Source organism: Balaenoptera musculus, chromosome 13, assembly GCF_009873245.2.
Source record: "Balaenoptera musculus isolate JJ_BM4_2016_0621 chromosome 13, mBalMus1.pri.v3, whole genome shotgun sequence".
In the NCBI taxonomy this organism is placed as follows: Eukaryota; Metazoa; Chordata; class Mammalia; order Artiodactyla; family Balaenopteridae; genus Balaenoptera; species Balaenoptera musculus.
In genome coordinates this window covers 2,566,669-2,830,805 of record NC_045797.1, presented here as the reverse complement: position 1 = coordinate 2,830,805, position 264,137 = coordinate 2,566,669, and the positions used below count along the sequence as shown (strand labels likewise).

General features: G+C 46.4%; 2 protein-coding genes and 1 long non-coding RNA gene across 8 annotated transcripts; 2 read left to right on the top strand and 1 right to left on the bottom strand.

The window, feature by feature from the left end:
• Positions 1-69,820: 69,820 nt before the first annotated feature.
• Positions 69,821-120,336, bottom strand: LOC118906132. The gene is made up of 3 exons (XR_005022423.1): positions 119,946-120,336; positions 84,064-84,151; positions 69,821-70,274 (listed from the first exon to the last, which is right to left on the bottom strand). It is a non-coding gene; the product is annotated as an uncharacterized LOC118906132 (long non-coding RNA).
• MRPS9 (mitochondrial ribosomal protein S9) lies at positions 120,301-212,366 on the top strand. 6 transcript variants are annotated; one of them, XM_036873460.1, is made up of 11 exons: positions 120,307-120,487; positions 125,335-125,514; positions 136,058-136,120; positions 136,209-136,239; positions 146,282-146,361; positions 155,265-155,350; positions 156,218-156,293; positions 159,013-159,181; positions 160,116-160,224; positions 164,197-164,378; positions 166,096-168,076. In XM_036873460.1, the coding sequence occupies exons 1-11, from the start codon at positions 120,353-120,355 to the stop codon at positions 166,185-166,187; spliced, it is 1,203 nt and encodes a 400-aa protein (XP_036729355.1). In that variant the 5' UTR covers positions 120,307-120,352; the 3' UTR covers positions 166,188-168,076. The 6 variants fall into 6 exon arrangements, with proteins under 6 accessions (XP_036729354.1, XP_036729355.1, XP_036729360.1 ...); XM_036873461.1 differs by having other exon boundaries at positions 120,308-120,487; positions 164,197-164,366; XM_036873459.1 differs by lacking the exons at positions 164,197-164,378; positions 166,096-168,076 and adding an exon at positions 163,250-164,190 and having other exon boundaries at positions 120,301-120,487.
• Positions 212,367-252,796: 40,430 nt separating this feature from the next.
• On the top strand, positions 252,797-256,321 carry GPR45 (G protein-coupled receptor 45). Its single transcript, XM_036873466.1, has one exon. The coding sequence runs from the start codon at positions 252,838-252,840 to the stop codon at positions 254,134-254,136; it is 1,299 nt and encodes a 432-aa protein (XP_036729361.1). The 5' UTR covers positions 252,797-252,837; the 3' UTR covers positions 254,137-256,321.
• Positions 256,322-264,137: the final 7,816 nt, after the last annotated feature.

Below are 264,137 nucleotides of genomic sequence, written 5' to 3'. Positions count from 1 at the left end.
AAAAAAAAGGAAAGAAAAAGAAAGAAAGAAAGAAACCCAGTGGAAATTAAACCAGAAGTTGCATATTTGCTATATTAAGCGCTCAAAGGCATCAGAGTTCTCAGGAAAACGTACATAATAAACAGGAAGCCATTTATTTACAAATACAATTGCCCTAGACAAGCCACATTCCATGTACGTAATTCATTAATGGAATTTGTTCCTTCTCCTCCCTTTGGAAAGAGAAATTTTAGCTTTTAAAAATAGCTGTGTCTTGGGGGAGGGGAAGAAGAATGGTTAGTTTACCTGTTCCTAGAAAAAGAAGCAGTGGTGTCCCGGCCAATTCCTGTCTGTGGGGATGTTAAATAGTATAAAATAACCGTTTAAAGGACATGGAGAGGTTTTGTGTTTTTTTTTTTTCTTTTTTACTCTTCAGAAAATAAGTTTGTTGGCAGTGGTTCCTGTCACCAGAGTTGCCCAGGGAAATTGCGCTGGTAACTTAACCCTAGTTGGGGTGTGTGTGCACGTGTGTGAACAAAAGTGAAATTTAAAGAACTTGAGCTGGCTGGGAATATAGCAAAATTTAACCGTAAACCTCACTTAGTTGCCATAGTTTTAGAAATTTCTGTGGCAATGTGCCTGCTGCCCTCACTCCTTCCTGACAGGAGTCGCACCTGGGGTGATGCTGGTTCTTGCCTTCCTTGTCCCAGTGTAAACATCACTTACCTGGAGAACTTGAGTCTGGTCTTTATTAATTTGGGATGCTTTCTCTAAGTAAGTCCCTTTCCCCTGCGAGTTTCGAGTTGCGAGAGGGGCATTGTTTGGGAGAGAAAGGATGCCCAGGGGAAGGGGGAACCTAGTGTGCGTCTCTAGGTGCCCCAGTGAGTGGTGAGTAAACATCAAAAGCACAGGACACACCTGAGGTAGGTTTGGAGCTTGCCCGAGGTCCCCAAATGAGACGTTTACAGAGGACAAAAAAGAATAACTGTTTTCCACATTTCATTGTTGTAGCTACAAAATAACGGGATGAACACTGAGAGGAAAGCAAACACATCTTTTAATTCAAAAACAAAAACAAAAGGGCAAGGGATGTTTTGACGAAGAGCTTCCTGGGAGATCCAACATTCGTTCTGTCCTGCAGGACTGTGTCCCTCCTGGCAGAAGACAAGCCCATTTAGCCGACTGGGACCCTGCAGTCTGAAATAGAATAGATACTCATTTCAAAGAGCTCGCCTTGCGCCAGCACTGAAATAAAAGGTGCCCAAATCTGTCGCCCTCAGTCCACCTAGGTTCAGGCAGGGCAACTTCCAGGTGTGAAGGGGAGCTAGGCAGGGTCCTTCCATTCTGCCCATGTAAGAATCTCGGAGGGAGAATCTATTCCTCATTCACATTTCCAAGGTTGAAAACTCTCCAGCAGAGTTTTAAAACAATAAATAAATTAGGTCTAATCGGAAAGTATAGTATCACCCAGAAACTAACAAAATGAAAATAAATGTCTTACTAGCTTGGTCTTGAGAATCTGTAGGTTACAACAGGGAAACACCCATCAGTGAAGAAAACAACACCTACAAACTCTTTTTAGTTAACGTTTTGGGGGAGAAATCTTTCAAACTTGCCCGGGCCATCCTACTGATTATGCTTTAGTACTCCTCCAAGATTTCTTCCAAACAGGGCTTTAAAAAAATGTTTCAAACCTGAGAGATGTCTTTAACTCTTCCAGGCACTATTTAATAGTTGTCCTGGATGTTTTTAACAAGAGAGGGAAGCTAAGCAAATAGCCTTGGGTCCAGTGACATCTGGGGGAGAGGAGGTGGTGGGGACTCGAGGCACACCTAAAATGGGGTTTTTGATTTTCAGTGGGGGGGGCCTCGCAGCTCAGCACTACTTACTTGTGTACCTGAACTCACAGGCTTTCCTCTATTTGTCAAGGAGGAGGGCCTGCAGGTCTGCAGGTGAGAGGGGTGGAAGTGAAGGGAAAGAGACCAAAGGACAGATCAGTTACCTCTCCCTTTGTTCCTGGGCCTTGAACTGGGGCTTCAAGAAGGGGGAAGAAAAGCGCCTCCCCCCCCAGTGAAGCCGCCACGTCCATTTGCATCACCCTGACACCCCTACCCCAGCCAGAAAGCCAAGTGCTGGCTGATTGGGAGCAAATTGGTAACCCGAGGAATCCCTGTGTGAGTGTGTTAACATAACATACAGAACTTTCTGCGGGGAGAGGTGCTCACACTTGATTTTTCTCCAAATGGCTATGTGCAGGCATAAAGGCCTAGAAAGAAGGAATGAAGACAAATTAAATAGAAAGACTAGGGAGAAATGGGAAATGTGTGCCCATATACGACGATGCATGCAAGCCTATGTGTATGGAAACAGTCATTATCTGCACCTCCTGTTTGCGAGAGTATCCGTGAAACACCCTGCATCTAGCTGTACTTTGGCTAAAAGGGGAGTTGTACCTAATTTGGGGGCTGGGAGAGGGCCACCCTAGCCAGGAATACCGGGCCCTGGCGGCCCTGTTGCCAGTAGGAGTCAAGTTAGTTCACGGCCGTGTTGTCCTTAACCTGCTCTTTCCGTCTGAATCCTCAAATCCTTACCGTGGGAGGGCAGGTTACCCCCACCCATGGTCCTGCTGTGCGCGCCCCGGTCGCCCCGGCCTGTGGCTGGAGAGCTGCTCTTTCACCAGCAGCAGGAGGTTGCCGCCGCCGCCGCCGCCGCCGCAGCCCGAGGTCACATTCAGAAAGCCTGTTCTTCTAGGAGGACCTCGCCCCAAAGGCGAAGGCGGTGCAAACCGTGTTCATTTGCCCCAAGCGCGAAGGGGAGATGTAACCGAGGGACAAGCATTTTGCAGGAGGGGATATGGAGCGGGGCAGTTGATCCGGGCGGGTTCCCTGCGCCAGGCCCTCTCTGCAGGGGTTGGGGGGGGGCCGGGGGCGGTGATGGGGGTGGAAGGGCCCGGGAGGGGGAGCTGCTGAAGGCCCGCAAGCTGACAAAGCTGGAACAAAGGCTTCGCGCAAAAGTAGTACCAAGGATCTTTAAAGCATCACACACCTTACAGGCGTGTCCCCAGCTCCCGGGACGGAGAGTCCGTTGATCGTCCCCCCGGACTCCGCGGACGTGCCCGGGCTGTCAATGGTGCGGGGCTGGCTGCCCGGCGTCGCAGCCTCGGCCCCGCGCTCCGCCGCGAGCGAGGGCGCGTGGCTGGTCCCCCGGCGGCCCGGTGAGGCGCTGGTCCCGTTGGGCAACACGCGTCGCCCCCGGTTGGCCCCGGGAAGGTGCTGGGCTGCGGTCCGGCCCGGCGGTGCCTGGGGGCCCGGCGGTGCCTGGATGCGCGGCGGTGCCTGGGTGCCCGGCTGTGAGGCCTGGAGCACTGCGCACGCCTCCCTGTCTCCCCGCCCGGCCAGAGCCGAGCGCTGGAGAAGGGAGCTCGTGGGGCTGGCGGCGTCTGAGTCACCAGGGCCTTGGCAAGGAAAGCAAGCGAGACGCGGTGGAGAGGACGCCCCGAGGGCGCGCTGCTGGGGCGCTCACGGAGGCAGGTGGGCCCTTCCCAAGGCCTAGGCCTGGGCCCTGCGCCCAGTTCCTCGACCTCTGCACCCCGCGCCCCGCACGCCGCCGCCACCGAGCCCTAGCGGTGACCCTGCGCCCCAGCGCAGTCCTGGCCACCAGCTGCCGGGTGGGAATACGCGGGTAGGAGTTGCGCCTTAGCCCCGGGGTCGGGCAAAGTTGCGACCAGCGCAGGGGAGTGGGTGGCTGGAGAGCGGGAACACCTCAAAGACCCGTGCCTTCCCCCTAACTGCCCCCGCTGGGTTCCAAGGCTCCCAGGGCACTACCCACGTTTCCCTGGGAACTCGGGGGCCCAGGAGTGGGGTTCACTGAGACAGGCGGGAAGCGAGAAGCTCAGGGTCCGAGTTCAGGACCCGAAGTAGGTGGAGGAACGCATCAGGCAGAGGTGTCCCTCCACCCGTGGGTGGATGGGGACAAAGTGGGTGACGGGGACACAACCTTGGGAGAGAGGTAGGAGCGGGTTTAATATGTGGTCAGTGACTCTCCTTGGAGGTGTTTCCTTTCTTTAATTCAACCCAGGGGGAGGCCCGGGGAATGGCTGACGACCTGGGCATCCAGCTGCCAGCACCCACCCCTCCAGGCCTCCCAGCCCCCGAGCTGCCCAGAGCAGGAGGTCTGCCGAAGGCGGCTCCAGCCCTCGGGCCAGGCCTCCGGACGCCTCCCACTCCCCCCTCCTCCTGCTGGCCTGGGCTGGGCCGGGGCTTCGACCCCACAAATGGCCCCTGCAGAGGGGCCTGCTCGGAAATTCCAGCCAGTCAGCCCAGCCTGAGTGACACTAGCTCCTACCCCCCCCCCCCCCCCCCCCCCCCCCCGCTACATACAAGTGCAAATGAGATGCATTTTGGCTGATCAGTCCACTGTATTTTCTGCAACTTAACGTGTCTGCGTCTTGTCAACTCCTCTAGTTGGGAAGAATAGCAGAAAATTTTAAAGAGAATTTCTTGTGTGTGTGTGGTTTCCAGCTACAATTCCATCCAGGGAGATGGGTGGGAGTGGAGACAAGGAGGCTTGCTGACATGAACAACATGATATAAACCCTCCTGAAGTGCAACTTCAAGCCACAAAGAAAGGAAAAAGAGGTGGGGGTGTGTTGCGCTTGCTAACTAGAGACCTGGGTGAAACTTAGGTGTATCTGGCTGGGGAAAGTGTCAAGCTCTAAGTTTTCTTTTTGAGAACAAAATTCATTTGTACTTACTTGGGTGGAGGGGACGGATCAAACTCCTTCCACCAGCTAACCTGACATCTTGAACAGTGCGTTTGGGCTACTTAATGGGGGTGAGCGGGGTCCACAGGGGAGGTGGGGAGAAGTTTTCTGACACCACAGAGGTCCTATCTGGGTAAAGTGTTTGCTGTCCTCTGTATGTCAATTTCCAAACCAGCTGTAAGTAAATTGAGGAAACGCCTCCAATTCTCACCAGATCTGCCCCACCCCGCGTTTCCTGGGAAAGCAAGTCCTCTCAGACCTTGATGATGTGGGCCTTCTGTAAGGTAAGGGGATGGACCAAATGGCCTCTGGTATTCTGCCCCCAGCCACCTCGGAGGGTTCCCAGGGCCCTAGAACCCTGGTAAGGACCCAGGGCCAGCTCCAGCCTCCACGCCTTCCCCTCTTCACAGGTATTTGCAGTCTCAGGCTTGTCTGCAGCTGACCCAAGGAAGCGGAACAGCAGATTTTCGGAGCCCTGTTCCCAAGCCCTGGCCCTCTCCCTGCCACCAGACTCAGTGGTAGGCAGGGCCCAGGCTGCCCCGAGTTATGGGAGCTTCGTGCCGGCCTCTAGCCCCCTCTTCCCTGGGATTCTCAGGGTCAGCAGGGAATTTGTTGTTGAGTATGGAGCTGTCGCGTTAAGCCTCTGGGGTCCGCTGCCCTCTCCAAGGAGCTGTAGCAGTCCTCTCAGGACTACAGGGTCCTATGTGGGCTGCTGACAGCCAGAGCCAGGCAAAAGGGGCCACAGGCAGGAGCGTACATCAGGCCCATTTCATTCAGGTGAGGTCTGGGGACTTGTCAGGTGTCCAAGATGACCCCGCACCATCCGGTTACCTGTGGAGGATTCCTTCTCTGCCGTACTCCTTGGCGGAGGTGTGAGGTACCCTCACTGCAGGGCAATTAACTCTAACAAAACAGCATGGGGTAGGGTCAAGTGCTTCACCTGGAGAGCGGGGGCCACCCAGCACTCTGCAACCATCCAACCACTGACGCTGCTTAGCAGAGGACTTCACTGGTCGCAAGCAGCTCAGGTTTCTGCCGTGCTGCCTGGGCATTTCCATACCAGCCTGGTAAATACATCAGAACCAGATGTGCGCTGCTGCTCTGGCTTCCACCAGGAGCCAGCGAGGCGCTGGGGAGATGTCCTGAACACGTTCACTTCCCCAACTCACCCAGTGTCCTGACAGGCTGGCAGGAAGGGCTGAACGCTGGGGAATGAGCAGAGGTGACCCAACACCTCCAACTGCCCCGCGGCTGAGCCTGCCTGCGTCATGGTGGCCGGCCAGGGCCCCTGCAAGCTGCCCTCCCTTCTCACTGTGGACTCCCAGTGGCGATGTGTTCCCTCCCTCCCTCCCTGCCACCTCCTCCCATCCCAGAACTGAGCCTGGATTTCCGTTTGGGGTGAGAAGGGGTGTCAGTAAAGAGGCAAGGGGGGCTGGTGAACCATCTTCAGCCTCAGTAGCCTTTACACCAACAGATGAGTCTCACTAACCTTTTCTTTTGAACAGTCACTCAGCTTGTGACAGGCTAAGACCATGTGAACCCATGAGCAAAAAGAAAATCTTTTTTCAGACCAAGTTCCTTGTTTCTCCTTTGCTCCCTGAGTTCACCAGCCCTCACTTCCTCAGCTCCCAGCCATCCCGATATCCATGAGCCCAGCTGAAGATTTAAAACACTTGTTTCTTAAAATCTTCCAGGGCTCTCAGTATTACCAGAGTAACTGGAGAGAGAACGCACCCTCCCTTCCAATCCCCCCACGACCAAATTCTGCATCCAAACCAAATAACCACCACCATCAATTACACTTCGCATAACTTGACACGGCCAGAAGTGAAGACTCCGTTATTTACCAGAAGTAGAAATCAACTTTACTGAAAGAAATAAATTCAACTTTGACCATGGGATACCTACTGGAGAATTCTTTGAGAACTTCTTCTGTCTTCTTACCTCCTTTACTGGGGTGGAATGCTATAAAAATCTGGGGTAGCAGAATTTTGAAACAGCTTGATGACCTTGAGCAGGCTTGGAGTCCTCAACTCCAATCATTAGTAATACAGTCATTAATAGTCATTATTGGCACTTAATTGCTTGGTCTGATGGGGGCTTTAGTTATGACCCGATTTAGTTTCCCGGAGAAGTAGAGGTGGTCCAGGATCAGTGAAGGGAAGCCATTTGCAGGCAACTTTTTCCAGCAGAAGGGAAAGTACTTTTGATATACTTGTAGACATGTGTCTCACACATTTTTTTCCCTGCCTTTTGTAAACTAAGAATAAACATTACAGATCTGGGTTTTAATTTATCCAGATGGGATCAAAAGTACCTAGGAGATTTCATAGATATGTGTGTATATATATATATATATATATATATATACACACACACACTATAGAATATATATACACACACTATTTCATATATATTTCATATATATACAAACACGATAGAATATATATACACACTATAGAATATATGTATACATACACGCACACCTTAGAACTGAGGACACAAAGGCTGTTCACACTGAAAGGTGGAAAGAAACTCAATACCAAAGCAGAAAGAACTGAACCGCCAGCGGAATCGAGTATCTGAGCAAGTTCACTTTATTCCTTCGCAGGAAGAGGGTCAGCGGCGGCGAGGGAAAGTTGCCCCGGGTCTTTGCAGAGGGACACGGCTGCGAGGCGCGCCAGACCTTCCCACCAGCGGCCGCCTGGGCGCCAGGCTTCGCGACCCCTCGTCCCTCATCACCGCCCCCCCCCCACCCACCCACCCACCCACACACACACACACACACACACACACGCTCCTCTGTGCCGGGGTCTCCGTTTCCACCTGGCTCCCCAGTTCAGAACCCAGCCAGCCGGAGACCTGCCTCTGCCGGGCGGCCCTCCCCCTCCGCCGCCGGGCCGGCTGCCCGCTCCCCGCGCTCTGGACTCACCCGGCGCGGTCCTTCCATCCACTGCGCACACAGACAGGAAACCGGCCTCGGTCGGGGCAACATTTGAAACCGCACTTGGTCGATACCATCAAAGACAAGAGCGCACACTTGGGGCTCAGAGCTCCCGAGCCCGCTTCAAGCAGAAAACCGGGTACGGGGAGGCGGGGGAAGGCGGCAGGGGCCCAAATCGTCCCTCCGACCGCGCCGCCCGCTTTCTTATGGAAATGGACGCGACGGGCCGCGCGCCCCAGCCCGGCTTGCGCCCCCGGCCACCCGGCCCCCGGTCCCCGTCGCGGCTGCGGGGACCCGGGCGCGGGGCTCCCTTCCGCCCCGCCGGCCCGCGCCCGGCATTAAATATTCATAGAGATCGCTACTTTCTTAAAGGAGAACCCACCGCGCGGGAAAGTTCACAGCCAAGTGTAGGCACAAAGGAAGGTCTCGCTGCTGCGTGTTCCGGGACTGGGAGACGCACCCCTTTCCGCGGCGGGGCCCGCGCAGGCGACATAAGGAGGAGCCTCAGGGACGGGAGAGCGTGATCAAGTCACTTTTCTTGGAGGGGGTGGAAGGGGAGCCGAACTTGGTGGCGGAAGGAAAGCTCGCTCTCTGATCCCCGAACAGTTGCTTAGAAATTAGCCATCGCATTTTACGCCCCAGAGTCCCAGGAGCTTTTTTTTTTTTTTTTTTTTTTTAAAGGAGGCTGCTTGAGCTTCACGCGGGCTCCACCCGCATCGGGGACAGCAAGAAAGTTTGCCCCGTGTTGTTGGAAACGTGAGCGCCCACGAAGTTTATTAAACCTCGTACCGAACCACAATTTCAGCGGAACGGTTCAGACACACAACCGACCCCGCACCTGCCCGCTTCCCCGCAAAGCAGAGGCCGGGCTCGCGGAAAGCGGGGCGGCCAGTCGGGGAGCAGCGGGCGGGCGCGGTCTGGAGGCTTGTGTCTGCGCCCCGGTTCCCACCTGGCGCGTCCCCGGCCCCCGGGCCCCCGCGGCCTGAGCCCCAGCCTCGCGGCTCCCGTCCCCGGAGCGCGGCCGGGCCCCGGGACCGAGCGCGAGTGGGCGGAGGGGCGAAGGGTCGGAGGCCGCGGCCAGCGCGCCGAGGCCCAGCGGGAGCGCCCCGCCCGCGCCCCGGGCCTGGGCATGCGGCCCCGTGGGGTCGGCCTCGCGCGCCCTCGCCGGCAGGCTGCGTCCCCCCCGGCCCGCGGGGCTTTGTGCGCCCGGCCCGCCGCACTTTCGCGAGTGGTCGGAAAGCCTCGAGCGCCATCTAACGGGAGCAGCCGAAGCTGCCGCCGGGCTGAGGTGGGGACAGGCGGCGCGGCCCGGGCGGGGCCTCCCCACCTCTTCGCGCGCCGGCCGGACGCCACCCCCGGCGCGCACACCGCACACGCGCTTGGGAATCTGCAGCCCCCGAAGCCCGCCTCCCCCGGGGCGGGGACTGGGAGTGCAGCGGCCGCCTGGCCGCCCGGGACCGTTCCCTGCGCCCCTGCCCTCTCCTCCCTTCCGCGCGCCCCAGGCCACGGGAGACGAAGGATCGTCTTGCACCTGCCTTATTAGGGCCCTGGTGTCCTTCAAGCCCTTTTTCCTTTTGGCCCGCGGTGGAAAGTACCAAGAAGTCCCCGTCGGGAGCACCAGTTTTCCGAAAGAAACAGCCACTTAACGAAGAGGTCTGCAGCCAAAGAAGCTTCCAGAGGGATGGGGAAAGGCGATGAAAGAGGATAATGCTAATGGAACAAAACAGAAGTGCCCGGCTGAGCGAGAGTTGGTTCTGCGGGGACCTCAGGAGAGCTTCCGTGGCTGCTACTTGGGAGCGGCTGTTCGGCGGGGCCGACAGGTGTGGAAGCCCTGCAGGGGCCTCTGGGGAGGGCGCAGGGAGCCGGGCGCAGGAAGAGATGGAGGAGAGAGGGAGCCGGCACCCCAGAAGATGGGCTGGAGCTTGAGGAGGCTCAGGCCCCCTGAGCGTTCCAGGCCACCGTGGCGGGCCCGCCGTCCTGGGCGGCGCACGTGGCGGCCATGCTCTCCTGTCAGCTCAGGGACTTCCGCAGAGCTGGGAAGTTGGCAGAAGGACTGCATCCCTGACCAGCTGCGAGGGGAGGACGGTAAGGGAGCAGAGGTGCCAGTCAAGGCCCAAACCGCCCTCTCCGCACACCCCGCAGCTACCATCTGCCCCGATGTTTCCAGTGTGGGTGACCTGTCTCCGTGCCTCCAAGCAAAGGGCCAGAGGCAGGGAAGGCCGGTGGGCAGCCCGAGACCCGCCGCGTGGGCCCTGGTGATGAGACCAGAGAGACTGTAGTCTAGATCCCCCCCCACTCCCGGGAACGCGGGGCATCTCCCCGGTCCAGGCCCAGAGGCGGTGAAGAACTGAGAGTTTTCTGCCCTGCCTTCCTGGGGACTGGAATGCCTGTTCCTCCCTCAGGTATGTCATGAGGGTAGAACATGGTGTCAGACGGACAAACAGTTTTTATTGTGGTAAAACACACATACGGTTCACCGTCTTAGCCATTTTTAAGTGTACAGCTCAGTGGCACTAAGGACATTCCCTTTGTTGTACAACCATCACCACCACCCACAGGACACTGTCATCTTCCCAGACTGAAACTCTGTCCCCATTAAACACTAACTAACTCCCCCTCCCCTCCCCCAGCCTCGGGCACCCACCATCCTACTTTCTGCCTCCATAAATTGGACTACTTTGGGTCCCTAATATAAATGGAGTCATAGAATATTTGTCCTTTTGTGACTGGCTTATTTCACTTAACATAATGTCCATGGCATACCTTTGTAAAGCAATTACACTCCAATAAAGATGTTCAAAAAAAAAACTCAGTCCTTTATAAGGCTGAATAACAGTCCATTGTATGTATAGATGACGTTTTGTTTATTCATTCATCTGTTGATGGACACCTGGGTTGGGACCACCTTTTGGCTATTGTGAATCATGCTGCTTTGAAAGGGCATGTACAAATATCTCTTTGAGATCCCACTTTCGATTTGTTGGGGTGTATACTGGATCATATCATGATTCTATATTTAATCTGGGGGGGAGACTGCCCTGCTGTTCCCCACAGTGGCTGCACCCCTTTACATTCCCACCAGCAGTGCCCAAGGGTTCCAATTTCTCCACGTCCTTGCCAACACTTGCTATTTTCTGTTTTGGCTTTTTAAATAAGAGCCGTCCTAAGGGGTGTGAAGAGGTATCCAACTGTAGTTTTGAAACATTTTAAAGTGTAAATATAGACACATAAAGAAATCATATTAATAAGGCAAATTGGCCATGGGTTTTAGCAGAGTGGAAACGTCCTGATGACTCTTTCATTTTTGAGTCTAATTTTACCAAAGGGGAAAGGGAGAAACGGCCAAGAGAGGGGGGGCATGCAGACCTAGCACCATTTATGATCACTTCTAATCACCTCTCTTTCTAATCACAAGCTGGAAAATTGAGGGGCTATCATATTAGCGAGCCCTATTCCTTTCTTTGTTTCCAGAAGGAGATCAGAGATTCACCCCCTCTTAAATAGAGAGGAGAAAAGAAAAAAATTGTGCTTGTCTTCTTCCTGGATTCTTTGAATTATTCCACTTGGAAGCGATGCTAGTGTCCCTGACATTGGCCGTGTGTGTGTGTGTGTGTGTGTGTGTGTGTGTGTGTGTGTGTGTGTGCTGGTGGAAACCCCTGAAGTCCTCTTTCCTAGGGAAGGGCTGAGAAATAGCAAGTGTGCAAGCAGGAGAGCGGCCGTTCCACCCCGACTCCCTGGCTGGGAGCTGCCTTACTACAAAGCATCCTCTGCTTCCTCACATGGCCCTGGTGGCTGGTGAGCTCAGCCAGCTGTATTTAGAAGTTCCTTGTGGTGTATTTACAAAGTGCCCCGTCCTCCTTTCCTCTTCTTTTTAATATTACAGCCTGTGGAGACAGGTCAGTGTTTTTATTGCCCACATTTTAAGTGAAAATATCTAGAGTGGGCACAAGATAATCAGTGGCCAGGACTGTGGTGCCAGGGTCGCAGCCGAGGCTCCTAGCCCGAGCTCTGCCTTGGCCACTGAACCACACTGTTTCTTTCATCTGACAGGAGGGCTAGCCCAGGACACAGATGAGAGAAACCAGAGCAGCCAGCCTTGGCAGAGACCTTGACCTCTCTTCTGCCACCAGGCCAACGCTGCCCCTTGCTGCACAGCCAGGGCTCCGTAGTGTCGCAGGGGGCATGGAGGGAGGGGGCTGAGCACACCCTTGGGGAAGGGTGTCTTGGAGGCGCTTCCCAGCACCTCGGCTCCGCGTGGTATCTGGCCCTCCCCTTTAATTGCAGCGGCTGCTCCCCAGAGAGAAGGATGCACTGCCCATCAGGGGCTCCGAAACAAGACAAAAGAAAAACTCACGACTGTGTCACACGCGTGTGCACACACAGTCATTCCCTCTTCCCTTGTTAAAGCTACTTCCACGTGAAAGAGAAGGTGCCGGAGGATTACGTTCTGGGGGCGCTGGGACTGAGAGACCTCTCGGCATTCTGAAAGGGTTTTGTAGGGTTTGGATCCAAGCCATTTGTTTCTAGAGAGAATCACATTGGGTAGGAGCTTGCTTTTTCCATTTGCAATGGCTTATTAAGTATAAGCATCTCTCTTCTCTGTTTACTGAGTGATTAGCTCCCCCTCCAATGACCCGGCCAGGGGAAATAGCCAAAGTGTACCCTTAACACACGGTTACCCCGCAAAATGCCCTTCCCATACCCCTGGAGACCACAGGCAGGACTCGTGGTGAATTTTGGTGTCTTCTTTTTATGGTCCGCAGCGAGGATCTCCACTGATGGTACTGTGTCACTAATGCCACCCACACTTCCACATTCCGCTCCCGTCCCAGTGGGGGAGACAGAAGTGGTACCTAGTATAGCAAAGGCAGGCCTGGGCTGTGCCCTCTGCCAGTGGCTTGGCTAGGAGGCCACAGCCTCAGGGCTCACTTGTCACCGAATATTGTCTGCTTTGCCCACCGAAGACTGTTCTTCCTATCCCCGCAGGACAGGACAAAGAAAAGCAAAGACTCCTTCGTGCACCTGGATGCAGGCAGTTGAAAACTCTGGAAACTCCATAAAGATTAACCAGGTGCTGGCTGATTAGTAGCTGGTGGCCTGGCTGAACTGGCTGGATTCTTGTAGGTCCATTTAGTATAAGGACGGACCACTGGGCTTGCAGACCCAGGCTCAGTCAGCCAGATTCCACAGGTCAGAGTGAAAACAAAATCATGTAGTATAAGGACGGACCACTGGGCTTGCGGACCCAGCCTCAGTCAGCCAGATTCCACAGGTCAGAGTGAAAACAAAATCATATAGTATAAGGATGGACCACTGGGCTTGCGGACCCAGCCTCAGTCAGCCAGATTCCACAGGTCAGAGTGAAAACAAAATCATGCGATTTACCCAGATTTCAGAGACTGAATTCACTTGTAAGGTTTGGTCTGCAAAGAAGGATGAATGATTTCCAACTAAGTGGATTCTTTTTCCTCCCTGCCAATTTCTCTATAGTGATATAGGGAAAGCCTAAGATAGATCATCGATACTGTTATATCAATACGGTCTACCTGCCTATACCATAGTAGAGACTGTAGTGAAATAATTAAACCAAACTATTTTCAACCTCTTCCATATTCTCAGTGGAATATTATTCCACATTATTAAGCTTTTATGATAAGGCTGTGCTCCCACTCTTGTACAGTTAGAATTCTTCTGTAGGGGTTGTCTTTATTGTGTGAATCTGGTCTTCTCTTTCACTTGGTAGAATACAGGACTGAGGCAGATGCCGTAGATAGGAGTCGGCATCTTGTCTAAGGGTTGGGATTATCTCATCTGCCAGTCACTCCATCCTCACCATCTCCTGAAGACAAAGAGACCTCTCAGGTCACATTACTGAGTGGGAGGGGTCTGGGGTGGGCGGCAAAGACAGACTTGAGCTCTGTTTGAGCTCAAGATTCACTGCACTGCATCCCATGATTTGCGTGTGTGTATTACACCACACACACACTACACACGCACACATGACATACACAGGATACACAACACACACAGCACATGCGGTGCGCGGGCTTCTCATTGCGGTGGCTTCTCTTGTTGCGGAGCACAGGCTCTAGGTGTGTGGGCTCAGGAGTTGTGGCGCGTGGGCTTCAGTAGTTGTGGCACGCGGGCTCAGTAGTTGTGGCTCACGGGCTCTAGAGCGCAGGCTCAGTAGTTGTGGCGCACGAGCTTAGTTGCTCCGCGGCATGTGGGAATCTTCCTGGACCAGGGCTCGAACACATGTCCCCTGCATTGGCAGGTGGATTCTTAACTACTGCACCACCAGGGAAGTCCCTCACCTGTGTGTCTTAAGTCGCATTTGGGCTCTGAGCCCAGTTCCTTCTCCTCTGGGAGTCTGGGAGACCAGGTCCTTGACGGGGACGTGAACTGGCGTGGGTGAGACATAGCTGCCCAGCCTCGCCTGGCCTCTGCGATGAAGCGTGGTTATCTCAGGTGAGAGCAAGTGGCAGAGGAAAGAAAGCTGGACTTTTGTGTTTGGGGGTTTTGTTTGTTTGTTTTTTGGCCACGCCTTGTGGCATGGGCATGTGGGATCTTAGTTCCCAGACCACCAGGGATGGAACCCGCGCCCCCTGTGGTGGAAGCTCAGAGTCTTAACCACTGGACCGCCAGGGAAGTCCCCTGGCCTTTTGTGTTTCTGGTACATAGTCTGCTATTTTTTCTCTCATTTTTTTTTCAAATCTTTTTGAGAAAAAAAAACCACACACACACATTACCCATCTCAGCTAGGCTAAGAGAAATCCCCAGAAGCAAGTTTTTCCCATGCTTGGGCCGGAAGATGGCTGTCTAGCCCTTTGGCAAGCAGGACGGGGCAGCAGGTCTCGAAGCGAGAGGGGCCCTGGGGGAGAAGGCGCCAGGTCCCCTCCCGTCCACGGGGCCTCCTCCCGCCGCCGCGGCCCCTGTGCTCTGTCTTCAGCACAGAGTCCCGTCCCATGGATGCGAGTGTTCTCTTCACACCTGCAGAGGGCGCAGGTGACGTGTCAGGTCCCAGGACGAGTGCAGCCTGTTTTCCTGGAGCATCAAGGCACCATGTGATTCTTTGGGGGACAAGTTAAGTCATTTACCTGATAGATAATTTCAAACTATACCTTTAGATAAAAACAAGCATGGATTTATTATACAATAGCATACAAAATCATCCTAGGATTTAAAAACAAAAACCAAGACTTCAGATGCATTTTGTGATTGGAGATGATGGCTTTGGACCAATAGCTGGCCCTTCTTCTCGTCCAAGGCACATGCAGTTTCTTCTGACATTAGTGATATTTTGGCGGAAATTTTTGAGAATACTGCCTTACGGCATATTTCCCCCCCTCCTTTATGTGGTTGGGATTGAAGCTTCAGGACATTATATTTTAAGATTCATCCTCTTCCCACCCACCTCCACCCCCTACCACATAGACAGATTTGGGGCCACCTGTTCACTCCACAGCCAGGAGGATGGAAAGATTCCTTCTGCCAGATTCTCGCCTTCATCCTGCTTACTCTGCAACAATGCCCTCCAACGTGACGGGAGGAGAAAGCTCCCTTGGCTCCACTTCCAGGTTCTGCTTGGATGGAGCACAGTCTGTACAACGATTAACTCCGTGGGGCTGGCTGGAGGGGCACCATGTTCTGGGGGAACAGCCCAGGGGCCCCCCTGCACCTTCATGTGCCCTGCCTGCTCCAGGGCGCGCTCTGTGCTGGACCACACTCCCCGCCAAGGTCTGTGGCCGAGTTTGTATTCATTTTGCTGGTGTCATCAATTCCTTCCCTTTAGAAGTGTTCATATGAGTCTCCTCTTGTTTCTTGGGCAGCACCATCAATACCTTTCTGATTTGTTCTCCACTCTGTACCAAGGAATGGGTGCAGAGCCCAGAGGAGAAGGACAACCTCTCCACTCTGCTTTCCTCTTTTCTCCTAAAGATCTGGTATGTTTGTTTGGCTCAGTCCTCTGAAAACTCTGTGACGGGCGCTGTGGTCCAGAGCGATGCCCACAGGCGATGTTCCCGCCTCTTCCCGCAGCCAAGGGCTTGGACAGGGTTTCCTTGTTCAGGGCAGGGGTGGGTTGAGTGCTGTTCCACTAGATAAACCAGTACAAGGCTGTCCTCTGCCCTGAGCAGAGATTGTGGAATTAGACTCAGTGTATCATACAAATGCTCTGGAAAGTCAATGAGGCAAAGACACTGTATCAAAAGCAACTTACTACATTAACAGGGTGAAAATATTATTTCTTAGTGGCTTTAGACTCTTAGAGGATGAAGGACATCTGGTTTATTTCAAATATAACCTTTTAATTTCACATCTAGTTTATTTCACTTACAATCCTCTTTTATTCGTATCCAGTCTATTTTTTTCCCTATACAACGGTCACAGTGAAGTTCAGTGTGCCCTGTCTTTGCCTCTCTGCCTCTGTTTCTCTCTTTATATATATAAATGTCTATGTATATGATACATATAGATCACAGTGCAATCTGTACAAATATAATATTTTATAATATATTTTTTCAAACTTGCTCTTCAGCTGGTTGCCTTGATTTTCTTCTGACATAGGCTTAAGTGTGTCCATAAAAACCAATATCTTCCTGAATTCAGTAAAATAAACTGGATTTGAGCTTTAAATAATGGCAATTTGTTGGGCCAGGTCACATGGAGGGTCCCATGTGGTTCTTGGGGTTCCTCTGACGTGTGGTCAGAGCTGGGTGGACACCCCCTGAGGTGTCTCAGAGCTGGAATATCTGTCATTAGACTGTCACTGTCCCCTCCCCTCCCCTGTATCTCCACGTTGCTCTGCTTTTCTTCCTTATTTGAAAATGAGAGAAGAAGAAGAAATAAAATCCGCATTTATAGGGAAAATAATGAAGCAAGTTGATATTTTGCTTACTGTCTAGTTGGTAGCATTGACTCACCAGAAGATTATTAGAGCAGATAAAATCTACTGTTAGGGAATGGGTTTTTCAGAAATATACAGGGTTTCAAAGGAAAAGGTCGTTTGTTTGTTTTTCAAGTCTTATCTGAATTGAAAATTTCAGATCCTGGTCTGACTTAATCAGCACCATCTTTCTGGGTGGAAAGAAGACGTGGATGTTTTTATTTACTCTCTTCTTCCTTCAGCCTCGCCTGGTCTCTCCATAGACTGGATGTTGGAACTAAAATGGTGTTCGTCCTGACTTTTACGATCCCGCACGTTGATGGTCTGAGTAATCCCGTGAATTTCCGCATCTTCATCTGACATCGTGTGACTGAAACACTCAAAATCTGACTTCAGAAACAAATTCACACGCTAAGTGCTTTGAGAGTTACGTCCACCTTTTCACATGATTCTCTTCTCCTCTTTTTAAATTTGAATTTAACTCACTTCCTCTAGGAAAGGACCAAGAAGAAATATCACAGAATGAAATGAAAGCTTTGCCAAGTGTATTCAGGATAAGGATCGAATACCAGAACAACAGGTGAAAATGACAGGTAGCAGAAAGCAAGAATATTGAGTATCAGGAATAACAGCATTTAAATGTAATTCTGTACCTGGCTAGGACCTGGGGGGAACATTATCCACCCCCCCCATCAGTTTCCAAGGCAAGGCCCTCGCCGAGAAGAGGAATGAGCAGCGTGGCTTCTTTGTGGAAAGCAGGTGTCTCCTGTGGAGAACTGCCAGGATTACCCCTAAATGGATTAAGGGGAAGTCCTAGAGGAAAAGAGCTAGCCTTTTCTGACCCACGTGCAGTGAGAGGCCCACCCCCAGAGGCCAGGGCATTAGAGGGGCAGGATGCCCTGGTTTGTAATGCACCAGCCACATAGCACCCGCCCCTGGGCCTATTGCAGCCTTGGCCTTGGGCCTTTGTGAAGCAGTTTAAGACCCTGGATTAGCTTTGGCCATAGAAGCTGCACACTAACAGCTTCTTTTTTTTCCTTCAAATTGTGCATGAACTCACGTTGGTCTGTCATTAGGCAGGGCTGGAACGGGTGGGTCCTTCCCTCGGTGGGAGCTTTGTGTAATGTGCTATCACTTCTGGCAGAGGAAAGTCAGAAATATTACGCAGCAGCTTTGGATCCTGTCCAGCTCTCCATTCTCAGCCCAGCTCTCCTCTCTTAGCATCTGGGAGATGATAACAAATGCAGTTCTCTACTTCCAGTGCAGAGGGGGAAACACATTTCCAGGACCCTCCCATCCCAGCCTTATGTCTGATGTCAGAAAATCAGCATGTCGTCTTGTAAAGTTGCAAACATTTCGGAATGAATGCCGTTAGGGTGCAGACCGTTAGGATGGATACGCAGGGCAGGGTGGAGGCTTTTTGCCCCTCCAGCAATAGGAAGTCAGGATAGACTTGGGGTTGTAGGGAGCTCTGGTCTCTAGGAGACCCTTTCTCAGAATTGCTAGGCTCACCTGCAGCTTCTGGTCAGAACTGGGAAAGGGGCGGGGTTGGGAGGAGGATGGAAAGAGTCTTCCCTGGGTGAGTCCTCAGTGGCTCATTTCAAGTGGCTGCAGATGGTGTAGAAGTGCCCTTACCTGTAAGGACGGATTAGAATAGAGACCGTGCTCATTAAGTTAGAGAGATGACACCAGACTGGTCTGATCGGTGGAGAGAAGATTATGGAAGGGACGACAGGGAACAATGTGAGTACCAAGGCTGGCACACAAGTAAACTCAAGACTAATATGATCCTGCAATCCTACTCCTGGGCATATATCCGGAGAAAAATATGGTTCGAAAGGATACATGCACCCCAATGTTCATCGCAGCACTGTTCACAATAGGTAAGTCATGGAAGTGACCTAAGTGTCCATCAACAGATGAATGGATAAAGAAGATGTGGTACAATATACACAATGGAATATTACTCGGCCATAAAAATGAATGAAATAATGCCATTTGCAGCAACATGGATGGACCTAGAGATTGTCATACTGAGTGAAGTAAGACAGAGAAGGACAAATATCATATGATATCACTTATATGTGGAATCTAAAAAAAAATGGATACAAATGAACTTATTTCCAAAACAGAAACAGACTCACAGACTTAGAGAAGGAACTTACGGTCACCAGGTGGGAAGGGTGGGGGGAGGGATAGATGGGGAGTTTGGGAATGACATGTACACACTGCTATATTTAAAATGGATAACCAACAAGGACCTACCATAAAATTAACTAATGAATTAATTTAAAAACTCAAGACTAGTTTGGAATAGTGGTGGAAATCCAAACCCATTCATTTGAGGGTGATGTGTTCACTCTAGGATGTGTTCAAAAGTGTTGCAAGGGGGTAGTTTTCGTCATTCTCTGATTGTGGAGGGACTTCCCTCTGGGAACCCAATTGTAGAAGGATAGGAAAAACCTCACGGAGTTCTAAGGGACCATAAGGCTAACAAACCAGAAACGGAGGTTGTTCAGTCAGAGACAGGAAAGCTAGGGATGTTTGGATCCGGCTCAGTTCCAGGCGTATACAATGCTGATTATTCAGTATCTGCTGTGTGTGGAGGACCAGTGTGCGTGGTTGAGGGGCAGGAGGTCAGCGGTATATACAGAAGATGACTGCACATCCCAGGCTCTTATACAGAAACGGGACTTGCCATCCTTCATTAGGGCAGAAAAGGGGTGAACCGGCGTAAGCATAAGGGATTTAGGTTGAACTCTGTGTTACTGAAAACTTTTGCCCAGTGACCTGCCTGGTAGAATATTCTAGGTCGCCCATTGATCTGCTCCCTGTGCAGCCGCTGTGGAAACCACTGAAGAAGCTCCACCGGCTTTCCTGCCGGGGCTCAGGGTCCAGGTACGTAAATAAGGCATCAGGAAGGACCACTTGGGAGTGAAAGAGCCTCTGGACGCTTTCATCCAAGAGGACTTTACTGGAGTCGCGGGTGCTGGGGCCATTTTAGACGTGGAATTGCTCCGTGTCTGGAGCCTGGACCAGACGGCACAGGCAGGGTATGAGCTCCCAGCTCATCATGCCAGCGAAACTTTACATTTCCGGATTTCAGAAGAAAAATGCCAGATTTGTGTCCCCAGTGGAGCCTTGAATGCCAGCACATACTGGTGCCAGGAAATGTGGAAATGTGGGTGGAGTGCAGAGCCCACCAAGGCCTTTCCTAGTCCCACGTGCTTCGCCGAGCGGATGCGAACCTCTGCCCCCAGCCTCCCACATGGGCGCCTGTGAACACACACCTCTGTATCCGCACTCAGAAGCATTTCCATTGGGGGCCTTCAAAACAGTGTTAAAAGGGGAAAGCACTGGGGCTTCCCTGGTGGCGCAGTAGTTAAGAATCCGCCTGCCAATGCAGGGGACATGGGCTCGAGCCCTGGTCTGGGAAGATCCCACATCCTGCGTGCAGCAATGAAAACCCAAAGCAGCCAAAAGTTAATTAATTAATTAAAAAACAAAAGGGGAAAACACTTAAGAAGCACAACGCTTTCTGCTGAATAACAATCAGGAACAGTTAGGTGTTTCAATCATGTAGAATTCTTTTTTTTTTTTTTTTTTTGGTAGGATCACAGCGAAGGTGGTGCATGTCGACAAAAAAAATGCACAACGTGAGAGCTGTGAGTTAAGTTTTATTTGGGGCAAAATGAGGTCTGTAGCCCGGGAGACAGCATTTCAGATAGCTCTGAGGAACTGCTTACAAAGAGGTAGGGGGGAAGGTTGGGATACGTGTGATTTTGGTGAAGGGGGAGTCCATGAAATCAAGCACACATTTTGGCAGAAGGTTGCCGCCAGTCTCGTGAAGGTTACCGCTAGTCACGAGGAGCAGACGTCACCATGAAGGATCGTAGTGCTTTTCTAGATACGAGGAGATGCAAGAATCAAGCTCATAAATCTTCCCCTGAAAATATCTCACTATCTGAAGGCCTGTTCTGCCAGCTTTTCCCAGAGCACAGAGGGCCTCATTCCTGATCTCCACCCTGAACTCCTTTCAGGGGGTGTTGAAGGTCAGCGGTCGTAGCAGCTTGTGATTTAATCCTTGTAGAGGCAGATGGCACGTGCCAGTTTGTGGTTGGCACGCAGCACCGTTTTCCTAAGAGGGCAGAGCCGTCCTGACGACGACAAGGTGCCGGCACTCACTACTTATCAAAGTGCATCCGTTTCAGAGGTAACGTGCCTGCCGTATATAAACATCGCTGCTCTTGAAAAAGACACCTTTTCCTCTGAAAAACGCACCCCTGCATCTTCCTGGGGGCAGCCTGTTTCCCCGTGCCAAATGGGCATATTTCTACACGCTCTGAAGGGGCAAACAAATACTCTGCGAAGGGTTAAGTTTCATCGGGAAGGTCTGACGAGTACCTTCTGTTGTGCAAAAAACCAAGGAGCTAATGTGGATTTTGAACAGGACGCGAGTGAGAGAAAAATATTCCGGGATGAAAGAGCGGCTGGGAAGCCAGGCGGGCAGTGCATCCCCCCTCCTCCCTTGCGCCGTGATTTGGAAAACTTCCAGAATGGGGTGAATACCTATTTTGTTGTTGTTGATCAAGGATTTCTGCACGTTGGAAGGGATCAGCCTGGATTACGGGCAGAAAAAGTGAAATGTCTCTCAAGGCATGGTTTTGTTATCTGGACTCCAGAGAATGCTTATGTAAATCCCACCCCCAGGAGAAGGAAGGAAATACGAAGGGAGTATTTGCTAAGATGCATCAGATGGAGCCCGTGGTTTCCAGCCTGATTTTGTCACTATTTTCCTCACCTGTCCACCCACCCGCTTCCTTCTCCGATCTCAGGAGAGTCTCAGTAACCAATTTGGGGTTTCCATGTAACACCTGCAAATCTTGGCTAAGTGCCCCCCTCCTTTCTCCTCACCTCCACCCTCCCTCTCACCATCCAAACACTTTGAGTCAGTGCTTCCCATATGATGGCGCTGAAAAGAGGGGGAAAAGTTTTTTGCCTCTATACTGCAAAGACCCAAAACGTTTGTTTTCAGTTGTCCTACTTGGTGATCTTTCATCCAATTTGGATAATGCTTTTTTAAAATAAGCTGTTGAGGACTCGATCTGTTTGATGCGTGTGGAACTCAGCCTAAGAGGTAAGAGGGCCACACCTTCTCCGCCAGAATCATAACAAAAGCACCTGCGACTTCCTTGGTGGTCCAGTGGCTAAGGCTCCGCGCTCCCAATGCAGGGGGCCCGGTTCAATCCCTGCTCGGGGAACTAGATCCCACATGCATGCCACAACTAAGATTTCGCAGGCCGCAACTAAAGATCCACATGCTGCAGCTGAGACCTGGCACAGCCAAAAGAAATAAATAATAAATAAACAAATAAATATTTTAAAAAATAACAATAGCACCTGCTAAGAGCCAGAGACTGTGCTACTGAATGTTTTCCACCCATGATCTTGTTGGATCCTCAAATGTGCATACAAAGAAAGAGAGTATTTATATATTTTATAAATAAGAAGAGTGAAGGTCAGAGGAGTCAGGTGACTTGGTGGAGGCCTCATAGCTAGTCCCTGGGGCCTGTGCTTTCGACGCCCGAACCCTTTCCTCATGGGGACCCCTGCCACCCTCCCATAAGGCTCTCAGGTGAGCCAGGATTCTGAGCCCGAGACCCACACCGAAAGGGCCACCATTGTGGTTCAACCACCCAGCAGGTAACTGTCCTTCTCACCTTGGTATTTCTACCAGGCACCATGCAGGACATATAGCAAATGCCTGGGTAATGCTTGCAAAATTGAATTCGTTTTCAATCTTTGCAAAACTCCTAAATGGTTAGTGTGAGGAAGAAGTTTGACATGTCTAATCAATAGATACTCCTAATGTATAGCAAATATATTATTGAGTCATCGTTTCTCTTTTTACTCACTGACTTATCAGAATCCACAAGGAAGGTCACCGACTGGACTGGGGGTCCTGCCTGGGTGTGGTCGGGAGCTGGTTCCTGTTGGTACCTTTCCTCCTCACCTAGGTCAGGTACACCCCTGGCTTTCAAGGAGCACCCCTTCCACGTGTTTTCCTGGTGACTGACTCCCGTGTGCTCTCCCACCCCAAGGATCACTCTCCTTGCTGCCCTTTCCTCTCGTGGCCACAGTCAGATATCAGAGGGACCTCGTCAGCCCAACTCTGTGTCAGGAACAGCCTGAGTCTGATGAGAGAGGGGACGTGACACCAAGCACCCGGGGAAGGAAGCGGTGCCACCAGCCCCGACTCTTTCTAAGCTCACAGGCGTCTAGTGGAAGATGCCTGGGTTCTTCTCTCTTCTCTCTCTGGCTGTGCTGGGCCTCCTGCCCCGAGTCAGAGCTTTTCAATGACTCTGAGAAGTTCCGATCCCGTCATTTCAAACCTTCTGGGCCTCGACAAGTGTGAGGGGCCATCTGATGTGCCCCTCCACGCCCAGGTGCCCAAGCTGCCTCAGGTCCAGGAATCCCACCCATCACGGGCTGAGGAGGCAAGGCCTGGCTCTGCTTCCCCATCCGGCCAAGCCGCCTGTGGAATTTCCAGAGCCGGGCAGAAATGACTGCGGGAGGACTAAGAGAGCAGCTTCAAGGGAGCACGAAGGGGATGAAGGTGTGGGCTCTGGAGCCGGACTGGCTGGGAACGTTCAGGCTCCTGCAGCTGTGAGCTGCGCAGCCTTGAGGGAGTTCCTCCACCTCTCTGAAACTTCTGTGTCCCTACCTGGAAGCTGGAGAAAGTAGGCTGTACCCTCTGGGTTTTTGTGAACATCAAATTGAGATCATTTGCGAAGCATTTGGTACCTACTCCGTATTCAGTAAATATTAGTTCCTGCCCATCCAGGGTCTTGTAGATATTAGGATCGTTTTACTTCTCCGTAGCTACTAGCCCTGAGGGATACATTCAATTCCATTTAATATATTATATTTTATATTATTAAACATATATTAATTTACATGAATATTATTTTACTATGTAACACAGTATATGTTAATATTTTAGTATATTAAAAATTAATACGTATGTAATATTGATCGAATATGTACCTAATGAATAAATATTGGGTGTCTATTATGTGCAAGGCATGAACATCAGTAATGGCCTACTTTTTGCAGCTCAGGGGACTGAAGCATTTTGACAGAATATTCAGGCTTGCTTATTTAAAATTATGGCAGCAGGGACTTCCCTGGTGGTCCAGTAGTTAAGACTTCACCTTCCAATGCAGAGGGTTGCAGGTTCTATCCCTGGTCGGGGAGCTAAGATCCCACATGCCTTGGGGCCAAAAAACCAAAACATAAAACAGAAGCTATATTGTAACAAGTTCAACAAAGACTTTAAAAATGGTCCACATCAAAAAAAAATCTTAAAAAAAAATTATGGCAGCGAATGGTCACAGATGAGTTTGAAAACCAGTTCCAAAGTGGGATAGAAGAGTTGATGACAACTGAATTCTGAAGGACTTAGGGACAGACTCCCAAAGTAGGGGTGGGCGCCATGACTTTGGGAAATGAAGCTTTTTTTTTTTAATTGGGGTATAGTTGTTTTACAATGTTGTGTTAGTTTCTACTGTACGACAAAGTGGAGTTCCCTGTGCTATACAGCAGGTTCTCATTAGTTATCTATTTTATACATATTAGTGTATATATGTCAATCCCAATCTCCCAATTCATCCCAACCCCCCTTCCCCCTTGGCGTCCATGCGTCTGTTCTCTACATCTGTGTCTCCATTTTTGCCTTGCAAACCAGTTCATCTGTACCATTTTTTTCATATTCCACATATATGCGTTAATATATGATATTTGTGTTTCTCTTTCCGACTTACTTCACTCTGTATGACAGTCACTAGGTCCATCCACGTCTCTACAAATGACCCAATTTCGTTCCTTTTTAAGGCTGAGTAATATTCCATTGTATATATGTACCACATCTTCTTTATCCGTTCATCTGTTGATGGGCATTTAGGCTGCTTCCATGACCTGGCTATTGTAAATAGTGCTGCAGTGAACACTGGGGTGCATATATCTTTTTGAATTATGGTTTTCTCAGGGTGTATGCCCACTAGTGGGATTGCTGGGTCATATGGTAATTCTATTTTTAGTTTTTTAAGGAACCTCTGTACTGTTCTCCATAGTGACGGAAATGAACCTTTAGTTGGCGTGTGGGACAAGGTTGTCTCAGCCATCATGGAGTTTCTGCTCAGAGTCATTCATCAAAATATAAAATATTTATGGAAAAAGAAACTTTATACAAACCTTTTCTGTCCTCAGAGGACTTAAAGGGCACAGTCTCCCCAACATCAAACATTTCTGTGAAAAATTAAAAATTCAATCAATCAACCAGCTGTTTCTAAATATATCAAAATATGGTACAAACCATCTAAATGTTTCACTTTGGGGTTGGAGAAATACATCATTTAGACACAGTCTAAAGCACATTATGCCCATGGTTCATGAGGAACACAGCCTTCCTGAGGAATAAAGAGAAAAACATCACCAGCAAAATTTTCCTATCAGGCGACTCAGGTATACACTTGAGCTCAAAGCAAACCCGCTGAGGTTGTGAGCCTGGGCCGGGGGGCTGAGAAGGAGGCCTGAGCTTTCCCTGGGATCCCTGGGATCTGGGCCACGGACTCTGCACCTACAGGATGGCAGGACCGGGGGAGTGCGCCATACATTCAATATTCTAACTCCATCATTTTTTCACTGTCAAGTCTGATGGTGAAGACAGCCGCCCTGAGAGAGGCGAGAATTTAGAAACATCTGCTCACCTCCCCGGGCACCGAGAACGCGACTTGACACCCAAAATGCCTCCCCAGGCCCTTCCTCTGGTTGGGGGCAGAATTAGAGGAGCTGCCGCTTGTGAGCATTTCAAGTCACCTGAGCACTTAATAATCTAAGTGGTGAAGATTCAGCCAACCCAGAGACTCAAGCTTTAGCCTGATATGAGGGCAGGTGGGTGATGAAGGTCAAAGAGGACAGGCTTCTTTGAGAGGTTTACCTGCACGTGTAACCTTCATGCCACGATCAGATTCAGGTCATCAACACTAATGCTATTTCAATCAATTAGAATGATTCGCTTAGTCACAGAAAACTCCAAACGCGTAAGGAGTGGTTGGCTCCAAAGAATTACGTTTTATAGACAATGGACAATGTATACACTACTTACACGTGCCTTAGCGTGAAGGTTGAATGTCAGGACCCTTGGCGTCACTCAGTGATCCCAGGCTCACCCTTGCTTCCTGGAACTGAAATAAACACAGGTGGGCAAAGAGGAATTAGAACACCCTTAAAAAGATTATGATCCCCAGGGGTAGGTCGGTCATCGGTGGTATGGCCTTGCACTCACTGGGTCTCATTTTACCCTGAAAAAGCTAGGCCAACACCCTGAGGAGAGAGCTGTTCAGATCAGATCTTTGCTTTTTGTTTGTTTGCATGTTTGTTTAATTTTTATTTTATATTGGATTATAGTTGATTAACAACAGTGTGTTAGTTTCAGATGTACAGCAACTTGGTTCAGTTATACATATACATGTATCTGTTCTCTTTAAAATTCTTTTCCCACTTAGGTTGTTACAGAGTATTGAGCAGAGTTCCCTGTGCTATACAGTAGGTCCTTGTTTGTTATCTATCTTATATATAGTAGTATGTATATGTTAATCCCAAACTCCTAATTTATCCCTTCTCCATCCCTTCTCCCTTTGGTAACCATAAGTTAGTTTTCGAAGTCTGTGAGTCTGTTTCTGTTTTGGAAATAAGTTCGTTTGTATCATTTTTTTTTTAGATTCCACATATGAGTGATTGCATATGATATTTGTCTTTCTCTGTCTGGTTTACTTCACTTAGCATGATAATCTCCAGGTCCATCCATGTTGCTGCAAATGGCATTATTTCATTCTTTTTCATGGCTGAGTAATATTCCATTGTATATATGTACCACATCTTCTTTATCCATTCCTCTGTCGATGGACATTTAGCTTGCTTCCATGTCTTGGCTATTGTAAACAGTGCTGCAATGAACATTGGGGTGCATGTGTCTTTTTGAATTATGGTTTTCTCTGGGTATATGCCCAGTAGTGGGATTGCTGGATCATATGGTAAGTCTATTTTTAGTTTTTTAAGGAACCTGCATACTGCTCTCCATAGTGACTGTATCAATTTACATTCCCACCAACAGTGTAGGAAGGTTCCCTTTCTCCACACCCTCTCCAGCATTTGTTGTTTGTGGATTTTTTGATGATGGCCATTCTGACTGGTGTGAGGTAGCTGATACCTCATTGTAGTTTTGACCTGCATTTCTCTAATGATTAGTGATGTTGAGCAGCTTTTCATGTGCCTCTTGGCCATCTGTATGTGTTCCTTGGAGAAATGTCTATTTAGGTCTTCTGCCCTTTTTTTTGATTGGGTTGGTCTTTGGACCGTAGGGAAAATGGAGCAAGCCCAGAACAGAGCCGCTGGGCTGAGACCATGCAGGGGGTAGAGCGGTCTCTGGGTAATCCACAGAGGGCAGTGGCTGAACTCCTGCTTAAGGAAAGAAATATCTTGGAACAAAATTATCCCTACAGACGGTCTGCACAGCTTTCAGTGAGGATGACAGTTCACAGATTGAATGAAGATTGAAAGATGTAGTGCCTGGGAAGGAATTTGCACCAAGGAGTTACATTAACAATACTTAGATAATGTTAGCTCTTATGGCATAGTTATATATACAACGTAAAATATATCATATGAAATGATAGGGCTATAGGTATTAGCATAATGATTATGCTAAATGGTTGTTGCGGAAGATGGTGGGTCACGTGGTGGCTCCAGAAACTGACTGTCCAAGTGGAAATTCTCTTCCTGGCAATTAGCTCCATGGCCTGGAGCCCATCTCTCAGCCTCTCTATGCCTCATTATCCTGTGAGTCCAATGTGGTTTTGTAGAAGTTTCCGTGGGGATTACAGGAGATCGGATGTGTACAGCCGGTGAGCAATACCTAGAACACAGCAAGCACTCAATAAATGTTCAGCATTATTAATAAATTAATCATTCTACACGGAATCATCTTCCTCTGCATTTATCATACTGTCACATGGCTTTCATCTAACGATTTAACTTTTCAAACTTTTTTTGTACACTTCTATGAAAGGGCTCATTTATTTTTTTCTTGTGAGATACATGGTCCAAGAATTTCCACTTACAGGTGAAAACTCAGGCCTGTGAGTTCCGGTGAGTTCCCTGGTCACACAGCCCACGATGGGTGGCAGGTCCCCTCCTCCTCGCCTGCATCCTGAGTTGTCCCCACACCCCCGCTCGGTCTGCATCCGTCGGGGGCAAGGGCAGCGCGTTCGTCCACCTCGGTCAATCCAGAAGCTCCTGACATGGGGACCCCAAGGAACCTGCTGGGGAGCTGGGCTGTGCTCTTTGGGACAGAATTAACAGACAGATAGACAATAAGGGTTCTTTTCAGGAGAGCATCTGGCCATTTCAGTGAAAAACAGAGTGTCTGTAACATCTACAGAGACAAAAGGACCCCCTTGGCAGGCTGGGGGGAAGCTGGCTTTACCCCGTGTGGTCCTGGAGGCTCGGCCTCACCCCGTGTGGTCCTGGAGGCCCGGCCTCACACCCCCAGCCCTACCCCCCCAACAGGTGTGTGAAGGAGCAGAACACGGGGGCTCCCAGGCCTCCCCCAGGGCCGCTGGGTCCATTGGTGGGCTTGGGGTTTTCTTTTTTCCAGGCACGTGCTCACCTTTCTCCCTAAAAGTGCTGATTGCCTGAGGGGTTTTATCTAGAGCTTGACCAAAAAATCCCAGTCAATGAGACCTAGCGGCCCAGACTGTGGCTATTCCTCCCGGCCCAGCCCTAAAGCATCTTCCTTCTTTCACCAGCAGCTGCATTTCAGAGGCCCTGTTCTGTCTGTTTCTCTACAGTCTGACCATTTCAGAGCCAATCAGACTTGATGGAAACTCAAGGGTTATCATTTTTTTAAATTTCTTCACTTCCATTTGCCCACGTATTTTGGATAAACAACATGACACAGCCAGGTCTCCGTGAATCTCTTCACCAGGTTCGGCTCTTTCAGATGCTGTAATTTATAGGATTTTACTCTCTACCGTATGGTTGTTTATTTTCCTTTCATGAACGGCCTTATCAGAGGCTTTCTGAAAAGTACAGTAAATCATGTCCACTGGGTCAACTTTGTCTCCAGTTTTATTAATCTGGAAATTATAACTGTAATGTTTCCTGAAAACGTCTGATACTACAGAAGTCACAAATGAGGTAATTAACATGCAATTTGAAGAATCCATGCCCAGATATCCAAACACAGGGTGAAACAGCAGAGCCACAGGAGACAAACAACCACGCATGAGAAAGTCTGCCACCCTGCTCCCACCTCTGTTTATGTTACCGGCCACTTCCTATGCCCAGCGCTTCTTTTAACCTCAGAGGTAAAGGTTGTTCCAGTGGATAAACACATTGGAGAGAAAGCTTGTCCATCTGGGGGTTTTGAGCATTTTTGTAACCACATCAGGCTTACTGTATGAGATGGGCATCATCAGGCAGTAAAGCCTCCGGGCCAGGACACTGGGCTGAAGACCAGGTGGCCCTGGGGAGTACGGATGCCTCTCTAGGAATAGTCTCCGGGGGGCGGCCCTGACCCTCAGGTGGGCAGCTGAGTGTATTCTGGCAGGTGATCGCTGGGGCGGATGTTCAGGGAGAGGGGCTTGGTAGATGGACAGTCAGCTCAGGAGGCCTGGGCAGCAGGGGACCCAGAAGCAGAGGCCAGTGTCCGAGAGTAAGGCGGCAATGAGTGTGAGGTGCTTGCGGGGGGTTAGCTGAACCTCAGGGACCTCAGGCTGTATGTCTCCCAGGCTTCCTGTGTCCCGTGCAGGTTAGGCCCCGACCTGGCTGGGGAGGGGGGCCCTGAATTCACCTGCTGCCTCAGCCCTGCCTCTGGCTGGACTGCCGGTCCCTGTCACCTGCACACCCTCCACACCTACGTGTTCTTCCCAGGCTGGGGCACGGCCCGGGCAGCACAGCATGGTCCAAAGGTTTGGGGCCAGACCAGGTCCGATTCCAGCTGGACTAAGGGCCCCGTATGATCCTAAGTCAAAGACCCTGAGACCCCAGCAGCTTGTGATGAATGTGACATGAGACAATGCCGAGTCTCTCCAAGTCCAGTCAACTGAAGGATCCCTGCATCATTCGCCCCCACACTTTGTATTGAATATACTTTGCTTAATTTTTTGAAATCACCTCACAACCTCAGCCATCAGGGACACACAGCCTGGGAAACACTGAGATTGTTTGTGAATCGCCTGGCCCAGAGCCTGGTTTACAGTGGAGACCTAGTAAATGCCAGCTTCCTGCCCAGCCCCTCCGCTGGGACTCTGCTCTCCATCTCACCCTTCCTTAGACCTGGGTGAGGCCTGTACACTGCTCTGTGCCCGGAATCTCCTGGAAGGAGGCCTGTTTCCACTAAGATGGACCTGGGCGGAATTATGATGGGGTCACGCTGACTACAGGCACTGCCCGTGGAATCCAGCACCTGGACCAGCCCTGGGCTAGACCCTTGGTGGGTGTGAGCCCAGAGTGCAACTGGCTGTCAGGTATCTTGGCCTCTGTGGGTCACCCTTCTTTAGGGCCAGTCTTACATCTAGAGTGGGCTTCTGAGTCCCCGCCCTAAATATCCCTATTTCCTCCTTCCTCCTCACAAGCTCGCCATTAAAATCCCAGAGCATGTGGGTCAGAAACTTCAGGTGATACTGAGGCGGAAGTAGAGGTCAGAGCTAACCACCAGAGCAACAGTGGGACAGCAGGTCTGCAGAGCGCTGTGGAAAGGACGTCACTTAGGGCTGAAGAGAAGGATGCCAGCGAGGGAACGGGGCCCGCCTAGGATCCCGCTGCTGATAAGAGTCAGGGTGAAAGGCCAGACCCTCTGCCACTCTGAGCCTCTGTTCCCACAGAAGCTGCTGGGGCCCCTCCACCCAGCACTGGGGAGCTGGGCCTCTGCTCCCAGACCTGGCAGGTGCCCAGGAATGATTCATTTTGGTAGAAAGCACCTGGGAGAGAAGAAAGAAGAGCTTCTCCCTTTCCCCTTTGCTCACCTGCTTCTACCTTGGAACCGGGAGAAGGACAGGGGAGCCACCCCCGTACAGCCAGCAAGCCAGTCAGTTCACAACCCACACAGTGGAGAGAGACCCTCCACTCCCCCTGAAAGGCCAGAACCCACCCAGAGCCCGGCCAGCCTGGCCCTGCCAACCATGGAGGGAATCCATGTGCCCCATGGTCTCGGGCTCTAGAAAAAAATAGAGGATCAGGCAGCAGTGACTCGGAAGTTGGTCCTTTTGTCTGTACTCTGCTGAAACATTGAGATAAAAGTGAGGCACCACCTCAAACCAGATGTTTTGAATGCGTTTCAGCCAATGCTTAGATATTTGGAAACACTGGATGTTAACTGACATCTGTGTCCCTTCAAAGACCAAACATGGAGGCCAATAAAAGCTTCCTTTCTGAGGCCTTAAGAAGATAGGTGAAGAGCTAAAAGTGGCGAGGTTTAAAACTCTGAGTCATGTGGCTACTGAAATATCTGAGAAAATGTGTGTTTTCCTACGTTATGGATGGAATGGTTGTATCCCAACCCTCCAATTCATACGTTGAAAATTTATTCCCCAATGTGATGGTATTTGGAGGTGGAGCCTTTGGGAGGTGATTAGGTGGTGAGGGTGGAGCCCTCACAAAGGGGATTAGTGCCCTCCTAGGAAGAGGACAGAGAGTTAGTCTCCATTCTTTCCACCAAGTATGAACACAGCAGGAGGTTCACCAGCTGCAACCCAGTAGAGGGTCCTCACCGGACCCCAACCATGCTGTCACCTTGATTGCCAACCTCCAGCCTCCTGTGAGAAATGAATTTCTGTTGTTTATAAGCACTGCCCCCCCCAGTTTATGACATTCTGTTAGAGCAGCCAGACTTAGACACTGAATGAAAATATATTTATACATGCACCTGTTACTGGAGATGTTGTTTAGATCAGAGACATACAAATATGCTTAAAAATAATAAATCATACCATTGTGATGGATTACACCTTCAATTTAAAAGCAGTAATCGTTAAGTAAAATTTCAATCTATAGGGACTTCCCTGGTGGCACAGTGGTTAAGAATCTGCCTGCCAATGCAGGGGACACGGGTTCAAGCCCTGGTCTGGGAAGATCCCACATGCCGCGGAGCAACTAAGCCCGTGTGCTGCAACTACTGAGCCTGCACTCTAGAACCCACAAGCCACAGCTACTGAGCCCACACGCCACAACTACTGAAGCCCTTGCCTCTAGAGCCCGTGCTCCACAGCAAGAGAAGCCACTGCAATGAGAAGCCTGCTCACAGCAACGAAGAGTAGCCCCCACTCACCACAACTAGAGATAGCCCGAGCGCAGCAACAAACACCCAACACAACCAAAAAAAAAAAAAAATTTCAATCTATAGTAGAAAGTCTAGTATCAAAAATATAAAATAGTTGATGGGGCTTCCCTGGTGGCGCAGTGGTTGAGAATCTGCCTGCCAATGCAGGGGACACGGGTTCGAGCCCTGGTCTGGGAAGATCCCACATGCCGCGGAGCGGCTGGGCCCGTGAGCCACAATTACTGAGCCTGCACGTCTGGAGCCTGTGCTCCGCAACGGGAGAGGCCGCGACAGTGAGAGGCCCGCGCACCGCGATGAAGAGTGGCCCCCGCTCGCCGCAACTAGAGAAAGCCCTCACACAGAAACGAAGACCCAACACAGCCAAGAATAAATAAATAAATAAACAAATACTTTAAAAAATATATATATATATAAAATAGTTGATACTAGCATTTCTATTACATATAAGTAATCTAATACATATTGTTGTCATATTTATGACTATAAAATAAAGTATGCCACAGTGGTTCTTTAGGTAGATCTTACTAATAAAACGTACAGATAAAAAAATATTTTTTTTGGCCACGCCGCTCGGCATGTGGGATCTTAATTCCCCAACCAGGGGTCTAACCCACGCCCCCTGCGTTGGAAACGCAGAGTCTTAACCACTGGACCACCAGGGAAGTCCCCCAAAATATTGATTTTTTCTACTTGAACTTTTGAACATTTTCCTAAGGTGTTAGAATAAGATCATTTCCCACACTTTCTGTACCTTTCTCTGCCTGAGTTAAAATGCTCACTAAAAGGCAGGCATTTTGAAGGGTAATAACCATGGGATAAGGAGAGAATGTATTCCAGTCGTCCACTCGGGGGAATCAACATTTTTTTTCCTGTTAAATTTTTCATGGAATTCCTGCTAATAGTGTGACAGGTATCTGACAGCAGAACCAGAAGATAAAATAGATACAGAAAGCTATTCGATTAGTGATTGGAAGGAAAGAGGCGAGAGAGTATTCAGTGACTCCTGAAAATTCTCCTTGCTGAACAAATGCAGGTGAGAGGAAACCAATGGTTCTGAGCAAGTTAAGAAATCTGAATTCTAATTTGAGACCATATGATGCTGACGAGACACCAAAAGGATGGACTCCCCCCCCCCCACCGATGGCAGAGAACTGACATACAGTTGATGGGTCTGAGGTATCGGTGTGTGTGCCTGGGTGCCTGTGTATTTACAAACATAGGGGAAACTCCGCTGCAGCCTTGCAGCATGAACCCAGGACAGACTTCCAGATGGGGCCAGGTTCTTCCCTTTCCCCTTTCCAATAAAAGGAAGAAACTGGAGAGAAACCCATTTCCCTCCTCCGTGCCTGGGGATCTGGTATTTCTGGCACAATGGAGAGAATCAGATCCTTGGGCATGAAACCCAGCTCTCTCTATAGAATTTATCTATGTGTGGTGTGTCATAGTCTATTATGGGTTTGTGTGGGGCTGGATCAGATTAAATACCCTGAATCCAAGTCAGCCTTCAGCATATGAAAATATTGGCTTGCAAAGCATTTCTCGGTAATGAATAAAATGCAGAATAATGAACAGTAGCCAAAAAGAGAGAAGATGTAAAGCCAATCAAAGGAAGGGCAGATGTTTCAAACGTCTTTTGCTATTCAGGATTGTGATCCAACAAAAGCAATTATGTTTCTGCTTTCTCAATTTCCAAACAGGAGAGAGGCGCGTTGAGGGTTTCCAGCGCTCTCACCTCCTCTATACTCTGTGCGCCGAGAGGGGCGACTGAGGTGCTGCCGACGGCAACCAATGCCGAGCAAGCCTTAGAATTTGGGAGAGTCAGGTGAAGGCGCTGCGGACCACGCAGGTGACCTACATACATTCAGAGACCGCCTGTGTATGTGCATGTGTAAATACACACAGATCAAGATGCCGAGCGAGCTCTGCTTTCCACCGGATAAAGGAATCACAAAAACAAAGCCGTCGTTCTATCCACAAGTGGAAACGAGATTAGGGCGGTTTGTCTACAAGCCGAGGAAGAAGCCTTTGTCAGAAATGAGCGAGGCAATAAGATGGAGTTTCTGGTGTCTTTGGGGCACCTGACTCCGTGACCCCCGTGCTTGGCACCAGTGGGGGGCCTGGAGAAAATAAAGATGCTACGGTTTGCGTGTATCTCAGACTAGAGCCATAAAATATGTATATGCATACGTTGGGTTCCACCTTAGCAACTGACAACTGCACATCAAAAAAAAGGTGTCCTTACTCTGTACGTCACGTGATAGAAAAATCCGGAACGGGTAAAGAAGAAAGAGCCGTGCACGGGAGAACCATTTCATTTTATTCCTTATATGTACAAACATGAATAATTTGACATGATGTTTAGACAGTTTCTCCCTAACTTAAGTCTTTTAATTAAAATGAAAGAAAGGAAATATGCTTTAAATATGAATGCGGGAAGCCGTGTGCTGGCAGTCCCAGCCCGCGTGCCCCTCTCTCGCCGTCTTTCGAGAACACAATAAATTCTCGTCTTCTCCCGCTGTCTTTTCATAATGTTTACAGTTGTTTCAGGCACCACATAAACCGCGCTGAGTGTGATATTCCCTTTATTCCATGTCAGGGGCACGTATTAAACGAGAGCCCGTCCCTTCCTCTGCTATTTACTTTTGTGGCAAATCAGTCAATGTGTTTTCCTCGACTCACCAGGCGATATTGCAGGGCTGCCTGCAGCCGGGAAGGTAAATGCTAACTTTTCAGCTTCTGCCAAATGGTGCAGCCTGGGCTCAGCACCGAGTGAATAAGAGCAGTATATTCTGGGCTGAAAAATGGGCTCTGATGTTGACTGTCACATAGTACGTGATTATTAAAATGCTGCGCGGTCCAGCCCATATTGTTTCATTTTACCTTCTGCGGGCTTCCCATTGACTGCCTCTGTTTTCTGCGTGCTTAACTTGTAAAATGCTAAACAAGTTGTGCTATTTACCTGTTTAGGATCAAATTGCAAAATGATCTGCTTAGTTCTGTTCGAAATTAAGGTCTGCATGAAATGTCATAGCATTTATCTTTCGTAAAATGAGACAGCAAGGACACTAATTTCCCAGGTCTTCAATCACTGCCCCGTGCCACTTGAGAGAGAGCCCAGCAGCGAGCCTGCCACAGGTCACAGCTCACTGACAGCCCTGAGATGGAATCATAAAAGTCAATTAATCATTAAAAGCTGTTACAAGTGCATACCGAACCAGTCTGGCACAAAATGTTAATCAGTCCAATATCAATATAATAAATTCCTGCAAATTGGAGCGATCGATACGTTCAGGGCCTAATGAATCAATCGGAGGGCACCGGGCTTCTCCTTGGAGTCCCCACGACATGGCAGCCAGGCAAGTGCGACATCTCTAGGCTCACTGCCAACAGAGGTCACCCGTCCTAACAGGCTGTTCACTTCAGCCGCAGTTACCACGGTGACAGCATGTCACCGCTGCCCCAGTGTCCTTCTAGGTAGGGTGGAAACCAATGCATCACTGCCCTTGATGGATTTGTCAATAATACTTAGCCGGGGAGGGGGACCGCTCACATAACCCTCGCAGGTCTAAGTCCCCCGGCAGTTTGGTGTGATTTAATTGTCTGAAGAGGTGTGTGCTTCTGCATTTATGCAGGAACTAACCGGTGGTCACAGGAAGAGGGAGTTGGCAGTCCGGCTGACTGCGTGCAGAAGCCTTGGGAACCCAGCACAGGCTGGTGTGACATTAACCAGGTCGCCGTGTAAGTCAGAAGTAACCTGGAGCCTCTCAGATGAAGAATTTATTAGCTACAAAATTTTAATACATTACTCATGAGTGGAAATGGAGTCAGGCATTAATCCCTCCCAGGCTGAGGCTCTGTAGCCAGACGCCTGCTGACGGGCTGTGGATGGTCGCCAGGAAAAGTCCATCAGGATCAATTTGGGGCAGCAGGACCAGTGGCTGGGGGTCTCTGGCACGCCCTCTCGCTCTCTCCCCACCTTCTCCACCCCTGCGACCTCCCCCTTGCCCAGACACATCCAGGATCAGAAAGCTGGACGCAGACGGGACACACCCAAATGGGGCTTTCAACCAGCCTCTTCATACCCTCTGTTTTGAAACCAGAGTTTTCATGTTTCAAACCATTTTATCTTTTGCTATGCCTATTAAAAAGGACCAGTGAAGGGAGCCAGGAGCAGTTTCCACGCTGCAGAGTGAAATGAAACCTCTTTAGAGATAAAAGAAATCTCGGCTACCGGGACTCTGGGGATCCGTCGTGTTCCAGAACCTTCACTGTCATTTAACATAAAACATAAAGGTTAACGCTGAATAAAATAATATCCTGGCTGATTATTTTAATGGTCTCCAAGTACAACTTCTTTTCCTGAAGAAGTTTTTCTATACAGCAGGGACTAGGCATGCTTCCGAGGTTTTTAAAATACGTTTCTGCTGCACCAATGGGATGGTTCCATTCGGTTTCGTCCCCAGCGGTTACTGGGTGCATCTCACCTGCAGTCATTCATTCCCTTCTAGAAAAATGGAAGCGATGCCCAGCCAAAGAAACGGTTATTTCTACGAACTTGTTATTTTAAAAGATTTGTTTCTTACCTGCGTAAAAAAGAGAGGAAAAATAATTTTTTTTCTGATGGTGGTCTGAATTACAGGAAACATCAAAATAAATTACAAATTCTACGCTAAAGAAATGACAATTCAACACATTGAGACCGGGTGATGTTCCAGGGTATACAGACAAAGGTAATGCAGTGCCTTCGCTTAATTGCCCTGACACCGGGCTTCGTTCCTCCAGCTACACTCTGAGAGCTAAAAATCTCTCATTGTTATTAATTGTATTCCTTTTAGAATGTAATGTCATATCGCTGCAGGTTGAGCTAATGAAACATACCCATATTACCAAAATAGGCATATTTCTTTTTGTTCCACGCATTCTATCAAAACTGTCTACCAAAGACATTGTGTTAAAAATCCTTTCACAGAGTCATAGAAAGAATATCTCAACTACCTCAACATTTCTATTACACGATTACTAAAATGCCCAGGAGGACGAAACAATATAGTGCGAATTCAGTTACCCTATAAGACTTGAGAAATATTGCTAATTCCTGCCTCTGATTTATGTTAATATTAATGCTCGATTACATGCTATGGCTTCTGACTGCATAGCAATTCACACAAAGGCAGGGCGCTCCCATGCACCGCAGCCCTGTGCCTCTATTCTAATGAGAATCTGAATTATTTATCTCTATTTATCCTACAGGAGTTCACTCGACCCCAGTCCCATTCTCTTTGCTGACTGCACATCAATGCGTGTAAACATGATTTCAGAGCGGCTGCACACTTCATGTGTCCTGTCCTTTTCCAGCCACAAGGCACAGCTATAGACAGTAGACAAAAATGTTGCACCACTAAGAGAATTCATTTAAGCATTTATTTTAGGTAAACTCTCCTAATTAAGTCAACTTTAACACAGACACGCAAATGGCAGCGTGCATATGTGTCTGGCGCCTAGCGACGTCTGGTGAGCCCAAAGGAAGTCAGGAGCTGCAGGCCAAGGAGACGGTTAATAAATTCTGTCTCTCCTTTCTGTAACCTCTCTCCTGGAAGACCAGTTGTCTGTGGGGTGCTCCGAGGTTCTGGGGGCAGGAGGACTTCCCATTCTTTGCCTTGTGTCAGCTCCATGAAGCTGGTTTCGTGGTTCTGATTTTGCTCTGATTCTCCAGTCAGCCCAGTGGGTGGCAGAATACTTCTGGGTCCCTCTTGCTCAAGGATTTGTAGAAAGGCTGCAGGGGGGTGGAATGATTGGAAATCTTAGGGAGAATTCGGCCTCATGTCTATGGTGTGTTACTCAGGGTTCTCCAGAGAAACAGAACCAGTGGGACACACACACACACACACACACACACACACACATTTATTATAAGGAAGGGACTGTAATTATGTAGTCATGTAATTATGGAGGCAGAGAAGTCCCCTGATTGGCCATCTGCAGTCTGGAGACCCAGGAGAACCAGCGTGGTAGCTCCTGTCCAAGCCCCAAGGCCTGAGAACCAGGGGCGTCAGCGGTATGAGTCCCAGTCTGAGGGCCGGAGAAGACTGGTGTCCCAGCTCAAGCCGTCAGGCAGAGAGACAGCGTCAATTCTCCCTTCCTCCACCTTCGGGTTCTCATGCCCCCAGTGGATCGGACAATGTCCACCCACGTCAGGGAGGGCCAGCTACTTCATTCAGGCCACCAATTCAAATGTTCATCTCGTCCAAGAACACCTTATGGACACATCCAGAAATGATGTTTTACCAGCAATCTGGGCATCCCTTAGCCCAGTCAAATTGACACTTAAAATTAAGCATCATGAATGCCGCAGCGTTCTGGGATGGGGAAGATTCCAGAGGGCCTGGAGTTTGAAACAGGGTGGGTGGGAAACTGCAGGAACGCGTTTACAAAGCTCTGCAAAACTCGTGTTTCCATCAGAAGAAGAGTGATTGTCAGCAATTGGGATTCTCCATGTTTTGGGAGCGTAAAGGGGCACATTACAGGAATGCCTGGTACCAGCTGCTGTTGAGGGGCTGTTACAGGGCCAGTTACTTGGGGCTCATTTTAATCACCATAGGTTGAATGATTATCTGAGCTCACTGGAGTATAGCCTATCTGAGGCCACTGACAGCCCCAAGGTAAGGTGCACATCAAACAGAATTGAAATGGATAAAGCAAAAGGCCCTGGAACATGACTTTGTATTTATATACAAAAAATTAACCAGAAAAAAAAGAAAAGAAAAGGAAAGTATTAATGAGCATATAAGGCAAATAGCAATACAGTGGAATGAATCCAGTTGATAATAATTTGTGAAAAGGGAGTCTAAAACATTAGAATAGTGATGATCTCGGAGAGGCAGCAGTTGAGTGGTGGCGTGACGGGAGATCTTAATTCCCCACCCAGGAATTGAACCTGGGGAGCCCGAATGAAAACCAGGAATCCTAGCCACCACACCCCCTGGCTCTTGCCCCCAGTGAAAAAGACATTTCTCACGGAGGCAAAAACTGTAAAAACAGGTACAAGTTTATTATTAGAGACATAGCACAACAACAAGTGGGAGAGCACACAGAGAAACAGTCTGTTTATTAAGACAGAAGCAAGGCAGAGATGCACACCCGGAGAGGAAGGGAGTGGGCGTCCCCCCAACGAGGAGGAGCGCAGTAAAGGGGCGGTTAGGTCATGCATACAGGGCAGATCTTCCAGGTCTCTGTTTACCTCTGGCCAATTATCTGGTTTCTTTCTCCCCACCTGCCCTGCCCTAGCACCCTCCCCAACATGCGTGTGCAACTTTTTTCCAAGATGTATTACAGCCCAGAGGCCTATGGGATGGCCTTAGCATCACCTATTATGGGGTGGTGCCCCCTCCTTTTTGACCCCCAAGGAGCCTTTCTGCGCATGTGCAATGTCTCCCTTGCCCCAAGGATGGGAAATATGTGACCTCCTGATCTTTTAACAGGGTTTAGTCCCACTCTGTCCCTGCCATAAAATGTCCAACAGCCGGTTGTCTACCCTATTTCTGTTGCTGGTTTTTATATCGAGATGCAGATCTCAAAATGTAGACAATAGTCCGGTCCTAAATATGTAATCCTGGAGCCCGTTTGTTTCTTGCCTCAGGAAATGTAAACAGGGGGCTGGTAATGAATGTCCGGCCTGGAGCCCATCTTCTTTTCATCCCAGGAAGTGTGAACAGGAGGCCAATTGTAAATGTCTAGCCTGGAGCCCATCTATCTCCTGCCTCAGTGGGACCAGAGAGATAATAATTTATTTCTGTTTCCTATTATTCCTTATACAAGTCCTGGTACAATATGTAATACAGTACACACACTTCCTGGCACGCCCTGTAGAAATTCAAACTCAGATTGTGTACTGAGATTGGCTATTGGTCCCTGACTTTTATGATTCCAAGTTCCCAAAGGGGATAGGCTGAAGTTCTCAAGACTGGTTCCATGGTTCCAGAGAGGGACTGGGGAGCCGAGCAGTTGGGCAACAATGCAGTTTGGGGAAGAGAGAGGGTGAGGCTAGATCTCTGTGTTGGCTGAATTCCTCAGGCCCAATCTCCCCAGCTGGACCCATGAAACAGGTGCCAACAACTTGGGAGATTCCAGGGATGGAGCCATTATCCCAGGAATCCTAGCCAGCCCCTAGACCAGCAATCAACCTCATGGATATTTAACCAGCACAGACAACCACCATCACGGCCACGAGGCCCGGCTGGGACCACGATGGGTTTAGAAATGAGCAGCTGGGCACCTGGAGCTCAGAGCTGGCCGGCCGCCCAGAGTCATCGTGGTCTGTTAATCCCCCAAAAACATGACCTTTCATTTTACACAATTGAAGTTTTTGGATTCCATTCATGGCAATCTGGCCGGCTTTCACTGTACGTTTTCTTTCTTTGAAAATTTCATTCTATTACAAAAGCAAGGCATGCAGCTTGTAAAATATTCAGACCATACAAATAGGTATAGAGCCAAAGCCCCTTCATTCTTACTGTTCACACTTGACTACTGTTACCGTTTGATGTATGTTATTTTAAATAATATATATATATATATATAACGGAAGAAGAGTTTTGTTTTAACAAAGTTAAGTTCCATAGGCCCTAATATTAGATATTAAGGTGTGTATTAGTTTCCTAGAGCTGCAGTCACGAATTACAAACTAGGGGGCTTCAAACAGCAGAAATTGATTCTTTCCCAGTTCTGGAGGCCAGAAGTTCATAATTGAGGTGTCAGCAGGGCCCCAGGGGAGAATTTGTTCCGTGTCCCTCTCCTGCTTCCGGAGGCTTCCAGCGCTCCTTGGCACGGCTTAGCTTGCCGTTTCATCACTCCAGTTTCTACCTCTGTCTTCCCATGGCTCTCTTCCTTTTGTGTGTGTCTGTGTCTAAATTTTCTTCTTCTTATAAGGACACCGGTTATTGAATTTAGGGCCCATCCTGATCCAGTACGACTTTATCTGAACCTGATTACACCTGCAAGGACCCTATTTCTACTTATGGTCACATTCACAGGTTTCTGGGGTTAGGACTTGAGCAGATTTTTGGAGGGACCAATGCAACCCACAACAATGTGGAAATATGTGGCTGGAGATACCCTTCGAAAGTCATGAGCAGATAGGACTGAAACCCACAGAACTGGGGTTCCCTGGGGGTCCAGTGGTTAAGACTCCACGCTTCCACTGCAGGTGGAAGAAATAGGCACAGGTTGGATCCCCAGTTGGGGAACTAAGATTCCACATGCCCCGGGGCAACTAAGCCCAAGCGCCGCAACCACTGAGCCCGCACGCCACAACTAAGACCCAACACAGCCAAATAAATAAATAAATAAAGATTATTCTGTTTCCGCTCGCACGTCCCACAATCCAGTCTCTCCGAATCCGCCAGAGTTAAATGTTTCAGTGGTACATTTAATCACATCAACACTCCTCCCCTTAAAGCGCTGAATACAAGCTCCAGCCTCCTGAGGGCTGCCTGCCGATGCCGCCGCTCAGGCCCCGTCCTCCCCCTCTCCTGCTTCCTGCAGTTTCCTCCCCCTGGGTCTCTGCTGACAGGCTACTTCTCATCCCTCCTGTCTCAGCTCGGATCCGCCTCTTTGGAGAAGCCGTCCCAGACCCCTCTGTGTGACACCTGCCTCTCTAATTCCACGATTCCATCACGTTCTTCTCCTGAATTCCTTCCCCGCACTTACCACCATCTGAAAGTCTTATTTGTTCATTTATGTGTTTGCTTGTTTATGTTCTATCTCCTCTAATTGCAGTGCAACTTACTAGAGAACAAGACTCTGACCTCTTACAGCTGCGTCCCCTGGGCACGGCACAAACGGCTCTCCAGAAAAATGTGTTGAACAAATGAATACAGTCTTGTCTCCCCGTTTTTTCCCTGTCTCTTATGTTTGTATGGAAAAAGCTATTAATTTTTTCTTTACTGAGTAGCCACCTATTTCTTTTGCTTTTAAATATGATTTTTTTTTAACTCTCGTGGTGTTTCCCAGGTGTACAATCATATCAGATCGTCTGCAAATAAGAAAAATGTTGCCTCCTTCTTTCTACTACTTACACCTCTTATTTTGTTAATTCCTTTGAGAAGTACTTCTGGAACAATTTTAAATAATATTGGTGATAACAGGGACCCTTGACCTGGTGTTGACTTTAATAGAAGTAGTTCTTTATTAGGGTTTCACCACAAAACATGACACTATAATACTGACACCAGAATGAATGTGTGTGTGTGTGTGTGTGTGTGTGTGTGGTTTGATCATGTTAGGAAAGTATGGATCTAGACCCATTACACGAAGGTTTTTTAAAGCTCAGGACTGGATATCATCTTTCAGACATGTTTTAGCATTTATTCAGATCAGCAAATGATTGGTGATTAATTTAATAGAGTGGTGAATTATATTTACTGATTTTTTTCTTTTTTTTAAACCTCTTTATTGGAGTTTAATTGCTTTGCAATGTTGTGTTAGTTTCTGCTGTGTAACAAAGTGAATCAGCTATATGTATACATATATCCCCATATCCCCTCCCTCTTGCATCTCCCTCCCACCCTCCCTACTGATTTCTTATTATTGAATTGTTACTGCATTCTGGAGTGAACTCCATTCAATCTTTTTTTTAATACACTGCCATCTCTCTTTGCTAATATTTTATTCAGGATCTTGCAGCAATACGCATGAGTGCCCAGCCACGTACGCGGTTACTTGTGTCCGGTTCCCGGCCTAGAGCTGTCATTGATGAACATACTTTGGAATAAGAATATCTCTAGAAGTTAAGTTGAGGGAGAGAAGGAAAAAGAAGAGAGGATTCAGAACTCTTATCATCACACAGGTTTATAATATGGCAAAAAAAATTTATGATTTTGTAGAAATATCCTAAAGCTCAACCACAGTTGATAAGATGCCCGTGGCTTCCACCTGCACTGCTGGCTGGAGGGTGCTGGCTGGGCCGGGTCAGGCTGCTTCCCAGCTGGGGCCCCAGCAGCCCATTTTGACATGAAACCATTTAAATGGAAATCCAGTTTTACAAAGCACGAGTGACTGGTCATGAAGACGTGAATGATGCTTATGAGAATTTTATTTAATTTTAAATCAATTGTATATTCTAATTCATTAATAAAGGGAAGAAAAAAGAATACAGGAGTGCTTAATCTCAAGTCATTATTCAACTAAGAGAGAGTACTTCTTCATACGAAATTCTTGGGGAAATTGTCAATTTCCCATTTTCCCTGAAAAATCTATTTTTATAGAAGAACTTAGGCCCAGCTCGTTCTATAAAAATTAAATTTGACTTTATTTGGTGTTATGTAAACCAGAAAAAAAAATGTCCAACCAAGTGCTTGGCTGAGTTTTTCACCATCCATTTTTGTTATCATATAGATGGGCTAAAAATGACATTATTTGTGACGAAAAAACCTCATATTGGTGACGATAAAATATCTGAGGAAAATATGATAGTCCTTATGAGAGAATTAAAGGTAAAAAATGTGCTCTAATGGAGAGACTTGGAGGTCCTTTAGAGAGTTGAAGCTCTTGTCTTCCTCGGGCTGCTCTGCTTTCTTTGGAGGTTACGTCAAGGTCAAGCCTGGGCACTGGTGATTGTTCTAGCTCTTTCTGGCTTCCCTAAGACCTAGAAGAACTACATATCTGCACGTGGTCTCTTCTCTACTGTGTGAATTAGGTGGGAAGGAAAGAAAAAGCACCCTCAGAGCCCCTTCCCATACCCACTCTGCGGCCCAGGGGTCAACCTCTGTCTTCCCCTTACAGCCACGTCAGGTGGCCAAGTCGCTTCAGTTTTCTGGGTCTCATTTCACTCAGTTTTGAAATTATAGTACCTGCCCCACAGGACAGCAGTGAGAGTTAGAGGAGAGATTATTTCTGAGCTACTGCGATAGGAAGTGCTTAGTAGCCGGCCAAAGACACAGTCAGCATTCCAAAACCACCAGCCACGGTTGCCCGTGCACCTGAAGGAGAGGATAAAGCTCTTCAAATGGAAGGACGGTCTTGAATTCATTCAGAGCTTAGCAAATAGTTTTTGTGTTTTTTTCAAATGGAGACCCAGTTGACTACAACAAAGAGTCAACTGTGGATGTTTGACACGCAGTGAACAATCACTCACAGCTGCAAAAAATGGCAAGGGGCGCAGGGAAGGAAGTCTCTGCCATGACGCTACAGGGTGATAGTCGGGTGGCAGTGCGTCGCTGGGAGGTGGGACCCGGGCCTGGAAGTGGCGGACAGGAACGCTTCCTAGTTTGATGACTCGGAAACCCTGACTTATCCCCAGGTGCTTAAGTCAGGTTAAACAGGAAGGTTGGGAGGAGAGTGCAGGATGAAAAGTGGAAGAGAGGGGCGGAGGGGGCACAGAGAGAAGGAGCTGCCAAGCTGGGCGCGTGAAAAGCAGAGTCTGGGAACCCAAGCTCATCAGAGCCCCAGGCGAGCAGAGCTCTCAGTCACTGGATGTAGGGCGTATTCTCTCTTCTACTTTTGGTAAAGGAAGGTAGGGGGGAAAGGCTGCAATCCACAGAATCAGAAAAGCACCGGTATGATTTTGTTTAAATTAATATACAAGTACAAGCTGTTATATAATATTATTATATAGAGAATTAGGAGTCAGCTTTCAGAAAGTCTTCACCCTACACCCAAACCCATCAATGAAACTGCGCGTGTGATTGACAAAGTCCCGTTTTCCATCCTTTGGGTGGGTGTTCACGCTGCCCGCAGGCTCACAGGGGTTCCAAAGGCCCTGCTGACCTTGGCCTCAGTTCCCCGAGCCCAGCACCAGGGCGAGCTCAGCCACAGAGCCGTCTCTCTGGGGGTGCTGGGTGCTGGGTCTGGTCATCACTGCACGGAGCGGTGGAGGGGTGGGGAGGGGGAGGGGAGGTGCCGAGCACAGGACAAAGCACATCGGAGCAACTAGCTCGCGCCTGATGTTTGAATAAAGGAGGGGCTGGGCCAGAGCTCAGATCTCTCCCCTTATGTCACTGGCCACCCCGTCCACGTGCAAGGTTGCCCCTGCACCCACCCTTAATCAGCCTTTGTGTCCCCACCCCAATGCTGTTGAGTGCCGTCTAAAACAACAATTTTAGGGACTTCCCTGGTGGCGCAGTGGTTAAGAATCCGCCTGCCAATGGAGGGGACACGGATTTAAGCCCTGGTCCGGGAAGATCCCACATGCCGCGGAGCAACTAAGCCTGTGCGCCACAGCTACTGAGCCTGCGTTCTAGAGCCCGCGAGCCACAACTACTGAGCCCACATGCCACAACTACTAAAGCCCGAGTGCCACAACTACTGAAGCCCACGTGCCTAGAGCCCGTGCTCGGCAACAAGAGAAGTCACCGCAGTGAGAAGCCCGCGCACCGCAGTGAAAAGTAGCCCCCGCTCGCTGCAACTAGAGAAAGCCACGCGCAGCAACGAAGACCCAACGCAGCCAAAAATAAATAAATTAATTAATTAAAGAACAATTTTTAAAACCGTAGGGTGTGGGTGACCCCCACAGGGGTCGCTAGGAGGTGGGCAGGGGGCCTCTGGTGGAATCAAGTACACGGCACACTGGCCATTCTTCCTCTCTTTCTTTCACGATTCCAAAGGGTCACTTTTCTGCCCATTCTTTAGGATTTGAAAACAGGACTCAAGATGTGTATTTTATTTATTTTATTATTGTATCTCATCTTACCTAGTTTAACTTGGTGTAAAGGCACTCCAGCCCTGAACAATGAACTGTGTGCGGCCTGGGTCATACCTGCAATATCACAGGATGGAGCGTAAATGTGAGGTCTTCCCGTTTGCTGAGGACACCCCTTACCTGCCAGGGCGATACATGCCACTCACAGTTCAATTGAGGATGTAATGATGTCAGCATCCTTTTGCTTCTGAGCTGTATGACATTCACCGAGTCAAGGCCATCATCCCCTTGCAGGCTGGTCGGGATTTGCCCTAGATGGAAGATTCTGGAATGTGTTCAAGTATTACTCATCTTCAGGTCTTTTTTTTTACCCAATAAATTTTAAGACTTGAATTATGACTCCCAACATTCATGGTTTTATTTCATTTACCTAAATTGAAGAGGAGAAAAAGTAGTGGGGCTTAATGAGTGACCTTCCAAAGGATTTCCAATGTCTCAGATGCTACACAATTCAAATAAGGCTTGATTCCCCTTGCCCTCTGGCCCACAGACCAAAGGTAGAGCTTTGTCACCCTGACAAGCAGAGTAGGCTTGTTGGGTGTTTTAAAGGATAGAGTCCCCAGCTGCCGTTAATGCCACTGTCACTTTTCTCCCCTCCTCTTAGAGCTTGGAAAGCACATCCTATGAGAACATTTAGGTTACCAGCTCTGAAGTAATCACCTAGTCCAGGGATTAAACAATCGGAGCTCTGCTGCAGGGTATAGTACCGAAAGGAGCATTTTACAAAAATATATATCAATGAGGTTGATTTACCAGGGTCTCAATGAGAGCTGAGATTGTCAGCATTGGTATCTTTTAAAACTGTTAACAGAGGTGTAATATACATAAAGAAAACACATAAATATGTGCCCTAGGTGTACAGCCTGATAAATTTTCACAAAATTATTTTATTCTTGTTATTTGGATTAATAGATCTTTATATACTTCAAATATTAACAGAAGCTAAGCACGGTTTGATCATCCATCATAAAAATGGAAAAAAAAAATAGTGCCCATATATACAGAACCTCTGTCTCTGAATAGAGGCTCATTTACAATGAATGTCCAGTTTTTTGAAACCTACATAGGGTGCAGAAATGACAGCTAGATTTTCTACTGTCCCTCACATTCTGCTTTCATTCCAGCTCTTCTGTCAAAGCCACATACTTATTTATCCTTCTTGCATATGTTCTTGGGATAGTTCTGTTTAGTAGAAAAGCAGTTTCACTGAGCATCTCTGTTTTATTAAGTTTGTCAAACAACAGAATATTGGGTCTGTTGGCCAGAATTTGTTAATCTGTTATCACGGCTCTGTCCCAATACATTTCGGAGAATCTGTTTCCCAACACATTCTTGGGTTCATACTTGTAAATGGTGTTAATCCACTTGTTGACTTGATAGAGGGCCAATTATTGATGCTAAATCTTAGTGCCACTTTTCTGTGTTATTCACATTTTTGAGGAATCCTTCTCTACCCCACGTCCTAGCTCCTCTGCTGGGTTGATTCTTGATGGTAACTGATCACTGCTTCTCAAGCTTCAGAAGCTTATACCATGGAAGTTGAGGGGAGAAGGAATCCAGGAGTAAAACTTCCTTTTTATGAGGAAAAACTAGCACGAAAATTCCCTATCTCTGCGTAACTTCTGGATTTGATGTGTTTGGAATATTGTCTATCAAATCACACTAACTAAGGAGCAGTGATTTCAGCATGCGCCTGGGCTGTGTCCATGGTGAGGGTTGTATCTGGGGATGTCTGGTGATCTGAAGGAAGACAGCCCAGAGCAGAGCCGAGCTGCACATGGACTTGGCTGGGGCAGACAGAGGGGGAGGGTGCCGTGGCCTGAAGTTCCCTGGAGAAGGGGTGGAAAAGGGAGGGAAAAGACAAGTCCATCTCCTGCCTCTTCTCCCACCAAGGATGAATTCTAATCCCTGACAGTGTTGCCATCAGCACAAGCTACAGTCGGGGAGGGACATGGGCTCCGGTGACACAGGTGACACTGACTTTGGGGAAGGGACATCCTGCCAGCCTCTCTGTGGAGCCCTTAGCCCCTGGGGCACAGGGAGGCACCCTCACAACCAGAGGCCATGGGGGGGGCAGCTGACACTGCCCGGCCGGAGGATACGCGGTGGGCCATGGACCTGGCTGAGCGCCAGGGTCACCCAGGAGGTCAGTGGGCCTCGGGGCCAACGTGCCGCAAGCTGAGGTCTTGCATAAAGGCGGAGGTGAGATGGAAATCTGACTTATTTCTAGCAAATAAATCCCTACCAGATTCACCGTCTGAGGAAACTGAGGGCAAATTGAGCTCATTAAATAATAATAATTCATTCGTTTTGCAAACTGCATTCGTCTTTAGCAGTGTCGACAGAGCACCCTGTCTGGGGGAGCGGACTGCGGTCCAGGTGGCCCTGCCGTTCAGGCAGTCAGCGCCCAGGCTCAGCTCTGTGAACTAACCAGGAGCAGTGTAGTGGTCAAGGCAAGGTCAGGGCCTTATGGGAACTCTGGGGAGCGGGCAGTGATCAAAGGTAGAGAAAGGCTGTTTGTCTCCAGCCCCACAATCCTTTGCTACACAGAGAGCAAGACTCAGGCAAAATATTGATTAAAACTCAGGATGAAAACAAGTATCATAGAGGCCCATCCTGATGAGCTTAGGGAAGTCCCTGTCCTCTGTCCTCAACTCTGGGTGAGAGCTTCGATCTGTGGCTGGCATGTGGTGTTCATGGTGATAACGAGCTAGACCCTGTGGGCTCCTGGGCACGAAAGCCTTTCTGCGTCCCCCATTTCTTGATTACAGGAAATGGGCTTCATTCAGCCTCCAGGACCTTCCCTGAGTTCCAATGCGCAGGTTCAAACAGATGCTAATCAGGGAAGGGAGGGGATGCAGGGACCAGGGAGGAGCAGTCAGGAAACAATAGCGCAGCCTTGGGGCAGGGTCCTGGTCCCCCTCAAGGGATGCACACAACAATATCCTTGAGCTGTTCTGCAGACACTGAAACCCCCTCCAGGTGGGAGAAGTTAACTGTATGCTGCTCTCAAGCACGGAGACCCCAGACCAGTAGGAACCAGAAGGTTGGTGATGCCGACTTCCGATGACCTCACCACCAGCCAATCAGAAGAGTGTCCACGAGCTGACCACGCCCTCTTGAAACCATTACTATAAAACTCCTCACGATCCCCTCCAGGGTGGGACACACAGTTTTGAGGGCATTAGCCTGCTGTGGCCCCCTTTGCCTGGCGAAGCAATAAAGCTATTCTTTTCTACCTCACCCACAACTCTGTCTCTGAAAATTAATTCAGTTTCAGGGTCCAGAGGCCGGAATCGGCTTCAACGGCAGCACCACTGGCCTCTGAGTCAGCTCAGCGGCCAGGGTCCTCCTCGGGGTGGGGCGACCAGGGCCCAAACCTCTCCAGAGCCTCCTTGATATGGGGGTGATGGAGAGCCCCCGGTCCTTCCTGCCAGCCACACACCTAGATGCTACTCAGTAGAAACAGCTAATGAGAACTTGTTTCTAACATCTATTGTGCTCATTGGCAAATCTTGGAGAGCAGATTTAGGCAATATCTGAAGACTTTGCCTCTGAAGTGTGGGTTCCTGGTCAAAGTCCTCACCTTATAACTAATCACCCTCGGGTGTCCATTTCTGATTAGGGTCTTTTAAATGCTCAAGAGCCCCTCCCAGGGTTTTCATTGAAAGCAAATGTGCCCATAGACTACACACCCCATGGCTGATAGTGAACGATTTAAAGTAAATGACCACTTAGGCAACATGGTAGAGGGTGTGCTGACCTCAGGGCTGCCCTTCCCGTGAAACAAAACCACCCAGGCCCCAGGTCACTTCCAGAACATGTAGAAAGCACAAATAATTAAGTAAATCCAGTATTTGTGCCACATCTTATAGTTTATAAGGCACTTGCATGCAGAAGACTTTATTTAATCCTCATTTTAAGATAAATAACTCACTTTCACCATGAAGAGCTCAAGATATTGAGAGGTTGGGTGCTTCACGTGAGCTCCTGACTAGAGAACCCATTCATTCAGCTCGTGTTCATCGACAGCCTCCTCTGTGCAGGCGTTCGTCTAGGCATTGGGCCATGTGAACGTGAAGTCAGAGATGGCCAGCAAACCTCCAGAAGCCGGGAGAGGAGCCTGGAACGGATCCCTCCCTCGGAGCTCTCAGAGGGACCCAGTCCTGCTGACCTCCAGAAGCCGGGAGAGGAGCCTGGAACGGATCCCTCCCTCGGAGCTCTCAGAGGGACCCAGTCCTGCTGACCTCCAGAAGCCGGGAGAGGAGCCTGGAACGGATCCCTCCCTCGGAGCTCTCAGAGGGACCCAGTCCTGCTGACCTCCTGGCCTCGGACTCCTGGACTCCAGAAATGGGACACAGTAAACATCTGTGGTGATATGTTTAGGGCGCCCTATCAAACTGACAATACGCAGAGTAACCCAAACAGCCCTCTGGATTTGGAAAGAGAAAGATAGGAAATTTACAGTGGTCATTCATTCATAACATATGCTAGAGTGACCCACCCTGCATGGAGTAAAGTGTGTGTGCGCGTGTGTGCGCTCACAGGTGTGTGCACTGTGGATCCACCTGCGGCCCGGCCCATGTCTGGGGGAGCCCCGTGCCCCGTCCCTGGGCTCCTGGCCTTTGCCCTCTGCAAGTCACCTTTCTCCTCCGCAGCAGGTCTGAGATGTCCGTGGGCTCCCACAACCCACTTCCCACCAGCGCCCTTTGGCGGCCCAGGCGTGGCTTCAGGGGCTGAGTGGTCGCAGGTTTTGGCAATACAGTGACCTCAAAACCCGTCGTTTTTTGGTTTATTTGCTTCTGGTCAGGCCATGTGCAAATAACCCTAACCACCAATAGTTCCTAAGCCCCAAGCCTTTGGCTTTTCATTACCAGCCCTGTGCTCTAGCCACTTCTCCGCTCAACTTAGCGCCAGCGATCTGAGCCCCTCTGAGACAACAAGCTTGAAAGGGAGGCCGTGCCCTCCCATCCAGTGTTTGACCCTGGACTGGCCCTGCTCTCTCCCCTCCTCCTTCTCCTCCTCGTCCCCCTCCTCCTTTCTCTCTCTCTCTCCCTCTCATTGTCTGGCAAAAAAACAAAAAAAAATCACCAGTTTCCTGAAAAAGCCTTACAAGGGCTTTATTTAGGGCCATCGGAACACCTGGTTTTTTACCTTGGTCTCTCACTCAACCCAGATTTTATGCTGCAGACGTTGAGTCCTGCCCTCTGCAGAACAAAATCCCCATCCATCCCCCCCGGCCAGCTGCCTACCTCCAGCTTGAGTTCCTCTCTCTCTCAGGCCTCTGCTAAAAGCAGCAAGAAGCAGCCAATATCCACCAGAATTCTCAACTTCCCCGCCCACTTTCCCCTCGAGCTATGACGTGATGCTCTGTGATCTGCCTGCCAGGTGTTTGCAGGAGATGGATTTGCCCAGCGTTTGCCGTCGGTGGGAAGGGTCACCGGCCCTCCGGCCTGCAGTTTCTGAGTTCTGGCATCCACCACAAAGACAATGTGCTTATTTTAAACATTTTTGGTACCAAATTCTGTTTTATTTGGACATGATGCATGTCTGTAAAAGAGATCCAGAATACAATCGGGTTAAATTAGACAGGCGTTCATCCTCAGGTAAAATCCAAAGGTAGGTGACACGGGCCGGGGGTGGTTCTGCTCCGCCTGGCTACTCACATTTGCCTTGTCACCTCTTAGCTCTGCGGCCAGGAAGGCTCACGTCCACATCCCTGTTCCGGGCAGCAGGATAAGGAAGAGGGAAGAGGACAGACACACTTTCTCCTTTTAAGGACTTTCTCTGGAACTTGCCTCCATCACGTCGGCACACATCTGATTGCCTGGCACTAAATCCCACGGCCACACCTTGTTGCTGGGGAGGAGAAATCACTTTCCTCCATGAGGTCATGGGTCCAGCTAACAACTGCAGCGGGGAAGGTTCTGTTACTCAGACAAAGAAGAGCAAGCAGCAGACTCTGCCTCAGAGGCAGCTGGACGGCCGTGGTAGACGGGGAGGCCGTGCGGGAGGCTGATGGCACGGGCTTGATGGGTCGTGTCTAGGCTGGATCTAGTGGACGTGAAGGTGATGCTGTCAGAAGTCACACCAGGACAAGAGGCGCCAACCAGACGGCCCCAGGTGAGCCTGGACGTAGGTCTCCTATGAGTAGATCATGTTACGGACACAGGATTTCTAGAAGGATGAGCAGTTACTGAACAATTCTAACTTGAAGAGAGCCATGGTCATAACTGGGTTTTTGGTGACGTGTACTGGTTGCAATGTAGGAAATTGATGGGGTGGGGTGGGTAAATTCAAACCCTTATCTTCTGTCTCCAGCACAGTCAGTTACTTAGGGGATGTAGAAATTCTCCCTTCCTCCGCAAGGCCTCCTTCCAACTCCCTCTAATGCTTTAGTTCTCATTGCTCTGGGTTAAGAGTCAGATTCATCTCCAAGAAATGTCACATCTCACAGTTTTGTCTGTTCTTCCATTAACAGGGTTTTCAATACAATGAAGTAATTACTGAGCCTCCACCTTTGCGATCTTTACCCAAAACCGTTTTCCAGCCACTTCCCACTTCCGATTCTGCGTAACCTCACGTTTCCATCTTCTGACCCATCCTTCTCTTTTTTGAACTGATTTGTCACTCTCCTGAAATCTTGTATCTCTTGGTCTCAGTTCTGAGCTGCACGTCATTCTCCTTGTGTGATTATGAAATGGAGGCCCTGACACTCACACCACTCAGTGGTTCCAGAAACCACATCCAAATTTTGCCGGTTTGTGAAAAGTGATTAGTTCTACACATCTTCCTCCTAAATCCAGGGTGTCGTGAACATAGCCCTGTGTGTCTGTTAAGGGCAGCACGCTTTTTATAAAGTACGGGACGTGACAGATAAGGCCACTTTTGCACTGCAGACACATTGCAATCCGGCAGCTAAGCACGCGGAGGGAATTTCTATCCAAGTGTCACCACAAAGCCCTTGGAAGGTCATTCCTGAAAAAGCGAATCTTCACTCCCCCATCTACCTGGGAGCAATGTGGGATTTCCTGCTTTGGATTTTGTACTCGTGCCTGCAAGTGACAAAGAACCAGGGACACCAACTTCTGCCCCAGCCAATCCAGACTTCACCTTGTTGGGGGGTTTGGGGTACCCCTCGTGCTGGGACAGGGAAGACTTTATGTGTTTATCCACAAATGCTTTTGGTGACTTGCATATCAGATCACTGCATGGTAATAAATTGAGAAGAGTCTTCCATGAGAATAGACACATCCTGGGGGGTGTTGGAAGGATGTGCCGGGAGATTGGATATAAGACTGGAAAGGGGTGGGTGATAAATGCCCAAGGTTTCCTCTGGCTACCCGGGCTTCACCCCTTACTCTAATCCTCAAAACAGAAGCAAAAGAAGGCAGAGAGGACCCCTCCGTACCAACCAGACTCTCCCTAGAATGTGTGGAGTTGGAGGTTAAACCGTGCACCCTGCGGAACCCAGAGAAGGCATAAGAGAAAAATCCTCAAGCCCCCAAATAACGTTAAAACTGCAAAAAGTAAGGCCACAAAGGAAAGCTGATTGGTTAGTGATGATTTAGCCTAGAATTTGGGTTACAGAGAAAAGTCTATTAATTTTCCTCATTTAGAGAGAAGAGTAGCTCCTGGGCTTCCCTGGTGGCGCAGTGGTTGAGAATCTGCCTGCCAATGCAGGCGACACGGGTTCGAGCCCTGGTCTGGGAAGATCCCACATGCCGCGGAGCAACTGGGCCCGTGAGCCACAACTACTGACCCTGCGCGTCTGGAGCCTGTGCTCCGCAACAAGAGAGGCCGCGACAGTGAGAGGCCCACGCACCGCAATGAAGAGTGGCCCCCGCTTGCTGCAACTAGAGAAAGCCCTCGCACAGAAACGAAGACCCAACACAGCCATAAATTAAAAAAAAATTAATTAATTAATTAATTAATTTTTAAAAAAAAAAAGAAGAAGAAGAGTAGCTCCTGACAGCAGCTCTGAACCTCCACTCCGACAGAATTGGAGAAAATTAACCCAGACACAAAGGGTTCCAAGGCTGAGGTAGAGTTTCCGGCTGGGGAGTTCTTTTGATGCAAACACAGAGAAGAGAGGGAAGGGAAAGAGAAAGAAAAAGAGGAGGAGGAGGGGAGAAAGAAAGGGACTGAACTCTGGCAAATATAGTATGTTTTTAAAGTAAAAAAAAAATTCATGAGTAGACTGGAAGGGGAGTCAGGGGAGGAGAGGGAGGAAGCCCGCCTCACCTGACGGCAGAGCTAATGGAACATTCTTGGCACACGCGGAAGTGGAGACGTGTAGGAGTGAAAAAGTATCCTCACTGGCTCTTTTTTTAAAAGAAAGATCCTTTTCAAATGATCCTCCTTAAAAAAAAAAAGAATCCAGTGAAGAAAATACTGCACAGAGAGGCCCAGTATCTTCCCCAAGGGCACACAGCTCCCAGTGTCTGGACGTCAGGTCTGACTGAGCCCCAGTCACATGTGCTATGTTCCCTGGATTAGGGTGTGCCGAGGTCAGAGATGGGATCTGGGGCCCAGAACTGCTCCAGTGGCATGGTGTGTCCCCTACATGTCCCCACGGTGCCCTTAGGGGGTCCAGGGGCTCCACCATCATTTACACCAATCTTGTCTCAGAATCCTGGGCTCTGATAGTCAACCTGAAAAGGGCACCTCCAAGTATGCATCTATTCCTGTGAAGTAAAATACATATTGGTGCACAGTAAAAATTCAAATTCTACAGAAACTTGTAAAAGACAAAGAAAAGTTTCCCTTCTTACCCCCAGCCTACCCCTTTCCACAGAAGAAATCACTATGAACAGTTTTGTGTGTGTCCTTCCAGAAAAATGTCCTAAGCATATAACCAAGCCTATGTTTAATTTGGATCTTCTGCCATAAGGTCTTTTTTTTAATATATAAATTTATTTATTTATTCATTTATTTAATTTTTGGCTGCAGTGGGTCTTCGCTGCTGCACGTGGGTTTTCTCTAGTGGCTGAGAGTGGGAGCTACTCTTTGTTGCGGTGCACGGGCTTCTCATTGCAGTGGCTTCTCCTGTTGCGGAGCACAGGCTCTAGGTGCGTGGGCTTCAGTAGTTGTGGCTCACGGGCTCAGTAGTTGTAGCTCGTGAGCTCTAGAGCGCAGACTCAGTAGTTGTGGCGCACGGGTTTAGTTGCTCCGTGGCCTGTGGGATCTTCCCGGACCAGGGCTCGAACCCGTGTCCCCTGCATTGGCAGGCGGGTTTTTAACCACTGTGCCACCAGGGAAGCCCTGCCATAAAGTCTTAACCCAAAGGAGTGATCGAGATTATGAGAATTGGAGGTACAATACCATGAAGGCATAATTTATTTTTGACTTTTTATTATTTTTTAAAATCCAATTAGTTGATGACAATAGCTAAGGCTTGCTAGCAATTCTTCTGGCTCTGGCACAGTAAAGATTTCTTTATATATATTACTTAATTTCACAACAGAGTTATGAAGTAGATATTATTGTAATTTCACACACAGGACCTGTGGGAACCTTGGAGAAGGTCAGACCCTCAAAGTCTTACAGCACGAGGGATGGAGCCAGGAATTGCCCCTAGACAGTGGGACACCCCTCCCATCTTGCATCGTTAAGCACAATAGATCACCATTCATTCCAGAAATGTCACAGGCCTCTTGGGAAAACAGTGAAAATAAAGACAAACGCCCCTCAGTGATCACCTGCCCCAATAAAATCCATATCCTCATTTATTTTGACGTTTCCTACAGTGACTGTCTTTCCTAAACTCAAAATCAAGACACAGAACCCCACTCCTGACTAGTTGCCTGTTTTGTGCGTGCATTCACATGCAGAAAGTTCTACCATGGGAAAGGAATTTACTTGCTGTCGGTCGTACAACCAGTCATGAACTGGTCTGCAAGGAGGGTCCTGAAAATCCGGAACTTGCTCTATAACTGAGGGAGAGGAGGAAATAAGTGATGTCACTGCGTGGTCTTCCCGCAGGGCAAGGGGCTCCAAGTCACGGCGGTGGCGGCAGCTGGACACCAGCAACAGAGCCTCTCCCCATCCTCTGCCAGCCCGCTGACCCTACATATCACCAAGAGCAAGGAGGGCCAACCACGCCTTTCAGTTTGGATGGACACACAAGTTCAGGACTGTCGTGAGGCTGAATCAAATACACTCACGCGTGGGTCCTTACAAGGAAAGGGGCAGTGCTGCCGGGGCACCCCTGTGTTTGTAATTCCTCTGCAGGTGGGGAGAGAGCAAGAGAAAGAGACTTACAAGCTGTCCAGCCAGGCCTGGGTATTTGTTTTTATTAATTATGAAGAAAACAGGAATCTTAATAGCCTTCTGATGTTAGAGTCTTATGGATGTTATTATTTTTTTTTTATGTGTTTGGGGAAATCTGGCTGAGAAGCGTGAGTTGCAAATCACATCCCAAGAATGCTGCTAAGCGAGGCGTATTTCCTATCCCCACCACTCCTGATGTGGTCAGATATAAATAGCAGCACAGATACTTGAGCTATTCTCACTGAAAAAAAAGTAATTAATTGGTGTTATACACAAAGGACTTCTCTATTTTTTTTTTTTTTTTTGGTAACCCGCACAGCTTTAATTACAAGTAATTGTTCTCAAAATCAGACTGCTCATAAGTTCTGTATCGCAGACAGTGATCAAGCAGCAAGACACTAATCTATCACTTTCGTTATTTTAGTCACTTGGGTGTGTAAATTCGTATTTAATTCAGACAACAGACTAGGCAGTTTCCACTGTTACTTTCTATCAAAGTATGCCTTTTTGAGGAGCAATTTGGATGATCTAGATTTTCATTCACTTGCTTTTACTTAGGAAAAGAAGAGTACTTTGCTTTTCCTTTTGCTGACTACTAGGTAAGTACCATGGCATCAGATGGACCAGGAGCTGGGTTTGTTACCAGTTCATGGAGATTTTACTAGGTGTCCCTGTAGAACTTGCGATAACGGACTGAAGCTTGCAGAGATCTCCCTACAGAAATCTCTCCGTGCATGAATCGTAGCCCGCGCCCTCCTTCACTCAGAGTTTGTACGTGTCTTCCCTCCCTTGCTAGACACAGAAGCTGTCGCCCGAATGGTTAAGCCACAGCACGCTGTTAACTCTCCAACGGGCCTTTGTGTCAATACATCTGCGTGAATTTCAAAACTCAAATTTAGAAGCCTTCCCAGGACATCTGATGGGAACTCACTCCCTCCACCTCACCCTCGTGGATGACTCCAGTATTTTCTTTTCTCATCTTTTATGCATGCAGAAATTCTTCATTTCCGAATAAAATAAGTTGTCTTGAATGTAAGAAAAAATAGTGATACCCTTTGTTTCTGTTCTAACATGTTTGTGTGTGTAATAGTCCAATTCCTAGACAAGAGAGTTTTAAGAGAAAAAATAGAATTAAAAACCTATCCACACTTATAAGAAAAAATAAAATAATCAAGTGATATCTTCGGTAAACATTGAATGACCCTCCTAGAACACACACAAAAAATGCTTCAACTAAACTTGATATCTGATAACAAACCAAACCATGTCATCCATTTCAAAACCTATTTAGAATTAGAAATTGTAAATTGAAGAAAATTTACAGTTAAAACCACTCATTTTCTTGATTAATTCTTTTTTTTTCTTAAATCAGGCTTTCTTATTAAACGTGCATGCTGTAGATTGAATTAGTCCAGAACTAGGCTGCTGTACCCTAGCTTTCTTCCCAGGCAATGTTTTTATTAAAGTCATGAGAATTTTGCCTAAAAAAGTTACCAGTAATTTGACATTTATTGAAGGACTTCTGTGATTGTAGATGTTCGGTGATACTGGGACTCAGGATGAAAAAAGAAGGAGAAAAAGATGACGATATTCTTGCCCTCCTGCAGGAATTCATGGGGTCCACAAATTTAACATTCGCCGCCGAGCACACAGGCATGCAGAAACTTGTAAAAGGCATGCAGCTTGTGTTCCAGATCAGAAGATGAATGTGGTACAAGCTGGACCACCTGAGTACTTAACCGAGAGGACCTCAGAAAGTGGAGGGACCAGATGTAGGTTGGAGCTAATTCGGAGAGTTCCTAGGAATGTAGTAAATTGAATAACATAGTTCGTCATCAGAGAAGTCACGCCAAGCTTGATGAAATAATTTTTATTTCACAACGGTTATTTAAGCAGTGCTTACCAGTCGCTTACTAGACTTTTTACTTACATGAAAACTTGAAACAGTCATTTTGGGAAAGGGTAAAAGGTTACAGGTTGGGGAGGCCCTGGGGAGACTGAAAGACACAGGAAAAAGTTTCCAGGCCAGAACGAGCTGGTCAAGAATGAAAGGGAGCTGGGGTTGGTGAGAACACGGTGTCTGTCTGGGTAGAACTCGTGGAGAACAAGGCAAGTAATTCCAGGAGGATAAATGATGGTGGAAGGAGGGACTTTCAAATCAGGTAGAAGCGCTCCAGCGGCCACAGGGCATTTTCACATCACGATTACGCTCGCTTTGTATATGTTCTCCCTGAAGCCGCTTAGAGGCGGTTGCCCAAACCAAAGATTAGTCAAAGTGAGACACACTACAAGGAGGTGTGTTTAGCCTCTACTTCCAAGATCTCCAAAGCACAGCCATTTAGCAGAAAATCAGCAGGCATCTGGCAGAGAGAAAAGACCCAAGCGCTCATTTACATTTTACATTTCCACTCCCCTATTAGTGGATACGTGTGCATTGCCTGAGACTGTGGTAATCCGGGGACGACCCTGCCTTTAAACAGGTAACGAACCCCCGAGGGACACGGTGGCCCAGCTGTGTGAACGGGGCCAGTTATCGATACAAACAAGGAATGCTGAGCGGGATCGAATTCAGACTGATGTGTTTTACAGGTAGCTTTTCCGCCACTTGTATTTGCACGTATTAGGTATTTAGTGAATTGTTTTTGAACAAAAGAGATTAATTTGCCTCTTTACAATGTGATTTGTACGACACACAGAGGACTTGAGTGGCACATCCATTAGCTGAGATAGTTAATGGATGAGAGCCTCGCCCTGCAAGCCACGCCAAGAGCAAAGGCAAAAGTTTTGGGGTGCACGGGCAGCCCCGTGACCAACGCTTCATAGAATAAACACATCTCTACGTAGTGTGTCTGTTTCCATTTCCGGAAATAAGAAATAGGTCCCTTTGGTAAAATTTAAAGACCTAAAAGTGAAAAGACCAATGGCTGCTGTTAGAATTTTGAGACCCTAATTTGCAAGTATCCACTAAAAATTTTCAACTATGAAGGCCTGGTATCTGTATTGATTTTTATTGTGTTCATGTACATTTTTGTGTAGAGAGATTATTTACGACGTTAGGAAACAAGGCTGTTGCTGGAGAAATTTTCCTGGGGTTGCGAGTAAGTCAGATAACACTTTGGCCATGAAACAGCGTGACCTTCAGCATTTGTCCTGCGGAAGGAATAAAGGCTGAAGCCCTGGAACTAACTGTCATGCCAGCAGGAGATGAGAATGGTCCGTTCTGTGTAACAAGTCAAGTACTTTCAGAAAAACGAGAGTGTGACTCCTTTTACCAGATAATGGAAGGTCTTAGCTCAACAGAGTGAAATGGCTGTGTGGTTGGAAGCCTCTCCTGGAATCCCGGGACGGACTGAAATTCAAACGCTCAGAGGATTTCTGTGAAAGGGGTGCTGACTTCGCTCCCATCACTCCGTAGAGAGAGGCTGCTTCGAGGGGTGCTTGCAAAAGTCCCATCACTGAGCAGGCTTTGAGTCCCCGGATGAGAGTTTAACCTCATTGAGCATCTATTGAGGCATGTTCATTTTGCATCTCTTTTCAGCTTCGTTACCAACCATCCAGTAATAGACCGATTTTTACTGAGCAATTGGGCCATCGCAGCCCTGAGCAGGCTTCCAGAGACTTTGTAATCCTCACCTTCAGGAAGCTTAACGTCTTCTTAGAAAGATGACGCACCCACAGCAGTAAAGAGATAACGTCTCCGTTTTCTAGGCAGTAAATCATTTCCACACGAGCAGTAGAGGAACCTCAGAGAAGGAAGAGCTTTCTTCACACGAGGCGGGGCAGGGCTTTGCAATAGTGCAGGTGCATTGCTTCAAGGTGAATATTATGGGGAGGAGGAGCCGGGGAGAAAGGAGGGAGTCCTTTGAGTCAAGTAGGATGTTGGGAAGGAGCACGTCTGCAGCCCAAGTGCTGGTCCTTGGGACAGGATGTCCCCACCGGCGACTCACACTTGTGTGTGTGACACGGGCCGTCTGAGGGGCCCCGCCGGGCAGCACCCTCCTCCACCACCACTCAGCCTGGCAAGGGGTGTATGAGCGGAGCCTCCCACCGTCTGGTTACCCCACTTATTCTGCTAAAACGACCATCCTCCCCAGCCGAGTGATGTCCACAGAGAGAACCAGAGGGCCAGGCCAAGAGCAAACGTTTCTACCGAATCGCAACCTTCCGTTTTTATAAAATGATTTGCAAATCGGCCTAACTTCAAAGATCGCATACGTCGGCTGTTTACAGGGGCAAGAAACCATTTGTGGTATTATTATTATTTTTGAAATTTAATCTCATGTTTCTATCTTTCCAATAGCATCTGGACAATCTTTCAATTCTTGTCTGGCGATAATGAAATCATTTAAAAAAATGTACCAGAGCTCTTTTTTGCTTATTTCTGTGCCATTTGGAACATATGTGACTAAATTGAACTCCACTTGCTCGTTGGTTTTCTCGCTTTTCTCCCTCCCCTTGTTTTTAAAAGCCTGTTTGAATCTAGTCCCTGAAAGAGCAGGCATCTGAGTCACGTATGACGCTGCGAGGTACCCCTCCGCGTCCTCCACATGACCTTGATCTAGATAACGAGCCACAATCTAGCCAGTGCTTTTTTGTGGCTGAAGTGACCTAAGAGTCTGGGGCCTTTTTTTTTTTTTAAATAAATTTATTTATTTGTTTGTTTTTATTTTTTTGGCTGTGTTGGGTCTTCGTTGCAGTGCGCGGGTTTCCCATTCTCGTGGTTTCTCTTGTTGCGGAGCACGGGCTCTAGGTGTGCGGGTTTCAGTAGTTGTGGCACGAGGGCTCAGTAGTTGTGGCTCGCGGGCTCTAGAGCGCAGGCTCAGTAGTTGTGGCGCACGGGCTTAGCTGCTCCGCGGCATGTGGGATCTTCCCGGACCAGGGCTCGAACCCATGTCCCCTGCATTGGCAGGTGGATTCTTAACCACTGCGCCACCAGGGAAGCCGCTGGGGCCTTTTTTTGTTGAAAATTTTCTTTAGGTTCCAAGTTGATTTTATAGCAATAATAGCCACCCAGTTTGGGCATTTCACAAAGTGTTCCTAGATGACCACCGGGAATCCAGCTATGCTGTTGGCATGAGCAGCTAAAATATCTTGGAGCGCCTGACATACATCAAAGAACATCTTTCCTTTCTTGGATACCCCGTTGCCAGCCTTTCCAGCCACAGGGCCCGAGTTAAGCAGAAAGAGAGCAGCTCCAGCTCGTCCCAAGAGAGGCCTCGCTGGAAAGAGCTGGGAAAGACTTTTCCAGAAGGAGCTTGCACCAAAGCATAAAAGGTTCAGCCTCCAGCCTCTCATTCAAAAAAGTTTTTAAAGCCTTTTTAAGGAAACAATTTAAACCCAGCTGCACTTATTGATCAGTGATTTGATTTTGCTTTGTTAGGAGGGATTTGTAATCTGCTTTTAAATGTTTTTTTGTTCCTGGCCTTCATTGATAGCAAGTTCTGCCCGAGGCTACTTCTCAAAACGCATCACTGGGGGGCTTTCGAGGCTCTGTGAATAATGAGAATAATCTGAATCTGGACCTCCCCCCACCCCCAAACCTTTCCCTCTGTGCACAGAAAGTCAGGTGCAGCTAAACCTAAAACCTATCCAAAAGAGTCATTTGTCTTTAAAAGAAAAGGGACAGAAAGGGAGCAAATTCCGCTTCCAAAGTCGGAGAGTCCAGTAGATTTCATTTCTCAAGTGCATCTGGTTAGTCTCGAAAAGGGTACGGCTCCTCAGATCTTGTCCCTGCCTGGTGCCTGCTGCAATGCAAAAATAAACGCCAACAAACAAAATCTGAATCCCAGCAAGCAGAATATTCTATTTCTGCAGTAAATAGATTTTATGGAAACTTTTTTATTTACAGCTTTCAAAGGTTGTCACTCTGACTTCAATGGCGTTGTAAGCTGTTAATTTTATGTGCCCTAAAGCACCGTAAAATAGTGGCCGTTCTATTATTGTAATACGAACTGAAGAACAGGAATTGTGCTCTTCATTTAACTAATCACTTCTGATATTTCCCAAGCTTATAGGAACCCAAAACACTTATAGGATGTCTGTTCTTTGATTTTTGCTAATGAAATGCACACTCATGTTATTTTTTATAATGTAAGCATATGCTTCCACATGTATGATCTTTATGAGTTTACTTAGCAAGAAACCAAATATGTGAGGAAAACAGACTTTTTCAAGTGGCGCCTTAATTGTCTTTTCCTGCATGTTCTACAGATCGTTACCGAATGTTTGCGGGTCCGGCGCGGAGCAACTTTACACCCAAGAAGAGGGTAACGTGTCTTCGTTGTTTACAAAAATGACAGCCCCTAATGGGCCCTATCAGCTTTAACACAAACTATTAAATCCCCTTCGTTAAATGTTGCTGTTTTCTGTTTCAGCATCTTGGCGGCCCTGGGAAGTAGGTGCAAACTCCAAGGACCCCTGAGCGCACATTGAGACGATTACAGATGCTGGTTATTAGATAAGCCTCGGAAGGATGTTTTTCTTGGGCTGCTCACAAGCATTTGGAAAGAGTCGTGCTCCGGGTTTGAGGTCCGATGTTTCTTCCTCTTAAACTATGAGCAGCTGTAGCACATGACCTACTTCTGTAGGGCCCTGTAATGATTTCCTTCCTTCGGAGGCTTCAGGAGTCCTCCTTCTGCCCTGTGAAAAAAGGGACAAATATTTTAATCCAAGCAAAATGCTGAAGCAGGTCTTGTTGGTTTCAGGGAAGAAACTCAATCCAGTTCCAGCGCTGAGTGGAGGCCTCAAATTGGAACCATCTGGGCTGCAGAAGGGCTCCCAGACCTTTGGGGAAGGCGGGGACAGCCTTGCCTAGGGCTGTGGCCCATACACCTGCAGAGACCACCGGCGTCAGGGCAGGAGGCTGGGCTCTGCCCGGAATCCGGCCTTTCACGCAGCACAGAGGCCATGCCACCAGCTCAGAATAGCAAGGAAGGCAGGGTGACAGCTTGTCCAGTAAATGGTCCTTATGATGAAGGGAATGCCTCATTTTTCTTTTGGAACATATTTGACACAAATCTGACAGAAACATACATTTCCTAACTTTCTTTCTGGAGGTCAAGGGAGAGAGACTTCAGGAAACTGTAGGTTGGGACACACGGTATTCTTGGAGTTCTCCTTAAAGCTGGGGGAATAAAAGGTGTTGGAAAAGCCATGCACGTTTTTAATAATCTCTGCATTCTTTCTTTATTTGTTGTTTTGTTTGTTAACAGTGTTGACTGGCTACTTTGACGGTCCAACGAAGTACAAGTGCTTTTCAAGTGTGCTGTAATAGCTAAACCCGAAGACTTAGGCCAGCTCCTGGTAGGTTTTTGTTTTTTTCTTATTTATTTATTGATTTTTAAATTTTTATATTGGAGTACAGTTGATTTACAATGTTGTGTTAGTTGCAGGCGTACAGCAAAGTGAATCAGTTATACATATACATATATCCACTCGTTTTTAGATTCTGGGAGGTTATTTTAAATAAACTATTTTTGAAATTTTTGTATTGCACACTCTCCGTGGGTGTTTCATGTGTCCACCCATTTTTAAACAAAAAGGACGAGGATCTTTGCTTAGTCAAAGACCAGAAATATTATCGCTTACTTTGAAACCCAGCTCATAATATATTTTCCAGAAAGAAAATGGGACACAAAGATCGAAACAGGACACAAGTTGTTCATTTAATACATATATTTTCCAAATATTGGTTGATGAGGAATATGTCATTTTTAATCTGGGTCTTAAATAATTTACTGTGGTTAGAAGCATAGTGACTACGATATGGCCATTACACAATCCTAAATAATGTGACCAAACAGGACACCCTGGGGGTGGGAGCCCCTGAATCCACCACAGCACAGAGGTCAGAAGTCAGAGGGCGTTACGGTGAGAGTGGGTCCGTCATTGGAAAAGGTGGCGATTCAGGGAAAATATAGGAGAGGTTGTTGAAATTTTGAGTTTAGTTAAATTTGTGGAAGTGTACATTTATCTGGCTTCTTCTAAGTAACCTTTCCAAAGGAACCAATGGATCACACTTTTTTGCATTTAATTGTAACTAAATGTATTGGTTTATTGTAGTTAAATGTATTGACGGATGGAAATTATACAGTCAAGATGTAGACAATATACTTGAGGAAAACATTTTATATATTTAAACAAATAAAAAAACGTCGGCAAGAATCCTGTTTTGTTTAATCCCTAAAGGGAAACGAAACATTTCAAAATAATAATTGGCTAGCAAGGCTCACAGGACATCTTTCATTTTTACAAAGTTCTGAGACTATAAAGGATACGCACAGCGCAAGTTTCCCCGGACACGTCGTGAGGGAGTTTGGCCGTAAAGGGTTCACGTCCTGGCCTTCTCCCAGGCAGCCCTGACCCAAGGTCCCTGGGAGGGCTGCAGGAGTGTGTGTTGGGCTTACTGTTTTTAACCCTGTTCCAAATTTACATGCATGAACATTGAGATTTTTAACCAAATCTTTGTTCCGTTTCCTCCCAAGGATGCTCCATGCTCCTGCCTACGCACCCAGCTGCACCTACAGACAGACCTGCTCCCCCGACCCTGCAGCCTGCACTGCCGTCCGCCCGGCCACGGAGCCAAGCTCAGTGGAGCTGAGCATACTTCCTATGAGGCTTCCTGCGGAAAGCCAGTCGGCTGAGACTGGGAAAGGCCCCTTGGAAAGAAATGGGGAGCCCGGCATGAGGGCAGCTGGCCCTTTCAGGCGATTACATTGATCCTTTGATATGAGCTTGGGTTTCTCTGGGAAACACTGGCACCGTCTCATTCCTGTAGCTCCGAGAGGACGCCCATGCCCGGCACCGGGGCCAAGCGGGCCAGCCACGCGGACGAGTTGTGAGTTTCTGAGAAGTATCAATGCCTAGACTCAGGAAATTGAGAAATTCTGCAGGTGTCTTTATTATTATTTTTAAATACAGGGTGTGATACCATCAACTTACCCCTAAATTAAAGCAATGATTATAAAAATCACGTGGCAACGAAGTCAGTGTTTTGATGGTTTTATTTGAAAAGCACATTCTCTACAAATAGGAACTAATATAAACATATCTTATATATGTAGATGTATGTATAGCAAAACGTGTATCTATACACACACACACACACACGTATCTTGAGAAAAAGCCCACCCTGTTCTCAGGAAAGGTGAACAGTTGGGAGTGGGCGATTTCAGATTGATTTCCAAACTGGGAAAGTGCTTCTGATTTAAAAAGAAAGAAAAATTTTTTGGCCAAAATGCTCAGAAGGTGATGAGGACTGACCCCTCCCCAGCCCCAGCCCTTGGCTGCCAGATCTTAACTGCCTGAAAACTTACAGAAATGCTTGATTAAAACTAGAATAAAAATCGCCAGCCGCCCTCAGCAAACCACAGCATAAGGGTGGGGAAAAGCTGTGCCAGGTTGCAGTAGAGTTACTTGGCGTCTGCTGAAAGCACTGCTCCCTTCCTGTTTAATAATTAATTCAACTTTAAAGCCCCAAGGATCTGGACTCAGCACCAGCTTCACAAAGCAGTACAGAAACAAAATGCTTCCAGAACTGGAAGGGGGGGACAGAGGAAGAAAGAATCTAACATTTCAAGAAATCACCGCGTGGGGCCGGTGAGCAGGGGTGGGCGGTGGGTGTCTGTGGGTGGAAAGAAGCAGGGTGGAGAAATTCAAAATAAAATACACACAAAAGCAAGGTTATTCACGGCCACTGGCACCAGGACGGGGAGGGCACAGTGAGCCAGAAGTCATCCACTCGGGACGCAGGCTGGGTGCCCGTGGGCTAGTGGGGACCCAGGGACCGATGGGTTCCATCTCTGGAGAAGGGGAGACCCAGTCTCTGTTCATTAGTCAGAGCACCACGCTGGAAAGGGCATCAAAGGTAGGCCTGTGCCCCCTCGGCCTCCACCCGGCCCCTCAGCCCCACGATTCTCTACCAGGGGATGGTCAGGGAGGAAACACACACACACACACACACACACACACAGCTGAAGGGAGAGAGGAAGGACCTAGTGAGGGTAGCTGCTCGGTGCATTAAGAACAACACGGAAGCCCAAGCAAGTTACGAGACTTAAATATTCGGTTGCAGAAATTAACACCCAACAGAGCGGCAAACTGCAGAACACATCCAGCCGTGTCCCCGTACCTTGCGCTGTGCTTTGTGATTTTTATAAATCTTTTGCTTTCTCTAAGCGGGTGAATCCAGCACAGAGAGAAATACACCAGGGATACTTAAAAGAGGCAGAAGCCACTAACAACTCACCAAATCTCTTATCACACCCAGGTATGAGGAAGCATGTGTCCAGAAAGATTGCACCTCAACCTCAGGATCCAGTGCCCAGTGTCACACGGATTGCACCTTTGCACGTGGGACATCTCCAGCATCCCAAAGCATCACAGAGAGGGGGGATGCCCCAGCAGCGAACAGAGTAATTAAATGAAGTGAAGGCCCGGATGGCCGAGGAAAAGAGGAAAGCTATTTAAGCACCAAATTGTGTTTACTTTTCACTTATTATTATTATACACAAGTCATGGCGCAGAACACTCACACGTATCCGCTGAGACCCTAGTAGGATGTTTTGAAAAAGACATTCACGTAATTAAATGGTTGAGTTGAACAAATAATGGCCTGAATATTTTTCCTAATCCTTAAAAAGGGGGTAATACTCTACAATTATCAAAACGATGTGGATTTTCTTGATATTTTACTTTCTACACAAATTAGTTATAAGATGTTTAAAGACACCTCCTTCACATCTCTTCCCTCCCACGTCAGACTGATGGCGTTGCCTTGAAAACACCTCGAGTGCCTTTTAAAAATAAGCCTGTCTTCCTCCAAACTCTGCCAAGTCAAGTTTGAAACCAGCTTCCCGTTACTAAACAATTTCAAAAGCAGAAGGTCAATGTGTTCTCTATTTTTGAGTCAGTGAATGTCTAGCTGCCGGTTTTTTATTTTTTTAATTCCAAGTTCACAGTTAAGCTAATGTCCCTGTTTTCTTCTGAAGCTCATAGTGCTTTGGGTCCGTGAGGGACCTGACCCCACGCCAGTTGCATATTCTTTCTGTGCCTCAGTTTCCCAACCTGTGAAATGAGGACAGTCTTCGTTCTCAGCTCACCAGGCTGCGATAAGATTTGAGGCATGATGCCCATGGGGCGCTCAGCACAGCTCCCCTCAAATTCAAGAGCCGTGCGGCACAGCCCTTCCCCAGGTGCCCGTGACCCCTCCCTCAGCTACCCTCCCGGGGGTGATTATTGAACCCACTTGGTGTGTGCTGAGTCCCTGGGTGCCCCTGTCGCTTTACAAAATAGGTGCGTTTTAAAGGCTTGTAAACTGAATTTCTGTAAAGCCAATCGTATGTCCAGGACCAAGGGAGCTTCCTATTTAAAGGAGCCTCCACGGTGAATCTCTTCTTAGGCAACAAATTCCTCCGTGGTGAGAGCAATTACTTATCAGCTTATCTTTTTCTTCTTTTCTTTTTAAAAATAAATCCGGATATTTGCATGAGGCACTGACCACGCACGAGACAAGCCAGCCTCTGGGCTGGTCCAGCCACTCACTGTGCAAACCCAGGCAAGTTACAGGCCCAGCTTCCACGGCAGCTGAAGGAGGGGCTCACGGCCCTTCCGGGGGCGCTAACAATCTGCCGTGTAGACGGAGCCCAAGGGCCCAGCGGGGAAGCTTGTGTCTGGGGAGGTGGAGGCCTTAACAGCACCCACAGTCCACGCTGCAACAGAGCCACGAATTCAGTTAAATGGACCCGAGGGCTTACGGGGCCCATCGGGCTCCCCAGCACTCTGATTCCACGTGAATCCTGGATTCGCCAGCATCTGAATCTGCGCCCCAGGGTCCGATCCCACTCACTAAACGTCACCTGCGCCCGGTCACTCCTGCCAGCCTGGCCTTTCAGTGCAATTCACGGGAACTGGTGGGGTTAGGTAACTTGGAAGGTACCACCTGTGGATGTGAGTGTGCCCTAAAAGGGGAGGAAGGCCACTCTGTGATTCAAAGAATGGGCATCCAGCTTGACTCTGGGTAACCCACGCACTTCCTGGGGCAGCTGTATCCTATTCAAAACTCCCCACACAAGGTTGAAATGGTCTGTTGGAAATTCGTGGATCAAAGACAGGACTATGAAGAAAACACCACAACCTCCCTACTCCCAAGCCCCCTTTCTGGGATCTTTCCTCCCCATGGTTTGCAAGATGGAGCACCTTTCGTAGAGGTGGTGTGTGGGCCCTGGAGCCCCACGGGGCAGGACCCCTCACCTCAGTGTTTTCATCTGAAAAGTGGGGATGACAGCCTCCGACGGCTGCCGTGGTGATTACACGATTGACGTGTGTAATCCCCTCGGTAAACTACCCAGCGCTCACCAAGTTCTCAGCTGGTGTGGGCCATTGTGATTACAGTAGCAGCTGCGTTTAACCAAAGAGACTGTCATCAGAATTACACAACTAATGTTGCCACGCTGAGATATTTTAGCCCCTGTATTGGTTTGCTACAGCTGCCATGACAAATGACCACAGACTGCGGGGCAGGGGGGGGAATTAAACCACAGAAATGTACGTCCTCACAGATCTGGAGGCTGGGAGTCTGAGACCAGGTGGGGGCAGAGCTGGTTCTCCTGTCTTCTCCCTGTGTCTTCACAGGGTCTTCTCCCCGTGCCTGTCTGCGTCCTAACCTCTCCTTATAAGCACACCAGCCCTATTGGACTAGGGCCCACCTAGTGACCTCATCTTAACTTATCACCTCCCGAAAGACCCCGTCTCCAAACACGGTCACAGTCCGCGGCCCTGGGGGTTAGAAATTGAACATATGAACTTGGGAGCAGGGCAGGCAGACGGACACGTTCCGCCCATAGCAGCCTCCATACCAGGAAAAGCATTGCCTGCATTAAGTTTTCACAGATCACAGCGGTTCAGATCTGTACACACGGGCACACAAACGAAAGGCTGGGAGACGCGCTCCATCCAAACTCCCGATGGACCATCCCTAGGATGAAGCGGTGTGGGTCTTCTGACCGCTTCTCTGAAAAGAACGGACCCCCTCGGACTGTAGGCAGTTACAATCAAACAACGGTGACTACTACGATGACGCCCGTGGAACCAGTGAGGATGAGACACTTGTTGACTCAACTCAGTGAGGCTTTGATACCATAAACCAACGGGAATCTTCCTGAACCGGGTTCCTCCCCGCCAGGAAGGGAGCTGGGGCTCTGCCTTGGTCTCCTGCTGGCTTGGCTCCCCCCATCCCATCACCTGTATGTCTTCCGTAGAGTCCCTCACTTTGCTGCCTCGTTTTCAGTGACCGATGGGCCCTGGGTTTCCCACTGTGTTCACCGCTCAGCCAACACCTTGTCCATAACTGCCCCTGGCACCACAGCTGTGTCCCTCCTGCCTCAGTGCAAGACAGGATCAGTCTCGTTATTTAACTAATTTCCATTTTGAAATTTCTTCCCTTGGTAACTTTAGATTCTATTCATGTTCCTTTTGAATTTTTCCTCTTCCGGGCTCTTTTAGACTCTTCTTTGGGGATTTGCTAAATATCCCAGTCCGAGGAAGGTATCTGAGCAGCACATAATTCCATTAGCTATTGGCCACCACATTGCTTGAGCAGGAAGCTTTCAAAGAAAATTAAAGTGAGGGGGAAAAAAAAAAAGATCTGGTATTGGTTATTAACTCCACTTCAGGGTGACTTCTCTTCAGGGACAATTAAATAGCAGCTCTGGGCTGTTAAGTTTACTGGTTTACTAGTAGGTGGCACGTCTTCCTCAAGGACAGTCGAGGTTCAGATTGGCTTTGATTTCACGTGATGAAGCCAAGGCAGCCTCTGCAAACCCAGATTTTATTTGAAATTGTAGGTGTGACCACACGTGTGTGCTCTGACCTTTCTTCTTTAAGAAACAAGTTTTGCATTACCAGGTAAATGCCCTTTCGGTGGAATTTTCATGGAACACTGGTGACATCCTGTGGTCACTTGGGTTTAAGGCAGCCAGTCTTTTTCAGCAACTATCTTGGGGAATAAAGAAGCAAATGCCCCACATAAATCCTAGTGTGTTTTGCAAAACCAAAAAGAAAAAGAAAGAACTACATGCTGAACTCATAATCATTTTTACAACACAGACGTCTCCTTTTCTGAGCAACGTAATTTTTTGGTGAATGTGGACAAAAGCAAGTTCTGGTAAGCAGTATTTTTGGTAAGAATAGATATCACACGGACACAAAATACAGCTTCATCCAAACAGAGGATGCGTGCCATGATGTCAGGTGTCGCCCCGCCACTGTACCTGGTTCCCACCATCTGCTACTTAAGTTCTCTGTGCCTTGGCTCCAAATCCAGAACTTGCAGGAGACAGCCTTCTGCAAAAGAGCACACAGCGTGGCTTAAAGGGAAAACAGTGGGTATTTTGGCATTTTTACACCGGTGACAATAAATTGAAGCCATTTAGTTGTAAATGTGATATTACACTTGACGGTTTCCCCTGGCAAAGCACGGAGAGGCCCATATTGAACAGAGGCAAAGAAGTGGGTCTGGGGGGAGCAGAGCCAGTCGCCAGAGTAGCCGACCAAAGGGGCTCGTAAAAGCATTTGTCGGTTGTTTATAATCACAACTCAGCTCGGCACTCATGGTGCCAGGAGCAACCCGCTCGGCGGAAGCCGTGCCCAGCAGGCAATGGAGTTTATGTTGTTCTTCTGTTTATTAAAAACGGATGGGAGCACTTGACAGAAAAATCAAACTTCTGGTCACGGCTCATTAATCCCTGTTGTATCTGTCAGGGGTGTGTGTGCGGCTCCAACAAGCCTCTGGAAGGGGTTCACAGCTGAGCTTTGGTTTTCTCTCTCATTTGGAGTGGAAAGGGGTGCCAATCACCTTGAAGGGGAGAGAACAAGAGGCTACTTTTAACCCACCTACTTTGGTGGACATTAAGTATAAGTGAGTGGGCTTAAGATGAAAAGGATTATGGTGGAGAGTTTTATTGACAGTATTTCTCACAGAGGGGCAGAAAGGTAAAAATGAATGTGGCATGAAGTCTACTATTATGGCTCTTTTATGAAAATCACGGCTCTTGGAGATAGATCCTCGGATGAACTCTGCAGACTCCTGACATCTGCATGTGGTCACAGAAACGAAGTCCTCCAGGAAGTAATCCCCAGGCATTGGTCGCCTCCCCAGAGATGGAGGTGAGGCTCTTTACATCAAGCCAGGGGAAGGGACCGGTGGCATTCCAGTCCTCCTGTCGAAAACAATGATCATGTTTAAGAAAATGTATGTTCAGGCCTTGCCTCTGTGCCCGATGCAGCCTTCCTGGTGAGAAGGACCCCAGGACCAGGAGAAAGTTTTTCCTGCTGATTTGGGGCTTGGGGTCTGAAGTCACACTTCTGACTCTCCCAGATTCCTTGTGTGTACGAGGCATAAAGACAATAATTTAGCTCCTGCGCCACAGGATGTCAGAAGGATTAAATGAGATAATGCGTGTCAGTCACTTAAGCACAGCACCTGGCCCATAGGAAGCCCTCAGTAAAAGTTATTCTCAAAATTGTTGCTAGTAAACTCTAATTCGAAAAGACACATGCACCCTTATGTTCATAACAGCATTATTCACGATAACTAACACATGGAAGCAACCTGAATGTCCATCGACAGCTGAATGGACAAAGAAGATATGGTACATGTATACACAATGGAATACTACTCAGCCATAAAAACAAATGAAATAATGCCATTTGCAGCAACATGCATGGACCTAGAGATTATCATACTAAGTGAAGTAAGTCAGACAGAGAAAAGTAAACATCATATGGTATCACTTACATGTGGAATCTAAAATACGACAAAAATGAACTTATTTACAAAACTGAAATAGACTCACAGACATAGAAAATAAATTTATGGTTACCAAAGGGGAACCAAAGGGGAAGGGGGGGATAAATTAGGAGTTTGGGATTAATGTATACACACTACTATGTACATAAATAGATAACCAACAAGGACCTACTGTATAGCACAGGGAACTATATTCAATATCTTATCATAACCTATAGTGGAAAAGAATCTGAGGAAGAATAAATATGTATACATATGTATAACAGAATCACTTCGCTGTACACCTGAAACTAACACAACATTGTGAATCAACTAGATTTCAATTTTAAAAAATTGTTACTAGTGACCTCATCGTCATCTTTACGGACGGCACTGTTCACTCCAAGCTGTGCTCTCTCCATGCTGCGTTCTCCAGCGACAGGTCATGGGCATGTGAGGTGAAGGAAGGGAGAAAAGACGGAGAGAGGTCCAGATAGGTCAACTTATTCCACTGGTGGGGGCAATTCTTCAACTAATCATTTTGAGCTCCATTCTGGGCTGGGTGCTGTGAATGATACAGAGAAGTTTTGAGTGTAGTGTCTGTGTTCAATAAGCTTAAACCTACTTCATGTTCCTGGACATAGGAAGTTTTCTGTGAAGGCAGCCTTAGGTCAACAGCTTTAAAGCAAAGTAGGTGAACCCTGGAGCGAGGCCGGTGCCGACCAGAGTGAGGAGTCAGGAGGGAGCAGGGGTCACACTTGCACCTCTGCGTGTGGCGTTCACCCCCTGGAGACCGGGATTGGCAGGAATCATGCCTCCGAGTGTCTCCGGGGGGGCCCAGCGCCTCCTTGTGCACATCTGGTTCTTTTTAAAGTTGGTGTGTGGACTTCCCTGGTGGCGCCGCGGTTAAGAATCCTCCTGGCAATGCAGGGGACACGGGTTCGAGCCCTGGTCCGGGAAGATGCCACATGCCACGGAGCAACTAAGCCCGTGTGCCACAACTACTGAGCCTGCGCTCTACAGCCCACGAGCCACAGCTACTGAGCCTGCGCTCTACAGCCCATGAGCCACAACTACTGAGCCTGCATGCCACAACTACTGAAGCCCGCGCGCCTAGAGCCCATGCTCCGCAACAAGAGAAGCCACTGCAATGAGAAGCCTGTGCTCTGCAATGAAGAGTAGCCTCTGCTCCCCACAACTAGAGAAAGCCTGCGTGGGGCAATGAAGACCCAATGCAGCCAAAAATAAATAAATAAAATAAATAAATTATTTTTAAAATTTGGGGTGTTTTTTTTTTTTTTTTGGCTGCACTACGCGGTTTGCGGGATCTTAGTTCCCCGACCAGGGAACAAACCCCGGCCCCTGCAGTGAGAGCGTGGAGCCCTAACCACTGGACCGCCAGGGAATTCCCTGGTTTTTATTTAGAAGCATACACAGTGGGTCCCTTTCTTTGCCTAATGTTCTCTGCCTGGGGAGAATTGAAACCAAATCATGTGAACAGAACAGGATGAGGGACTCTATCGGCCTCCACTACTGTGGTCCTTTCTTCATCCACCACCTAAACTCCCAGTAAATCCTCTAAGAATAGTTGCTGACCACCCACAATGGTGAGGATAAGCTGTGACGGTAGATCTGCAGGAGATACCTTGATGTCACAGCTGCTCCATCAGGGAAACTGCATTTCAGGCAGAAAGGAGCTTCATGTGCACAAAAGCATAAGATGTGAGACAGTAAATGTTGGTAACCCAGCAGAACAGGGCAGAGCTCAGGGCAGGGAGGAAGCCCTTCTCTTGAAAGCCATCAGGAAAGCTTTCTGAATCAAGAGATTTTGTTTTAACTGGGCCTTCAAAGGCCATTAGGGTCTGGACAAGTGTGATTGATAGAGGGCCCTCCAAATAGAGAGACCAGGGCCCTGGGGCCAAGACATCATGGTGTTTATACAGGAAGGAACCTGAGGAAACCTACAAAGCATCCCCTGGAAATCTCCGCTTGCTAAGGACAAACAAAAATATTCCAAGGAATGCTTTACATGGGAAACTTTATCCTGCTAATCTTGTTGGAAGCAGTTCATTCCACCAAAAGAGGTGAAATCAAGATTTGGGAGTCTAATTAGCCCTGCGGTTTTTATTTATGTTAGAACTCAAACCTGTTTACAGCTCCCAACCCCTGCTCGGCCTGAGCACAGGAATCTAAGGACCGCGGGCTGCGGTGTCACAAAGGAGCATCCCGCTCTGAGCCGTATTTTCAGTGTTTATTAGCATTTCTTATTTGCCCACAGCCCGATTTCTTTTAGGCTTGACATCATTTGCATGATTGAGTTAATCCAAGTGTGAAATGCAGTAGGAACCCAATTCAATGGGTGGCCGGAAAGGCGGCATTATTAGGACATAAAAGAGATGGGGCAGGCACTGCCCCGGCAACTCCAGGTGCAAACGGGCTACATGAGGACACCCTGATCCAGGGCCGAGAACGTTCCCCCACCCCCCCGAAGAGTGAGCTGTGTGCGCCCCGCATCCGAGTGCGGTTTTCAAGGTGCTTCCACACTAAATGTTTCAAGCGAGGTGCTGGATTTGAGCTGCGCAAACACTCTCCATGCGGCATCAAAATCTCTAGCACTCCTTGTAAAAGGGATATTTTCAGCACTTCATTTTATAACCTTTTATTTTAAAATATTTTTTTAAATTTATTTATTTTTGGCTGCGTTGGGTCTTCGTTGCTGCGTGCCGGCTTTCTCTAGTTGTGGCGAGCAGGGGCTACTCTTCCTTGCGGTGCGCGGGCTTCTCATTGCGGTGGCTTCTCTTGTTGCGGAGCACGGGCTCTACGTGCACGGGCTTCAGTAGTTGTGGCTCACGGGCTCAGTAGTTGTGGCTCGCGGGCTCTAGTGCACAGGCTCAGTAGTTGCGGCGCACGGGCTTAGTTGCTCCGCGGCATGTGGGATCTTCCCAGACCAGGGATCGAACCCGTGTCCCGTGCACTGGCAGGCGGATTCTTAACCACTGCGCCACCAGGAAGTCCCTAAAATAATTTTAAACCTACAGAAAGGTCATCCAGAGAACCCTCACCTACCCTTCACCTGCCTGCTCCTAAAGCTGCTGACTCACAGTACTGTGGCACCTTTGTCAAAACTAAGAAAGTAAAACCAGTCCAGTCCTGTTGACTAAAATACAGCTCTCTCCAGTTTTTTCACTAAGGTCACTTTATTCATTTGGAAAGAGATATGTCTCCCCTACTCATTTTGCAAGTTATTTTTCATCAACAGAGAAAGTCATTCTTGATTCCATTTTGCAGTCTGATGGCCCTGCTTGACCTGTGGGCTCATCGAGGTGCAAAGCCCACTCCCCACAAAGCCGAGCAGAACCTCCGAGTCCCACGTGTACCCTGAGTCCTTCCCAGAATCTCTCAGGAGGACAGGTTTTCTGCTCAGCCATGCCTGGAGCACCGAGAGGGCCAGAAAGCCAGCTCCAAGCAGCAGCGGCTAAGCCACCCCTGGTGATCATTCAATTCTGTGGCGTGCCCGATGCCCTGAGATCTTCAGACCCCCAGGAAAGACCTGGAGGAGGGGGCACTCAGTGGGGATCCTACCAAGCAGAGGCCTTTTTCTTTTTTATTACAAACTCCTGTGATGGTAATAAATAACCCCTTGTGTGCTCTTAGTCGTTTCTCCAAATAACTTCAGTGCTTTGTGATTTTTAAGTAAAAATTATTTTATATCGCTGTTTTTAAAACCATATCTTATGGTTCATATTTTACAATCTTTAATTATTACCTATAAAACATCACATCTTCATCTTATCAAGATAGAGATGACATAGGATATTTCATTCACTTTAACAATTTTAGAATTGATTGGTGAATTAATTTTAAAATGGTATATTTTCTCATCCTTGGAGACTGAATGGATATTAAAATGCAGGTTGAAATTTAACCACACATTACTGTGTCAGTTATATTAAAAATTCATTTCATGGCCCAATATTTAGAAATCTTGCATGTTGCTCTTAAAAAATTAACTGACTTTTTATAATCTTTGCTTTTTTTTTCCTCAATGACAAATAAGGGAGAACATTTCACACTAATATTTGTAAAAACTCTGCAAATAACACGTTGACTGTAGAAATAGTTTTATGTGTTTAATTCGTGGTGAAGTAAAAGCCAAATTTGATATATTTTATGTTTTTAACATTAAATATTGAAGCACTAGTCACACAATCAGGTGCAATAGGAGGTATCTGCAGATCAACGCAGATCCTACTGAGAGGAATTTGCAGACTCATTGCCATTTTGTGCTTCTTATTAACAATTATTTTGCAATATCAACGTCCCCGACGCTCCTCTTTCTAGTCAAATGGCCAAATACAAGCTTTCTCTACACAGTATGTGACTACGAATAAAAGTGATTTAAACCTGCTCAGTGGTGAAAACCTTCCTGGAGTGGGACGTGGCCAGGTGGGTGACAATCAGTTGTCATTTGCACGCCTGTGTCATCCAGGTTATCCCCAGGCACACTCCCTAGACGCCCACCCGAGGGCTCATGAACTGCTTAGACAGAAAAGTATTTTAAAAGTTCTTTTCTCTATTGAATCCACTGAACAACATGAAGCCCTGAGACACACATATATCTCAAACCTCAGGGTGCAGATAAGCCCATGAACGGACACTCCAGGCTTTGGACATTTGAGGTCTGGGAAGGGCGGAGAGTGGAAGGAAAAAGGAACAGGTTGGACGTTTGCTCTCTTGCTGTTGACGAGCTCCCTTCAATTTCATCACCCCAACCCCTTCTCTCCTGTGGTTTCTGTATCTGAAGATGCTTGTCTCCCAAATTCACAAGGGTTTCCTACCAAAACTCCCTGACGGATGGCTCCGCATGGGGAGAGGCGGCCGGGTGGGGAGAAAAAGAGAGCAGAGAGAAAGTTATGTACTCAAGAAAAAAAACTGTAGTCTCTAGTCTAGAGGGAAGAAAGGGTGCTTAATCTGGCAGTAAAGGCTTGAATATGTGTGTGACACTGGACACAGAACCTTAATGAAAATATCCATTGTCATAAGCATAAAGGTTGTAGAGTCTGGCATTTTAAAAAACTTTATTATATTGGAGTATAGTTGATTAACAATGTTGTGTTAGTTTCAGGTGTACAGCAAAGTGATTCAGTTATACACATACCTGTATCTATTCTTTTTCAAATTCTTTTCCCATTTAGGTTGTTCCAGAATATTGAGAGAGTTCCCTGTGCTATACACTAGGTCCTTATTGGTTGTTGGTTATCCATTTTAAATATAGAAGGCATTTTGATTTTGCCTGTATTCTGTTTCTCAACAGAAAGCTCTGGATACCCGTTCTGTTCTCTTTCCACAGGATACAAGCCAGTAATTGAATTTCCAGGTCTCGCTGTGATCAGATTGTTAAAACGACCTGGCACATTAGCATGTGATACAACTTTTCTTATGTGATAGGAGTTAACCTTCTGAGTCTGGGGAGGGGAAATGAGCGGGAAAACATCTGTTTCGGGATGAACTGTAAAAGGACGTTTTTATATTCTCCCTTGTCTGATCGTCATTGGAGATGTGACTTGGGCAAGCTCAGATCTGATGGTCCATTTCTACCTGGCAATTGAGTCGAGATTGAGTTCTGGATAGGAAGAGACATCATGGACCTGTTTCAGGAGCCTGAACTTCCCAGCACCACCCTGGACCCTGCGGTGCCCTCCTCACTCGAGGGCTATAGATTTTAAGAGGGCTCAGCCCTTGCCTGTTACCTCACTCCTGTATTCCCAGGGGTAAGTACTTAACTGGAACATAGGAGAGGCTCAATAGCTATTTATTTAACAAATGAATGAATCTATGAAAAAAGGGAGGGGGAAAATGATGAAATCTACACAACAATCAAGTAACTCCTACAAAGAAAGTACTATTAGAGGGACTGCACCTTTTCCAGGCCAGCCAATTCATAAATTCAGACCTGCAGATGTTATTAAGAAAAAAAACACACTTGCAATGCATCTGCCCTGCTGACAGTGGATGAAAGAATATTTGTAGGAGAATATTCCTTTTTTCTAAGTATAAGTTTTTATCATGGAAATAGTCAAATATATACAAAAGTAGAAAAAGAAATGTGATGAGCCCCCCTGTACCCGTCACCCAGCGTCAGTGATTATCTACACAAGGCCAAAAATCTGTACCCCACTCACTCACCAGCCCTCAACCCGCACCAGAGTATTTGAAAGCAAATGCTGGACATTACATAATTTTGTCCATAAGTATTTCAAAATATATCCCTAAAAGATAATAACAATAAATACACGCAGCAAAGTTAACAAAGATTCCTTTATACTATCAAATTCCCAAGCATCATTAACATTTTCCACATGGTCTCATAATTTTTATTAAAACTTACTTTGTTTCGATCAGGATGGAACAATCTGCAACTAGCTGATATGTCTCTTTAGTGTCTTTGAATCTATGAGTCCTCCCCTCTTTTTTTTCCCTTGCCCACTTCCCAGAGGACTGCCTTTGCAGGCACAGACCTCAACCCTGCGGGTGCCTTTCTGTCACGAGGTCCTGGGCCTCAAGAAGAGCAGGTAGTTTTTTTGACCCCGAGTCTTTTTTTTTTTTTTTTTTAACTTTGGATTGATTGATTGATTGATTGATTGATTGATTTATGGCTGTGTTGGGTCTTCGTTTCCAGGTGACACCAAGGATGCACGGGAGGCGTGGAGATCTCTGAAATGCCCAGAGAGGGGGCCATGGTCCCGAAGCACAAAGTCTCAGCCCACATGAAGAGGAAGGTCAGGGCTGCCTGGAGGCGGAAGCTCGGGCTGATTAAATTCTCGGCCGCGCTGCCCTGTAGCTTCCTCACGTCTCAGGGGAGGCAAAGAGATGCGTAACTGTCGCCAGCCAGGTGGGACGTGAAACTCGCTCTGTAAGCTGTGACACGAAGGTCTTGGTTCTGTCCGTTACAGGACCGTGTGGACGTGTGACTGGGGAAGGGGGCGAAGCTACACCCTGCAGGCCAAGGACCACCGGGAACCCTCTCACACGGCGAGTCGGCACCCCCTCCTCACCCCAGCCCGGTGGCTTTGTCTTGAGGAGGGGTCAGCCCAGTGAGGGCTTAGGGGAGGGGAGCGGATGCTGGCACCCTTATGGGGTGCAAGCCCTGGCCCACCGCTTCACAAATGTGGTCTCGCTTAATTCTCAAAACCGCCATCCGGGGCAGGGGTCACCTTTGTGTGCTTTGAGATGAGGAAGCTGGGACACGCCTGGCCCATGATCACCCAGCTTATAAATAGTAGAGCCAGAAACAGACACCGTGGCTTTCTGACCCCACCTCCGTGCTGCGGGTCAGGTGTTTTTTGTTGTTGTTGTTTTACCCCACATCTCTTTATTTAGACTAATCGCTTACTTAAGAAGTTGTCATTGATTATAGTTTTTTTTTTTTTAAAGTTATACAATTTTTATTTATTTATTTATTTATTTATGGCTGTGTTGGGTCTTCGTTTCTGTGCGAGGGCTTTCTCTAGTTGCGGCAAGTGGGGGCCACTCTTCATCGCGGTGCGCGGGCCTTTCATTATTGCGGCCTCTCCTGTTGCGGAGCACAGGCTCCAGACGCGCAGGCTCAGTAGTTGTGGCTCACGGGCCTAGTTGCTCCGCGGCATGTGGGATCTTCCCGGACCAGGGCTCGAACCCGTGTGCCCTGCATTGGCAGGCAGATTCTCAACCACTGCGCCACCAGGGAAGCCCCTGATTATAGTTTTTAATTTTTTATTTTATATTGAAGGCTAGTGGATTTACAATGTTGTGTTAGTTTCAGGTATGCAGCAAAGTGACTCAGTTATACATATACACCTATCGATTCTTTCTCAGATTCTTCTCCTCAGGTGGTTTTTTGTAAGCTCCTCTTCGCACTCTGCTGTCAGAGTGTTTACAGATGAAGAAGGAGAAGACTTTACACCTGGGCGTAGTCCCCGAGTCCCAGGGGTGCAACTCTGGCTACAAGAAGCACAACAGCTTCTAAAAGGCATCTTAGGGCTTTAAGCCACAGTCCCTCAGACCCAGAGCTTAAATTTCTTTTCTGTTAGCAGCTCCCTTTAGGAAAAGAAATCTCTTTATTCTCCTATGTAAGAATTCTCAGCAGCGTCCAGCTGGAAAAATTGGCAAATGCTACTTGTATGGCTTCTATTTCTATCGTGCCCCCAATGCTTCTATTGCATGGACTCCGTCAGCCTGTTCAGTGTAAAGCAAAGTCGGGCAGGACCAGAGGCCCCCCACGGGCAAGTGCACCTCCAACTCATGGGACTGTGGTGCTTACATCCCAGCTACCCCGAGCCTGAGCAACGCAGCCTTGAACTCAGAAAGAGGCTGAGATCCGGAAGCCCCGCAGAGGTCAGTCCCTCGCGGTGGCCGCACCGCCAGGACACCGAAAGCACATCGGCTATTTAAGGGAGATAATTCGACCGTTACCTAGATATTGAGCAACTGTAAAGGCAAAAAGGGACACTAAGGTATCATGGAGGGAACAATTGCAGGACTGGAGGTTGAGATGATGTAAATGTGGCAGCTTGAAGAAGAGACTCCGCTGAGCTGGAACCCAGCTGCCTCTCTCTGATGGGGTGAGATAAAGCAGGTTCTGTGAGCGCTGGACAAACCACATTCAACTGCCACCACTTGGATGAACCCTAGCTCCCTGAATGAAGAGACAGGCCGGGCTGGGGAGGGGAGCCATCCCCCTTCTGCGTCCAAAGCACCCCCTGCTGGCAGCGTCTATCAGGGAAGCAGCCGGCAAAGCTCAAGTCTGCTTTGCAGAGTCCCAGCCCTGGGATCATAAAACGACACACAGACAAGTAGGTTGAGAGACAATAGCTTAGTCATTGGCACATATACTGAGACTTTAGAGTTGACACCAGAAACCCTCCCAAAATTTAAAAATCATAGCACTCAAAGACACTCCTTTGGGAAAATGTTTTGAATTTAACCACTTACTTTTTATATGAAGCCATTCCCTTCGTACGAAAAAAAGTGTTACGTTATTATTGGAAACCCTGCATTCAAGTAATGCAAATCTGTCTTCAAGTTCATTTAACAAAGTGACATTTAAATTACTAAGAAGAATGGAATAAACTCTATGTTATTTGCACTCTCCCTGTACACTGGGATGCAACTGTCCTGGGATCAGCAACTGATTAGGCTGATTATATACCTCATACGTGTAGGATGTGGTTTTCAACCGGCCACAATCAAAATACAATTTACTTCTGTTACTGTAATAATGTAGATGCTATAAAAGGCATCTCCTGCTAAGTGTTTTTCATTTACATTTCTCCTACTATTAGAGGGTATTTTCACAGCCCTGCTCTGTCTTCTCCCTGCCTTGAACTCCAAGTTCTTACTGTGGAATTTGGGGGGCTTCTCTGGGTCAATACTGTAAGGGAACCCTGGTGGAAGGAGGGGGCCAAACTGTGGGCACTGGGAAACCACACACACACCTGCTAGCCTGCAAAATGGTGTGAAAGGTGGCTGGTTCCTGGAAAGGTGATGGGTAAAAAGGTGTAATAAGCCAAGAAGCAGCTCAAGCAGTGCCCAGTGGGAAGGATCCACCATCCAAAGGCATTCTCCGTGTGCGTCTGTTCTAAAAGGAACGTGGGCGAGAGGGCAGTGATCCCCACAGGCAATGGCTCAGCACAAAGGAAGGAAACTCTTTACTCACTGGCCACCCAGATGATGGACCGGGGCCTGTCGTCTCTCCTCTACTCAGCATGTGGGTGGTTGGCATATTGCATCCTCCAGATCCTGTTAAAGGAGTAGTGACTTTATCCAGAAAGCTAGCAGACCGAGAAGATGGTGGGCTCGTGCCCCAAAGAACCATCTTGCCTGCGCCAGCATTCAGGCTCCTTTTATACTACAAGGGGCGGGACTAAAGCCAAGCACTTCCTGGTTCCCGTCAGCCTCCGGAGGGGAGGTGTTAATTTCTCCCTCGTGCAGTCATTCACAGGTGGGCCTGCTCAGGAGGGTCCCTGGGGGCTAAACACAGGTGTTTTAGCTGAATGCTCATTTACCTTCATCTCTCGGAGGCAGGGGTCCGAGATGGGCCATTGTGTGGAATTTAAGCTTATCGGCAACATCCCTTTAGTGATTAACTCATAACAGAATAAAAAAAGGTTCTACCCTATTGCAATCCCAGCGCAGAGGTGCTGCAGGAAGTTAAATCAAGGTGAGGGCAGACGTGCAGGAACACGTGTGTAGCCCTAAGCCTAAGCCATCATCACCCTGTCTCCTCAGCCCCACCCCCATCCTTATAGCATCGTCTCCGCCTGTCACCCCCTCCTATTCTTGTCCCTTCGAAGCATTCTCCTTAGAGAGCAGAGGAAGCTTTTAGAAACTCAAGCTGGAGCATGCCCCTCCCTTCTTAAAAAGCTTTTGGAAGTTTCCATTTCACGTAGACTGAAATCATAGAATTTTAGCAGAACTTACAAGCCCCATGGGACCTCATCCCCATCCAACCTGAGGACCCTATCTGGCATCCTCCCTGCCCACTTGCTGTGCCCCAGCCGTGCACCTGATGCTCTTCCCCACACCTGTCTCTCTGTGAAGAGTTCCTTCTTCCATGACCTGCACAAGTTGCTCTTACTCATTCTTCACGCCTGAGCTCAGACGTCACTTCCTCAGGAAAGACACCTTTGTTCTACCCTTTTCCCCAATTCAGAGAAGCTCCCCGTGTTCATTTCCTTCCTGATCCTCATCAAAACTCACAACCCAAGTGCATGTATTTAGTCAACGTCCTGCTGCCCACGACAAGGTAAGTCCTAGGAAGGTAAGGGTCTTGTCTTGGTGCCTAACGTAGAGCCTGGCACGCAGCAGCTGCTGAATTAGTGTCCGCTGGATGAATTAGTGGGGCCATAACACCCACTGACAAAGCTGTCCTCAAAGGTGTGTCATCCCCTGACATGGAGAAGGCCAAGTTCATCCCTTTGGGCCCAACTTGTTGGTACCTTTTCAATCCACCTTCCCTCTCAGGCACTTTCCCTCTCCTCACTGGCTGCTGGTTGCTGACACTAAAGTCATCCTAACTGATTCTCTGCCTCAGATGAGCTTTGCTCTCACGTGGACCCTAGACTAAGCACCAGACCTGCTTTTCCACTTCCCAGATTTTATTACGGTGGTCTGCCCAATTATCAGCCCACTCTTCTGGCCTCTACCCTTTAACACCACTTGGAACACCCCTCAACTGAGCGTGTGCCCTTAGCCAGGGTTCCTCTAACACTAGTTTCTGTAAATAAAGGGGAAATGGGTTTTTTTTTTTTTTAAGTTCTTTTCCTTGTTCAATCTCCAGAGCAACCTCTTGGAGTCATGAAAAATTTTACTTCCCATCACACGTGTGGTCTATGGGTGGTGTCTGAACCCAGGCAGCCAGACACTGGTCAGAGGACCGGAATTTTACCCCTGAATTGAGACAAGCTTAGGCATTTTAAGCTGGGGTCTGTGTTCACTTAGGCAAAAAGCCAGCACGATTCTGGGACACCAAACAGACCTGACTGTTGCCATGCGCACCATGCGTTCCAGTGGGTGATGTAGTAAAGGGAGGGCTTCCTTTCGAACTTTCAGCAGGAAATTCTGATTTTCAGCAAGAAATTGATCTGTTAGACTCCACTAAAATATGCCACAATATTTTAAAATTAAGGGCTGTGGGCCTTACACAGATGCCGTGGAAAATAGTTTACACTAGGTGAGGAAGGATTACATTTACACACACACACATAACAAAAAAAATACTGCCTAGGGCTTCCCTGGTGGCGCAGTGGTTAAGAATCCGCCTGCCAATGCAGGCGACACGGGTTCGAGCCCTGGTCCAGGAAGATCCCACATGCTGTGGAGCAACTAAGCCCATACGCCACAACTACTGAGCCTGCGCTCTAGAGCCCGCGAGCCGCAACCACTGAAGCCCGCGCGCCTAGAGCCCGTGCTCCACAACAAGAGAAACCACCTCAGTGAGAAGCCGCGCACCGCAGCGAAGAGTAGCCCCCGCTCGGCACAACTAGAGAAAGCCCGCGCGCAGCAACGAAGACCCAACGCAGCCAAAAAAAAAAAAATACCGCATATACCCAAGAGAGCCTTCTTCACCTTAACAACAACGGCAATTTCTCCGATTCTCTGGGTGGCAGGATGACTATACGTCCGAAAAAAAGAGTTCAAGGAGCACAAGTTTAAGGTTTTATAGATTAATAGCCGAGGAAGAGCTCACACTTCACTATTAAGTGGTATTAAGCTAATGACAATCCCTCCAGCAAGAATCAGATGTGCTTTTCTCTTCTGACCACAGTCAGACTCTAAGTCTTAAACGGAACACGGTCCCATACTCACGGTAATGGGAGCAAGGTCCCCTGTGAGAGGAGATGTGCTGTGGTCCACATCCTGCAGGCGGCAAAGACGGCGGCGGAACTCGTCAGCCCTAGAAACAGGGAAAGAATACACCACCGTTAAGCCACCAGGAAATGGAAGTGTTTGGCGCGGCCACATCAGAAAGGCTGGGGCTCTTCACTCTGGCCGGTGGTCGGCAGTTGGGCTTTCTTTTCTAGGAAATATACTCCACGTGGGGCATCACACTTGGAACTTCCGTAAGCACCTCAGTTTCAAAGCTATTTGCTCTCGTTGTGCTCTGGTGAGCTCCATGCAGGAAACAGGAGCAGAGAGGAAACCCGAGGTCCTTCCCAAGTCATCTGGTTCTACGCTGCGTTGAAGGCAGGGTCCATGGCTTCTCACCTTTGAGCAAACGCCTTGGCCATGCACCTGCGTCCCCAGTTCTGTGCATTTGGCGGGGAGAAAGGTGGTGTTTCACAGCTGAGCCCAGGATAGGCCTGAGCGGTACAGAGGCTGGCTAATTCCCCGTTCTGCAACTGAAAAGAATTTTTAAAGGATGTTTTATTAGGAGGAGTCTTGATTTTAAGAGGTACTTCTGAAGTTATCAATTGTTTACTGTCGAAATGAGATCAGCGCTACTTCTCCGCCTACGTAAACTGGAACAATATCCCTATCCTGGCCTAAGCGCAGGAGAATGCAGCATTTTAGAACAAACTGATGGGAAAACGGTTTTTGCAGCAAAAACCCCACAAGACTCTCTGATCAGGAGAGAACACATACTGATCAGTCAGATGAGATAAGAGGAAAATTTTTATCGACATCAGTTTTTCTTATTACTCGGTAAATGGGAAGGAGAAAAGGAGAGAAAGAGAGAGAGAAAAAAAGAATGGGGAGGTAAAAACAGCCTGCTGCTGTCAGTGTAAAACAGGCCTCCATGGTTCAGAATCCTCTTGTTCATTCCCTTTACTGATGATTTAAATTTCCTACCCATTTCTAAAATATGCCAGAATTTTGAGACCCAGAAGTTTTGTTCTGATGTTGTTTAGTCATCATTTAAAACTGGCCCTTTAAAAAACAAAAAACGAAAAAAAACTGCCCTTAAGGGTGGAGCCAGACAACCGTTGAACCCAGGGGGCCACGATAAACTGGCCACCATGTCCACCACTGACCCTTGGGCCAAGTCAAAGTGAAAGCAAAACAAGATTTCCTTTGTCTTTTTTTAAAAAATTTTATGGAAGTGTAGTTGATTTACAATGTTGTGTTAATTTCCACTTTATGGCTAAGTGACTCAGTTATACATATTCTTTTCCATTATAGTTTATTCAAAAGTCATTTAGGGGACTGCCCTGGTGGTCCAGTAGTTAAGACTCCACACTCCCAGTGCAGGGGGCCGGGGTTCGATCCCTGGTCAGGGAACTAGATCCCACATGCTGCAACTAAGACCCGGCGCAGCCAAATAAATAAATAAAATAAAACATTAAAAAAAAAAAAAAAGTCATTTAGGTTTGTTTCCTCTGAGAAGGACATAGTTTCCAGGCAAATGAGCAGGACTCAGAACCAAGTCATATGACAGGTGTGTGACAAGTGCTGAGGTAGAAGGCAACGCGATGGGCAGGAGGGTTTCTGGAACTAGTCACGCTGCCTATTAAAGGGTTATAACCCCAAATAAGCAGCGGCCAATATGTAGCCTGAATGAAGTCAAGTCTTCGGGCCCAGTAGGGTCACTCTGTCCTTTAATAAGTGAATAAAACGACTCTCACCCCCATCTCATATATGGTGCGACACCCAGGGCTCTCTCCTAAGTGCTAGGATTCTGGAGCAAGGAAGGATGTAATTCCCTACTTCTCCTTCTCACTTGTGCACGTCTCGTGGCTCAAGAACACCCTCCGGACCTCTTGCCTCAGAGATGCAGCCCCCTCCTCCTTTACTCTCCAAAACTGCTGTGTGTAATATTCTCTACTGAAGGTTTGGGGACGCCGAAAGCAGGTGTTGCTTGCAGGATAGAACAGGAAACAAGAACAGGACAGTGGTCCTGCCCTCAAGGAAGGAAGGCGAGATACACACCTACGTGAAGGTAACTAACAATATAGGCGAACGCACTGAACACATACGTCTGTGCCAATAACGAATACAGAAATACTGCATTTGTACCTTCAAAAACAGTGATTGAGTGCCTGTGATCTGTCAGCAATGGGGGATTTGAAGACACACAGTATCAGAGCATTGACAGTATAATCATGCTTTCTATTGACAATCAGGAGGCGCTTTGAAAACATTTGAGTTGGGGCTTCCCTGGTGGCGCAGTGGTTAAGAATCTGCCTGCCAATGCAGGGGACACGGGTTCGAGCCGTGGTCTGGGAAGATCCCGCGTGCCGCGGAGCAACTAAGCCCGTGAGCCACAACTACTGAGCCTGCGCGTCTGGAGCCTGTGCTCCGCAACGGGAGAGGCCACGACGGTGAGAGGCCCGCGCACCGCGATGAAGAGTGGCCCCCGCTCGCCGCAACTAGAGAAAGCCCTCGCACAGAAACGAAGACCCAACACAGCCAAAAATAAATATAAATTAATTAATTAATTAAAAAAAAAGAAAAAAACATTTGAGTTGGAATTTGTACCTTTGTAAAATAAAATCTAGGTTCATTTCTCTTGAAGGGTTTGAAGAGGTGGTTTTTCAAGAACACCCATGAGTGAACCTTAAGTCCACTGGGTTTCCTTTCTTGAAATACTTAATTGCTGATGAGAAAAAACCGCAATGGAATAATATTGATCGGGGTGACTAGAAGTGTAAATATGTCCCATGGCCAGACACCTGGACCATCCGCACAGCGAGTACTGGCAACAGAATGGGAAGGAGTCAAGACATCTAATTTGGAATTGTTGCCAGAACCTTGGCTCTCTGTGCACCAATGCCAAACAGAAATACGGAGACAGAGTTATGGAGGAGAAAGGAAGAATGGCTTTATTTCTTTGCCAGGCAAAGAGGGAACACAGTAGGCTAGCGCCTCAAGAACTGTGCCCCCCTCCCTGGGGAATAGGGAGAGGTTGTATAGTCAAGACTCACGGTCAGGGGTATGTGATAAGGATCAAGGCAGTAACAGTCTCACATTCTTCTTTCTTCTGCAAAGTTTCAAAAGGGTGGGGTTGCTGACCAGACTGGGGTGTGTGCAGGGTCTCAGGTGGTCGGTCTCCTAATCTTGATGAGCTTCCCTGGTCCCTTTAATCTCGCCTCAGGTGGTCTCTCGGCTGCTTCTCCCTTGATTACCAACTGTTCGAATCTGCCCTTTGGAACTCAGGGAAGGTCATGGAGGCTGGAGTCTTGCCTACCAGAAATGGGGGACAAAAAGGCCTCTGTGCCTGGGAGCCCCACAGGGCCCTGCTCGGCATCAGAATCTCCTTTCTGTCAACTACCAGCTATGTGACCTGGGGCAAATCCCAATCTTGTAGATGCTTGTGTAAAATATGGAAATGGAAATACCACTGTGGTCTCGGGTGGCCTCAGCCTACAGCGGCTTGAAGCAGGATTTTGAGTCCAGCCAGAGACTGAGGTCAGGCCGGGGCAGGGAGAGCACAGAATCCTGGCTACTAGACCAGCGGTCAGTGACAGGCCCTGGCCCTTCGGCTTTGCAGAAAAGAATGCCTACAAAGACAGAAAGTCGTGAAACAAGTAAAGTGTTTATCGGAGGAAAAAGAGTACGTGTGAATAGACTCACAGGGTCGTGCTCAGAAAGAGAGTCCTGTGCCCCCGTGGTAGTTTGAATCACTTCTGTGGGGCATTTCTTCCGGGTTTCCTTTGGCCGGTCATCTTGCTTTGCCTGGTTCTGAGTCCGTATTTGGTTTATCTCAGGGTCCTCCCCTGTGTGTACGTGCATCCCTTAGCCAGGATGGATTCCAGCGAAGAGGCCTATGGGTAGGTTGGCATCACCTACTATGAGGCGGTGCCCGCTCCCTTTTGAACTCCGAGGAGCTTTTCTGCGCACGTGTAGTCGGGAAGGTCTCCTTGACCTCGAGAAGGAGAAACATGTGGTCTTCTATCTCTTATCTGGGCAGGGCTCAGCTTCTCCTCACTTCTGCTGTTTTGGGGTGTCTGTACACAAGGGATGAACTCCAGCTGCTTAGCCTGGAGCCATCTATCTCCTGCCTCAATTGCATTAGAACAACATCCAACACACGCGCAGATTTCATAGTTAAAAATGCTGACATATAATTCAGGCCAGTAGATTCATTAAAACCCTTGATCCTCTCAAGCACAGATTAACATATTAGAAAGTGCTTTGTAAACTTTCAGGTCCATCAGACTAGCAAGGAGTTCTTCTAAAGTAAAAAGAATACCTAACTTAGTAACAACATAGTACCTTGCATTTGTATAGCAAAGTTTTTAGAGTGTGCAAGTACAGAGGTAGATCTGGCCTTCAAGGTAGACAAGGATTGCACCTGGTGGGGCAATTCCCTGGGGAAATCTTTAATCACCGGGGTTCACACAATAAGTCCTAAGCACTACCTCTCTGCGTACATGTCGAATACATAATAGCGCTTTACCCGAACTTGTAAATCTCTTCCTCACACTTTAAAGTATTTTTACCTTTCCCAACATTTGTTTATACAACATGACAACATTGTTATAAAAGAGCACTAATTTCTCTCCTTCCTGTTTTGCAGCCTGAAAACAGAAACGTGATGGGAGCTCATTGAAACGTCGGAGCCAATTACTGGCAAAGACAGAAGGGGAAGAAAACAAAGCAAACGAACAAAAATTCCTTTCCACCAGAACACATTGCCTGCAACCCTCGTCGCATCGTTGAAATTCCATTCTGAGCTCAAGTTAACATAAAAATTAAGAATTCCTCACTATGGAGAGCTTTGAAAAATGAAGACACATTTCTTTCTACATTTTAAAACTTCTTCAATGCAAGGAACTGTTGTAAAAACTGTTTCAGTTCATTCTTCATTTGGTGAGCAGTGGAGAAAGATGACAAATCCATACCATCAAGCCATAGACTCAAAAATCCGACTTCTTGCCTTTCAAGCTCCACAGAGGCACTGGATGTGCCCTGTTAATTACCCTTCAACACCTAGGTGAGCAAGGCCTTCACACAAATAACCAGCTTTCTTTCTGATGAAAATAATATTTACTTTACATTTTAAGCTGTAGTGTAATATTTACAGCAATAATCATTGTAGAGATTCTGACTTGGAAAATTTTTTTAACATTGGAAATGTTTTCAAGAGCACGGTTACATACTTATCCCTCGTCTGCATGAGGAAGGGCTGTCACTAGTCAATGGAAACACATGCTTCCATTCACTGATCCATCCATTCATATATTCATGGAGGGTCTTAGTTCTAGGCACTAAGGATACAGCAGTGGGGAGAAAATCATGTACATTTACAAGTCTCCTGCTCTACATGAGACAGGCCATGAACAAAACAGGTGAGTACAGAATTGATAAGAAGGCGATAAGTCTTTGGAGAAGAAAAAAGTGGAGAAGGAGGATAAAGGTGGGGGCTGCAATTGAAACAATGTGGTGGAGGGAAGTCTCGGAGAGAAGGGACATTTGCAAATGTTTTGAGGAGGGAAGGGGGCCACAGAAAGAGGGAGGAGAAAGGGGGAAGGCCCTACGTGGGAGCGTATTTGGCATATTGGAGAAAAAGCAAAAAAGAGTGAATGTGGCTGGAGCAGGGTGAGGTGAGAGGCAGGTAAGTGAACTGCGGGGTCGGGGAGGGGGACAGGTCCTGCAGGGCCTGTGTAGGTCACTGGAGACTTTGCTTTTACTCTGAGCGAGATGGGAGCCATCAGCAGGTTTTGGGTAGAAGGACGCAGGCCAACTGGAACTTCAAGGCAGCAGGAGTGGAAGCAGGCAGAGCCCTCTGGGAGGTTATTGCAACAATCCAGGTGAGATAAGAGAGAGGCTTGAACCAGGCTGGGAGGTGGTGAGAAGTGGGTACATCCCAGGTGTATGTGTACGGTAGACTCAGTGGGATTTCCTGATGGGTTGGATATGGGGTGTGAGACAAGGAGAAGGCAAGCGTGACTCTCTGTTTTTCGGTCTGAGCTCTGGAAAGGCAGGGAAGAGGGGAACTGGAGCATCGCTGGGGGAGGGGCAGGGATCACAGTTGGAGCCGGTGAAACTGAAAGTTAAGTATTGGGGAAGATGTGGAGAAATTGGAACCTTGTACACTGTTGGTAGGAGTGTACAATGCTGCAGCTGCCGTGGAAAATAGTATGGGGGGGTTCTCAAAAAATTAAAAAGAAAATTTTCATATAATCCAGCAATCCCATTTCTGGGTATTTATCCCCCAAATATGGAAATCAGGATCTCAGAGAGATTGTTAGCACTCCCCCGTTCATTGCAGCACTATTCATAAAAGTCAACGTGTGGATACAACCTAAATATTGCCTGATGGATGAACAGATAAAGAAAATGCGGACTAAACATACAGTGGAATACTATCAGCCTTAAAAAAGAAGGGAATCCTGCTACAGGTGACAATACAGGTGAACTTTGAGGACATTATGCTAAATGAAATAAGCCAGTTACAAAAAAGACAAATACTGCATGATTCCACTTATATGAGGTATTTAAAATAATAATATTTTAAAGTATCATTTTTAAATTCTTAAAAACAGCATTTTAAGACTAACTTAAGATCACATTTTAAGTAAGAACATTTTAAAAAGTGGTCATAGTTCATCATATACTACTGTGTGGGCTGGTCAAGGTAAATATTATCAACTAGAGTTTATCATTTTAAGAACAAAAGTACAAGTGTCCTCCCTGGAAGGCAGTGCTTTCCCCATGACACAGCACAGGGAGTAGACCAGCTGTGCCTCAGAGCTCAGTCCCCCCAGAATCCACTTCGTGCCCAACTGACGTAAACACTGCTGGTTAAGCTGTTATCAGGAATAGTAATAAAACGTGCCTAAAAGAATATGGGAACCAGGTCGATGTATAAACTAAATGTTTTATATAATAAAAGAACACTTCAACATGCATAACTAAAAGATGAACCACAGACATAAATGCAGACACGTCCTGACTATGCAAAGTACAATGATAATTTTGCCTATTAATAACATACCTACAAGCTGCTCAGAAATTTACATACCATGTTGCTCATTATCACCAGCCACCTGCATAGCTGGGGCTATTGCCCTGATTATGCAGACCTTGAAACTGAGGTTCAAGGAGGTTTGTAACTAACTAGCTAGAAAGTGGCCGTGGTGGATTATTGCATCTGACAGCAAAGCCCATGTTTTTTCCCTTTGCACCTTGATACTTTACAAAGAAAAAAAACAAAGAAAGAAAGAAAAGAAAAAAAGAAAGAAAAGAATGAAAAAAAGAAAGAAAGGGGGAAAAAGAAAAGAAAAAAAAAAGAATAAATGACTTTCTATTCACTACTTACAAAAATCTTCCTGGGAAAATAAGAATTGCTCACCTAAAGAATATCATGCTACTTAAAGGAAAATGGATAAAGGTAGTTCAGCACCTGCAGTATTGAAAGCATTCTGTTCATTCTGGAGAGTATGAGACAGCCCAAAAGAAGTGGGAGAAACAGTGGTCTACAAGAGGTATGTTCAAACACTTTATGAACTCAGCACGTAACAGTGTAGCTATTTGAACAGTTCTCTTCTAAAATCACTACCAAGTGTTACTATGTAGTAGCCGAAAGAGTAAAGCTTGCCCTTGCTGTATTTTTTTAACAATTTGCACAATTCTGTTATCTATCCAGAGGAGTTAGCATAGGCAATATCCAATCAGCAGGGTACCAAAATCTAGGCGGAAAGGGTCAAGTTTCCATCATGACATTATACCACATTATATGGCTCTTTCAGCCATAACGTGAGTGATTATATATTGGCTACGTGCCTAAATGCTGGTTCGCATCTATAATGTAAGCACATATCATACTAAATAGTGTCTTTGTGCCAAAGCCAAGAGGTATTCAGTACTTGATGCTTTTCCCTTCCTGACACACAAAGAGCCTGATTCTGTTCTCCAGTCCACAGGTGTAACATTGGAAAATGCCTTGAAAATTCCACCCGTGTATTTGCCTGGGAAAATAACTGATTTTTTGAGCTATAAAAATATACTGGCTTTTCCATCTGAGTGGGTGGATGGAAATGGGTAGAAATGTATCTTTTCCAGCTGATATGTTTACGTTCTTGAAACCTTGAAAACATTTCAAAATAAACAGCCCTAAATACTTAGGCTAATAGGCTGAAATGTTTGTCATACTGATTGTTTTGCATTGAACCTTCACTGGTACACATGAAGGTTAGATTAAGTCCATTTCAATACATTTTTCAAAATGTCACTTGCTGTGGATGCGAGGCCAGGGAAAACTCAAATATATTCTTAAACTCAAGCGCAATGAATTCGTGGCAACGAATTTCCAAAATTTCAAAAAACACGGATGGGAGATGGTAATCATGCTACATACGCCCCCTCTACCCACTTGGAGTGTCACACAACTGTGAAGCATTACAGCACCTGGCATTCACTATGTGTAGTTGAACTTGGACTTAAACTTTATCACAAAACAATGTCCTTGGTAACAGCTTGGGTTTACAGAAAGCTTATTTCACTTCTCCGGAGCTCAAATGAAACAGTTTTAGAATACTGTACTTATGAAAGGAAACAAAAGGCCTATTTATTATTTGATATTGTGAACCGAAAAGAAAAGATACAAGTGGCATTTAATCGCCCATCTTTCTATTCTCACTCTCCTCGTCCAAAGCAGCTGTGTCACTATCTGGGCATTCTTGGTTGTAAGTGGTCAAAGAGGTGATGTTGATGACCTCTCATGTGGACTGGTTTGGCTGTGGCTGGTCCTCTGTTTTCTGTTACGTGGCTTGTTCTCTTAGGACATTGAGAAAAAGGCATTTACGTCTTAAAGCACTGTGGCAAATTACTGAATGTAGCCACATATTATTTGTAACTCCACTCACCAAGAGGTGGAGCCTGTTTCTCCTCCTCTTAAATTCAGGGTGCTTGTGACTTGCTTTGCAGAACAGAACGCAGTGGAAGTGCGTTGTGTGTGTTCCAAGCCCAGCGTCAAGGTGCCTTGCTGCTGGCTCTCCTGCCGCTAGGAACAATTTTGCCACCATGTGGACAAACCCAGGCTGGCTTGCTGGACGACGAAACACCACATGGAGAGAGGTCCAGCTGTCTCAGCCTTCCCAGCTGAGGTCCCAGACGTGTGAGTGAGCCTTGCCAAGAAAAGCCAGACTGGGAACGACCCAGAGGGTACTCCCACGAGCTCTGCCCAAATTGCCTAAGTTTGGGGTAGCTTGGTATCCGGCAGTAGATAACTGTTACAAGCACTATCAGAAAAGGCAGGGATACCCCATCCCAGCTCTCTTATAGGGATTCCCTCTCCTCAGTCATCCTCTCCACTGGAGGGAGACTGTTTCTAACAGGTTCGTACCTGCCGCAGGTGATTATATCGGCCACTGCTTTATCTCCCTTAAGGAGACAAGCTTAGTTGTGATAATCAAAAGGTCTCTCTAGATAAGGTAGGCTGGCCAACAAAAAATTAACTCTAGTCTGTTCTACAGATTAAACCAAAAGGAAAGCATTCTCCTGGGTTGAAAGAACTACAGATTAAGGGTCCCCAGTAATAAGAATCTCCGAAGAATCAACAGAAGTGCCTCACAAAATAAAGGCTAAGTTTTAAAACTGCCAGGACCAGAGAACACAAGGCTCTCCTAGGAAAGGACCAGGAAGGCTTTGCTCCCCCCTCCCCCCAAACCCTGAGCCACCACTCTCTGCTTCCTGCTCCCGCCGATTTCGGATGCAATGGGGACCAGAGCTCAGAGGATAGGGAAGGCTGGCGCTCCATTTCCTTAGCTTCCGTGCAGAAGACTCCGGTTTTCAATTAACTCAAATTTTAAAAGGTGGTTATTGTAGCGAGGACGGCATATTTGAGGAATCTGGTTCTCAGCCTGGAGCTGCTCCTCTGCTTTCAGGCAGAGCTCCTGAGTTAGAGTGGGGCAGTGGCTGGGGGCGGTTTAGGTATTGCATCCAAATGGGATGCACTGGTGTGCTACCCACTTTGGCTCAACGTTTGCTTTTGGTGTCCTAAAACTGCAATTGAAAAAGAATCAAAGAATCACCTGACTCTCAGAGACAGTGAACTATTTCTGAGCTTAGTCATCTTGAAAATATTCCTAGGAGCTATAGGTTTTCCGACATCACATCAGTCCTATATGTCAGAGAACCAGGTAGTAAGAGGAAGAAGACATTATAGGATGACACCCAATACGTTCTACTCGTAGGACCAGTGGTGGGCTGGGCTTCACTCAGCATCAATTCTACTTACCTTCAGAAAGAGATACAAATAAATCACAGATTTAAATGTGAAAAGTAAAACCATAAAACTTTGAGAAAAAAGGTAACATAGGACAGGGCTTCCCTGGTGGCACAGTGGTTGAGAATCTGCCTGCCAATGCAGGGGACACGGGTTCGAGCCCTGGTCTGGGAAGATCCCACATGCTGCGGAGCAACTGGGCCCGTGAGCCACAATTACTGAGCCTGCGTGTCTGGAGCCTGTGCTCCGCAACAAGAGAGGCCGCGATAGTGAGAGGCCCGCGCACCGCGATGAAGAGTGGCCCCCACTTGCCACAACTAGAGAAAGCCCTCGCACAGAAACCAAGACCCAACACAGCCAAAAATTAAATTAATTAATTAATTAATTTTTAAAAAATCTTAATTACTGTCCTAAAATGCCATTAACATATGTATAACTCAAGTTTCAATTTAAAAAAAAAAAAGATAACATACGACAAAATCTTCAACTTTTTATACTTGGCACCAAAACTGTGATCTGCGAAAGGAAAATTTAATATATTAGACCTCAACAAAATAGAAACATTTGCTCTGTTAAGGACCCCATTAAGAAGATAAAAAGACAAGCTACATAATAGGAGTAAAGATTTGAAAACCACATAGCCAACTTATATCTGGAATATATAAGTAAGTCTCATAATTCATCATGAAAAAATATACAATTTGAAAATAGGTGAAATACATGAACATGTGACAGAGATGACAAATAAACACACGGAATACTGTTCAAATCTGTCAGTCATCAGGGAAATGCAAATTAAAATCACAATGAAATACCATTACACACCTATCAGAATGGCTAAAATAAACAATAGTGTTAATGCCAAATGCTGGTGAGGATACAGAGAAACTGAATCACTCATATATGGCTGGTGAGGATGTGAAATGGTCCAGGTGCTCTGGAAAACAATTTGGCAGTTTCTTATAAAACTAAACCTGCAACTACCATACAACCAGTAATCACACTCCTGAGAAATGAAAACTCATATCCACACAAAAATATGTACACAGATGTTCATAGCATGATAGCTGAAAACTGCAAACACCCCAGATGACCATCCTTGGTGAGAGAGAAACTTCCGTCCACAGAGTACTACGCAGCAATAGCAAGGAACAAACAACAAACAAATCGAATGAATCGCCAGGGAATTATGCTGAGTTTAAAAAAAAGAAAAAAAACCTCAAAATGTTACATATTGCATCATTCCATTTATATAATACTGCCACTGTGGACTTTAATAAGTCTTTGTATCCCAAGTAGAGTCCAGATTTTACCATCCAACCAGCATCCCTTTTATCTACCCCTCCTTCTCAAATCTTTACTTCCCTCCTTCTGGATTGCAGCCGCCCAGTATCAGTTGACCTGAAGACTGGGGTCAACCACATGGGTAGTCAATCAGCCATGCCTTGTGATGAAGACCTGATAAAGACCCTGGACACTGAAGCTCTGTTGGTACCTCTGGTTGGCAAAGCTGTGCACATACTGTTTCTCATGGATGCTGGAAAACAGTGCCCCCTGACCCACGGGGAGAAGAAAACAGAAGCTCTGCGTTTGGTACTTTTCCTGGACTCTGCCCTATGTGCTGCTTTTTCCCTTTGGTTGATTTTAATCTGTAGTAAATTAACTGTGAGTATAAGCTTTGGGTGAGGTCTGTGAATCTTTTCAGTGAATTATCAAACCTGAGGATGGTTTTGGAAACTCCCACACTTGCAGCTGGTATCAAAAGTAAGGGCAATCTTGTGTGGAGGCCTAAACTTTTTTGTGTGCAATGCCACTTATATTTCTTTTAGACCCGTTCAAAAGGAATTTGTCCAAATTTCTTCAAAAGAGGGCACACAAAATAATAAGAGGGATACGGTTAGAAACTGGGATGAGGTCTGAGGGGAGATCTCTAACTTCCCTAACCCCCTGACTTCAGAAATAGCATCATCAGTTGGCATGCAATCACACAGTTCAATGCAGAGTGTAACCAATACCTAACCCAGAGGCCAAAGAGAGCTCTTTGATTAAATTGATAAATCTTTCGCCAGACTGATCAGGACGAAAGGACAGAAGACAAATGTAAATAAATAAACAACACCAAGGGTGATTTCTTTCTCTACTAAAGGAATTACATTTGTAGTTAAAAACTCCAGGTCCAGATGACTTAAGTTTTGGCAAAAATTTCCAAACATTTAGGGACAAAATGACACCAATTTAAAATGACTTCTTCCAGAAACTACAGAAGAGGGAATACTTATCAACTCATTCTATGAGGCCAGGAATACCCTGATACCAAAGCCAGACAAAGACATCACAAGAAAATTACAGCTCAATATCCTTCATGATCATAGAGTCAAAACTTCTTCACAATTTTTTAGAAAATCGAATACAATTTCCTATCTATCTCTTGACCAACCGGCCTTTATCCCAGGAAAACAAGGATGGTTGAAAAGTCAGAAGTCAATGTAATTTACTGTACTATCCGACGAGAATGGAAAGTTATATGAACATTTCCGTATAGGCAGGAAAAGGATTTGAAAGAATCCAACACCCATTCCTGATAAACTCTCTGCAAACTAGAGGTAGAAGGGAACTCCTTCAATCTGATACAACACATCTGTGAACAGCCTACAGCTGACATTGTGAACAATGAAATGCTTCCCCCCAATATCAGAAACTGTGCAAGAATGTCCACTATCAACTCTTCTATTCAGTATCATATGTGAGGTTCTAATCAATGAAGTAACTCAAGAAAAAGAAATGAAAGACATCCAGATTTCCAAGGGGGGGAAAAAAAGATTTTAAAAGCCTGTGCACTTAGAGAAATCAAAGAATACTTAAATTAATGAGAAAATATATCTTGTTCATAGATCAAAATAGTTAATATTATTAAGATATAAATAAAAACTTCAAATTGATCTATAGAATCAATGAAATGGTCAACATTTCTACTGGTTGTAGAAATTGAAAAAGTTCATTAAAAAAAAAAAAAAGAAAAAGTTCATTTTAAAATTTATATGGAAATGCATGGGCCCTAGAATGTGATATTAAAAGAAGAACAAAGATGATGGACTTAAACTGTTTTAGCTTTATAATAATTAAGCCACAGTAATCAAAATAGGGTGGTATTGATGTTAGACAAACAGATCAATGGAATAGATTCTAGGAATAGACATACACATATATGGTAAATTTATTTTCAACACAAGTGTCAAAGTAATTCATCAGGGGAAGGATAATCTTTTCTCCAAACAGTGCTAGAACAACTAGATAGTGATATGCAAAAAATAACCTCAAGCTTTACTTCACACCACATAAAAATGACTTTAAATGGATCGTATATATATATATATATACATAAAAGCACAAAACCCAAAAACATCCAGAGTAAAAAATAAGAGAAAACTTCGTGACCTTGGATTCAACAAAGAGTTCTTAAATGAGACACTGAAAGCATGAACTATAAAAAGAAAAATCAAAACAATTGGACCTCATCCAAATTTAAAACTTTTGCTCTTCAAAAGACAATGTTAAGAAAATGAAAAGGCAAGCCACATACTAGAAGAAATTATTTACAAATATATTCTTGTATGTATAAAGAACTTCTATGTATGTATAAAGACCTGTAAGTATAAGGAACTCTTACAACTCAAGAATAAGAAGATAAACCAATTATTTAAACAGGCAAGAGACTGAACAGATACTTAGGCCAAGAAGATATACAGATGGCAAATAAGCACATAAAAAGATGCTCAACATCATTAGTTATTGGGGAATTACAAATTAAAACCATGAGGCACCCCTATATACCCACTAGAATGGCTAAAAGTAAAAGGATAGACTATACCAAGTGTTGGCAAAGTTCCACAGCAAATGTCACGCACTGCTGGTAGAGGTATAAAATGTCACCACTACTTTGGAAAACAGTTTGACAGTTTCTTAAACAGTTAAACATACATCTACCATACAACCAGGCCATTCCACTCTTAGGTGTTTATCTAATGAGGGGAAATGAAAGCACATGTCTGCCCAAGAACTTGCACGTGTGTTCATAGCAGTTTTATTCATAATAACCAAAAACTGGAAACAACCCAAGTGCCCATTAACTAGAGAATGGATAAATCAATTATGATTAACCTACACCAAGAAATGTTACTCAGAAATAAAAACAAATGAACTATTGATATAAAAGTGTATGGATGAATTTTTAGATAATTGTCTGGATTAAAGCAACCAGGACCTTGCCTTGGAAAAAAAGGGTACATACAACATAATTCCATCTATACAAAATTCTAGAAAATTCAAACTCATCCATAAGGACAGAAAACAGCTCTGTGGTTGCCTGGGGCCAGGGCTAGATGGAAGGATGACAAAAGAGCACAAGGAAACTTTTGGTCATTATAGAACTGTTCATTATTGTGATAGTGGTGATGGTTTCACAGATGGACATATGTGTTAAATTTTATCAAATGCACGCTTTAAATATGGGCAGTTTATGTATGTCAATTATACCTCAACAAAACTGTAGAAAAAGAGAATTATTAGTCACTATCTTTGGGTAAAAAGTTAAAATAAATACATGCATCACGCATGAAAAATTTAAAAAGATTATAGCACGTTGTGGTGGGTGATCAAGGAGGCTGATTTTGCCTGTGAAAACTCTCCCTTGAGAACGGACTCGGCGAGAGGTACGGTCCCGGTCCAGAAGACAGGTGAAGCCCGAGGCCAGTCAGTGTGTTAGAGAAGGTCAAAGAGCAGAGGTAGGGTCAAGGAGGAGAAGGCAGACCTCTTCCTGGAATGAGGGGCGAGGTCAGGGGAGAAGCAACATTCAAAAGGAACCCTGGAAGATTGAAATAGATCAGGAACGAATACCTGATAGATTGACCATATGAACGAACGCACAGGTGTGGACGTGCTTTCAGGAAAGGGTTTAAAAGCGGTATCCGTCCTCTAGATAGCATAAGCTTTGCTCTAGGGATATTTAGATCTGTAGTCATGTTACTAATCAAATATTTATTTTTGATTTATTTTTTAACATGAGCCTACGTGTCCTCATTCTTTGTAGGATGCTAGTCTTTTTATACACTGCTGTGTGTATGTTGCAAACATTGCAGTATCTGTTCCTATAGCTATAAGGACATAGTCCCTGGGGAAGTTCTTTTTACATCCAGGTCCTTTCAAGATAGTTAAGTAAGACTAGTGTTCCCTTTGGCTGTGAAGGTACCCTTGTAGCTTCCTTTAAGTACTCAAAGCATTTTAATATAAAGTTCATTTTTTCGATTATATAAGAATTGCTTGTCCAAATAAAATATTTGCAATAGACAGGAAGGAGGAAAAATCTCTCACTGGCATGCCACACTGAACATCCACCGCTGATATTCTGGTGTTTACTTCAAGGATTTTTTTTTTTAAATTAATTTATTAATTTATTTATGGCTGTGTTGGGCCTTCGTTTCTGTGCGAGGGCTTTCTCTAGTTGCAGCGAGCGGGGGCCACTCTTCATCGCGATGCGCGGGCCTCTCACTGTCGCGGCCTCTCTTGTTGCGGAGCACAGGCTCCAGACGCGCAGGCTCAGTAATTGTGGCTCACGGGCCCAGTTGCTCCACGGCATGTGGGATCTTCCCAGACCAGGGCTCAAACTCGTGTCCCCTGCATCGGCAGGTAGACTCTTAACCACTGCGCCACCAGGGAAGCCCTACTTCAAGGATTTTAATGCACTCCTTAACATCGTGGTGACTACAATACATATCCATGTTGTTTCTTGCAAAGAATATTTGTATGTCCGTAAGGGTAATGAATTAGGAGACTGGGTTTATTTCCACTTTAAATCTAGGAATTACATCCGCTCAAGTACAACGGACTAATCAGTGCATTATATCGTTAAGAGACGGTTCTCACAGGGATGTTTGCTGGCTAAAGGACAAAAATTAAAGCAGTATTAGTTACAAATAGCATTCAGTATTAACGTATTCAATAGTAACTATATTAATATGCTCCACGTAAAATCAGCTAACGGAGAGTTAAGCATTAGCAAGACCTGTTGTGAACTTGACAAGAATCATCAGCTTCCTGATAGTCAACTTTGGGCTGAAGAGGTTTTTCAAAGGAAATGTGCGCATTTGATGTATGCTAATTACATGGTTCCAGATCTTCTTCAGCCAATCTACTGGCAGCTGTTACCCAAGTTATTTCATAAACATCGGAAGCAGCTGTCAACATTCTGAGGGGGAAGCTCTTCAATCAATGAATTGACAGAAATGCAATACTTAGATTTTTCTGAGCAGGAGGCAAGAGAACATAATATACATCTATTTAGTGATGTAGCCGGCAATGAAAGGGAAGGATTGATACTGCCATTGTGCTTTCAAGTGTTATAGAACATGTTCATGCTCATGGGTGTGGAAAAGACGTTATGAGATCACACGACCTGGGGGAGACCCGCAAAGTCAAATGTGATGTTTGAGTGTCCTCAGGACACAAAGCAGTGCAATCTTATTTCCCATCAATAAGGATGCTTCTAGTGGTACAGAGCAACACTGTAAATCATATTTCAATTAAAATTTTAGTACTTGTTGATGTTATTTGTTTATTGCCTCAATAAAACATTTTTAACAGATGACATCTGGACATTTTGCTTAATTTCTCTCTTTTTTTTTTTTTTTCTCTATAAAATTCTTTAGTAAATCTCATTGTCAAAAAAGGCATCAGACTGACAGCTCTGGAAAATGAAGCCTTTTCTTCAGCCTCAGAATCCGTGTGTTCAGAAAGGAGCTGCTTTCATGCTGCTCTGGCCTCAATTCCAGGCTAGAGAAACGACTGCTTAAGAGAAGGTTCGGGTCACTTTTGACCTTGATCTGGCATCTGCTTCTTTGCCAAGGTTTCAGCCTTAAGAGCAAAAATGAGTGTCTGTTATAGCAGTGCCTTCTGGAGCCTCGTGTGTCTGAAACTGGATTGAATCCACTTTGTCTTTCCATTCTCAAGTGGTCCAAAAATGATTCTTGAACCACCATGACTTACTTAAAAGTAAGCCAGTATTTTCTTTCCAAGAATGGAAGAAAAACCCTGTCTGCTCTGACTTTTCATGGAACCATGTTCCTGCATGGGCATGTCATAATTTGTCCCATGCCAGTAGCCAAAGGATCTAATCAGGGTGTGTCAGTTTGCACAAGTCTGCCTGGTTAAGTCCTCCTGGCAGAATACATATACCCACCCATCTCTGCAAATTTGATACTGATGATCAAATATATGAAACTATTTTGCTGTTGGTGCTGTCCCCTAACAGATGGAAATATCACTCATGGCATGATATCTCTGGGTAGTTTTTAAAAACACACAGAATAATCTTTTAACTTTCAAATGAAGATTAAAAATAGAAAGTCCTCTTTGGTGACTCTGCACCTTCTTCAAGCATGGCTGAATAAGTTTATTTTTTTCTTCCAATTAATGTTTCACTGTGTTATTTTCTCTTTCATTTCTTAACTCACGTTCTTGTACCGATAGTTACTCTGTGGGGCCACCAAGGAGCTGTGACCTCACTGGGTTCCCAGAAACAGATCCTGACACAAGAATGTAGGTGCAAATGATTTTTTCAGGAAGTGCTCCCAGGGGGAACCAACCAGGGATGAGGTAGGGGTTGGGAGCAAGACAGAAAGGGCAAAAGGAAGTAAGAGTGTTATCTCAGGCTAAGTTTGCTGGAGAGAAGAACCAGTCTGACCTGGCAGGAGAACTGGACCGTAAGTTTTACTTCAGTATTTCCCAAATGGAGGCAAGAGAGCTGGGCTTTCACTGGTCCCACCAGTTAGCCGTTGGCTAAGCCTGCCATGAGAAGTGAACTCCCAGGCTTGTCCTGCTTTCTGTACTTGTGGCCACAGTGGCTTCCCCAGACCTGGGGCAGACCTCCAAAGAAAGGCACAGGTGTGAAGAGGTGGAAGCAAAAGCATACAGAAGCCAGGGGATGGGGGCAGAAAAATAAAAGAGATCCAGTGAATCTGGCCAAGCCCCAACAGGTACAATACAAGTAGGAATGTTAGACAAGATGCCTGGGATTGTAAAGTGAGGGTAAATGCTCATTCCGAAATCATGAGCTAGTCTTTGAAGAATATTAAAGTGTCTCAGCAGTCATATTTTGAGTAGCACGTTCATTGCCATGAGAGGATGAAGTCATAGAGCAGGGATTCCCATGCTCGTGAGAATCACCTGGGGGGCTTTTACAAATCTCAAAGTCCAGGTCATACCCCAGACCATTCAATCAGTATCTCTGGGCCTGGGACTAGACATCAGTACTTTTTCAACATCCAGCCAATGTTAAGAACCTTTGGGATAGAGCATGATCTCAATGTTGATGGCACTTGCAAAAGAATGTAGTTGCCTTTCTTTCTTTCTTTCTTTCTTTCTTTTTTTTTTTTTTTGGCTGTGTGGTACAGCATGCGGGATCTTAGTTCCCCAACCAAGGATCAAACCTGCACCCCCTGCAGTGGAAGCATGGACTCTTAACCACTGGAGTGCCAGGGAAGTCCCTGTAGTTGCCTTTCTTAAAGTGGTTTTTGTTTGTAATCTGTAAAACGAAACATTCTGTACCTCAATACGACAACATGTTACTGGGAAAATGCCTTGCTTTTGGCAAAAACATCAGCCTTTTTCCCCATTAATATACTATTTGGTATTTATTTAAACATTTTTTAACAGGTGCAAGCTATTAACAGTTTTGCAGAAATCGACAGGGAAATTTCTATTGTTTTAAAAATACAAAACAGGGCTTCCCTCGTGGCACAGTGGTTGAGAATCCACCTGCCAATGCAGGGGACATGGGTTCAAGCCCTGGTCCGGGAAGATCCCACGTGCCACGGAGCAACTAAGCCCGTGCGCCACAACTACTGAGCCTGCGCTCTAGAGCCCGCAAGCCACAACTACTGAGCTCGTGAGCCACAACTACTGAAGCCTGCACACCTAGAGCCCGTGCTCGGCAATAAGAGAAGCCACTGCAATGAGAAGCCCACGCACCGCAACGAAGAGTAGCCCCCGCTCGCCACAACTAGAGAAAGCCCGCGCACAGCAACGAAGACCCAATGCAGCCATAAATTAAAAAATAAATAAATTTATTTTTTAAAAAAAAAGAGGATTATTTCAAGAAATACTAGGAAAGTTACTTTTTATCTCATAAAAATAAAGGGAGGATTCTGGGAAGATGGCAGAATAGGGGGCACTATGAATCCACCCCCCACCTAGACAATAACTGCACTAGCAGAATCTGTCTGATGTAACTGTTTGGAACTCTGGAGTCTATGGAAGGCTTGCAACTTCCAGGGGGAGACTTGGATGGTAAATTGCACTTAATTTCAGTCAGTTTCATGGTGGCAACTACCCGTCTCCCGTCCCCCAGCCCCGCAGCGGGCAGCTGAGCACGTGTTTTAGAAGCAGCTTGCACACAGCTTGAGGGAGACAGGGCGGGTATTATGGATCACGGATCTGTGCTCTGATCGCTGATGGCTGTTTATGATCACAGAGGTGCAGACGCAGAGGTATCATTGCACTCCTGCCCCCACTGTTATAAGACTCTCCTCTTCACGCTAAAATGACTGTCAGAGGATTTAAAGCGTCGGTGTCTTTTAAATTTTTCTTTAGTTTTTTTTTTTCCCTTCTCATTTTCTTCTTTTGAGAGCCAAACATTCAGGGTCTAGGACATCCCAAAGCAACTGTGTATATGGGGGAATCTGGAAAGTCATCATGCATGCCCAAGGAAAGGCATAGAAGACCTTAAGTTTACACCTCAGGCTGATCCCCAGCACAGAGACAGCATACAGCAATCAAAAAATAAAAACAATAACAGAAACAAAACCCAGAAAATCCTGGAGAAGAGGGAGAATCTGATTTCCAGAGTTACCATATTATTAGTTTAAAATGTCCAGTTTTCAACAAAAAATCACAAGGCATACGATGAAACAGAAAAGTATGGTCCATTGAAAAGGGAAAGAAAGAAACCCAATAAAAGCTGTCCCTGAGAAAGACCACTTTGGCAGACCTGTTAGATAAAGACTTTAAAACAACCGTTTTAAAGATGCCCAAAGAACTAAAGGAAGATGTGGGAAAAATCAAGAAAATGATGTATGAACAAAATGAAAATAACAATAAAGAGAACACTAAGAAAAAGAAAATATATCCTAGAGCAAAAAAGTACAATAACTAAAATGAAAAATTCACTAGAGGAATTCAAAGACAGATTTAAACAGGCAAAAGAAAGAATCAGTGAACCTGAAGATGAGACCATTGAAAATATTGAGTCTAAGGAAAGAAAAAAGATTAAAGAAAAGTGAACAGACTCTAAGGGACCAGTGGGACACCATCATGCAGATCAACATATGTGTTTTTGGAGTCCCAGAAGAAGAGAGAGAAGGGGGCAAAGAGATTATGTGAAGAAATAATGGCCAAAAACTTCCCAAATATGATGAAATACATAAATAGAAACATCTAAGAAGCTCAATGAACTCCAACCAAAAGGAACCCAAAGAGACCCACTACAAGACGTATTATAATCAAGCTGTTGAAAGCCAAAGACAGAGGGAGAATCTTGAAAGCAGCGAGAGAGAAGTGAATCTTTACAAATAAAGATCCTCAATGATATAATCAGCATACTTCTCATCAGAAACTCTGGAGCCAGAAGGCAGTAGGCTCATATATTCAAAGTGCTGAAAGAAAATATTATCAATCAAAAATCCTATATTCAGCAAAACCGTCCTTCAAAAGTGAGGGAAAAATTAGGACATTCCCAGATAAACAAAAACTGAGGGAGTTCATGGACCACTAGACCTGCCCTACAAGAAATGCTAAAAGGAGTCATGGTTGAAATGAAAGGACACTAGACAGTAACCTAAAGCCGTATGAAGAAAAACAGATCTCAGTAAAGTTAAATAATGGGCAATTATAACAGCTAGTAATAGTATTATTTTGTTTGTAACTCTACCTTTTGTTTTCTACATGATTTAAGAGGCTAATACCTTTAAAAAAATATTAGTCTAAATGGTAGTATTACTTTAACTTTGGTTTGTAACCCCATATTTTGTTTTCTACATAATTTAAGAGATTAATGCATTTAAAAATACAACTATTTGTTTATGTTCTTGGACACTGTGACATCAATAACTGAAAGGGGGTAAGGACAGATCTGTAACATTTTGACATCAATAACTAAAACGGGGTGAGGACAGATCTGTAACATTTTGACATCAATAACTAAAAGGGGGTGAGGACAGATTTATATATTATTGAAGTTAAGCTGGTATAAATTCAAATTAGAGTGTTACCACTTTAGGGTGTTACATGTAATACACATGGTAACCACAAATAAAATATCTATAGAATATACACAAAAGGAAATGAGAAGGGAATTAAAATATTTCACTTCAAAAAAAAAAAATCAACCAAACACAAAAAAGACAGTAATGTGAAAAAATGAGGTACAAAAAAGCTAAAAGTCATATAGAAAACAAATAGCAAAATGACAGAAGTCTCTCCTCATCAGTAATTACTTTAAGTGTAAATGGATTATACTCTCCAGTCAAAAGACAGAGATTGGGACTTCCCTGCTGGCACAGTGGTTAAGAATCTGCCTGCCAATGCAGGGGACACAGGTTCAAGCCCTGGTCCAGGAAGATCCCACAAGCCCATGTGCCACAACTACTGAGCCTGCGTTCTGGAGCCCGCAAGCCACAACTACTGAGCCCGTGTGCTGCAACTACTGAAGCCCGCTTGGCCTAAAGCCTGTGCTCTGCAACAAGAGAAGCCACCGCACTGAGTAGCCCACGCGCTGCAACAAAGAGTAACCCCCACTCGCCGCAACTAGAGAAAGCCGGCGCGCAGCAACAAAGACCCAACACAGCCAAAAATAAAATATAAACAAATAAATAAATTTATTAAAAAAAAAGACAGAGATTGGCAGAATGAATAAAAACACATGACCCAACTATAAGCTATCTACAAGAGACTCACTTTAGATGAAAGATGCTAATAGGCTGAAGAGAAAAGATGGAAGAAGATATTCCATGCAAACAGTAACTACATAGCAGCATATTCATAATAGCTAGAATGTAGAAGCAACCCAAGTATCCACTGACAGATGAATGGGTAAGCAAGATGTGGTATACTTATACAGTTCAGCCTTAAAAAGGGAGGAAATTCTGACATATGCTATAACATGGATGAACTTTGAGGATATCATGCTATGTGAGATAAGCCAGCCACAAAAAGACATATACTGTATGATTCCACTTGTATGAGGTTCCTTGAGTAGTCAAATTCATAAAGAAAATAAATAAATAAAAAGGTTGTTGTCAGGAGTTGGGGAGAAGGAAGAATGGAGAGTTGCTGTTTTGTGAGTTCAGAATTTCGGTTTTGCAAGATGCAAACTGTCCTGGAGATGGACCGTGGTGACGGCTGCACAACAGCATGAATGTACTTAATACCACTGAACTGTAGATTTAAAATAGTTAAGATGATAAATTTTATGTTATGTGTATTTTACCACAAAAAGAAAAAAAGAGATGTCACTAACAAACTAAGAGAGAAAAGGTTTACGTGGAGAGAAAGATAAGTCACTGAAGGAAAATGGCAGGGAAGTGATAGAAGTGATGTCTCAGCCAATTGTTTTCTGAATCCTTGTTTACTCACTCTTATTCTGAATTTGGAAAATAAGCTTGAACCCCTGGCCAAAAGAGCATTTCATGGAACTGGATATCAATACTTAGGGCAAATTTGTGTTTGTGGTGATGGAATTATTTCAAAAATCATTAAAGGATTTATTTCATCTTATTCAGGGTAATTTTTATTTACTCTGTGTGTGTGTGTATGTGTAGAAATTAAGAACATCTAAGAAATTTAAGAGGCAATTTTATTTTTGCAACCAATCTACCTAGATATGTTTTATTTTTCCTTTGAATTATTTTATTTTCATGGTATTAATATGTGGGGTTTTTTTTCTAAAGATAAAATAACACTTTTCCATTGTTGATATCTGCTTTTAGCATTTAAAATATTCAAGCCAGTGTATCCAAACTTGACACAGTTTCTAGTATGCTTAAAAATATAATTAGGTTGTTATGAGAATCAAATGAGGTAAAATATGTAAAAATGCTTTAAAAATATATTATTGAATAAATATAAGGTATACTTTTTGCTGTAGATATGGTTGTAAATCTAATTTTGGAAAGAAAAAGTCTTATGAAGTGGAAATTTGTAAAATAAAACATGGAGTTGTGCATAATGTGCAATAACTTCCCTTTAATTAATTCCTAAAGGTGCTGAACTTTGGGTAATTCGATTAAATAATCATCACAGTAATTCACTTACAGAAATATGCAGATTCTAGGTGTGCACATAAAATAAAATGGAGGTTTCTATAGATATTTGAACAGAAAATGAAACACCAATGATTTTTTTAGGAAAGGAAAAGTCAGAGTTTTAAAAATAAGGAATAGGAACCTGCTTCAAGATGGCAGAGGAGTAAGACGTGGAGATCACCTTCCTCCCCACAAATACATCAGAAATACCTCTGCATGTGGAACAACTCCTACAGAACACCCACTGAACGCTGGCAGAAGACCTCAGACTTCCCAAAAGACAAGAAACTCCCCACGTACCTGGGTAGGGCAAAAGAAAAAAGAAAAAACGGAGACAAAAGAATAGGGATGGGACCTGCACCAGTGGGAGGGAGCTGTGGAGGAGGAAAAGTTTCCACACACTAGGGAGCCCCTTCACTGGTGGAGACGGGGGGGGGGCGGGGGGAAGCTTTGGAGCCCCATCAAGACTCATCAAGAAAAAAAGGGAGAAGACTCAAATCAACAGAATTAGAAATGAAAAAGGAGAAGTAACAACTGGCACTGCAGAAATGCAAAGGATCGTGAGAGATTACTACAAGCAACTATATGCCAATAAAATGGACAACCTGGAAGAAATGGACAAATTCTTAGAAAAGCACAGCCTTCTGAGACTGAACCAGGAAGAAATAGAAAATATAAACAGACAGATCACAAACATTGAAATTGAAACTGTGATTAAAAATCTTCCAACAAACAAAAGCCCAGGACCAGATGGTTTCACAGGCGAATTCTATCAAACATTTAGAGAAGAGCTAACCCTATCCTTCTCAAACTCTTCCAAAATATAGCAGAGGGAGGAACACTCCCAAACTCATTCTACGAGGCCACCATCACCCTGATACCAAAACCAGACAAAGATGTCCCAAAAAAGGAAAACTACAGGCCAATATCACTGATGAACATAGATTCAAAAATCCTCCGCAAAATACTAGCAAACAGAATCCAACAACACATTAAAAGGATCATACACCATGATCAAGTGGGGTTTATCCCAGGAATGCAAGGATTCTTCAATATATGCAAATCAATCAATGTGATACACCATATTAACAAATTGAAGGATAAAAACCATATGATAATCTCAATAGATGCAGAAAAAGCTTTCGACAAGATTCAACACCCATTTATGATAAGAACTCTCCAGAAAGTGGGCATAGAGGGAACCTACCTCAACGTAATAAAGGGCATATATGACAAACCCACAGCCAACATCGTTCTCAATGGTGACAAACTGAAACCATTTCCTCTAAGATCAGGAACAAGACAAGGTTGCCCACTCTCACCACTGTTATTCAACATAGTTTTGGAAGTTTTAGCCACGGCAATCAGAGAAGAAAAAGAACTAAAAGGAATCTAATTTGGAAAAGAAGAAGTAAAACTGTCACTGTTTGCAGATGACATGATACTGTACATAGAGAATCCTAAAGATGCTACCAGAAAACTACTAGAGCTAATCAGTGAATCTGATAAAGTAGCAGGATACAAAATTAATACACAGAAATCTCTTGCATTCCTATACAGTAATGACGAAAAATCTGAAAGAGAAATTAAGGAAACACTCCCATTTACCACTGCAACAAAAAGAATAAAATACCTAGGAATAAACCTACCTAAGGAGACAAAAGACCTGTATGCAGAAAACTACAAGACAATGATGAAAGAAATTAAAGATGGTACAAACAGTTGGAGAGATATACCATGTTCTTGGATTAGAAGAATCAACATTGTGAAAATGACTCTACTACCCAAAGCAATCTACAGATTCAATGCAATCCCTATCAAACTACCAATGGCATTTTTCACAGAACTAAAACAAAAAATCTTACAATTTGTATGGAAATACAAAAGACCCCAAATGGCCAAAGCAATCTTGAGAAAGAAAAATGGAGCTGGAGGAATCAGGCTCCCTGACTTCAGACTATACTACAAAGCTACAGTAATCAAGTCAGTATGGTACTGGCACAGAAACAGAAATATTGATCAATGGAACAGGATAGAAAGCCCAGAGATAAACCCACACACATATGGTCACCTTATCTTTGATAAAGGAGGCAAGAATATACAATGGAGAAAAGACAGCCTCTTCAATAAGTAGTGCTGGGAAAACTGGACAGCTATATGTAAAAGAATGAAATTAGAACACTTCCTAACACCATACACAAAAATAAACTCAACGTGCATTAAAGACCTAAATGTAAAGCCAGACACTATAAAACTCTTAGAGGAAAACATAGGAAGAACACTCTTTGACATAAATCACAGCAAGATCCTTTTTGATCCACGTCCTGGAGAAATGGAAATAAAAACAAAAATAAACAAATGGGACCTAATGAAACTTAAAACGTTTTGCACAGCAAAGCAAACCATAAACAAGATGAAAAGACAACCCCCAGAATGGGAGAAAATATTTGCAAACGAAGCAACTGACAAAGGATTAATCTCCAAAATATACAAGCAGCTCATGTAGCTCAATATCAAAAAAACAAACAACCTAATCCAAAAATGGGCAGAAGACCTAAATAGACTTTTCTCCAAAGATGGTATACAAATTGCCAACAAACACATGAAAGGATGCTCAACATCACTAATCATTAGTAAAATGCAAATCAAAACCACAATGAGGTATCACCTCACACCAGTCAGAATGGCCATCATCAAAAAATCTACAAACAATAAATGCTGGAGAGGGTGTGGAGAAAAGGGAACCCTCTTGCACTGTTGGTGGGAATGTAAATTGACACAGCCACTATGGAGAACAGTATGGTGGTTCATTAGAAGACTAAAAACAGAACTACCATATGACCCAGCAATCCCACTACTGGGCATATACCCTGAGAAAACTATAATTCAGAAAGAGTCATGTACCACAGTGTTCGTTGCAGCTCTATTTACAATAGCCAGGACATGGAATCAACCTAAGTATCCATTGACAGATGAATGCATAAAGAGGATGTGGCACATATATACAATGGAATATTACTCAGCCATAAAAAGAAACAAAATTGAGTTATTTGTAGTGAGGTGGATGGACCTAGAGTCTGCCATACAGAGTGAAGTAAGTCAGAAAGAGAAAAACAAATACCGTATGCTAACACATATATATAAAATCTAAAAAAAAATGGTTCTGATGAACCTAGGGGCAGGACAGGAATAAAGACGCAGACGTAGAGAATGGACTTGAGGATACGGGGAGGGGGAAGGGTAAGCTGGGACGAAGTGAGAGAGTAGCACTGACATATATACGCTACCAAATGTGAAACAGATAGCTAGGGGGAAGCAGCTGCATAGCACAGGGAGATCAGCTTGGTGTTTTGTGACCACCTAGAGGGGTGGGATAGGGAGGGTGGGAGGGAGCCGCAAGAGGGAGGGGATATGGGGATATATGTATACATATAGCTGATTCACATTGTTATACAGCAGAAACTAACACAACATTGTAAAGCAATTATACTCCAATAAATATGTTTAAAAAAATAAAAATAAAAAATGAAAATAAGGAATAAAAAGATAAATAGAAAACCCCTCTTGTGAGTATAGGAATAGGGAGGAAAGCTTTTGCCAAACAACTGGCAGTTCTCATTATCCTTCACTCCCAATCGTAGAAATAAAGCCACAGCATGGACATGCTTTTGGAACACTGAAAGGATGGTCATTATTTTCTGATTAATCATGTTGCATTGGCCTCAATTCAAGAGCTAAGGTGCCATTTTTTAAGGTTAGAAGGAAGGCATCTTCTATGGGGGTAAAAATCCTCAATGATACTTCTCTGTGCGATAAAAATAGAAAAGGACCCAGTAGACAACAGCACTGTTATTGAAATGGCCAGTCTTACTCTGAGTTAACTGAGCATTGAAATAAATTCAGCTGTCAGCATGAAGAGCAAGTCACAAATCCTCAATTTGTACACACCCTCAATTTAGGAAAAGGAAATCAAATGAAAACATTATCAAATATAATATCTACATGATAGCAAACAAAAACTGGAGAATAGTCAATATGTGGATCTTGACCCCTGAAGAATAATGGAGACAGGAGAAAGTGACAACTTATATTTTACATCATCAGTCATTCAACCAACAAGAGTTTATTGATTGCCTCGTATTGTACCAGGCACAGTAGAGCTGGGGTACAATGTGAACAAAACGGACATGGACTCTGTCCTCAAGGGATTTGAAAAAGACTTGAAATTCATCTCATCTAGGTATCTGTAGATGCTTAAGCCGCCTTTGCAATATCCCCATTGAGTGGTTGTGTCGAAAACCATGGATTAACTTCCAATTTCCTTCCTCAACAGACTTTTACGTTCCAGGTTCTAGGTACTGGGTACTGTTTGGAAAACTGATAGCAATAGAGCAGCAAGCAAAATGGTTAAACAAATTACATCCCTCCTGTACTTCTCCAGCTGGAAAGTTAAAGACTCCTTGCATCTAGAGTTCCAGATATGATTTAGCTTCTGCCAATCAGAGGCCCCCATGTGAGGCTTAGATTTGGAACTGGATTAAGTGGCTCTAGATGGGCAGGGCATGAGGCGTCCACTTGGCTGGTGCACAACGTAGCATCAGTATCATCAGTGTAGTTCCAGGGGAGATGGTGCTTCCACGATTTTGTAAGTTAGTGAATACCAGGTAATAAATCCCAGCCACAGCTGAGCACAGACCGATACAACGTTAATAACCCAATGCTTGTGCCTGTGGTTTAGCAGGAACCCCTCTCCGCTGCTGTTCCCAGTGTGATTCTACAATATTGATTGTGCAAGTACAAAAAAACAGAAGATGAAAACCAAAATCCCATTTCTTTCCTTCTGCTTCCTCTTTCCAACAATAGATCAAATGTATAACAAATAAAATCTGGAAGTCACGCAGACTCGTACTGTCAATTTTATCTTCCCTGTTATAAACTTCATGAGTGGTTGAATTATTAAATTGAACTCTTGAATTCTGACTGCATAAAGAAACACATTGCTGTGATTAGATACAAAGTCATAAAGAACATGAATATTTGACATGTGTGTACCCTGAGGTCAGCAACCCATATCTAAAGAGTGCCGGGCACATAAATAAAACAACAAGAAATCATGGATTTACCGTATAAGCAGAGGTACTTCTAAGCTTCAAGGTTATTAAGAACGGAACTCTAATAGCTTCGTTTGAAAGTTGACATGCTTATTTCAGGTATCTGCATTTCCCAGGATAAAATGTTCTTTTGAGTCTAAAGTTAAAATAACAACATGCAGGTGTTTACAATCTAATCACAGCAAACTTTATTCATAAAGAGATGTGATAGTTTAGTCATTCACTAGGCTGTGATCTGCTCAGTGAAATTGGACACAATTTCAGATTTCAGATATGATACTTATTTCGGAAAACACTTGGAAAATGGGCCAGGAATGTTTCTTCAGTGCAAATAAGAAAGGTGGCATGCAAATGCTTGAGAGTCATTTAGGGATATTGAAGAATAATTTTTAATCACCTGATCTGATAAATTGAGAAAGAAAATTCCACTTTGTCGGATTTATAAAAAGGGTAGTTTAATTGCTTTCAGAGAGAGTTTAGAAGTGGTTCTGCATAGTGGTAAAGAAATGAGTTCAATGGTTTCCTTATTTTGATTTGCAGCTCCATAAAACATTTAGGAAATAAAACCATCTTGATCCATTTGACAGGAAGTACTGTTTTCTTTCTCAGACTCCCAAATTACTTTGCGATTCTTTCATGACTATATCACAGTCTCTTTAGAATGATCAGATTTGTGTAAATATCTTTTTCTCCCTGTACGTTTATAAGCTCCTGAAAGACAGGTATTATCTTAATACCCAGATAGTTCTATCACAGAGCCTTGCAAAGTATGTATCAATAAATAATGGGTGTTAAAGATAAAATAGTCTTTGTGTAGATTAATTTCGTACTTTAATTCCTAAAGTACCAAGACTCCACTTTCCAGCTGGACGGCAGAGTCAGCAGAGATGCTGGGCAGGTTTATCCAATGTCTCCAAATCATGAAGTATTCAGTGTCCAGAAAGGTTGGCCTTTCTGGAAAAATCCTTTGGGTCCTAGAGCCTGAACATTCCTAGCTATCTTTGAGTAGACAAAATCTGAATAGTTTGGGGGTTCACGTTTATATGGGGAAGCATTTATCAGGGCGTGTGTGTAGCCCTCACAGTGCCCTCTGTAGAAGGCAGGGTTGTAACGTGAACACGGGAGCAGCCCGAAGCAGGCCACCGAGAGTGGTGGGGACATGAAGGAGGGTGGTGATCAACCTAAGGCATCCGCACTTAAATTTCACACACACACACACATACATACACACGCACACATCACTGTGCAGGCCAAAGAAAACATGTCCGACGGGCAGCCAGTTTTTGACCGGCGAAGAGCAACCTAGCAGATGTAGCCTTGTGTCCTTACGTAGATGGTGGGATGGGTGAGGACCATGAGAGCTGCAGACGGAGTTAAGTGGGTTGGTGCTAAAGCAGGCGGACGAGTGGACTGGGTCCCGGAAGAGAACGGTACCAGGGAGCAGGGACAATGGAGAAGGGTGAGAATGAGGTTCTCAAGCCACCCTTGGTAAAGACGCCCGTCCTGCCCAGGACTGGGTGTGATACAGAGAAGCACGTGCTCCAGTGCACTATTTCTGGCTCCCTCCCTTCCTGGTTGTGGGACCGGATCAAGGCATCTAACACGTCCAAATGGCACCTTCCTTATGTCTCACAAGAGGGTAATAACCGCATCCCCCTCATAGGGGTGTTATGATTAAATGAGAAAAAACTTAGAACAGAGCTCAACTCATGCCATGTTATATAATTCTCTTTACACTTTGTAATGTCTTACATGTGCATGTGTGTGTTCATGTGTACATGCGTGTATAATTTATACAATTCTTTTTATATTTCTTAGAATCATACCCCACGGTCCGCCTAAATCGATACACTTTCTCTGACAGACTCTAGAGATTTGTTCTTAGCTTTACTTCCGCAAAAGACTAAGATCACACTTCAGTACGTTTTTGAATGAGAATACTCTCATTTTTCAGGTCTGGATCACAACCTTCTACTTATTTACATTTTCAGACTGCATCAACCTCTGAGGAGCAACGCACTTTTTAAGTTGCCTCCCTGCTGTGTAAAGTGGTACTTCTTCTATCGGTCCTAAAATAGCCTCTTTTATGCCTCAAGAAGTTCACTTTAGTTCTAGTTTTCTGGAATTTGATTATTAAGCCTGTTTATTTTAACCATGCCCTTAGTGATTTTATTGATTCCAATTTTATTTCATTCTGCAAGTCCTAGACCCTTGACTATACCCAGGCTAAAATCTTGTTCATTTAGTTCCTTTTTTCTAGATCTGCTATACCTTCACTCAGCATCCTCAAAGGAGTCCTGGATTGAGCCCAAATTCATGCCTCGGACATGGGTGAAAGAGACACCCATAATGTCACAGAACATTTTCTACACACTATTATTTCAAGCAGGGAAACCACTTATAATTCGACCACCCTACCCGGATAACTACCTTTACTGTCTAAATTCACTTGAAAAATGACTTAATCTATGCAAAGTAATTGCAAACATGGTCAAGGAGACACTGGCCCAAACATACTGCCGCATGCACTTGTGTGCGTTTGAAGTCATTTTCAATGCACAGCAAATCGTGCGATTAATCCACATTTATGTTCCATGTAAATTTGTTTCATTTTTGAGAATGAAGCCTTGAGGAATGATTCTTGAAGGATCATAACAGCACTGACTGACAGCTCCCTAAGTGCTGTCTCTCTTATAGCAGACATAAATGACAGCTCGTAGGTAAAGAGCATATGTAAATGGATGGGGTTCACACTGAACACAGTGGGGTAAAAAGCCAAAGAAGATATTTGTTCTATTTCTTATTTATTAAAATTCAATCAATATGATAAAATATATGAACTTTGGGAGAATAGATTTACTTGTGGGCTGAGACAGATTCAGTTCTTAAACTGTTAGAGAAGCTTGATATATAGTAATTATGTACTAAAATTACCTCATATAAATATTTTTAAATGCCAGTGAAATTTACATTACTCATTTTCATACCCCATGTATACTGTTTGTTTAGCTGGGAGTGGTCTATATAACTAGAGCCTTTTTATGTTGTAGATTTAAATTATCAAGTTATCTTTTGTGGGCAACCGCCTGTGCAGATTAAGTTAAAAATCTGGCCACGTTAAAAACAAGAATCCTGCAACGCCACTTCTAGGTATATACCCCAAAGAATTAAAAGCAGCGACCTGAACAGATACTGTACACTCACGTTCATAGCATCATTATTCACAAGCCCAAAGGTGAAAACAACTCAAGTGTCCCTTGACAGATGGATAAACAAAATGTGGTCTATGCATACAATGGGATAGTACATAGCTTTAAAAAGGAATGAAATTCTGACGCATGCTACAACATGGATGAACCTTGAAAACATTATGCTAAGTAAAATAAGCCAGTCACAAAAGGGAAAATGTATGATTCCACTTAGATGAGGTAAATATAATAGCCTAATTCACGGAGACAGAAAGTAGAACTGTGGTTACCAGGGGCCGGGGGAGAGGGAAAACAGGAATTGTTTCATAGGTTCAGAGTTTCAGTTGGAGAAGATGAAAAAGTTCTGGAGATGGATGGTAGTGATAGTTACGCAACAATATAAATGGACTTAATGCCATTGAACTATACACTTAGAAAAGGTTAAAATGGTAAATTTTATGTTACGTATCTTTTAAACACACACACACACAAGATGGGTAGGAATCTGCTAGATGATCGAGATGGAAAAGGGCATTGTCACTGGATTAAATGTCATGGAACCTCACCTCCTACTAAATAACAAATCATAAATTCAAAAAATAAAACAAAACAAGAATCCTGAATTATTTGGAGGGCTGGGCTTCACCCCCAGATATAAGTCTGGACTGGGTCCCAAGAATGTTCATTTTTAACAAATTCCCAGGCGATTTACTTATTTGTTGCTATAGAATAAATTGCCCCACATTTTTGTGGCTTAAGACAACATATATTTGTTACCTCATAATTTCTGTGGTCCAGAACTCTGAGTTCCCCCAGAGTGGGCACTTCCAGAAAGAGTGAGCAAGCAGGAAGCCACAGCGACTAGAATTCAAGTGTCCACCAGCCTTCCACTTTATCCTATCCTTCAGAGGCGGGTCATTAAGTCCAGCTCACATGCAAGGGCAGGGCTCCATCTCTTGAGGGGACGAGTATTAAAACACTGTGAATGTTTTAAAACCCAATCCATGGGTGCATCACCAGGACTGCTGGGAGGAAGGGCATTCCAGGCAAGAGAAGGACAAGGGCAGGGGTGCAATTCTCCACAGCAGGGAGAATTCCCAGTTCCAGCAAGTGGAGGTGTGTTTTGTCGGGGGCAGTGGACAGCACAGGGAGAGATTACGCTGCAGGGTAAGCTGATGCCTCCCCCACTAAGGTATTCTGGAAAATAAAAAAAACCCATTCATTTGGGAAACCTTAATTAAAAAGGAAGCTACTGGATTTTTTAAAGATCTTTAGAAATCAAAATAATTTATTCACATAATTTTTTTAACTGAAGCATAGTAAACTAAAGTCGGGGTAATAAATCTTCCGTGGTAATGGTTTAAGGGCAAGCAATGCTGGCTTTCTTCACATCCCGTCAAGGAAAGGAAAGGCAGATCACCTGTTCTGGAACAATCCGGTGCAGCTCTGCGGGAGGGAGACTGTATAGTCTCACAATCTGCAGGCAGGAGGTCCAAGATCAAGGTCAGCAGGCTTAGCTTCTTCCCTGTGAGGGAGAATCTGTTCCAGATCCTCCTTCCTTGTCTCTGGTGGCCTCGGGGGTTCCATGGCTTGTAGACAGCCATCCTCTCCTGTGTCTTTATGTTGTTTTTCCTCTGTACATGTCTGTCTCTGTGTCTAAATTTCCTTTTTTTTAGTAAGTAATGCTGAAGTTCCTGCTCTGGGGGCTGCACTGCTGAGGATGACTGGTCTAATACACCCTTGTTACACTGATGAGAAATGCAGGTTTTCCATAAGCGAAATGACGACCAAGTATCAAGAGTGAGTCTGTGGCAGGGCTCAGAGGGGAACTCTGATTTCTTGATCCACATTTTATGCACTTTCCCTGAAGCATACGGTGTTTGGTCATCTTTTTTTTTTTTTTCCCCTGTGCTGTACAGTAGGACCTTGTTGTTATCCATTCTGTATATAATCGTTTGCATCTGTTAACCCCAAACTCCCACTCCATCCTGCCCCCACCCACATTTGGCAATCACAAGTCTGTTCTCTATGTCTGTGAGTCCGTTTCTGTTTGGTAGATAAGTTCATTTACGTTATACTTTAGATTCCACATATAAGTGATATCATATGGTATTTGTCTTTCTCCTTCTGACTTACTTCACTGAGTAGGATCATCTCTAATTCCATCCATGTTGCTGCAAACGGCATTACTTCATTCTTTGGTCATCTTTGATTCAAAGTTCTCTGAAGATCTCAGTTGTCTGTGGACCTATCAAGTCTTCGTGTTTTTTCTAGACTGAAGTTTTCCATATTGATCGACAAAGCTCTGCAGTTCCAGGGACACTTTCTAGGAATCCTTTAAAAATGTGTGTAGGTTTTTTGTGTTGTTACAAAAGAATTTGATTCTATGAACATTTTTATACATGTATCCTGATATACTGTGCAAGAATTTCTGCAGGGTATATATACCTAGGAATGTAATCAATAGATTGTAGGGTGTGCTCATCTTAACTTTAGATCATTGATTCATTGATTTCAGGGAACTATATCAATTTACACCCTCACCACCAGCATCTAACACTTCCTGCATTCTCACATCTCGGCAACACTTGGTGTTGTTTGTCCAACATTTCGACTCTCCTGATATTTACCTTAGAAGCTGCTCTTAGAACCGAATCCTCACATTTACATGACTCTACCATGTTGGACTGTTAGGATTTTATGATCCTGATATGGGACCGAGGATGCCTGTTGCCTCTGACATAACAGGTGCTCAGTAAACGAGAGAAAAATTAAATGAATCTAAGCTGTAGCTGTTTGGTAAAATTACATTTTTTTCATATTTTAAATGTTTATCAGTACATTCCTGATTCCAATCTTTCCTTCTGTCTCCAAATTATGCAGCCTGTGTCAACCTACAGTTACATATTTCTTCCCAAACTCAAAGGCTACACAGGAAATTCAAAGCAGCAGTCCAAGGGTTGCCCCTAGAGGTGGGAGATGTATTACATCTGCTTTACTGTAATCTAGTAAAAGATCATAACATGAATCTAAGAGAAAAAAACTTCCACAATTCCTAATCTTAATTTCAGTACTTAATGTATTTTTCATATGCTCCAACATGTCATTTTTTTAAAATGATATAAATTCTGCTTCTACATACTTATTTGATTGTCTTGGTGAAATTTCCACAATTAAGTTAAAAAACTATTTTTTACAATGTGTAGGAACTACTGTTTAAAGACATCTATTTTAATAAGTTATAAAGTCGTGGTTCCCGAATACTAGCTCATGGGTCTCTGCCAACTTTTGATGAAAGTCTCTCTAGCCTAAAAGGTAACAACAAAAAGAACGAGAGCGAGCTTTGCGTACACATAAATGCACTCCATTGGAAGGACCACACTTCATTCCAAGATTATGTCACTTCTACCTTCTTAATATTAAAATGTTCTGTGTTTTACGAAATAGTGATGATAGTAGATGACATTTATTTGCTTGACAACTTGACCTCAGATTTTCCATATGCATGTGTGTATTTGCGTATTAATTTTACTGATCCTTCGAATCTAATTGTTTGGAAACCCTTTAAGAGCGGCTTACTACATCCTGTAATATGTATTTCGTAGAAAGCGCCCTGGGAGTTACCGTCTGGAGCAAACAGTAAAAAAGCCCCAGAAGGCAAGCCATGCTCATCTATATTCATACCCATTTATTTAGTTCTGACTGAGTTTCCAGGGAGGCTTAGTAGTAACAGTAAGGGGGTGACAAGCAAAGACAAGTGTCTGTCCTCGCAGGTTTAAGGGTTAGCCTGCGCTTCATACACTTAGGAAACAACCAGTTTCCGGAGGAGGGTGGAGACACTGCACCCCGATCCACGTGGAAAGGGAGGAGGAGGTAAAACCCAGGCCAGGAAGGGGTCTGCTGGGAGCAGAGGCACGGAGCTCGGTCCTACCTAGCGGAGAGAAGAGCTGGGTGATGACGGAGCGTGAAGACAGGACTGCGCAGGGCAGCCGGCGCTAGGGCAGGCTGGACGTGGGGCGGAAGGGCTGGCGAGACAGCCACGTGGCAGTCGTTCCAAGGAGACTCGGGGAGCAACCGACTACAAGACGCGCAGAAGATGCGCAAGGCCAGGATGCGGACCCACTACCCTTCGCACGGTCAACGTCGACCCTGGGCCGGGGTCGGACACGCCCCGCGGGCTCCCACCCCCAATCAGCGACGAGCCACCTCTGGCCGCGGGACACGCCCCCTGCTCCAGCGCCCCTTCCCGGCAGCCTCGAGGACCCGGAGCCCACCAGCGCCTGCGCAGTCCGCAAGCCCCGCCTTTTCGTCCTACTGCCCGTGCTTCCCGCAGCCAACATGGCGGCTCTCCGTGTGTCCTGCGGCGTAGCTGCTTCGTACCGGCTCTCTCTCGGGGGTAGGGTTAGCTTTGCTCGGGAACAGGGCCTCTGGAAAGCCGCGGCTGCTAAGCTGCAGAGAAGTCCCGGGTGCCAGGTAAGGCCTGAGAGAGGTGGGAGTGCTGGTCCCTGGAGCACGCGGGTGTGCAGCCGGCGCCGTCGCGGTCCCCTGGCGTCTCCGCGCCCTCACACGGGGCCCCTGGGGTCTTAGGTGCTCAGCGGCGGTCTGAGGTAGAGAGAGGAGTGGGATTGCCTTCTGGTGCCCACCCTGGAAGCTGTTGCTGGTTTTCTCAGGGTGCAGTGAGGGGGACGTTATCTGAGACGGAACTAGAGCGACCCCTGCCTTGACCCGCCGCCCGGGTGGGTGATGGGTCCCGCCCTGCCCGCGAGCCCCGCGGTCCGGAGGGCGGAGGTGGATGAGAACTGGACCCCTGCAGGGACCCGAAGACTTAATGCAGAAAGTCGCACAGTGGAGAGGACAGAGAGTGACAGTTTGAAAGTGTCTTGCATCTGTGCAGTTTCCGTTTTCTTAATTTTCCCGGTACTTTGTCTCTGAGAGATGGAAATCACAACTTCTGAATTAAATTTAATCCTGAGGGCAGTGGGAAGCCAGGATTCTAGCTTCACAGCTGATTGGACGATGATGCGATTTACTGACATGGGATCTGAGTAGGAGGAACGAGATTTGAGAGGGAAGGAAACGAGCTTAGTTTTGGATATAATTGTGTTTATTAAATAGTTATATTGGGGATGTCCAAGTGGAGATTTCCCGTAAACCCATAGATAAGCAAGTTAAGGAAGAAAGCTGATTTACAAGTTCTCTGTTACCTTGTAGATGGTAATTGAGGTCTTGGAAATGAATTAGATCATCTAGGGGAGGTTGTAGTGAATGAGGAATAAGCAGAGGGACCGGGACCCTGAAGGACAAACAGCAGAGGAAGAAGAGCCACCCGAGAGATTGAGAATGACCTGCCAAAGAAGTAGGGGAAAACCCAGGCAGTGTGGAGGCATAGAAAACAGGAGAATGTTCCAAGGAGGGAGAGTGATTGACAGTACCAAATACTGTAAAGAAGTCAAGTACTGTGATCAAAAACTGTTGAAAAAGGAGTGCCATCTTTTTAAAAAATCTTTTTTCTTTTATGTTTTAACTCAGATCAACGAATCCATCCATCCATTTATCCATCAAACATTTGTTTTTATTGTTGTTTAGCTGGAAAAGAGGTTGGAAGTTTTTTTTTTTTCATGCACCTCTTTTGAGTGTATCCTTTTTGTATACCCATAATTTCCTATAAAAGGGACTGTGGCATACAGAGTGTTCTTATTGTTGACACAAAGTGGGGGAGGTGACAGAGAGTTGTTAACTTCCGCTGCATCCCTGGAACTCCCAAACCTTTGAACGTGTGTGTCCTTCTGTGTCTTTCTCGATGTTCTTTTGAGCATAGACGTGCATGCGTATGCATACTTTCAGAAAATGGATCCTGTTCTATTCTTTGCTTCTTTAACTTACATGTATAGCAGAAATCTCTGCAAGTCACCTATTACGTGTGTAACTGCTGCATAATATTCTGTGGTATGAATGTATCAAAGTTAATTTAACAGTTGATGGGCATTTGCTTTGTTTCCTTTTTCTTCCCACTAATAAAGTGTTCAGTAAACATCCTGGTGTAATTCTTACTGCATCAAATATCTTCCATCTGATGCTTTTATTTCTGTAGGAGAGAGTTCCAGTTGTGAGGTGATTGCTGCAAAGGATGTGTACTTCTCAGTAGACATGTAATAGATGTTTCCACATAGTTCTCCAGAAAGGTGGTAGCAATTCAGAGTCCATCGTTGATGTAAAAGCGTGCCCTTCTTTCCACCTGCATTAGGTATTATTATTTTTTTCAGTAAGGTGGGTGAAAAATGATTTCTCTTTGTTACTTTAGTTTCACCTCCCTGACCACACCTGAAATAAATAAAGCTTTTCTTTTTTTTCACCGTTATGGCAGATGTTTACTGAGCACTTCACTTGAGCCAGACACTGCGAAGTAAACAAATCATTGAAGTCAAGCAATTACTAGACGGTATCCACCCTTAGCACTCTCAGGGGATGGTCCTGAGGTGCTGAATCCCCAAATTCCTGAATACCTCCACAGCACATGTGTTAGCACATGCAGTACAGCTCAGATACAACTGAAAGACTTAACTGACCCCATCAGACCCTTAATGGTTCCTTCTATATGGCTAAAGACATTTATAAAGCATTTTTCCTGGCACAGAGCTTATCTGTCTTAAATATTAGCATTTCTTCACTTTCGTCTCCAATATTAATCATTATATTTCTTTTAGGGGCCATATTTCGTAAAACAACAAAGTTTTTAATCACTTTATGAGTTGCTGAAACAGTACACCTGTTTTTTGTTTAGTTTGGGTCATAACCCATTAGTTATGAAATCTCATAAGAGGTTAAGGGAGTGGAGAGAATAGAATAATTATAATAATCAAAGTGCATCTTACACAGGGTATTTTGCCTTTTGTTTATGTATATGTGTGTGTGTGTGTCCTAGGGAGTGATATAAGCAGTAGCTATTACTGTGGGTCACAGTCAAAAATGTTTGAGAGACACTGATGCAAAAGGAAAAAGAAACAAGTTCTGTTAAGCTGTGGCTCCTGGCTACTCAGTTGGGAAGCTCTCCAGCAGGTTTTCTCCTGCATACCAGAATTGTGGCATACACGTTTCATGTTAATGCCTCAGTACAAGTGCAGATATCTGAGTGTCCCAAATTTGGGGTGGAGGAGGGAATATTACTTGGGAATGGCCAAATTTTTCTGGTTTTAAACCCGTGAATATCAAGAATCTACACACAGTGTACTGTGAGATTTGCAAAGGTAAATACAGAAAAGCACAGAAGCGCAGTGCCTAATACAAATGAGTTGTGATGGGTAGGGTGGTGGGCAACTTCTCAGAGGAGGTGATGGGAGAGTCAGGAGTTACGTGAGAAAAGAGAGGTATTCTGTTCTAGGAAGATGTAATAGGTCCACTAGGGACAGAGGTGTACAGAGTCAGTGGATTCTGGCAACAACAAATAATTGGTTATAGCAATTATAATTGGTTTAATAATTGGTGAGAGAGCGGTGGGACAGGATTAGAAAGTGTTTGGCCATGTGAAGATACTTGAATTTTTTTTTTTTTAACTGTCGCAAATGAAAGTAGTTTTGGCTTTATTATAAACAGTTTGACAGTCATGGTGTGATACAAAGGTTACCCATGAATTCTTAACGCCTGTCAATATAATTTTATGTAGGATACCAATTTACTTTCTGTAATATTTATGACTTTCATAGTAAGAAAAAGCAGTAGACCAATTTCTGTTTTGAAAACTATTACTACAAACATCAATATGTCCTCTTTATTTTCTACTAAGCACTTTCTTAGTGCTTAAACGTTCAGTTTTTACTGAGCCAATATGCCTTTGTCGAATTGCACTGTCTGCCAGAGAAGGATGATGGATAACATTTGATGCCTTAGCCCTTGTATATTTTGCTTTTATTGTAAAAACATCGCTGTCTGTCTTAAGGATCTGTTCTTTTCATCTCTCATCTTGTGGGCTCCTGGAGATTATAATGTTCTATATTTATCACAGCATCCAATTGGTTTTACAGTAGGGTCTTAATAAACTACTGGCAATTGCTAAAAACTCTTTGAAAAGCAAATTTAAAAATTGACTGGGGTTTGTATCAGATACTATACAGCTCTATAAATTAGTTGTGTTTTCCCCCAGATAATTTTTGACTTTTAGAAATCGCAGTTTATTAGCAGTGGAAAAGAAAACCCCTTTGGTAGCATAACACCCTTTGAGATCTCATCCTGTCCTTTTAAGGGTAGATTTAGTGTGTCCCTCGTTGCTTTAATTATGGAAAATACTGGGATATTAAAATTTGCATTTTCCTTATGTAGTTTAAAAAGTTCTTACTTAAAAAAAGCTTGATAATAGCTACGCCCATGGTTCCCACCTCTCCTTGCTTATGAAACTGGGTAAGCGAACTCTCTTGTACCATGCTTTCTTGATGTAATTGGGGTGCTGAATGATGAGTTATTTCGTGCTGAATAACAAATTACCCTCAAATTCAGCAGCTTACAACAACAGATATTTATCTCACGGTTTCTGTGGGTCAGGATTCCAGGCACGGTTACACTGGGCCTTTTGCTCAGGGTCTCCCATAAGGCAGCGGCCCAGGTGTTGGCGGTGGCTACGGTCATCTCGGGGGCCGGGGGTGGAAGTCCGCTGCCTGCACACTCAGTGTGGGTGTCAGCAGGATTCACATCCTTGACGGCTATTGGGCTGGCTCTTGGCTGGGGCCCCCCTCAGTTCTTGCCCTGTGGAGCTCTGGAGGGCAGCTCACCACATCTTGCTTCCCTCAGGTTGGTCAAGAGAGGATGAAAGAGGGGGAAGACAGTCTTTTTGTAACCTAATCTAAGAAGTGACGTTCTACCATGTTAGTGGTATTCTGTTCTTTAGAAGCAAGTCACTAGGTCCGTGTCTCCTGTTTGCTAGTTTCTGTCTGCATGTACACTTGCCTCTTTTTAAGGGAGTGGCGTTTTACTCTTCATTCGTTGTGCGTCAAATATCACAGCAGCCGACCTTGACCAGTCGGTATCAAATGTGGATGTTTGTAGCAGACACGGAGGTAGCATATCACTCACAGTTATTTTTATTATTATTATTTTTAATGTGTTGAAATGCCAGTAGTTTCAACTACTTTGTAAACAGAAGCTTTTAAAAGCAAGCTTTCTAGCAGGGAACAGTTGTCTTAACGAGCCTTTACCTTGTCTCCAGACTCCTGCCAATTGAGTACCGTAATAAAAAGAGAGTTGTTTGAATGTCTCGTTTTATTTAGAGACAGTGGCCTGTAAGATCATTGTTTAATTTAAAATCTTTTCTTTACGTTTGTATTTTCTGCTAGATATTAAGGTTAAGACACACCACAGTTGTAACGACAAGGAAAAATGTTACAGCCTTAAGACGTGAAACTTACACAGTGGATTTTATTAAAAAGCAGATTGAAGAATTCAACATAGGAAAGAGACACTTAGCCAACATGATGGGAGAAGATCCAGAAACTTTTACCCAAGAGGATATTGATGTAAGTACAGTTACTCTGTTGGAAAAGTAATTGTTGTAGAGTTTTAAATACCGAAAGCTGTCAGACTGTCAGAATAAGGAAAAATGCCACTCTGCTATTTTGCAAGTTGGAACTGTGGTTTCAGAGAGATGCAACTCTGTATTTGAAGCATTATAAAGTATAGTGAGGTTTAGATTTTAACCAGAAATGGATACTTTTCCTTGATTCCAGGTCACAGGAGCCACTATGAATGTTTATACACGATTTAGAAACATTTATCCTGTTGTGTAGTTTTAAACTCAGCTTTCTTACAAAATGATAAAACAAATGGTAAGTTTATAGGAAAAATCCCATAAGTAAACCCAAGTCCAGAGTTTTTATCAGCCTAACTATATATTTGAATTTGCAAAGTGAAGGCATGTTCTAAGTGATTTGAGAGTAGGGTTAAAATTCTGTTCCTGTTCCACCTAGTGCTAGGACTCTCACTTTGTTCTTCTTTTTCAAGGTCATTTTGTCTATTCTCTGCCCTTTGAATTTCCATATGAATTTTAGAATGAGCTTGTCAGTTTCTTCAGCGAGCCAGCTAGGATTTTGGTAGGGATTATGTTGAATCTCTAGATCAATTTTGGGAGTATTGCCATCTTAAGTCTTCTGATCTGTGATCATGGGATGTCTTTCTGTTTATTTAGATCTCCTTTAATTTCTTATTGTGATGTTTTCCAGTTTTCAGAGTTTGTTTGGCATTTCTTTTAAGTTTACTTCTGAGCATTAATTGCTTTTTAAAGTTATTCTATTGTAAATAGAATTGTTTTGTAGTTTTTTGGTGGATTTCTTAGGATTTTCTACATATAAAATGTTGCCACTGACAAATAGAAATAGTTTTAGTTCTTTCTTTCCAATCTGAATGCCTCTTATTTCTTTTTCTTGCCTAATTGCCCTGGCTAGGACCTCCAGCACAGCTGAATAGAAATAGTGAGTGGACATTCTCACCTTGTTCCTGATCTTAGGGAAAAGCGTTCAGTCTTTCACCATCGGGAATGATGTTAGCTATGGGTTTTTATAGATGCTCTTTATCAGGTACTGGAGATTCCTTTCCATACCTAGTTTGCTGAGCATTATTATCATAAAGGGGTTTTGGATTTTGTCAACTTTTTTTTTTTTTTTTTTTGCTTTTACTGAGATGGTATCTTTTATTGGTGTGGTATATCACATTACTTGATTTTTCATTTTCTTTATCTATCTTCTTTATCTTTTTTTTGTGTCTTTATTTACTAAATTAAAATAGGGATGACTATCTCCATGTTGTTCTTAGGACTAAAGAGACAAATACAAACCCAAAAAAAGTTTATGACATAGCAGATCACAAAGTCAATCATGAAGGACAAACTTGTTTTACCTGTAATTTGCCCTGGGAATCATGGAAGCAAATGAAGATTTTTGTTTGTTTTTTTAACATTATTCAATGAAACATTACTTCTTAACAGCCAACCCTTTTAAACAAAGTGTTAGATGTCAGTTAAGACTCACAAGAATCAGAGATTTTAACTATATTTTAAAGGATGTGGGTTATTTATTTATTATTTTTTGCAGTAATTGACTTAGATGTTAAACCAACCTTGTGTTCCTGGAATAAATCCCACTTTGTCTGGGTGGGTCATCTTTTTTATGTGTTTCTGGAATTGGTTTGCTAGTGTTTTGCTGAGGATTTTTGCATCTAATTGATACTTACTGTATTTTTCTTTTCTTGTAATATCTGTGATTTTGATATCAGGGTAATACTGGTCTCACAGAATGAGTTGGGAAGTTCTCTTTTATTTTTGGAATTGTTCGTGAAGAACTGGTATTAATTCTTCTTTAAATGTTTGGTTGAATTCATCAGTGAAGGCCTCTGGGCCTGGGATTTGTGTGTGTATTTCTGCTTTTGATTTTTGATAATTACTGTCTGCTTTTAAAAATGGTCCTCCCCTCTCTCCTTGTGACCTGTGTGTTCCTGAGTAACTGTTCTCAGCAAGAGGATCCCACTGCCTAACTGACTTTACCACTAAGGCATTTTTGAGCATCTCTTTACTACCTTTTTAGGTGTACATGGAATATATTTAGCTCACTGAGAGAAACAGAATCATTCAGTAGTTTTGTAAATCTATCTGAAGGGATGAACATTTTCACAACGTAAGTATTACATATGAATTATGTTGTTTAGAATGGTGTGAGTTCATTGTTTGGCTGTTTAATCAGAAGGCTAGTTTGAGATGTTAAAACTATTTTCATGAGGATTTAATTTTTACAGAGTAGACATGACCTATAATTTAATTCAGTTACCTAGTTAAAAGTCTAGGTTTGCTGTGTAATTTTCACGTAGGTAAATTAAGTGCCATTGTATTCAGATTAAACCATTTGTTATTTTATGAATTTTAGAACCTGGTTTTTCCTTGCTACTAACCAATTGCTAAAATAATGATTGCTGCAGTCATCTGTGAAATGCATTTAGGCAAAAATATTGAAGATCTAAAACAGTTTTTTTCGTATATTAAAATACTTAAAAATTTTTTTCGTTAAGGGGTTTAAAACAGACAGACATCTAAAGGATCCTATTTGTATTATTTAGAGAAATCTAAAAGATTCTGTCATTCAGTCAGTTAGAAACAGTATTTTTAGTTCTGCTTCGTAAAATATTGAGTTGTTTTCCAGAGAAGATGTATTTAACATCACACAGTAAATGTGAGAGGTGACAGCTTTTCTGTAAAACTCTGTGTGTGTGTGTGTGTGTGTGTGTAGTGAAAGTAAGTTGATGTTATTTTGTGTCATTGTGCTAATAGAACATAATAAAAATCTTCCTTGGATTTAGCCAGTAAAGTAATGAAATCATGAATTGTTATGAAAAAAATCCAATCACTTCTTTAAAATATGTAAAATGTTTTAAAATGAAGCTGCATTTCTTGTGAGGAATATAGATGCAGAACACGTAGAACTTTGTGGTTAAATTAATCTTCTTTTAAAAGATAAATTTGTTGTAGTTGAAGAGACATCCTAGAAAGATGCAGAACCTGGCATTAGGAGAGTCCTTGCAGTGTCACTAACTCGCGTCGTGATGTCTGACAAGTCACAGCACAGTCACTAGGTTTCCTCATCTCTAAAATAATAATAGCTGCTCGCCTACCTCAGAATATAACTAAGGAGCGTGAGATTAATGCGTTACGTTATTGTTCTTATGGCAGATTTTATTGTAATAAATAAAATCTACCATGACTTGAATCAGTCACTAGTTTTCTAATTGCCTTGGTCATACAAGTCTTCCATGAGACAGAATGTTGGGGAGGAGAATCTGCAGTCCTCTTGGGAACATTGATTTATCAGGAGCCACTTCAGCCAGAGTTTGCATTGTACTGTAGGGTGGTGTGTTGTCTCACCTCGCTCATGTCTGAAAGCCCGTGTGGAAGTGTGATCCCTTTTCCTTGACGTGGGAGACTTGGTTCTGCTGTGCTCGACTTTCCTACAAATGATTGATGTGCTTCACTCAGTCTCACATTTTATGTCAATTAACTCTTCTGGCATTTTATTAAATTAAGGGGACCTTCTTTGACTTCTGAGTAGATGTAAAAGCAAAAGGGGGCAATGACAGCCAACTGTTACCAAAGCACTGAAAATATATGGGAATTTATCATTTTATAGTTCCTGTTTTCATTTACGTATTTGAAACTATTATTTTTGTAACAGTTTTGGCTGTGTATATAACCTGAAAGAGAGACAGTATAGCTAAGTCCTATTTAACATTTCCATACTGACAAAATGCTTGGTTATTTCTAAAGACAAAAATAAATAATTGATATCTAAAATCAGGAAAATATTTTAAGCTTCCAGATAATCTTCAGAAGAACATTATGGTTGCTGTTATGTATTTAGATATCGTGAATGCTTTTTATAATATATTGACTTTTAATATATAAATTAAAACTAGGTATTGTAATTTGTCTCTTAATAATATGATCAGGAAATTAGATATTCTACAAAAGGGAATTTCCTAGATGAGAGAAACTTATTTTTAATTGTTATTTGAAAAGAAAAATACCACCACTTACTGAAAGCCTCGTATGTACGTGCAAGATGCTGTCTGGGAGCCTGATATACATTCGCACGTTTAATCTTCATAAAAGCCTACAGAGTAGGTATTTATTGTTGAGGAAATCAAAGCTGTACACGGTGTTTCTGTATCCAAGTCTGTTTTTTCCACACTTTCAAAGATTAAATTTTTTGGTAACATTTTCTAAAATAAATTGCGGTCTCCCCAGCCTTACTTAGTAGAATTTAGAGAGTATAATTTAACCTTTGAGAGCCTCAGGATGTTCCTGTTTAGAGTGGTTGTTAAACGGCGGTGCCCCGTAGTGTGTGTTTGTCCCTGTACTGAGTGGCCTGGCTCTGCCCTGGCCCCTTTCCTGTCAAGGTGTCTGTCTTGGCCTCTTGCCGCCCCCCTTGCCTGCTGGCCTTCTGGCGTAGCTAAGGTTGTTAGGCGTGTGGGTGAAAACTAGGAGCCACTGGACTCAGCATGAGGAAATCATGAGTTTATAGTAGCCACTTCCGCTCTTCATAGGCCTTTTGCATTGATTTCTAGGTTTACAACTTTATTCCAGAAGGTTGAGCTTGAATAGAAATCTGGCCTCTGGCCTCACTGAGTGAAGTGTATACAACTTATGTGTGAAAATTACACCTAGGTAATCTTTTATGCTGGTGCTCCCTTAATTTAATAAGCCTTTAAAAAAGAGTACTGATGTGGATTAGTGAAAGAAAAAGAAATATGACAGGTAAAGTTTATGAATAAAAATAATTCTGCTTGTCACTGCTGATATTTAAAGGTACATTATTTAGAAGTATTTTTTATTATTAAAGCTACAGCGTTGTGTATCTGCTAGAAATTTTTTTTTGCAAAATGTTTAATGCTTAATCATGGCATTAAGTTTATATGAAAAATATCCTTTTTAGTTGGTGAAATAGCAAATTAACTAAAAAGAAATTAGGTATAGATATTCTCCATTTCAAAATAGTTTAATTTTTGCCTAATTTCTTAAGTTACATTGAAAAGAAAGGAACCACCTGCTGCGCTTTCCCTGTGAATCACTGGTGCTGTGGTAACCCCCAGAAGATCTGATGGGAGGACAGACAGGTCCCTCTGGCAAGCCGTGTAGTGTATGTGTGTTTGGTGTCTTGCTGAAAGTACTCAGATGCATGCTGAATATTTTGAAAATAGATCTTAATGCCGTGTTTCTCAACTCCTGTGCCATAAATCTTCCCCAGGTGATGGCCAGATGTTGATCAGTGTGTGAAAAGTATTCTTGTCTGAGACAGTGTGTGTTACTGCGCGAAGTCTGTCCAGTGAGCATCGAGCTGGATGGGGCTTGTAATTCAGTGTAAAGCGGTTACAGTTTGGTCAAAAGAAGAGTCTGTGTGTGTGGGAACTGTAAGAAGTAGCCCCATAGTATGTGACAGAGGTGGGCACAGATGTTTTCCTCAGCTCTTGACCCAAGGCTCAGGGCTGGCCAGTGGTCAGGGCCCTGGAATTCCATAGACGTTGTCACACACCCGCCGTGCCGGAGTAGACACATCTGTGTAGTGTTGTTCGCCCTTTGCGTCCTTTCACGTGTACCATCAAAACTCTTTTTCTCAGAATCGTGCTGTAAACACAGAAAGGTTGAGGACCGCTGATATTTGCATTTTCCTTTTTGAATTAAGCTTATAAATTTTAAGTTGGAGACATTTCGGTTATATTAAATATTATGGATACAGAATTGCACTTGCATTTACTAATGTCTTTATTTGGGAATTAAAAGTTAAGTTCTGCGTTACTCTAGAATTTCAGGAAAAAAGCCAGCAAATTGATATATAATACTGCTGACGTCTACCAATTACTTTTTAATTGGTATTATAGACCTCCTTCCGAAACCTGAATGTTTTGTTCTCCAAAGTGTGAATATGCCGTGTGAAGTTTCACTAATTGATTTGCTGTGCCCATTCCATTTGATGTATCATTTTTCACAATATTTCATAATTTGTGCTCACTTCTAATGAACAGAGTCGTTAGGACAGGCATGTCTAAGCACAACTGACAGCTAACATTAGGTGCCAGATGCAGTTTATAAAGCTGTGTAGAACTGTAGAGAACAGTTTAAATAAATTAGCACCTGTACATTAGTCTCACTTGCTGGTAATTTATAAGCGAATCAGTAGAGATGACATTTAGGTAAGTCATTGATCAAGTTAACAGCTGCAAACCCACTGCCCAGCTGGGATACCTAATTAATAGAGATTGCATTCCTGACCCAGTCCTTCCTTCTCCTGGATTGAGTTTGCAGTCCTTTTATACTTTGACATAAGCCTAAGAATATAGTTAAATACTTTGCCTTCATTTTAGGGAACACTTGAATTACCAGTATTCTAGTGAAAATCCAAAGATGTAAACAACATGTTTACAAATGAGAATTAGTTTATTCTGTGACTTACTTGGATTAATTTTTTTCTTTAGTTTACATTCTTTTATTTTAATCAGTACTTTTTTTGTTTTGGATTCAGGTAAACCATGCCGTAGTCTAATAAATTTCTAAAGGGTTCTATACTTGTCACTAAATGTGTACTCCACTTTTTTTTTCCTCCCTGGGAGAAGCAAGGTTTTTTGTGTTATGTTTTTTTGTTTTTGTGACAACCAACCATTGAACCTAAGCCATACATATGTCTAACAATGTTTTCAAATGTGACATTACTTTAAAACACCTGAGAACTTCGCCAAGTTGAATTCCATACAAATTCCAGAACTTAATATAGGAAATATTAAGCTAGAGCTTACTGTAGGAAAATGCCCTTTGTTTTCTATTCCTGTGGCTCAGATTTTCTTCTGAGTGAATGTAAAACTGAAAGATTAAGGCAGCAACAACCTTAAATCAGAGTAAGGCAAGGTTTAGTGTCTATTTCAGGTATATGTTCATGGATATTGATGATGTTTGAATACCAGTGTGTTTACCTACAGGCCACATCTAAAGTCTGGTTCCTCAACTGAGAATAGGTCTCTTGAAACAAATGCTAAGCCTGAAACAAATAAAAATGTTAGGCTAGTAATACTGTTTTAAAGCTTCTTGAAGAATCATTAATTGAGTCCCAACTGATACATGTATTTTTGGTTTTTGTTTTTGTGAAAGGTTGGGTGTTTCTTAGTTTATTATTTTTTAAAATTAATTTTTTTTTTAATTTTATTTATTTATTTATTTATTCTTGGCTGTGTTGGGTCTTCGTTTCTGTGCGAGGGCTTTCTCTAGTTGCGGCGAGTGGGGGCCACTCTTCATCGCGGTGCGCGGGCCTCTCACTGTCGCGGCCTCTCTTGTTGCGGAGCACAGGCTCCAGACGCGCAGGCTCAGTGGTTGTGGCTCACGGGCCCAGTTGCTCCACGGCATGTGGGATCTTCCCACACCAGGGCTCGAACCCGTGTCCCCTGCATTGGCAGGCAGATTCTCAACCACTGCGCTACCAGGGAAGCCCTAATTAATTATTTATTTTTGGCTGCATTGGGTCTTCATTGCTGTGCGCGGGCTTTCTCTAGTTGCGGTGAGCGGGGGCTACTCTTCGTTGTGGTGCGCGGGCTTCTCATTGCGGTGGCTTCTCTTGTTGTGGAGCACGGGCTCTAGGCATGAAGGCTTCAGTAGTTGTGGCACAGGGCTCAGTAGTTGTGGCTCTCGGGCTTAGTTGCTCCACGGCATGTGGGATCTTCCTGGACCAGGGGTCGAACCCGTGTCCCCTGCACTGGCAGGCGGATTCTTAACCACTGCGCCTGGGTGTTTCTTAGTGTAAATAATAGTTTTTCATGTAGATTGTTCAGAAGTGAAAAAGTACTTATTTCAGATAATTGTGACATTTCAGTTAATCCATCATGGTTGATAAACTTGGTCCAAGTGGGCCAAACCACAATTCAGATGTGAATGCCAATTTTCCTCCAATTTTAAGATGCTTGAGAGGGTATAGGCCATTTCCTGCTGGTACATGTTCTCTGGTGCCTGGTAAGTGCCACACACACACCAGGAATCCTAGAACCTAACAGTTGACAGGGAGGTTAACGCTAGCAGAGTCAGGTATTTCCTTCACCACCTTCCTCCAGTGGTTTTCTGGTTGACTTAACTTCACTTAGCGAAATATTTAAATTCTGCATTTTTTTATCATTCTAATATAGATATTTCTGAATAACATATCGGAAAACTGCCTTAAAAAAGACTGTGTTTATGTTTGCAAAAAGAAACCTATGTATGTTTTTTTCCTACTCCAGTATGTATTTTCTTACTTCTGTTTCTCTTTCTTACACCAGTGGCCACATTCTAAGTATATTTCTTTTGCATCTTGCTTTTCTCAGTCTTCTGTTACGGCTATAGCGTACTTGATGGCATAGATGTACCGTCATTTATTCAACTAACCTCTTGCGTATGATAATTTGGTTGTTTCTAGTATTGTGTTCTTATAAATCAGTTAACAGCCTATGCTGTGTTGTTTTATATTCGTGGGGGTGTATCTTCAGGGTAAATTTGTAGAAGTGGAATTGCTGCGGGAAATGTATATGTAGTCTTGTTAGACGTTAGCAAACTGCCAACCCTGGAGGTTGGACACTCCCACCAGCAAGGCATCAGGGTGTTTCTGTAACCTCGCCAGCAGTATGCTGTGAAGCTTTCGAATTTTTGTTAGTCCTGGTAGATGAAAAGTGTTATCTCAGTAGTTTTAATTGCTCCTTTTTTATTCTGAATATATTTGAGCCATATTTTTCTTTTTTTTTTTCTGTAGTTTAATTGGTCAATTTTTTTTTTTCTTTCCTTCTGAATTTTGGGTGGTAGTTAAGAAGGACTTTCCCATGTCTAGGTTGTAAAGGAATTCATACATGTTGTCTTCTGGTACTTGTTTGGTTTCATTTTCCAAGTTTGGCTCTCTGACTCATTTGGAGTTACTCTGGTGTATGGTGTGAGGTTTGGATCAAGTTTTATCTTTTTTCAAATGGCAATCCGTTGTCTCAACATCACTTATTAAATAAAAAGTCCACCTTTTCTTCTTCAGAGAAGGAAGGGAGAGGAGTCCCTGGTTTTTCAAAGAGAAAAAAAAGTTCACAAAGTTAGCATTCTGATGTGTGAGCCAAGTTTGTTGTTGTTGTTGTTTTTGTTTTTTAGTGTCAATTTTATTGCCAAAAGGCTGAAGGAATGATGCTTGACCCAGAGACACTGCTGGGCTCCCTAATATAATTGAATATACCCCCAAATTATAGGCCCTTACTTCCAGGAGCAGAACCTGGTTCAGCACATTGGCTGCGTGGAGAGAACAGGCCCTAAAAGAGCAGCAATGGGTCTGCAGGAGCTGCTGGGTCATTTAGAGTTCAGAGAGGGGCTGGGGTCCAAGGCCACTGACTTTGCACCTGCCAGCGTCCCACAGAGATGAAAACGCATGGCCTCTGTGTTTGTTCTTCCTTTTAATTGTGGGTGGGATGGTGGATGGGTGGGTGTAGGAGGGGCTGTAGGGGCTTACGCAAGTAGGGGGCAGTCCTGCTCCCAGGAGGTGAAGGGCCTTTGGACACGTGTGGGGGTGAGATTTGTCACAAGCACTGGGGTTGTTCCTGGCACGGACTTTGGGGAAAGGGCCAGGGATGGTAAATGACCCACCGTATAGGGGAAGTTGCCTACAGGGGAGCATCACATTCAGAATGTCAAGAGCGTCCCCCTTGCAAAACAGACACTGAAGAGAACATGTTTGGAAACATGTATTTTAAAACCCTCTCCCAGGGCTTCCCTGGCGGCGCAGTGGTTGAGAATCTGCCTGCCAGTGCAGGGGACACGGGTTCGAGCCCTGGTCTGGGAAGATCCCACATGCCGCGGAGCAACTGGGCCCGTGAGCCACAACTACTGAGCCTGCGCGTCTGGAGCCTGTGCTCCACAACAAGAGAGGCCGCGACAGTGAGAGGCCCGCGCACCGCGATGAAGAGTGGCCCCCACTTGCCACAACTAGAGAAAGCCCTCGCACAGAAACGAAGACCCAGCACAGCCAAAAAAATAAAAATAAATAAATAAATAAATAAAATTTAAAAAAAAAATCTCCTATAAAACCCTCTCCCACGTTCTAGGAAACGTTCAAAGAGCTTCTGAAAACATCCCGGTATCACGGTGGGTGGGATGTAGGGCCTGCCCTTTCCAGTCTTCTGTATGAGGACATCCGCCTACCACCTGGGGCTGGGAGGCTGCTCCTGGGCCCCCGCCCAGCACTCGCACAGGGGCTCCTCCAGTTTCCTTTAAGAAGGAGAGAGAAGGGTTATTTGTGCTAGCACACTCGTGTTTGAAGCGGACACTTGAAAATTGTTAATAACTAGTTTAGCAGTTACAAATTTTTTTCTTTGGGGGAATGTATATGTGGTAATTTGATTATCCCATTTAGAAGATTACAAGGTGTGATAATGTATGTGAAACTCTTGGTTCGATATCTGGCACATGGTAAGCACTCAGTTACTATTAGTCATAACGTGAACTTGTTGTTATAACAACTGTTAATTAACCTTTGTGTGTATTTTCAGAGAGCGATTGCTTACCTTTTTCCCAGTGGTTTGTTTGAGAAGCGAGCCCGGCCAGTAATGAAGGTAGTTATCTTCATTAATATTTTTACAAATTTCACTTAGGTTTATATGTTACAGCAATTACCTGATGCATTTTTAATTTATTTTACAGCATCCTGAAGAGATTTTTCCAAAACAAAGAGGTAAGTTTGTTCAAGAATAAAACAGATAGTTCTTTCTTTCCTACAGTGCTATGTTACGTATCAGCAGTCGCTCAGGTGTTACGGAGATGCCCTCCTAGGTCATGGTAGTCGTGAAATAAGTCAAGAGTACTTTATAACTAATAATGAATGGAGTTTACGAACTTTCTTTTTAATTAAATAATATTAAAATTAGATCAGGTTAGAGTTTATGCCTATACTAATGTGAATTTGTTTGCATTCTAATATGCCTTTTTGAAGAAGAGCTGGGTACAGATCTGATGGAGACAAATTCAACTTTTTTTAATATGAAAATTTAAAATTTTTCTTCAATTTGTAAGCATATTTTCACTGAATATAGATTCCCTCCCCCCTTTTTTGACTTTTATTACTTTATTGATGTGATTCTGTTGTCTCTTGCCTTGCGTTGTTCCTGATGAGCAGTTAGCCAACATTCTTAGCTGGCCCCCTGTTTTCTCTGGTTTCTTTTAAGATTTTTCTCTTTCTCTTTTTTTTTTTTTTATAAATTTATTAATTTATTTATTTTTGGGTGTGTTGGGTCTTCATTTCTGTGCAAGGGCTTTCTCTAGTTGCGGCGAGTGGGGGCCACTCTTCATCGCGGTGCACGGGCCTCTCACTGTCGCGGTCTCTCTTGTTGCAGAGCACAGGCTCCAGATGCGCAGGCTCAGTAGTTGTGGCCCACGGGCCCAGTTGCTCTGCGGCATGTGGGATCTTCCCAGACCAGGGCTCGAACCCGTGTCCCCTGCATTGGCAGGCGGATTCTCAACCACTGCGCCACCAGGGAAGCCCAAGATTTTTCTCTTTATCTTTTAAATGTGTAAACTAAAATCTTGAGAACGTAGGACAAGCTTTAAGGTCACCAGAAAATAACATATTTACTATTTTCTAATTTACATTAGAAGCTTCTTGGATAAGCTGGGGGTGGGGGGGCATTGTCAGTTACTTTAAAAAGTATTAAAGCCAGAAATCATTTCTTTAAAACACTCAAATATAAATTTATATTCATCAGTCTTTTGCTGTAGCCCTAGAGGGTTTTTCTTTGAGGACGTATCTGTTCCTCCTCGTTTCTTTTGCGTGCCTCTGCCCCTGAGATGCAGCATCAGAGGTTTTTAGTTTTGATTTCCTTACAGTGGAGTGAAGAACTTAAACTTCCTAAGGAATCTGAGTGCAGAATATTTTTATATTTCTACCGATTTTCCCCCGACCACACAGAAGTTGAACAGACTTTTTTTTTTTTTTAGTAACTTGCCTTTGAATCTTTCTAAAGCATTCAACTTAGTTTTGATACAAGCATCAACTGTCTTTTCTGTTTCCACCCATGTTTCATCTGTTTATGGAATACTTGATTCATGTAATTACAGAAATAAGTACAATTCTAATAAGCAGGTTTGGGAATAAACACAGTTGACTCTTAGTAGGTGTGTAACTCAACAGCGAAAATGTGTGGATACATTGGAGGGTCGCCTGCTGGCCACAGATGCTCAGTTTACAGGCAGCACTAGGGTGTTTCAGAGCTGATAAAGAGAGATTGGTGAGAGAGCAGATATTTTTATTAAAAATGTATTTGTTTTGCATTGATGTTTTTGCTGAGTCACCTTTGTTCAAAGCTAGGCATTCTGTCATTTTTCTCTACTTCTCTTTACATGATAATTTTTATCTTGAATCTTGTTATAAGTATTTTGAATCTTTTAATAAATATATTCTGTCTTTTATATTTTCTGAATTCTTAGATGTGGTTGATAATAAACTATGACATCAATTCAATTAATAGCTTCTGGGAAGATAACAGATGAAGGCTATATTAAAAGTACACATCAAATTTAAAGATGCAGCTCAGTTTCCTAGAAATAAAACTATGCACAAGGCACAGTAACTTACACTTAGTGGCTTTTCTGTAAATGTTTGTAATGATAGTGATTTTTTTCCCCTTTTTTTAGTGGGGAAAAAAAAAATCACTTTTTTCCCCCCCATTTTTCAACCTCTCAGTCTCCTCACTTATGTCTCTTCCTCTCTTTGTTCTGTGTATCTCTACTAGTTGCATCTCTTCTTGGATATCTGCCCCTCTGAGACTGGTTCTTTCTTTCAGATCATACCAGCTTCTGAATATTAGAAAGTTGTTACTACTATCAGCTGGAATGTAAAAACTGAAATGTCCGCGTGTCCCTGCAGAATGCCTGTGTGTTATTTTGGAAATATGTCAGTGTTGATAGGATTTGCTTACATTTCAGTGAAGTATATTTAACTGTATTTAAACAGTATGCCTTTAGAATGAGCAGAGTACTTTTTGCCATCTACCTACCAATTTTGCTGTACTTTGTGAATAGGACAAATTGATTTTTTATGTTAAAAAAATCAGTGAACTTTAGATTTGAATAGATTATGGCACTTGTAATGTGCCACCACTTCCCTTATTAAAAGATGGAAGCTTCCAGATTGAGTTAACATAAAAAAGCTGCTCTACTTTTTAAAGTAAGTGATAAAAATATTGGGAAAAACAAAGATGTGTACCCGGTTGATGACAGAAGCAAGGAGTAGCACCTAATGCCAGACAGAATGGAATTCAGGGAGGTTCGGGAATGGTTCAGTGAGACAAGAATGTTAATCTATATTGATAAAACCTAATATCCATTAAGTGGATTTGAAGACCATGAACCTTTTTGCACCAAGCATTTAGCATTGAAATGTTTAAAGCAAAAACTGTTAACTAAGGCTGTAAAGAATTTGAATAACACAGCATGATTTTGTAGTTACAGATACAAGTACAAAGAATACATTTTCTATGCAGATGCCAATGGAATATTAATAGAATATGATGTAATAGGTTGTAGAGAAAACCTAACAAATTATAAAAATAGAAATTTTGTAGATTAGATATTCTGAATTAAAATCGATAGAACCATTAAAGCTTTTGGGTTAAAGAGAAATCAAAATTGAGATTTTAGACTATTTAGAAGTATATGACAGTTCATATTAAACCCTATGGGATACAGACAGTGTTTTATGGAGAGGGAAACATATTTATTAGTTATTAAGAAAGACTAGAAATAAATGAACTGTTCAGTATTCAGTTCAAGAAGGCAGAAAAAGAATGAAATGGATGAATGAAGTAAAGATTTTTAAAAGAAGGGGTAGGACAATAAAACCAACTAACTCTTTGAAAAAGCCAGTGGAATTGATCAAATTCTAGCAAGTCTGGTTAATGGAAAAAGAGAAAACATAAGAGGACAATGTTAATAATTTTACATAATAATATTCAGAGGATATATATTTATTTTTTTCAGAGGATATTTAAAAGTGTAAGATTGTTATGGGTAACTTGATTCTTATTAATCTGAAAAATATCCTAAATAATATAGTAACTAGTATTTATTAAAACTTAGAGCAGGCCAGGCACAGTTCTCAGTGCTTTGCATGCATTAACTCATGATCTTCGCAGCAGTTTTCGTAAGTAGATAATATTGTTTGCCCCATTTTTCAGATGTGTGGGGTAAACGTAGCCAGGGCACATAGCTGGGAAGTGGCCGAGGCAGAGGACGTAGGTGGGCCCAGGCAGTCGTGGGTCCAGAGTGTTGCTCAAACCCCACTCACACAGTTTAAAGAAAAACAGAGTTCCCAAAATTGTGTTAATTAGGAAATGCTGGTTAGACTAAAAGCTGGAGAAGAAGTCAAAGGTAATCAAAGACCTAACCAAAGAGGCACACAGCCCAGAAAGTTTTGTCGGTGAGGTCTGTCATACCTTGAAAAAGTTTGTAACTTTTATATTATTTGAACTGCTGCAGAACAGAAGAAGGATAACATAAACTTCTAAGCTCACCTTAAAGAAACCTACACTCTATTCTTACTAAATTAAATGATAGCAAACCAAATACAGCATTGTATTAAGAGAATACGATCTCTGCCCCCCACACCCCAGGAATATAAGGGTGGTTTACCATTAGGAATTTATTAATGTAGTCCTCTGTGTTAACTGAGTCAGGGAAAAAATATTTCCGAAGATGAATAAGAAGTTATTTAACAAAATTCAGCATTTACTTTTTGGTAAAAACTCTTAAACTAGAAATAGAAAGAAATTTTCTTAGTTTGAGAAAGACTATCATGAGAAACAGAAACACATCAGATTAAAAACCATATCGTTGGATTCCTTTACATTAAGTTCAGGAATAAGGCAGGTATGCCTACACTTGCCTCTGGTACTCATTGTTATTTTGAAAGTCTTAACCAGTGTGATTAAAAAAGGCAAAGAAATTAGGAATAAATCACTTAATATGCACAGGTGTTATGAGTGCCCACTTAGAAAATACAAAACTATAAACTAAAAACTATATATAGGCATTACAGTAGAATATCATTATTTGGATATCTGTATACTGGAAACATTCAAACTGTGAATTGTTCTGAAATTTGTTAAAATGATATTCTTTTATAAAAACATGCCAGAGTATAGGTGAAGCTGAAATGCTAGTCATGCAGAGATCCTGTGAGCCTCCTGCCAGCTGATGACAGCATGGTGGCCAAATCCACGCAAAGAAATCAGTGTGGCATGGAGTGTACTGATGACCTAAGTAACGTGATGGTCTCCTCGGTTACAAACAAATTGTGAACTTTCTCTACCTTTATGTATCTTGGTGGACAAGAACCATTTTAAAAACACTGAATTTCAGCTGTACAAATATATACCTACAGACACGCATACGTACTTGTGGGTTTTAACATCTTCTGTGCAGTTATTGCTCGTCTTTGTTTTAGTTTTAAGCCTACAATTAGCTTATTAAATGCTGTCCATAACTCCTTTTGCTAAGGTCTCCCTGGTCATCTCTTGGTTGAATGGAGTTCATTTTCTAGTAGATTCTTCAAAAAGGGCTCATAGGTATAAATTCCCTGAGTTCCTATGTTTTTAAAATTGTTTTTTTATAGCCTTGATACTTGAAGGACCGCTTGGCTGGAGGGGAAAATCTTTGGTTCATACTTTCTTTTCTTGAGTTTCTTGAAAATGCTGCTCCTTCGTTGCCTTGCCTTGTCTGTAGTTTCTGAGAAGTTTCGTGCCAGTCTAGTTATCTTTCCCCCTGGTGATCCTAAGGATTCTTAATCTAAAACTATCTAGTAGCTTTATGAAAATATGGCATCGAGTTGATTATTGAGGGTTAGATTACAGTGGTGACAGTGAGCTCTTTAAATAGGTAGGTTCAAGTCTTTACATCCAGAAATAGTTTTTTTTAAGTTATGAATATTCTGTTCCACTTTTTGTTTTTGTTCCTTGGGACTCCAATTATATAAATGTTATTCCTTCCTTGATCGTCTTCCAAGTCAATCACCATCTCTCTGACTCTTAACTTCTTTATGTCATTTTCATTGTTTTGGTTGTTTTCCTACTTTTTTTTTAATGTCCTTTATTGTGTTTTTAGGCTGTTCTTTTTTGGGTTACTTATAAGTTAGTCTACATTTCTGATTCTTTTAACGTTTTCTGTTTCTCCCCTGAATTTAATCACGTTGTTTCATTTCTTTGAGCTTTTTGTCCATTTGTTCTCAGTTTTGAACTTTTGATTCAGAGTGTTCTCCAGAAACTCCAGAGGGTTACTTGAAGATATTTAATTCAGTTTGGAGTGTTGCATTTCAGTTTCCTTCTGTTCTGCCATTGGTTTTGGTGAGGATGAATTTTCATCAGCGGTACATTTGGATTATTCTCATTTTCTGTTTTAAATTTGTGGCAACCTTAAAGAAAAATTGGTGGAAACATGCTTCTGCATTTCTGTGGACAGAAATCTCCTATTTCTTAATCCACTTAATGGAATATTAAAAAATAGATTGTATCCAGAAGATGACAGAGTTGGGTCAAGACTTAAAAGTACGTTATGATTTTGGAATTAAGAGATTGAAACTCTAGAATAGAATCAGATAAAGTGGCCAGTTGAAAGATAATCATACAACTATCAGTATTTTTAAATAACAAATATTATGCCCTTAAGTCACAAACAAAGAGGACAAAGATCAATAAATTTTCTATTTCAAAATGTAAAACTTCTCCCTGAAAAAAAAAGATACAGTAAATTTAAAAAACAAGCAACAGACTGGAGAAAATTTGAAACACAATAGAGGTCTAATGTCTGGAATAAATTATTGTTAAAATTAACAAGGAAAACAGCCTCATAGAAAAATGGGCAAAAGGGAAAGAAGGTAATTCATAAATCAAGAAAATAAAAGTAGCCAGTAAACATTGGAAAATGTCAGATCAGAAATAATGTCTGTCAAATAAGGATAAGAGATCATTATCACTCATCAGACTGGAAATTGCAAATAGCCTGTGTCAGCAAAAAATTAGAAACAATTTAAATGTTCATCAGTAGGGTAGCTAGATGAACTGTTGGAGAATCATACTATGGAATAGTATGAGACTTACACAAGAAGTAGACAATGTGAATAGGCCTATACCTATTAAAGAAACTGAATCTATAATTAATAACCTAGAAGACTTGGGTTTCACCATAGCTTTTTAGATAAAACACCGAAGTCATGATCCATGAAAGAAAGAGTTGATAAGCTGGATTTCATTAAAATTAAAATTTTCTGCTCTGTGGAAGACGTGGTCAAGAAAATGAAAAGACAAGCCACAGGATGGTAGAAAAATACTTGGAAAAGACATATCTGATAAAGGACTGTTATCCAAAATATACAAAGAACTCTTAGAAGTCAACAATAAGAAAACAACCACCTGATTTAAAAATGAGCCAAAGACTTTAACAGACACATCACCAGAGAACGTACGCAGATGAAAAATAAGCATTTGAAAAGATGCTCCATGGAAATACAAATTAAAGCAACAATGAGATGCCACTACACACCCATTAGAATGGCCAGAATCCGGAACTCTGACAACAGCAAATGCTGGTGGGGATGTGGAGCAACAGGAGCCCCTCTTCCTTACCGATAGGGGTACAGGAGAATGGCACAGCCGCTCTGGAGGATGGTCTGGTGATTTCTTACAAAACGAAGCCTACTCTTTCCGTATCATCCAGCAGTTTGGTATTTGCTTCTTGGCATTTACCCAGGTAAGTTGAAAACATGTCCACGCAAAAACCTGCACGCAGTTGTTTATAGCAGCTTTATTCAGAATTGCCAAAATGAAAGTAACCAAGATGTCCTTCAGTTGGTGAATGGATGATTAAACTGTGGTCCATCCAGACAATGGAGTGTTGTTGAGCACTAAAAAGAAGGGTGCTATCACACCTTGAAAAGGCATGGAGGAAACTTAAATGCATGTTACTAAGTGAAGGAAGCCAACCTGAAAAGGCTACACACTGCATGATCCCAATTCTGTGACATTCTGGAAAAGGCAGAACTGTGGAACTGGTGAAAAGGTCAGTGGTTGCCAGGGGTCATGGGGGAGGGAGGAAGGAATAGGCAGAGCTCAGGCTTTTTAGAGCAGTGGATAAATGTCATTATACATCTGTACAAACACATACAGTGCCCACAGGAGTGAGCCCTAATGTAAACTATGGACTTTGGGTGATTATGATGTGTCAGTGTAGGATCATCTGGTGGGGATGTTGATAATGGGGGTGGTAGAGGTATGTGGGAAATCTCTGCACCTTCCTCTCAATTTTGCTGTGAACCTAAAACTGCTCTAAAAAAAAATAAAGTCTATTAAAAAAAAAAGTGTATCGTGTAATTAAAGTTGATTTTATAGAAAACAGATAACTGAGGAGACAGTATCAAGAACAACAGAAACTAAAATGCAAATGAAACTCCAAAAGTATGTAAGGGATTTATATAGAAAATCGTAAAACTTAAAGATCATAAGTGTTAATCGGAATAGCTGGAAAAAAGATTTCACTTTCATGTAAGGAAAGATAATATTGCAGAGTTGCTACTTTAAAAATTATTAACAAATTTAATGTAATTTCAAAGTCCTGGTAGGACTTTTGGAAAAAAACTTTCAAAGTTTATTTTGAAAGAGTAAATGTACAAGAAGCAGCGAGAAGTTTTTAAAAGAAATAAGAGTAATGAAGGAAGTTACCCTACCAAGTATCAAAATGCAGCAAAAAACTGATTTTAATTAAATGGTGGTAATGGTGCAAACAAACAGACTAGTGGACCAGATTATTCACAATCAGCATATGTTTGTTTTTGCCATATTTTGTGAATTCTAAGACACAGTTTTTCAAATTTTAACACCTTTACCAAACAGGATTCATTTTACAATTGATGTAAACTATACTGCATACCATTTGCTTTTTTTCTTTCTTTCTTTGTATAAGATATGTGATGGAGCATCTTAAAATCTGTGACATCTTAGATTGAATGAAATGATATACACACACGTATATACACACACGCACGTAAATGCATATTATAAAATCATGTACACACATGGAATGAGACCCAACTCCAAAATCCCTCCAAGCTTTTCAGTAGAGTCTTATCTGCAACCATGATATTTGTCTTTCTTGATCACTCTCTGCTTTCACAATATACTGAAAATTGCATAGTAGAGTTATAAATACTGGAAAATATACAAGATTCCATGAAGTCTTTGAAAGTGGTGTTGGAGAACCATTTAATTCATCAGTAAGCCATTGGCAAATAAGAATGTGTTTTTATTTTTCAAGCCAAGCACTGTATCTAGACATTTTTCACCATTTGTTATGAAATTTTGGTCTTCATTTTAAATGTATGCACTTAAAGTGTTCTGTGTGTAATCCAGTTACCCCAGAAGAGGAAGATACCCTACATATTGTACAGGTGATGTTTTAAAAGAAAAGAGTGTATTATTCAAAAAACTGTAATGGAGTAATGACTCTCTTTGTTGGACAAAATAATGCATGTTTGGATTTCTGCCTCACAGACATAAATTTCAGATCGATTAAATTTCTGATCATGAAAACGTACAAAAATTCCAGAAGCAAATATGGGAAAATAGTTTTTAGAAAGCCCAAAGTCTTAAAGCAGGTTTTCTCAATGGGGGTGATATTGCCCCCAAGGGGGTGTAAATTGGTTCGCAGGAGGTGAAAAAATCTTAGCTATTACAATGTTTGTGGCCCTCCAAAGGGCCACAGTATACATCAGCGGATATGCAGTGTATCTGCGGTATTAAGATTTCATGGGGAGGCAGGCAATTAGGGAGAAAAGTGTCTGAAAAGGTGCCTTAGTAGGAATGATAATGAAGAAACAGTTGAGAAGCACTGCCGTAGAGGAAAAGTGACAGAGTCTACTGTACACATACACTTCAAACGTCTTGATTATGAAAGACGCCACAAACAAAATTTAAAGGCAAGTGACAGACTGGGAGAAAAGAGTTTACAACTCATGTAATAGAGGAGTGCAGTGTTCGTGTTTGGAGTTCTCGCACGTTGTTAACAGAGAAACAGCTCAGTACAGATACGGGAAGAGGACATGGAGCTGGTGTTTGCTTTATTTACTGCAGCAGCTCCGTTTCCCAGTTTGTTGGGTGGTTGTTAGATGTGAACGACCATCTGTATTTCAGAAGGAATTACACATAACATCTTTGCGGGGCCCCTTCTGTTTTAAACGTTTCAAACTCTTGGAGGTGTCTCACCACAGAGTTGAAACAAATAACGGGGCACGGAAAAATCCATTTTGTTTTTTTCTTTCTTATAGTATTCCTGTCTCTAATTTCCTAACTGTATTACATAATTGACTTTATCAGTTTTCCTTTTTAAGAACATGGGAGTGCGTTCTGTTTACAGCCAAATTTTTTTGTTCTAGCAAGATGACTTTGGTATTTTGTGTGTTTATTTAAAACATATTACAGAAATTCTCATGGTGAAATATTTAGGAATGTTTTATCAAATATAAACGTTGCTTTGTATTAATGGGTATGAAATATTAAATATCCTAAATATTTACATGTTAAACCTGCCAAACTAAATTCTAAATATTAATGCTATTTTGTTATTTTAAAAGTTAATCAGAATTAAAAATGTGTCTTCTTGCAGAATTATGAATTGCAATTAAATACAAGCTATTTGGTCTCTGTATATTTTTATTTTTGTTTATTTGTTTTTATTAGCAATCCAGTGGGGAGAAGATGGCCGCCCATTTCATTTTCTCTTTTATACTGGCAAACAGTCATATTATTCATTAATGCATGTAAGTATATTACATTTATGGTAAATAATATGAACTGTAAGCTAAGTAACTAATGATAGCAGAGATTTCCCTCAGCTTCAGAATTTACCTAGTGTGTTTCATAATGGACAAAAAATAAGACTTCCAGAGGCAAGACAGTATGTTGAAAGGCTTTATATTTTATTAATTCATTTTTGCTAAAGGTAAGCATTAGAGAATTTACGTCAGAATGGTTTGTCCTTAAAATGCTTTTACTTCCAAACTGAGGTCATATTGGGAGATAGATGCTCAGCTCAGTATCAGTGCATGGGTGTGCGTCAAAGTGGGACCTGAATCAGGAAAGGGGCTGTCAGGGCGATGGGGCGCTCACCTTGGGGGTGAGGCAAGTCCTTCTCTCTACCCTTTAGTTATTCCTATACGATTTTTGCTTTTCATAGGTCAGTGTAGTGTATGAGTCTAGAATTTGGGCTCAAAAGGCCTAGGAAGTGCTTTTATTACTTGTTGCCTTCCAGCTGCGTGTGCATGTACTGGGGACAGCGTCTTATTTTCTTGCAGAGCCGTGAGTTGGTTGATGGTGCGCACACTGGGGAGTCCCCTACAGTTACCGTGACAAAAGCCCGGATGCTAATACCCAGTTTGAAACAACAGAACCCACTTTATTTTTAGAACATGGTGTCGAGTTTTATTTTATTCATATATGAGTTTTACAAGTCACAGAAGTTGTCCCTGGGCCTTCCCATCCACAGTCAGCTCTCGGGGGGCTCGGCTCGCAAGCACACATGTACTCTGTCGAGCTGGCTGGTGTTTATTTGTGCTCCGCAAACCCAGAGGACAAAGTCCCCTCTTGTCAGGTACATTCATTTCTCGGGGAAAAAAAAGAAAACCTTCTTTTCACTTTTTGTTGACCTTGGGCAAATGAGCTGCTTGCCCTGGCAGAAATGAAATGAATGATGGATGCGGAGAGTGTCTTTGCTGAGTAATGGAGCTGGGCTTCTGCTCTCCGCCCAGGCTCTGCGCACAGCCTGAGGCTGCCCAGGGACCCCTGCTGCTCATTTAAATAGGTATGTCAAATCTGCCTCACGACGCCGCTGGTTTGATCTGTGGTAATATTTGTGAAGGTTCCATATGGACTCGAGCCCCCTGCAGTGCTGAGAAATAATGTACAACGCTTCATGGTGCAGACGCAAATTTCCCCTGAAAAGGGATGCAGCGCTGCGTTTTAGCTGTCGGAGGGGATGATGGAGCTGGCGCGCTAGGCCTGTCAACTTGTTACACGGATGGGTTGCACGCAGCGAAGCTGTGGAAAATCTGTGCCTTTTAACTTTTCTACTTAATCACGGTTGTAGCATTGCCTTTAGACTGTATGCTACATTAATTCTCTTCCTGCCTTCTGCCTTTCATCCCAAGTTTCACGGAAAAAAGTAAAGCATGCGGGTCTTGTAGAGGAGCCTTATCAAACAGCTGTCATCTGACAAGCCATTTGCATTTGTTTTGGCTGAAACTGAGCAACCCAAGGGCAAGATATTTTGTTGCATTTCATCATAATGAAGAAATTACACATTGTATAAGAGGCCTAAGTTTATTTATGAGTTTTAAAAGGGATTGCTCAAGAAATTGGTCGGTTTCTCAGTGGATAAAATTCTACCCCACTCTTGACTAGAATGTCAAATTACATCCAGTTTATAAACAGTCTTTTTGCATCATATAGTTGCCTTGCATATAGGAGAGTTCTTTGGGCTTCTATGTGTTAGTTAAATTCAGTAATTTAGGTCTGTCCATTTGTTGCATAGTTTGACCCCCGAACACTGTGGGTTTGGTATTTGTTTTATTGTTCATCGGAACAGTTTACACATGTAAATTACAGATATTTTGGTTTAACTTGAGCATGTTAATTCAGGTAATTAATAAACCCTTGTATTTTCAAAAATGCATCTTACGGAACTTTAAAGTAATTACATGTACGGAAGAAGGATAAATGTTTTCCTAAATATATACCAATCGCTTGAGCCTCATGTGTGGCAGATGTTATTACTCACAGCTGTGGTCATTGCCTGGATGGTGCAGGTCAGCAGCATGCTAGGTGCTGTTTGTTACTCTGAAATAGTATGTGACTACATATTCACTGTTCAACGCACAAGAGTGGTTTCGTAGTGAATCAGGGATGGCATATAAAATAAGACGGTAGAACTTGAAACTGCTCCCCATGTTGGCTCCCTCCGTGGTTCTTCCCTCTCTTGGTGGGGGGGAGGGGTCCGTTCCATTCTGTGGGAGGGTGATCCCCCCGCCACCATCCCACTGCAGCAAGGGAACCAGCCCCGCAAAGACTGTGGCAGGTGGGCGGGAAGTGAATCGTTGTTGCTGCCGTTGCTTTTTGTTGATGCAGTTTCTTCCCATGTGAGGGGGTGAAAGACACTAAGGCAAGCTCTGTTTTCCATGTCCTGGACCGGCTGTGATTGTGTGAGCTGTGGCCGTCATGGCCATGCTTTTTGTGAGAAAAGCACAGCTCTCAGCATGTTTGCAGTTCTGCCCGGAGGCCTTTGTGATGTCCCTTAACCTTCATCTTCGGTAATAACATCAATGCTGCCTTTTAGCACTTGGTCACTGCTTGCGTGTTAAAGTTGTGTGTTACATTATAGCAGCGAATAAAAGGCGGGCCTGATGCAGCTTCCGGTTAAGGGTAATGTGCAATGCTTAAGTGAGCACTGTTTCCAGTTAACCTGTAGTTAGTCCATCCAGGTTTTTTTGTGGAGAAGTTGGGAGGATTTTGAGGGAGGAGGAGGATGAGAAGAAAGAAGCGGTTCATTGTTCCCGCCGAACAATGAACCGAACAAGCTGATGGGAAAGCGCAAGGTGAAGGGAAACGCGCCGGTCCACGGGGCTGGGGTCGCAGACTCTGAGTGTGTAACATTCTAAGGGCTCATCGTCAGGTTGGCTGGAATTGCCACCTTCCTGTGGCCTCAACCATACACCTGTCTTCAGGTTCCTGGGAAGGTCAATAAAAACCATTTATTTTACAAAATAGCAAATAGGGTGTACATATGTAATGAACGAAGTATGAAACAGTACTAACAAGTAAATTCTTAAACAGTGAAAGGTAGTTTAAGAAGAAATAAGGGCTGTACGGGGTTTCTCAAAGGATCGTTGAGGACTGAGGGGGCTCCGGGCTGGATGGCCCTGCTCATCCGTCTTTTTTACCCCAAATGGATGACTTTCCGTCTCCTTAACAGCCCTGTAACCAGTGGAACTTGTGTACTTCTCAGACATGATTTAGAGTTTCCGCGTAGCGTTTCAGGAGCAGAAAGAAGAAAGAGTAAAAGGAGTTTCCAGAAACAGCTGAACCGAAATGTGAAGGAGAGGGAAGACTTTTTAGAGGGTGTGTGCGTCTGAAGTGGAGCAGGTGCTGTACCAGAGGAGAGCTGAGCTGCGTGTCCGGGGGTGGGGGAGGAGACCTGCCTGCGCAGCTAAGGGCTAGGCCGGTGGCTGTGCCCTTGGGTCCCAGCTGCCCCAGGCACCCCTGCCCGCCACAGCTGGAGCTGCCCAGGCGACCGGGCGGGGCGGGGCGGGCAGGCAGAGGGGCTGCCTTCATGAACGGGGCGGTCGCAACCTGGGCAGTTGTGCAGGTCCTTTAATCCTAAGACAGATGTTAATTCCCGTTCACTCCTCCTGTCAACACCTAGGTTTCTGAATATCTTGAAACTCACTAAAAGTGAGTTGAAAATTGTTTTAAACTCATTGTGGGAGGTGATTATTTGACTCTGAAGTGGGAATCCTTTTGTAAAATATGATTCATTAAGACAGGGCATGGCTGTAATATAGCCTTTCCCGAAGTGCTTTCTGAGGAACCCTGGTTATAAAAGCTTCAAGAAAGGGTCTTTGAAATTAAGGTCATTTGGGAATGCTGCATATTGTATACAGCACTGGGAAACTAATAAGGAGACACTTAGCGTGATAAAAGCTCCGTGACGCCCTTCAGTAGAGAAACACTGCTGCTCAAACGTGTTGGATCACGGAACTGTTTCTACCCGAAACACCTTTTAACATCCCGTGAAACCAGAGCTTGGGAAAAACTGTATAAAACATTGGAGACACTGTAAGTTGTCAGAAACATTGAGCATCTATTGACATTTTACGTCAGCTCACCTACCCCAACGTTTAAGATAAGGTTCTGCATGTCTAAAAACTATACTGGGAATTTAGCATCTTATAGAAACCTCATTTATATTTTAGGACTAGTTTTACAGTAAACATTGGAGTATTTTCAGAGTGTTTCTATAAATTGAAGGAATTATACGGCCACAGATGAAATTTTTACCCTAAAAAGTATAAAATTAAGGAATAAGTAGATCATTATGTACTTAAACTATTCTGCTGAACTGGGGGGAAAAATTTAAAATATGAAAAAGTACGAAGTAATTCTAGTCCTAATAATGTGTGTATAAACAGGATTCATTTGCCTGGCTTATTTAGAAATTCTCCAGTTTATTTTAAGCAACTTAAACCTTCCGTGTTCACGCCGTAGCCCAGGGAGGGGTCTGAGGCCTCACTTGTATGGAGGTTCCAGAGTCAACAAGCAGAAGTTCCGGAGGCTTCGTATCACAGAATTCTCTGCATCCTCCTTGTCCCCTGGTGGTGAATGTTGAAAACTTTTGAAGCAGTGCTCTTTAAAAATGGAATTAAAGTAGTGACCTTTCCCACAGTGAGGTATTGCGAAATAACTACGACTGTGTAAAGTGCTTCTTTTTAGAAAGCTACAGACCAGTGCTGACATGTGTCTGTGTGCTGTTTTAAGTTCTTTCTTGACAGCAGGAGTTAATTCAGTAACTAATTCAGCAACGAACTGCTGTTCTAGAAGTATCTTTAATATACATTTTCCTCATATTGATATATGAATAATTACCATTGTGTATCTTGTATGTTCTAAGTGTAACAATTGGGAAAATTAATTTTTAAAAACTGATTCAACTTATTGCCTCTGTTGATTTTAATCAGATTACTTCTTTTATAATGGTAAAATTGTTTTTATAATATATGACGGAGTTTTCAGTAGTAAAAATATATGGTATCTGAGTCACAAGCACTTCTATGTAATTACTCCTGGGTGCGTACTTTCCCAGAGTACTTGTCTAACATGACCTATATGTGAGATTATTTCCTTTTTTTATGTTGAGTAGCATTACACGAAGTATACGCTGTATAGCATAATGTATTTACAAAGTGATAGCTAGGGTCTACCATAGAAGTATGTCACTTGGAGCTTCAGATAAATAGCATGATAAAAACCATGATAAATGAATTATATGTGTATTTATTCCAGTTGGTTTTGTATATGCCAGTAGCCAAAAAATTGAGAAGATTGTTATTTGGGAAATTTATTTTCTGTGATTTTTTTTTTCAACAAACATTTTAAGTCGCTTACTTTTCTGTATTGAACTAGTATCTAAGATGATCATTACGGTTAGTTATTACATATTTTGTATATCAAAATACAGTTGACTTTTTCTACACCACCCTCCTAAGAAATGTTGTTTGTTTACCCTTCCTAAAATTGGAATTTCAGCACGGTTAAAAGCAGGATTTGGTAGAGACTGAAGATGATACTGCTCGTGCTCTTGGGAGAGTTCAGTTAAAGCATTTCTCTCCTGTACCCTGAGCATCTGGTATTTCCAAATTAGGCACCTTCTAAATTCGATTCATACATTATGGAAATCTGATGACATGAGGGGTGGATAGGCTTGCTTTGATTTTATGAAATATTAATCATAGCTGTGATTAATGATTCAGCATTTCACATCTGGGTTATTCCTGTCATATTTGAAAATTGTACTGTTAAATACAGTATATAAACTTAGTGTAGGTGGGGTCATGGTAATTCTCTAGGGTCCCTTAAAAATTAAGTGGAAATTTAACAATATACCAGAAGCTAGCACTGATAATCTGTGATGTTGACAGTTCCTGGCGTATTTTATACCCTCAAGGATTTTTTGATGTAAATTAGTGCACCTCTCTTCAGGGAGTTGAAGCTATAGAATGTACTTTCCAGAGGACTGTTGTCTCTGACTAACCAAGATAGAATCTCAGGAGTGGTTTTATTATCTAGAAAAGAAAGAAAAATAGAAATAGTGCACCAGTAAAACTGTTTGGATTATTTGACTCCTGAATGCCGTACCTCACCCCTGTATCATTTCTTGACCACTACTGTAGGCCAGGCAGTATGCTAAGTGCTTTACATATATTTTCCTATTTAAAGAAGTGTATGAGGGGGCTTAAAGAGCATTATATAACTTGATGAATTACAACCATCAAAGCATGTGCCATAAATGAATAGAACTTACCATGTTCGAAATTTGACGTGTACTCTTCATGGATGGTTTTCTCATATTCCACGTTTTTTCTGGTGATGTTACTTACACTATTTATGCATTATTATGGAGCTAAATATAACACTGGAAGGTAGTAGCAGAGTGCAAGAAAGTTTTAAGAAAAATATGGACTTAAAAATTGCTCAGAATCACTGGAAAATGATGACAAATTTAGCACCCCAAATTTTGACTTGAAACTTCACCTATGAAGCAGATGAATTATTTTTGTTTTAGTTGCCTTGGTTATTCCAGAAAAGTAAATAAACCCTTATAACCAGGTAGGGTGTCTTACTACCGTTGTTGGTGTTCTCTTGGATTCATATTTTTAAGGTGGATTTGAAAGATACAACATCTATGACTAAGGACTCTCAGAATCTCAGGGCTCTGGAGCAGCCCAGCGTGGAGACGTGGAGACTGATGCCATCCTGCTCCCACAGACCCCCAGCGGGAGCAGGCTTCCGGGGGCGGGGCGGGCGGTGCAGGTGCACAGCGAGATGCTGCTTGCACACGTCTGTCCCCTTCATGCAAGGCAGGGAGGATTCATTTTGTGGGGTTTTTTATTCTCCCTCTGTTTTACCTGTTCAGAGCACTTCAGAATTGCTTTCTAGAAATAGGTACATAGAAATTTTTCTGATACACTATTCAGTTGGGCTTACAACTCACTATCTTAGCCTTTAAATATGAATTTCAGGTACCCTAACTACAGTCAAATGCGGCTTACCAGTTCTCGGGAGACAAGTTGTATGGTTTTAAGTTGCATAGCAGGGACACGTTCTGGATGTGGATGGCTCCTATTAGTCCTTGCTTTCTTCAGAGTGGACAGTTTGTTTTGAATTGTCAGATACATTTTTCTGCTGCTACAGGTGATGGATTTATACTTGGAGTATAGTTGTAGAGATAGTTATTCTTAATCTGTGCCCTAAAATTGAATTAACCTCATTTGTCCCCAGAGTTCCAGTGTTTAGATCCAAACTTCAGGGTGCGTTATTTGGGGGCATCGTTCAAACAGATCACTGGACCCCCCTCCCAAGAGGTTCCTCTTGGGAACGTCTGGGTTGGGGCCTGAGAATTTACATTTCTAACCTAGTGCTTGGGCTAGATGCTGCTGCTCTCTGCTTCTGCTGGGATCTTAGCTTTAGAATCACTGAACTATTGATAGCGATTGTTTCACTCTGTCAGAGATGCTCGGCCCAGTTTTACTGTCTCTTAAGTGCTGCTGCTTTTCTTATTCTTTTCTAAGTTATCAGTCCTACTACCCTTACTGAAAACAAACAAAACAAAACAAAACACACTCTTATGAGTCTCCCAACTACAGGAAATGAACTTATCCTTTTCTCACCAAGAAGTCCTGGCCCATGGAGCATAATCTCGGCTTTTCTCATCTGTATTTATGAAACTCAAAGGCTCGGTCTTTACATCCTTTTTCCTCCCCCCCTCCCTCCCTCCCTCCCTTCCTACATTCTTTTTCCTCTTGAGAGAAATGGATTCCTGAAAAGAGGTTGCAGAATGAAGATAGTCAAATGCAGGCACCGCTAAATACAAAGGGAGTAGCAGAGGGGCACGTGTATTCTTAGAGCAGACTCTTCATCAGCAGCATTTTAATATATGACGCTCTAATCAGCACCCACAAGAGGTTGTCCCCAAAACTGGAAATTATGAAGACTGTTTTAAATATGGATAGACATCTCTATGAGTAACAAGTTGTGTCTTCTGAGATTGGCTGATGGTGTTGGACGGTGTCATGATTAAGCAAGAAAAAATGTTTATATCATCTCTAGCTCATCCTTTGAAAACGTCTGTCCCTTAGGTATTAGTATGGTAGGTTATGTGTACATTATAAATGAATACACAGAGATTGGATTTGAGTCCTCAAGTTTGCTCAGTCAAAAAAATTGGGAGACAGTTGCATTATTCTGCTTATTGTAAACTCATTTCCTGGAAATCGTATTTCATTGATAACCGTTATTGCCAGATTAGTGCTTACAAAATGGTAAATTTTCTCCTACTTGCATTATGATTTAACAGGTGACATACATTCACAGACTTTGTTAGAAAGTAAATCAATAGAAATCAAATAATGAAAAATAAATATTAATAGAAAACTTTTTAAGATACAGACTACATGGTAAAGACATCTTATATAAATGTTAAAATTTTTTACTGGTAATTCTCTAAGTTTAAATGCATATTGCTATATAAATTATGATTTTTTTTTAAGGAAAAGTTTTGGTTCTCTTTGTGGAACTCTTAAGGAAAATAAATAGCTTATAACTTTATTTTGTTTTTACTAACCTCACTGAGTTGTAAACCTTCTATAGAGTTTTTTAAAAATCATTTGAAGTTAAGTGTGTTACTATGTATGATACTAAATTCTCATTGAAATTACTCCACCATTCTTTAGTTTGAATGAGAAATAGCATTGTTAAACATTTTCAGTAATCCTTGCTGTGCAGCTGTGACTTGAGGAGGGCGCTTCTGAGATGAGGTGCTCAGGGGAGACCTAAAGGGAGGTAATGGTGCGCCCGTCTCTCTTGGTTTAATGTATGTGTGTGTTATTTGCCACAGGGAGCATACGGAAAGCTACTAGATGTAGAAAACCGTCAAGACCAGCTGCGAGCCAAAGGTCTGTTTTCAGAAAAAACTAAAGCCAAGTAAGTTCTTTTTTGCATTAAAATATATGAGAAAATTAACTAAAAACATACCACTTATCATTGGTGTTTTTTAGGCATACCTAAAAGCCTAAAAATTTGTTCGTTATTTCAGCATTAATCATTAAAATTCCAAATAATAGGTGATTTCTTTTTTGTTTGGGAGGATGTAAATATTAAGGTTATTATTTTTATATTCATTCTAGATTTGTATGTTAAGTGGCACTTACTGTATTTGAATATTATTTCTTTAGAATTTTTGTGTATGTAACTGTGCATTTATATGCCCGTATATATACATAATGTGTGTGTGTGTGTATTTTGTATTTGAAGGTTTGTGCTTCCATTTAGCAAACAATGATAGATTAGATCCAGCGACCTGACCAACCAGTTTTAAATTTGGGGCTGGTTATTCACATATTTCTTCCTATGCAAAAGACAACAAGTTTCTGAATATACCTAGTTTTAGTTGTAAATACTACCCCTAGCCTTTTATTTGGATCTCATTACTACTTTAGTCCATTGACAGATTAACTCTGTGTCCGTAACATACCCTTTAAAGTAAATTATGAAAAGCAAGCACAGTTTTAATTTTTGAGAAACCTAGTGACTTGAATATCATCAAATGGGTTCCCCAATGCCATGTCTAACTCTGCGAATGGAACATTTGCTAGACTGGGTATCTTTTCCAAAGTAGATTGAGGAAGTGAAATAATGTGTCTCAAAAATCATTTACTTGGATGAAATTTTACGCTATATAATACAAAAATGTGTTTCCCAATCAAGAATCGCTACTACTTGTGGGATCTTTTGTGATATAACTCATTGCATGGTTAATTTAAAAGAGAATATAATGTGATATTTTAACAGAGACCCGATTGGCAGCAGATGGCTGATTAAGGAGGAACTGGAAGAAATGTTAGTGGAAAAACTGTCAGATCAAGATGTGAGTAATTAATCTTTTTAATTTAAGGGGACCTGTGCCATAGGATTGTAGACAGTTGCTGTATTTAGGATCCTAATAGTAACGTTCCTCAGAGGCAGGTGTTCGTAAGACGGTTTTCCTTTTAAAACACGTGGAGCTGATTTCTGCCCTGGGAGGGTCAGGAAGGTGGCGTGCCTGGTCCCCAGACCCTCCTCCACAGGTGACACGTGGAGCTGATTTCTGCCCTGGGAGGGCCAGGAAGGTGGCGTGCCTGGTCCCCAGACCCTCCTCCACAGGTGCGCTTGCATCCTCTGCCCCTTGTTCAGGGGAGCATGGCAGCTGTCATTTTTCACCTCCTTCAGTAAAGCGGATGCTAATTTTACAAGCTAATGATAAGTGTAAGGGGTTGTTACAGGTTAAGTAGAAAAGAAATGAAGCGCATGGTTACTTTCCTGGCTTACCAATGCAGTATCCACACGGCCAGTATGTTTCCTCTTGGAATCGGCAAAACCACCTGTATCAGAATCACCTGGAATGCTGGTTACAAAATGCAGTTCCCAAGGTTCAGACCTCACGCAGAATTTCCATGGGTGTCACCCAGGAATTCACAGTTTCAGCAGGCTCCCCCAGTGAATGTTAAAGCCTATGGGGCTTCCCTGGTGGCGCAGTGGCTGAGAATCTGCCTGCCAATGCAGGGGACACGGGTTCGAGCCCTGGTCTGGGAAGATCCCACATGCCGTGGAGCAACTAGGCCCGTGAGCCACAACCACTGAGCCTGCGCGTCTGGAGCCTGTGCTCCGCAACAAGAGAGGCCGCGACAGTGAGAGGCCCGCGCACCGCGATGAAGAGTGGCCCCCGCTTGCCACAACTAGAGAAAGCCCTCGCACAGAAACGAAGGCCCAACACAGCCAAAAATAAATAAACAAATAAATTTTTAAAAAAAAAAGCCTATGAATGTGGTGACCCCTGCTTTAGGTCTTAGTCTGATTCTTTTTTTGCTCAATGTTCTAATATATGCCAGTATTATCACAGGAAGTTTGATGTTTTAAATGTGTTGATGTTCTAAATTTAGATTATTTCTGGAAGAGGGGAGTATAGAAAAATTTCACAAATTGTTCCAAGAAAAGTTTTTTCCTTCCATGGCAGTGGGTAACATTGTTAGTACCTTGCTGCCGTGTAGATTTCAAGTCATATGCTTAAATTGCTCTTTTCTTCATTTAACATATTGTAGAAATTAATGTTTTGGAAAAGTTGCATTTTGCTTAACTAAGGTGTCAGGCATTTGGTGAGTTGAAGATCTGAAATTAATTTCTAATATCCTAACTGCCAAGTCAGTATCACTGCACTTGGATCCAACTGAAAAACCTCTCTTTGCTTCTTCATTGAATGAATCATTTCAGTGTTTCCTGTTTTCTGGCTGCTTTGATTTTTATAATACAGGTTTGTTTGTTTTCATTTTGAAAACATCCCAAGGACTTTGTTATAGGTGTGCAGCTATGAAAACAAAACAACCAGATATATAGGTATCTTTGTACTTTGGGCAGCTGGATGTTGGAAGAAATCCTGAAGCTGATGGCTGGTGTCAAGATGAGGAAGGCAAGGGTAGTCAGTGATGTCTTGAACCGTGATCCCAGTTCATAAGCAAGGCTGTGTCATACCTGTAGTTGCCTCCTTGTGTGTTCGAGGGTATTACAGCCGGTGCAGAGGAACTGAGAACAGCTGAGGAAGGACAGGCCTGTGAATGAAGGTGATGGAGCTTTACCAGGCTGGGTACCGCAGGTGGCTAGTAGTTCACTCTTCCTCAGACAGTTGCCTTCTCTAGTATTGTTACATCACAGGAAGCAATACTTGAAGCAGCCCTTTTAATCTTACTTGTGAGATTTTTATGTATTTCAAATTATTAATGGCAGATTTTCACTGTAAAGGCAGTGGTAACAAAGATGAGTATGATTTTTAGGGTTGGCAAAACATAAATAAGGTTATCAAAAACTGGGTTTCACTCTCCATGCTAAGGATCTCAAGTATCAGTTGTTTCCTTCTGCATAAACACTTTAGAGTGATTACTCTGGCTTCTAATTTTAAGGGGTTAATACCAAGTTGTTTACTTTCTAATCACATGTTCAAGAACTATTAAAAAAAAATGCACTGAGTAGCAAGGGTAATTTATTTCAAGAGGTTGCCCTTTAAGTCAAGTATCTCTTGAATTTTTAAATAGCTTGATTGTTCGGTTTTAAAGGAAATCATAAACATTAAAGTAACACAGCTTGAACAGCTAAAGATACATTTGCCAAATGTATTATGAAATGTAGTTTAAGAGGTACGTTTTCTCAAAATCAGACTCTTCCCGTTTTACTGTACGAAACTTGCTGGAAATTATTTATGAAGCACCTCTTGATACAGTTCTAATAAAAGAGTAGAAATTATACTTAAAGATCATCTAAGTATTTTTTTGAAAATGAATTTAAATTTCACCTTCATGTAATCCTGATACAGAGAAATGGATTTTTCTTTGAATGATAAATCTCTTTGTTTCTCGAAAGCAAAGATTGAGCACTAAAGGTACACAGGGAAAGTGCTGCATCTGCGCGCTGTTTTAAAAGCAGCATGAAGTTGCGGAAGTGTCATCCTGTCAAAATTCATCAAGAAAAGCAACATTGGAAAGATCAAGTATATAAAAATAGAAAAAATTTAGCAAATGCAATTACACTTGCATCTCCTAATGAATTTTTATTGTCTGCAGTACGCACAGTTCATTCGGCTGCTGGAAAGGTTATCGGCGTTGCCGTGTGACGAGGCTGAAGAAGAATTTGTGGGCAGGTTCCGCAGGAGTGTAACCATTCAATCGAAAAAACAGCTGATTGAGCCTGTGCAGTATGACGAGAAGGGTATGGCCTTCAGCACAGGCCGAGGTAACGCACCCGTGGAGAGAGAACACCCCCCCCCCCCCGCCCCGCCAAGGATTGGGAAATTGCCGGATGTTTATTTGCTCTTGCCCTTTGGTGTTCATTTTGTTTGTTTATTTTTGCTGCTGCTACGCTGGATTTCCAAATATTAAGGTTCTGTTGACGTTTTTAAAAACTGAACTTTATAATGTTGCAAGAAAAAAATGTGGACACAACAATCATATTAACACTTTGTATTTTCACATTTTCAACTGGTAGAAACAACAAAATGTAGGTTTGTTATAAAGGTTTAGGTTTCTAAATAAAGGTTTCTTATATTAAATGAAAATTTTCGGTGAACCTGCATGTCAGATGCTAAAACTACAAAATGTTAAAACTTTAGGTCCTCGACTCACATCTTCCTTGTAGGTGTACAGAGACATTTGACATGGTGTAACTTTAAAGAATTGAGTTATTAAATGATACATCTGCAACTTTAAAAAATTTTACATCATTCCTTTATCATTTTCAGTTAATGTTTTCAAAGAAGTGTGACCTTTCCTAAGGATTCCTTTTATTTCTACCAATTATACTTTATTTTACTATTCATATATTTTAAAAATTATACGATTGATATATTCTTATTAATTTAAAAAGAACACTATGTAAATTGATTTTTTTAATAATATAAATAAATCTGAATTACTTTGTTGAAACTAAAATCATTGTAGTGTTTCTAAAATGGGATTAAAGAACAAAATCACCCCATAGTAAGCTTTATTACGTCAATTATTGTGTAGTTTGCCTGTTCTATTTTTGTTTGACTTGTAGTAATTATAGAACTTTCTTGTATAGAGTGTTACATATTGTTATTCTGGGGGAAAAAATTTAATATAGTTTTGCCTCTGTCAAAGCATTGGTCCTCAAGATGTTCACTAATAGATGTCTTTTATTTTTAAAGGTAACAGAAAGACTGCAAAGGCAGAAGTGGCCGTTTATGACCATGGAAGTGGGAAGATAGAAGTAAATGGGGTCGACTACCTGCTCTACTTTCCGGTGACTCAGGACAGGTGAGGTCTTTGTTTTGGTTTTGCTTTTTGTTTTTAAAGAAAATGTACTTTATCATATGTCACGATCAACTAAGGCTTATGATTTTCTGATTATATTTGTCTGCATGATTATTTCTCTTTACTAATAGAATATATCAAACTAGCTAGAGGGATGCTGTCACTATTTTTTATGTCGTTTTCCAGATTTTTAGAAAGCATCTCTAGAATTCCTCATTAATTGCGTCTTCCTCCCCTTCTCATCAGATCATACCAGAAGTTGAGTGCCTCGGGGTCTTATGTTCTGAAATGCAGACTGTGCCACCTCTGCTTCCTGGGTTTGGGGATGGGCAGCCACAGAACAACGAAAACCAACCTTGTTTGGCACTTACCATCGTAAATATTAGAAAAAGTTCGCTTTATCACTTTGGATTTTTTTCTATTCACAGAAAATTTTGTGTGTATATATATATATATATATATATATATATATATATATATATGTATGTATATTGAGCAAGCAAAGAAACCTGACATTTATATATTAAAATAAGAGCTCCTCAGGCTTTGCTTAGTTCCCATGGCTACATATGGCCGTTTTAGTCTTTGAACTTTGTATCCCGTGGAGGAACAGACATGAATTATAAGTCGGTGTTACAGCTCAGCCCCACTAAGCGTGCCCATCTGAGATGCGTTCCTGAGTCACTGTGTAAGGCCCCTTCTTGAGATGGCTACGATTTTCCCAGTCGTTAGTGTCGTCCTGCACAAGTCACAGCAGTTCTGCGCGGTTCGTTCCTCTCTTCCTAATCTCCTCCTGGTTCCTGCAGTGGTGTTTAGGGTCAGAAGGGTTAAGGCTCTTATGATCCCAATGCTTATGTCAGGAAAGAGGACCCTGCCAGTGTAGTGTAAGCTTCTGGACGGAATAATTACTTCAGGAAATGTATGTGTATTTTATTTGTGTGTGTGTGTGCGTCAAGAAGTAGCCCACTCTAAGTCTGTTTAGTAGGAATTAGACTAATTCTGCCATCATCCTCTCAGGGAAGCTGATGGAGGAAGCTCTTATCTGTCTTACCAAAAGCCAGAGAGAGCCGTAACCTCAGCGTTACGACTGCTGTAAGGAATGGCATTTGATCAATAGCCAGCTGTTCATTTGTTTTCAGATGTGACTCCTGATGATTCAATAGCAGGTCTCAGTTTCGGCTCTATCTCACAATTAACCTGCACCCTTAGAACTCATCCTTCAGTCTGATGCAGCGGGCATTTGCTAAGGGTTGTCAGTGTGCCCAGGCTTGCTTTTGGCTTTGCAAAGATACCAGAGCTATGTGAGATACGGTTTCTGTTGTCGAGAAGCTCCCTATCTGATTGGGAAGCCTGAGGCTAGTCTTGGTGGGATAGGCGCCCAAACCGCCTCACCGTCTTTCAGTAGCTGTCGGGATTTACGGCAGCCGTGCTGCTCGGGGACTGGCCTTTCCTCCTGCACGAGGGGCTCACGAGCTTACAGATGAGCAGGGAGGTGACCACTGACCAGTAGTAGGGAGACGGCCGAGCCAGGAATCGGTGATCTTGATTCTAGGTCTGTTTTCCAGCTGTGTGAACTCAGCCAAGATGCTTAAAGGTCACCTCCCTAAATGGTAGGAGGGAGTTGGACTTGATGATCTCTGAGGTGCTTGCCTGAAGGTCAGTTTGAACTGCTTGCTTTTCTTTCCAGGGTCCTTTCTTTAGGCTGTTTTTACACAGACAGCAAACAGGTCATTGGGAGTGTGGACTGTGTTCTTTCCTCGTGTTGTCAGAAATTTTGTGTTTATTCGTTCACTTAGCAGACACTTACCACGATGTGCCTGGTGCTGTGTGGGGTACACAGAGCATTGCTTTCTGATTTGGAAAGGCCTTTGCTCTGTCACTCAGCCAGTGAAGCAACTCTTAATTGATCACCTGTACGAAGGGAGTACTTTCCTCACATGGCACTAACCGTGTAATAGAGGAGACAAGTTAGCATCTTAAGCAGTCACAGAAAAATAAGACTACGTGATTTTATATATGTACCAGGTTATGTGCTGCACAATTGGTGCCGTAGGAGTGGCATTCAGAGAAGATTGAAGGAGGAAATTTTTTTTTTTCCCAAAATAACTTTGATTATATAACAAAGAGCAAAATAAAATTGATTGTTTTAGCTCAGGATGTCATCTGAGATCACTGAGAGGAGAGATTTGTGAAGTATTTTCATGCCTGTAACTGTTTCTGCGTGTACGAGTGTGAGTCCAGATTAATTAAGACTGATAGCTGTGTCATCGTTTTCCGCTGTACCCTTTGGGTGTTGCTTTCTCTCTTCCTAGACTCAGTGTCGCGCTCAGTGTGCACCAGCTTCCCGACTGGGCAGACTCCATTTCCTCAGGTCCTTTCTCGCCTTGACCAGCCTGACTCAGGTGCTCTCATAGAGCCTGAATTTTTTCCCCAAATTTTAGTCTCAGTTTTTTAATCTATATAAGCATTTGTTAGGGAATCTTAAAGTTTTAGGAATTAAAACAGATAAACGTTTAAGCTCCCAAACGAGTAGGTGAGCAGGGCGTCACTCACCTGCGCAGTCGTGTCAGGCAGCGTGGGCCCGTGATGTGCCAAAGACAGTTCCTTAGGTTCCATACTGACCTCGGTGTCCTGGCTGGAAATGGCGGGTGTAGATTATCAGCCTCTACATTTTCTTTAGCTCTTATAATACAGCTATTAGTTATAATATCGTTGACCCTTGAACGATGTGGAGGTTGGGATTTTCCCAGCACAGTGGAAAATCTGAGTATAACCTTACCGTTGGTTCTTTGTATCGAGTTTCCTCATCCAGGGATTCGGCCACTGTGGATGGTGTAGGTCTGTAGTGTTTACTGTTGAAAAAAGTCCACGTGTCAGCGGGCCTGCACAGTTCAAACCCATGTTGTGCAAAGGTCAACTGTAGTACTACTTTTGTAACATCCCTGCTTTTCATTTGGTTGCTTTGGAACATTTGTTCAAAGACAACAACACTAGCTTTAGGTCGTTTCATGCCTGTTTTCTATTGTAGGGCTTCTTTCACTCCTGTTGGAACTGCATCCCTGGTGAAGCAGTATTGTGACAGATTGCAGTTAACTCTGCCTTCCGAGCTCTTGTTGTGTCCGTCCACACCACCGGGGCTTGCTCCGCTAGTGTGTGGTCCGGGGGTAACATCCACCACTCAGCGCCACTGTGTGACGATAAGCTTTACTTGGGGGGTCCAGAAAGCTACGGTGCCAGACCAAACGAGCAAGTGCAGTGTTCAGTATTCATCAGCTTTTCTAAGTAAACTTCATACGAGCTATCAAGGCAAAAGCAGCCCCTCGTCTGTGAGTGAGAAGAAGGTCCAGGGCAGTCTGCCTGCCCCAGCCTCTGGCCCTGGCCCTGCCTGGGCCACGTGGGTGCTCGCTGGCTGTGGGGGGAGCAGGCCTGACTGGTTTGTGGGGCGTCCCCGGGCAGCACCCTGCAGCCGAGGGAACTGCAGTCAGAGTGCGTGTCTCAGTGGGAAGACGTCGAGTGTGGTTTCAGTGACTTTAAAACTCACGGTGTCTGGACGAGCACAAACCTTATACAGGTACATCATAGTACACTTTACTTAGTGAACCCAAATGGCACTTGATAGTTGCTTGGGAAGGCCTGTTAATATTACATCTGATCATTGAATCCAGAGAGGTTGGATTCAGTGGATTAAAGGAGTTCTCCCAGCTTGAGTTCTCCCAGCTTTCAGACTTCTTTATGAGGTCATGTTCAAGCCTCGCAAAATGCTCGTGAGGCAAGCAGGATCAGCAAACAGCTGGGGCGTGCTGTCGTGCCCGAGAGAAAGAGGCCCGGCCCTGCTCTCAGCGAGCCTCTGAGTGCCGGAGACGCTCGTGTTCCTGCGTCTAGTGTGGGTCTTAACAAACGTCCAGAATGTGAGCAGCCTGTAAAGTTGTGTATCTTCGCGGTGAACTTAACTCTGCCTCTCGTGCTGTGCCTTAGAGAACAGCTGATGTTCCCTTTCCACTTCCTCGACCGGCTGGGACAGCACGACGTGACCTGCACGGTGTCGGGGGGCGGGCGGGCGGCGCAGGCGGGGGCCGTCCGCTTGGCGACGGCGAGAGCCTTGTGCAGCTTTGTCACCGAGGACGAGGTCGAGTGGATGCGCCAAGGTGCGAGTTCAGGTGGGCGGGGCCGGGTCACCCTCGAGTCTTCATCCGACTCCGTTTTGTGTCGGGCACGTGGGCGGTGGCTTTTGTTTTATCATAGCAATTTGTAATCGTTATTCAATTTAATGATGGAACCCCTAAGGTGTTTCTCTCCAGAGTTATTGGAGATTCCTTTTCCACTGTGATGTTAGTTCGAATTTCATTTCCCTTACTCACTCTGTGTGACCCTGTCACCTAGCCGTGAATTCAGGGGTCTCTGCACAGGGGGAGAAGGGTTCTACGATCAACATGTTCGTTAGGGCCCTGCATCCGCATTTCACAGTCAGTCGGGGCAGCTCTAGCCGAGGAGTATCTTCCCACCATTTGTGAAGGAGGAAAGCACTGCGGACACTGCCGACCGGCTGTGTGGCCTCAGCAAGGCCCTCGGCACCTCTGGGTCCAGGAGCCCCTCCGGGCAAGTGACGTGGGCCCTGCCCCTGCCCTCCCACTGCGCCGCTGGGGTTCTGGTCCCACGCTGCAGGTAGCGCCACCCGTAGCTTAGGCAAGTGAATTTTTTTAAGCCTCTAAGAATCCATTTGCTTATAAACAGTTCACCATTTTGTAGGATTCATATCTAGTCATTAAAATCATTTGATAGGACCTCACTTAACAATTCTGCTAGTTTGAGTTTCTGTGCATAATGAAAAGTAATAAAGCATCATTACTTATCATTTAAACTAGAATTTAGACAGGTCTTGTTTGCATTCCACACAAAACGTTGTTTTATTCCGTGCCCCCTAAGTACAAGTAAATGCAAGAGCTATGAGTATATGACAAGCGTAAGATGTGAATTTTGCCTTTGCTGTGTGGCCATTGAAAGTACCCTAATAAAATACAGAAGCCTCGCATACAGTGAAGAGAAGTGCTAGTGTTGGAAAGGTGAAAAAGACAGTGAGAAACTCCAGGCTGTTTACATATTTATAAACACAGTTAAAGAGTTTTCTCGTCGCTGGTGTTCTCGCGGTAGTTACAACATCCCACGGCTGGAGCACCGCTGGGCGCACCCATCGGGGCCGTATGCTGAGTGACTCGTTTATTGCTCAGAAGCTGTAATTACTCCTGATGGTGGGAGACCGGGAGCTTCCGGTCTAAAGTGACTTTACTCTTCTGGAACCAACGCCTTGTGCTGAGAACACAACTCTAAAACCTTTTTTAGATTCTGAAACAAAGTACCAAGAACTATTACTCTCACACAAATTAGAAGAATAAGTTTCTTTTCTCAGGTATGTCTGATAAGTCATATTATGTGTCAGTATATTCACGGGCACTGTTACTGTGTCGTGTCTGCATACTTCCACACACTTCGCCCCCAGGAAGTGTTTCTTTTCTCCCTCTTGAAACTTTCACATCTGTAATAGTAAGCGTGCCGGGCAAGTTCCCTGGCAGTGAGTCGTGACTGGCACACCAGAGCAGCTTTGTCTTAAGTTGAACAAGTTTAAAAACCAACAAGGAGTCATATCTCTCATAGGAGAAGAAAAGCAGACTCAAGTAATGTACCTGGTGTTTGTCTCAGAAATTGGGAAGATAGCTTAGGAGAGTGAAAGCGGACTGCTGTCATGAGTTGTACGTGAGGCTGGGAATTGCTTGTGGGCCTGGTGCTTTTCCTCTGACAGCAGGAGCTGCCAGTTCACGCGGTTCTCCTGCTTTCCTGCGCTTTCCATGGTTCATCAAGGCGTCTCTTTTTATGCTGCAGCGGGACTGCTTACTGCCGATCGCCGTGTCGGAGAGCGGAAGAAGCCAGGCCAGGAGGGGGCCCGCGGGAAGTTCACCTGGAAGAAGCGCTGAGCGTTCCGGGCGGGAAAGGAGAGGGTCGCTGTGCACCCGGCACGTGGCAGACGCGCAGGAGACGGCTGCTGGCTGGGGTGAAGCAGCACCGTCGGGCGTTTGAGTTGTGACATGATTTACTCTAAAATGCAGTGCTGTAAAGGTTACCTTCTAAAAATAATTATTTAAAACTGTTCAGCTTTGTTCTGCTGCTTTACTTTTAAAACTTTTTCAGAAGAGAGCTTTAGAAGCATAACTCAGAATCTTGGCATATTCGACCTGAAAGGAGCATTCAGCAAAATCCAATCAAGAGACCGCCTTTTGCGGACGGAAAGGCCCAGCCCCACAGATCTGCCCCACCAGAGCCGCACTGCTAACCTAATGTCAGGACGGACTTGGACTCACTCCCCCTAACTCGGTCGTTTTCCCGGAGAGCAGTTGTTACGGCATATCTTTCAAGACTGACGGACGAGAGGCTTGTTGAGAAGAGTGAAGCCCGTGGAGCGTCTTTGTCCGGAGGCCAGCCGAGTCTCTGCGGAAGACAACAGGCCAGTCCCCCCCAGCCCCCGGCAGCCACGATTCCACTCTCTGCTTCTGAGTGTGACTCTTTTTTTTTTTAAAGATTCTACGTATAAGTGATACCACGCCCGAGTTTGCCTTTCTCTTTCTGTATTATTTCACTTAGCATAGTACCTTCCAAGTTGGGTACAGACTTGCAGTTACAGTATGAATTAGTTCTGAGGATCTGGCTTTAGCGTGTCTGTGAAACCTTGAAATACATCCAGAGCTCTATACATGCGTCACTTTTTCTGGGCTACGTAGTTCCATTGCTCTCACAAGATGCCCAGAGGGGTCCCTCCCTATGATACTGAGAACCACGGGCATGAGGAGGGTTTGGGGGGTTTTTCAAGGACAGTAAGTCCGCCCTTTGTGTGCAGCCCTAGATCCAGCAGGTGAAGCAGACACCATGGTGAGATCTCGGGCCTGACCTGGTGGGAGCAGGGGTCAAGGGTATTGGTCATAATCTTTATCTGGCTGGGAGGAGGGTACATGAGTGTCCGCTTTACTATACCTTTCAAATGTGATACGTGTGATTTTTATTATGAACCGTTTTATGATAAAAGTGAATGAAAAACCACCGTGAGTCGGGACGTAGGAGCTCGAGAACAGTCTCCGGGGCTTATGTGTGACCTCGGGCAGCTGACCTCCTTACAGCTGGGTGGTCGCGCGTGAGGAGGGGAGGACACCCTGCCCTGCCCCAGGGTTAGAGGATTCAGTAAAATCCACAGGAGCCGCGGAGCCCAGAGCAGGTCCTCTATCAGTGTTGGTTGTGATTTTCCTCAAGAAACCCCTCCTTAACCTCTGTCGTTTGGTTAAACCCAAGTGCACAGGATCTCAGTTGGACAAGGGAAGGAGTGGGGGTCATGGTGTAAACAGGCAGTTAACTTGAAAATGAATGACAGTTCACCGCCTCGACTCCTCAGAAAAAACAGAAACACGATGCTGTGTGTGGGGTAGCTGAGCGCTGTACACCGAGTGTTTCCATGTGTCTGCTAAGTCGTCCAGGCTGCACTCGATCCAGCAGCCCCACAGACACAGGTGCTCGGCCCTCACACACCACGGGAGGTGGCCGCCGGCCAGGAGCTCTCAGTGTTCATAAGGGAGGGCCAGCACCTTGTGTGTGCACGAGCGTTGATGTCAGGCGCCTCTACCAGGAAGCCTGTGACCCATTCCCCCAAATTAGCAGTCCAGGAGCCCTAAACATCACCGTCGTCGTCGTCGCACGGAAATACTGCCACCTTCTTTGGGGACCAACTTTGTGGGCTACAGAAAATTTTCTTCTTATTGTAAGCCTTTGGTTAAGACACAGTAAACTCATTACTGAAAATTGAAAGTAATCTTTGAGCACTCACTAAGCTATAAAAACTACTGAGCTTCAACACTGAGCAAAATATTGTCAAAGAATTTTTTTCTGTCATTTCTCGGAAAATATAAATTACAACAGAGGTGCAAAATGTGGGGAAAAAACAATTCAAGTCATATCAGTGTATTCCTTCCTTCAGCACAGGCCGTTAGCTTTTTAAACTAAATAATAACATTTATGATATATATTTCAAAAAAGGAACCGTAAGGTAGAATTAGGTATTTCATTAGAATCAGAAGGTACTTAAAGGCCATGATTTCTGGAGTGAAGGCCTGCTTTAACCATGTGTTTCCAGATGTCTTGGGGCCTTGCTGCATGGAGGGAGGGCCCCTGCCAGGGTTAGCGGGTCCCTGGCGACAGTAAACCACATGCCTGCCGCGTGCCTTTCAGACAGTCACTTGCTGGCCTGTTGGCCTCCTCATACCTGATCCTGATGAAACCTGGGTTTTACACAGGGCCTCAGCCTTTCAGGCACTGTTCCTGCAGTAGCAGAATGCGGGGTCCTAGTCTTGCTGTGTTAGTGCTTTTTCTTACTCAGTTTTTATTCATCAGACACTTATTTAACAAGTTATAAATACAAACCAGACAGGTTCCTTCTAGGAAATTTTCTTTAACGGATGGGAGGAGACCCCTTTAATAAAGTGGTAAATTCCTGTTACTTTTCATGAAATCACTGCTACTTTAGCTTTAACAAAAGTTAGGACCACGGTTGGATCTTCTATGAAAACTGTTCACGAGAACTCCAAATTTATTCCTTTTTCATTTTCCCAAGACTTGATTGTACTTCTCCTAAAAAAGATTGAAACCTCCCCGGGGGAGCCAGCCTCACAGTGTGCGGTCCTTCTCTCCGAGTCGAGAATGAAAGATTCACACAAACTCTCCTGATGGCGTTTCGAACCCCGTAAACTTCTCCGCCAAGGACACCGTCGTCACTGCTCCCTCTCAGGGTCCCCCATTATCACACTGAATTTTTCTTCTGTAATTTCAGAGTATTGCCTGGAAGCGAGGGGAGGGTGGTAGAGGAGAGGCGTGTTTCACGGCGATTCGCAGATAAAGGAAAGGGAGCCGGACACTGCAGCTCGGTAGGTGGTTGTGTTCGGTTATATGAGGACCTGTCGGTGGCAAGAGCCCCAGACTTGGGCTGTCTTTACACTGGAAAAAGGGACTTCTTGGGAGGCTCTCAGGGTATCTGGCCTACTTTGAGGGAGGGGCTGGGCGGACATCCTGCAGGAAGGGGGCCGTGTCCCAGGTCTCCCAGGCGCTCGACTCCCAAGCTGGCCTCTCACTTCTCGGGGTTCTTCCGACAGACTAGGGAGCTGGGGCCACTTGGGACCAAGGGCAGCTCCCACGGAAGCAGTGGTGGAGCGGGAGCAGGGGCAGTCCTAGCAGACAGCAGGCCCTGTCCCTGAAGGTGGGACCTTGTGCCCCAGGGTCGGGCCTGGGTCGCTGCAGGGCTGTGCAGAGTGGTCGCCGCCGCAGCTGTCGGGGCCGCTCACCGCTAAGGAACGCTGGCCTCCACCCGCCTCCCCAGGCTCAGCCCTGCCTGCAGAGCCCCCAGCCGCGCCGCCCCTCCGCTGCCGGGTGCCCATGAGCAGCCCGGCCGCTGCGCTGTCCCCAGCACCCTCTCCTCCCCTGCCGTCTGTCCCCCCCCCCAGCCCGAGCTCGCGGGCGGGGCGGGTCTGTGCGCGTTTCTCCCCCCAGCAGAGGCAGTGGGAGGATTCTGCTGTCTGTGCCCAGCGCCCCTCACGCGAGGCTTGGGAGCCAACACTCCCCCTGGGGCAAGGGCGCCACTGCCGACCCCTCGCTCCAACGTTCCCGTAGCCCAGGTGGTGGGGTCTGCCTGCCCATCCGCCTTGCGCGTCTGGATTCTTCCATCAGTCCGTGGCGTCCTTACTGGTGGCTCCTCTGGATCCCACAGGAAGGGGGTTACAAAAAGTAGTCAACAGAGTTTTTGTCCTCAAAGCTTAGAATTTGCGTCTCTAATTAGAAAAACAACAAACAGAGAGAAAACAATTAGAAGGCAATTAGGTCCTGCTGAGAAGTGTTGACTGAGCAATAATGACACGGAGCTGAGGACGGGACCTCGGCTGGGAGCTTCTGCGAGGCCTGGGGTGACACGTGCTCCGGAGACCACCGCCCTCCGCCCACACCGAGCCTCAGCCCTCTGGTCTGAAAGATGGGGGCAGGATCCCTGCTTTCCAGGGCTCCGCGGACCACTCGGAACTGGGGTGAGACACCTGGCAGTTTCCGAGGCAGCAGGTGCTGGTGACTCGCCATTGCCAGCGTCGACCAAAAACGTCAAAGCTGCCTCGAGGAGGACGTGGGCCCTGCCCGGCGGGCAGCATTCAGAGATTGCGCCCCAGTTACTCCTGGTAGCCGCCCCCCTGCACATCCCCCAGGGCCTGGTCTTCCTGAGGGAAGAAGTGACAGGGAGGCAGTACCAGCTGCGCGTGGGCCTCCGTGCTGTGTTACCGTCTGAGCTGCGCGTGGGCCTCCGTGCATCCCTCAGATGGGCTGGCCTCCGCCCGCCGGGCTGGAGTTCCTGTTGACGTTCCCTCTTCCAAGGGCCCTCCTGGATCTGGCTTCTCTTCTCCCCAGCCGGCTGCCCACAGGCGGTGACGGGAGTGTCAGCCAGCTGCGGCCTGACACCGGGTGCTGGAGGCGCTCTGTAGAAACGTCTCTGCACACGAATACTGTTCAAGCCGGAGGGCCTCCCGTACATCATCAGCGCTGGTGCTCTTTCAAGATGATGTGAATTTAAACTGCGTAAAAATTCTGATCCATGTTGGAGCAATGGAATTGGATGAGAACAAAGGCTCCTCACCCTGGAAAGGCGGCGTATACAAGAGTACCATCCTGTAATGCTGAGGGGTTCACGGAACCCCGAAGGTCCGTTCCTGGCCTGAGGGTCTGCACAGCACCTCGCTGAGAATGCCCATGCAGTTCATGACAATGATGGGACGAATTCAAAACTTCATGGTCATCTTAGTTTTAGTTTCTGGGTTTCTTGTTCCTACCTTTAAATTACTTGTTTAAGGAGCATAGTGGGCTTATTTTGGTCTTTATATATAAGCTTCCTAAACATAAGCTCCAGTATCATCGTGTGGGATGGGATGGGCGTTCCTAACTGCCTGTGTGGCATCGCCCTCTGAGGTCTCCCCTGCCGACCACCCTCCTGCCCTCCCTCCCGCTCCTCCCTCCCTGTCCGCCCCCCGCGTTGGGATCTGCGGGGTCCATAGGGCAAGGGGCCAGCTCGCCACCGTCATCTTGCCCTCGTGTCCACATACTGCCTCGGAGACTCCCCGGCATGTTGGGAGAAATCTTTTTGGATCTCCGAGGGTTTGCAGGGAGAATTTGGAGACCTACAATAAGCCACCCAAACTCCAAAGCGGATCTTCAAGTTACAAACTTAGCTGTCCCCACAGAGTGGAACCCACTCGTGGGTCACGCGGATGAGAATTGAGATGTCCTGCTGGGCAGGGTGCACGACACAGGGCGGTTTGAGAGGTGACAGACAGGAGTGGCTCGGAGGGAATGGATGGGTATTTCTAAGACATCTAGTGTGTGGCTGTAACTACTCGTTTCATCGTAGCACCAAGTCTTTCAGAATATTCTTAAATGATTTACTTCAGAGCTCAATAAATAGAGTAACATTAACTTGCTTGTGGCTTAGGAAATCTATTTCCTTTAAATGAGAAAAATTAAAAAATTTAAACATTGAATAGTCTGTACTTTTAATCTAATCAGGCGAGTGAACCCTAGCCTTAGTGTTAAGGTGCTGCGGGCCGCCAGAAAGGAACACTGCCTGCCCGCACCCTGGTTTTAACCCAGTGAGGTAAACCCTCGGGGTTGGACCTCTAACCCACGGAACCGTAAGGCAGTAAATTCGTGCTGTTTTTCAGCCATTATGCTTGTGGTTGGTTACAGCAGCCATAGAAAACTAACACAGGGGACTTCCCTGGTGGTCCAGTGGTTAGGACTGCGCTTCCAACGCAGGGGGCCTGGATCCCTGGTTGGCTGGGGAACTAAGATCCCACGTGCCGCGTGGCATGGCCGAAAGAAAGAAAGTAATAACAGGTGTGAGCATAGGTTATTGTTGGAGATGAGGCTGGCGCAGGAACTCAGAGGTCCCCGAGCGAGTCACAGGAGGCAGGGCTTCTGGAAGAGATCTGTGCCCTGAATCCCCGATGGAGCTCAGGACAGCCTTCTCTTAGGACGTTTCTGTAGCCAGTGCCCAGGGAAGGCTCGTGCGGGCAATTTTACACCGTCCGATGGCTCTGCCAGCGAAGACTTGCTTATTTTCAGAAACGTATCCTGGGATGTGTGAATTTTAAACCAAAAAATGAAAGTTTCTTTTCCCACACACGTTACTCTGTGCACCTCTCTCCTGGACGGCTGCCTGGAGCCGGCTGGGTTTCAGGACATGCCCTGCCTGGGGCCTTGGTAGCACTTCCAGCCTAGCTCCCAGGAGCAAAGCGGGCTGACGCCTTCCAGAGCGAAGGCGCGGGGTCCCTCGCAGACCCCTACGCTCTTCCATTTACCCAACAGATGCTAATATATGCAGCCCCACGGTGAGTGCTGAGGAGGTTTAGGGAGCAGAAACAAAAGCTTGTGTGCCGGCGTGGGGGGACAATAAAGTGTTACGTGGCTGGCCTTGCGCGTGGTGGAGGGTGCCCTGGAGCAGGGAAGGGGGGTTGGGACTGGCACAGCGAGGGGGGGGTGGCAGCTGTTGCAGGGAGCCCTGAAGGCAGCAAGGAGCAAGCATCACACACCTGGCACCGGAGGGCCCCGGTCGAGGGGCTGGCCTAATGCCAAACCCCGGGAGCTGGCAGGTGTGGGCGGAGCAGGGGGAGGAGGGTAGTGAGAGGACAGGGCAGAGCCGGGCGGGGTGACCGGGAGGGCTTGAAGGCCATGGTTTCCTTGGCGGCAGACGGGAATCACTGCACGTTCTGAGCGGAGGCTGGCGCGCCCTGTGCGTGTGTCTGACCGTCCTCGTGTTCAGGGGGCACTCGGGGCCTCGGGTGGAGCAGGGAATTCAGGCAGGAGGCGGTGCACCGAGTCAGGTGACGTAGCTGGTGGCTGGGACCAGAGTGCAAGCAGCGAAGCTGGAGAGAGGCCTCAGACCCTGGGTTTTGAAAGCTTAAGTCCCAGATCAAGTCACTCGTGATTTATGTAAAGTGTATGTCATCCCATCCCGTTACTTTGTCAAGGTGACCCGTAACTACCAGGTCAGTGAATAGTGTAACCCCTATTGCGATCAGTTGAACTGTAGTAGCCCAATCCCGTGTGGAGGGAACATTTCGAAGGTTAATAATGAGGAGGTGAGAGACAAGTGAATAAGAAAGAATGGGATGTTTCGTCAGTGTTCTAGATCGTGGTTCTCAGACGGGCATCGGAGTCAGAGTCGTCTGGAGGACTTAAGACACGTTCCGGGCCTGCCCCCGCCCCCCGAGTTTCTGCAGGAGGCCTAGAGCAGGCATTTCTAGCTGAGTTTGCATTTCCAGCTAGTTCCAGGCGATGCGGCTGCAGCCGGTCCGGGGACCACACACGGGGAAACCCTGCTCCAGGTGTGAAGCGTCCCCCGGAAGGGACCGCATCATCGCGCGGCTCGAGCAGAGGGGAGCTTAGGGCTCTCCGTCCAGCTGTCACCAACCAGAGGCTTCCCCAGGGAGGCCGCGCGCGCGTGCTGGGCAGTGAGAGACCACGGGCCCCAGGGGTCAGGGGCCGGACTCAGGGTCCCATTGGTGTGCAACCTCTGACACCCCCCCACCCTTAACAGAGGTCCACGGAGGTTACCCTAATTGCTGGGTGAAAGGATTCCGAGTTTTTATTCCAGCCTGCTAACGTGATCAGATACAGACTAGCTCTTATTCCTGAATTGTGTTGAGACGTTGAATCATTTGAAGTGAAAAAAGCAAGTGGTAACTACTTCTCTTCTATCAAAGAATATTCATGTATTACATGCCTGTATTTGACTTATAAAATGTATTTGTGTCTAGATATCTTTATGCCTGTATTTGACTTATAAAATCTGTTTGTGTCTAGATATCTTTATGCAGTGAAATTATTGATTATTTTTTACTTTCTTCTTTCATGTGTGGTTTGAACTTTTTAAAGCTCATTCATAACTTTTATAACAAAATAGTGAATTTCGCCTTGAAGTGTCCAGATTTCGAGCGATTAGTACCCTGGTTTAACCACAAGGTGGAGTAGTTTACAACCGAATAGGCTACTCAATGCAGAAAAGGCGAAGGGGGTGAGATTCCCGCCCTCTTCCCTAATTTCATCCAGGTGATTCCTGTACGTTGTAATGCCCCTTGGAAACATCAGGCATATTATATTTTTAAATCCATCTATTGCAGATGAATCTCTAAATTCTGATTTATTTTTCACATGCTTACATTTGAATTTATAATGATCTCACTTATTAAATTGATTCCCTTTTATTAGTTTCAGGTGTACAACATAATGATTTGATATTCGTACACAGGCATACCTCCTTTTACTGTGCTTCACAGATATTGCATTTTTTATATATGTATATAAATTGAAGGTTTGTGGCAACCCTGCCTCGAGCAAGGCTGTTGGTGCCATTTTCCCAAAGCATTTACTCTCTGTATTTCTGTCACATTTTGGTAATTGTCGCAATATTTCAAACTTTTTCATTATTACTATATTTGTTAGGGTGATCTGTGATCAGTGATCTTTGACGTTACTATATTGTAATTGGGGGGCCCACGAGTCACACCCATATAAGATGGTGAACTTTATGGATAAATGTGTGTGTGTTCTGACTGTCCACCGACCAAGCTGTTCCCTGTCTCTCTCCCTCTGCTCGGGCCTCCCTACTCCCTGACATACAGCAGTATTGAAATTCGGCCCATTAATACCCTACAGCGGCTTCTAGTGTTCAGGTGACAGGAGGTTCACGCATCTCTCACTTTAAATCAAAAACTTGAAATGATGAAGCTTAATGAAGAAGGCATGTCGGAAGCCAAGGCCGGCTGAAAGCTAGGCTTCTTGTGCCAGACGGTTAGCCAAGGTGTGTATGCAGAGGAAAAGTCCTTGAAGGAAATTGAAAGCGCTGCCCCAATGAACACACACAGACATAAGAAAGCAAACAGCCCTATTGCTGATGTGGAGAAAGTTGTAGTGTCTGGATAGAAAATTCTAACAGTCACAACAGTCTCTTAAGCCAAAGCCTACTCCACAGCAAGGCCCTAACTAACTCTCTTTAATTCTGTGAAGGCTGGTAGAGGTGAAGAAGCTGCAGAAGAGAAGTTTGAAGCTAGCAGGTATTAATTCATGAGGTTTAAGGAAAGAAGCCACCTCCATAACATAAAAGTACAAGGTGGGGACTTCCCTGGCGGTCCAGTAGTTAAGACTCCACGCTTCCAATGCAGGGGGCACGTTTTGATTCCTGGTCAGGGAAATAAGATCCCACATGCCACGCAGCGAGGCCAAAAGATCTTAAATAAAAAATAAAAAGTGCAAGGTGAAGCAGCAAGTGCTGATGTAGAAGCTGCAGCAAGTTATCCAAAAGATCTAGCCAAGTAATTAATAAAGGTGGCTACAGTAAACAACGGATTTTAAGTGTAGATGAAACAGCCTTCTATTGGAAAAAGATGCCATCTAGGACTTTCATAGCTAAAGAAGAGAACTCAGTTCCTGAATTCAAAGCTTCAAAGGACAGGCTGACTGTCTTGTTAGGGGCTAATGCAGCTGGTGACCTTAAGTTGAAGCCAGTGCTCACTTACCATTCTGAAAATCCTAGGGCCTTTAAGAATTATGCTAAATCTACTCTGCCTGTGCTCTATAAGTGGAACAAGAAAGTCTGTATGACAACACATCTGTTTACAACATGCTTTACTGGATATTTTAAGCCCGCTGTTGAGAACTACTGCTCAGAAAAAAAGGTTGCTTTCAAAATATTACTGCTCGTTGACAATGCACCTGGTCACCCCAGAGCTCTGATGGAGATGGACAATGAGATTAATGTTGTTTTCATGCTGCGAACACAGCATCCATTCTGCAGCCCATGGAATTACTCAAGGAGGAATTTTAACTTTCGAGTCTTATCATTTAAGAAATACATTTATAAGCCTATAGATGCCACAGATAGGGATTCCTCTGATGGATCTGGCAAAGTCAACTGAAAACCTTCTAGAAAGGATTCATCATTCCAGATGCCATTAAGAACATTCCTGATTCACGGGAAGAGGTCAAAATATCAACATTAACAGGAGTTTGGAAGAAGTTGATTCCAACCCTCATGGATGACTTTGAGGGGTTCAAGCCCTCAGTGAAGAAAGTAACTGCAGATGTGGTGGAAACAGCAAGAGAACTAGAATTAGAAGTGGAGCCTGCAGATGGGACTGAATTGCTGCCATCTCATGAGAATAACGGATGAGGAGTTGCTTCTTACGGATGAACAGAGAAGGTGGTTTCCTGAGTTGGAATCTGCTCCTGATGAAGATGCGGTGAAGATTGTTGAAGTGACAACAAAGGATTTAGAATATTTCATAAACTTTAGTTGATGAGTCAGCAGCAGGGTTTGAGAGGATTGACTCCAGTTTTGAAAGAAGTTCTACTGGGGGGAAGATGCTATCACACAGCATTGAAGGCTGCAGAGAAATCGTTCGTGAAAGGAAGAGTCGTCAGTCGATGTGGCAGACTTCACTGCTGCCATCCCCCCGACCAGTCAGCAGTGAGGAGATCAGGCTCGCTGAAGGCTCAGGGGATGCTTAGCAATTTTTAGCAATGGAGTATTTCCTAATTAAGGTATGTGCACTTTTTAGACATAATGCTACACTTAGTAGACTAAAGTATAGCGTAAACATAACTTTTATATGCACTGGAAAACCAACAATTTTGTGTGACTCGCTTTATTGCGATATTCGCCGCACTGCGGTGGTCCGGAACCGAACCCACAGTATCTCCGAGGTCTGCCTGTATATTGCAGAATGATCACCATGATAAGTCTGGTTCACATCCGTCACCATACATAGTTACCAGAAAAATTATTTCTCCTGTGATGAGGATGACTCGAGTCATCTTATGAAAGGCGGATTGCTGGAAAAGACCAGAAGCCGAGTCATAGGACTTGGCTGCAGTGTCTTGCAGGGAGGGAAGGAAGATTCCTGCAGACGGGAGGCCGGACACCCCTGCTTCCTCCTGCAGCCGCTGCCCCTGGGATAGGCTGGCTCCCCTTTGACTTCAAGTTACTATTTCAAAACATACATTTACATCAGTGTTTTGAGTATTAATAAGCTCTCTAAACGCTAGTTGACAAAAAAAGGAAAAAAGTGGAGAGAATTTAACTCAAAATAGTGGAAGACCACTATTAAGAGACTGAGAAGCAAAACCAACACGTTTGGGACAGGGCGTTCCATCCTGAGACCGAGGTGCTGGGGGTGGGAGCGGATGAGAGCGTGTGGGTGACCCCCAGGGACCTGCCCGGTGGCGCAGGCGCTGCGCGGGCCACGTGCTGGCTACGGGCTTGGCCAGGACGGCCCTCTCTCCCCTTCCCCGCCTTCCCCACCCTGGCAGGACATGCAGGCCTAGTTTAGCCAGCACGTTTCTATCAACAGCATCCAGGCGCGCTGTGGCCTGCGGGGTGACCGAGGCTGCCGAGGGGGCAGGGGGACTACCCTGGTCGTAAACACTCAGCCTCCACGCCGTGGAGTGCGAGGGTTCCAGTGGAATCGCTGTATCACGTAAACTCCATCTTCTTTTTTTTATTATTTTATAAATTTATTTATTTTATTTATTTATTTTTGGCTGCGTTGGGTCTTCCTTGCTGTGCCCGGGCTCTCTCTAGTTGCGGTGCGTGGGCTTCTCATTGCGGTGGCTTCTCTTGTTGCGGAGCAGGGGCTCTAGGCGCGCGGGCTTCAGTAGTTGTGGCACACGGGCTCAGTAATTGTGTCTCGCGGGCTCTAGAGCGCAGGCTCAGTAGTTGTGGCTCACGGGCTTAGTTGCTCCGCGGCATGTGGGATCTTCCTGGACCAGAGCTCGAACCCGTGTCCCCTGCATTGGCAGGTGGATTCTTAACCACTGCGCCACCAGGGAAGTCCCAACTCCAGCTTCTTAGACCTCCGTACCGTCAGAGGATGGAGGGGAAATATTCAGCTATGTTCTCTTTTCAATAGGCTGATAACTAAGAAGATTCAAGGCTGCTTTTCTGTTGTTCTAACCAGCTCTGTAGCATTCAGAGTCAAAGTGAGTTTACCAAATGCAGAAAGAAAACAACCCACCCGTAATCTTACCATTATCCACAACCAACAGCTAGTAGCATTTTTAGGAATTCTAGTATGTATATTTTCACGTGAAAGCATATTTTACACCATGATAATTAGAACATACATACCATTTTAAAACTGATTTCCATTTACGATCATATAACCACTTTGAGCTTCATAATTATCATTTTAATGACCTCAGAATATTCCATCCATCGAGCATATGTTTCCCAATTTACTTAACTAGTATCCATACCGTTAGCCACGTGTGCTTTTTAAAAATAATACCGTAAATAATGTACCACTAGCATATTTGCTTTTTCTCTCATTTGTCCTTAGGGTCAATTCCCAGAACTAACTTTATCAAGTCAATGGCACGAATTGACTTTATACCGGTAGCCAGTGACTCCGCAGAGCCTCTGCCATTTCTGGGGTACGTGTGCCAGCCCCACGGCCAAGATCAGCACCGAGCATTTCGCTTTGCAAGAGCTCCAGCTTTTCCAGGGTCTCTGCCCGGTGGACGCCCATCCGTTCCTACTGCCTCTGTCTGTTCTCAGGTGTCCCCCTCTTGTCTGGTCACCCTGTCCTCCGGCCTCCCAGGCCTGGGACGTTTGCACAGTTCCTTTCCTCGGTGGGGATGTGCCTGCCGTCCCCAGGGCCCCTCACCAGCCCCTGCCCTCTCCCCCTCATCCCGGCGCCTGTCTACACCCTTCCACACCCCACATCCACTCCGCCCCGCCAGGGCGGGTCCACCACATTGACCGATCGGCTCTTTCCAGGGTCACCAGTAATGTTAACTGCAGAGGTCAGGGACATCTTTCAGGCCCCTTTCATTTGGTCTCTGTGAGGCACTGGACCCCATCCCTCTGGAAACTTTCTCCTGCCTTGGATTCCACATCCTCCTACCCTTCTGACGCTTCTCTGTAAGTGTCCTCTCTCTCCTCTTTGTTGACGCAGCTCCTAACCATTGGCGTCCCCCGAATAGAACAGATGGCTCATGGGGCAACGCAATGGGGCCTCACCCCCTCTCTCCACGCTGTCGTGTCGGTTCTAAAATTTACAAACCCAAGCGTGCCCTCTACCCGGCTTTGAGGCTCCCCAGTCCCTGGGTTTCAGTCTCTCCCTTTTATTCTAGACACACAACCCATGAACAAGCCCATCTGCTTTTAAGATTCTAACCCTCCCCACGCTCACAACTGCCCGCTCTGTGCCCCCAACGAGGTCTTTCCTTTGAGTTTGTCTCTAAAATAACTGCCTCTATCTGAATGCCCCATAACATCTCAGATTCAGCAGGTACCGAATAGAATCATTGTCTGTTGTGCCCGCCCTACCCTCCCTTCAGGTTTACCCATGTTCTCTTAGTGATGACACCTCTCTCCAGTATGCAGTCAAGTTCAAAAGCTGTCCACCTCTTCAGCCCCCTTCCCCTTCCTCACATCCATGGTCACTCACTCACGGGGAGCTTGTCCGTCCCACCCTGAGACTCTCAAACCTCTCCCCTCACGACCATCCTTCTCTGCTGCCTGAGTTCACAGCCCTTGTCAGCTCCTGCCTGGATAATTCCAAACGCCCCGCAAAGGGCCACCATCCCGCAGCCCTCCCTCCCCGCACATCCTGAGCGGTGCCGGGGTCAGTGTGAGCAGGCAGGCTTCCCGGGTTCAGTTACAGACTCTGTCTCTTGCTATCTGCATAACTTTGGACAGAGTTTTCAACTTCTCTCCATTTGCCCACATGTACGGTGGAGACAGCACCTTCTCGCAGGAGTAGGTGTGAGGATGGAGTGAGGGTTACGTGAGTGAGTACACGTCCAGTACTTGGGACGGTACCTGGCGCATCGAAAGCACCCACTAAATGTCACTGCTGTCATCCTCATCGTCGTCTCTGCACCACCAGGGAGATCTTTCCAAAGGGAAACTCTGGCCCAACCAGTGTCCTACTCAGAACCCTTCCGTTCAGACAGATTGAGTCCACCCACATTCATAGCAGCACTATTCACAGTAGCTAGAAGGCGGTCACAGCCCAAGTGTCCATCGACAGATGAATGGATAGGCAAAATGTCATCCATACATGCAATGGGGAACTGTTCAGCCTCTACAAGGGAGGAAGTTCTGACACGTGACACAACATAGGTGCACCTGACAGACGTTATGCTCAGCGAAATAAGCCCGTCACAAAAAGACAAATGCTCTGAGGCCCTGGGGTCATCAAATCCGTAGAGACCAAAGTAGATGTGGGAGGCCAGGGACCGGGGTGGGGGTGGGGGGAGTGAGTGTTTCACGGACAGGGTTTCAGGTTGGGAAGATGAGAAAGTTGTGGAGACGGATGGTGGGGATGGCTGCGCAGCGGCGTGAATGTCCTCAGTGCCACCGAGCTGTGCGTGTAAAACTGGGCGGAAGGATAGACTTGTAGGTAGCATGTATCACAAAATAAATGAGTGAAAGCCCTCCGTGTCTCCCCGTGGCCTGCGGAGTTGCAGCGTCACGGTCTGTGCGCAGGCCCCTGAGGCCCCGCCTCAGCTCTTCTTCTCTGGCCTCACCCCCCCCCCTCCCCGAGCCGCAGCCACGTGGCACTGCAGCCGTCTCGGGCCAGGAGCTCGGACCACGCCCAGCCTCTGCCGGGTGCTCCAGTGTCTCCGTTCCATGCCCACCTCCTGTGCTTCTGGTCTTGCCAGTGGACTTTCCCTTGGACGGATCACAACACAGACTTGCTAAGTATTAGAAAGTACTCTGGTTGAACCCTCTCACTGACCGATGGGGAAGCAGGTCCTCAGTGTACCTGAGAGCGTACAGGTTGGTGTTGCAGCCAACATAAGAATGCAGGTTTCCCGCCTCCCAGCTCTGCGCTCCTGATATTACACCTTGGCAATCACAGTGTTCATGAAAAAGCAAGTCCTAAGTTGGGATTGAGGCCAGATGCTGCCATGCGGAGGCCACAGACGGGCCCTGAGAACCAGGGAGCTCCCAGGTCAATGCGGATCCCATTTGCGCCTTATGGCCACACAGGACAAACTTTTTCATTAGTTCATTCAATCATTTGCATATCCATCTGTCCATCCATTCTTCCATCCATCCATCCATCCCTCCATCCATCCATCCATTCCTCCATCCATCACTCCATCCACTCCTCCATCCCTCCCTCCATCCATCCATCCATTCTTTATTATTATTATTATTAAATTTTTAAATAAATTTATTTTATTTATTTTTGGCTGTGTTGGGTCTTCGTTGCTGCATGCAGGCTTTTCTAGTTGTGGCGAGTGGGGGCTACTCTTCGTTGTGGTGCACGGGCTTCTCATTGCGGTGGCTTCTCTTGTTGCAGAGCACGGTCTCTAGGTGCACTGGCTCAGTAGTTGTGGCTCACGGGCTCAGTAGTTGTGGCACATGGGCTTGGTTGCTCCGTCGCATGTGGGATCTTCCCGGACCAGGGCTCGAACCCGTGTCCCCTGCATTGGCAGGCGGATTCTTAACCACTGCGCCACCAGGGAAGCCCCATCCATCCATTCTTTCTGGGAGGTGGACTAGCTAAGGGTCCAGGTCTGAACTGCTTAGACTTGAGTCCTGCCTCTGCCACCTATTTGTGTGATATGAGCAGGTTATTTGCCTCCCAGGGCCTCACGTTCCTTATCTGTAAAATGGGATAACCATACTACTTGCTTCATAAGGTGGTTATAAGGAATAAATTAATTAACATGTGTAAATGCTTAGAAAGGTGCCTGGCACATAGTAAGTTATATGAGTCTTCGATTCAGCGCTAAATTGAGGGAGAAATATCTCTAATTCTGGAAGAAGTAATGCAGAGGCTGGCCTTTGGAGACCCTTCTCCCACCATCGTTGGCATCGTGAGCAGTAATGATGGTGTGCGAGTGTGGGGCAGAGAGGCCCAGGCTTCACGGAGTGGAGGGGTTTGGGGTCACGGGAGGTTTTAGCTCACTTGGTGCTCGTGTGGTCTCTGAGCTTGAAATTAACTAAGACGAATGAATGTAAGATTTCAAACAATATTTTGATATTATGCAAATAAGACAACAAAGTTTGTTTAGAAACATTAGCATAAGTAAAATGTAAAGTTTATGAGTTTTTCTAATGAGAAAGGCAAGAAATAAAGCTGAGTGGTAATTTCTGATGATTCATCTGTATGATAAGAGGCATTAGGATGGTGTCAAGGAGGAAGCGTCTGGCAGAGCCTCTGCATTTAAACCGGAGGGATTTCTCTCTACTTCTGTGTCTCAAAAGTCATTTCAGGGGTTAGAAAGTCTTGGAATATTAATAATTTAAATTGAAAACTTCCCCTTTTAACATACAAGAACTCCTGATTATCCACTGATTTGCATCAACTACAAAACAGGAAAGAATTTCGTAAAAGGCATTTTTAAGCTGCTTACTTTATTTTGTTAAATGGCTGGCGGGGGGTGATGCGGTGTTGTTTTTGCCAGCACTGATGAATATGGCTAAGTTTTCTCTAACTTAAAATATATTTACTCCAGTTTGAGATCAACTAAAACTGCTACGAGCATCTGTGCACATGTTTTCGTGTGAACCTAAGTCTTCATTTCTCTAGACAGAGGTCCAAGCCTGCAGGTCACGTGGTCGTTGCCTGTCTGGTTTTATAAGAAACTGCTGAACCGTTTGCCAGGGTGGCTGGACCGTTTTACATCCCCTCCAGCCATGTGTGAGTGGCCCAGCATCTCTGCATACTTGAGAGCATTTGGTGTTTCACCATTTTTTATTGTAGCCATTCTGACAGGTATGTAGTGTTATCTCTGTGGATTTAATTTGCGTTTCTCTGATAGCAAACGACAGTGACCCTCTTTCCATGTGCCTATTTGCCAACTGTGTACCTTCTTCCGTGAAGACGTGTCCTGTCTCCATTCATGTTTTTGCCCATTTTCTAACTGGATTGTTTGCTTTTCACTGTGGAGTGTTAAGAGTTCTTTATACGTTCCACTTGCAAGCCCTTTTATCAGATATGTGGTTTGTTAAACATTCTCTCACACTTGGTATCTTGTCTTTTCATCCTGTTAAAAGGATATTTCACTAAGCAAAGGTTTTTCATTTCGAGGGAGGTTGTTTTCCTTTATGGACGCTGCTTTTAGTGTCGAGTCTAAGAACTCTTCTCTGAGCCCTAGATCCCAAAGACCTTCTTTTTCCCTAAATGTTTTATAATTTTACGTTTTTTACATTTATGTTTTTTAAGTCTGTGATTCATTTTGATATAATTTTCATTGAATAAGGTGTGGTGTTGGGTCGAGGGTGTTGGATGTTTTGCCTGGGAGTGTCCAGTTGCTCCAGCATCATTTGTTGAAAAGACTGTCTTCCTCCGCTGAATTGCTGTGGTACTTTTTCAAAAATAGTTTCATCTTTTGATAATAGATCCACAGCGGTATTTGTTTTGGAGGAGGAATGTAAGGTTAGATGAATCAAATATTGTATATTTTCCTTCTGTTTTCTCCCTTTATCAACACAGAGTTTCCCATGAGATGCTGGGATGGCAGTGGAGGGAGTTTATGTACTAGGGGAGCCTATGGTGTTAGAAATGCAGTAGGTCAGGTCTGTTCTATTACAATTTTAACAAACCTGGAGCTAACACTTCCAAATGCATGCGGAGCCCTTCCAGGCAGTCACCCCAGGACCATTTCTCAAACCCTGGACCACTTCTGTGCACTTCCTGCCACAGCCAGGACAAATGAAGAAAACAATCTCACCATTGGCAAGGGAGAGGGGAATCTACACCGTGCAGAGACGTCAGGTGAAGGCCGAAGGGTTGTCCTCTGGATTGGCGCAAATGAGGTCATTGGTGACCTTAGTAAAAGCGGGTGCGGTAGGGTGGTGGGAACAGAACCCACAGTGCAGTGGGGGTGAGGATGTGGGTGGGGCCAGGCAAAGAGGACCAAAGGGCTGTAGCTGAAGGAGGGCCTGGGCCCCGAAGGCTTGGTTTGGTTTCTGAGATAAGGAGGGCTGGAGTGTGTACAAATTCCAATGGAATGGGGGGAGGAGAGTGAAGATGGGGGAGGAAGTGAGGGGGAAGTGAAGATGGGGAAGGGAAGTGGAAGTGGGAGGATCGTGAAGATGGAAGTGAAGAGGGGGCAGGGAAGGAAGGTGAGAGGGAAATGTGAAGATGGGGGTAGGAAGTGAAGATGGGAAGTGAAGATGGGGGAGGAAGTGAAGATGGAAGTGAAGATGGGGGAGGAAGTGAAGAGGGGAAGTGAAGATGGGGGAGGAAGTGAAGATGGGGGAAGTGAAGATGGGGGAGGAAGTGAAGATGGAGGAAGTGAAGATGGGAGAGGAAGTGAAGATGGGGGAGGAAGTGAAGATGGGAGGAAGTGAAAGTGGGGGGGAAGTGAAGATGGGGGAAGTGAAGATGGGGGAGGAAGTGAAGATGGGGGAAGTGAAGATGGGGGAAGTGAAGATGGGGAGGAAGTGAAGATGGGGGAAGTGAAGATGGGGGAAGTGAAGATGGGGGAGGAAGTGAAGATGGGGGAAGTGAAGATGGGGGAGGAAGTGAAGAGGGGGGAAGTGAAGATGGGGGAAGTGAAGATGGGGGGAAGTGAAGATGGGGGAGAAGTGAAGATGGGGAGTGAAGTGGAGGAAGTGAAGATGGGGAGGAAGTGATGATGGGGGGAAGTGAAGATGGGGGAAGTGAAGGTGGGGGAGGAAGTGAAGATGGGAAGTGAAGATGGGGAGGAAGTGAAGATGGGGAGAAAGTGAAGGAGGGAAGTGAAGTTGGGGGAGGAAGTAAAGATGGGGGGAAGTGAAGTTGGGCGAGGAAGTGAAGATGGGGGAAGTGAAGGTGGGGAGGAATTGAACATGGGGGAGAAGTGAAAGTGGAGGAGGAGATGAAGATGTTAGGGAAGGAGGCGAAAGTGGGAGGAGAGGAAGCCTGTGGATGCCAGGGAAGCGAGGATAGGCGAGGAAGGAGGAAATAACCCCAGGACAGGAGAAAATGTCCCTTTTTCCATTGAAACAGCAGGAAACCAAGAGCACATTGGTGTAGATGCAGACCACGGATGCATTTTGATGGTGGAAAGTTGTGTGGACCAGTGCGTCTTTCCAGGATGGAAAATGTGTGGTTTGCTTTAGGGTGTGTATGTGTTCTCAGTGATGAGGGGTGGACACCGGTATTTGCTGCACAGAGGCCAGGATGCGGGTGCCCTGCAGTGCTGGGACAGGGATTCACCTTTTCCAAAATGACCCACCGGAAGCAGTGCTTGCTGACACGGCCACTGCCCGCAGCCGTGAGCATGACCATACCCAACCCTGATTTCTAAGTTCTGTTTTGTACTAAAAAGGAATCAGGGCTTGTTGGAGAAGTGACTGCTTTGACCAAGGCAGGGAATGTACGGGGTGACCTTGGGTGGCTTTGTGCAGTGTCTTATAAAGCTAACCATCCATTTACCATATGGCCAAGCGGTACCAGCCTGGGTTTTTACCCAAGAGAAATGAAAACTACGTCCACACAAAGACTTGTATGTGGGCAAATTTTGTAGCAGCTTTACTCTCACTAGCCCCATACTGGAAGCAGCCTAAATGTCCATCAACAGGTGAATAGATGTACAAGTTGTGGTCTAGCCTGCGGGGCAGTGCTACCCAGAAATAACAAAGGATCACAGACGCACCCGGCAACATGGATGAACCTCAAACACATCATGCTGAGTGAAAAACTAACAGACATAAAGAACGCATGCTGTCTGACTCCATTTATATGAAATTGGAGAAAGCTGAAACTGACTGATGGGGCTGCTGCGGTGGAGAGCTGACTGAAGTGGCAGGAGAAGCCTTTGCGGGATGATGGAGACTCTGCATGAGTGGCGGTGGTCACGCAGGTGTGCACCTTTGTGAAACTTCCCACCCTCCACAGTTACTGTGGGTGCATTTTATTTTCTGTAAATAATATTGCAATGAGATTGAGTTTTAAAGACTGAAGGTATGGCGGGAGGGGGTCTCCAAGGACCCAGAAGCCACGTTGATGGACTTCCTCTGGTCCCAGTCGGGACAATCTAAGCATCAGACAGAACAATGACTATAAAATAAGGAATACATAAAAATCTAGGGCCATAAGGAGAGAGAGGGGGGAGCTTGTCCGTATCTGGGATCCTTAAGCAGGAAGTCACACATAAAGAGAAGCAAGTGAAGGACTATTGGCTAAGTCAGAGTGGGTGGGGAGCCAGCCCGGCGGTGGGCTTTGGGTGCTGATAAAGTTCTCTTTCTTGGTTTCGGTGGCGATTACACCCAGTGTTCCCTCTAGAACTATCCGTTCATCCGCACGTGCCTGTACGGATGTATCTCACGATAAAAAGTGTCCTCCCGTGTTCAGAGAAGCATCAAAAATGCAAGTAGCCCATGTAGAAATGCTCATTCAATCCACTGATGCCATTTCACTAATCAAAGCGCCCTACTGTATTTGACAAGGGGAAATGCCTATGTGATTTAAAATAGAACTAATTCTTACATAAATGTTATCCAGAAAACCGTTTTGAAATACAGATAGGCCTTCTTAGATAAGCCACGATGAGAAATACCAAGTTGTCAGAAGAGAAACAGTTTTCTAATAATTTAATTTTTGTCTCCTCAATTTAGAAGGCTTCAAATTCCTTGAGCTAGAAAATGTCTACTCCTTTCTAAAAATGGAAAGAGGAAACGAATTGCACAATCTCCTTCATTTGAATTAACATCCAGCTAACTTAGGGTCTTAAGGGGGTGGCTTTCTCAAGCTTCCTCTGAAAATATTAATGTTATCAAACGAAGTTTGATTTTCATAAAAAGGAACTTGATTAGGATCTTGAGGAGAACTGATTAGAGGCTCATGTTTTCTGAGGTTCGTGTCCAGGGCTCTGGGCTTATTGGCGGCTGCTGTTTTGGCCTTGGTTGTCCCTCCAAGATGTTCTGTGCTGCCCCATTGTTATGTTGATGACAAAAGGCTGGATGATTGAAATGGAAAGTAACAGGCAGATTCCATCTCTCCCACCTCAGTCTTGGGTGAAAACCTTTTCATCTTCAGAGGTGTTTTTTCCCTTTCATTTTAACACATTTATTCCTCTTTGCCCAGAAAATTATTTTGGTCTCAGACAACTCTTATTTATTCATTCCCGTGGATGAAAGCAGAGGCCTGGATAATGCAAAATGATACAAATTCAGAAACTCTTTATATTTGACTTTCAAATGTGGGCTTGTACTTACATTTGATTATGCGTATATTTAATATTCTGGGGATTCAATTCAGACAAAATAAACGAGTCGCAGGATAAGCATCTAACTGGAAAAGTGTGAGCGGCTCCCCCGGGTCTGGAGCTCACTCCCGAGCTCACTGACAGCCCGGGGGACAGGAAACAGGACTCCAGACAGAAGACAGACAGACCCTCTAAGCCCACCCTCTTCTCGCCCTCTTCCCGGAAGCGAGGGACGCCGGCGCTCCTGGGTATCCTGGGTGCTCTGCGCCCCCTGTGCTGCTCTTCGGCTTAGAGCAAGTACAGTCCGTGCTGCCGAGATCTGGGGCGGGAGCTTGGCCGCCGGGATGATTGCTTTGCACGTGTCCGAGGAATGCTCATCTGGTCTTTCCTTCCTGTCCCACCCACACTCAGGGGAGCAAATCCTACCCGAGGGGGCGGCCATCACAGGGGCCACCCTGGAGTCTGTCCTCCACAATTATTATATATATTTTTTTAATTGAAGTATAGTTGATTTACAGTGTTGTGCCAGTATCTGCTGTGCAGCAGTGACTCAGTTATACCCATATAGACATTCTTTTGCATATTCTTTTCCGTTATGGTTTACCACAGGATATTGAGTACAGTTCCCTGTGCTGTACAGTAGGACCTTGTTGTTTATCCATTCTAAATGTAATCGTTTGCATCTACCAACCCCAAAACTCCCAGTCTGTCCCTCTCCCACCTCTCCTCCCCTTGGCAACCACAAGTCTGTTCTCTGTGTCTGTGAGTCTGTTTCTGTTTGTAGATAGTTCATTTGTGTCCTATTTTAGATCCCACATATAAGTGGTATCATATGGTATTTGTCTTTGTCTAACTTACTTCACTTAGTATGACAATCTCTAGTTGCATCCATGTTGCTGCAAACGGTATTATTTCGTTCTTTTTATGGCTGAGTAATAGTCCATTGTATATATATGTACCGCATCTTCTTTATCCATTCCTCTGTCGATGGACGTTTAGGTTGTCTCCATGTCTTGGCTATTGTGAGTAGTGCTGCTGTGAACGCTGGGGTGCATGTATCTTTTTGAATTACACCTTTGTCCATGTGTATTCCCAGGAGTGGGATGGCTGGATCATATGGTAGTCCTATTTTTAGTTTTCTGAGGACCCTCCATACTGTTTTGCATCACAACTATTATGTTTATAAGCAGTCTGTCCACCAGAGCGGGCTCATCAGGTAGAAAGACACTGTGCAACACGGTCAGGCCATGAGGGTGGCTCCGCGTGGGCCCTCCGTCTCCCGCACACCCCCTGGAGTCTCACCACGTCGGGACCCTCGTCCTGGCGCTAACCCAGCATCTCCGTGGCGAGACCACGGTCCTTCCCAGCTTCCTTCTGCCCCGTGCGCCTCCCCTTCTAGAAACTGCAGAGGTTTATTTGTGACAAAGGTTTGTGCTGGGGTTTTACCACCAGGCAGAGAACTGGAGAGTGTAGTGGCAGGCAGGTGACATCATCGGATGTGTATCAGAGACAAGTGTCACAAATGAAAATTATTGGGGGGTGGGGTGGGGAAGGAAAGACAAGAAGGAAAAAAGAAGGGAGAGCTGATTCACTTGCTGTACAGCAGAACCTAACAGCATTGTAAAGCAACTGTACTCCATAAAAATTTTTTTTAAAAAGTAAAATGAGGCTATTAGGGTGGAACCTAATCCAGTAGGACTCAGTGTCCTTGTAAGAAAAGGGGGATGAGGACACAGAGGGAGGACACCACCAAGGCACAGGAGGAAGATGGGCATCCGTGAGCCGAGAAGAGACGCCGTGGAAGAAACCCACCCTGCTGACACCTTGAGCTTGGACTTCCAGCCTCCAGGACTGTGAGAGAATGTGTTTCTGCTGTTTAAGCGCCCCTGGTCCATGGCCCCCAGTCCGTGGCACGTTGTCACGACAGCTCAAGCCGACTCCTGCAGAGATGAGCACCCGTGAGGGGAGGGAGAAGGGACTGGGCAAGAGAAAGAGGCTGCTGAAACACGGTGTGAGCCCCGCAGAGCCTCAGCCACCCCGGGCGGCAGCCCGGAGCCTGCCCTCAAGCTCCGCCTTGCTCATCACGGAGCAGGGCTGCCCTGCCCGTAGGGCGGCCTCACCAGGTGGCTCTCACAGCTGACGTGGGCCGTGAGCAGCTGGCGAGCAGGGCTTGTCTGCGCCCCGGGCTCCCCACCCCGGGCACGGGCGCTGCCGAGAGGCAGGCGGCTCGTCTCCACACCCGTCAGAGTCCCCCCCTGCCCCGCTCGGCTCCACGCTGCCCGTGTAGCCAGCTCCCAGTGGGCCTCCGTCCCTGAGGGGGACTTCCGGGAGGGATGTCAGGGAGAAACCACCCTGCTGCGTTCGGTCCCAGGGCCACAGCTGAGACCCCCCCACCGTCTCCCTCCATCATGAGCTATCTGGGGGCAGCAGTCTGTTCTGGCCGCTATGACAAGAAACGCCAAGACTGGTGGTTCAAGAACAGATACTTATATCTCACAGTCTGGAGGCTGAAAGTCTGAGATCAAGATGCCAGCAGATCCACTGGCTTGTAGACAACTAGCTGCCTTCTCACTGTGTCCTCACGTGGTGGGGAGAGACAGACAGACATAGGGACAGAGACAGAGAGACTGAAAGAGACAAAGATGCAGAGAGAAAGCAAGTTCTCATGTCTCTTTTCATAAGGGCACTAATCCCACGATGAGGGCTCCACCTTCATGACCTAATTACCTCCTGACTTGGAAAAATCCAGTTTTCCTTCTCAGTAGAGAAGAACCCCATCTTCCCTCCTGTGCTTTTCCCCTGTGCGTCTCTCCTACTTTCACACCATCACACACACAACACTTCACTTCTGGTCACCCCACAGTAGCCGACCTCTGTGTCTGTCCTCACACCTCCTTCTCTGACTCTGACCCTCTGGCCTCCCTTTTTTTTTTTTAATTTTTTTTCTTTTCTTTTTTATTTATTTATTTATTTTTGGCTGTGTTGAGTCTTCGTTTCTGTGCAAGGGCTTTCTCTAGTTGCAGCAAGTGGGGGCCACTCTTCATCGCGGTGCGCAGGCCTCTCACTCTCGCGGCCTCTCTTGTTGCGGAGCACAGGCTCCAGACGCGCAGGCTCAGTAGTTGTGGCTCACGGGCCCAGTTGCTCCGCGGCATGTGGGATCTTCCCAGACTAGGGCTCGAACCCATGTCCCCTGCATTGGCAGGCAGACTCTCAACCACTGCGCTGCCAGGGAAGCCCTGGCCTCCCTTTTATAAGGACTCTTGTGGTTACACAAGGCCACCTGGATAATCCAGGATCATCTCCCCATCTCAAGACCCTTGACTTAATCACATCTGCGAGGTCCCTTTTGCCATGGAACATGAACGTATTCACAATTCCAGGGATTAGAACCATAGATATCTTTATGGAGCCGTTGTTCTGTCTGCTACACCCACTAAACAGACTTTTTGGTAATCATTTCTTTGGATAAAGCTATTTTTAAAAGTTAATTGATCGAGCCTGTTGATCACTCTCTAGTGACCTTCTAGTTAGGCCGAGGCATCTCTGGCCCGCCTGCAGAGGCTGCTTTTGGCTCAGCCATCAGTCCTTGGCCCCTTCCATGTTGGTCTGGAAGGCAGGACGCCGTGGCACAAGACACGTGTCACCCACATGAACGAGGAGTGGCTTCTGACCCCGTGGTGTGCATGGACCTTTGTCTAACACCATGACCCTGAGAGGTATATTATTATCCCCATTTTACAGATGAGGTAATTGAGGCTCAAAAAGCTGAAGCTCCTGGCTTCCAGTCGCTCAGGTGATGAATGTTGGAGCTGTGATTCAACACCCTCGTCTGTGGACCACCTTTTTACTCCATCACATGACTCCCCTTGAAGAGAAGGTAATTCCCTTTATCTACAGATAGTGGAATTAAGGTGTGTCACCTGTGCAAATACGCTCTCATTTTGCCGACACAGCAGCCCAAGAGTGGACACAAATATTTTGCACTATGAGCTAAATGTAGATGCCCCTGAAGGATCTGTGGCTCTAATTCACGTTTCTCTGAAATTTCCACTGGCTCATTTTATTGCCTGTCATGAGGTTCTGCAGAAGAAAAAAGCAAAACAAGATAGAAAAAAACAAAACCTTAGCAGATGCTTGCTTGTTTCCTGTGAGCAGGACAGTGCGTTGGGGGAATGACTATAGTAGCAGAACGCGTGCCAGGGTCATTGTCTATGACGGGCAGTGACCAAAAGCAGTCACCAAGCTGGTCTGCAGCACCAGGCGGTGTAAATTTTTACTTGCAAGGCACTTTCTGGAATTTGATTTTCCATGTCCTGTGGTTATAAAGTGACAACAGCTTTATGGCATTGTGACTGGGGTGAGGACTAAGAACTGTGTGCGTGTTGGTTTAGGATACCCGGGAAAGGGATGCTGGCCAGGTCTCTTCTCCCTGGCATATCGCATCCTCACCAAATAATGACCTCAAATTATAAATTATCTGAGAACCAGCTAAGTGCTTAGCACACATAAAACGTGAGCAGAAAAATAAAGTTAGTATCCCTGTTCTAAGACCAATTCAAAAATCCTTGCTGACACCCGCTACATGCCAGCACGGTGCCAGGACCTGCGGGGCAGCACACAGCACGAGGTCTGGCGTCACCAAGTCGGACAGACCCCTGGCTCCGCCAGAACCCAGCATAGCCAGTCAGGATGGGGGGCAGTGGATGGGCGTCCTGAAGGGGGGCCACTTCCAGAAAGTGGAGCATGAGTTAGATAAACAAAGGAAAAACCTGAAATATTTAGGACAAGGAAACTATAAAAATTGTTATTTAAGACACTGCTTTTCAGATGGTAAATTTCAGCCCATTTAGCAGGTCACAAAATCAATTTAGTGGATTTTGCAAAATTAAATAGAACAGAATACGAAATATCAGAGTGCATTGCACAGAGTAAGGGCAAGTATTGTTTCATGAACATCTTGATGTGTCTTTTTTTAATATTGTTTCTAATATTCTCCGATTTTCTTTTTTTTAATTTAATTATTTATTCATTTACTTTTGGCTGCATTGGGTTTTCGTTGCTGCGTGCGGACCCTTCTAGTTGTGTCGAGTTGGGGCTACTCCTCATTGAGGGCTCAGTAGTTGTGGCTCACACGTTGCAGAGCGCAGGCTCAGTAGTTGTGGCGCACGGGCTTAGTTGCTCCGTGGCATGTAGGATCCTCCCAGACCAGGACTTGAACCCGTGTCCCCTGCATTGGCAGGTGGACTCGTAACCAGTGCGCCACCAGGGAAGTCCCTTAATGTGGTTTTTATAGCAGTGGATGCTTGTGTGTATTAGGTCACAATAGCAAATGTATTTTTTTTACTGTGGGTCACAGTCCAAAAAAGGTTGTAAAACTCTGATTTCAAGGAAGCCATTGTGAACTCATTATAAAACCATAGAGCCTACTGATCAAATCCATTCTAGGAATCCGCTTCCCTTGACACAGAGATCACCTGACGCCGTGGCTGGGTTCGGGAGCGCTGTCTCCTGCGTGGTGTCACAGGTGCGTGTGCCTGGGGCGTGACAACATTATGCCCCAGTGCAGTGTTCACCGGGCTCTACGTGGTTCAGGGATGTCCTCTCTCCACACCTCGCCTGTGAAGCAGATACTATCGTTACCGTTATTTTACAGACGAGGACGGATCACAGAGACAATCACTCCCCAGGGCCACGCAGCCAGGAGGGGCAGGGTCCCGCTTGGAAGCCCCCAACCTTCTTGCTCAGCTTATACCACCCCCCATCCCTGCTAAGACTGTAAGCTCTTTGAAGGCAAAATCTGCCTCATGCATCTGGCAGATTGTTTGATATTCCTGTTATCTGCTGCTACACAACAACTACCCAAACTCTGTGGCATTAAACACCATTTTATTATGTCCAGATTCTTTGGGTCAGGAATTCGGACAGAGCACAGAGGGGGTGACTAATCTCTTCTCCATGACGTCTGAGGTCTGGGATGGAAAACTGGAGGGAACTTGAAGGCTGGGCCCTGGAATCATAGGGAGGCATCTTCATTCGTATGTCTGGTACATGGGCTGGGGGCACTCAAAGGCTGGGACCACTGACCTGGGCGCCTCTCCGTGACCTGTGGCTTGGACCTCTCCCAGCCTGGTGCTTATCCCAAGAGGAAGCACTGGACGGTGAGCGTTTGTTCCAAACGAGGCAGATGGAAGCTACATGCCTCTGATGATCTAGTCCCCGGAGACCACAGATGGACCCTCCCTCCCTTCTCTGTTGGTGGAGGCAGCCCCAAGCCCATCCAGATTCCACAGGAGGCCGCGTAGACCACACCTCACCCGCTGTGATCTCCTCAATTTTCTTAGTTTCCAACTAGGCTGTGAGTTTCCTTGTTAGGACAGCCGATTTCCTTTGATGTGGGAGAGTGAGCGGCTCACATCGTCATGGTGCACAGAGCACTTGGTGGTTAATAATCTGCTGTTGCTTATGATGATCTGTCGTCTCTACAACAGCCAGTGGGCTGGAACCACAGATATGTTTACTGCCTGCACTTAGTTGCTAGCATTAGGCTTATTTTCAAGTACTTTTGTCTCCATTTGAACTGAATGTCTTTTATCTAAGCTTATCTTTAGTGTCAGTAAGTTTAGGTTTCTCAACAGCTGGACGCCCAGATAAGATACAGCTCTCCTTCTATTAATCTTCTGTAAATTGATTGTTAGGGCCTTGAAATCCATTCATCACCAAGAGCTGTCCTTTCACATTCATATGGTCTTCATTTAGCTAAACCAAACCCTATTTCTTTACCATGACTAAAGTTCTTTGTCATTGTAATAGTTCTTTCTTAGAGCTGGCCCAGAGTGTCAGATTGTCCCCAAAGAACAAGTAGATGCCAGTAACACTCTCTGTTATGTTTTCTCTTAACTTCAGGGTCCTTTGGTAAATGTATTCCCAAGAAGACCCATAAGGCCTGAGTATCCCTCAAATATTCTCCCTTCTGTTTGAAGACCTACGGTTGGGTCGTTCTCCCCTGAGTAGAAGTAGACGCTGTTTGTCCTTTGTCCATCTCACTCTACAAAAGCTTTAGTCTTGATTTTATTCACCTACATCATCCTTCATTGACACAAGCAAATTCCATCAAACGGTTTTAAAAATCATATAATCCATATTGTGAGATAGGAAAGGAAAACAGAGCGTCGGGAGTGAGGGAAGGGAAGCAGGAGAGAGAGAAAGGGGAAGTACGGGGCGGAGAGAGAGGTGGGCGCTCGTCAGAAGGTCCCGGGAGCCCAGCGCCACGCGGGGGAAGTAACCACGCTTCCCACTTCAGGGATGTGGATACCGAGCAACCAGGAGGTGAAGAGGCAGAACCAGGGGGCCATAATCAGGGAGAGTCCCTTCCCCCTAGGTACCTAGCTTAGGGAGCATTGCTGAGAGGTAGCAGAGATACCCAGGGTGCAGGCTCTGGCTCAGACTGCCTGGCTTTGAACCCTACGTGTCTTGCTAGCCTAGTGGCCTTGGACCACTTACTCGACATCTCTGTGCATACCCCTTGCACCAATGCTGGGTGGACGATGGACAGATGTTTGGGGGATGCTGAGACCCTGCGTTACAATCGCAGCTCTCTGCACATTTACAGTCTAGATGGGCCGACACATCACGCACAGCGACCCGCAGCCCTAGTCACTAAAGCAGGCCGGTGCCCAGGAGCTCAGACTGGGGACACTGCCCACTGCCCGAGGCTGTCAGGGGCCACCTCGGAGAAGAGGTGAGGCTTCAGGGACCGTCTCGGTCCATTAACTGAGGCCAGTTTGGCTGGCGTGGGTGATAGAGAATGACTGCATCCTTTCAGCATCTCAAAGATCATTTCCTGGAGCCACGTCGGTACATGTGACCCACACAGTTCTAAGAACTCCACGTTGGCCATCAGGCAAACATCCTTCCCGCCCCCGTCAAAGAGAGAAGGGCCGCTTTGTCTTTGTCATGTGTATGTCTATACGCTGCTTCTGCTGCAGCAGAAAGCAGGCGTAGGCCCTCTCCCTCTGCTTCAAGTAAGGCTGCGAATCCTTTGGAGCCGCGGTCCTTCTGGGTTTAACCACTCAGAGGGCACAAGCAGCGAGAACGCTCTGAACGTCCCCCCATGCTTCCGGTGCCAGGCACTGTCCGTGCACAAAAGCGCCCTGGCAGCCCAACTAGACAACCTCGAATGGCAGCCCCGTCTTTTCCCAATGAGGAAGCAGGCACAGAGATGTCGAGTAAGCGGTCCAAGGCCACTAGGCTAGCAAGACACGTAGGGTTCAAGGCCAGGCAGTCTGAGCCAGAGCCTGCACCCTGGCTGTCTCCGCCACCTCTCAGCAATGCTCCCTAAGCCGGGGGCCGAGGGGCACGCCTCAGCTCCGCCATTCTCAGACAGACTGTGAGAACTGGATTGAAACCCCTGGAATTTAAATCACTATTCTATGTGTGCATTATCCTGGAAGGATGGGCTTCAGTCAAAATTTTCAAGGGGTTTGGGGACACTAAGGAGTGTCTGGGCCTTGGGGGGTCAGTGCTCACCTGTTCCTGCTCCATCAGCGACTGCGGGCCAGCAACCACCAGCTCACCTCCGCGCTACCACGAGCTTTGGTGGAAGTCAGGGCCCACCTAGGCTGAGCGGCACAGGTGAAGCACTAAACACAAAGACCAGGCGGGTGACAACCATCAGCTGTGAATAAACCATAGTCACAAGATATCAAGGAATTATTCTTAATTTTGTAACATGGGATAATGACATCGTGATCATGTTTTGTTTGTTTTGTTTTTCTGCTGCGTGGCATGTGGGATCTTAGTTCCGCCACCAGGTATCCGGCCGGTGTGGAGTCTTAACCACTGGACCACCAGGGAAGTCCCCCATGGTTTTTTTGTTTTTTGTTCTGTTTGTTTGTTTTTAGGTCCTTAGCCTCCAGGGATAGGGAAGTGGGGAGCAGATGAAAGGAAAAAAAGAGAAAATGTTGACAATCTTTCAGGCTGGAGCTGAGCAGTTGTGGGTTCATGATACCATTCCCTCTACTTTTGATTCTCTTAAATGCCATAATAAAGTTTTAAAAATAAAAATAAATCATAGCTACTGTTCATAACAAGATGTAAATCTCGGAGCCAAACAGAAGTTACTTTTCCCAGAGAGGGAGTGCGCAGCCCCCACCCCGCAACCTTGCCGGTCTGCCAGGTGCCAGGCTTCGGGGAGGGAAACAGGTAAGAGGTGGGTCTGGCTCCCGGGGCCTTCTTCCCGCGGCAGCCCCTCCTGGCGCCGCGCCTTGGCGCACTTAACCTCCCAGGCTCGGCTTTGCTCTCCATGAAATGGTCTGACGTCCATCCTTGGGAGAGCTGCGCGCGGTGGAAGGAGGTGGGTGGGTGGGAGCGTCTCCAGGGTTGCCCAGGTGAGGCAGAGTCTGGCCTTTTCCGAAGCTTGCTGGGGACGCGGGGGTGGATGGAGAGGATCGTGATTAGGAAGGAGGAACGCTCACTCTCTCTCTCTCTCTCTCCCCCTCCCTCTCTCCGTCTCCCTCCCTCCTCTTCCTCTCCCTCGCCCCTCGAGGGGCGGTACCCCGGCCCCTGGGGGGAGGTTTTCGGCCGAGGACCCGGGAGGGCGGCGGGCGGGGGAGGACGGCTCGGGTCTGGGCGGCCGCAGCGGGTGGACCGCGGCGCGCCGGCCCCTCCCACGCGGTCCCCTCCCGCCCCGTCTCCTCCGCCCCATCCTCCTCCCGGTCCCCGGCAGCCGCAGCTCCGGGAGCAGCCGGCAGCGCAGCGGCCGCGCAGCCTTTGTCTCGGGGCCGCCGGGCGGCGGGCCCAGCGCAGGCGTAAGTGACCGGTGGCCGGGCCGGGGGGCTCGGCGGGGAGCGGGCCGGGTCGCGGGCGCTCCCTGCGGGTGGGCGGGCCGGCCCGGTCGTCCGGGGCTCGGGCTGCGCGCGCCACGCGAGGCGGTGCCGGCGCGCGGGGGGCGCGGAGGGGCCGCAGCCGAGGGGGCGCCGAGAGGGGCGCGGGGCCAGCCGAGCGGTGCCGCTTCGCTGGGCGCAGCAGCCTTGCGCCCGCGGACGTGCGGCTTGGGTGCAAATCCTGTCGGCTGTGTTCCTCCGGGCAGAGGCCGCGCGGGGAGGCGGGAGGCAGAGAAGACAGGCGGTGATGAAGAAACGGGAGAGGACCGGGCCGGCGTCACCATCACGATCAGCCACCGCCATCACCACCGTCACCACATCCACCACCATCACCAGCGCTGACCGTCGCTCATACCCCCTCCCGCCCCTCCCCTGTGTAACGCCAACTTTATCAGATTATTTCCTTTTCGTGGGTAATACTTTGAAAGAGCGACAGAGTACCTCAGATTAGGGATAAGCATGTCTGCGGGGGGCAGGCTGTCCGTCGTCTGTCCGTTAGCTGCCTCCGTTTTCCCATCACGAAAAGGGGCAGTCAGGCAGCGATGCTTTCAGTTTTTCTATCTCTGGTTCTGGAACGGTTTGGTAAATTGAAAAAAAAACCCAAAAAACTCCCTCTCTTGGTAATGATGATGATGATAAAGTAATATCCTCACTAAATTAGATAATCAGGAGTTTAAAATTTTTCTCTCCTTTAATTTTTGAGTGTGAAAATACCAGCAGTACATGGAGACATAAGGAAAATGAAACTTTCACTAAAACAATACCAAGAATAGGAACAAAAGATGTCCTTTGTAGAAAAATCACCCAAGTGGGCGGAGGGCAATGAGTCCCATCTGAAGCGTAGAAAGTGCCCCTTTAGTGGTTCGTGGCTCTCAGTCTCATTACTTTGGATGCATGTAGTGTCCCTTGGGTGTTTTTCACCCTACCTGAAGAATGTTTTAATTGCTGTTTCAACACTGGCTTTTGCCTGGTCCAAGGGACCGGGAGGCAGCTGGAACAAGTACACATCTCCAGAGCCATGGGGACTGTTGGGGAGCCCAGCGTGAGAAGCGCAGGGACCACCTCCTTATGAAAAGTAACTTCCAGAAAACAGGCACCTAAGTCCCCTCCACTTACTACTGCTTAGAGACAAACCCTGGACGTCCGCGTTTTGTGTTCTGGTCCAAGACAGACAACTAGACAGTTCTACATGTCTTGATATGCTTGGAAAATTCTCTTGCTCAAAAGTCAGGATAGCAGGGCTCCTTTTTAATAGGGCCGTAGTGGTTCACGCCATGTCCTGTTCCTACAATTCAAGAAGGAAACGATACTATCAGGCACACTGTGGACCCCACTGAGCAGCTGTTGCCATTACTGTAGTTAAAGATTTCTCAAACATTGAAATGTAGCTATACTTCATTAACTCGATTTGGAAATGGGGTTTTTAAATAATCTATGTGATTCTGTAGAGAATGACTTTGAAATAATTTCTTTCCTTGAAAATATTTCAGGGCCTCAACTTTGAGTAAGGCATAGTCACTGTAAAACTATCTCAATTCCAGAACAAAGACTTAAGGAATTACTTCACCATGTTTTTAGTTCTGGATCTTTGGGAAATAATTAGCTCCTTAAGGGACCTTTATGCCTTTGGTTGTTAGTAAATTCTATTGTTATATCCGACATGAGTTGTTTAACCCATAGGAATATTTATATCCCCATATGGGTTATGCTATGAGTTTAAAATAACTTACTTCTTTTTACTGATGTATGATTTACACATTTAAAACCCACAGCTCTTCAGTGTACAGCTTGATGGATCTTTGCCTATGTCCACCCCCATGTAACCTCCACCAGAGCAAAATACAGAAAACCTCCATGGTCCCAAATGTCCCTTTGTGCCCCTTCCCGCTCCATTGGCTGTTCTCAACATAGAAAACTAGTTTCATTTAAAATCATTTCTTTTAAATTTCCCCCCATTAAATCTGGTTGGCCTATTCCTTTAGCAAATGCAGCTGGGTGCAGGCCCTGGGCCCGGCACTGCATAGACAGGAGCCTCCCCTGGAGATGCAGATACGGTGGATAACTAAATAAGCAGAGGTAACACAGTGTGTGCAGATACAGAGGGTTATTGGAATGCAAGGGAGGCCGTATCCCCGTTTTTTGGGGGTGTTTCTTTTTTTTCTTTTTTTTTTAGGTAAGAAGTGGATTTATTTAGAGAGAAACACACTCCACAGACAGAGTGTGGGCCATCTCAAAGGCAAAAATGGCCCTGTTTTTGTTTTTTTTGAGGGGGAAAGGGAAGGCTTCTTGGAAGATGTGAATTTTTAAGTTGGGAACTGAAAAATGAGCAGGAGGTAGTCAGTAAAATGTAGTCGGAGGAAAAGGAAAGTCTATTCCAAGTGGGAGGAATATCACGAGTGGTGGCTCAGAAAGAAGAGAGCGTGGAGTGTTCAAGGAACAAAAATAAGTCAAGGCCAGTTGGAGCGCAGGCTGGGGGAAAAGAGGGTGAAGGACAGCCAGGGAAGCAGTGGGGGCCCATCAGGAGACTCTGAGGCCGCAGTGACGCCCTGCGCTGCAGGCAGGGGGGATTCCTGGACTCAGGCAGGATGAGACCTGCTTTGTCAGCCGACTGCCGTGTGGTGGGGAGATTACAGGAGGCACGCGGGGGGCAGGGACAGGCGCCATGGCATCCGGGTGAGAGACTGAGGCGGCCTAGCCAGGCAGTGGCAATAGGAAGAAACAGGTGGACTTGGAAGAGCTTTAGAAGGTAAAACCAACACAACTTGGCGTTTGACAGGCGAGGATTCCAGGATGACCATTAGCTTTCTTAGATCTTACAAAACCGGTGGATGATGGTACCGTTGGAAATAATTGGGTGGGGTGGGCAGAGAATCTAGTTTATATAATATCCTTTTTTTGATATATGTCTTTCCGAATACATTTGATCTCGGTTGCCAGTTAGCTTGTGGAACAGTTAGGTAGAAATATCTACCAGGAAGTTGTAACAGGTATTTACGGAGCACATTCCATGTGCCAGGCATGCTCTGGTCACCTGGGCTGCAGCTGTGAACGAGACGTGGAACCGTGTCCTTGTGAAGCTCACATGTAACAGGCCAGAGCTGCAGCCTCGGGGCTGCCGGCTGTAGGTGGCGATGAAGGCTTCAGAGTGAATGAATTTGCTCGGTGAGATTTCAGTGAAAGAGCAGTAAGCCTAGGGTAGATCTCGAGGGATACCGGGAGACTACAAAGGAGACAAGGAGAGATGGCAGAGAAAGCAAGAGAAGTGTGGTGTTCGGGGGGCTAGGGAGTGGTCCCCAGTGCCACCCGCAGCTGAGAAGTTATGTAAGATGAGGACTAGGGATGGTCTCTTCCCGTGCTTCTCAAAGTGGGGTCCCCAGACCAGCAGCAACAGCCAGAGACTTAGAAATGCAAATTCTTGCGCTCCACTCTGGACCTCCTGAATCTGAATCTGAAACTCTGAGTGGGACCCAGTACTCTGTGTGTTAACCAGCCTTCCAGGTGATACAGATGCTCCCCAAAGTTTGAGCACCACTGCTTTACTGCATTAATCGGTAAGAAAGTCAGTCACTGGTGCCTGGGAGACTTGGTGAAAGTGATTTCATTGGAGTTACAGCCTGTTTAGGCAAACTTTAAAAATCTTTAACAGGAGTGTTAGTTTTGTTCTATTTTTTTTTTTTTTTTTTTTAGAAATTTCAAATCTTTTTTTCTTTTGCACGTTTGAGCTTTTTCCTTTCATCTGCTAGTTGATAATGGATTCATGTTTTGTTTCACTCCGTTCAGTATGATTGTGGGCGTTATGTTTTTATCTACTTTGAAACACTTCCATTTATCTGTAAGGCCACCTACATCATTGATAATTGGTTCACTGCCCTCAACTCTGAAATGGAGGAATTAAAATGGCAAAACAGAGTGCAATAGTGAAGATAAGTGAATCTCAACTCTGAAGGGCAGCCTGAGAAAACACCTAGACGCTTAAATTAGCTCTTCCACAAAGTTCCAAGACTCTGTCAGGGATGCCTTTCTAATTATTTGAACTCGTTATCATGTGAAGTAATTGGATGTGCGCCCTTTTCATCTAAAGGGGTCCAACAACATAACCCTAATGACTGTACTTCTCGTGCACTTATGAGGAAGAAGGCTCTTAGTAACTAGGTCTTTTCCTGGCTCTTTTGTTGGCAGACTCCCAAGTATTTTATTTCACTTGACAGGAAGAATGAGAGCACATTACTGTGTTTTTCTATCATCAGGGAAAATCTTTGGTCGATTTTCAAATGAGAAGACACTGGTGCAGATACAGGCACACCTCCAAGATGCCGTGGGTTCGGGTCCAGGCCATCGCAGTAAAGCGAGTCACAAATTTTTTGGTTTTCCAGTGCATATAAAAATTACATTTACACTATCCTGTAGTCTATTCCGTGTGCGTTAGCGTTGTGTCTAAAAAGACAATGTGTGTACCTTAATTTAAAAATACTTTATTGCTAAAAAAATGCTAACCATCACCTGAGCCTTCAACGAGGCATAATCTTTTTTGTTGGCGGGGGGTCTTGCCTTGATTTGACAGCTGCTGACTGATCAGGGTGGTGGTGCCTGAAGGCTGGGGTGGCCCTGACAATCGCTTAAAATAAGACGACAATGTTCGTGGCACCCCAAAACAATTACACAAGTAATGTCAAGGATTACCGATCACAGATCACCGTAACAAATATAATAGTAAAGAAAAAGCTTGAAATATTGCAAGAATGACCAAAATGGGACACAGAGACGTGAAGTGAGCCAATGCTGTTGGAAAAAATGGCTCAAATAGAGTTGTTCAATGCAGAGCCGTCACAGACCGTCAATTTGCAAATGACACAGTATCTGCCAAGCACAATGAAGGGAAGCACAGTACAAGGACGTGTGCCTGAATTACTTTTATTGCCATCCCTTTTTCAAAATGAAAACTTTTTATAAGAATAAAAACTGAAAAAAAAAAAAAAAGAATAAAAACTGGTAGGTAGTTCCAGTACTCTGTAGAGTGACAAGCACAAAGAAGGTCCTCAAACGCTGAGTGCAAGGATGGATGGATGGATGAATGGATGGGTGCATGGATGGGGGAGGGGCTACATGGTTGGATGGATCAATGGAGGGATGTGGAGACGTGTTCGGAAGGGCAGATAGAAGAATGGATGGATGGATGAGTGGATAGATGGGTAGCTGGATGGATAAATGGATGGGAAGGTAAAAAGATGGCAGGACAGAGTTGATCTGCCTAAAAAGAGGAAAGCAGTCTTTTAAAAAAATATTGTTCCCCCCTGTGGAGCGTACAGTGAAATGAGCTGAAGATGTAGAGGGTTTATTTCTAATGTGATCTTGCAAAATCCTCTAACATGTCTGAGCCCCTTGTGTGCAAGGGACTGTAGGCCACCCCACCTGCTGTCAGTGTTGTGCTCAGAACCAGACTGTATATGACCGTGAATGTGGTGTTCACGCTGTAACGTGTAAACTGTAAATAATTCCTGTTACGTGTGGTCAGATAATGGATTTTAAATATGTTAGGACTGCGCTTTGCTCAGCCTTGGGGACACGCGGCCCACACAGGTTTCCGTGGGCTGCCTTTTATTCCTATCGGGATCAGGCAATAGAACAGTCTTTGGCTTAATCCACTGGTTCACGGAGCATGGTATGCAACATAGAAGCACATGGTACCAGCATGTCAAACCGGGGATTTATTGATTACAACAAGATGAAAACATACAGAAATTTGATGTAAGGGGAAATACAGACAAATTATAACAGCGGTGATGTTCCACTATATGTAGCAGAAATTGGGAAGGTGGCAGGTGCATGAATGGCCGATTCGGGGGTGCCTGTAGTTTAACCTGTCTGAGAGTGGGGTGCATATGATCATCTGAAATTACTGGCTGCTGAGAACATGTCATGAGCCAAGGGCCCTCCAGTGGCCACGGCGAGCTCTCCTCCTGCCCCTCCGTTTGCGGGGCGTGATCCTTTGAGTCAGGCCAGCTTGTCTCTTCACTGAGTCCGAGTGTTTTCTGTGCCCACCATTCTATTTAATGAGTGTTGCCAGGGCCGCGTTACAGGTCGGGAAGGAGGAGGAATATTCCGTGGTTCCTTGATGAGACCCCAGAGCCGAGACTCAGGCTCAGGTGTTCTGACCAGTCCAGGTCCCTCTGACCCAAGAGCGTCTCCTAACGTAGCTCCCAGCAAAGCCTGTGTCGTGTCTCAGCGGTGTCAGCCGGCTGATCTTGTCTGCGTGTTTGTTCTTTTCAAGAATCATCAAATGGGTGGAAATGGGATCAGAACTGCCCAGCCCCCAGCAAAGGGCACGGAGTGAACACAACGCCCAAAGGAAGGTGTGCGCCCCGCCTGGGCTGCGGGTCCCCGCGTTAAGTGTGGGCACCTCCTAGGCTCTTGTGTTCAAGCTCAAGTTGAATGCTTACCAAGCAGGAATGAGCCTCTGGCCATTCACGTGGGGAACATCCGTGCCTCAGGGGGCATCTAAAATGTAAAGACAGTGGGCTTTTTAGCAAAGCAAAGGATACTTGAGACCTCTCAGGATGCAGTTTTTAGCCAGTCTCTGTAAAACTGTCTCTTTGAGCCAATTCACAAGAAGAAAATAGATGCATTCATTCATATAATCCATTTATTCATACATTCTACAAGCATCTATGGAATGCCTACTGCGTGCACAAAGCCTTAGGAATTAGAAAGGTTTTTTTCTAATGATCTTTCTCTTTGCATCCACTTAATCTTTTACAAAAAAAAAAAAAAGAGAACAAAGATGGAAATGATGTCATAAAGAAAAAGGATTTTTGAAATTGTAGGAATACTGATGAGAACATCCTATTGGCTTTCATGTTCATTATTGGCCTCAAACGCTAAACTCTGCTACAGAACCTCTTGGAGCTCCAGGGGCTCTGACGAGAGCTTCTTTGCTGATGTCATCAAAGTCATCATGGAACATGGTGCTCGGATTTTTGTTTGGATGGCAGCACATTGTTGTGTATTTTCTGAGGCAGAAGGCTTGTGTGTGGCGGTCAAACCAGGTCACAACGCTTTCTATAGGAAGCTGTCTCAAATCAGGGTGAAAGTGCCAGAACTTGGAAACAGGCAACCTGAGTTCTGAAATCACCCTGTTCTTGAGTGGAAAGAGGGCAGGTTTTGCAGTCACGCGGGTCTGCATTTTGAGGCCTAACAAGGCCATGTACCGTGCCGGTGAGTCATTTTCTTTTCTGTGCCCCGGTCTCCTTATCTGTAAGACAGAGACACTTGTAAGGACATTGAAGGGTCAGCTAACGCTTAAACTGAAGGCTCCCCTAGCCCAGGCACCACGGGAAACCCGCCTCCTGCGTTATTTCATTTAATCCTTGAAGCATCCTCTGGAGGGTGGGGGCCCCGTTATCAGCCCCATTTTACAGACGAGATAACCAAGGCAGTACAGAGCCGTCCTGCAGTAAATTCAGCGCACGTCTAGTCGTTCCTCTCTCTGGCTGTGTGCCAGCTGCCCTGGCTTCGCTTTCCTCCCGAGCCAATGGAGACGCCGGTCCCCACCGTACCGCTCCCTGGGCAGCTGACTCCTGGGGATGTTCACGTAGAACTTTGGCTGAGGAAGTACTTTGTGGTGGGAAAGTGGGCCGTGGGTGTCACGTCGGTGGAGCCACGGACAGCAAGCGCCTCCCAGGCCGGGCTGCGCGCCCGCTGATGGCCGAGGTGCCCCCGGGAAGGGGTCTTCCCACGTCACACCACTGGCTTCAGCTGCTGTCTCCACACCTCCTCATCCCATCTTGCAGTCTGACTGTGGGTGTCTCTGTCCAGCAAGACATCTGGGCCCCGGCTGCGTTTCGAGGCTGGGGGAGGGTTGAATGGGAGCAAGAAAGAAATGGTGAGAAATAGTGGCGTTGGCATCTCTCTGTGGATGTGATGGTGTGAACCGAACTTCCGAAGCGAAGTAACTTTCCAGCTGCTCGGCTGCTTCCTGCCAAGTGGCCCGTGACCACCCGTGACGGCGGCTCTCGCCCAGGTGGCCCCTGTTCCCGTCACAGACAGAATCGGACTGTCCCGTCCACCCCGTCCAGGCCGGGCTTAGCTCCCAGCGGTGGCAGGTGCATGTTTTGTTGGGTGGTCACTGGACAGAGTGCAAGGAGGAAGCCCCCTGGCCCCAGCCCCTCGGGTGGCTTTCCTGGGCTTGAGGAGCAGAGGACAGAGGCCGCGGGGACTGGTGGGGAACCGGCTCCCTCTGGCCGCCAGCGGCATCTTTCCTACTACTTCCCAGCCTCTCCTTTTCCACAGGAAGGAGGAGAGTGGAGGGCGGTCATGTGGATGACTGGCTGTGACTGTGTCTACACACTAGGCGGAGATGGTGCACGGTTGTGTCAGTGTGAACCTGTGACCCGTCTGCCGGCTGGCCTCTGCCCCCTGGTTGTCCCGTGATGACCCTTAGCTTGCTTCCTTAGGAAACCTGTGCCTCCGTTACTAAAAGCATTGACTATCCAAGCCCCTTACATGCAGTGCAGGACTAAGAAATGTACATATTCTTATGGGAAAGTATGTTTTTTGTCTGATGCTCTCAATGTAATAACAGAAATAAAATCTAACTGAAAATAAACAATTAGCCTCCTCGATTGTAAGTTGAACAAAATCTTAATGGGTGCACTTGCTCATTTTTCCTGTCTGCTATGTCAGAGGAACAAAATGGACAAAACAAAACACATTTCACACCTTTACTGCTGATTGCTGTTGACATTCAGTGGGCATGACTTTCAGCCACAGACAACGAAAGAACGTTGTTTTCTACCTCTGCAGATTTCGTTAACAAAGACTACTCACCCTGCAGAAAGCTTTCTAGAGTATTCTGCCTTATGTGGTTTCCCAGAGACACGTGGGTAGAAAAGAATTTTTTATTTCTTTATTTTTGGCTGCGTTGGGTCTTTGTTGCTGCGCATGGGCTTTCTCTAGTTGCGGCGAGTGGGGGCTACTCTTCGTTGCAGTGTGCGGGCTTCTCATTGCGGTGGCTTCTCTTGTTGCGGAGCACGGGCTCTAGGCGCATGGGCTTCAGTAGTTGTGGCTCGCGGGCTTCAGTAGTTGTGGTACGTAGGCTCAGTAGTTGTGGCGCACGGGCTTAGTTGCTCCGCGGCATGTGGGATCTTCCCAGACCAGGGTTCGAACCCGTGTCCCCTGCATTGGCAGGCAGATTCTTAACCACTGCGCCACCAGGGAAGCCCCAGTAGAAAAGAATTGGAACAGGAGAGAGAGGCCTGGGTTTTGGTTCTGACTCCACCTCTGTCTAAGCATCTGACATTTGCAGGTCTTTCACCCCTGCCCTAACGCCCCCGTCTTGAGTCTCCGTTTCTTCTTCTGTAGGATGGAAGGTACGCAATTGCCAGGATTCTTCCCAACGCTGCAGTGCTGTGATTCTGTGGTTCTCTTCCTTCGTGTGCCTTTCCGCATCCTTTTTCTCTTACATTCTGAACTCGACACCCGTTAACTGGATGTGCTGTTACCATAATTACCCAATCACTGAACACCCCATGATGGAGAATAAAGTCACTACTATTTATGCTAAACTTTTTCATTATTTTGGAGGGAGGGCGGGCGAGAGCTCCATGCGTGAAGCTCTAATTACAGTAATGTAGTACATTAGATTATAGCTCTCTTTTGCCCTATTTTATTGATGATCATAGCTCAGGAAATCCAAGCCAAGATTTTTATTTCCGCGCCCACATTCCCCATATCCCATGCGTCCAGCCGGAGGCCAGCTCTCCGGAATGAGAAAAGGTGGACTGAGGTTGTGACTCTGTTTCGGAAGGAGCAGTGAATGGGGTGGCGGGGCTGCATTGGCCCCGCACAGCACTCACCAGTGAGACACGCCTTCCGGTGCCCGCCTGGGCGCCAGACCTCTGCATCTTTGGCTCAAGGCCCACTGACTGAGCCCCTCACACTGGGAAGCCCCAGCCTGTGCTGAGGGGAAAACACAGAGGCGTCCTTCTAGAATGTATGTTTTCTTAAGTACATTTGCAGAAGAAATATTAGCCAGATATTAAAACAAACTCAACCTTACAATAGAGTAGAATGCAAAACTTGCATAAATATTTAACGTGAAATAGAATGCTTAAAAGAAACGTCGAGCAAATAGAGGCTAATTTGGGCTCTCCCCCCAGATCCTCACGCATATTCTCCTACCGTTCAGGGCACTTTGGTGGAAAACATTGAAAATGGTAACTGCTAACATTTATGGAGCGCCATCAGATGTTCTAAGCATTTGAATGGGATTCTCTGCAGCTTCTATAATTATCCCCATTTTGCAGATGAGGAATCGGCGGTACAAAAAGAAGTTAGATAATTTGTCCAGAGTTTACAGAGCTCGTAAGTGGCAGAGCTAAGACTCAAACCCCAGCAACTTCTCCGTTCCCTCACTCCTCACGCTGCCAGCACCCCCCTTAAGAGAAAGCAGCCGCACCCCAAAGGGTGGACTGTCCACATCACAGACAGAATAGGTAGATCTAATGCAGGGCGAAGAGCCTTGCCCTAGAGGGTCTCCACAACTGACTTCAAGACAAGTGTGGTGAATGTATCTCTAAAGTGTTCTTCCTGGACCTTCAGAGGAGCCCAGGGCAGAGCAGAATCTCCTGAAACTGGCATGTATTCTAGGAGTAAGCGTAGGCTTTTCTGCCATACCTCCTGCCTCCAGGTGAAGCCAGCTCTGGCCTTCCATCCGCTGATGGGCTTGCTCTCTTCCCTGGACTACTGAGCCAAGAAGACCTGGTTTTAGACAAGAGGAGACACCCTGCCAGGAGCATACATTCTGCCTTGTCACTATGACACGGACTGAAAATATGCTCAAAGAGAGATGTGAGCAAAAGGCTATGAGAAGCTGTCAGTTCTGCCTTGGGTGATCAAGGAACCGTTCCTTGAGACAGTGGGCAAGGAGGGGCATTCCAAGTGGAGGAAAAGCATGAGTGAAGGCCCAGGGCCAACTGCACAGCATGTGTCTGGACTCTGGAAGTGAGACATTTTAGCCACGGTATCAGATTGTATGTGAGAGCAGAGGAAGGGAAGGCTGTCCATGGGAAGTGGAGCCGTTGTATGGATGGCTTTGAACCCCAGGCTAAGGAGTTTGAGTTTTACGATGAAGCTGGTGGTGAGCGGTCTAAAGTTAGGGAGGAAGAGAAAGGAAGGATAGAGACTTATGCCTCAGGAGATCAACCTGCCCGCAATCTGCAGGACAGAGGAGACTGGAAGAAAGGGAGAGGCTGTCCGTTTGGAGACTAATTAGGGAGCCATTTAAATAACTGGAGCAAGAGATAATGAGTGTGTGAACAGGGGAAAGGCATGGAATATGGAAAGGGGCATCCTCTTAACTCAGGGATCACTAAGGAGGTAGTATCTTCACATATTGTCCTGATATTAGAGCAATAGGAGTAAGAAGGAGCGAGACGTGACTCCTGAAACAGAAGAAAGGTGGTTCGATTCAAAGAAGTACGGGTTTCTGCTCCCAGAAAGATGGTGTAGAAGTGATTGTTCTTACCCTTCCTGCTAAGTAGAGCTCAAAATCCCTGGACATTATGCATAAAATAAACAAAAGAAGACTCTGAAAAGTGGAGAAAAGGAGACAGATCCACCAGGGACCTTAGAACTTGAAGGATAACACAGCAGTGAGTTCCCTGTGTTTTATTTCGCCTCTTGCAACCCGGAGTCTCATAACACAATACCCAACTCATCTAGGCTTCAACCCCAAATCACTTATCATACAAAGAATCAGGAAAATCTCAACTTGAATGAAAAAACTCAACCAACAGATGCCAACACCAAGATAATATATATGTTAGAATTACCAACAAGGATTTTAAACGAGTCATCATAAAAATGCTCTGAGCAATTATCAACACACTTTACACAAATGAAAAAGTAGAAAATCTCAGTGATGAAATAAAACATATAAATAGGAATGAAATTGAAATTTTAGAACTGAAAAGTGCAATAAATAAAAAAATCTCAGTGGATGAAGTTAACAGCAGAATGGAGGAGAGAGAGGAAAAAAATCAGTGAACTTGAAGATAAATAGAAATTACCGAAAGTGAATAAAAGAAAAAATAGACAAAAGGAGAAAGGAAGGAAGGAAGCAAGGAAGGAAGGGAGAGAGAGAGGGAGGGAGGGAGGGAGGGAAGGAGGTGACTTAGAGGCCTGTGAGACTATAAAAGATCTAACATTCATGTCATTGGAGTTCTAGGAGAAGAGATAAAGGGCGGGACTGAAAAAGTGCTCAAGGCAATAATGGTCATTATTATTCAAACTAGAAACCAATAACAGAAAGATAAAAGGAAATCCAAACACCTTGAAACTAAATAACACACTTCTAAATAATTCATGAGTCAAAGAGTAAGTTTCAAGGGAAATTTAAAAACACATTTAACTTAATCAAAATGAAAATACAACATATCAAAATTCTTGGGATGCAGCTAATTCAATGCCGAGAGGGAAATCTACATCATTAAATGCTTACATTAGAAAAGCAGAGAAGTCTCATAACAATAATCTAAGCCTCCATCTCAGGAAACTAAAAAAAAGAAGAGCAAAATAAACCCAAAGCAAGTAGAAGGAAGAAAATGATATTCAATCAGAAATCTATGAATTTGAGGGGATTAAGAGGTACAAACTATTATGTATAAAATAAATAAGCTACAAGGATATATTGTACAACACAGGGAATATAGCCAATACTTTATCATAACTATAAATAGAGTATAACCTTTAAAAATTGTGAATCACTATGTTGTACACCTGAAACTTATATAATATTGTACATCAGCTATACCTCAAGAAAGACAGAAAGAAGAAAGAAAGAAAGAAAGAAAGAAAGAAAGAAAGAGGAAGAAATCTGTGAATTTAAAAATAGAAAAAGAAAATCAATTAAACAAACAAAAAGCTGGCCCTTGGAAAAAATAAAGAAATTGACAAATCTCTAGCAAGACTGACAAAGAAAGAAAGAGAGAAGATGCCGAATCTAATACCAGAAAGGAAGTGGCATATCACTATAGATTCTGCAGACATCAAAAAAGTAATAAGAGAATAGTCCAAGCAACTCTATACACATAAATCTGACAACTTAGATGAAATGGAACAATTCCTTAAAAAGTGCAAACTACCACAACTACTCCAATATGACATGGATAATTTTAATAGCCCTATAACTATTAAGGAAATTAAATTCCTAATTTTTAAAAATTAATTAATTTATTTATCTTTGGCTGTGTTGGGTCTTTGTTGCTGTGCACGGGCTTGTCTCTAGTTGTGGCGAGCAGGAGCTACTCTGCATTGCAGTGCGCAGGCTTCTCATTGTGGTGGCTTCTCTTGTTGCGAAGCACGGGCTCTAGGCGTGCGGGCTTCAGCAGTTGTGACACGTGGGCTCAGTAGTTGTGGCTCGCGGGCTCTAGAGTGCAGGCTCAGTAGTTATGGCGCACGGGCTTAGTTGCTCCACAGCATGTGGGATCTTCCCAGACCAGGGCTTGAACCCGTGTCCCCTGAATTGGCAGGCGGATTCTTAACCACTGCCCCACCAGGGAAGCCCTAAATTCCTAATTTAAAATCTCCAGGCCAGGTAGTTTCACTGGAGAATTATACCTAACATTTAAAGAAAAACATCAATTCTACCCAATGTCTTCTGGAAAATAGAAGATGAAGGAAAACTTCTCAGTCCTTTTTATGAAGTCATTATTACTCTGATATCAAAACCAGAAAACAGGGCTTCCCTGGTGGCGCAGTGGTTGAGAGTCTGCCTGCCAATGCATGGGACACGGGTTCGAGTCCTGGTCTGGGAAGATCCCACATGCTGCAAAGCAACTGGGCCCGTGAGCCACAATTACTGAGCCTGCGCATCTGGAGCCTGTGCTCCGCAACAAGAGAGGCCGCGATAGTGAGAGGCCCACGCACCGCGATGAAGAGTGGCCCCCGCTCGCCACAACTAGAGAAAGCCCTGGCACAGAAACGAAGACCCAACACAGCCATAAAGAAAGAAAGAAAGAAAGAAAAAATAGAAAAAAAAAAAAAAACCAGAAAACAACAGTACAACAAAAAGGAAAACTGAACACTATGAAAATAGGTGTATCTTCTTCTGAGAAATGTCTTTTCAAGTCCTTTGCCCATGTTCGAATCAGGCTGTCTGTTTTTATTGTTGAGGTGTAGGGGTTCTTCATCTATTCTGGGTATTAATTCCTTGTTGGGTGTATGCTTTGCAAACATTTTCCGTCAATGGCCTTTTCACTCTGTTGATAGTGTCCTTTGCTGCACAAGAGTTTTTAATTTTGATGAAATCCAATCTATTTTTTTCTGTTGATGTTTCCGTCAAATTTGGAGATTCCTTGGGGCATCATCACAACATGGAAACACAACATCCTTTGTCCTTGATGCCTACACTCCTCTGTGGTCCCCACCCGGCACCCTTCCCCACCCAGCAGAGCCTGTGGGGCGCAGTGTTGTATGAATTCTCTCCACCACTCTTGTCTCGCACCAGATGGATGGCAGGATGTTCGTATGCATCCTGGGGCTTTGCAAAGAACTACACAGCACAGAGTGGGGCTGAAAAAATGTTGGAGAAATAAATAAAGAGGTGACTGAGTAAATGGCTCCTGGAAGGAAGAAGTTGGCCTCTGAGCAGGCTGTAGAGCCTCAGACCTGACCGCTTTCAAAAGCTCTTTCTTTCTTTCTTTCCTTATTGTCCTGGAAGGTTGCCTCTCAGTGAGACCTGGCTTTTATATAATTGTTTGCAGTGTAACAATACTGTTCTGTGGCTCTGAGGCAGTGGTCTAATTTCCCTCCTTCTTTAATGAAAAGGACATGTCTTCTGTGGGAAATCGGTGATTTACTGAGTGACCAAAGACTGTTTCTGTTCCTAATAGAAGCCAGTACAGACAAGCTGCTTGCTGGAAGGAACAGGACCAGCTACCTCTGAATAGGAAATTGCTTTCATCGCCCCTGGTGTGTCCTTGCTAATGTGGAGTTGGGTTCATCCTGATGTTCTCCCTCAGAGGGACAGCCCTCCTCAGGACATCCAGTCCAAACACCTTTTTCAATGAGCTTCGTGCGTGTAACTCTCCCGTGAGCTCCAGGGCTCTTGGAACACAGATTCAATCTAAAATCAAAATTGAGAGCACTCATTCCATAATAAAAAAAAAAATCTCCTGACTGAAGCATGAGTCGTTGTTAATGATCCTTTCCTAATTGTTCATTCCTTTTAGGACTGCTGCTGTCACTCTCAGATAAGGGGTAGCAGGCGCCAAAGCCTTAGGAAAAAAAATAATAGGAGAAAAAACATGAAATTAAAAAAATTCAATTAACTTTTCGTGCAAATTGGAGAAAAGCTGTCACTATAAATTGTTATTTGATTTTAGCAGTGAAAGCCCCCCAAGTAAGTCTTCGTTGTTCGTCTGGAGTAAGTTTGAAAAGTCATGACATTCCAGAAAGAGCAGGACTTGGAACTCAGACAGACCTGGATTTGCGTCTGCACGGTGACTCCCTTCTCTCTGTATGATCTTGTACACGTTATGTAACCAGTTTTAACTTCTATTAGTTCCTCTGTAAAAGAGGGATATAATGAAAAATGCCTCACAGAGCTGACATAAGATTAAACAAAACAGCATTTGTAAAGCATGTAGCATATGCTCAATAAATAACCCCTCCCCTCCCTTCCCCTCCCCCCACTCTGTATGTGGCATTTGTTGTGAGTATAGCCATTGGGGGGTGGAGTTACTTGTTAGGTGATTACTAATTTAAAAAGTGGTAGTCTAGTGGTAGACCAGATGACCAAGGCCATGAGGACCAAAAAATGATTTTGTTTTTTAACTGAGATGTCATCTCTTTTATCCACTCATTCTTTCATCAAACATTTGTTTCTGCCTTGAGAAAGGAGCCAGTGGTGGTGAAGGATTAAAAACTGGGCTTGTCCTTGGAAGCTTGGCCTGATTTGCAGTTTGCTTTTTCTTCCATGACTTATTTCCAAATTGTCCCCAGATATTTGGGTTGGTTTGGGTGAGCTGCTGTGAGCACAGTGGTCGGTGTCTGAGCCCCCCGCTTTACTGTGCGCTCCAAGGATGGGCTCCATGGGTGTCATTCACGGCTGCATCCTGGCGCCCAGCATGCCACCAAGAGAACCCTCAGCATCACCACTGACCTCTGCCCTGCATCCAGTAAATAACATTTTTGGTCTCATATAATTCAGTATAATTTCCACTTTTTCAAGTCCCGACTCAGAGAAGAGGCTGAGCAGGACGTGGAATGTTTGGTAGCTTGGTGGTTTCTCTTTCATTCACTGGGGCAGGAAGGGAATGGTGTGCCTTCCTCTAGGTGCTATTTCCACCTTCGTGAAAGAGCAAAGAGAAATGGCGGTGTATTCGAGAAGAACTTTGCAGAGTTAAAGGGTTTATTAGAAATTGTAAACAGACGACACTGTGGAGCCCAAAGGCAAGGGAGGATCGTTGGAATCCTGTTCACCAAAGAGTTACAAGACTCTGCCTTATTTTTTCATCACAAATGTCTCCATTCTTACTCCCTATGGAGAAATCTGTCTCCCGAGAGAGTCATAGTTCCGTCTCCTGGAGGGTGGAAGCCTCCCACCTTGCTGCTCAGACGTTTTCTTCTGCTGACAGAACAGAATAGAGGTGCTGACCAGTCCAGGAGCTCAGGTTCAGGAGGGTGGACGGAGGTGCCAGAGGCTTCCAGGAAGAGGCAATGTTTCTAGTCTTCATCTTGGAGAAGCAGATTCTCAGCAGAGGCGTTTTCATGGTCTGTTCTCACTTTTAAAGAAGTTCAGCAGGCAAGATTAGTGTCTCTCTTAAAAAAAAAAAAAAATGTTGTCCCTAGCATTAAAAAACAAAATTCAACGAAGTAAATTTCAAAGATCTTGTTGGCTTTATTCAAAGATTTATGAATCAAGAAGCATCTCATTCAGCAGATAGAAAAGAGCTCTCAGGAGCTGGACCAAATGAAACAGTCTTATAGGCCGAAGGGAACGGCAACAAGAAGCTTATACTTGGCAAAAAAGCAGGTTGGGTATGGCAAGATCGCTTTCCTGGAGGGGCCGGATGGCAGGGGTCCACCAGGCAGGCGGCCAGTGCTGGTCAGGCAGCTCCTGACGGACTGGGTTAAGATCCCATTTCTGGGAGAGCGGAAACTGTCATTGAGTTGAGTCTCGGCTTGGTGACTTAGCATGAACGACTCCATCTGAGGCCTGTTGTCTTGCTGGAACCCCTCCCCCTCTTTGTAACGACCAGAGGTGACCACGTACAACCAGAAAGCCCTCCTCCACCTGGTTGCCCCACGTTTCTTCAGAGGAGTGGCGGCACGCTGGCATCTCATCCGTGGTGGAAGAGACCGTTTCCTTGTCTCAGCCATTTTCTCCTGCACTCATTCTGTTCATGTATTAAACATCCCCTACCGTGGACCAAGGCAGTGCTAGGCCTCTGGGGACCGATCCGGGGGTCATAACCTCCATCTCCCAGGAGTGCAGGCTCTAGAGGGGGAGACAGAAGGAAGCAAATGGGCTCAGCGCCATTTGGAGGGGTTGTCACTGAGTAGCGTTCTGCCTATGTTCTCTTCTCAGAGTTATGGTTTCAGGTCTTACATTTAGGTCTTCAGTAAAAAAACACTTTCTGAACTTCCCTTGAGGCAGGTCATAAAACCCTCATGTGCGAGGTACCCTCCCTATATCCACAGGAAAGGGGCATCCTTATCTTGGAATAGAAAGGGACACAGATGAATCTGAAGGAAGAGAAGTTGCTCTGTTTCCTCAAGTTTACTATACTTAGCTTGCACTCTCTGTCCTGTTATATCTTTCCACAGCCTTCCACTCTTCATCAGACCCAGCATAAAAACACTCAGATCTAACCATTTCTTTGGGGCTTCATTTCCTTGTTAAGGCTCCTGTGTCATGTGAAAGTTTATTAAGTAAATGTGTATGCCCTTCTCTTGTTCGTCTGTTTCTCACAATAGGGGCCCCAGTCAAGAGCTTAGAAAGGTATTTCCCCCCCCACTACAGACACACAAAATGACTTAAACAAAAGAGACACTTATTTATCTTCTACATAGATGCTGAAGTGTAAGCAATTCAGAACTAATAGGGTAGCTCCATGGTATTGGGACACAGGCTCTTTCTACCTTGTTCTGTCATCTGTCAGGTGGTCCAAGATGGCACACCACCAAGACCACCTGGCTCCAGTGAAGTGGGAGGAAAGCGTGCCTCTTTCCTCCCAGGTCATGGCCCACAAGTTTCCCACATCCTTTTTGCTAAACATCTGTTTGGCTAGACCTTAGTCACGTGGCCATACCTCGCTGCAGGGAAAATGGGAAACATTGTCTTGTGTCCCGCTAACTCTCTGGGGTTCTGCTACCAGAGGAAGAACGGGAGGATGGAGAGGGTGACAGCAGAAGGTGTGGTTGGAGGCATGTTGAGCTTCAGGTGCCGGGGGTGAGTTTCAGGGAACATACGTGCAACCCGGAAGAGAGGTCTCAGGACTTAGGATTCATGAGTTCCATTAGGAAGCCATAAGGTATCTGATCAAGGGAGGAACCAAACAGATGTAGGGGGACAAACGTTACATGTTATTTTGGGGGTCAGTTGGAGAGAGGCAAGGCAGAAACTGGATCATTCAGGAGCTGTTATAATGACCTAGAAGACTTTGCAGACAGCCACAGGACTTAGCAACTGATTACATAGGAGGGAAGAGGCAGGGGGAGGTGACAGTCTGAGTGCCTGAGAGAGTGACGATGTCATTTCTAGAAAAGACAGGAAGAGGGACAGAGCTCACACAGGGTGCGTGGATAAGGGGCTCGGTGGAGAGGAGGAAGAGGGGCTTGGTTTTAGATGTTTTAATACGAGATGCCACGGGTCACCCCGGTGGCAGTGGATGGAGTGGACGGTGGTGAGGGCCCAGGCTTGGTGTCAGAGCTCAGAGTTCAAATCCGGGTTCTGCCACTTCTAAGCCGTGTGGCCTTGATCAAGGGTGTGACCCCTCTGCACACCACTGTCTCCGAGTAAAATCGGAACAGTAAGAGAACTCCTAAGAAGGATTGCATACATTCCTGTCAAACACACCCACAGTAAGTGCTGGTACACGTTTGATTTTATTCTTACGAGAGACAGCTGTTAAGTTGTGTAACGGGCAGTTGGAAATACAAGCCAGAAGCTCAGACAAGGGTCAGGAGGTCAAGACTAGGGAGTCTTTGCAGCACGGTGGGGACGTGTCAGCCGGGCAGGGGCGAGGTGGAGGCGTGCGGACCCTTGGGGAGCGGGCACGTGCGGGAGGGGCCCCCGCGCCGCTGTGGTCCCTGCACCGTGGCTGTTGCTTCCGCAGCTCTTTCCAGGCTTGCCATTTTCCAGCAGTTTCCTGATGGTTCCATGAAGCCTCTTCCCCACTGGACTCCATGAGCCAAGCCCCGAGCTGCATCCCAGCTCCCAGCTCAGAGCCCAGCACACAGTCATTATTTGCTGTTTGAAGGAATCCGGTGGGGAAGGAAAACTTGCGGGGTGGGGGGATGGGGATTTGTGTTGCCGCAGAAGAGCACTTGATGGAGAAGAAAATGCTACGACGAGGCTGGGGCGGAGGGAGGGCAGCCTTGACCTGGTGCCCTGTGGTTCGCGCAGCCGCGGTCTACCCAGGCTTATTAAACGGCAGAACGGTTTTCCTGAGAACGGAGCCTTGAAAGGCCGTCAGCCAAGCAGATCTAATCCATAAGCAAGTGAAAAATAAACAGCTGGTGTCTGGAATGGCTGATCAGAAGCTGGGGAGAGAGGTGTGGCTCTCTCCGGGGTCTCCCGTCCCCTCCGCAGGGCACATCCCTGAGTCTCAGGCCACATCCAGTGACTGACCGCTGATGTACTGCCGGGGGTTGCCAAAGGCTCTATGACCATCATACATGATTCTCAGGGCAGGGAAACGATCTTTCCTCTCTTCTGAGAGGGAAGACGTCACGGGTGGGTAGTCCGTGTCCTTCAATCATCCATCACTGTCAAGACACACGCAGACGCGCCGGGACTCTACAATGTGACCGTGTAAAAGGCGCCAGTCCTATCCTAGAGAAGGCAGGAAGGGCCCTCGGGGACCGTCCCCTGCAACCTCACGGCCTCATTTAATGATGAGAAACCGAGGCCTTGGAGAGAACCAGGGGATCAGAGACAGCTTTACTGAGCACGGAGGTGACCTGGCACAGCGCTGGTTGCTCCCCGTGTGTCCGTCACTTAAGCCTCATACGTGCTTTCTTGTAGGTTGTTGGAGGCGCTAACGTGTGTCTTACTCAGGGAGGGCAACGCACTTGCCCACAGCCCCAGGGAGCGGCAGAGATGTGGCCCAAACCCCGAGTCCTTGCCTGCAGTGTGGCCGGGGACGAGGTCACGTGGTGCTGACACCCCCGGGGAGCAGCAAAGGGCTGCTTGTTCTTCCTGCTCCCTGGTCGCCAAGGGTGGCTGGGGTCTCCTCTTCGTCACCCTCAGGCGGGGAAGGCTCCAGCACCAAGGGCCAGGAGGGGCGAGGGAGTCAGGGGCGCACCTGCCCTTCAGCATCAGCCAGAGGGCACCCCTCACGGTTACTGGCCAACGAGGGCCACTTGCCGCGCTCAACCTCAAGGGAGCGGAGAGGGCGACGCGACGGTGCGGCCGGAGACCCACGGGGAATTCCTGGTGGCTGCGCCGATAGCCACCAGCCACGCCCTTCCCATCGCCCCGCCCCGCCCAGCAAGCGCTGAGATTCTCCCCCGGGGGCAGAGCCCTCACTGCCCTCCTGTACCGCATTTTCTGCTTTCCCAGACCGTCTCCCTCTGCCTGGCTGAAAAAAAAAAAAAACAAAGCAAAACCGTTATTCTTTCTTATGGCAACTGCATAAATATAAATATGTTGCTTTGAGAAGCTCCTAAAGACTCAGAGAACAGATTCTCCTGCTGGGCTTCCAGAAACCAGCCCTGCCGCCACCTTGATTTTGGACTTCTGGCCTCCAGAACCACGAGAGACTAAATTCCTGCAGTTCTAAGACACCAGTTTGTGAGAACTTGTCAGGGCAGCCCTAGGAAGTGGACACGCCGTCCGAGAAGCATTCTATTTCAAGCTGAAGATTAGGTATGTTCTTTTCCTCTCGTGCATTAGCTCTTATCCCTCCTAAGATTTTTGAAACTTCTAGGCATACGTGGAATTACTATTTTGTACCTCATACAAATAGAAGGCCACTGATGGGCCTCAGCCTGTCCTTGTAGTTTCCCCTTGAGCTCAGGTCCTACGTCCTCTGTAAGCCACGGCTGCCTGGACCAGCCCCGAGAACTCCAGCCCTGATAGATGCTCTGGGACAGAAACAGCACATGGGCTTTGGCCCCATACGGACCAGGATTCCATCTCAAGCTGCGCCATTTAAACCAGTGCCTGTGGCTTTGGGCGAGCTGGTTCTCCGGCCTGAGAGTCATCCACTGAATTGTGAAAGGTTAACCCTTTCTGTTCCACAGCATTATCATAGGAGTAAATGGAATGGTTTATGGGAACACTGGCCCAGTGCCTGGCACATGGAAGCATTGTTTCTGCTTTGAGTGACCAGTGCGGGCAGAGAGCCGGGTGCCTGAGTCTCCCGGGCTCCTCAAAGCATTGTAACAGCTGCCAAGTCGGCGCTCGGAAAGCACGAGGTGGTCCTGCCTTCTCTAGGTCCAGGAAGACAGTGAACTAGCTTGGCAGGTGGAGAGCAGACTCAGCAGGGCCTGACTGGTGTGGCTTAAACTCACGTCCTGAAATTCTATTTTTGCACTTGCATCCTTTGGGAAGTTATTCTGTTTATCCTGGGCTTTGCACTTGCATCTTTCGAAGCATCGGTGGTAACTCAGGAAGTCCCCACCACCCCAGTGAGAACGAGCTAGCTTATTAGAGTCTTGCCCCGTAAGACGGGATGCAGTTAGGAGACCCAGGGAGCCAGAAGGAGGACTCAGTTCAGACAGGCGCGTCCCCGGAGGCCATCCTGTCCTTTGGGGTGCGCGGGGGTTGGCTGAGGCGCAGAGCTTACGGGATGGGCTGCAAGGTTGGATGTCGGTGGTCCCCACACCCCAAACCTTCGTAGTGGCTCTTCTGCAACCAGCCAGGGGGCCCAGGCAGGACATTCCACCCCCTGACCTCAGGTCCTCACGCGTTAAATGAGGGTGCCGGGCTAGACAAACCAGGGGCCCCTCAGGCGGCGAGGTCCCTGACATCACTAACTAGAGCTCTCCCTTTGCTCTTATGCCTGGATGGGGGCCTGTCCGTTACTATGTGCTCGGCTTCAAGGAGCAGGAAATGCAGCCAAAGGCGGCTTTAGCAATAGAGACACTCGGTTAACTCAGGGAATAAAAGACTCACACTCTGGGGCTGGACAAGCTACCGGTCAGCCCCCCGGGGGCCTCACGTCCCCCTGCTCCGCGGGCCCATCTGGTTTTTCTTCAGCCTTGCGTCCCCCCAGCAGCACAGAATGGCTTGGCCCCCGCTGCTCCTGGCAGCAGGAGCACAGATCTTTCCCACGAGTGACTCCCCTCGCATCCCATTGGTCAGGGCTGTGTCACACGTCCCCAAACCAGGCCCCGCCCACCTGCACGGATGCCCAGGTGTGTCTGGACCAGATCCGAGTTCTGTTGGCGGGAGAAGAGGAGAGATGCCTGGTAGGGATGGGGGAGGGAGGGCTCCAGCTCCCTGGCCACGTCGGTGACATGGTCACAACCACGGCTTTCGGAGACAGTCCTGGCCGGGATCACGGCATTAACGACAGCTTTATTCCTATAGAAAATAAAACTAGTTTAAGGATAATCTGCTTTGCAAACCACTTCTGGGAAATTCCATGCACAAAATGTGGGCCTGGTCTCTGTTTTACCCCCAGCCTGTGTAAGGGGTGCCTCGTTGGGGGCCTGTTGTAGGCAGGCCCGGGGTCCTCAGGACAGTGGTCTCCATCGTGATGCCAAGGGTCTGGTGAGCGAATCAGAGAGCAGAGGGGTCTCCATGGAAACCTCTAAGGACCAGTTGCCCCACACAGAGCATCCGCTGAAGCCCCTCCAACGGGGGCCCGGCTGCTGACAGGAGGCTGATGCCTGTCTCCGCTGTGTTCTCCCAAAGGCCTCAGCTGCCCTTGATTTTCCAGTGGAAACAGTTTCCGCATCACAGCCCAGTGTAGACGCCAGAACCTGGGCAAGCGGGCGAAGGAGCGGAAGTGAGACAGGGAAAGTGAAGGCGGGCACTGCATGAGATTCTGTTAGAGAGGAGAGATGTAAATGGACAACGGAGGCTGAAGGAGTGAAAATAATGTAGTTTTAAAACTATAGACTTCGGGCAGCGGGATCTGCCCCAGGCAGCCTGCTGTGTGGACCAAACACAAGATGTGGAGATGGGCCACCCTGGCTCTGACATTTATGACTTACGTGATTTGGGACAAGAAGCCTAATATCCCTGAGCCTCAGTTTCCTCATTTGTAAAGTGGAGACAATACCTTCCCCATAGGGCTGTTGTGAAGATTACAGGTAATACTGTTAGAGTCTCGGGCATGCGATAAAGTAAAACAATGGAAACTTTTTCTATCTTGAGGGTCAGTATGATGTCACAGAAAGAGCACAAGCTTCAGGCAAGAGAGGCATCTAAGTTATATCCTGTTCCCTGTGGCTGTCGACAGGTCATTAAACACACCTCTCTGAGAATCTGCAGGACGGACCTGCTGTCTACCTTGTCAAGATGAGACAAAGTGTTCTTTAAGTATCCAGCATGGACCGGGTACATAGTAACTTCTTAGTAAGTGGTGCATATTGTTGTTATTATTATTATTATTATTGCCAAATTTTCCATGAAAATGTAGTCAGTTCCTGAACCTGACCTTTGGTATGATTGTTGCCACGGTGATGACAAAGTGCCTGGCACCTAATTGATGCTCCAGAAGCATTTGCAACGGACGAGTGAGTGGGAGAATGAATGGTGGTGGACAATTGTTGCGTGCTCCGCCCCACCCCCTGCCCTCCCAGAGGACGTGGCTAAAAGCCAAGAGCCCAGCAGTGGCTCTCAGGATACGGCCACTCCCCTCCCCTGGCCAGTCTGCCACGGGTCCGTTCATGACACTGCCGTATCCCTGGCCTGGTCTTCAGGGTCGGAATCCACCCGCCCTGCTGCATCTCCTGGTTTCGCACAGTTTAGTCTTTATAGACATGAGAGAGGGCTAAGGGCACCGCCCTGACCACCTTCTACCGACAGACCGTGTATTCATCTCCTAGGGCCGGGTGACACCACTACCAATGGGGTGGCTTAAAACAAACCAAGTCTACTCCCTCACAGTCCTGGAGGTCAGAGTCCAACACGGGTCTCCCTCGGCTACGGTCAAGCGTCAGCGGTGATCTGGTCCTTCTGGAGACTCGGAAGGAGTCCGTCTCCTTGCCTTTTCCAGCCTCTACCTTCTTTGGCTTCTGGCCTCTGCCTCCGTCTTTAAGATCAGCGTTGACCAGTGAGTCCTTTTCTGCTGCCCATTCGGACGCTGATTCTTCCCACCTGGGGCTCTGTGATCACAATGGACCCGCGCAGACAGCCGGGATCCTCCCCACGTCCAGGTCAGCTGGCTGACAACCTCAAGCTCACCTGCACCCTCCACTCCCCTGCGCCATGTCGAGTGATGTATTCGCATGTTCCAGGGATTTGTCCCAGCCCCTTGGCAGGGCCGTTATTCTGCTACTTATGGACCGTGTCACAGGGGCCTGCCTTTCAAATCCACTGAAGGTGCTGAAAGGGTTTCCAAGAACAGCAACTCTGTACATGATAGTTCTTGGACTTCCTTAGCTGTATGTCTTTGGTTCTTTACCTTGAAGTGTAAAAGTCATCCTGCTAGCCTATAGGTCCTAGGAATTTCCAAGAGAAAGTTCTATTATTAACATTCAGTTACGCACTTATCCATTCATTTATTCAGTAATTTATTAATTCAACATGTATTTATGGAACACCTATTATAAGCCAGCTCTCTTGTAGGCCACAGAGACACAGCACAAACGACACAGACGATGCCGCCGTTTTCATGAAATATACATTCTAGTGGTGAAGAAAAACAATAGACAAGCAAAATATTAGTACCTTAAAATGATCTTGGAGACAGACAAGTGGGACACAGAAAGCAGAGATGAGATAACGAGTGACCAGTGGAGTGGTCAGGGACATCCCCTCTAAAGAAGTGATATTTCAACAAAGACCTAAATGCTGGGGCCTCCATGGGAGGCTCCAGGGGTGAGAGCGGTCCAGACCAGGACACTGCAGGTGCAAAGGCCGCGAGGCAAAAGCCACCTGGGCCTGTGGAAGAGCCAGGAGGGAGGCCAGCGCGGCTGCAGACGGTGAGCGGGGAGGAGGGTGGTGGGCAGCAGGGTTGGGCAGCTTGACGGCTGGTCAGGCCGAGCTTCAAGGGCCGAGGCAAAGGGTGTGTCTGTCTGTCAGGGAAAGCTGTGGGAAGGGGTTTGCTCTATTTTTTAAAAAAATCTTTTGTGTATGTATTTATTTATTTTTTTGGCACGTGGGATCTTAGTTCCCCGACCAGGAATCGAACCCGTGGCCCCTGCATTGGAAGCGCAGAGTCCCAACCACTAGACCGCCAGGGAAGCGCCGGGTTTGCTCTGTTTTTGATGGCAAGGTGTGAACAGAGCTTAGTGATGGATCTTGGGTGTAGGACAATCGCTTGGGTTGCTTGGAGGCTGGGGGGAGACAGGCTGACAGGGGTCCAGGCAGGAGATGACAGGAGAGAGGCAGTGAGGACGGACAGGAGATGCTTCTGGGCATGTGCCGAGGCAGAGTCGACAGACTGCTGGCGGATTGGATGTGCTGAGGGGCTGGGGTGGTGGTGTGACGGATGCCAGAGCATCTGGCCTGTGAACCGGTGCTGTGGAGGAGGGGAAATTCCCCCTCTGATCCCTCTTGAGCTCTCCTGGCGGGACCAGTAATAAAATCGACACAACGCAGATGAGCGGGAGAAAGAGAAACATTTAATTCACGCACACAGATCTAAATTCTCATAGAAATGGGCCCTGAGAAGCGGCCGGGAGGAATTGACAGGACAAAGAAACTTAGGTTTGGGTGCTTAATTAGCAAGGAATTTAAGCTCTGGGCTTGGGTACTAAATTAGTAAAGAAGGAACAAGGTTTGTTTATCCAGGCTGCTCAGCCCTGAATCCCCATCTCTGGTGATAAGGATGTCTCTTCCTCCTGTACCGGGATGGCCCTTCACGTGGAGGATTTAGTTCCTGCTTTCAGGGGGACAGAGAGGAGGGTCACAGTGACCCTCTTGCATCGGCCGTTTCTTCAGTAACTTTAATTCAGATTAATCAATATGCCAGGGAGGCACATTTTGGGGCAGCCCGCCCTGGGCCCCAACAAAACTGAGAGGCACGTCTAGGAGGACCGGGGTTTGCTGCTGCCGTTGTTTTGTTTTGGGCCAGAGAAGGATTTGGAACGTAGAGGCCAGCTTTGAACAAGTTTGAGACGTGTTCAGATACTCAAGTGGGACTGTCAGGGAGGAAGTCAGGTGAGGAGTCTGGGCCGGACGGAGATACCATGTTCATGAAGATGGTGTTTAGAGCCGAGGTCTGGGTGTCTCCCCGAGGGAGGCTCTGGTGACGGGATGAGATGTCCCCATCAGGAGATGCACCCTCTGCCAGGTCTCTGCCCCCTCCCACGGGCACCGCCACATCCCACCTCCCCCCACCCCCAGGGTGAAGCCCTGGGGCACTTGCTTCAGGCACTAAATTTAACGAGGTGCCGAAACACCTCCCTAATCAACATAAATAAAATTCCCATGCATTTTTTAAAAATAAAAATTAATGCAAAAAACCCACGACAAGCAAAATTGCAAAATGTTTAAATAAAGACAGAACTATTACCAGTGTGGAGACATATCAGAGCCCGAGGCAAAAGGACAAGTAGTACTTCTCATCCTGTCTCTATTTAGAAAGTGAGGCACCTCACTCCCCCACCATCACCCCATCCTCCACACCCTGCACCTCTTCTGGGGCCCCAGCGGCTCTCAACCCCCTGCACAGTGGAAACAATTGTTGCACTTTTTTTTAAAAAAATGCAGATGCCTGGGCCCAGCCCCGGGCCAGTGCAAACGGAATGCCAGCGGGTGGGGCCTGAGCATCTTACTATTTAAGCTCCCCGGCTGGTTCTCCTGTGCCCGGGGCTGGGAATCACTGTGGCTGCCAGAGTCCGGAGGGTCCCTGGAAAGCCAGCCATCCTCTCTCTGCGGGTTCTTAGCAGACAGAGGGGGAAGAAGGTAATTGCATTTTTTCTGCGCAGAAACTGGAGACAGGCCAGAGTACTAGGAATCGTTCTGTCAGTCCCAGACCTGCTGGTTCCTGGAGAGGCTCCTGCACACGTGGTGCCCGCCGGCTCCCTCGGCTCCCCCGCCAGCCTGGGCGGTCCTGAGCGGCCTCGCACTAAGCACCCCGGGCGCCGGGGCCCCCTTCTCCCCCACTGACGTGGACCTCCCCAGAAAGGTGCTTGTGAGAAACAGATTCAATGCCAGTACCTTTCAGTGCCACGAGCAGGCTGAGGGCAGCTATACTTACCACTACTATTCAACGACAGCTTCTATAACAGTGATGTTGAGGATGAAGGTGTGCTTTCCTTTAGCCGAGTCGACAAATTCCACGGGTTTGTTTGTTCACACCTTTGGGAGGATCTACTGTGTGGGCCTCTGGGGTGCTGTGCTCGTTTAGTCAGTCAATGAAGGTTTCTTATTCATGTACTTCCAGCCAGGTGCTTGGGGTGGGATGGTGGGTAATAAAAGACCAAGCCCTCCCCGCCGTGGTGCATACAGAGAGACAGAGAATAGGTCAAAGAACAAACAATTGTAGGGGCTTCCCTGGTGGTCCAGTGGTTGAAACTGTGTGTTTCCAATGCAGGGGGTGCGGGTTCAATCCCTGGTTGGGGGACTAGGATCCCACGTACTGCGTGGTGAGGCCAAAAAAAAAAAAGAATAAACAGATGTATAATATAGTGTTGAGTGGAGGTTATGCTTTATTTTGAAGAAAAATCAAGCCAGGTAGAAACACAAGGAGCCCCTGGGAGCTATGGTGACATCTGAGCAGAGCTGGGAATGAGGTGAGGAGTGAGTTATGCCATAATTTGGAAACTTCTCCAGGCAGGGAACCACAGTGCAAAGGCCCTGGGGTAGAAACGCTCTTGGCTGTTCCAGGAACCACAGGGCTTTACATAATTAATACTTACATGTGAACGGAGTTTTGCACATCAGTGTTTTCTGTTCTCACCAACCATAAGAGAACTCAGCCTTCAGGGTGCTTCTGGAGAAGCAACCATTTGCTCTTGGAAATTACATCAGCTTCACTTTTCTGTATCCGTAGTGAATTTCCCCCTCTTCTTCCAGCCTTTGCTGTTTGGTCCCAAATCATCTTCTTACTGGGGAAATCAATCGGAGGTTTCTTTTTATAAGCTTTCTCATTCTGGTTGATTTAGCTATTATTGCACCATTTTTATTTCTTCCTAAAGTATTCAGATTTAATTACATGTTTTTCTTCTGCCTCTGGTTCAAGTGTGCTAATTATGTGGTATTTAGTCTGTCTCAAGTTTATTATTAGACTTTTCATTGTCCCTGCATTTGCTAAATTGTAGAGAATTTGTATTTTTAGGGCTCTTTCCATTCATGGTGTCATTCCTTAACAAGGAAAGTTAAAAAATACGTATATAAAAGTAGGCTGAACTCAATGTTTCCACCTCTGGGTGTAGAATCCTACTTAGTGAATAAGGCTGGTAATTCTGTTGTCAGCCAGCTGGTAAGTATTACTTTAGGGAAGTTAACTCGGTACTAGAGCTTTTTCTTACAACAGATGGTTGAAAAACCGGGGGCATTGAGATACTGAAATGATGTCTCATCACTGTCTTTGGGTACCTGTGGTGTGGCTCTTGCTTTAGCATCTGGCTTTGAGGATGAATATAAAGTGATCCACATGGATGAACCATGGTCTGGCCCGGAACCTGTGACTCCGCTGTCCCATGGCCAGTTTCTGGTACAAGGAGGCAACTGGCCGACAGCACTGCACAGCCCCTCCCTTCAGCATTAAGGAAGCCCCACCTGCCCACCTCTTTCTGGCCATTTCACGGCTCATCCCCAGCTGTACCTTAGAAGGTTAGCAGTGTGACTGCTATCACTACTGTTCTCACCCGGCTCATTTGTTCATTTGTTCACGCATTCAGTCAACAGACACCTGCTGAAGAGTGACTGTTTAAGGGCCCAGGAGAGAACTGTGTACAGAAGAACCAATGTCCCTGCTCTCGTGGAGCTTCTATTACACGGCAGGAAAAGTACTCTTGATAAAAACCAGTAAAAATACAAAATGCCAAGGAGAGTGGTAGATTGGAGCATTGTTCCCGGATTCCCCAAAGCCTGCTCATATTAGAATTAAGCATCACACCTTGCTATGGACAGTGCAGCTCCTTGCCAGGAAATAGAGTCCATTCTGGCCTCTGGACACTGGGCGTGGCAGGTGATGCACCTGGGCCTGTGGGATATTGGTGGGCAACGTAAGCAGAGGCTTCCAATATGCTCATGGGTGTTGGCTTGCTTCTTGTACTTCTGCCATTGCCGTGAGAACATGCCCCGAGTAGTTTCTGGTCCCAGAATAATGGGACACTTGTGGCACCGACTTGACCCCAACCTGCAGCCTGGAGACCCGCCCAGCAGATCCAAGTTGGCAACAGAGCTGCTCAGCTGAGCCCACCGGGATCAACCAGTCCTGTAGCCTGTGGACCCGTGAGCGTGAGTGTAAAGGCTTGCTCCTGGACGTGACAGTCTGAGGGATGATTTGTTACAGAGCATTGTCACTGGAAGAGCTGCCTAATACAGGTGTCAGGTCGAACAGAAATAAAACAGAGAGAGGGATGGGGGTACCCACAGTGCAGGGAAAGAGGAGTGACCTCCACTGAAGGCCGCGCCGCAGGCTTTCTGGATACGTGGCATCTGAGCAGGAGACTGGGGCATTCCCACTTGTCAGGGGAGTCATGATGTGCCAGACGCTGAGTGTCCCGTTTATTGTTCATACATTTTATGTGGCAGGTGCTGCTATGATCTTTTTTTTTTTGGCCGCACCATGCGGCATGCGGGATCTTAGTTCCCGACCAGGGATCGATCCCGTGTTCCCTGCATTGGGAGCTCGGACTCTTAACCACTGGACCGCCAGGGAAGTCCCTTATTTTTAAGACAAGGAAACTGAGGCACAGAGCGGCTCTGTGACCTGCCCAGAGTCTCACACACAGCAAGTAGGAGGACTGGGATTCTATTCTGTTCCAACCCCAGCTGTACACGCCGAGTGTCCTTCTGGCACTGACCACCTGGAGTCCGCAGAGGCCCCACAAGTCAAGGCCTGGTCCCCAACAAGACACTCTTGTTTCACAGGCCACTGGGACCCCTGACTGACCGGCTATAGCTCCAGAGTTTCCATGACCCCCTCAGGCTTGATAATTTGCTAGTACAGCCCACAGAACTCAGGAAAGTGCTGCACTTACATTTACAGTTTATTATTAAGGACATAGGTAAGGAGAACCGGCCAGATAAAAGGAGCAGAGAGGTGAGCTCTGAGGCATGTGTTCAGCAACAGGACACCACGGGCTCCAGAGTGTTTATCAGGGTTTCACAGGTGGGCACGACTGATTGAGTCATTGTCTGTGTGATTGAACTCAGTCTCCAGCTCCCTTCCTCCCTGGAGGTGGGATGGCCCAAACCCCCCACCTTGTAATCACACGGTCTGCCTTTCCAGTGAGCAGCCTCATCCCGACCCATCCAGGGACCCGCCTTGAGCTGCATCCGTAGCGTCACAAAGACACTCCTATCAAATCCTGAGCGCTTGTAAAGCTCTGTGCCAGGAACAGGGGGAGGAAAACCATCATAATTCAAACTTCCTGAACAGACTAAATAGCCGAACAGACTCAGCAAAAGAAAGACTTCGTAAACTGGAAGAAAAACCTGAAGAAATCACCCAGGAGGCACAAACTGAGAGATGATGTTGTGGAAAATATGAGAGGTTAGGGGACGCAGAGAAGAACGTGGGAACGTCCCTCCATGTCTAATAAGGTGGGGAGGAAGAGAGAGAGAGAAGGAGGGAAGAGCAAATGCGATGACGTAACGGCGGAGAACTTCTAGAAACGATGGGAAAACTAGCTGCTTCTGCTTCAGGAGGCTGAACTATTTAAAAAGACATCTGCATCTGAGCATAACAGAGAAACTGTAGAAGAGCGAAGATAAAAGATCTTAAATCCATCCAGAGAGGGAGGGAGGAAAACACTGGATTGTACACAGAGGAATTGCAGCCGGGCTGATGCCTGACTCCTCAGTCATAACGAAGCCAGAGACACGGGATGACAGCTTGAAGTACTGACCTAAAAGGACCAGAAAGAGGAAGAGAATCAATGTAATCGAGGCTGTTGAAGTAGCAACGGGAAGGGAAAAAAATGGGGTTTTTTCAAGAAGCACAGAGGTGCCATCAGTTGGACTTGTGGGTTAGCGAGTAGGTTGCCTTCAGTCACAGTTCTGAGGGTTTCGTGTTGATTGCTGTGTCACCTGAATTACTAGGTCACCATCATCCGAAACTGGAAGTCAGGAAGGACTGACTTGGAGGGAAAGAGGATGAATTTAGGGGTTTTGTTGTTGTAGGGTTACTGGATTTTCTCTGATTATAAATGGAAAACAAGATGTGGATAATGTACATGAGTGTTCATTTTAATAATCTCTGTAATTTTCTGTAGTTTGAAATATTTCATAATATTTTAAAAAAATAAAGTGACACATGTCCGTGGAAGAAAATTGTCCCAAAACACACCAAAGGGAAACGTAGCCACTTGTAACTTACGGGTGACGCCCTGTTAAAACTCCTCCGTGGGGATTTTGAATGTCTTTGCGTTTTGATGCCTGTGGAACCTGCGGGCAGGCGCTAAAATGTCTGGGGCCAGTGGACCTGCTGATTAGGTTTGGCGGGTGGTTCGATCGCCTGCTTCGTCTTTGGTTGAAACGTTTGCAGTTCAAGCAGAAGACGGGATGGGTCGGGGGAGCCTGAAAGGGCGTTCCCAGCCCTCCCGCACCCTGCTGTCTGCCCACCACTGCCGTGAACTGGGGTCCACGAGGCGAAGGTGAGCCGTGAACGTGCCTTGAGCTGCCTGCTGTGTATAAGGCAATTCGCTCCAGGATGTGTCAGGTGGCAGCTCTATTTTTGAGCACTTTCTCGTCAACTGGGAAGAAAATATCTGACAGGCAGAGATTCTCAGCCTTTCGGGTGGCGAGTTAATTTACAAGCAAACAGGAAGGGAAGTTCAGAGATCATCACAATTTGTTCCTCTCGGCGGAGGGTCTGGGGGGATGGACTCAGGGCTGGGACCCGGGTCGGGGGGGAGGGGGCCGGGGTTCAGCTCGGGCTCCCCAGGGCGGAAGCAGCCCGTGGGGACGCCGGCTCCATCAAGGCTTCAGCATCTTGCTCTGAAATTCACAGCGGTGCGGGGTAGGAGGGAGTCCTTTTCTGTTAGTCACGCGGGTTTGAAAAGCTCTGAGCAAGAATAATAAAAACGACGACAGCAACCGCAGCCACGTGGGGAGTGCCGTGGGCCGGGCGGTGCCACGTGCACACGCGTGCGCGCACACACGTGCCCCGCGTCATCCAATCAGCCCGCACGCCCTGGGCGAGGGTCAGAGGGTGGCAGGCTGTCTGTCCCTCCCAGGGCCAGCCAGGATCATGCCCTTGACATTCAGACTCATCATCCCAGAGCCAGACTCCTCCCTCTGCCCCTGCCCCCCGCAGGAAATACTCCTCCGCCTCCGTGGTCCCAGAGGGACCAGAGAACCGGAGGCCACGCCCCCTCCCCAAAGCCGCCCAAATCACCCAAACCAGCCAATCTTCTGATGCTCCCCAGCCCTGCCCGGCCTTTCCTGGAAAACCCCGACGAGGGCTGTGCCTTAAAACTTTCCCACCCCTGACCTCTGCTCCTGGACCCCGGGCACCTTCCCCACGTGGCCCTGCGGGAGGCCGGGCCTCCTGCAAGTGGAATACCCTTTGTTTCCGAGCCCCTCCTCTGTCTCCTGTGGCCGCAGCTGACTGACCGTCTCATCAAATACCACAAAACAGTGTGGACAACAGCAACTGTCCACGATCTCACCGGGTACTTATGCCCATTTTAGGTCAAGAAAGCAGGGCTTAAAGAGCTGAAGGCTGCCTAGTTAAGGGCAGAGCCGAAGGGGGCCTGGGTCTGTCACCTGCAAGTCACCTCCACCTCCTGCCTTCACTGCTCTGGGCAGGGATCCGACGGCTGCTGGGCTTCACCTGGGAGCTTGGACGCAGGGCGTAACCTCAGGTCCCACGCCAGACCTGGTGACCTCGAGTCTGCATTGTAAGCACATCCCAGTGGTCCCGAGGGAGAGGCTCTGCTCTCACACCTGCAGCCACACACCCGAGGGGGAGAGGCGGCCCCAGGCCATCCCTGGGAGTGATGGAGATGCCTGGGGTTTAGAGAAGGAAGCAGCTCGTGATAAGGCAGGGTAGAAATTCTAGGTCCCCCACCAGGAGAGGTTGAGGGTGTCTCCCAAGGAGTATCCCACGGTGCACGGTCTTGGGAGACGTGGTGAAGGGACCAGGTGTTCCTGGGCCACAAAGGATTCAGCGAGGCTGGGTTCACTGAGTCAAGGGTTTCTTTCGTGCAGGACCTGCCAGGGTCTTGATGTGCTGATTCAGGTCGTAACTCATGCTCGGGTCGTGGTCTAGAGAGGAAGGGATGGTGAAAGAGACGGGGGTGAAACCAGCAGGCACTGGTGAGGAACTGGCAGGGAGGGTGGTGTCCAGCCTGACCTCGAGGGTCTCTGGCTCTTGCAGTCGGTGGGCGTGGGGCGTTTGCTGAGGGGCCCTCGTATCAAGGAGAAGAACATGAATGTGGATCGGGCAGGGAAGCCTTTGAGAGATGTGAGAAGAGATGACAATCAGAGCAGCGGAGACTTTGCCCTCAGGGGAGAGTATTGTTCTGCAGACTTGTGGGTGATGAGGGGCCTGCAGCTACTCTGAGGACCTCTGGGGAACCCCGGAGCTGTCGGCCATCTCTGGAGGGGCCATGAGGGGCTCCGGAGCCGACACCTCCCCTTACCCCAGCCCGTCTTAGATTCTCAACCTTTCCGGTGAATTACAGCTAGACCTTCGGAATCCAGCATGGGAACAAGATGCATATGTTGAACTATTTTTAAAGCAGGGATGACCAACGCCATCTCATGTGCCAGCAGTGGCTGCTTGGTGACTCACGGAGGCTCGGGAGACCGTGCCCGAGGCCGTGATTGAACATAGAATCTGCGGAGACCTCAGAAGGCGAGCGTGGAAAAAATCCACGCAGCAAACTTGCCATCGCAGGCCTAAGCCTTGTCACAGGTCTTCAACCAAGAAATCGGGCACGTTCCTGGGCTGTTTTCCACGAAGAAACAAGCAAAATCAAGCACCTGTGTTTGGGAGTTTTTGTTGCTTTTTTCTGAGTGATTTTTCCACAGTGGCTCTGGAAGTTCTCCCCGAGCTCGGAGAATAGCAGGGAGGTCTGGGACCTTTTCTGGAGACCACAAAGAGTGACAAAATAGAGTCCCTCTAATGGGTGGAGACAGACATTTAAATAAATAGTGGATCTAAGACATCCCGTTGCAGCAGGGACAAGGGCCTAGAGAGTGATGGGGAAGACGCTGGTCAAGAAAGGCCCTGCCAGGCGTGTGATGGTTAGGAAGAGGGAGGAAGTGATGGAATGAACCTCGAAGATCTCTGGCGGGGGGCATTCCAGCAGAGGGGACAGCTGGTGCAAAGGCCCTGAGGCAGGAGTGTAGGGGAGAGTTTGAGAACTATTAGAAGAGCCATGTAGCTGCAGAGAGTGGGTGAGGCAGAGGATGGCAGTAAACAAGGGGAAGTAGTAGTGCTGTGAGGGTCAGGTTGTGCTAGAGCGTGTTGGAACTCAAAGGCCTTGGTAAGGATTCTGGAATTTGTTCTGAGTGAAATGGGGAAAGGGTTTTGAGCAAAGGAGTGAAGATCTCCCTTACATTTTAAAAAGACCATTCTGGCTGCATGTGAGGAAATACTAGAGGGGCTGGGATTGGGGTGAGAGGCTGCTGCAACGCTCCAAGCCAGGTGTTACGTGGGCCGGAACTGCGGGTGGTGTGAGAAGAGGTGGTCGGGTTCTGGAAATATTTCAAAGGGCAGGCAAACAGGATTTGTTAATGGTTAGATGTGGGGTGTTAGGGAAAGAGGAAAGGATTACTGCCAGGATTTCGGTTTAAGCCACTGGAAAACTAGAGTGGCCGTCTGCTGAGAGAGAGAGAGAGAGAGAGAACTAGGAGAGGAGCAGGATTTGGATGGGGCGAGGATGAGATCCAGAGAGACATCCAGGCGGAGGTGTCAGCGACAGATTTGTTACACTTAGGTATCAGAGTTCGGGGGTGAAGTCTCACCTGGATGAGGTGCACAGACGTCCTTAAAACCCTGGGACCTGAGATCACCTAGGGGGCGAGAGGCCCCCGGGCTTGTTACTTTGATGTTTAGAGGCTGGGAAAGTGGGGGGGGTGGGGAATGGGACATGGAGACTGAGGACGAGCAGTGAGCGCCTTGGGAGGAGAACCCGAGACACAGGTGGACCAGAGGCCACAGAAGGACAGCTTTGCAGGAGGAGGGGGTTGGTGGGCAGTGTGTTGGGGTCAGTGAGGAGCAAGAAGTGCCTGGCGTGGCCGGTGCTGGGAAGGTGGGGTGGGCGGACTCTTTCCCAAGTGCAGGTAATAAGGGGGGCACTTTCTGTAGAGAAAAATAATGATTAGTCAACTAAAGAGTCTGCTTTTTATCATCACCGTTCAGTGCTCATTCTGAACAATGTCAGTGACAAACAGGCTTTTGTTGGTCTAATTTCTAAAGACTTGCAATTTCTATTGAGTTTTATACATATAAATTTCAAGGGTCCAGCATTATAATCCAACATCTGCATACACTACCGCATGGTCACCACCCCAAGTCGAGTTACCATCCATCACCATACGGATGACTTCCTTCACCCATTTCGCCCACCCCCCCATCCCCCTTCCCCTGTGGTAACCACTAATCTGATCTCTGTATCTATGAGTTTGTTTTGTTTTACTTTGTTTCTTTATTTGTTTTGTTTTAATTCCACATATAAGTGAAATCATACTGTATATGTCTTTCTCTGTCTGACTTATTTCACTTAGCATAATTCCTTCTAGGGCCATCCATGTTCTTGCAAATGGCAAGATTTTGTTCTTTTTTATGGCTGAGTAATATTCCATTGTGTATAGATACACCACATCTTCTTTATCCATTCATCTATCTATGGACACTTGGGTTGCTTTCACATCTTGGCTCTTGTAAATAATGTTTCTATAAACATGGGGGTGCCTGTATCTTTTTCGAATTAGACTGTTGAGTTTTAGTAACACATGTGAAAGCTTCAGATGTGCACACTTACGTTATTTTCTTTTAATAAACATGGCATTTTCCAGAGAATTACCAGTTATAGAGTCAGCCCCTACACGTACGGACTCAGAGTCATCCAAAACAGTCCAGAATTGTTTGAGCTCAGTTCCTTGTCTCCAGGCCTGGTGGTCCTACACATTCCTGAATTCAACCAGGAGGTTTGACATGGGCGCAGGGGTAGGAGGGAGATTGTCAAAACAACCCTGCATTGGCTTAGAAATGTATACTCTTCTAAACAGAACTTGGTGACTTCAATTCTGTCATTCCATGTGATCAAATGAAGTTTTTATTTGCGTTTAAACTTCAGAACACTACAATAGACTGCAAACTGCAAGGTGTCATATTTCTGTTTGATAAATGCAAATTTTAGTCATGAATATACTAAACTTGAACAGCTTTGCAATGGAAATTTATTCTTTTTTAAATTGTTGCGTTAAAACTAGAGAATGAACCAAGAAAACAATGATTATTACTGAATTTAATTACATTGTATAGACCAGGGATTGTTAAAATCAATCTGGTTGGATGTGAAATATGCCAGGAATGCCTCTCAGTGGAGGTCACTGAGTGACCACAGAAAGAGCAGTTTTGCTGGAGTGGGGATGATCCAGTAGTGAAGGAAAATGGGCAACGCAAGAGGCAGAAAGTTTGCTGAAATGAACTTATTTGCAAAATAGAAACAGACTCACAGATCTTGAAATCAAACTTATGGTTACCAAAGGGGAAACATGGGGGGAAGTGATAAATTAGGAGATTGGGATTAACGTATACACACTACTATATATAAAATAGATAACTAATAAGGACCTACTGTATAAGCACAGGGAACTATACTCAATATTCTGTAATAACCTATATGGGAAAAGAATCTGAAAAAGAGTGGATATGTATGTATGTATAACTGATTCACTTTGCTGTACACCTGAAACCAACACAACATTGTTACGTCAACTCTACTGCAACAAAAATTTTTTAAAAAAGGAAGGGAGGAAGGAAGGAAGGAAGGAAAGAAGGAGGGAGGGAAGGAAGGAGGGAGGGATAGAAGGAAGGAGGGAGGGAAGGAAGAGAAGGAAAGAGGGAAGGAAGGAAAGAACGGAGGGAGGAAGGAAGAAAAGGAGGGAAGGAAGGAGGGAGGGAAGGGAGGAAGGAGGGAAGAAAGGAAGGAGGGAAGGAAGGAAGGGAGGGAGGGAGAAGAAACGAGGTTTGCGGCCGTGGCCTCTGGACCAAGGACAGGTCAGCCGTCGGGGAGGCAGTGTCTGTGCACAGATGCAGTGAGCTCCGTGGGCTCCGGCCAGCCTGGGGAGGTTCTGTTCCATCACTTCTGCTGAGTGTTAAGTAGGAAGCAAGATGCCACGCACAGGGATGGGAAGGAAGTGACGGGACTTCCGGAGGGAGAGCTGGTTCTAGAAGAGAGGGCATCCAAGTGGACCAGGGCAGGGTGTTGATGGCCTTGGAGGTTGGGTCACGAATTGCAGAGACAGCCCAGCATCCCCGGCTCCCCGGCTGGTCCCAGTGCTTCACTCACCAGCCAGGTACCTCAGCAAGTTCCCCAGGTCCTCGGTTTCCTCATCTGATTCCTAACTCTTTTCTGAGGATTCAGCGAGGCTGGTACAGCCCCTAGCACAGGCTCTATGACTTCGTTTGCGCACGTGAACGCTGCTCTCCTTTTCCCCTTCTTAGTGATCCAAATACGGGCTGCTCAGAAGGTGGGGCTGTAGGAAACTACCTCTGATTTGTTGGAAACTGGGTCCCTCTGTGTCCACTACCTTCTCCCAAATGCTTTGCATTGACATAGGAATGTATACTCCCCATGGTCCACAGAACCATCCTTCACCCCTTGTACCAAACTAACGACCTTGCAGCCTGCCTGCTTCCCAGCACCCGCCTCCCCTCACAGCTGTACCAGAGGCCCGAGCCCCCCACCTGGTGGGAGGATGTCACCCCAGCCCAGGTTGTCCTGCAGTCCCACAGACGTGTGAGTTACGGGAATGGCCTTGGAGGGAGACCTCATCATCCCAGCTCAGCCGCTTATTCCCTGGACCGCTTAGGGCACATCGCTCAGCCTTCTACGCCTGTGACCTTGGGTGCAATACCCGCCCGCTCAGCTTTAGTTACTTCCTTTGCAAAACGGGTTAGTAGTCCCCACCTTAGTAGGATGCGTTGTCGTGATTACGTGAGAGAATATATGTAGGGAGCTTAGTCCAGCACCTGGCATGTAGTGATCGATAAATGGTAGTAGGGGGATTTTTTTAGTTAAAAATTAAAAAAAAATTTTTTTTAATGGTAAAAATCATATAACACAAAATTTACCATGGTAAGCATTTTTAAGTGCATAGTCTGGTAGTAGTAAATACATTCACATTTTGTGCAGAGTATCTCTAGAACCGTCCTCACCTCGCAAAACTGAGACTCTGTACCCACCAAAGACTACCACATCCCCTTCCCCCAAGCCTTGGCAACCACCATTCTACTTCCTGTTTTGTTTGGTTTGATTACTGTAGATCCTTCTCACAAGTGGAATCATACAGTATTTGTCTTGTCGTGACTGGCTTGTTTCACTTAGCGTAATGTCCTTGAGGTTCATTCACGTTGTAGCATGTGATAAGATTTCCTTCTTTTTTAGGGCTTGATCATATTCTGTTGTCTGTGTATACCGTATTTTCTTTATTCATTCGTCTGTCAGTGGACATTTGGGTCCATTTGCTTCTATCTCTTGACAATTATGAATAATACTGCAATAAACATGGGTGGGCAAATACCTCTTTGAGATCCTGCTTTCAATCTGGGGGGGATGTATACTAGAAATAAGATTGCTGGATCATATGGTAATTCTATTTTTAATTTTTTGAGGGACCTCCATACTGATTTCCATAGAGACTATTTTACATCCCCACCAGCAGGTGCACAAGGGTTCCTTTTTCGCCACACCCTCACCAACACTTATTATTTTCTCTTTTGTTTTGTTGATAGGAGCCATCCTAATGGGTATGAGATGATATCTCTTTGTGGGTTTTTTTTGCATTTCCCTGATGATTAGCAATGTTGAGCCTCTTTTCAGATGCTTCTTGGCCATTTGTGTATCTTCTTTGGAGAAATCGTTATCCAAATCCTCTGCCAGTTTTCAATCTGTTTTTTTGTTGTTGTTGTTGAGTTGTAACGTTCTTATATATTTGGATATTAGCCACTTATCAGATGTATGATTTGCAAGTATTTTCTCCCATTCCGTAGGTTGCCTTTTCACTCTGTTGATTGTTTCCTTGGCTGTGCAGAAGTTTTTAGTTGGATGTAGCCCTATCTGTCCATTTGTGCTTTTGTTGCCGGTGCTTTTGGTGTCATAGCCAATAAATCATTGCCTAATTCAACGTCATGAGCCTTTCCCCCTATGTTTTAGGAGTTTTATGGTTTCAGGACTTACGTTTAGCTGTTTGGGTCCTAGTTATTTTTGTTGTTTTTATTACATTATTGTTAGTATTATTATCATTTCTACTAATGCTATCTATAAAAGGTTCCTGCCATTGATGTGGAAAATTAAGAGCTTACTGTTATGCATTTTAATCTAAAAAAGTGAAGGGGGCCCCTCGTTTTCCTTACTTCCACACATTTCTTATAGAAGCTCCCTGAAAATCTGATCTCCAGACTTTCTCTGAGGAATACAAACCACGTTTCTTGCAAAGCCCATTGGCTGTTTTGTGCATGTCTCATATTGAACGTCTGGCGATGCAAGGCCTCCCTCGTGTGGCTTCTATCAGTGTTTCTCCCCAACACTTCGGTTACAGTGACTCTGAACAGGGTGAGGGGTACTGGATTCCCCAGGTCCAGCCGGCCCCCTTCCTGCTTGCAGCTCGTCAGGAAGTGGGGAGTGCCGGCCGGGGTGCTGCAGGAGCATTCACATCCGATAGCGGGACTCGGAGGCTGACGGGGGATAAGAAGTCAGTAGTCACTCCCTCCTTTAATCGGTTCCCCGCACTGACATAGTCACAGAGGAAAACACTTTATTGCCGGGGGATGTGTTTGGACACAGAAGCTCACAGTATACGTAAAGGAAAAAGAAAATGAAACCGATGCGGAAAGTGCATCCTTTGCTCCGTGGTTTGAACAGGGCCTCTTACTCCCTGATCCTGGGCTCCCCTGGTACCGCTGATGCTCTGGCCCCTCGTCAGGCCCCGGTTAGAGAGGCTGCCTGGTCCCAGCTCCCCACCCCACCCCAGGCTCCGCGCGGTGGGGTCTCCTGGGGGCTGGAGGACCCCCAGTTTTAGAGACCCCACTTCCCTCCCTCGTCACCCTGAGGGCGTCTTCCCAGCGGCCTCCTGGCCTCGGCTCCTGCATCCAGAACCTACCCGCAGAGCTGGCCTCAAAGTTCTGTCTGTGTTCATCCTTCCAACAAGCTTAGGTGCGGGTGTGACTGCCCCTCTGTGTAGGTAAGTGACTGTGACTCGGGAAGATTCAGTGCCCCGAGCGGGGCAACCCAGGCAGCCAGGGTTGGGCAAGGCTCGGACCCCAAGCCCTGGGTCTCCCCACCCCCTCCTCTTCCTTCTCTCTGGCCTCAGGGTCCAGAACCCTGAATGCCTCCTCCTTTGGCCCAGCATTATTTATTTCAGACAGGACTAAAAGGAATGAGTGTGAATTAATGAAGTCATGTGGTGTGAATAACTGACATTTATTCTGTCAGTGTGAATAACTGACGTTTATGGAAGTCAAGGCTGAAATGCAGGACGTGATGTGGAGGCGGTTTTGTTAGGTTTACTTTGGGTCCCAGAGAATCTTCCTTAACCCTCTAGCATCACCCGTAGGACGCTGTGCAGCTGAACTTGCCCGTCCCCTGCGGAGCGGCAGTCCCGCTGCAGAGGTCAGGGAAATGGCACCTCCGAATTCCAGGCGATGGTGCTGCCTTGCTTGTTTCCGTCTGTCCACGAGGTCTTGCGCAGAAGAGGGACCCAAGCAACCCTTGACGCATGAGCCTTGAGTTAATGAATGGGCTCATTCAACTCATGGTCATTGAGTACCTGCTCTATTGTGCCAGGGACACAGAGGGGAAAAGACAGATGTAATTCCTGCCCCAGTGGAGCCAAGAGCAGGAAAGCAGACACAAACCACTACACTGCACTACACTGTGACGTGGGCTACAGTGGGGAAGGGCAGGACGACAGGGAGGCATGGGGCAGGTGACCTATCCCTGCCTAGGGGTCAAGGAAGGCTTCCATGAGGGACAGACATTTCGGCTGAGATCTGAAGAGCGAGAACTAGACATAACAAGGCCAGGGCAGTGCAAGCAAAGCACTTCCGGGGAGGAGAACAGCATGTGCAAAGGGCCGGCAGTAGCAGGCAGATGGGTATGTGAGATCCTGCAGGTGACCAGAGAAGGTTGCAGGGGGGAAGGAGGAGGGGCCTGGACAGTCGGACCAGGGCCAGCTCACCAAAGGTCTTGTCCACTAGCGTTTTTCTTTTATTTTTTTTAATGAATTTATTTATTTATTTATTTATTTTTGGCTGCGTTGGGTCTTCGTTGCTGTGCGCGGGCTTTCTCTAGTTGCGGTGAGCGGGGGCTACTCTTCTTTGTGGTGGGCAGGCTTCTCATTGCGGCGGCTTCTCTTGTTGCAGAGCACGGGCTCTAGGCACGCGGGCTTCAGTAGTTGCGGCACATGGGCTCAGTAGCTGTGGCACGCAGGCTCAGTAGTTGTGGCTCGCGGGCTCTAGAGCGCAGACTCAGCAGTTGTGGTGCACGGGCTTATTTGCTCCACGGTCTGTGGGATTTTCCCGGGCCAGGGCTCGAACCCGTGTCCCCTGCGTTGGCAGGCAGATTCTTCACCACTGCGCCACCAGGGAAGTCCCCACTAGCGTTTTCCAAACCAGTCTTCAACTACAACCCACAGTGAGAAATGCATGTAACGTCATAGCTCAGGACACACATGTCAGTATGACCCAACAGTCACCAGCAATACTCCCCTTACCCTGCATGAAGAGCTCCATTTCCACCTTATTCTAATTTTGTCAGTCCTGGTTATGACCCCCAAGCTGATTTCACAACCTTCACAGGATGAGTCTCCACACACCCTTGTAAGTCCGGGCAGGGAGGCTGGACTTCATCCCAAGGTCGGTAGGAAGCGGTTGATGGGCTTTAAGCCAAGAGCAACCTGGTCTGATTTCCTTCGCGGGGAGATACTCCAGTGGCAGCAGAGGGAGGGCTGTGGTGGGCAGGGGAGGGGTACCCTGGGGCCGGTAGGTGGCTGTGACCTGGTTGAGAGATGGCAGCACCCAAACTGGAGCGGTGGCAGTGTGGACAGAGAAAAGTGGGTTGAGTTCTGAGGTTCTTAAGAGAGTAGATGATTGTTTGGAGGCACGGAATGAGGGGCAGGGAGGGGTCAAGGTTGACTCCAGATTCTGCTTCAGTAACTGGAGGGCCGGGGGGTTGGTTTTTGGGATGCGGGGTGATGGGGGAGGACCCCACTGGGGGTGAAGACGCTGAGTTCCGATTCAGGTACGCTGGGTGTGAAATAGCCAAGAGCTGATCTTCCTGGACCCTGGGAGTCAAGAAAGGGAGCCGGATCTGGCTTGCGGAACTGGGTCTGAGCAGTGTTTTGGGGGTGTTTGGAATCTTGGAAGAGAAGTGATCTCTTAGGGAGAGTGTGGGGAAACAGCAAGGACAGACCCTGGGACGCCCACAGTTCCTGCTCGAGCACCATCTTTGTCCCCAAGTAAGAATCAAGTCATCATCTTCCAGACACTCCAGACCTCTGGGTAATATTACCCGAGGAGCTTAGCACAGAACAGGCCTGTGTGTTTGAGTGGATCGTTAACCATTATCCCAAGAAACCTGAACCGAGCCTCCCTTATGGCAAACGAACCTCTTCTCCTGGCTAACTGTGGGGCAAGCCCACGTGGACACCGCTGACCTGCGGGCCCAGTTGCCCTGTGGCTTGGCTGTGCGTTTCAAATGTTTTCCAGCTTGGCTGTTTTTGAACTAAATGTGTTCCTCGTGCTGGGGAAGATGTGTTTGATGTTATTAAAATCCTGAACAATGAAAAGATGTTGGGAATTATTAGAAGTTGTAGCAGCTGGAATGGAAATATTCTGGCCCTGGGTTTAAATTAGTAAGTTGCCTTTCTTGATAAGGAGTCGTATTAAATTCTAGCCCTTTGATTTAGCAAAGGATTTGCCTGCCGTCTAGGAAATGGCCTGAAATAGCGGGTTCTGCCTGTTCCCTCTCCCCGCCTCCGTCTCACTGTCTGTTTTCCACCCTTGCCCATCACATCCATGAATCTTGAGTTCAAAACCGAAATGGTGTAAAATTGAGGCATACGTATAAAATGCTACTCATTTAAAAAAAATTTTATATTGGAGTATAGTTGATTTACAATGTTGTGTTAGTTTCAGGTGTACAGCAAAGTGAATCAGTTATGTACTCATTTTTTTAAAATTGACCTTTTTATGAAAAAAAAAGTAAGTTATGTTAACTGCAGAAAGCTTAGAACGTATAGGTGCGCGATGGAAGAAAAGTCAAAGCATTCATTCGCTCGATGAATGTTGAGGAGCAGCCCCTAAGTTCCAGAAGCTTCCGTAAGCGCTGGAGATAAACGAGGACGAGCGCGGGCAGGGTCCTGCATGTCAGTGACAAGGGCCAGGAGGAGGGTGCAGGCTGAGCTCTCCGTGGGACGGTCGTCATCACCAGTGAGCAGGGAGGACACACTGAGATGGGCTTTTGAAGAAGCACTTGCAGGAGGTGGGGAAGGAGGGCGAGAACATTCCAGACAGAGGACACCAAGTAGGCACAGCAGGGAAACCAGTGTGAGGGGCAGGGGCGGGAGCAGGGGAGACTGTGGGTGTCACAGAGGGAGGTTAGGGCTGGGAAACCACCACAGTGGGCTCCCCATGAACAAGTTCGGCTTTCATGCCCATTTCCAAGTGAGTTTGGAGCCAGTGGAGATGCACAAGAATGACTTGCTCTGACTCCCGTTTCCCCAGGAATCCTGGCTGCTGCGCTGGGGTGGGAGGGCCTGCAGGGGGAGGGGGGACTGCAGGGGGAGGGGTGGAGGCAGGGAAGTTGCCAGAGAGACCAATGCAAACATGCACTTACTTCCCATGCTCGTTTTTAACGCGTGCATTTATTAGCGAGGGTTCAAACTCTACAAACTATGCTCTAACCTTCATTTCCCCCTTGCTATCTCGTGAACATATTTCCGCGCTGTTGAGCACCGGCCTGCAGGGTTATTTTTGCTGCGGGACACAGTTCTGTTGTAGGACGTCGTAGGCAAAGCAGAAGCCTGTGCCCAGTGCGCACCGGGTCCCATGCACGGTGCTGCTCCTGCCAGAGCACGTGAGGGAGGGAATCTCATTTGCCCATTTTGCAGATGAGGAAACTGAGGCCAAGAGGCTCACCAAGAGCAGAGTCAACATTTAACCCAGAGCTGCGACTACAGGCCCTGTGTCTCCTGACTGCCTTCCTGTCACTGAACTTACACTCGGTCTCCCTCTTAGAAACAACACTGCCCTAAGCATTCGTGTGGCCAAATCTTTGTGACCATCAATAATTGTTTCCCTAGAACCAATTCCTGGAGGTGGAATTTCTAGGTCAATTCTTTTAATGTGACAATTAAACTGTAACGCGTCGTAAATGAAACAAGTCTGAACAAGTCATTCCAGATGCTCGGAGGGACCGTGGATAGTATTGAACACAGTGCAGGACAGTTGATCTGGAAGCGGTAATGATCTTGGGTCTGACGGGGCTTCTGGGAGTGTAGCTTCCTCTTGACAATGTTTCTCCAGAACAGGAACTCGACCGAGCACGAGCGGCCATTTCTCCATCCAGCCCCTCGCTCCCCTGTGCCCTGCGGGGCCGTCCACACCGGATCCGCCTCCTGGAGGGCCAGGCAGGTGTTTCCCACCGAGTAGCTCTGCTGCATGATGCCTCTGAACTTGCCCTCTGCCCTGATGAAGGCCCGTCCCTCCGCTCGCCCTGTGACTTGCAAGATGCTGTTTAATCTTTGCTGCCACCCTGTGGGGTTGGTACAGAAGAAGGAGAAGGAGAAGGAGAAGGGGAAGGAGAAGGGGAAGGGGAAGGGGAAGAGGAGGAAGAGGAGGAAGAAGAGGAAGAAGAAGAAGCAGCAGCAGAGGCTGAAGAATTGCAAACGGTGCTCAAGTCCCAAGGCTGGGAAGCAGAGGCAGGACGGAGGTTTGGATCTGGAGCTCCCTGGCCAGCCCAGCCCCACGGCCTGCTGTGCTTCACTGGCCCATCGTGACTCTAGGTTGGGCAGGGGTTTGCTGCAGGTATAGGGGTGAAGGAGTTAAGCTTGCCCTGCTCGCTGCCCAACTGATGCTTGTTCACTCGGAGTCACGAATATCCACATGGGCCCGGGCCGAAGGACTAAAATGATTCCAATGCTATTTCATCTTTATCACAAATTTCAATACCACTTCCCTCCTCCTGCCGGGGACCCAGGGGGGAATGTCAGGGTGGGGCTGCCAGATTAACAGCCCTCCATACAGCTGTCAAGTTTGTGGGCGGTATTAGGAACTCTTTTTTGGAAATTTAAAACGCTATTAAAAATCGGGAGTTCCCTGGTGGTCCAGTGGTTAGGACTCCATGCTTTCACAGCCAAGGGCACAGGTTCCATCCCTGGTCAGGGAACTAAGATCCCGCAAGCCGTGCAGTGCAGCCAAAAAACAAAAACTAAACAAAACCACTATTAAAAATGCAACCAGGGGCTTCCCTGGTGGCTCAGTGGTTGAGAATCTGCCTGCCAATGCAGGTGACATGGGTTTGAGCCCTGGTCTGGGAAGATCCCACATGCCGCGGGGCAACTGGGCCCGTGAGCCACAACTACTGAGCCTGCGCGTCTGGAGCCTGTGCTCCGCAACAAGAGAGGCCGCGATAGTGAGAGGCCCGCGCACTGCGATGAAGAGTGGCCCCCGCTCGCCGCAACTAGAGAAAGCCCTCGCACAGAAACGAAGACCCAACACAGCCAAAAATAAATAAACAATTCCTATTTGAATTTCTAAAAAAAAAAAAAAAAAAAGCAACCAGTTGCCTGCAAACAGACACAAGGGGTCTTTTTGGGGGCCATGGAAACGTTCTCAAGGTGGATTGTGGTGACAGTTGCCCAACATTATAAACTGTATAAAATTCATTGAATTGTAAACTTACGATGGGCAGGTTTTGTCATATGTAAATTGTGTTTCAATAAAGCTGTTAAAAACATTAAAATATCATCAAAAATCATTTTAATCGAATACATCAGCTGTGTCTGTTTTCTTTACTACAAGTGAAAAAGCATATTTTGATCAGAGTCAGGGTTTTCGTTTTTCAGAATGGGGGCATTAAAATGTTAGAAAAATTGCAAAGGTACCAAAAAAGAGTTCAAAAATAGTTTTTGAGAAAGCCAAGTTAAAGCGGAGGGATGGGCACCTGCAGATATGATTTTGGAGAAGGGAAAAGGTTTCGCAAAGCAGTCAGGCTGCAAGGCTGAGAAGTCTGAGGGGCCGGCACCCGGGGTTCCTCGAATTTAAAGGAGGTGCAGCTGCGCTGGGAGCCCCGGGGTGGGCTGTCTTGGAGCCCCAGACAGGCTGCTTGGGACGTCACATGTTCTACCTGGAGAAACTTGACCTTGGCAGGTCTTATTTTTTAGCATCTTGAAAAAGTGCTAAGTGTCTCAGATTTCATTAAAACATCAACTATTTTTAAACAAGCACCGTAGGCTTTGTGCCTCTAGCAAAATCTTCATACATGATTCCGGGACTTTAAAAACTCCACCTTAGACGCAACAGCTCTAAACTAGTTCAGAAAGGGGGAAAAGTTGCCTTTTAACAGTGACATGCACAAATACAATTTTCAAGGATTCACTTGGAAACTAAGGTCCCTACGTGAGCCATATGCTTCGGCCTCCTCTAAAGAAAGAGGGGAACATAAAGATGCAAAAAACAGGTATTTGGTGAAGGTTGGGTGGGTTCTTTGGACTTTTCAGAAGGACTTATATTACCAACTATTCTTTCTCATAACTAGAGCAAGTGTGGGCAGTCAGTGTATCCGAGTCGGCATCTGAGTCTGTAGAAAGGAATTTGTCCACATGATGAAACCCACCTGCACCCTGAGTGGGTACCACTGACCAGGCCCCCAGGACAGAGGAAGCCTCAGGGCCTGAGAGGAGGCAAGAAGTGACCGGAGCACCTCTGCCCACTTGTGTCACCTCAAGCAAATCACTTCATGTATTGATTGTTTCCTCATCCGTAAATGGGAATATTAACGTATCATTGGGTGGCTGTGAGAAGGAAATAAAGAGCACATTCTGGGAACATTTTGAATATTTTAAAGTTTTATCCAGATACTAGGTGTTATTACTGTTTCTTTGGTCAGAACAAAAATTCAGTCTGTCTTAGCCCCTGTCTACTCATAGAATCCTGAAAGCTAGTTCCGTAGGATGGGCTGCGGGCATGTCGAGGCTTTAACCCTCTCAGGCCCCGAGCCTGGTCACTCCACGGGGCCATATGAATGTTTTCTGTACGTATCATGGGGGTGGCACCGCGGATTCAACAGGCTGGACAGCGGCCAAATCCCGGGGCTACCCTGTGTCTCCCGCCAATGTAGCGTTGAATCCTACATTCTCTCCAGCCAGCAGAGTTTAACTTTGGGGGGACAAGGAGAACTCACCCACATCACTCCAGAAGCACCTGTGAGAGCTCACCTGTGCAGGTCATACGAGCCCGAGGGCAGCCGGGGTCCTGGGGCCTGTCCACGTCTGCCGTGCTCCCACCGCACTCTGGCCCTCGCTGGTCCTACAGAGCCTCTGAGCCACTTTCCTTCCTTCTTCTGTTTCTGTCGCTCTTGCCCCGAAATACTAACTTGTTGCAAATATAAAAGACTGCCATGAACTCTCACTTACATCTTACGGGAGTGGCACAGTCCAGGGTTAAACCAGTCCTCCTGGGTCCCAAGGCAGGTGTGTCTTTTTACGAATTTCTAGGTCAAGAACTTCTGTCTGTAAAACCGAGTCAATGGCAGGCTTCCAGCGGGTAGGCTGTGTCAGTAGCTCCAACAACTGAGAACTTCAAATCCCCTGGGACGCTGGTTAAAACACAGCTTCCTGGGCCCCATCCCCAGGGTTCTGACTCAGTAGGTCTGAGTGGCCCTGATAATCTGCATTTTTAACAAGTTCCTATGTGATGCTGACGCAGGTTCAGAGAACCACCGAGCTAGGACCAAGCCCAGCCGGCAGTAACGTGCACACAATACATTTCAGGTGTTGCTAAAAATAGTCAGTAAAGATGTGCTTCCTTAAAAGGCTCCCCGATTCTGTTCTATTTGAAAAACTTCCCCCCAGGAGTCTTGCCTGACTTGAGAAATCAAACAATCTGGTCTCTCTTAGCTCACTTTTCTTAAAAGTTGAGACACATAGCCCAACACCTGTTTCTAAGCACAGCTATTGATGAATTACTTTTGGCAGCTCTTGCATATTTTTTCATTGCCAATAAAGTTATTGAAATTGGAATATGCCATCTGTTTGAGAGTCTGTATCAGAAAGGCAGGTGACGTGGCTGCAGGTAAGGACAGAGTCACGCTGTTTCCACAGCAAACTTCTCCATCTGCCCACACCGACTTCATTCCCTAGGTTGGGTGTTTGTGAACCACTGTGTTTTTCCGTAGTAAGAATTAAAAGTCCAATATCTCAGACGCCAATTGGTTACCTGAAGCAATAACCACAACTTCAGAGAAAGAGTCCACCAAGTTTCCCACCAGAAGAGACGGCAAATTCTCTTGGAGATTAAATACATATTTCTAAGTCTGTGAAGTAAAATGTAGATGTGCCTGTGTGTAGTGAGGACTTGACTTTAGTATTTCTGGAAAACAGTTCCCTAAGAAGGGCTTGGTCCCTGACCCAGTGCTTTGAGGGTTTGTTCTTCGAAGTGGGCGGTGGTCCCGCCCCAGGGGACACTCTCCAGGCACCCAGGGCACAGCCCCAGGAAGGCCAGCGCCGGCCTTTGCTCAGAGGACACAGAGATGCACAGGGGAGCCGCGAGGAGACAGCAGGTGGGGTCTGAAGATGGGGGAACAGCTGCTGTTGCCATCGTGTGGGGAGGGGCCGTCATTTCCCTGACCGCACAACAGTGACGCGGACTTTCTGGGCTGCGCCGACCTCAAACGTGTGAACTACAAGTGCACCTGCCATGTCAGTAAACAAAGGATGTTTGTTTACTGAGCCATCACATTACAGCTGCCCCAGTGGTGAGCCCTGAGGAGACTCAGGATGAGAGAGCACAGGATACTGGCCCCAGATGGCTGAGGTGCACATCAAAGGAATGATTTCAGTGAGTCAACACTCTTGCATCTTCCCATACAGAGAAGAGCGCTAAATTCCTTCACTTGAGATGTCCGGTTTTCTTTAATTAACAGTAACCCTCTGATGTTCCAACTACTTGGTCTGTGTCGCAAAAACTCCCATATATCCTGGCCGCCCCCCCCCGTCCCCTTGCCTCTTCGGAGCCGTCCCTCGGAGTGATCTGAGATGCTGTGTCCCGGCCTTAAGTCCTCAGTTTTGTCCGCCAAATAAAACATAACTCTCGACGTTTAGGTTGTGCATTGTTTTTTTCAGACAACACAGGTGATGACACACCCTGCTGCCTCCGTGTGGACCTGCCTTCAGGCCATTCTGTTTTAGGGGCAACAGGGAAAGAGATAAGAGCCTCCACTGAGAACCCATGCTGGTGCTTAGCCTGCCAGTTGCCAGGAAGTCTTCCCCTGGCTCAGCTCTGCCCTCTGCCCGGCCCTACTGCCCTCCCAGCAACCCTCCGCCCCGTCCAGGGGCTTCTGCCTGCACACTGCCTTCCGTCCCCCTCTGGGTTCTAGCGAGCTCCATCTCAGGTTACAGCCTGGATGGTCTCTTCATGTCGGACTTTGAAAATGGAAGAGGAAGAAAAACATTTCAGACTTTGTCCCTTCAGAGCTGCATGTTACCAGCTAAGAGGAGATCTGTCACCTGAAGCTACACGTTTGCAATACAGTCAGTGACATCCTATCAGGGACTGATCGCTCGCTGCAGGACCATCGTTACTAGGACGGTCAAATCCTTGGAGCAGCTCGGAGAGGTTCTAGAACCCCTAGCCCTCCGTGCACCCACTCCCCGCCGGCCCTGTCCCCTAGGAACCTCTCCTGGGCTGGCGTTCCTCTCCTTGTCTATCAGGACACTCCTCTGCCTCTCAGCCTGCTCTCCTCTCTCCAAGAAAACCCAGCAGAATCTCCGGGTTTTACATTGGAAACAAAAGCCAGGACAGGGGCTTCCCTGGTGGCGCAGTGGTTAAGAATCCGCCTGCCATGCAGGGGACACGGGTTCAAGCCCTGGTCCAGGAAGATCCCACATGCCACGGAGCAACTAAGTCTGTGCGCCACAACTACTGAGCCTGCGCTCTAGAGCCTGTGAGCCACAGCTACTGAGCCCTCGAGCCACAACTACTGAGCCCGCGAGCCACAACTACTGAAGCCCACGCACCACAACTACTGAAGCCTGCGCACCTAGAGCCCGTGTTCCGCAAGAAGAGTAGCCCCTGCTCGCCACAACTAGAGAAAGCCTGTGCACAGCAACAAAGACCCAACGCAGCCGAAAATAATGAATAAATAAAATAATTTAAATAATTTAAAAAAAAAAAGCCACGAAAGGAGGTGTTTGGTGACAAGGACGTGCAGAGCTGCTCCCACTTCAATGGAAGGAAATGGGAAAAACATATCTCAAAAGCTTGGCCAAATGGGGCTCTGTTATACTAATTTTTCTACTTTTCTATAGGTTTGCAATATACCGTCATAAAAAGTTTTAAAAGCTAGAAAAGAGAGAGACGGACAGACACACACACAGAGATAGACAGAGAGGAGAAGGGGATGGGAGAGGAGGGAGAGAGAGAGGGAGGGAGGGAGAGAAGGAGGGAGGAAGGGAGAGAAGGAGGGAGGGAGGGAGGAAGGAAGGAAGGAGGGAGGGAGGGAGGGAGGGAAGGAAGGAAGGAAGGGAAGGAGGCAGGCAGGCAGGGCAGGTCCCAGGCCCTCGCAGCATCCTGCAGCTGCCCCTGGCCCAGGTAACCCCCCAGGGTACCACCAGGTGGTCCCCCGCAGAGCTGTCATACTTATGGAGCAGAGAAAGACACCTTCCCTCACCCTCACAGATGACCACCCTCCACTGTCACCTCCTGGAAGGTGTGCGCTCACCTAAGGGCTCTCTGCATCTCATCTTGGCTGGTCCAGTGGAGGCATTGTTTGTCTTTTCTCTATGCTCGTCAGCATCACGGACAAGAAACTGCGTTCACTCTCGCTCTGGTCCTACCAACGTCGGGCCCCTCTTTCGGAGCCTCAGCACCGGAGACCGGCCTCGGGCCTTGGCTCTACCTGGCACTACTTTTGCGAAGGTGAGCTGCTCATGGATGCATCTGAGTGGCACACGTGGATGGCGGGCAGGGCCAGCTCTCCGCGCAGAGCAGCGGCAGGGCCGCAGGAGTGGCGGAAGGGGCGTTAGACAATGCCGTGGTCAGTTCAGTGTACAGATGGCAGTGTTTCCTCCCTGCGCACGGCCGAAAGCTCCCTCCATCCTTTGTGCAGACACGGTCCATTGAGCACAGGGTGAGCGGACCCCTGCTTACACCACAGCACAGGCCGGTCTCTTCCCCTTAGCTCATAAATTAAAGCTCAGTTCAAGATGCTTATTTATCTTCAACACCTGCACGACCGCCCGGCTCTAAGGTGGGATTGATGGCATGGGAACTACAGTAGGTACCTTGAAATGGTTCCGTTCCCAACTCGCTTCTTCCTCGGCTTGTAATTCCCATCACGGTCCCACCCCTCCGAGTGAAAACCGCCAGAGAGGCGGTAGTGCTGGGTCAGACTAAAGAAGGTACCGGAACATTTCCTGTTCGCCTGTTACCTCTCACTTTGATCTTTAGTGTGCCCGAGCGCTTGGTAAGAAAAGTGCTGTTGATTTGGGTATTAGCAACAGGACCGTGACCAAAACACTAAATTAAAATATCAGAGACAAGTTGTTGCCCAGAAGCCCAAACAATTTTAATCTGATTCGACCTCAAGACACACATTAAAAAAAAAAATTCCTTGCACCATCTGTTCTTTTGGTTAAGCATGAAATCACCCCCTGTAATTATGTTGTAGGGAAGATCCGCTCTTACAGCGCAGAGAAGGGAGCAGGTGAAGGGTTCAGCCAGGAGTGACAGACACATGGACACACAGGGGTGTGTCTTTTACTCAGTGACCCCTTATTCTATGCTCCAAGAAGGACTTAATCCATGAGGGCTTCATGCATGCCTGTCATGGTTCTTGCTCCGTAATCCAAGAGACAGAAATCCATAAACTTGAAACAATGAGGGATGTGGATTAATGTATTAACTACTAGTTGATTATTTACTAATGCCCTTCTTTGTACCAGGTCTTGCAAATGTTTTTACAACCCTGGGGGTAGATGTGTAGTTATCTCCATTTCACAGATTGGAAAACTGAGGCACAGAAGTATTGTATCGTGCTAACACAAGCATTTGTCGTCTGCAGAGAGATACTTCTCACTTATAAAATAACACACCAGATCTCTGATTATACAGCTCAGCCTCCACGAGTCTGGATGACTATTCCCACCACAGAGATGAACTCGTTCCGGGCATGCTCGGCCAAGGCAGGGTCTACACCTGGAGCACCGGGGGCTGGGTGGACCTGAGCTAACGTCACCAAGACGTTGCCACCCGCAGAGCCTTTAGACTAAGTGGTCTGAGGCCTCCTAGATTCCTACATCACCCCAGCCCTTCAACTTGAGATCGCTATTATAAGGACGACTCTAAGGAACTTGGAAAAAGAGATGCTTCTTGCCAGCACAGAGGAAGAAGTAGGCATGAGTAAGTGGAAAGCAGGAGGGCTTCCACAAAAGAGAAGCATCAGCTGAGGTGTCTTTGGAAGCTTCTATAGGTCTGATACTCACCCGGCTCACACCGTTTGTCTCCGGCAGGAGGTGGAGGAAAGAAGAAACCATTCCAGTCTCCTTCGAATGCTTTCGTTCCCGGACCACCACCTGCGGCAGGAATCTCCACTCAGTCACGCGTGTTCTTTTGGCTCCTGGTGGGCACTGCCTGCACCAGCCCAAGCTGGTCACTGCCCGCGTGATCCCTCCCCGTGGCTAGTGGGACTTTCCCGGGGGCCTGGGGCGGCCCGAAGCTGCTTGCCCAGCCTCCTGGTTCCATGGCCACTCTAGTCACCTGCATTCTCTACTGCAACATTCTTTTTATTGAAATTATGCAACATTTATTTCTCAAAGGAAATAAAGATTGGGCCTGTAAAAAGAAAATTTAGTCAAACTGTTAGTTCATTGGATTCTTACATTTTTAAAATTGTATTATACCTTTAGGTAATTTTTAAACAAAGTATATACCAAATGATATATTGTTAATAATTCTAAAGCTTCTTCCATTGTATGTATACACCACAATTTCTTTATCCATTCATCCACCAATGGGCAGTTGGCTTGTCTCCATGTCTTGGCTATTGTGAATAATGTCCCGCATGGTGAGTGCAATTCACAAGACTGTATTATACACTTGAAACTTGTTAAGAAGGTAAATCTTAAATGTCATCACCACATACACACCAAAAGAAAGATAATTACATGAGGGCATGGAGCTGTTAGCTAAGTTTATTGTGGTCATCATTTCTCAATATTATATGTGTATCAAATCATCACATTGTACACCTTAGACTTACATATGTCATATGTCAATAGTATCTCAATAAAGCTCAGGTACGAAAAGAAAACAAATGAGCAGCTAGCTCGGTGCACTGCTTGCCGTGCTTCCAGCACTGTGGGCCCGTCCCCTCCTGTGCTTCCCCTAATAACCCTCCCCGGGGGGCACTGTTGTTATCCCCACTTTACAGATGAAGAAACAAAGACTTAGAGAAATTAAGAAATAAAATCATCCATTGGTAGGATCCATCTGAATCCTGGGCTGGATTCTTACACCCTATTATATACTTAGCACTTCTTTTTTTTTTTAATTTATTTATTTTTGGCTGTGTTGAGTCTTCGTTGCTGCGCGCAGGCTTTCTCTAATTGTGGTGCGCGGGCTTCTCATTGTGGCAGCTTCTCTTGTTGTGGAGCACGGGCTCTAGGCGCACGGGGCTTCAGTAGTTGTGGTACGTGGGCTCAGTAGTTGTGGCTCACAGGCTCTAGAGCGCAGGCTCAGTAGTTGTGGTGCACGGGCTTAGTTGCTCCGCGGCATGTGGGATCTTCCCGGACCAGGGCTCGAACCCGCGTCCCCTGCATTGGCAGGCGGATTCTTAACCACTGTCCATCAGGGAAGCCCCAATAGCACCCTTTAAAAGGGTTTATCTCGGGGGAGAGTGTCCTCCTTTTCATCAGCGTTTCCAAAAGTAACATTCTAGCAGTCTAGCAGCACTGCAGTTATCCAAAGTGTTACCACTAGGGGAAATTGGGGGAAGGGTACCTGGGATCTTGCTGGATTATTTCTTACAACTGCACGTGACTCCACACTTAAAACAAAGAGCAGCGGCATCAACTACCATTGATTTACTCCACAAAATTTCTGTTGAGCATCTTGTCCGCTGGGGACACAGCGAACAACACAGACAAAACCCTGCCCTCATGGAGCTGGCTTTCTATGGGGGGTTGCCTTGTCCAAAGCGTCACTGGATCAGGCTGTTTATAATTCAAGTTATAAAATACATGCTGATTATGGCAATGTTGATTACAAAGTCTGGTCCCCCACAAGGTGAGTCTAATCAGGTTTCCTGGGTGATGTGACAAGGCTCGGCGTATTAGTGAAGACCAAGCCTTGTCCCACGTGGTAAGTAAGTGAGTCATCGCCACTCTGATGTTTAAAATACCTGTAAAAGGCAAAAACTGCTCTATCCAACCCGCGCTTGGAAGGTCTAACCCCGTTCTCTTTCGTGCTTCTTTGCTCCAGGCCCCTGAGAGCGTCCAAGTAGAAAGCTGAGGACACAGTCGGTTGTCACGGAGATGCGGAGGCTGTGATGGATGAATCGCGCATCCCAGCCAGTTGCTCCCGAAGAGGGAGGCTCCTCCCAGCCCTTGCAGCGCCCTCCAGATCCAAGACAACCGGGCGGTCGATGCAGCCGGCAGGCAGAACGCTGCAGCCCCCGAGGCGCTGAGGCCCCTTCCTCTCCCTTCTGCCCCAGCTCCAGGCTGCCCTCCACGATGGCCTGTAACCGCTCGTCCCTCGAGACCTACGAACACCCGCTGCCCAACGGGAGCCACGCGGCAGACCCCGGGCCCCCCGCCCCGCCGGCGCCCCTCAGGATGTCCCTGGCGGCCCTCATGATGCTGATGATCGTGGTGGGGCTCCTCGGCAACGCCGTGGTCTGCGTCATCGTGTACCAGAGGCCGGCCATGCGCTCCGCCATCAACCTGCTGCTGGCCACGCTGGCCTTCTCGGACATCATGCTGTCCTTGTGCTGCATGCCCTTCACCGCCGTCACCCTCGTCACCGTCCGCTGGCACTTCGGGGACGCCTTCTGCCGTCTCTCGGCCGCGCTCTACTGGTTCTTCGTCCTGGAGGGCGTGGCCATCCTGCTCATCATCAGCGTGGACCGCTTCCTCATCATCGTCCAGCGCCAGGACAGGCTGAACCCCCGCAGGGCCAAGGTGATCATCGCCGCGTCCTGGGCGCTGTCCTTCTGCGTCTCGGCCCCGTCGCTGGCCGCCCGGCCGCTGGTGGAGGTGCCGGCGCGGGCCCCGCAGTGCGTGCTGGGCTACACCGAACTGCCGGCTGGCCGCGCCTACGTGCTGGCGCTGGTGGGCGCCGCCTTCTTCGCGCCCTTCGCCGTGATGCTCGGCTCCTACCTGGGCATCCTGCACACGGTGCGCAAGAACGCCGTGCGCGTGCACAACCAGTCGGACAGCCTGGACCTGCGGCGGCTGCCCCGCGCCGGCCTGCGGCGGCTCCGGCGGCAGCAGCAGGTCAGCCTGGACCTGAGCTTCAAAACCAAGGCCTTCACCACCATCCTCATCCTCTTCGTGGGCTTCTCGCTGTGCTGGCTGCCACACTCCGTCTACAGCCTGCTGTCCGTGTTCAGCCGGAGGTTCTACTGCGGCCCCTCGTTCTACGCCACCAGCTCTTGCATGCTAGGGCTCAGCTACCTCAAGTCCGTCTTCAACCCCATCGTCTACTGCTGGCGAATCAAGAAGTTCCGCGAGGCCTGCCTGGAGCTGCTGCCCCAGACCTTCCAGATCCTCCCCAAAGTGCCTGAGCGGATCCGGAGGCGAATCCAGCCGAGCACCGTCTACGCGTGCACCGAAAACCAGTCCGCCGTGTAGGGAGGGGGTGGCGGTGAGCCCCCTGCCCCCCCGCTCGGCTTCCTGGGACTTCCGTGCAGTCAGCGCCTGGGGGGGCCTCTTAAGCACAAAGGGACTCATTCGTTACCGGGTGAGCTGCGGCTGCCGGGTTGACACGATGAATTATTTTTGTTTCTCCCGGCGGGTCTGATGGAAACTGGACGGCAGTCACGACAAAAGGGGAAACGGGTGGGTGATGAAGGAGTCGGGCCCAACGTTAGGGAGGCGAGGGGAGCAGCGAGGGAGGTTGGCTGCGGGGCAGGAGGAAGGCTCTGTCTGAAGGGCTCTCTCAAGATCTGCCTCGGAGACAGCCGTGGTGCCATGTTCTGACGCGAGAAACCCAAGTAGGTTCATCTCTGGGTCATCAGGCACTGTATTGGGCGCCAGCATTCTTCAGAGGCATCTGTGTCTGTGGCGTACGTTGTGGAAACATGCCAGGTTCTTTACATCGGTCAGATGTGCATTTTGGACGATGCCAAATCGTCCGTTCTATAAACCAAAATCACGCGGGAAGCAGAGGAGCCCCCGGGCTTTTCAGCTGCCCCCGTGTGACACATGGGAGGCCTTGGTGGCTTGAAGCCCAGAGGATGTTCGGGGGCCGCTCAGCTGAAATGCCAAGCCCACCCCAGCGCACATCCTCAACCCTCCCCCCCGGACCGGCCCACCCGGCCCCTCACCCTGAAGCCTGTCACCTCGCTGCCTGCCTGACAGCCCCTGTCCCTTCCCTCTCTCTCGCCTCTGGGCCCCGGGCCGCCCTTGTCCTCATTCCATCTCTCCCCGTGAGCGGGAACCACGCTCCCTCTCCTGTGATCCATCTTTTCAGCAAGTACTTGTGGCGACTTGCTTTCAGCCCCAGAAGCGGCCGGGGGCTTCGTCTACATGTTCCTCTCGACGCGCTGAGGCTGCCACATCACCCCGTCCCAGGACCTGCGGCGGGGACGCAACGACCCGCTCCCACTGACCTCTGTGTTCCTCTACCTCACTCAGGGCCGCAGGGGTCTGACCACTGCCATCGGGGCCACCCCCCCAGGACCTTGGTCCCCCAGCCCAGGCAGGATTGGGATCCCAGGAGGGCAGCTGCCTAGAGGGGACCTGCTGCTTGTCTCGTACACCCAGCCTCTACACCCAGGGCCCCCTTTACCACTGGGAGCTTCTGATGGTGGGGGTGACTTTCCTGAGGTCAGGGCACACGGTTGAGTCCACGGAGCTCTCTTTACAGCTTCAGATCTGAAGAGAGTGGGAAATTTAAGGATAAATTTAGAAAATATGGTTCTAAGTCTAACTCCATCAGGAACTAGTCACGTGACCTTGCTCGTTTCACCCCCACTTCTCTGGGCCTCGGTTTCCCCATCTGCTAAGCGAGGAAGCGGGCCTAGAGGGTCTCCCACATCCCTGCCGAGGTCCCTGCCATGTGCATGTTTTCCACTTGTAGTCACCAGATCCCCTGCCTTCATTTATCCATCCATGCAGTGAGCATTTATTAAGTGCCTACGAGATGCAAGGCACTGTAGGGGATGGTGATGAATCACGCACAGGCTGGGCCCAAAGGCAGATGTCTGATTTATCTCAGGATAACTGTAACTCAAGCACAGACGCTCCCCTTTGTGTTTTTCTTCTCATTTGCTTTCCAAGGTTGTATGAAGAGACCAGCTCCCCATTCCCATGCTTTCCTCCTGTGACAGAAGCAAAAAAGAAGGATAACATAATTCACATTAACCTAAGTCCAGACGAGGGCTTTTCCAGAAAATAATCGGCACTTTTTCTCACCAACTTCACCCTCCTTTTACGCCCAGGCCCAGACCCCCCAGACCGTTGTATACCTAGAGTGAGGGAGAGAGAGAGAGGAGAGGGAGACAGATGAGAGAGGAGAGAGCTAGAGATTGGTTGAAGATGGTCAATGGCATGTGATTGATCAAGGTGGGTCCCCTCACTTCTGTGTCCCGAGTGGCCCCCGCAAGGCAGAGTTGCACAGTCTCAGTGGTGTCCAAGAGCACAGCCAGACCACCACGGGGACCAGGCCTCTGGGCACCTCCCCTCCGGTGGGCATTCTTAAATGAACGTTTTTCAGGAGCCTCGTGTAAAAGAGAAATCGCAAAAGTGAACGAATGAAGGTACCAAAATTTACATCAAGCAGTGTTATATGATGTATGTTGGATAGTAATATATATGTTTCAAAGTAATAATTTTGTATATATTTTAAGTAAAGTATTACTGCTCTTTCGGTGTATAAGACTGTGTTTCTTGCCAAAATTAGCGCCAGAGCCACGACTAGTACACCAGGAATCTGGGGTCAGACACCTCCTGAGATACATCCACTTCGGGAAGTCTAGTCCAGAACCTGTAAGTCACTAGCCGAGCTGCAATGACTAAAGGGCATTACTGATGACAAAGGGAGATTGAGCAGTGTGAGGGTCACAACAGGGCGCCCACATTTTTAAAAACTCCCCACCCTGCTAGATAATTCCAGCCACTTAGTTTCACCTCTGACTTTCACTCTGCCGACTTCCTGATTCTCTCCAGCCTCGCTGGGCCTTCAAGGAACTTCTTAAAATACTACATAAATAGCAAGTTCTTGTCTCCTTCCCTGATGCCTGCAGGGCGACCACTGCTTCTCTGTATTATGTTTTCATCTTCTCTCTGGCCCTGGACTTCCCCCAAACCCTGGGCGCTGAATTGTTTCTGTGGGGTCCTGGGCAGTGACTGTGGTGGTGACGGCCCGTGGGAGAGCCTCGCCTCAGAAAACGAGACACGGTAAGTCTCAGAAGTGTCACCCTAACCCTCACCACCCGGGGGAATCCACTACCTCGTCATCATGAATCTCGGCCCCCTGCTGCTGGGGTGAAATAAAGGCAAAGGTTCTCTAGGACATTCTGACAACCAAGATGAAGAGCAAAGTCTAGATCAATTCCTACTTGGCTACTCTGAGCCCCGGCGTAGTTTCCCCTGACATGATTTACAGTACACGCTTTCTCTGGGACTAAAAATCTGCCACGTGAAGTATTTCCGACGTTGCTGTGCTCCCCTTGCTCACGCAGTCAGCAGCCTTGCCTCCAGCAAGTGATCCTGTGTCCAGCTTCCTGGCCTCCTAAATGAGGGAGACGCTCCCAGCCAGAGGCCCCCGAGAGGAACACATGACATAATGTATATGAGGACCTAGTCCCACACCTGGGCTGGATATACCGGGGCAGTAATCGCTAGAGTCGTGTTGTCAACCTGCTTACCTCCCAGCTTTGTCCGCTTGGGGCAAGGGTAAAAACGTGTTTCAGAAACTGGCTGTCCTGTCCTTTCCTCGTCTTCATGTGCTTGTAAGATTTCAGGGTCGGCTGACAAGAACACAACAGCTACTGAAGCCGGGAGCATGGACTCGGTGGCCTGAAATGACCACTTCATTCCGCTCAAAACGCTCCCAGGGCTGTGAGTCGGCCCCCCTGGGCTGCTAGGGGAAGGGATGGGTGGGTAGTGCCACCCTACTCCCAGGCTGGAGAAACAGCCTGAGGTCAAACCCCACTGTTCTCCGTGGTTCTAAGGGCCGCAGACAGCTGGGTGGCGGAGCCGGGAATGCAGGGATGCAGGCGGGAGGGAGGCCAGCAGGGAGGCAGTGGGCTAGGGGAAATGGGCAGAGCTGCTGGAACAGACCCCCCCACCAGCGCTAACCTTAAAAAGTAACCCCGCCCACTCTCACGGAAGTCCAGCTGTGAGGTGGGCTCCCTGCCCACCGGCTTGTTCGGGACTCAGGCTCCGCCCATCTCGGTGTGCATTGTCCCTGGGGCATCGTCCTCACCTCTGGGGTCAGTGCAGGCCGCAGCCAGGTCTGCGTCCTGGCTCCTCAGGAGGCGAGAGTGTGGAGGAGGGCGGGATAAGGCACATCCACACTCCCCTGGTCTTCCCTGGTCCAGAGCCCAGTCACATGATCACGCCAGCTGCAAAGGAGGCTGGGGGATGAGTCACATGATCACACCGGCTGCAAAGGAGGCTGGGGGATGAGTCACATGATCACGCCGGCTGCAAAGGAGGCTGGGAGACTGAGTCCCTAGTCAGGTGCCCACGTGTCCAGTCAAGGCTCTCTCAGCACAGAAGGAGAGGAGGAGCGGGGGGGACTCCCAGCAGTTTCTGCCAAGACTGCACGATTTTGAAAAGTGAGCGATCTTAGCACACACAGACATTCTTAAGTCCTAAGTGCAAATTTCATAACTGAGCCTCTTCTCGATGTAAAATAAACACAATCAACCCAAGATGGTGCCTCTCTCTTTGCCTCTAGCCCCCAGCGCCTGGGGATGTGTGTCCAGACACAGAAATTGCATATGCGTTGATGACTGGGCGGAGAAGAGAGTCGCCACATTTAACCTTTTAGGCACAAAAGGTGTTTGAAAATTTGCAGCCACAAAGAGATGACTTTTGCCAAGATACAAAATTTATAATTTAAAACCACAATCGACAGCGATTGAGACGGAGTCTGCCAAGAATTTATGTTAAAGGAAAGAGTATACTTTCAAAGCTTCGCCTATTGGAAGGTGCAGACGGTTGGCTGATGGCAAGGTGGACCTGCAGAGATGGGGGCCGGGGCCAGGCCATGGCGATTGAGCAGCTCAAGGAAACAGGGCTGGGGACCCTAGGGGTGGTTACATCTGGATTGTGTAAGAATAAAAGGATGTTGAAACACAATAGCATGATGTGTGCGCGTGTGCGCACGTTATTTGGGGCGGGCGCGCGAGGGCACTGTAGCAGACAGTCTTGGTTTACCTTCCGCCCTCTGCCCTTTCCTCCTGGAGGAGCCGGGGATGAGGTGATCTAAGAATAGGAGAGGTGCCCGAGTGCCTGGCTCAGAGGGAACCAGGGAGGGGCTGCAGCACAGAGGGATTTTTCCTACTTAGTCTGATAGGAACAGAAAGAACTCACCTGTATGAGAAACGCACAGGTGTGGCCAGAACGTTACCTTCTGCAACCAGGAATCCGAGGGTGCTGATATGCCAGCTCAGCCTGGCGGTGTCCAGGTAAGCGTCTGACCATCCCCAAGGCCGGGGCAATAAGGCCGGTCCCTTGCAGGGACCTGCGTGTTCCAGGTCCCCAGCGCTCTCTCCTGCTGCCTCCGGCAGCTGCTGTCCCTTTGCCAACCATCCAGCCGGAAAAAAACAACCAAGCTCATTTCCAGAAGCATTTTTTGAAAAGACAGTTTTGCTGTTCCTTATTAAGTATCCTTTGGGGACTCATTTCTCATTTCCTCCCTCATTGAAATGCTGCTGCAGTCTCCCCTCCTTGCGGTGCTTTGCTGTGGTGTCATGAAGACTTCGGATGTTTTATTAAACCATGAAGAAAGGGTCACTCACCTCACCATAAAAGACAAACAGGACTGAATAACTTTATAAATGCATATGGAAAAGCGCAAAGCGTAATTTGCTTTCAAAGCATGAAGGGAGAAACTCTGTGGGGAGCAGGAGGCTCTGTCTCCCCAAGGCTTCGACTGTCACGGGATTTGCCGGGCCGCTCAGGAAGCAGGCAGTCCGGGCCGCTAGGAACCGCTTTCCCGGCGGGGAGCCCTGGGACCACTGGGATGCACCCGCTCAGACGCTCTCCAACGTGTGCGGTTCCACCAGGGTTTTGTCCCCAGAGTCTAAATCTCCATGATACCTTCACGTGAACCTACAGACCCTCTTCTTCCCCCACATCCTCTTCACTCCCCGACCCCCCGCTCTGTTTTCCTTGAATCTTTCCTTCTCAAATGATGCCATAAGCAGATATGGGTAAGTTCTTAACTAGACGTGAGGTGATGCTATACCTTAAAGTTTAGATTTAGATTCTGTAAGAGAATGGAGTACTTTCCATCCTTAGGAATAAATGTTCTCTTGTCTTAGACAAGTTTTAAAAATCATATCTACTGAATAATTTTTATTATAGAGGTAATGTGCTCCTTGTAGAAATGAAAACTTGTTTTTTACCCAAACGCATAAAGAAAATTAAAGATATTCTAGTTTTTTAAACTTACATATAAAAATGTGTACTTCTTTTGCAAAATTTGGATCATACTACCTCACAACTTAGCTTAGTGTTTTGGTAGGGTTTTTTTTTCATGTTTTGAAGTGATTTCTGGTGGCTGGAAGTCATCCATTATGTGGCTGCACCAGAAGCTAAGTTACTTAAGTACTCCCTGTTTGGTTTTGTTTTTTTCTATTTTCCACTATTAAAAAAAAAAATCCTATAATGAGTATCCCTGACATAAATCTTCCTACCTAGCTGCTGATTATTTTCCGAAAATAAACTTATGAAAGTGGAATTGGTGGCTTTTGATGCCATAATAAAATTGTTTTTTTTTTGGAAAGGTCATGGCAATTTATTCTCTAACCAGCTGTGCTTGAAAGTTACCAAAAACTCGGGAAACTCTTAAGGTAGGTTGTGAAGCTCTTCTCAGCAGTCACCAACGGGTCGTCCGCCAACAGGCTGGGCCAAGGTTGGATTATGAATTGGGACATGAAGGAGCCCGGGAGAGAAAGCCCACAGCTGTTTGACGGAGGAGACATTAATTATTCAAGAGCTTGACAGTGCTGCAAAGGTTTCGGCCAATTAATATATATTCACTAATTATATATAGAAAAGCATGAGAAACAACTATATTTTAATGTTTCCCTTTTTTTTAATTGAAGTATAGTTGATTTACAATATCATGTTAGTTTCAGGTGTACAGCACAGCAATTCAGTTATAGTCAGAATATATATATATTATACATTCTTCTTTGGATTCTCTTCCCTTCTAGGTTATTACAAAATATTGAGTATTGTTCCCTGTGCTCTACAGTAGCTATACAGAGAAACAACTATTAAAGGCATCTTACACCTCTCTAGAAACCGATCTGGGTTGAAAGTCTTATTCACGGCAAGTATAAGCCAACTTGAGTCACTCAGGCTCGAGAAACCCTTTGACCACAACACACGTCTGGCAGGCGGGGCCTGGGAAGTGTTTCCAGACCATCCTCTCTCCTGTCCTCACCCTGTGCTACTCTGAGCAGCCTTTCCTATCTTGCTGTTAGAAGTATGTTAACCTTGTCACGTTCAATTCTCTGTCCTGGGAAGCAGAGTACAATGTGGCCACCCCAGTGGTTTAATCGAAAATCTGTATTAACCACGTCTCTGATTTTCCGTATTCTGATGCTTTGACGTCTGGGCCCTGGCTGACCCTGGAGAGGTTGCCGCTCCCAGGACTGGTCAGCTCCTGGAGACAGTAAACAACTCGCCTGCGAGCGCCCCTTCAAATACAAACCAGCCCAACCAGCGCCCACACCCCACCGCCTCCCCTGTGGGCGCTCACACCCCGAGCTGCTATCCGCCTGCTCTCATCCCCCGGGGCCAGGGCCAGACAGCCAGGGACAGCCCCTGGGCCCAGAGCCCATGGAAATCATTCCAACTAGCCAGCCCCAAGCCTGCCCAGCCTCCTCACCCCCTCCTTGCCTTGAAACCACAATAAAGGCTCCTGCCCACGTTCCCCGACCTGCCCTGTGCCTCCTGCCTGGCCCTGGTGCTTCCCCATGTGGTTGGTGTGCCCCCTGCCCTGTGAGGAGGGTCTCCGGGATCCGTGAGCATAAAAACTATCTTTTCAGTGGCAATTGTCTCCTAATCTGTTGGCCTTACTATACCTCCAATTTTTTTATCCATGTACTATATTTTATTTTATTTTTTAACATTTAAAAAAATTTTTATTTATTTAATTAATTTATTTTATTTTTGGCTGCGTTGGGTCTTCGTTGCTGCACGCGGGCTTTCTCTAGTTGCGGCGAGCAGGGGCTACTCTTCGTTGCAGTGCGCGGGCTGCTCATTGCGGTGGCTTCTCTTGTCGTGGAGCATGGGCTCTAGGTGCGCGGGCTTCAGTAGTTGTGGCACGTGGGCTCAGTAGTTGTGGCACGTGGGCTCAGTAGTTGTGGCACGTGGGCTCAGTAGTTGTGGCACGTGGGCTCAGTAGTTGTGGCTTGCGGGCTCTAGAGCGCAGGCTCAGTAGTTGTGGTGCACAGACTTAGTTGCTCCGCGGCATGTGATATCTTCCCGGACCAGGGCTCGAACCCGTGTCCCCTGAGTTGGCAGGCGGATTCTTAACCACTGCACCACCAGGGAAGCCCTCCATGTACTATATTTTAATACAAAGGATTCTCCAAATAAACTGGCCACAACATTCTGTTTCCTTTTTGCGGGGCGGGAGTCCTTTCCCATATAATTAAAAACCATGTAAAGACCAAGATGAATGGACCCAATACCAGATGGACACGTTGGCTGAGGCTGCCCCTGGTGGGGGGACTGCTGGTCTCTCTACAGCACAGACACCCGTGTTTCTCTTCCGCCCAGAACTGGGATGAAGCCTCGGCCTCCAGCCTCATCTGTCACTGTCCCCTGCCGCCTTCCTGGGCTGCAGAGTCATTGGATCCTCTTTCTCTCCATCCCCACGGGGCCATAAGCCTGCTCATCCCCCATCCTGAGTGCAGCCCTCTCCCTCCAACTCCGCGCATCTGGTCCACCGGCACTGCGTCCTCCGGCATTTGTCCCCTGGGGCTGTCATTACCTCCAGCAGGGCTGAGACCAGATGTGTCTCTCACCAGTTTTTCTGCAGAACGGAGCACGATGTCTGGCACGGAGCATCTTCCAATATATACTTGTGGAATGAATGAATATACGAATCAATGAATGCATGGATTGAAAAAGGAAAACCGCCCCCTCAGCACCTTGCGTACAGCTCTTGGTAAGGTGAGTCTTTTAGCCCCTCAGCTCCTGGCCCGGTGGGTGTGCACCCTGGCACGGCCGAGGCGGGTTGGGAATGGCTGAGCTTCTCTGTCAGCTGCTACAAAGCAGCGTATTTTCTAGTATTTGTACAAACACCAGATACCTGGAAATTACACCAGTAAATTACACCGAGCACAAACAGGAGGGTGGCACAGCCCCTGCATGTTTCCAACACGCGGTTGCATGAAATTACGGTCAGAGGAGCAGAGGTGATGCTGGGTTACGGGGGCTCACACGTGCCACGTGCCGGGACAGCCAGCTGCCCACCTGCAATTAGGGAACCCTTGCTGCAGGTGACCCGCCACACAGGTCTGAGTGCAGATGTGGGAACAGCACCCGACTCCTCCCAGCAGCAGACAAAGAAGCCGGACGGGAGGAAACAGGGGCTGGTCTAACTCCCTGCTTCCCTGATTAGCATGTTGGAAGAAGTGGTGGATGGCAGTCCTCACCATCCCAGACCCACACACATGTGCACATATGCACGCACACACACACACACACATCCACATGCTTGCACATACACGCACGTACACACCCACACACACGTGGAGCTGACCAGCCCGACCGACATGGAGCGGGGGCTAAGAATAGTCAGGGGTGCTCAGCTGTGCACACACCCCATCCTGGGGCTAGCGCAGTACCCACAAGGAAAGAAAGAACACGAAAGAGGGCTATGACATTCACCTGACAGGATTTCTCAAAGGCCTGCTGTGAACGGGGTTCTAAGGGATGAATTAAAATTTAAAAGGTGAGATTTAAACAAAGTTCTATTCCCTGAATATATTCGGGGCTAGAAATCCAAGGGCAGCAGGCTTCCTTGGGAGCATGTGGCTAAAAGGTGAAATATCGGAGAAGTAACCGGAGATCTCCTTTGTTAAACTCCGCAGAGCAGGATTAATCTGAAGGCCACAAACATCCAGGAGCACCTTAAGATTATGCAGGAGATAGTCAGAAGTGCATTGTTTAAAATGTAGTGAAGCAACACCAAAGGATGTGAGGAGCGACCAATGCAAGTCCTTGCAGGAGCGAGAAGGCACCACCAGGGCAGATGACTAAGTTCTATGGCCCCTTGGGCTAGGTGCCCTGCCAGCGGAAACCATCATGTCACCAAGATGACTTTTATTTAAAAAACAATTACAAGGGGCTTCCCTGGTGGCGCAGTGGTTGAGAATCTGCCTGCCAATGCAGGGGACGCGGGTTCGAGCCCTGGTCTGGGAAGATCCCACATG

Coding starts and splice junctions, on each gene's coding strand:
- GPR45 (XM_036873466.1), top strand. CDS start 252,838: ATGAATCGCGCATCCCAGCCAGTTGCTCCCGAAGAGGGAGGCTCCTCC.
- MRPS9 (XM_036873459.1), top strand. CDS start 120,353: ATGGCGGCTCTCCGTGTGTCCTGCGGCGTAGCTGCTTCGTACCGGCTC. Junction 146,362..155,264: donor CATATTATTCATTAATGCAT/GTAAGTATATTA, acceptor TATTTGCCACAG/GGAGCATACGGAAAGCTACT. Junction 159,182..160,115: donor GGCCTTCAGCACAGGCCGAG/GTAACGCACCCG, acceptor TTATTTTTAAAG/GTAACAGAAAGACTGCAAAG.